This window comes from Lepisma saccharinum, chromosome 5, assembly GCF_977018435.1.
Source record: "Lepisma saccharinum chromosome 5, izLepSacc3.1, whole genome shotgun sequence".
NCBI lineage: Eukaryota > Metazoa > Arthropoda > Insecta > Zygentoma > Lepismatidae > Lepisma > Lepisma saccharinum.
Window position 1 is genome coordinate 18961631 of NC_139233.1, and position 288358 is coordinate 19249988.

General features: G+C 38.8%; 2 protein-coding genes across 9 annotated transcripts; one reads left to right on the top strand and one right to left on the bottom strand.

Moving 5' to 3' along the window:
• Window positions 1-48300: 48300 nt before the first annotated feature.
• On the top strand, window positions 48301-190867 carry LOC145987689 (sushi, von Willebrand factor type A, EGF and pentraxin domain-containing protein 1). Of its 7 annotated transcripts, none has more exons than XM_083122235.1 (13): window positions 48301-48539; window positions 74909-75091; window positions 139122-139334; window positions 148227-148447; window positions 154644-154855; window positions 157814-158022; window positions 170227-170403; window positions 171101-171280; window positions 175811-175993; window positions 178905-179330; window positions 181121-181202; window positions 185269-185450; window positions 188726-188807. In XM_083122235.1, the coding sequence occupies exons 1-12, from the start codon at window positions 48458-48460 to the stop codon at window positions 185417-185419; spliced, it is 2319 nt and encodes a 772-aa protein (XP_082978361.1). In that variant the 5' UTR covers window positions 48301-48457; the 3' UTR covers window positions 185420-185450; window positions 188726-188807. The 7 variants fall into 7 exon arrangements, with proteins under 7 accessions (XP_082978361.1, XP_082978360.1, XP_082978357.1 ...); XM_083122234.1 differs by having other exon boundaries at window positions 188679-188784; XM_083122231.1 differs by lacking the exon at window positions 185269-185450 and having other exon boundaries at window positions 48303-48539; window positions 178908-179330; window positions 188726-190867.
• A 13850-nt stretch (window positions 190868-204717) lies between these two features.
• On the bottom strand, window positions 204718-238845 carry LOC145987691 (putative serine protease K12H4.7). Of its 2 annotated transcripts, XM_083122237.1 has the most exons (10): window positions 238650-238845; window positions 235520-235730; window positions 232517-232698; window positions 229094-229326; window positions 222368-222503; window positions 219152-219468; window positions 214998-215130; window positions 213257-213426; window positions 210313-210429; window positions 204718-205874 (listed from the first exon to the last, which is right to left on the bottom strand). In XM_083122237.1, exons 2-9 carry the CDS (start codon window positions 235724-235726, stop codon window positions 210320-210322), a joined length of 1488 nt encoding a protein of 495 aa, XP_082978363.1. In that variant the 5' UTR covers window positions 235727-235730; window positions 238650-238845; the 3' UTR covers window positions 204718-205874; window positions 210313-210319. The 2 variants fall into 2 exon arrangements, with proteins under 2 accessions (XP_082978363.1, XP_082978364.1); XM_083122238.1 differs by lacking the exons at window positions 204718-205874; window positions 210313-210429 and having other exon boundaries at window positions 213274-213426; window positions 214993-215130.
• Between the last annotated feature and the right edge of the window lie 49513 nt (window positions 238846-288358).

The following is a 288358-nucleotide window of genomic DNA, read 5'->3' on the forward strand; positions in this document are numbered from 1 at the left end:
AAATGTAAGTTTAACGCTATATATATTTTTTAATTGAGTCGTCCGTCTGGCTACTAAAAAGAATAATTCCATTAGATATAATATTAAATTTCTTATGAACCAAGAAATTATCATAAACAATTCAATCTACTCTTGGTATCAAACTATGCATTTTCTAATGTGGCAAGTAGCTCCATCTCTTGAAGTTGACAAATTCTGAACTAAACTATAAACAAATACTTTCTACACTGAGGAGATACTAACACAAACAAGCTCTAATGATTATAACCAACTATTAACGCCCCACCTAAATGCACAAATTAGTTGTAGATGTGTAAGGAAATTGCATGTCATTGAAGCTGTAAAACCATCAGACTTTCACGTTCGTTTGTTGACATGCTTTAATAGCTTTTCCGCCTCATAAGGCATTTGGAGCAAAAATTAAATTTGTTGTTCTTGTTCTTCATAGTCTTTACTGTCTTCGCTTCATAACTATAAATCCAACAAGTGTCACCGCCCTAGTATATGCTACTAATATCAAAATTGTGCCTCGCCGATGACGCAGTGTTAACGTCGCTGCCTTGTAATCAAGGGTTCCTGGGTTCGATACCAGGTGGAGGCACATAGTGGTTCGGATCCCACTTTATACTGCAGGTTCAGTCCCGATTGGCTTATCTGTGTGTAAAGTGGACTTAAAACAAAAACTATTATTTACAAGAAACTTAATATCAGAATACACAGAGAAAGGAAGAGTACAAAGAGCGGCTCGTGCCTAAAATAACAGGTGAACAAGTACATTTATAGGCAATGAAAAACAAATAGTAAGTGTCAGTGCCCCCCCCCACCAATTTAAAATGTCTTTTTTGTCTTCATCCGTCCATCTGGAAAATGGTGTCTGCAACAAATTACTCACTGAGTAATTTACTGGGTTCATTGTACAAACCACAGCTCAACACATGAACACAACACACGATAGGAAACGCGAAACACACACGCGGAACAAGATCTCGCGAGAACGCAACGATTTTGCCACAACTACTGGATGCAATGTTTTCTGTCGACGAGAGAACTGCTGCACCTAGATGGCGATACCCGTTCAATTCCAACGCTAGGTGACGTCACCATTGCCATGACAACCGGCTAGTCTTCCGCAACCTGGCGGCGTCTGCTCTTGGTTTGTTTATGCTACGACGAACTCTTCACGTGCGTAGCGCCGAGCGGCGTATTATTTGAGTATTATCGTGTTCGTTCTGCTGGGAAATAGTTTAAATTAACAAGCAAATGAAAAATGTCAATATTAATTTGAAAATTAGGTGAAAACATCTGCTCTTGTTGCACTTAGCCAGCCGCCACTGGTACAAACGAATCAAATGCCTCCCACAATATTGCCAACAACTGAACGCATAAATCTCTAAATGACAACGTACAGTCCTTTAAAGTTAATTCAAATATGTGTGAAAAAAATGTATTGTTGAAAACTTAATAAAATTCAAATTTAAACCTGATTACCCACATATATATATATATATATATATATATATATATATATATATATATATATATATATATATATATATATATATATATATATATACTCTTCTAATAGGTTGCAGACCTATGGTGATATTCGCAAGTTGCCTAAAAAAACACATCTATACTCTGTCCCGTTTATCTCTGGAGCAATCGAACAAGTCTCTGTGCAAGTAGTGACGCGAAACTCTACCAATGTATTCGTAAGATGGCATGGGATTGCGTGGAGGGTGAGAAAGCGATTAAAGTTACCAGCCTTAGAAGCAGCTTTACTGCTTCGCTCTGTCCACTCGGTTTCACCCCCTTCTCTGCCGCTATGCGCGGCCTTGCTGCAGAGATAGCCGCGACAGAGTATACTTGATTGCGCAACCAATGACGAGCACGGATATTTTTCACACACATACAAATATATTTATATATTCGGAAGAGTAATGATGACACACTTGTATATTGTTAACTCAACAATTACTGGTTAATGTTAAAAAAAATACGTAAAGTAATTCTTAAAATACAAGTGTTAGGTACAGGGGACAAGTATACGGTTCCTTTGACATGTGTGATCGGCGTGCCTTTAGGATGGCAACCCTGCTGCAGTCTGCATTCCGTTATAATCTCTGGCATGTTCTATGTACATGTTTTTTTTTTCGTCCGACAAACAGTTCATGTGTGATGTGAGAAAATACAGCATTTACCAACTTCGAACTAACCTCCAGATTTCTGCTGTTGATTCTACGGTGTTGAAAACAGCAATTAAGAATTTCCCACGCTTCAATAACCGTTAAAGTCTGAACATGACTAACGAAGGAAACCAGATTACACGAAGACGAAGGAATAATCATTTTTATTGTACTTTCGTTTATGAAGACAATCATGGTGGGATTTGAGCTCTGCACTGTGGGACATGCATTGACTTCGGGGCACAGAACACTTCTTAGGAAAAGGAACAAAACTTACAGCATCATTTGAACAACAGTTTGATAAGAAAACTTTGAAATTAATTCGTAGTGAGTGATTTAGGAAGTACTAAGCCAAGGGATAAGGTACGTTTCATTTTTAATAGTAATTTTATTAATAATTTATGTGTGTTTATATAGCTACAATTCGAAAATAAAGGTGGGTTTAGGGCAGGCACGTATCTAGAAATACTATTCGGGGGGGGGTTCAGACAAGTGTCGCAATAATAATAATAATAATAAAATAAATTGAAATATTAATTAAATATTTAAATTAATAAATATTATATTGTTATTATTACATGAATAGGTAAAAGATAGTAAAATAATAGATATAAGAGCACGTATTCATTATCTAGCTTATGTCTAGTTAAGATCGCCAAGTTGCATAAATACAACTGCCCTGGCAAGGAATTTAATGTCAAATAGAAAAAGAATTGAATATTTATTGAATAACAAAAAGAAAAGAGTTAGATCGAATTAACGAAAAGGAAAGTTCCTTCTCCTATTTTATGGATATTATCATTAGTGTGCATAAATCTTTGGAACCCTTCAAAGCCGTATGAGCCAAATTCCTTGCCTTCTAATAAGTTCAGCGGAAATAACCATCGATTATATACCAAATGCTAATCAATTATATTTTGATTATTTACTTTTACTATTTGGTAAGTCTTTCTGGGGGAGGGGGAGGGGGTCCGGACCAAGACTACTAGAAGGAAAGGCTGGGGTCAGACACGCCTCTTTTCGCGACTGCCGCGGGTGTGACGTCATCGGCGGACAAAACCCAGCTGAATCTTTACCCCATACGGAAAGAAACGTGGAAAGGCTGATCTGTTTTGTTCTTTTCGCTTCTTTTTTCTTGTATTTCTGGATTGTTGGGTTCAGGGTGCGAAATCCTGGAGGGGACGAGGGTGATTTCCCCCCACCAACAATCTTGGCCTCAAAAATCCCCCCACCAAAAATTTCCAGGGGGGATAGTTTTTGTTATAACAAAGAAAAGATAAGCAATTACTTTTAATTTCAAAAATATACTTTACTAAGAATAATATCGAAAACACACTCAAATTAGTGTGGTTGTGAGTGTTGAATGCTTTCTCTCTCAAGAGATCATTAACAAATCTACATCAATACTCATAATAGAAGTAAAACAAGAATGCAAAACAATAATAACTATGGCCCGACCCTGTGGCCGATTGGTTAGCACATCGCGCTGCGACGCCAAGGGTCCCGGGTTCGAATCCCGGTCGGGCTTGGTTGTTTGTGAATGTCCATTCATCAATTTCATCATTTCATCACTCATCCCCACCTTTGCAAATTAGCCAAGAGGCACAAAACGCGAAGTAAAATAAACTAAATCAATCAATAATAACTATGAAATCTAATTGATTTATATTAATATAAAGCAAAAACTAAACAAAAACTTACACATAATAAAACCACTTCAACTATGTCATAATTTATTAACATCTTTAACCAGTTAGTAAAGGAATTAGTTAGCTGCTTTACACTATCTGATATGTATGAAAGTAACAAATTAATGTCTAATTAATAATCATAATACGTAATTATTTGAATTGAGTAATTTATTTTTACTTTCAATAATATTCCAAATATGTACATCGTATAATTCACACATATGTTTGTGGGGAGGGGGTTGTAGCTTCCCCTCACCAGTTTTCAATGATTTCGCACCCTGCTGGGTTGTGAGGTGTTGCAGTTCCCAATGCCTTCAGTGAGGTGTTGCGACGTGTCGTGATCTCCGATGAAAAATAAAAACAGCAAGTGACAATATATAACTGAACACATCGCATCTAACGAGACTTGTTAGTGGATTGCGATACGAGTAGTCTCATTACACAACATCAGGCTACATACACTTCAATTGGGTTACAATCAGTGGGGTCTCGTCCCTTGGGGCTTCCGGGGCTTAGCCCCTAAAGAAAAACGAACGTATTGACGTAATTGTCAATCACCATAACGCATAAATATCACACAGTCTCTTGAAAGGCGATTTTTACCCACGTAAATTCATCGTCTGCTGCAATGGATACGACAGCGCTCCTAGCGGCATTGATGTCAATTACTGGTCTGCGGGGCACGTCGCAAAGGAAGGCTCTCACGAGTATAGCATACCCCCAATTTAATATCCAGTCCCCCACCAAAATTCCTATGTCAATTTTAGGTTCACTGTGGTATTGAAGAGTTGAATCTCGACCTCCTCCAAATAATTTAATTCTCAATCGCCATACCAAAATTCCCACAACAGTCTAAGGGCAACAGTAATTAATACTCAAGACTTGGCTATCTCCCATCCTAGTGCTCAATTTCCTTACTATAGAGTTGGAAACTTCCCCAACCAAGGGTAATTCCACATCAGAAGTCACGATAAAAATTTAAGGTTTAATATGTAATAGCTGGATATTGTGCACCAAAAATAGTAGATACCGTGTTGCCGAGAGACGACACTGGTATGTCTCGTCGCGTGAAAACTCCATGTCTTCTCGTGTCTAGTCTAGTCTCGTTAACAACACTAATAACACATAGTAACTGTTATAATTCCCTTGGAAATACACAACTTGCTATTTATATAAGAGTGATGCTTAAATGAGAACGTAGTTCAACTTCCGTCCTCCATTGTTCTATTATTTATTCAGTCAAATTTTCATCACAATCGCCCCCCCCCCCCCAAAGTTAAGTGTACGCAACCATCTTTCACATACCCGCCTGTGGGCACCCCTGATCGACATCCCACTGATTATATATGTATAAAGTGAGACTCGACTTTCTTCAGTTCTATGTCTCAAGTTTTCGTTCAGTCGAAAGTTGTTTAAAGTGTCTGTGACATAATACACATGGAACTTCCTCACATTCCTCCCTGTGTAGTTCAAAGATTCATAAGACTCAGAACTGTAATCTGAATAAGGAAAATTAATGAAGAAATAAATATCAATAGTCGAAGCAAAGTTACCAAGTTTGAAGAAGTTAAGTGGAAACAGCTCCTCTCTCACTCCTAAAAGAGAGCAATAGATGAGGTTGTTTTCTTTTACATACTCAACTAATCCATAATTTTGACTTTCTGCCTTTCTTTATTTAACAAAACGCATGACCAGGCATATTAACTTGAATTTTAGATGAAACTTTAGGTTTCAGAAAGAAATGTGACGACCTAAAAACTACCGATTCAATACACATGTTAATAGCTGTATAATCCAATTCTGAAGACATTATCTCGGATCCTAAGTGAACCTGTATATTCAGTCCCAGCTAGCTTCTGGACATAATGACGGCTCTTTTTTGTTCATAATTTCTGCATTGATTCCGCTGCGAAACCGTGGCGCGGAGCGATCTGTTCGTCCGATGACGTCACGCTTTCGTCAAGGACCACGTGATCAGGTATGGCCTCAGAACTTCCACACATTCCTCGAAGTGTTGTTCAAAGATTCATAACACTCAGAACTGTAATCCGAATGAGGAAAGTTAACGAAGAAGTGAATATTAATAGCAGAAGCAAAGTCAACAAATTGAAAAAGTTGAAGTGAAACAGCTCCTCCCTCACCTCTAAAACAGACGACTTCATAAGTATAACAATAGGTAAGTCCGCATCATTTATTATTATTATTATTATTTTACGCATTCAACATATATTTTTCTTTCTGCCTTAACAAAACGCATTACTAGGTGTATTAACCCCAATTTTACATGAAACCTAATGTTTCACAGAGGAATGTGACGACATATAAACTACCGATAAAGTCTGCGTTAATGGCTGTGTAATCCAACTGTAAGGACATACGTTATGTCGGATCCTAAGTAAGTCTGTGTATTCACTCCCAATTAGCTTCTGGGCATAATTGCGGCTCTTTTTTGTTCATAATTACTGCTTTGATTTGGCTGCGAAACCAGAGCGTAGAGCGAGCTGTCCGCCCGTGACGTCACGCCTGACGTCAAGGACCACGTGATCAGGTATGGCCCCAGCCTTCTCCTTCTAATAGTCTTGAGTCCGGACCTCCTGAACCCCCCCCCCCTCCTAAATACGTCCTTGGTGTAGGGTGAGTATCGCTCTCCCGAGGATTTAGGGAGTGTTTCTCCTCCCCATGCTGGGGTGAGTGAAGAACATGTGTTGAAACCTTCCCTACACTTCTCTGTTGGAAGGTTTCAGCTGCACAAGGATTTCACATTTCATTTCACTGTGTGAGAAGCAATTGATTGAATTTCTCACCGTCGAAAGCATTGCTTCAAATGGCATTCACCGACGCTGGCCTCTGTGGGAGGGTGGTCAGCATAACGCGCTACTAAACTAGAGGTTCCAGGGTCGAGCCTGGAATGTGTGGGGGTGAGAAACAAAGCGGATTGATCGCCACATATCTCCGTTTCAAGTGTTATCTCTGCGGTGCACTGTTCGCCATCTTGGTGTAACTGATTCTCACACACAAATTAAAATAGTGCCCTCAAGGAATTATTAAATGCTTATAGTTAGAGTCCCTGTATGATGTCTGACGTCAGTCGTCATGGAGTGACTCCACTGTACCGCATCAGTGATGTGATGAATTTTAGAAAGTGGAAGCATTATTTTTCAATCAACCCTCGTGTAAGGGTTATCCTTTAAATTTTGAAATCAATGATAATTAATTTAAATTAATTATAACCGTTTTTGATGTTGGGATCGTGTCCGTTAACCCCTCCTTAAATATGCCACGATCAGGTCAATTTTTGATCTGCACTAGAGGAGATAGTGGTTAATTTTAACAATAGATGGCAGGAGTAAAATATATAATATATTTCATAATTATATTCTGTACTTGTAAAGTAATGTAACAATTTTGAAATCACTTATTCGCATGAAAATAATTAAGTAAAATTATCTTAAAGATTATTTTTAGTTTAGAACAGAAAATTGTGTAAGGTAAAGTAACTGCTTACTTTTGCGTCCATTCTTAAAAAATATGCTTTAAAATAAACATTGATTCTTTACTGCAACACTGCTTAATATTTTGAAAAATAATTTAATATGTTATTTTTGTAAGAGCTGGAATTAAGGTCAGGTGGCCTCTTCTAGTTCAATACTTGAGTAATAAAGAAGTGGAATCTGTGTTTGCTGCACAACGGTTACATTCTCCAATGGCAGTAAGTTTTTCGTATTAAGTCAAACACATCTTAAAGTAACTTCTCATTACTTTCTGAGCAATATAAAATGGCTTAATTCGGCGCTCGAAGGGGGAAGGGGTGAACGAGAGGGGATGCTATCCCCCCAGTTAAGAAAATTCGCGTAAAGAATGGTTGTGTCCTAATTGCGAACGACGCCAAAATAGTCCTAATTGCGAACACATGAAACTGAAAAACCTGTATTCAAAAACAGATAAGGTTGTGATGCAGAGGGACAGCTAGCTGGTTTGACTAACAACAATAGCCAACCTGATTGACTTATCATGGTATTTTGCTTTGTAAATCCCTCCAAGGTCATTTCACCCTTTCAGTCTGTCCACGTAATCTGACTTTAATTCGCGTGTTAATGACTCGAAAACCCCTTGGTGCCTAAAGTGATGTGGAGCTGCTTCAACAGGAAGCAGGACAAATAATGTATTGGAGGGATGGAACCGCAAAATCAACAGTGAGCTAGATAGTCCGCATCCGAGAGTGGAAGACCTTATATAAAGCTTAAAGGCTGAGGCAGAAAAGTCTATTGGCATAATTCTTAGAATGGTTTGATTGATTGAGTTGATGATTTTAATTCCACTTCATGCACAGCAAGGCTAATCGGAACTGCACCTACAGTTTAAAGTAGGATCCGAACCACTATTTGCCTTCATCGGGTATCGAACCTGGTACCCCTTGCTTACAAGGCGACGACGCTACCACTGCGCCATCGGGGAGGCCCGATTCTTGGAATGGAAATTAGCCTGGAAGATGTAAAATGGATGAGAAAAATGTGGCTTTGTTTTTTTGGACGGGAGGGTGACGAGGAGCAACTTGTTTACTAACAAGTAAAAGGAGATTGGTGGTATTCTTAAAAAACAGTGTCATTTTAAAAACTTTAATTTGAAATTTAGGTAAAGTTAATAATTGTATTATTAAATGACGAAGCTCTTTTCCGTTAAGAAGTGTTCAGTACGTAGTGCTATAAAAAATAGGCCACACTTTTATTATTTAATTACATACATATACCGGGTGGCCAGAATTAAATTTACCCAACTAAGAGCCCTCTGTAGCCTGTTGTTTGAGGCATCGTAGAACTCGGAAATTTGGTGAATCCACTATGCAGACCTTGGGGAAGAGGATGGCGATAAAAAAATAAAAATATAGTTTCATTTTCCGGCTCCAGGTTGAAATGTGGCGCTGTAATAATGAATATTGAAAATCATAAGTGATTTCGCTGAGTTATTAATTAGAAAGACATTTGTTAGTGGCTGAAAGTTGCGAGAAAATAATATCTCGTTTATTGCAAGGTAAAGGCAAATCCATAACAAATTGGAGCAGTTTACGTCATTATTACAACCCATCATGGAAGTACAGCGTCACATTTCAACCTGGTGGCGGAAAATTGAACTTTTTATCGTCATCCTTTACCCCATGGTCTGTATAGTGGATTCATCAAATTTCAGAGTTCTACGATGCCTCAAACAGGCTACAGGACTCTGAGTTAGGTAACTTTAATTCTAGCCACCCGATACTTTGGCGACTACTTTAATCATATCGAATTTTTCTATGATCCAACAAAACACTGACCAGTCTCAAGTCTGGAAATGGGTTCCTTTAAAAAAAAAAATTGTTAAAAACACTCGGGTAGTGAGAGGAAGTTGTAGCTTCCAAGGTAGAAAAATGTGTTCGCAATTAGGACACAGCCCTTCGAGGATATTCCTGTTCAGGCAGCAAGTGTTCGCAATTAGGACGACACCGTAAAGAATCCCGCAGCTAGGATAATTTGCATAAAGGGTCTAGGCCGATCTCCCGACTGCAGTCTCCCTCCCACAATCCTACCTAGAGGTGTGGAGATCTTCAACCGGTAATGGAATGACGTGGGGTCAGCCAGCACGTCGAACCCCCAGTCGTTATAGGAGATTTCCGAGACCGGGTTACGCTTCTCACTCGTAGCTCCCCAATTTCCTCACGATGGTGGGTTGCCACCGGTCCTATACACAGGTCGAAAACCCAGAGACTGAACCCAGGCGGACTCGAAAAGTTCGAAACGTTCCTTTGCCGTCCCGCAGTCGGAGTCCAAAGCACAGCGCCTTAGACCGCATGGCCACGGAGGAGGACCATCCTGGCACATAGAAGCATTTAACTACAGCGAAGATTCTGTGTGGAAGCTGATGGTTCGAGTGACTATGCAGGCATGAGGCATCTATTGCATGAACTCTAATCCTAGACCATTTAAATGATGGATTCAATGTGTGTTGTACAGAAACTATGCTATTCTTATAAAAAGACAAAAACATTTTATTTGTGATGTATGTAAAAATGTAAAACAAATAAGGTATCATGTAATAATTCCGTGGGGTAAATTGAAACCATGTCATTTTATCATTACCTACTGTCATTTTACGCCTACAGCTTCAGTACTTGAAAAACAGCATCTATAATTTTCAAATTTTCCTTAGGAAAATCTTTGGACCTAAAAGGGATGAGGAAACAGGTGAGTGGAGAAGGTTACATAATTTAGAACTACATAATTAAATCAAGAAGACTTAGGTGGGCAGGCCATGTGGCACGAATGGGAGAGGAAAGAGGACTTTACAGGATTCTTTTTGGGAAACCTGATGGTAAGAGACCTGTAGGAAGGCCAAGACGAAGATGGAGGGACAACGTTGAGATGGACCTAAGGGAAATCGGTAGGGATGGAAAAGAGTATATAGATCTTGCTCAAGATAGGGACAGATGGAAGGCCTGTGTTGCTGCAGCCATGAACCTTCGGGTTTAAGAAGGCTAGAGAGTTAGTTAGTTAGATAATTTTCAAACATTCATTACTACCGACTCGCAGTGACAGCCCGCAGTTTCCGCGGTTCAACGGACATCGCTGTGTGCCGTGTACATCCGCGTACATCGTTACTCCGCTGAATAAAAATCTGTAAAATCGGTTTCTCAATGTGAATTGACAACGATAATGGATTTTAAAAACATATGCAAAGAGCTTCAAAACAATATTGTATTTGTAGGGCTATCCATTACTAAGAAAAAGTTGTTTCGCAAAATTGATGATAACGTTTCTTTTAACAAATTTTAAAAATCTGAAGATTAAGATTTGTGTTTAAAACCTTTCTGCCTACACCATACTACAATTGCATCACGATTGATTAGCAGAGATTAACGCAGAATTGAATAAGCTAAATTTCGATGTCACTCGTTTTTATGTAGGTCTACTGGTTAATTTTTAATTGAAGTCCAAACTCGAGTATCTATAATTTTTAATCCGACAGTACTTTGAACCTATATCATTCCCATCATTTTTAAACTGTAGCTAAAGGATGTAAGAATTGCCTAAAATAAAAACAGCTTCGTTACTTGAAATGTTTATAGCTGTTCTACAAAAAGTATGTCATTTTAGGCCAGTTTCCTCTGTCGATTGTATCTGCAACCATATAAATAATTCTTTAAATGATATTGTATGCCTACTTTTAGCCTGTACATATGCCTCAGAGCCTCTGGCCACGATCAAGTACATTCGTCCAAGTCCTGTTAAATTTTAAAAGACACATCAAAGCACTCTCTCAACTATCGTTAAGGCAAAGGAGGCTTTAACACATTTCTCTAGAAAGCTTTACATGATGTCCGTAAGCAATATGGTCGAAATTTGTTGGTCTTGGTTTTTCTTTTATGTTGATGTTGTTGATGTTTATAAAGTTTGTACCGTGTGAAGATTGCAATTGTTTGGCACATGTACAAATGACACGCATCACGTGTAGCTTGAGACTTCGGTGTGATCACTGGTTGAAGCATTTCAAAAGGATTTTTGCATAACTTGGCGCATTAGTTTTGGTTTAAATTTCGAAGAATAGGATTGTTGTTCGTAACAATCAGGCTGTGATCTGGCGTAACAAAAGTCGTTACTTTATAACTGTTACAACAATGCCTTTACAAAGGCCATCTGTTGACCGGAGAACATACCACACCAAGAATATATTCTATACGTCCAATAAACGTGAATAGCAAAATTGAAGACAACGCGAGCGGATGACATTGCTAACATATAAAAACATGAAGGTGTAAAATTCACTCCAGGTGCTAATAGTTTGAACCAGAAGATAGAGGTCTGGGAGTTCTTCTTGTTTCAATAAATAAAGTAAAGTAAAGTGCTCCCATGTGCTTTGCACTACGCCATGAAGGCGTATAGGGGGTGTGGAGTTAGGGCCCCCACACTTCTTTCAGGGACCACTTCTACTTCCTCTTCGTCTTGCAGCAGGAACCATTTCTTCTCCATCTTCTTACAATATGAACCACTTCTTCTCCTCCTTCTTGCAGTAGGAGCCACAGTATGTCATTTATGTATGAACAATTTTAATCTATGATATCAAATTATCATTGGATTTGCCCAGGATTAGCGTTTAGAAAATAAGAATACAGTCACTCGAGTGTTGAGAAAGATTGAATATAAATAGTTAACTGATCACCGTTGTGTATATAATTAGTTTCAAATATGATATATTGCAAATGAACAAAATCAACACGAGAGTTATATTGCTATTTATAGCTCTGAAAAAATATAGTAATAAAGTGTTTAGTGCTTCTTGCCACATATTATATCATTCTTGTCCGACAAGCAGAGATTCAATTTTCCCGAGTCACACCATCTAGAGTCGTGGACCGCTATTTCCCTCCACTCTCATAAGGATCACTCGTATTCTTCTTGCCTGGTGTCGCGAGCGGCGTTCGGCACCTTGGAACATGAAAGAAATAATTTTGACCGAACATATTGGAACCTATCGCCGATTGCTTGCTTCCAATCCTACAGTTGAAGAGGCAGGCAGTATATAACGAATAAGAGTGACATTGAAAACAAGTGGTCAAAGATAATGAAGCTTTCTTTTCTCTTTTGTTTATGCATAAAACGCATGAGCAATTTGACTACTCACAATATGCGAGCATTTTTATTTATTTTTTTGTAGAAAGTATCAGTCACTGTATCGCGGAAGTTTCTTTATGGATCATCCCACTGCCAGAAAGTGTATACAAGAAAAAGTCGTATGATAATATAGAACTTCCACACCCGCGATTTACATCGCCAACTTGAGTGAAACTTTACGCACTGTTCATTTGTTTTATTGTCTCCAGGCAAGGAAACGTCGAATCGCACATTTCACGACTGCATATTAACGGTTAAATTACCATTACTTTCATGTTATGAGCATTTTACGTTTTGATTTCCTCCTACTTGAATATCTTGCTCAGAAGGTCATTGTTAGCCTTGGGAATATTCCAATGTTTCCAACCTTGAAGGACAGGGTGTTTCAAAACGAATTATATTTATTTTTTCAATAAGTGATATTTATCCGGGCGTTTCATTTCTATCAGCATTCTCTCTCGTTCTGTGTGTGGGCACAAAATAATTCAATAAAGTGATATTTTAAACGGTTCAGTGGCTACAGTGCCAAAATGTGAACTCAAAGATTAAGGAGACTTCATTATTACTAGCGAAAGAAGTAAGATTTCCAGTAAAATTGGATACAGGTGAGAACTCAGAAACAGAAAGTGAAGTCAGAGATGCACATTCGCCTAGTGAAACGGGAAAGTTAAGGCAATAGAGATAGAAGGAAATGCGAGACGAAGAGAGAAAGATGAAACGAGAGAAGTCAGATGTAAGACATGCAACGAAACATGGTTAGCTCCACGTTTGGGCTCCGCTTGCAACGAAACAAAGCCGTCAGCCCATCTTCAGGTACATGACACACCGGCTCGGTCCCCTCGAAAGACCAAGACCGGGCGTCGCTGCCTACCATTTCTCTTTTTGTTTGTTATATGCCTCGACTATGCTCAGTACCTGCAGTTCATGAGAGTCAGTATAGGTCTCACGAAGCAGTAGAGCAAGGAGAAAATGTAAATTCAAAAGGATTAAAGAAATGTGAAGCGAGAAGAGAACAGAGTTCAGAATGTGTGATAGGACCAGGTTCGAGAGACGCACTAGATAAGGCAGAACGATAAGAGACACGAGGCGAGAGGAAAAGAGAAAGATTCCAAAGAACACAATGAAATGATTACGGAAGAACTAGTGAAATAATACTCGGTTCTGATTCATTTGGTTTATTTTACTTCGCTCTTCTGCCACTTTCAGCTAATCGTGAAGATGAGGATGACATGATGAAATTGATGAAGGGACACCCACAATGCCGGGGCTAGGATTCGAACCCGGGACACCTGGCGGTGTAGTGCGTTGTGTGAACCACTCCGCCGCGGAAGTCGCAATAATAATAATAATAATAATAATAATAATAATTGGAACGAAGTGCACAGGACAAGAAAAACGACGGAAAGACCACATGAAGATGAAGTAGCAGGAAATATCAAGAATAAATATTAAAGAAAGAAAAATATTAAGAAGGGCCTCCCCAATGGCGTTGTGGTAATGCCGTTGCCTTGTAACTAAGAGGTTTCGGGTTCGATACTCGGTGGAGGCACAAAGTGGTTCGGATCCTACTTGAAACTGTAGGTCCAGTCCAGATTACCTTATCTGTGCATAAAGTGGACTTAAAACAAACTCTGCAACGAAATTTAAAGCTTAACGCCCATTGATTTGAATTTAAAAATTTGGGTCCGTCAGCACTTAGCCAATTTTACACCCGTCACATTATACGGGGTCCAGCCCCTTACCATATCTAAAATAGCATAATTGCAATGTCGTGTTACTAAAATATTAAAATTTTCTGACTTTAGTTAAAAGTCGAGGCTGTAAAGTGGCTCTCAGCACACATAAGGTGCTACGTCCCTCTAGTGCACTTCTTAAATGTTATTTATACCACGGCTACAGATATCTTAATCTCAGGGGATAGGTTCTTTATTCGAGAATTCCAAATAAGAAAGCGTTTTATAGCCAAGAGGATATAGTTAAATGCGGATCTATATTCTGAAAACTATACACAATACAGAGAAAATATATAGCGAAGTTTGTATATACATTGATATATATATATATATATATATATATATATATGTTGATTCCAAATTTACGTCGGTTATATTCTTCTTGAAAGGAAATCTTCTTCTCGTAATTTCTGGAAAAGGCTTCTTCTTCCCTCCTATCTTTGATTTGGGAAAAGGCTTCTTCTTCTTTTCTTCCTTCTATTTTGGAAAAGACTTCTTCTTTTCTTCTTTCTATTTTTGAAAAAAGACTTCTTCTTTTTCTTCTATTTGATTTTGGAAAGGGCTTCTTCTTCTTTTTTCCTTCTATTTTGGAAAAGGCTTCTTCTTCTTTTCCTTCTTCTAATTTATTTCTTCCCTTTTAAATCGTAATCTTATTTATTACATATATGCGCTCACTTTCCCCGCTTCTTTGGCAAACGATACAAGCTATAGTTTATAGAAAGAGTAGGGTCGACTAAACTGACAATAGCGCCACCTCCTGTGTAACGAGCAAAAGGGGAATAGCCCAGGATCGCTAACAGCAAGCGCTGCCTATGGCCCAGTGCGTCTAATAAGAAGCGCAACCGTAATTGAACACAGCGCCACCGAGGGACGGACAAATACAAAAGCTGACGATGTTCTCCTCGTCAGAGGATCAAAAAGGAGAGAGATACATTTCTGAATTCATTTGCTCACTTATTAACTTTCCTGATTGTTTCATATACGAGCATATTCATATTTATCTTAATTGGCTATATACAACATTTTATTCACTCCTATAATTTTTATACTCTTCCTTTATATATTTTTCATTTACTATAATATATATAATCGCTCTTCTCCGCTCCAAGTTTCTACAATGAACTCTGCTCTTCTTTATATGGCGTGCTGCCATCTGTCGTCGCTCTCGGGAAACATTTCTTCCTAGCATTTTTCATTGTGTCGTCGGAACTGGCACGTGACAAAGGACAAAAAACAGGAGAACACACAGAATTATACTGGTCATAGGACTAGACGCCAGAGCCTCGTTCGTCTGCAAAATGCAGTCCAAGGTGTATTACGTGGAAGTGAGGTGTAACGCCCATTGAGATGCGGGGAAAAGCGGCAACAGAACTTTTGTTGTCTGCTTCTATTGAAATCAAATGGTGTAACGCCCACTACAGGGAAACGCGCTGAACCGAAGTACGGAATTTCAGTACCAGAAGTTTACAGGTTATCTTAAGATATATCGCCCGCTGAGACGCCGGAAAGGGGTCTGCTACGTACTGTTGCCGCGTTTCTCCGTGTCTCAGTGGGCCTTAAGCTTAAGAACACTAAGAAATACTTGGTCAGAGACAATAAATGAGGAAGTTGTGTAAAACAGAGCTGAGAAGAGGGGGAGAATCGAAGAACGGGCGCCTAATAGAAGAAGAAGAGAAACAGGTGAAGACTTTTGAAGGAAGTTCAAATCCAGTATTTCTTACGCTATGTTGAGCAGCAGGCAAGTGGAGCCAGTCCAACGTCCAGCCTCACCCGCGTAGGCCACAAACGAGGAAGAAGCTACTCTTGACCATGAATCATCAGCGAGACAACTCGGAGCAAAAATCCTTTGCGAGACAAACAGTTGAAGAGCGTAGCGTTGGACATCATGAAAAGCTTATTTCACTCAGACGAGAGGTCAAGATTCGTCCTTACCTTGATATTGCTTCGTCTTCCCATCCACTCCACTCGCAAAGCCAAGGACCAAACACTTGGTTGGTCAGTGTTCCACTGTGTCTTCTGTCAAGATCCGTGCACCGTAAAGTTTCAGCCTCAGATCAAACATAGGAAGAGAATTGTAAGGGTGTTCCTGAGTCAAGCAAGACATGCACATAGGAATCCTGAGTGTAACATCAAATATGGAGCGACAACATCGTAAACGCCGAACTATTTGGCAAACATTATAGTATATCAGTAGCGTACGCAGGATTTTATCAAGGGGGGGTATTTCTAAAACTTTCTCCAAATTCACATTACCATTGTTTTATTATACTTTAATTAAATAATAATAACCACAATTAATTAATAATACTTATAATTAATTAATTAGCTGAATTACTACTAATAATACTACTAATACCACTACTAATATTAAGTACTAGAGATCTACATAAATATAGTATTTACGAAAGCAATAGAACAATATCACTTTCTAGTCATTCGATTTTTATCAAATTCTGGGAGAAAATCCATAAAAACAAGAAAATACGTATATTAAAATAATCAAAGTATGGAACTCATCCAAGGAGCTGCGGTATTCTGGTCGGTAGAGCGTCTGACAGCCACGCGTGAGATCCGGGTTCGATTCCCGGAATTGGTTGGAATTTTTCCGGCTTCTTCCCCGCATAAATGTCCCCGATAATTCACATCCTGATTGTCTCTCTGTTCTTGCCAACAAAACATTTTACAATAGTTAAGCTTATTGTCGTTTGAATAAATGTCTAGTCAACAAGGTGAGACATTTCTGAGAGACATTCAAACATGCTGCGGTAAACAATGGGAAGGCGGACTGGTGACTGTTCTTGTCCGCCTAGCCTTTGTCTATACATTAGCCGCTTACAACGAACCAAGAATTTTCTTTAGTTAATTCTCATTGTTCACACAAAAAAATACATGTTCATTGAACACTGGCGTACGTAGAGGGGTGGCTGAAGGAGTTACAGCCCCTACCAAAAATTTGAGAAAATCAGAATTTTCAAATAAAAATCCGTTAAGAACTTTAAAAAATCAAAATGTGTAAATGCGAAACCTCTTTTAAAGTGAGTCCCGATTACCATTTTTGTCTTTGAATATAATTTTAATAAACTGAAAAGCTACAAAAAATACGAAATATTTTATTATGCATCCTGCCCTCCAAAACGAAGCCACGTGCTATCCACATTTACTATTCCAGCCCATCCCGAAAAAAAAATCCTGCGTACGCCAGTGTATTGAACATTGTTGCAACTGAGATACAAAACAAGCTTTCTCTCTTTTAAATCATAGTTGCCCTCATATTTTATTTTCAAGAATACATGTTAATTTTCAAGGCTCTCTCTCTGAAAGATGCATGTGTTTGGAATGCTGTGCTTTTTTTCTTCGTGTTGCATGGAAATAATAATTCAAATTATTAGTAATAGTAATAGTATTGTCCTAGATCTTTGACTGTGGTAAGTTGGCCATTTACTTATTTTTTTTCCACAGCATTTTTCATAACATTTCACAAGCTCAAGGGGGGTTTAAACCCCGTAACCCCCCCTTGCGTACGCCACTGTTATATATATATATATATATATATATATATATATATATATATATATTTAATACGTTTACGTTCAATTCATTAGAATAATCACGCATTTTAAGAGTTACCAGAATTTTTCGCGGATATACTTGCATAAGCGACTCTGAATTTGGTTACAAGTTACCGGGAAATGTTCAATATACTACCGTTAAAATTTAACAGTTTGCCTCTTAATTTTCAAAGAAAGAAAGGAAAGAAAAAGAGGACGCAACCATTTTTTTTTATTTTTTTTTTTAATGTGAAGGATTTTATCATGCAATAATGATTTATAAACTACAGCTGCCTGTACCATAGCGTTACCCACGAGACGACACAAGAAGAGAGTTTGGTCTGTCTCGTCTTGTCTCGTCTCGCAAAAGAAGTGCACGATATCATGCCAACGAAAGTTAAAAGTGGGGAACACTACAAAATGTTATTACCGAAAGCGAGTTAAGCCTTGAAACATTTTTGTTTGGCCAATGTACAATGAGAATATCTAAGATCCATTAACATTAATATTTAAAATGCAGTTTGTTGAATACTACCGATAGCTAGGTAGTTTATGGAACCTTCCTTGCTGTTTTTCTGGCTTCCATCCAATCTTCCACCATATACTTAGGGAGCTTTCAGACAGAAGTGACAAGCCATGCGACAACTATTTGAAAATAGTGTGTGAATACCTTCATATATATTACCGAACTTTAGCCTACAGATTGGCAAGTGGACTATTTGTCAACAACCAAATGTAGCGTATTCTAAACTATCAGCACTTTATGAGGTGTTATCAGAAATCGATAACCCATTTGAGGACCTCTACGGAAAATAAACCCAAGTCCACAGGAGACACAAAAAACGTTATTATGAACTTGTTATTGGAAGTATGAGTGCCATTTTTTTTATTTCACGTAATATATTGCATTTCCAATATTTTGCATGAAAACAAATTGTGGCATATGTAAATACAGTTTAATAAAATTTTATTTTAATTGTAAAATTACAAGCTCTTTTTCTGCGGACATTAATCTATTACGAGTTAATAATATGCTCGCTTGTTATTGGTCGGATCTGAAAAACAAAAAATACCACGCGGTAGCCCGAAATCTCTTCCCAACGTGACTTGATGGTTTCTTCCATCTCAAACAGGTTCGGAGAAAAAACATTCACAAAGCAACCCATGTTTTCGGCACCGGTCGAACATTGAAAAGTGCAGTTTTTGGATATTTTGGCCCCTGGATCGACTCGTGTCGTATCTTTCAGGTCACCTTCGGGATGGATACTCTTTTGAACGCCGCCATTTTCGATTTTTCCTCCTACCCGATCCAGAGATAGGCTTCCGAAAGAGGCCTTTTTGGCGCAGCACTGGGGCGTAACCATAGCTTCATCCACGACATCTTTTACCTCGGTTTATAGAACTCGGACCAAAGTTTCCCTTGGTTGCATTGTTTGAAGTCTCTAAACACGTTCATATCAGTAGAAGCAACCTACTAACTACATCAACACCTAGGACCTCTGTATGGACACAGGACCTTTTTCGACGGAATGGAAACCTTTTATATTGTTTTTTTCAATCACAAAATGAGATTTTTGCACTTAACTTTATTTCATCATGTGCCCCAGCACTTAAAGAGTACTTGAAGCCTAAAAAGTCAATTTCAGAAGAAAAAAAGAAGTACTTGGGCCCAATTTTCGTAGAGTTCCCCATTTATCGATAGATATTTCTTACTAGGCAATTTAAATTGTGATTCTTGTAACTGAATAAATAGCATACGTGGTGTTTAATCGCTATCTAGGGTGTTCTGGAAAAGGCACATAAGACACAAACTGGGATCATTTAAGTCATACTGAATCAATTAAAGAAAATATTATCACTACAATTTTAATTCGTATTGAACGTGTGTAAAGATTCCAAACAGTGATACTCCAACATGTACATGATGTGTGTAATGTTTGCTGTTAAAAAAATATGAATAACTATCTGCTGTAAAATTGTATTTTTTGACTTAGTGCTTCATTCTGGTAGCCGGACAATTGCGATGAACACAGAAGTGAAAGGGCGGGTGGACAATTGCCATGACATTTTAAATCTTCTATCAAATTGAAGGGTAACTTAACACCTCGTACAATGCCTCTTACAAGACAATTGTATGAAATATTGATATTTTCGAATAAAACACTGATTCCTCTCACACTTTCTCCGGCTTGAGACTTGCAAGGTAGATCGTAACGTACTCCAATTTCAATTTCCCTTTATTGGTGGGGCGAGGTTCAGCCTGCGGCTGTTCTGCCGGATTTAGGTAAAAATGGCAACGGAAAAAATGGCAAAGTGAAAATGGCAAGCGGAAAAAATGGCAAAGGGAAAAAATGGCAAAAGGAAAAAATGGCAAAAGGGAAAAATGGCAAGAATAAAAATGGCAAATACAATATACCTATTACGATTTTACGTGAAAATTGAGAAATTATGTGTCTTGCATTTCACAGTTTGAAATTAAAATTTAATATAATTTAATGTATTTTAACATTCATTTGTCTTTGAATGGAAACATTTTATTTGATGTTTCCAAAAATAATGCCCTTTATTTCTTTTGGCAGGAGTTACTGCCGCTATACAATCGCATGCTAGTACAAGGTAACCTTTGTAAATAATTTGAAGCATGTGTGATTGATGAAACTTAAAGGGGAGGGGTGCAGCATAGAATGGGTTTTCATCTTGACTGGAAACAAGTTTAGGCTTTGCGCGCACCTGCTGACCAGTCACACATGTTTGTTACTAGTAGGACTTCAAGTCAGCCCTTATCTAACCCCCTCCCACTAAGAGGGACGAACTTGTTTACTCTTTTAAAATGAAAATTGTTAAATCTTGGAAAGCTGGAGATAAGATCTTCTTTCTACAACAGTCTGATCTGAAGAATGTTATAAGGTGGAGGAACAATTTCAAGTGTCGAGGAATTCTAAAAACAAAATTATTGAAACAAAATCCTGTGTGTTCCTATGACCATAATCATTCGCCTGAATATGATGCTGTGAAGGTTTAAGAAATTCAAAATATTAACCCTCCCTTCATATGAAATGTCATTATATGCGAGAAAAAAATATTGCGCTACGAAGTTCAATAGAATATACATATAACACCCGAAATAATGAGCTTCTAAAGCCATACTTCACAACACGTTGACTGCCATGAGACCCAAAAGTGGGTCTCAAGTATCGTCATTCATGAAGCCGTGACACCCACTTGTGTGTCTCATCTCACCTGGCAGTCAACGTTTAACATTAGTTCAAGAGGAACCCGAACATATGGCAATTAAAATATTCAATAACCTACCAAATGATATTAAAGCAGGAAATATGACAAGTTTCAAACACAATTTTTTTAAAAAACTATTAGTTAATAAGGACTATTATAGAGTTAGTGAACATCTAGATTTTAAATTATAGAAATTTTGTAAATATATTTTTTATCTGAACTGTACTGAACCCTCCAAATACCAATGCATATTGTTTATATGGAGTAATGCAATTCAAATTCAAACATCCTACAGAGTAAAGACTGTAGGCTTTATTGTGGAAGCTAATCAGGTACATCCAGCAAGAAAATGAAGCAGTGGTAGCGATCATTCTGCACGCTGAGAGAGGGCAACTGCCAAAGAAGAAAACTTGCCATTTTCACTTTGGCCATTTTTTCCGTTGCCATTTTTACCGGACACCGTTCTGCCACCTAACAGCAATGGATACATATACTACATACTAAATTAACACTACACACTAAATGTTTGTACAAATAACAAAAAAAGAAACATAAAGAAGACACAAAAAGAACAAATACAAAAATGGACAAAGGCTCGTTTACACACTCAAAAAAAGGAGGGGAGGGTGAGATTGTAACAAGTACACAAAGGATACACTATTTAATAAACACAATTGTGCTTGGTGTCATATATTTAAGATTAATACAAATTAAGATTATATAACAACATATAAATATTCTTAAATACACAAGAAAGGACAAAATATGGTCAAGGGTTGGCAACATGTAAGAGAATACTTGTTTTTAGGAAGTTGGTTCAGAACTGAGAGCTACTATTTGTGAGTTCTGGAACACAGATATTGTTCACTTAACAATAGATTTTTGCATTACAACCACTTTTAAGTTAATGTTAGGTTAGGTTAGGTTAGGTGCACCTGTGGATTAGTCATCCTGATCGTCACAATTGTCCTACCATTAATTTGTAAAATGACCTTCACCGTCAAAATCATCGCAATTGTCCGTGATTTTGGCTTCATCGCAATTGTCCGCCATCGCAATTGTCATAGATTCCTTTTTTCCTGAATAGCTTAGATATATTCTTTTGGATTTACACAAGTGTCAAGTGCTAACAAAAACCACCCGTATTAGATATAGCGACTGATGATGTTATGCAAGTATGCATGCAACAGATGTCACAGTGCCTTCAGGTACTATGGCTAAGTTGTTAGTAGATAGTAAATATGCCTTTGACCCCAACTCTGATTTCTTGACCAAACGACCACAAAAAGTTGAAAAACTCACTTTCTCTCCCCGTTCCGCGCCTTATTTATTGCGCTGACGATGTTTCACGGGCGCAAAAGGCAGTGATGAGTGAAAGATGAGCTCTCATCCTCTCATCCTTCTCATCCCTCTCATTCCTCTTATTCTTCTCTCATCTTCTCATCCTCCTCTCATCTTTTTTTTATCCTCCTCTCATTCTCTCATCTTCTTCTCATCCTCTTATTTTTTTATTTTCTCATTCTCTTATTTTTGAAAGATGAGTGTATCTTATCGTAATTTTCCAAGTCTGGGGCCAAATGTTTATATATCGTGATCTTCGTAAACCTCTCCTCTCATTCTCTCATTCTCTTATTCTCTTATTTTTGAAGGATGAGTGCATCTTATTGTAATTTTCCAAGTCCGGGACCAAATGTTTATATATCGTGATCTTCGTAAACCTCTTCTCTTATTTTCTCATCTTCTCATTCTCTTATTCTCTTATTCTCTTATTCTCTTATCTTCTCATCCTCTCATTTTTTGAAAGATGAGTGCACCTTATTGTAATTTTCCAAGTCCGGGACCAAATGTTTATATATCGTGACCTACGTAAACCTCTCTTCTCATCTTCTTATCTTTTGAAGGATGAGTGCACCTTATCGTAATTTTCCAAGTCCGGGGACCAAATGTTTATATATCGTGACCTTCGTAAACCTCTCTCTCGGGGAGGGAACGATGTGCCACACACACACGCGCGCGCGTATGCTTTTTATTATTTCCGTATTGTAACACAAACAAACAAACAAAATAATAATTGTTGTTGTTTTTTTTTAGGATCCCTGGCCCCTATATAACCTCGCCAGGGGTGCGTGGTAACGGCGAAAATTATCACGAGTTTAGATTTGTACTGCGAATGTTGTCAAAAATTTAATCAATGTTGTTTATTCTCGATGCTAGAATCTTACATAGATTATTCTCTAAAAACGAAAATCGATAATCCTATGCCAAGCCCCCAAGACATTCAGGCAATTTCTAATGTTCGCGTGGATAGCGACGCTCGGTAGAATTTTTCCTGTCTCTGTGGAGAAATTGTGTTTCGTCGCTCAATGTAACATTTTCATCACGGACCAAACTATCCACAGCAACCCCTCCCCAAACCCATTCATCTTGCATCCTCTTTCGCCCGAAGAGATTCTATTTTTTTTCAGCTTTCCCACGGTTCTGAATGAAGAATCCATCACATCCCCGATAACAATAGAATCAGAAGCGGATGCGGCGGAAGCAAACACAGCAGCATCTTCCGCTTTTTGAGTTTTATACTGGGAATCGTCTGTTTCACACACCACACCCTGACGGGGCGTGGAATAGAGGCCGAGGGGGAAATGATCGACAATACATGCATGGGTGGAACTATCAACGTCCCGTTTATTGTTATTTGTCCCCTACAGGATATTGTGCACATCACAAAAATCTTTTGTTGAAAAAAATATAACATGAGTAAATCAGTCAACAAGGGTTTTTATTTGCTAGAATATTAACTATAGCTCTCATTGTGTTTTCACCAAAGAGAGTCGCGTGGAGTAGGAAGGAGAGAAGGAGAAAAAAGGAGAGGAGTTCCTATATAACCTACCAGTTTTTTTTTGTACATCATTATCATAGTGAACGTCAATTGTGGCAGTTCAGTATTTTTTAATTTGTTTGTCTGGCAGTATACATATATATCATCGTGGAAGTTTTAGTGAGCTACAAGTTTTATTTTGAAGTCTCTCTATCTCTCTTGAAAGGTGAACGTCAATCGTGGCAGTTCAGTATTCTTAATTGTTTGTCTGGCAGTATACATATATATCATCGTGGAAGTTTTAGTGAGCTACAAGTTTTTATTTTGAAGTTTCTCTCTATCTCTCTTGAAAGGTAAGTTTTTATTGTTTCATGATATATTAATATTTTTTGTTTTGCGTCTGACACACACATATTCAGAGGAGTCATAAAAAATTGACACACACTTACATGTCGCATATTTTTTACCTCCTACAACAGTACACACACACACACATACATACATACATACATACTGTTCGCGTCTAATATATATATGTGGAAGGAAAAAATGTCTAGCATTTTTTCAATTTTTTTTTCTTCTGTTTCAGTGCGCTTTCCACTACCACCACCACAACCCCCCCAAAAAAATTTCTCTGTATATATAAATAACAGAGAGAGAGAGAAAAAAAATGGAACCGCAACCAGGTCCCTCCGGTCTTTGCGGGAAAGTGGCATGTCGCAACTGTGGGAATTTGATTTCTAAACCTAATATTGCTAGGCATTTGAAAAAATGTCGTCTACCGGATCATGATGTCGTAGTCCCGCCGGCAAAGAAATCTCGCATTGATGCGCATGAAGGGGGTGCTTTGAATAAAAGTGCACGCATTATGACCTATAAATCTGGAAGTGAAAAGTGTGACTCGAGCATCTTCCTCAACAATGTGAAATCTCTGGTAGTCGATAAATTACGTGATTGCCTCGTCAATGTTGCAATTAAAATTCATCTCGTCTTGACCCTGCTGTATGAGAAAGTTGTCTCGTCCGAGTCAAGCACTTTTAGCTTTTACGTAGGGTGTGAAGCCTTACACGATGACAATAACGAGGATCTTGACGAGATAGTGACACGGCTATTTGATCACCTGACACAAAAACAAGAAGAGTTTGAAGGTAGAGGAAGTGGATGGAGTCTTTGCGGTCGCAGCCACATGTTAGAACTTAGAGTCTGCAATTTCAAACCATTACGCAGCGCTCAAAAAAAACAAAAAACAAAAAAAAAGCAAAATGCAGTGTTGAACATAGAAAGTAATGATCAGAAGAGTTTCCTATGGTCTGTCATCGCCGCATTACACCCAGCTAATAATAATAACCCCCAACGTCTGTCCAATTACAGAGAATACGAGGGAAGATACGAGAATATGATGAGAGGAATTTCCTATCCTGTGCCCCTGAATAAGATCAATCAATTTTTAAAAAAACTATAGAGAGGAAAAAGGAGAAGATATCGATATTTCTGTCTTTGGGGTTGACGATTCCGCCAATATTCGTGTCTTAAGACCTGCTAGAAGCCAGAATAATGTAATTCGACTCTTGCTTGTAGATGGCCGTTACAGTTTGATACGGAATTTCTCACGATTAGTAGGAAGACAGATCACCAAGGATCACGATAAGATCGAAATTTGCGATCGATGCTTCAGAATTTTTCGCGGGGGTAAGAAGATGAAAGAACAGCACAAGTGTTTTGGCTCCGTGAATGCAGAACCCGAAGATGTCATGCCGGAACCTGGAACCAAGATGAAATTTCAGAAACACCAGGCTCTTCTCCACCATCCCGCTGTCCTTTATGCCGACTTTGAAAGCTTCCAAGTTCCCATGACGTCTTGCGACCCTGATCCCTCTACCTCAAGCACGATCCAAATTTTTCACCACGAGCCTTGCAGTTTCTCCATCTACGGAGAAAAATTGAATGATGTCATCTTGTATTGCGGACCTGATGCGGCAAAACATTTTGTTAAGAAGATAGCGGAATGCGCGAGAGAACTTGCACCCAGCCTGAAAGGCTCTTACGTTTCTCCACCTGCTCTCACGACGGAACAACAACGGGGACATGACGCGGCGACAAGATGCGCGGAGTGTAACCAGGCTTTCACCGCCGAAAATTACAAGGTCGTCCACCATGACCACCAGAATGGATTATTTCTGAGCACCATCTGTAATTTGTGCAATCTTAAAATTAAGGAGTCGTATTTCGTTGCCGTGTTTCTGCACTACACGGAGAAGTACGACACGCATCTCTTCGTCAAAGAGCTCTACAACATAACTTCTCGAATCAGCATCATTCCGAGAACGAGTGAGAAGTATATTGCGGTAAGAATTTGGATCCCTCTCCAAGAAGGAGGAAGTGTGGAAGTGCGAATCCTGGACTCTTACAATTTCCTGTCCTCCAGCCTCGCAAGCCTTGCATCTCAACTTGGCGACGAAGATCTTGTGGCCACCAAGCAAAAATGTTTTTCGGGGAGAGATGAGAATTTGAATTTGTTGCGTCGCAAGGGCGTCTACCCCTACGAGTACGTCAACGATTTCGAGAAATTTGACGAGACGGAACTTCCACCCCGGGAGGTATTTTATTCTCATCTCACGGAGGACGTCTGTTCCGAAGAGGACTACGAACACGCTCGTAGTGTGTGGACGGCATTCAATTGCCAAACTTTTCGCGATTATCACGATCTTTATCTGAAATTGGACGTGACACTTCTGATGGATATTTTCGAATCGTTTCGTAAGAGATGCATCGCGATATACAAGTTGGATCCTGCGTATTTCTTCACCACGCCGGGATTGACTTGGGAATCGATGATGAAATACACCAACGTGGAACTGGGCCTCATCGCAGAGAAGGAACAGTATGCTTTCATGGAGAGTGCGATACGCGGTGGCATCGTCCAATGTCCCCGACGCCATGCTCAGGCAAACAATCCTCATACGCCTGGTTACGATGCATCGAAGCCCAACACCTATATTGTCTACTGGGATGTCAACAACCTGTACGGCCACTCCATGTCCCAGTGTCTTCCCATCAGCGACTACGCGTGGATGACCGAAGAGGAACTCTCCTGCGAAGATTTTCTCAACTGGAGCGAAGATAATGAATGGGGCTGTTTCTTGGAAGTGGATCTCGATTATCCCGAAACGCTTCACGAGAAACATCACGGATTGGCCCTGGCCCCCACCAAAAAGAAGCCACCTGGAGGATCATCGGAGCCAAAACTCATACTAAGCATGGAGAACAAGCGGAATTATATTCTGCACTACCGACTCCTCCAATTTTACATAAGTCACGGCTTGCAGTTGAAGAAAGTTCATAGAGGATTGAAGTTCCGACAGAGCAGGTGGCTGGAACCCTACATAACCGAGAACACGCGCCGCAGAGCGCAATCGACATCGCCTGCAGACAAGGATCTGTACAAACTGTTCAATAACGCCATCTACGGCAAGACGATGGAGAACGTGCGTAATTACATCGACGCAATGTTGGTCACGGACGAAAAGAAATTTGAGAAGATCGTCGCGTCCCCCTACTTCAAAAACTTCACCATTTTCGACGAGAATCTAGTATTCGTCGAGAGGAACAAGAAGCAAGTGATGCTCAACAAGCCGATTGCCATAGGTGCCACCGTTCTTGAACTATCAAAATTGCACATGTACCAATCGTACTACGATCAGTTTCAACCCTTTTATGGAGATAACATCCAAATATGTTACATTGACACGGATAGCTTCATTTTTCTAATCCAAAACACACCAAACCTCGAACGTGATCTGACTAAGATGAAGCATCTGTTTGATTTTAGCAACTTACCATCAGGCCATCACTTACATTCGGCAGAAAACAAAATGACCATAGGAAAGTTCAAAGATGAAGTTGGCGGGAAGTACATCAGCGAATTTGCGGGGCTTCGTGCCAAAATGTACTGTGTAAAGATTGCAGAAGAAAAAGAGATCAAGAAAGCGAAGGGGGTGGGAAAAATAAGTACCAGCAAATTTAGCATGCAAGACTACAAGGAATGCCTTTTTCATAGTAAAAGGCAACTCAGCACCGATCATCGCATTACAAGTAAATTGCATGATTTGTACACGACGCGCGTAACCAAAGTAGCATTGGATGCAACAGACAACAAGTTACGTGTTCTCGATTGTAAAATCCACACGAGAGAGTGGGGCCACTGCAATGGAAGCGATAAATGTGACGTGTGTTAACCGTAACCCCATAGCCATGAAGTCCGCTGTGTCTTTTGCCATTCTTCTTCAAAAACAGACGGAGGAAAAGAGGGGCCCTCGGGCGATGAAAAGTTGCAAGCTGTTATTATGTTGTTAAGCCCGCTCCAAAACGAGGCTCATTAAATTCAACTCTTATTTTTCATCGCCCGAGGGCCCCTCTTTTCCTCCGTCTGTTTTGAAGAATGGCAAAGGCACAACGTGTTAAATAACTAACAAGGACAATGAATCTCTTTGGTTTCCGCAAACAAAACAACATGGACACTGCATCACCAAATTCCAATAACCTCTTACCTTCCGTGTTATCTAAACTCAATGGTCTACTAATTGTACATCTTAATAGTATATGGACGAAAATGAATGACGATGTGGGCAAGATGTTTTACGTCTTCAATAACAATTTACATTTCTATGAAATTCCGATCGACGGGAAACTTCAAATCACCGTGAATCCGGAGAACACAGGCGAAATCAAAATTTCTACCGGCAAAAACATTTTTCGAATGAAGCACGACAAGGTACTTTCTAACATGTCGTACGATGTGTCTGCAGGAGATTATCTTTACGTGGAACTCCTAGGAGATTACGACAAACTTATTCCTCTCTTCGTAGAATTACGAATCGTCTATTCTATTATAAATAACAATTAACCAAAAATGCCTAACGACATTTTCGGCAACACCAAGCGTGTAGACCATGCAGATGAGATTCTCATGCTGGACGTTCGAGTTAAGAAGTTGAGGACCGATTTGATCGCTTTGCAGGAGACCTTAAACAAAAGTTTAGAGTCTGAGATCGCTACGCTCCAAACGCAATGTCTCGATCCCATTCTGAAAATCGATTCCGAACTGAAAACACTGATAAAAAATTATGTTGACGTACCTTCTTACGACAACATTCAAAATATACAGTTGAGCATGGATTCGCTTCAAAATGATTTGGCCAAATTACAGCAATTTCAATCGAAAAATGAAGATTTGGAAAAATTGAAACTCGAAATCGAAGAGCGAACTTCCGCAATAGAAAAGAATTTCTCTGAACTTCAAACCGTCGTGAATGATATTGATGTAGAACGCTTGCAGGTTGTTGTTTCCAAATTACAAGAAGAATTCACCGGCACGTTGGAAGAAATCAAATCCAAGTTGCAGACTTTGGAAGATACAATGACGAACCTACCATCGTCGGACGAACTGCAGGTCATCGGTAAAAGCGTCGCGAACATAAAAATTCAACTGGAGGCCTATCAAGATTTCGAACACATTCAAACCACCATCGCTACGCTTCAGGCGTCCTTGGAATTGATCAACGAAGAAATTAAAAATATTCACGCTGAAGCAAGTGTGTTGACGAGTATTCAGGACACGTTAAGCACGGTTCAGCAGAAGATCCAATATTTGGAAAACTTGAACGTCGAATCCAATCTTACTCATTTTCATCACGTACTGGACAACATACAGGGTGACTTGGAATCGTTACGAACGAGCGTGCCTTCGAGCGAAGATTTGGAAAAATTGAAAACGGCGGTGACGGCACTATCAGATTCGAGTGACATCAAAAATTCGTTGAGCGATCTCGAGAGTAGGGTGGGCAATCTCCCCACCTCCAAAGAATTACATGCTTTGAAAAGGAACATATCACGTATGCTGAAACGACTGGAAACGGAAACGGCGAACGTGGAACAGATTCGAGACGAACTTGCTTCGCTGGTGTCGACGCTGCCCACTTCGCAGAGCGTCGCCGACCTTCACACGCAGTTTACAGAGATGCGAATCATCGTGAATGATCTTACCGAGAAGAGCTTGAAATTGAATCAAATCGAGAACCTTCAGAACATTGTGGTCAACATCAGAGATCAAGTTGGAGTGCTGGAATCAACGCAGGAATCGACGCTGGCCTCTTTCGGTGCCAAGTTGCAAGAACTCAACGAAAGCTACAAGCAGTTGAACGTGGAAGTGAAAATCAAACCGTCAGTTTCTACCGTAACGGATACCATAGTCGAGCATTTGGTGCCCGTACAAAACACACTGGGTCAGCTTCACAGCAACCTCGTTAGCATCGATACTAAATTCGCTAAACTGCATTATCTGCAAGCCATCGAAATTAACAGCGTACCCAATCAACAGAGAATCTCCACGTTCGTCGAAGGTAACAAACTGTACATGCTGCATCCTTATCATCCGTACTACAAGTTTCTCCTCGATGGCACGATTCAGGTAAACGAATTTTCGTACTGGTCTCACGGCAGAAAAGCTAGTGTTCCCACCATGACTTTGATATCGAATCGTGGTGTCCAGAAAGCAGGAAACATTCCTCTGGCGCGTTGGAACGAAACGCGCAACATATATGAAATACAGGAAGACGAAGACCTTACCGTTTTCGACGTGAGTGCCGGCGATAAGCTGATCGTTCAAAACACGAGCGAAGTGCCACCCTCTTTGAATCCCATCACGCTGGTGCTTCTCTTCAAACGTAATCTCTAAAAATAATAAAAATGTCTAGGCAAGCCATCGTCCAAGAATTGCATAAACCTGCACGCCGCAACTACAAACGTTTGGCTGTGGTAACCAAGGGAATCGACGACCTCTGGGAAAGCGACCTCGTCGAAATGAGTAGCGGCAAGTTAAAAAACCTACATAAATTGAACAAGGGCAACAAGTACCTCCTCACCGTCATAGACACATTTTCGAAATTCGCATGGGCTCTACCTTTGAAGGCGAAAACGGGAACGTGTGTCACGGAAGCATTCAAGACAATTTTTCGCGAAAGCGGCGGCAGACGACCTCGGTTTCTGCACACGGACAAAGGGAAGGAATTTTACAATGCCGTATTCCAAAAGTTTATTCGGAAACACAACGTTCAACATTACTCGACCTTCAGTGACGTCAAGGCCAGCATCGTGGAAAGATTCAATCGCACTCTGAAATCGCGCATGTGGTCACGCTTCACGCTTCAGGGAAGCTACAAGTGGGTCACCATTCTTCCGGAACTCGTTAACGACTATAATCACACACGGCACGGAACGATAGGCATGAAGCCAGCTGACGTTACCAAGTCTGACGAGCAACGTTTAATTTCTAGCGTTTACTGTCCAAAGTACACGCCCACGACAAAAAAAGCTAAATACAAAATTGGAGAACAGGTGAGGGTCAGTAAATTGAAGCGAACGTTCGACAGGGGTTTCACACGAAACTGGAGCACTGAACTTTTTACCGTGGTTCGAGTTCTACCCGGGAACCGTCACACGTATATAATAAAAGACAGTGGCGGTGAAATTTTATTGGGGCGCTTCTACGAGGAGGAACTCTCTAAAACTAAATACCCCGACACGTACCTTATCGAAAAAGTTTTGCGCAAGAGAGGCAACAAACTTTTGGTGAAATGGCTGGGACTTCCGGAAACAAGTTGGATCGATTCAAACGAAGTGATTCTATGAGTACGTGGAATGTTGTGAAACGTTTACCTAATTCGGAAAGTGGAACGAAGAAAAAAACGGTGAATTGCTCCCCGACAGCATCCGCTGTCTGATCGTAGGACCTTCGGGGTGTGGAGAAACGACACTGCTCGTGGACAATTTTCTCCTCGCACCGAATTGGTTAGATTGGAAGAATAGGCACCTGTACGTGTTCTCGAAAAGTTTAGAGCAATCCAAATACCAGCAACTGATGAAACTGTACGATGGTCTGGACATTGCAACGTTCGCCTCGGAAATAAAACCACTCGACGATTGTCGTGAAAATTCAGTCGTTGTGTTCGACGACGCCATCCTGGAAAATCAAAATGAAATTCGCAACTTTTTCACGCAAGGTCGTCACAAAGGAATGGATTGTTTTTACCTAGCTCAAACGTTTTCCAAAATTCCAAAACAGTTAGTACGCGACAACGCTAATTTCATATGTTTGTTTCGTCAAGATCACACCAACCTCAAGCACGCGTACGATGACTACGTAGGCGGAGACATGAACTACAATCAATTTTCGGAACGCTGCTGCTCTACTTGCTGGAACGGTGACGATTTCGGATTCGCTACGATCGACATGACGAGGAAACCCAACGACGGAAAATACAGAAACAAAATCAACGACTTTCTAAACGTTGCAACGTTGTGAGAAACGACGTATATAAATAAACGTCATGACAAAACGAAAAATCGAAGACGAAAATCTCAAGCTTCGCGATTACCTCGCGAAACGCTTCAAAGGTTGGAAATCCGAGAATCGCGGATTCTACGAAGAGAAGAAACGTCAGGATCAACCTGTGATCGATGCCATCAGCGGTCTAGGTAAAGAAATTAAAAGTGTCACGGAACAAAATAAAAATTTGATCAACGAACTCGTGCCGCTCGCAGCTAAAAGTTACGCCGTACCCACGCCCATTTCGAGCATTCCTTCGACACCGTTCGAACTGAAGGATGCACCGGCACGACGTCGAGCTATTGGTAGCACGTCGTCGTCTTCGGATAAAATCGAGTTGGGACCTTTGGCACGAGACTACCTGAGCACGGGGAAATTCGACAAGGATGAAGTGTTCGGATTGTATCCCAGCATGGAAACCAGCGAAGGCGGCGGTGTGGTGTGGAAGATTGGGAAATCGAAGGTGACCTTCGAAGGCAACGACATTAAAGTCAATTTAGGCGACAAGGATAGTTGGAACAGGTATCCGGGTACGGTGGGACTGTGGGAACTCGTCGCCAAAAAGCAGCCGAAAGATTACACCGACGAAGATTACCAAAGTTACAAGGAAATTCTGATCATGACGGATGCCTTGTACCAGAACAACGACGCCTCGCAGAATAGGGTGAAATCGAGCAGCGGCGAGAAGTACAGGAATCTCATCAAACCGATTTGGAACCAGGTCAAAACAGGCAGCGGCGTCAAACGCTACAACACGTTACCCAAAGAATTCGTTTGGGTGGACGACGTGAGGAAGCTCGTGGACCGATTGTTGGTGATAGCCGGCGAAGAGAATGCAGGCAACCGTAATTTCTACAACGAGAAGGTTGGCATCGTGGACATGATCAGCACGAAACTTTCCAACTTCATCGTGAACGACGACAAGGGCATAGGTTACCTCATCAAAATCATCAACACGCTGCCTCCGAAATTTTGGAACGTGGCCGAAGGAAAGGGGCTTGTGAACGACATCATCAACAAGTTACCTTTCGAGATGCATCTACCTGGCTACCAGTACTGCGGACCGGGTACCAAACTCGAGAAAAGATTGGAGAGAGGAGACAAGGGTGTGAATCTGTTGGACGCGGCATGCAAAGATCACGACATCGCTTACAACACCACGCAGACGGATCTGGATGCACGTCACGAAGCAGACAGAAAGTTAGAGCACGCAGCTTTCGAAAGATTCGTGAGCAGAGACGCATCGTTGGGTGAACGGGTCGCCGCACTGGGTACCACCATCGCCATGAACACAAAACAAAAATTGGGGTGGGGTATATAAATAACATACAGTAAAAAATAATAATAATAACAACATGTCTCGCATAACTGATTTGCCGCACGAACTACTATCTAAAATATTCAAAAAAGTAGTAAACGGAGATGTAGGGAAACTTGTAATCATAGCAAGAACAACGCCGGAATTTCGCATCCCTTGTGAAATGGTTCTCAAGGACCATCTTCGGGGGATCAGCGGCCCGAGGTGCGGTGATCTCAACATTCTGCTTTCGGCTGCAGGGGAGAAATTAAACGAAAGGTTAGATGAATTGCACGAGGCAAGGCAGGGAAGAAGACGGTATACTGATGATTGGCGCAAGTCTAAGCAGGAGACGGAAGATATCATTACGCACATCATCGCGTTTTCCGAAGCACGAACTTTCTTCCTCTGTTAAAAAATAATAATATATATACGTGTCAAAAAAAACTTGATATATAAATAACACACATCGTAAAAAAAAAATAATCTTTGGTATATATAAATAACACACATCGTGAAAAAAAAGCAATTAAATTTCTCTCTAACACTCTGACAACTGAAAAAATGAGTGACCTCCAAGCATTAAAACAAATGCTAAATTTGTCATTCGAGTATGTAAAAATTCAGGAATTGGAAGTCGACAAACCTTACACGATAACTTCCGGTTCAATCGTTTCTACCCAGTATGGTCCCAAGGTACGCCTGTTGCTCAACGCACAATACAGTCTATTTTTACCAGATCGATACGCTAACATGTTATCGGACGAGAAGCTATCTATTTTAATCGAGAACAAAACTCGAATCGTGTACAAGGGGACAAAGGAACTTCTTGGCAAGAAAACGAAGCACGTAATAGAATTTGTGTAGCGACTGCGGGGCCGTGAAAAAAAAATCTCAGAATATTTATATATAAATAACATACCGTAAAAAACTACACGAAAAAAATCTCAGAACATTTATATATAAATAACATACCGTGAAAATAACACATAGAGCATCAACATGAAGCCCAAGGGTGTCGTGTACCAGATACCATACTCCAATCTGAAAAATCTAGGTGCCCTCGATGGGTTACTCACCAAGAAACAACGCGAGAAGAAACGTTCTTGCTTGTCGAAAGGACATGGAATGAAATTGCTTCTCAGCACACCTCAATTGAGACGGTTGCAGCGTTCGCGGAAACAGCAAAAGATCGGAGGTTTCATATTCAGCATCCCGGCCATCCTGGCAGCATTGGGGGCCGTTGGAAGTTTGGCCGGCGGAAGTGCCGCCATCGCGAAAACCGTCATCGACTCGAAGAAGAACAAAGCGGAATTGGAAGAACAGAAACGTCACAACCTGGCCATGGAGAAGAAAGAAGGAAAGGGCGTGATGAAGAAGTTTAAAAAAAAGAAACAGAAGCACTCACCAACCGAGACATTGAATCTCTGATCGAACCGTTACAAATCAAACACTTCAGAGGAGTTTTCATGTCCGACTCGTTACCTTCAAGCGTTAAAAGAAGAGAATGCGGAGTAGTCAACTTGGACGGTCAAGAAAATCCAGGCACGAATTGGATATGTTACCACAAAAATGATGATAAAGCATTCGTTTTCGATTCTTTCGGAGGTGTTCCACCTACAAATTTAATTCATTATCTGAAAACGAGCAAAACCTCTATATACTACAACGACGAACGCATTCAAAATTTCGGAGACGTGAACTGCGGTCATCTCTGCCTCTCCGTGCTCGCGTTTCTCTCTAAAATAAATAACCCTACGATCGAGGATTTCCAGAAAGCATTGTGGAACCTCAAACAGCATCACTAGGATGGGCGTGTTCCATCTCACGAGCGAATCTTCAATCTTGAAACTCACGCTGCACGACGACATCGTCTATCCTAAATCCGTGGCTCTGCGTGCATTCTACAGCATGTACCTCATACCTAACGTCACCCATCACAACAACAAAATTAGCGTAGGAAGCGAACATATCGTCGTCACGCCAGGACAATACAATCTTTCCACTTTGCAAGCTCAGTTACCCAAAGGCACATACCTTTCTCAAAATTCGGTCACGCACAGAGTGGAAATCCTATCCGCGACGGAGACCGTGGACCTGGGCACCATGGGAGAACTTTTAGGTTTCGAAAACGACACCAAACTCGAAGCTGGCATCAAGCACGTAGCAACCAACATTCCTAAATTCTTGGCCATAGAGACTCTGAACGTACACTGCAACGTGGCGGAAGGTATGATCACAAAATCTTCGGACGGATTGTTAGGAAGTCACAAGCAGACGGGAATCATAGCCACTTTCAAACCAAGTTCCGAGTTCATGGAACCGATCATCTACACGCCCTCTTCGCCGATCTATTTTCCAGTATGTCGCAACCGCATAGACGACATAGAGTTGGTGGTGACGAACGAGAAAGGAGACGTGGTGGATTTCGCAGGTGCCACTACGACGGCCATCGTGGAGATCAACGTATAATAAATAACACACATAGTGAAATGGAGCAAATCGAAAGTTACGAATTGCAATCTTTCCCTCCCAACCGTCGCACGTTCGCCAATCTGAACGAAGCGAACAGGGAGATCGAATACGACCTGGACGTAGGCGACGGGTTCATTCATCCTCACAGAGCGGACCTCTACCTTCAATTCGACGTGGTGAAGAAAGAAAGCGGAGACGCGTTTCCCGCAGCAGCAAATTTGATACTCGTGGACAACTTCGTGCCTCACCTGTTCTCGCAGGTGGAGGTGAGGAAACATAACACCGTCATCGACAGAATAGATTATCCAGGCATCACGTCGACGGCAGTGGGAACGTTGAAATTATCCAAAACAGACGCAGCATACTATCAGGCGGGAGGATTCGAAGCGGGGACCAAAATATCGACGAGAAGTCACACGGTGCTCTTTCCCATGCGTCTGCTTCCGGGATTCTTCTCGGACTACAAGGAGATCATGTGGAAGGGAGGACTGAGAGTCACGTTTCGAAGAGCGGCCAACGACAACGACGCACTGATGCGATACGCTACTTTGGGTCCGGACGGCACCACGCCGATAGCCAACACTTTACCCGAAGCAGCAAAATGCGTCATCCGGAGCATGGAATTGAGAATGCCGGTGGTGGAATACGAAACAAACTACGCCCTCAAGTACAAAGCGGAGATCTTGAAAAGTCCGCAGGTGCCGATTCACTTTCACGGTTACCAGTGCGTGCAGAAGATGGCGTCGGGAAGTCACATGGAATTCGACGTGACGACGCAGTTCAACAACATACAGTTCGACATGCCAGATTTCGTCGTAGTGCTTTTTCAGACCGGGAGGGACAAGAATCAGGAAAAAGATTCCAGCAAGTTCGACGACTGCAAGATCAAGAACGTTTATCTGAAGAATGGACGCAACGAAGTGTTCCCGCGCGAGAATTACAACCTCGACGTGACCAAAAACGATTACCTCAAACTTTACGAAGCGTTTTCGGCTTACAAACGCGTGACCGAGGGAAGCGTGGACATGTACTACACGCCCAGCGAGTTCAAAGCACGGAGACCCATGACCGTCATCAACACATCTAAGAGAAAGAAGGTTGTGGTCAACGATCGAACCAACATCAAGGTCGTCTGCGAGTTCCACGATGCCTTGCCCGAGGATACCCTATGCAGTGTCATCCTGATTGCAGAGAAGTCCTTCGCCTACGACGTGAAGAACGAGAGGGTCACAGAGCAGTTTTAACAAGTTTTTAACATCTATTTTCTTGCACAATAAGAAATTTTTTGTACTAGCACAATCAGTTACAATGGCACAATACGAATTTCACTAGTTCAGATCAGTTACAATGTCAATTTCATCAGTTATCAGTTACAATATCTTTTTTTTGCACTATAGCACGAGAGACAATCAGAAAATTTGCACAAAAATTTGTTGTTGTTTTTACACATGAAAATTAACAATAAAATTCTTTCTTTTTATCGTTTCAGATGCTGTCGAAACATCAAAAACACATACACACACTAGAAAAAAAAAAGCATGCAACTTTATTTGTAACACTCACATATTCTCCATCTTCATCAAGAAAATATTATAATAAACATAATTATTTTTATCTATATCTCACAATAAAACTCTATATCCAAAAATATCACAACATCAAATAACACTAGAGTCGTTAGTACACGTTGCATGCATTACGGAGGTCCTCTGTAGAGTTTCATGGAAGTTTGAGAGAAAAAAAAAAACAAACACGTGAAACTCTACAGAGGTGCGGTAATCTATAACCGCAGCCGTTAGAAAACCTTTACTTTTTTGGCTGGGCACCACGCACCCTGGCGAGGTTATAGGGGCCAGGTATCCTAAAAAACAACAATTATTATTTTGTTTGTTTGTTTGTGTTACAATACGGAAATAATAAAAAGCATACGCGCGCGCGTGTGTGTGTGGCACATCGTTCGCTCCCCGAGAGAGAGGTTTACGAAGGTCACGATATATAAACATTTGGTCCCCGGACTTGGAAAATTACGATAAGGTGCACTCATCCTTCAAAAGATAAGAAGATGAGAAGAGAGGTTTACGTAGGTCACGATATATAAACATTTGGTCCCGGACTTGGAAAATTACAATAAGGTGCACTCATCTTTCAAAAAATGAGAGGATGAGAAGATAAGAGAATAAGAGAATAAGAGAATAAGAGAATGAGAAGATGAGAAAATAAGAGAAGAGGTTTACGAAGATCACGATATATAAACATTTGGTCCCGGACTTGGAAAATTACAATAAGATGCACTCATCCTTCAAAAATAAGAGAATAAGAGAATGAGAGAATGAGAGGAGAGGTTTACGAAGATCACGATATATAAACATTTGGCCCCAGACTTGGAAAATTACGATAAGATACACTCATCTTTCAAAAATAAGAGAATGAGAAAATAAAAAAATAAGAGGATGAGAAGAAGATGAGAGAATGAGAGGAGGATAAAAAAAAGATGAGAGGAGGATGAGAAGATGAGAGAAGAATAAGAGGAATGAGAGGGATGAGAAGGATGAGAGGATGAGAGCTCATCTTTCACTCATCACTGCCTTTTGCGCCCGTGAAACATCGTCAGCGCAATAAATAAGGCGCGGAACGGGGAGAGAAAGTGGTTTTTCAACTTTTTGTGGTCGTTTGGTCAAGAAATCAGAGTTGGGGTCAAAGGCATATTTACTATCTACTGTTGTTGCCATGCTCCACGCGCATTTGCATATAAAGTATATGTGAACTCAACCTAACAGAAAAGCTTACGATACGCTGTGAGATATTAAAAGTGCTTCCGCAATTTATTCTGGTCAGGGGTTTCAACTTAGGTTTGGGTCGGTGGCTTGGAACGCCACTTCTCTTCTAAGAACAAGAGCCAGCAGTAGCGTGTAATTACTTATATTCTCCTTGTGGTGCCCTCATGCGGATTCGAAATGGAAAAAATGGGCGTTCATGTGGGATACAAAATGAATCTATGTTTTTCGTGTAATTAGGGAAAAGAAACGTTTTGAGGTAGAGAGACAAGAATACATATAGCAAGCGGATGAAACATGATGAAAAGGAAAAGAAATAAAGATACGTGCAATACAATATGAGGTAGGAAGAGAAATATGGACGTGTTCAGTCAGCAATGTCCTCACCCACCCTCTAATAAATGGACACTCGGGGGCAATTCTGGGAGGTAGAGGCAACCGGAGCGTGGTGCTGATCATATCACCACACTGGCAGAAATTGTGAATGTGTGGGGCCCTACTTTCACATTCCCTCTCATGCCTCTACGGCATGTTGCAATGAAGATGGGGTAGCTTTAATTAAATATACATGTGTGTGTGCATCGTCGCACCAATGCCAAAAACCACGAATATGCAAATTTTGACATTTTAATCTAAGGAAAGTTCCTTAAGAGGTACATATTTTACCGATGACAACATTTATCCAAATGTAAAATAAAGATTTTATCTGAAAGTTGGATTTAGCACATTTCGTGGTTCTGGCATTGGTTGCGAAGATATATGACAACAGACGTACTATCCGCTTCCGCGTCAATTTACAGCCTCATCCATATAAGTTCCAGTTTAGTGTCATTTCATCAAATTCAAATTCGGCTAACGGTCATAAGTTCTGAATTGGAATTCCGGACTGGGCGTGCGTAACATTTCATCCACACCATACTATCGTTGATCCTCCTCGCTGCAAACAGCCCGAAAGGGACAGAAAATGTCAAATAAGAAAAACACAAAAAAAATTGAGATGTTGACACCAGATTTTTGATTGGTGTCCCAATATGAAATGCGCTCAACAGTTTTATCCACTTAGTACATCGATAGGGAATGTTTGGGAACTTGCCTTAGGCGGTTGAACCTCAATTGAGGTCACGTCGTCTGCGTCGTGGATGGAACAGCTTTCTCCGGATCTTAACATTGACACTGATAAACACCTTACTGTGTGGGGGAGAAGGATGTGCATATGGCTCATATGCAGGTGACTCACGCGACTGTTCAGACTTGCCTTCTAGAATGGGGATTTCGAATGCATTCGCCCCTTAGCATAACGGAACTCTTCTGAGGATTAATAGCGCTCTCCTTTCTAAGAAAAGCTTAGAAATACCAGGAAAACTGTTAGTGGTCGCCGCTTTCTCTCGTGGTAGCGATTTCAATCTCAACTTTCCTATATCTCATCACTTTGTTACACCCATGTGTACTTGCTCAGCAGTTAAATGCTAATTATATCACAATACTCGAATTATTTAGGAATTTTCGTATGACGTCATAGTATAGTAATGTGATTTATTAGACCGAACGAAATCGGGTGGTCTAAATTTATTTTAAAAGATAAAGTTTTAACCAAAATTTCTGTAGCTGGACTCGTGGCTGAGTGGTTAGCACATCGCGCTGCGACGCCTAGGATCCCGGGTTCGAATCCCGCTCGGGCATCGTTGTTTGTAAATGTTCATTCATCAAATCATCATTTCATCACTCATCCCTATCTTCGCAAATTAGCCAAGAGGCATAAACCGCGAAGTAAAATAAAACAAATCAAAATTTCTGTAACTGATTTTAATCTAAAAAGCAAGAAGTATTTATTCGGCTTGGTTTAAAATATATATGTTTTAATTTCATAGAAAGGACTTCTAAAACGTGTCTGGTTATCATTCATGTCTATTTGGTTTGGTAGATTATTGTATTGGCCAGGTAGTCTGTGGAACAGGGAATGCTGAATAAGTCATAATATATGTTTCTGTGCTGGAAATCGAATTATCTGGAGATGGTGCCCATTTCTGATGTTACCATTGGCTATTTTATTGTGTGACTTGGCAGTTTGTGTCTCTCGTGAGGAGTGTGGATATTTAACGTTTTCGGAAGGATGGACTTTTGCAGGTGCTCTGTAGATGGGATTCGGTAGCGAACAATGACCAGGAAGAAATTTTGAACGGGATTTAGCCTATCTAAATTTGAGAGGCATGCCATGGTTTAGATCAGAGAGCAGTATACAGTTTTAGGTACAAACAAAGATTTGTAAAAAGTGCTGGGAGCATAGCAGATGCAGAAACAGAGAAAGAAGAAAAAGTATAGAAACAGGAAAAGGAAGATAGTGTTAGAGAAAGATAGACAGATGAGACGAAAGAATGAAAGAAAGGGTAGAGAGAATGAAGGAAACCGAAACTAAGAAAGACAAAGAGGAAACAATGGAAGAAAACATCCGCCGTTGATGCGTACGGTGTCACCTTCAAATTTTCAAAGGCTAAAAAGAGATGGAAAAAAGGACACAGATGCTTTTGAAAAAAAAAAAAATAGTACCTCTAAATACTGTTGAACGAAAGGGTTTATCTCAGGTGTTTGTTTCTTTGTGCCAGTTTCTCTGTAAGCTAGCACAATCAAGTTTCCATGCAGTAGGCTACTAACGGCCTGTATATGAGAAAAAAATAATAATGTAAGTGGCTACAATGAATCTGTATTTCTAGGGCTCGTAGGGCCCTCAACCCGTTTGCCGTTGGCATGGCAACAAGGCTTCCCTGAAGACGCCGAGAACGAGCAAAATGTGTGTGTCTAACCACTTATACACAGTGTTTACTCCTCCATAGCCTAGGACCATGTGTCATAGTGAGATAGTCTAGATAAACATGTTGATATAAATGTTTGCGCTATTGCTAGCCGAATATTACAATTTGCATCGATATGGTAGAGTCCGTGGCGTAGGCTATACTGAGTCCAAGATCTGGGCTATCTCACTATGTCGCATGGTCCTAGGCTATGAATAGAAATAAATTTACCAACTCCTAAGAAATCAGGTTGCCAACTCCGAAGAAATCAGGTGGCCAACTCATAGGAAATCAGGTTGCCAACTCATAGGAAATCAGGTTGCCAACTCATAAGAAATCCGGTTGCCAACCAATAAGAAATCAGGTTGCCAACTCATATGAAATCCGGTTGCCAACCAATAAGAAATCAGGTTGCCAACGCATAGGAAATCAGGTTGCCAACTCATAGGAAATCCGGTTGCCAACTCCATCATCTTACTGATATGAATAATTTTATTTACAATTTCTGATCGATTTTTCTCCTGTGTTTTATTCTCTAGACTTCAGGCTTCGGAGATAGCCTAGCTAGCCTAGAATGTACGCTCCTGGTAGAGTCGGCCATATACGGTATTAGAATGTAGGCTATTCCATAGTTTTTTGTACTGTTACCGGTAGAGCCTTCTTTTGAAAGGCTACCCTGGCGCAAAAATTAATTACTTTTAATCCAACCTTTTATTAATTAATAAATTAAATGTTTTAAGGTAATGTTTCAAAATATGCAGCTTTATCTTAGTTGGGTGCATGGCTTTCTTAGACAGCATTTGGAAAAAGCAAAAAACTGTCTCCTGAGAAAAAAGGAGGCTGACTTTTGAATTATTTCTAGTTTTCTGAAAATATTTCGGGGTGGGGCTAAGTAATCTCTTATGGCAATCTTGTCTCTGGTAGGCTATCTTTCCGTGTTTGGCGAACTTTCATACCCTTGTCATATCCGTGCCTCAACAACCGCTTCCTGAAACACGACCTACCATCGAAACGAGACCCCGTCCCTTCAAGAGTGAAATTGAACAGCCCAGGAATGCCACCGCCTCGTACGACATCGGAAAGGACGCGGTTGCGACAGGCAAGGTCCCAGCACGGAATCAATGATCTGCCTTTCCGTTACAGGAAGAGGAGCTATTTGCTTCTCATTACGTCCACGGTAGCATCACGATCGAGTCATTACGAGATGGAGGAAGAACGGTACATGCCATTGCGCAACCGGAGAGGGGCTGAGGGTGGTCGCTACGTCCATCCCCTGGTGACCTACTTCTTCCAAGCTGCGTATCCTCCCCCTCTTCCGGTAAAGGTGTTCGTCCGGGAATTTCCTCTACCTGCCTCACATTCCATGCCGCTTATGCTCGTTGGCCTTCTTTGCGCAGTGTTGCCAGTAACTTGACGTTAAAAAAACAGGTTGAGTTATTGTGAAGAAGTCAAAAGTTTCGTTTTACTTAATTTTATAAATAAATAAATAAATTGATATGCTAATCGGGAGAGGACCTACAGCTTAGAGTGGGATCCGAACCGCTGTCCAATGGACCCTCAACCGGAAAGATCGCCAAAAATATTTGTACGAAGGGTCACGCCATTGATAAAATTTCATTTATTAATAATTATTATCATGGTTATGATAGTTATTATACAACAATAACTATTAAAAACAATCGAATTGCATTCCAAATTATTCCGCATTTTCGAGGAAATACTTATTCAAATTTTGGTTACACCACCTTCAACACCCCCCATCCGAAATAGGCATGTAATATCTCATGTGAAAGAGTCCTTCAAGACCTTTCCAACGGAATTTGGATCACGACTATAGGTGCCCTGAGTGTCGAATTACGTATTGCAAATTCAAATTAACACGTGGTGAAAAAAAAATGGTTGAATCGCGCGTCTGGCACTCCTTTAATTTCGGAAATGCAAAAGATATGAATTTCCAAGTTTGCATAGTGTCAGTATGTAAAATTTCAAATTAACTTTAAAATGTAAGGTTCAGGACCTTTTCGACTTGATATGGAATGAATTAACTAGCTATAAGCCTATCTTGAGTAGATGGCACTGCAAAATCATGTTAACTCTAGGTAACAAAAATCAAGTATAGCCAAAGCCCTGAATTTAAAAAAACAAGACAATAGAATCTTAAAATAAATTAGAAAATATAACTTGCATTTCAATGGAGCGTCAAAGCCAATCTTGAAATAAATTAGAAAATATAACTTGCATTTCAATGGAGAGTCGAAGCCAAATAACCTCTATAATATGCCACCGATGAGTGATATGTCACGGTATTTACTTGTGTCATATCTCATAGTATCATATTGTATTAGTTGATCGCGAAAATGAAAAGCATGGAAACTGTGCATAGTTAGAGATCGATTAGTTCAGTCTAACTATTGCCTATTTTTGAGGATTAGGAAAAGGTTTATAGTATCCTTGCCTTGACTCATCTCACCCAACAGGTCGTTAGGTGACGGGGCTTGACCCCGAGTTGATAGCTTCCTGGAGATGAGGCCTGTTCGAAAAGGTTTATAGTATACTAAAACATGCAAACTGTGCAGCATTTTAAGGATCCTTTTTTTTCTTTTTGGAAGAGCTCAAATTAAGCCAGATGGTTTCTTCCAGTTCGAACTGTCAGCAGTAAAGCAAGTAGAAACTATTAAAGGTTGTATCTTGAAGATAAAAACATCTCTGCCCCTGTCGTCGAATTTTTTAGCCCAAGGGAGCGTGGATGATGCAATCAGGTGCTTGCTATGTAATCCAGACCATGCATTGCCAAAATGTGCGGCGTTCTTCAGTGACAAGTGCCCATATCACCATCAAGGGATAGCAGAGACGTAATACGTTGAATTTTTTCACAGCACAGAGGGAGGGATGTTACAAATAGGATCCGGAATTTTATGCAATTACAGATTTTCCTCGTTATGTAGGGAAGCAAAAATTACAAATGTCAGCGAATTATGATGTTAATATGTGAATTGCATGTTACATTTTTTTTTATATATTTTCAGTTTACATTATATATTTCTTACATAAAATGCGGTATTTTGGTCATCTTTCTGGTTTTTCATTGAGTAAGGAACTATTGTGGGACAAATATTCAAACTTTGCTTTCTACAAAAATCAAAAACAAAAAATATTTTTAAAATCTCACAATAAAGTAGTTCATAGTATGTACATTGGCATGGTATGGCATGGTATGTACTGAAACAGAAGCACTTTTTATTTTGGAAATAATGGACTGTTACATGAAATGTACATTTTCCTTTTGCCTGACAAACCATTTTGTTCATTCAGTTCGCATATTCTTCTACAATGTTGAAATTTTGAATGCATCTCTCGTGGTGAAAATATCTGACCACATTGTATTAAAAAACTGTTGTCATTCATATTATCAGTTTATCAGATTACGAATATTCGAATGTAATTTAGCACATTATAAATTTATTATATCAAGATACATTTTTAAAATATAATAATATTGAGAGATGATTTTGATTAATTACATTTTTACTGCCACGAACCTAAAAAATAGCAAGTAAATGTCTAAATGCTCCCTTTGCTTGTGTCTGAGTACTCTTGAGCTGACATAATTATTACTATAAGGCTCGGATTTTTATGTAGGCAAAACATGAGAAATACGCATATAAACATGTAGAGAAAATCGCTGAAATATGTAAGCACATTAAAATATCAAATATGCGTATTCTTTCTCATTTATGTGCTCTCTGATTGAAGACCGTTTACAAGTTCGAAGCAGAAGAAGAAGCAGTCTAGTGAAAAGAGCAACCACATGTATACGTCAAGGTGAGTTCGTAATTCCTACATAAAAATCCGGGCCTGAGTTACAGATCTTAGACTTTGGTGAGGTTACGAATTCGCCGTGATGTAGACACGTGATTGCTCTTTTCCCTAGATTGCTTCTTCTTCTTCTTGAAACATGTCAACGGTCTTCAGTCTGAGAGCTTGTAAATATAATTTAGTGGACGAGTGTGAAGGTAATTTTAGTTTATTACTAAAATGGCCGTAAGTTAAACCTTTGAGCATAGTTTCAGCGGAAGTGCCGCAGAAAATAAGTGATTTGAAGAAATGAAATTGACATGGGATTCGAATCCAGAACATCTCATCTTTCCAGTGTGTTTAGACACTACCGCACCACACTCAGGAGTGAACAATTGTTTGGTTGCTTGCAGATCAAGTTTAAGATTGCGTATTAATCCATAAGATTATATTTTATTTAAAGTCTCTCTGGATGCTTCATGTTGACCAGGGCATTCACTTGTTTACTTCAGTTGTCTCAACCTATGTGGTATGTAAATAATGCACAGTGTTGTGCTATGCAAACTTCCTGATGTATTCAGGATATAGGAAGTTCCATCAGCTTATGGAGTCAGCTGTTTGCAATAGAGGTAGTAAAAATCACGATTCGGCATGGAGGAAGGTCTCCATGGCCTGGGTGATATAGGGGTGAGACAGACTGGGAAGGGACTGACTTTGGTTTTGGATTGAGGAGAGAGAGGAGCTTGGAGAATGGAGTTGAGGGAAAGTGAGGCGAGGCCTGGTCAACCTGCAACGAAGCCTAGAGAGGACTTAGTTTATTTTATTCTTCGAATTTATCATCAATCTTCAGATAGACAAGTAATTATCCTAACCCAGCCATGATTCAGGTTCGAAGGTTCTAAAAACCCAATGTGTGACCATTGTCTCTTCTAGTTGTTAGTTCTAGTTGCTAGCGGTTTAGTTTTAGTTGTGCCTTTCGCACTGCCAAGCGTCTGACTTGCCATGTCAATGACGAGTGCTCTCATCATTGAGGATGAATGACGAATAAGTTACATCACCCATTGATTAATTGTGGGAGTGACTGGTTTGTGATCCCCATCATTCTGTAGAATGATACGATTGATTGATTGGGTTTATTTTACTTCGCTTTCTGCCTTTTTGGCTAATCGCGTGAGGATGAATGATTATATGATGAAATTACAAAGAACACCCATGCCCAAGCCGGGTTTTGAACCCGGGATCCTGGCGTCGTACTGTGTTGTACTAACCACTACTCTGCGGAACTCCACAGTCAAGTTTAAGACGACGAAAAATTGTTTGACTGGTTGTTTGCAGATCAAATTTGAGATGATGATGATGAATGCTTGTTAGAGAGTTAATTTAAGAATCACCATCAAAACGAAGGCATCTTCTCAGGATATCGATACCAGATGAATTCTGGAAAAGTTGCCAAGTTTTCTACAGGTAAAATCACTCTCATTTCGACCAACTAAACTGATTCGATTCCTGAAGACGTGGGTTGATTAAGGAGGATAGAAGTTCTCATCTCCCCCTCCCTACTCCCCGAGACGCCTATAACTGAGAAGCCTTAAATTCATGCAAGAGAATAATTATCTTTCGCTCCCTTCTTGGAATACAAGAAAGGCACGTAGATGTTATGGAGTTAGGGCTCCACACATTCTCGATATACTTGTATGGCATAACACTTTCATGTGTGCTATTGGAGCTCGCCCATCGGCGCAGAGTTAGGCAACATACATAACACATTGCAGGGACGCATTTTACGATCTGGGTATCCCATTTTTATTGTTGGTGACTTACATGGGGAAAAAGCTCATTTATACTGGGTGTTTCAGTGGGAAGTCCCGCCTTTTAAATAGCTATAGCATTCGACATAATAACATTACAATAACGCTAAATTATAGGAAAACTGTGGCAGAATGACTTACCATCACATTAAATACTGAAAGTAACCTCCATTCTGTTCAAGACACATTCTTGCACGTTTCACCATGTTTTCTGAAATACGGTACGCCTCAACATGTCTGCACCAATATCGTTTATTTCAGCCTGGAGATCCTGAATAGTTCTTGGTTTGTTGTGATGGTAAGTCATTCTCCCACAGTTTTCCTCTAATTTGCACACAGTAGCGTTATTGTAATGTTATTATGTCGAATGCTATAGCTATTTAAAAGCGGGACTTCCCACTGAAACACCCTGTAGTTTGAAAATGAGTAAAAATAAATTACTACTACTTCTACTACTACGAATTATAATGGTTGTTGTAACTACTACTACTACCACCACCACCAATAATAATAATAATAATAATAATAATAATAATGGAGATGATGTAATCAGCACCATGCTCCGGTGGTCTTTATTACCCTTCCTCGGCCAGACTCCAAAAGAGAGATGGAATGTATTAATTGGATGTCCCTTGGATATCTATTTGTTCAGAATATATACTTTAGTAAAGTATAGTAAAGGAAGTTGGAGATATTATAGATTTATGATAAAGCTATAAGTTCAAAATAAAGCAGCTATCTATTTGATCGCCTAGATGGTATCAATTGCATATGCCAAGAGGATATGTCACCAATATTGGTGGAACACTTTTATATGTGACTTCCATAATCCCTGATAACATTCTTACATCTCCAGCATAATAATAAAATAAGAAATGGGCAAATCCCTGTTACCCACAGTCAAAATCCTTGCGTCTGAAAATAATTTGCTGAGGAAACAACAAAAAAAAGGGTGAAAAAAATGTCACTGGCAACACTACCCTTTTTTTCAGTATGCCGACTGGAGCGGCTCCCCACGTCCCAGAGGCTTCTTCGCCCGAAGACGTCGCTCAGCAAAAGTACTGTTACCTGAAGAAGATCCGTGCTTTGGAATGAAGAGCGCGGCCATTGGCTGGAGACGGCGTGACGTCAGACCCGTTCACCTGTCCTCGAGGGGGGCCATCTGCCCCCGTTTGGCCGTCGGTTTCTCAGTAGCGTGTGTTGACGGAAGACTTTCAGTTGTGGTTCGCGAACGCTCGAGTTACCTATCTTGTGGTGTTGTGTTGGTTTGTTTTTTTCCTTCCTAGTGGCGCAATGGACACTCTGCCACGGAGGATGTGGGTTTGGTTCCTGGTTCCAGTAATCGTTGCCAGGCTAGGAGCGTCGCAAGTTCAAGGTAGGTTCGCCAAAAGGTTTAGTGCTTGGCCAATATTTTGTTTTTGCAAAAAAACTTGGCAACATTTCTGTAATCTCTGTTTTGACAATGTGCGTGACGTTTGCCTGCCAAAACATATGCGGCAAATCTATAAATGTGATCTAAGGCATGAGTTTGAATTGATGTTTTAAGTCCACTTTATGCACATATAGGCTAATCGGGACGGGATCTACAGTTTAAAGTGGGATCCGAACCACTGTGCAATGTGCCTCCACCAGGTATCGAACCCGGGACCTCTTGATTACAAGTATGAGGTCTACAGGGTGACCCTTCTCAGGACACCTCCCTTCCAAGTAGTACACCACAAGACAGCCGGGTTCGAATCCCGACCTGGGCATGGGTGTTTGTGAAGGTCCCTCATCAATTCTATCATATCATCACTCATCCTCATCTTCGCGATCAGCCAAAAGTGGCAGAAACGCAGCGAAATATACCAACCAACGTAGCACACCTTATGACTGAATTTTGCAGACTTGCGAGGCTCTGGCGTTTGGACTTCCAGCCAATATAAACTCTCTGGGTGGCTCCTGTTGTGTCGTCTATATATGTGTGTGATTGTCCCTTCATTGATCTCATTTTATCACCACTCATTCTCATATTAGCCAAAGGTGACAGAAAAACGAAGTAAAGTAAAGCAAATCATCAATCAAACAAGTGCACTACACTTCAAAGAAGTGTAATGCAATGATCAGTCCTAACTGAAGGCACCAACTTGAGAAACGTATTGGAAAGCACATGATGATTGACATTGCAATGAAGGATTAAACAAAAAAAAAAAAATCATCTGGTGGGGTGTAAGATCGTTTTTCAGAGAATGTAAAGATGTAAGTAAGTGTCAAAATGCTCATAAATTGAAGCTTTGAGAAAAAAACTATTTAGTGGGGTTGGGGTGATGAGACAAAAATTTGGAGCGTGTGTGGACACATCACTGTCTGCATCACCCCCTCTCTGAAATATTTTTTGGTCGTTCTGTAACTTTTAAACCAACTTTAAGTTAACAAAATGTTGATTTAGTTTGCTTTTGTTATTTAGAGTAGCTTTTCTTCCATTTTGGCTAATCGCGACGATGAGCATAAGATGATGAAAGAGGTGAAGAGACCCTCACAAAGAAAACTCATGCACAGGTCGGCATTCGAATGTTGAATGCCCCTCCTGTGAGTTTCTCATTTACAGCGCCTAATACTCTGATTTATGAATATATTTTTTTACAAAAGCTTACCTTTTAGTGTTGCCCACGGGACGAGACGGGACAGGCTTTTAAAAATTCGAGACGAGACGAGATTGACCATGTGTCATAAGACAAACGAATATTTTCGAGACGAGACAGCATTTCCACGAGACGAGACAGGCCAAAGTCTCGTCTCGTGGGCAACACTATTACCTTTACATGTCACCCCCTCATTATTTTGAATTCTGGATAAATTATTTTGTTTTAAGTTTTGGAAAAGAAAATCTTACCTAAGATTTTTAGACTTAAAAGTGTTGAAACAATAGAGGAGCTGAGAAGGTTACATAGCCTAATACCGAATTGCATAATCTATATCAATCCCCTGCTATTATTAGAATAAATAAACCAAGATGACTTCTATGGACAGCTCATGTAGCACGCTTGAGAGAGGAGAGGGATTCTTATGTGAGCCTTGTTTGGGAAACCTGATAGACAACCTGTTGGAAGGCCAAAACGAAGATGAAATAACAATATTGACTTGAAGGAAATTTCTAAGGATATTCAAGAGTGGAGAGATCTTGCTTATGATAGCTACTGATTGCTATGGCAATAAGACTTCGGGTTTAGGAATGCCAGAGAGTTAGTTATGTGATGTCTTCTAAAAGTTAGCTTTTCAATCATACTGCACAAAAATAGCTAGAACTCGATGACCACGTGTCACCCGGTGAGGACGTCGATCAACAGGCCCTGGTACTCAGAGGACATTTGCGTCATGGACTTTAGTCGCAGATCACTTTATATACTCAGATAATTTGATTTGATTTGGTGTTTTAAGTCCACTTTATGCACAGTATGGCTAATCGGGACTGGACTGGAAGGTCTCCGTGTTCATCGAATCGGTGAGACGGTTTGTTAACAGAAGGTCTCAGGGTTGGTGATTTACACTTTATTGTCTATCAGTTTGATGGCTTTTCATGGGGTGAAAAAAGATACTGTTAACTTGATTTAATATTCATTAGAGATCTCCTGGCGTCACCCCGCCACAGATATGTCTGGGAGCATACTCAAGTGCGAGCGAAATGCGAGACTATGGCTGCTAATGTTCTCTCTTCGTAGATCTCCTCTCTTCACATTTTCCCCACATGTCAACTTCTCTTCCACGTACTACACCCTGGACTTTATTTTGAGAACTAATGAGGCTCTGGCTTCTGGAGTATCCATGAGGTTCGTGTTGACGTGTGCTGTCCATGTGTGTTTGTGATTGACATTTCGCCACATGTTAGGATCATTCATCCTCGTCTTCGCGATTAGCCAAAAGTGGCATCAGAGAGAAGTAAAAAAAATCAACCAATGCCGTTATATATATTTCTTCCTTCTGTCTCTCTTTCTCCCCTTTTATTTTTATCTTTCTTCTTACCTCCCTTCAATATTTCTTAACTTCTTTCTGTATATCTTCCTTCCCTCTATCTCTCTCTTTCTTTCTATATTGTTTATATTTATTTTCTCTCTCTGCATTCTTTTTATCTTTTTCTTACCTTATTTCTGTATTTCTTAACTTCCTACTATATTTCTACATTTTCTTTCTCTCACTTTCTATTTTCATTCTTCTCCCCTTATATTTCTCTGGTTATTGGATATGAACATATGAAATGGATAAAGGAACAAGCACAGTTCTACACACATGTCTTCGCCCGGATTCGCACCCGGAACCTCTGGTATTTGTAGCTCCTTACGCTGACCATTCCGCCACGGAGACGCGCAATTTGTTAATATGACACTAAAACATAACAAAAAGTCTAATGTTGCGAGTTAGTAGCCTAATTTAAGTAGAAAAAATGATTTTCTTCTTTAAATAAAGAACATTGTTTGCTCAGTACTGCAGTGAAAAAGATATGAGTGCAACGATAATTCGTGACAGCTTTCAAAACGTATTTCATGAGCCAAGCAACTTGCCAAGACATTCCTCCTGGTCTTGCGTTCATATGCATCGTGTGAGAAGAGTGTCAGCGTCGGTGCACACGTGCAAGCGCCGAACGACATATGAATGCAATGTGGGAAACTTCTCAGCAACCAACACTGAAAACATTAACATTGGAATAGTATTGTAACAGCTGTGAATTTTCTTTCAAATGAACACAATTGTTAGCAAGTATTCTCTATATTGTATTGCATTGCAATGTACAATGGGGGTGGAACACGAGTAACGAAATTATATGTTGGTGAAAAAATAAAACTCAGTTAATTAGTATTATAGCAACGGCTATAGCATGCTGATTTTGACTGTTCTCATCCAGTCACCAGTGGCAGCAATTCCCCTCTATTCCCCACGCACTAGGCTAAGCTAAGCCTTGTTAATAAGAGAAAGTAAGGACGTCCCCGATGGCGCAGTCGTAGCATACTCGCCTTGTAATCAAGGAGTCCCGGGTTCGATACCCGGTGGAGGCACATAGTGGTTCGGATCCCACTTTAAACTGTGGACTCAAAGCGAAAGTAAACTGTCCTTGTCTCCCCCCCCCCCAAGTTTTGGCACCCAATCGCCGCCCCACTGTCCATCGTCAAAGCCAAGCAGAACGGCAGGTGCTGTTGGCACAATTTCATAGCACCGAGTTGGTCCAGTCTGTAGGGCTCTGCCCCGTGGGAGATCCGGGTTCGATTCCCGGAACAGGTGATTTTGAGTGATGGTTTTTCCAGCAATGTTCCTACGTGGAGCGGCTCTAAGGTTCATCCAGCCTCTAATATATGGGTACCTGGAGGTAAAGGCGATTGGAGCATGGTGCTGATCATACGTACAACATACCACTTCAACAAATCATACTGTGGATGTGTGGGCCCGTACCTTCACAGTCTCTCGTAATATGTCTTCATGGCATGTTGTAATGTGCTGGGGTCAATCTCCTTGGAGGAGTTGTTAGTACAACGCGCTATGATGCCAGGGGTTCCGGGTGCGAATTCCGGCCTCCTATGAGTGTTCTTTGTTAGTGTTCCTTCATCAATTTCATCGTATCACCACTCATCGTCGCTATTAGCCAAAAGTGACGATAAATACAAAAAAAGTCATATGCTGGGAGTACTTTTTAATTAGTATTATAGCATTTTATAGTATAGTATGTTTCATAGTAAAATAAAGGAATGTGTATCAGATTAATATTAACTTGCGTTATTTGTTCCAGGCATGGAGCAAATCGTGTATTCCCAGTAAATAAACATAAAAGTAGGAAAAGATATTAGGTTAGTAATAAAAAAAGCCGAAAAAAACACTCTTATGCATCTGTTGTGTCCGTCCGTTCCTCCGCGTCCACTATTGATATCTCGGAAACTGAAATTACGATAAATATAAAGCTGCGATTTTCAGGATTTCATCGAGTACGTCTGGCCAGTGACGACACCAGAGGGGGCTCATGTAGCAGAATTCTCAGACAGGAGAATTGCACTTCACTAAATGACTTTCGTTCTTTTAAATACTTAAGAAAATTAATTTCTTCCAATGTCATGTTTATTTTGCAAGAAAATTAAACTCTTCATTTTTGTCATTTATATTATTATCTTATAACTTGAATATTTATATCACTAGTTTCATCTCAAGAAAGACGATGAATTATAATATTATAAATGGGAAAACTATTTTAGAGCATTATCTACCGATCTTCCAACACTGAAATAGGCCACTAGAGACAACGCAACTTACGAATAAAAAAAAATAATGCCTTTATTAAAACGAATATTATGGATCTAAGCTATGCAGTAAACGTCTACTCTGAATAAAGGACAAACACAAAACACCATACAAGAATATAATAATAAAATGATGATGATAATAATGATAAGTATTATTATATATATATATATACAGGGTGTTTCTAAAGGTCGTTTACAACGCTTGGGAGGTGATTCCTCACACGAAAACAAGCTAAAAGTCTAAGTTCCATTTTTACGACTGAGGCTTCGTTTCCGAGATAGGAGCCTCGCAAAAGGTGACAAAGTGAACGTCACACCTAACTGGGACGAATACTATCACAGATAGAGAGGCGGTTCCAAGGGAATCATAAAGGAATCGTATGTGCTCAGTCCGGAAGTCACTATGAAAAGTTCACTGCACGCATGCGCAATGGAGTCCTCAAAGGAATTGGGGATTTCCAGCAACAACAATGCATGGAAAAGGTATGTAACGCAGCAAGAAGGACCGTGACAATGAGAAATGCGTTCAAGACAACACATCCCGACCTCAAACATCAAAACATGACCACCGAACACAAAATCCGAAAAGTTGAGCACGGTTGCATACCCCAGTTACACGCGAGGAATGAACGAATCATGTCATGTGGCATACGAGAGACAGGAGGAGGGAAAGAAAAACACAATATCAGATGATTGCGACAACGTGTATTTTTACACGCGACAACTACGTAATATCCCCCCCCCACACACACACACACAACAAACAACAAATGCTACAATATCTTACGCACAGACAGTCCGTGTCACTGTACACCAACTGAAGATGTCACTTTCACCACACAAAGGGGGTGGGGAGCAATACCAAAAGTGTTCGCACGCGATCATTGTGACGTAAAAGAGACCAGTTTTGGAAGCGCTGCACAGGCAAGTCTGGCTCTCGTAGTCTACGTTTGACCTTCATGAATACTGTTCCCGCGAGAGGAGCTCGAAGGGTTGGTTCTCTCCGGCAGTCGTCCCAATCGTGTTGCAGGTGCTGGGATATGATCAGCAGTTCGCTCTAGGTTGTCATATGCATTGAAGAGTACTAGTATGTTGCATTGAAAGAAGTTGACGTGGTGGAGTGGGCAAGTCAAGTATCGCAACAATTGGTCTGTGGTGTTCGTACGGTGATACGGCCAATTTGTGCAGTGTGCCAGTGTTAAACAAAAACAATACTTTGCAGTTCCAGCTCCCTATTACACAGATGGCTGCGTATACGACCCAGCAGCTAGCAGACATGCATCTCATGTATGGGGAGGCACGTGGTAATAGCCGTGAGGCAAGGCGTCTTTATGGAGAACGCTTTCCACATAGACGTTTACCGTCTCACACCTTCTTTCAGGTAGTGGACAGTCGACTGCGTGAAACAGGGTCAGTGTTACCACCGCGACAAGAAGTTGGAAGATCCCGAAGTGTACGCACACATCAGTTTGCAGAAGATGTGTTAACAGCGGTCGCAGAACATCCTGGCACCAGTACGCGAGTGCTCGCTCGGGCACGAAACACGTCTCATGTGAATGTTTGGCGAGTGTTGTCAGATGAAGGAATGCACCCTTTTAAACTGCAGAAAGTACAAGAACTGTTACCTCGTGACTTTCGCCCTCGTATGGAGTTTTGCCAATGGTTGTTGCATCAGCTGGACACAAACCCTCACTTCGGGGCAAACGTATTGTGGACAGATGAAGCCATTTTCACCAGGATGGATGTCTTCAATAGTAGAAACAGTCATGTATGGGACTTTGACAACCCACATGCACTTTTTGTGGCCCATCACCAGCACAGGTTTTCAGTGAATGTGTGGTGCGGGATAGTACATGATCATTTAATTGGACCATACATTCTCCCTGTTCGCCTGAATGGTCGCACGTATCATGCATTTCTTAGTGAGGTTCTGCCTGAACTGTTGGAGACCGTACCTTTGGCACTGCGGCAAGAAATGTGGTACCAACACGATGGTGCACCAGCTCATTTCGATCGTAATGTACGACATTTCCTGCATGACGTGTTTCGCAATAGGTTCATTGGTAGGGATGAGCCTGTGGCTTGGCCACCGAGGTCGCCAGATCTCAACCCTCTCGATTTTTTCTTCTGGGGAGAAATGAAAACCCTCGTATACGACACACCTGTCACATCAGCTGAGGACCTCGTTGCTCGCATCAACGTCGCCGCCGCGACGGTAGCAGATACACCTGGCTTGTTTGCTCGTACTCGACAATCCTTGATTCGTCGCTGTCATCTCTGCGTAGAAGTAAACGGCAGACATTTTGAAAACCGTCTGTGATTATTGCCCTCGGCAAATACCAGTGAGAACACTTTTGGTATTGCTCCCCACCCCCTTTGTGTGGTGAAAGTGACATCTTCAGTTGGTGTACAGTGACACGGACTGTCTGTGCGTAAGATATTGTAGCATTTGTTGTTTGTTGTGTGTGGGGGGGGGGGGGGTATTACGCAGTTGTCGCGTGTAAAAATACACGTTGTCGCAATCATCTGATATTGTGTTTTTCTTTCCCTCCTCCTGTCTCTCGTATGCCACATGACATGATTCGTTCATTCCTCGCGTGTAACTGGGGTATGCAACCGTGCTCAACTTTTCGGATTTTGTGTTCGGTGGTCATGTTTTGATGTTTGAGGTCGGGATGTGTTGTCTTGAACGCATTTCTCATTGTCACGGTCCTTCTTGCTGCGTTACATACCTTTTCCATGCATTGTTGTTGCTGGAAATCCCCAATTCCTTTGATGACTCCATTGCGCATGCGTGCAGTGAACTTTTCATAGTGACTTCCGGACTGAGCACATACGATTCCTTTATGATTCCCTTGGAACCGCCTCTCTATCTGTGATAGTATTCGTCCCAGTTAAGTGTGACGTTCACTTTGTCACCTTTTGCGAGGCTCCTATCTCGGAAACGAAGCCTCAGTCGTAAAAATGGAACTTAGACTTTTTGCTTGTTTTCGTGTGAGGAATCACCTCCCAAGCGTTGTAAACGACCTTTAGAAACACCCTGTATATATATATATATATATATATATATGTAGTGTTTTCGTGCGTTTTAACGTGACTGCCCCCTACAATATATTCTCGCCCCCCTTCGCCCCCCCCCCCAAGTCAGCCGTCACTGCGTCTGGCTTCTTAGTATCTTCAGAACTCAAATATTATTTTTAGTAATGTACGTTTTTTATATACTGGTAAAGCATAATTCACTGTAGCTAGTAGCTTTATTTATGAATTATACGTATACATAATACTTTCAAATATTACTTCAGCCTAATAATTACTATGCCTTTGATTGGTTTATAAAAATGGAACTCAAATTGTAATATTATACGTAGGACTATGTAATGAAGTGTACATTATGAATCATAAAAATAACAGAGCCATCTATTAAAGGACTAACACAATTAAACTATTATTTGCATTTACGCTGAAATAATATTATCTAAAAATAACTGCACTCTGAACAATAGAAATAAAATTGAACATGGAAATAATAACGTTGTGGACAATAAAAGAATATTGAATTCTGTGGAAAAAATACCCTTTTGCGTCAATATATATACATATTTAGCCAATATTTGCAAAAAAAATAGGCTATAGCCTAAAGAAAGAATTTCCAGTGTTTTAACCATAAACTGGATAATTATTATTATTGGAATAAGTACTGAATTTTTAGTACAACTTGACAGAAAGAAAACTGAATTAACAAAACGCTATTGCTTAAACTTTGTGGTAACTATGAACCAAAAACTTGGTAAGCTTTTTCTGAAATCGAAAATTCTGCCGAAACGTTTGGTAACTAAAAAAAATGTGCGCGATTATTTAAAGAATTTGTTACTACTGGGCAGTCATTTGATAGTCGCCAAATATTAGGTTACCAAAATCTTTTTGTTGTTGTTTTAAACAAACATTTTCCTCTGTGTGTATCAAAATCCGAGTCGATAGTGCAGTGCAGCTTTTGTCTGCAAGAACCAGGGATGTCAGTCAAGAGCAGGGGTGCCCCCCCCCCAAGGCCAATGGCGCATTTCCCCTCCGAAATCATGTCACGTGTACCCCCCAAATCATGCATGTGGTGCATATAAGGTGTATTTTTTTACATATATTTTTGAAAAATATATAAATGTTGAATTTTTATATTATTTGAAGGGAAAAAATCCCCCTAAAAATCTCGATGGCGCAGTCTGCGCCCTAATCCCCCGCTTGTGGGCACCCCTGGTCAGGAGCTTAAAAAAACGCCGGTCGTAAAATATTACGCGGAAGCCGCAAACGAAAAAGGACCACCCCAGGGTAGAAATCAAATGCGAAGTTTCATCTTTCAGAATTCGGGTCAGGACCTACCTTCGCAGGTCGGAACCGGTCTCTATTGGGAGCTTCGGAACTAATCTCACATCTGGCCTCGAATTTCCAGCTATTTACAACGTATGAAGGGCAGGAATACGACCTTCCTTCCATAGCTGCTGTTGTTGCAACGGCGTGTTATTTACCATTGCTTCACATTACTTCTGACCCGACTTTCAGAAAACCCTTTTGGACATCAATCATGCAGTGGTGGTGGTCCAAGGCACTTTTTTTGTTGATCGTTTTTTTTTGGTTTATTTTACTTCACATTTCTGCCACCTTTGGCTAATCGGGAAGATGATGATGAGGAATGATAAGATAAAATTGATGAAAGGACACACAAAGAACACTCGCTCATGCCCAGGCCGGGATTCGAACTCGGGATCTCTGGCGCCGTAGCGTGGTGTGATGACCACTACACCACTGAGGCCGGCGACACTTTTTTTTTTGTGTAGTGCTTACTAGGGCTGAGACGATACTGATACATCGGTATCGGTATCCGGCGTTTTGATCGTTCGCGGATCCGCAACGTCACACTTTTGCGGAGTGGAATTATCTTGGAAGTTATGCAAAATTCAACGTTTCCAGAGTCTCCCATTGGCGTAGTGATAACGTCATCGCCATGGGTTAGATACATGGTGGAGTCACATAATAGTTCGGATCCCACTTTAAACTGTAGGTCCAGTCCCGATTAGCATATCTGTGCATGACTTAAAACATGAACTTATAGTTTCCATTGATTTTGTTCCAAAATTATGTGAAGAAAACAGTATTTCGTGATTACAAAATAGGTATTATTATATTCTGATATAAGTTTCCAATATTTTAAAGCAATATTCTGGCTAATGGATGCTTATAATTGAATTGGAATACTTGCTCACTAATAATAATCAATATTTTGAACAACTTTTAATTAGGAATTTTTATTATATTATTACATATAATGTTATATTATTTTCTCCGGTATTATTTAAACAGGCTTAGTGTTATTCTGCTGTTATTGTTACTGGTTTTGTGCCATTCCGGAATTATTAATACTGGCAGAACACTTTTGAGCGTAGTTCGGGTATTATTAATGCTTGAGATGTAGTGTCTCCGTAGTATTAAATACTGGCAGTGTGACGTTCTTGGTAGCATTGCATCCTGGTATTATATTTACTGATTGAGTGTCGCTCTGGTATTATTAACTGGTGGAGACACATTCAGAAATTATTGTTTATGATGTAGCATTCTTGTTGATTGAGTGACTTGGCTTTATTTTACTTTGCTTCTCTGCCACTTTTGGTTAATAGCGAAGACGAGGATGAGGGATGATATGATGAAGGGACATTCACAAGATCCATGCCCATTCCGTGATTCGAAACCGGAAACCCTCATGTCGAAGCGCGCTGTGATAACCACTCCGCCACGAAGGTCGGCTATAGTAGCATTCTGGTGTACATGGACGTGCATTGTCGGTGAAAGTGCTATATATTTTTTTTCATTAAGGAGAATATAAACGTGTACTTCTAATAATTACACATAAATCTGATAAGCGATCTACTTACCAATTTATATCCATATTTTTGGATATATCCATATTTTTACCACAAAACATTTATTTTATATACATTATGTAATTTTGCTATTTCGGTTACTGTAGATTTCCAGTATTTAATGTTGCATCAAAAAGTTAGATGTGTTATGATGTGACAACTTTTTAGTTACTACAATTTTATCTGTAAAAGTTGTAAAAAATGTATGCACAATAATTATTTTATCTACATTTTACTATAAGGAATCAAAAGTAATTGTGACAGTGACATCTGTTTTTGAAATACATAAGCATAGCTATAGTATGTGTAAACCTATTTTATTAAATGTTGTTGCAGAAATAAATTACACTTGTTTCAAAATCTTTGTAAGCTTCAGTATAAAAATAACGCCAGCGTTTTGTCACCGATTATGTTGTAGCTCAGAAAAGCGTAATTTTATAAGTGAATAGCCATTCCTAAATATTTTTCCTCGGTAAAAGCACCTCAAATCTCGTATATATCATATACAGATGGATTAGAGGCTGGGCGAGCTCTAGAGCCTATGATTCATGAACATTGTCGGAAGAATTACCGCCCTTCCCGATATTCGAACCCTGATTCTCCCGTGTTGCAGTCAGACACTGCACTGGCCGGGCCACTGAGGCTCATAATTGGATATATTGCCCAAAAAGGGAAGTAATTAAATTCTTCTCTCACATTACAGTCCGCCTATCCAGGTTAATTCTTATCCTGGGATCTTGCGGATGAGGATATGCGATCCTTTCCCTTGGTTTCATGGTAGCAAAAAAGCAACTTCAGTTTATCTAAGGTACAACGCATGCGCAAAGGATTCTTCATGCAGTCCGTATTTATCATATACGAGTAACGGTGCCCTAAAAAAGAAAGAAAAAAGTAACCTCTCGTTGGTGATGCGGAAATCTTTCTGCAACGGTTAGCAGTTCTCCAAGGTGCACGCGCTCAAGGGTTCGCAGGATATAAAATGCAAAACTGTCATACAACACCGTATAAAAAATGAAGGCAAGAACATGTAAGAATTTGTATTCCTGTGAAAGTTAAGCTGCACAGTTAAATCAGCGTCGGTCCAAAAAAGAATGAAAGCTTAGTGATTTTACCTAATCCTTTTCCGCTCTCACCAAAATAAGTTCTAAGCCCCGCGACAGGTTAAGTTCGCAGCAGGTTTTATGTATTAATCCACGCAAGAATGGCGATCAGCATTTCCCGTGCCAGTCTTGCCTCAAGCTCCTAGCTCTTCATATCACAGACAGTGAGAAAATCGGCAGTATTGCAGCGGAACTATATTCTGCGCGCACGTTTGCGTCTACATATGCGAAAAGTTGCTGCAAACATAACCTGTCACGGGGCTTAGTTAGTCTACAGTGGAGTGCACAAGGTGGGTTGGAGATGACATAAACTCCTTTGGCCCTGTAAAAAAAAAGAATGTCAAATGCAGGAAAAGAAAAGCCACTGCTCTTCTGGACACGTTCACAAATGTATACCTGATTCTCTAGCTTAACCAAACTGTGTAAACAGAATTGTCTACGAGATTTAGAATGGCTTGGCCCATTTTTTTTTAAAAGAAACGCGAAAACCAGCATTTAGTATTTTTTCTGGTCGCCACAGTAAATTTCAGATTATCGTCTTCAGTCAACTGAGCAATAAAAAGCCTTAAAATTGAAGAAGGACTGTTCTTATTTTGCAAAAGTTTTAGTTGATATTTAAAGGGAGAAGATTTATACAATATAGTGGTTCTATCTAGTGGCATACGCAAGAATTTCATAAGGGAAACATGGCCGTAAGGTGGGTGACGTGAGTCAGCGGTTTATGCAGGATTTTCTATCGGGGGAGTGTAACTAAATTTAAAGTCAAAATTACTTTCGTGAAAACTTTTAGGTGCGTGTTGAGGAAATTTTGGGATGTGTGCCTTCTTTATTTTCCCAGTCGATACTAAATTTTGCCACATTTTCCTGGATTTTAGGATAGTTGTGTTATAAGTAAGTGGTAAGATGCCCTTACCAATTCCTCCCGCATGTTCTCACGCCACTGTTATTATTCCATTGCCACGATCAGAGACGACGGTGGAGGGGGCAGCAAACAAGGGAACTAGATAAATAAATGGTCTTTTAGGCCCAATTTGCCTTGATATGATTATTTAGTAGTATATTCATTGTGTCTGCACCTCTATATAATATCCCCGCCCTCCTCTATAACATCTACACTTTTCCTGGTGTCGTCAGTCCTAGACAAACAACGAAAATTTTGGTATCGTTAATAATAGTCCAATTGCTACGCCACATCTGCATTCACTTAAGCGTATATTCATTGACCTCAGCCAATATGACATGCTAAATATTGGTTTATTTAAGGTAACCATTGGCAGGATTTCTTAGGAATTTATTATTGAGCATGCTTTGCATATTTAAATGCACAGCCTTATTTCCACTCATTGTTTTCGGGGTAGGCTTTTCACTGCTCAAGCTAAAGGCGGGAAGGGGGTCATAACCCCCCCCCCCCCCCCGCCGAGCATGCCACTGCATGCAATATACGGGCTGTGTTCGAAAGGTCCAAAAAGCAGGCTTGAAGTATGTGCTTGTCGGAAGTGACGTCACCTAGTGCAGTTCGAAAGCGCCAATTAAAGGAGGCCGCAGTACGCGACAATGCACACTTGTTCGCTTGTTCTTCACTGGTTTGAAATCATGCAAACCGAAAGTTAACCAAGTGTTTGGTTATAATTCTTCTATTCTGTGGAAATGTAAATATATTTTATTTTTTAAAAAATGCTATGTGATTTCTATGATGAATAACGTGTTATTAGTTTTACCTACTGATTGCATTAGGCGCTGCAGTCGAAGTGTAGTCGAAGGATTTTCGCTTCCAGTCAATGGCCTCAAAACTGAACTGTGAGACCATTCTCACAGTACCTTCGCTTCAAATATGGCCCTGCACCTTTCGGACATGACCTGTGTATACCGCACAGGTGGTGTAGTGAACCTGAATGTCTGAATTACGAAGATCGATCGATTGATTTATGCACAGTAAGGGTAATCGGGACTGGACCTACAATTTAAAGTGGGATCCTAACTACCATGTGCCCCCACCGGGTATCGAACCCGAGACCCCTTGATTACAAGGCAACGCCGATACCACTTCGCCATCGGGGAGGCTTGAATTACGAAGAGTTGCAATTGAGAAGTGTTATACTTGAGAAGATGAAGTGTGCTGAAGGCTTCTCTGAATGGACGACAGTGAACCCGGAGTAAATAACGGAAAGGTGACACACTCACAGATTTCTACGAAGGGACACTTTGCCATGCCGAAAGGTGGGCTGCGCTGCGTGTACAAATAATTACAGAAGAACTCGAACCTAACAAGCTAAAGCGGAGGGGGGGATAGTTGATAATTGCTTCCTCCCGTCCCTGGGAGATTGAAAGAGTACACGCTTCCAAGACAGAGTCGGTTGGTTTGCAAAGTCGACCTCTAGCGACAAAACTCCGAGATAAGCAGAACTGATTTCACAAGAACCGTTAAGGTCTCTGACAGAAATGACCGCTTCCTGTCTGCAGGATTATCAGAGAATGTTATCCACTGGTAAACGGTGTGTAGAACGAGCTATTGCACGACACAATGTAACGCTGACACATTGAGAAACATTACGATCCGGACGAGACGATACTTGGCAGCGTCTCGGTCTCGTCTCGATGTGTAAACGTCGATCTCGTTCTCATCTCGAGTCTAGAAATATAAAGTACAAACAATACATGCGGCGTGTGACCGCACGAACTTTCATAACGTTTTCCTAAACAATCACGCAGCACAGGCTCAGAATTGGCACTAATGGATTGATTACGTAATTGCTGCAAATAAATTATAAAATTTATCTATAAATATTTGGGTATATATCTCGTTAAAACACCTATAAGTAATTTATTTCGTCCTTTTTAACATTCCTGCTTAAGTATTCTGCATTGCGGAACATTCTTTAGGGTGGAATTATACTTTTTTCACGAAAATAAAAGCGAATAGCCCCAAAAACCATTCACGGATAGCCCCACAAACCATTCACGGATAGCCCCAAAAACCATTCACGGATAGCCCCAAAAACCATTCACGGAAAGCCCCAAAAACAATTCACGGCAAGGTTAGGCTAGGTTCCGTTAGGTTAGGCAAACATAGTTAAAAATTCATTTTTCTAGAAACAAATATGAATTCGCGCTAAAAGAGATTATACGATGAAAGAAAATACATTGACGAACTTCGATAATGCTATAGAAACTGATTTCGGTAAGTAGTTTCTTCTGTAAAAATTAAGAAATCCGTCTTCATTAGATCGAAGTATTACCAATTTTTCAATATCATACAAAAGTCTCGAACGAAACCGAGAGTCTCGAACAAAAGAGTGGAGACTCCAAGACAGTCTCATCTCGGCTTTACAGAGGTCTGTCTCCATTGGCCAGGTCCTGCTCTCGTTTCGTATTTTGAGACCGTCTCGTCTCGGTACCATCGCTAGAATACCTGCCGTCGCAGGATAGGGTATAATTTTTTTGACGGCTCTTCGAATTTGATCCCATGTGAAGTTACATTTAGGATCGAATCGAATCTGAGTTGTGAGACAAATACTCGAACTATGATTTATCTAAATTTCGATAATGTTTATCTTACTGTAACAGGCCTTAGTTTCATTTAATCGTGTTTCAAGCCATGAAAATCACACTGCCAAAAGTGCACTCTGTGTACTTTACTCTTCATGTCATATTTCTCAAACAATGCCTGCTGATTCTCAGAATTGTGACCGCAGGTCAACAGTTCTGATAGTACCTACTACGATCTAAATAATAATGTATTTTAATACACGAACATTTTTTATTTTTATTTTTTGCATATTTCTGTACATATTTCCCATGTTTTGGCTATATAAAAATCTGCAGGTCTTACATATAACACAAATGAAAGTGGTGCTATAAATGCAAGAACCTCACACCACCCTCATTGTCCATGTATTTTCTTCCTCTGTGGGCTGTGGCACCTGCCATATCTCCCTTCCGCTTCCACATGGCACACAAAACAAGGTGCTATTGTGGATGCGGGTACCAGACGGTAGGAGTGAAAGTTACGGGTGTTTTGTAACAATCATTGTCCAGAGAAGTGAATTATCTTGATCCTCGTTTCTAAATTGATAACATTACGAAACTTTACAGTAGAGATGCCCTTCCACTTCTAACCTCTGCCATCATCCTAGGAAGAAATAGATGTTTACACACATTGTTGCATTATTGTTGTTGATCTTTGTTAACAGTTCCGACCGTAGCCGTGCGGTCTAAGGGGCAAGCTTCTCTGGGTAACGGGGCAGGTTCGATTTTCCTGGGGGAAGCGTAACAACTTTTCTCCTCTACCGGGTATCGAACCTGGGACCCTTTGATTACAAGGCGACGACGCTACCACTGCGCCATCAGGGAGGCCCCCCAAGATGGGGATGAGTGGTGGTATGATGAAATTGATGGACACTCACAAACTCCATGCCCAGGCCAGGATTCGAACCCGGGACCCCTGGCGTCTTAGCGCGATGCGCTAACCACTCCGCCACGGGCCCGGCGCCTGGATGAATCATCTCGGTAGGCCGGCAGTCGGTAGGAAGGAACTGGCCGTCACTGGCTATTACAACACGGGTTGTTATTATTATTATTATTGTTAACAGGAACAACTGGAAGAATACCTTAAAATAATATCGAAACTACAGGCCTACCAAGATGAGAAATACCCCGGCAAATTCGCGAAATAAAGTGGACAGTCATTTGTTTTCTTATGTCATTTCCCCTCCTCTTTTTCCTCTTAGTGCCCACGTGTTGCCATATTACTTCCTTGTTAAAAACACAACAATGTTAAATATTACGCCTCAGCTTTCGCTGTGTTCAGTTTTCCCATTCTTGATGATACAATAATGTGGCACTAAATAAATATGACGACAATATGTTGAAAAACGCCGCACGTGTTGTGGCAACGCAGGGGCAGTGGTAAAATTGCATGGTATAGTTGAACCAAGAATGGTTGAACCACAAGCCAAAAAGCCTGCGCAGACCTGCGACTACTGTGCACCGTACTCCCGCGTGGAGGGGAGGGGGAGAGTGGAGCATGCTTCCTTATGGTCCGAGATGAACAGATGAAGGGAAAGTTGCGCGGGGACTGTTCGTCCAAGATTTTTTTCCTTGTGGTCGCTCTATACACTCTCTTTCCTACCGTTCTTTCTAGTCAATTGTCATTTTTCTATGCATATTAGTCGTTTTCTCATTCTATAACAATTTTTTTTTATAGTATAGGTAGTATAGTACAAGCAGAAGGAGAAAGCTGGATGCAAGTTTAACTCTTTAAAAGGTCCGTTGTCAAGCTGAGAGACTGCTGCAACGAGGTAACAGTAAAGCTAACAGTCATGGCGTCACGAAATGGCAATTGAAGTTATAATTTGTACGGCGTGAAATGCCAGTTCTTGGTAGATGAAAAAACTAGAATGGGATAAACACGAGGTTCGCCACAGTTCAAGAAGATTCAAAAAATAGCTACATAAGTGCTGTTCGCAAGCTCTGGAATATCTTGATTCACGAAATGTCAATTTGCTTGCAAACTTTAAGTGGAAATAACTGTTCACTGCTGATATCAAGTGTTGTTGTTTTTTTTAAAAAAAAAAGGGACATGTGCATGACAAGAATTCTAGAAAGTGTAATACAAATATAACTACTCTGTATGGTATGTGCCCGTACAGTCAACGGCAATAAAAATGAGACACCTATATCTTGAAATACTAGATTCCCTGCAAGGCGTTATGTGTGTTGCCTAACTCTACGGCGCTGGTAGATGTTGCCATTGAAAGTTTGATATTAAAATCCACATCTGACTCCAAGTTGAGAGCAGAGTGAAATGTTTTCGCCAATTTCCAGTATTCCAAAAGAAATATTTTACTATCTTTCTTGGTTATTGGGTAGAAACATAGCCACCAACAATTTGGTAAATATTGATTTAGTAATTCTTGACTGAAATTCTCGGTAAGTCGTTGTTTTGAGTGTGACTCATCAACAGTGTGCGAAATAAACTGCTTTTTTTTTTTTAGGGATGGGGAGTTCATGTTCAGTGCTGAATTCAAGTGTAAATAGTGAATGCATAAATTGTATGATATGCTACGTATGCGGGTTTTATGTGTTAACTTGTATATGTATGTAATTATGTATGTATGTATATATATATATATATATATATATATATATATATATATATATATAAATGGATGTATGTGAGTATATATGTATGTGCGTTTGTTCCGGCATAACTCTCGAACACCTGGAGCAATTTCAACCAAACTTGGTATGGCTTACAATCTGGAAAGAAATACTGTGGAGGTAAGACACCCCTGACACCCCTAGGGTAGGGGGTGGAAAGGGTGACATGTAAAAATAATCGAAAACGACCGATATTAGTGCCGAATCCATAGTTTTCAGAGCCGCTAAGCTAATTGGTGACATTCACGATGACATTTGAGAGAGAGAGAGACACTTGCTTTCTCGATCACGATCAACTAGTTACAGGGGCAGTCTATTAAGTACTGCGGAGTGTATTTAAGATCGCCATGTTGCTCCCACGGACAACTTTCATAGAAGATTGGGATAAATAAATACCGGGGCAACACCGGGTAATAAGCTAGTTATGTATTCGAGGGTCACTATTTGTATTTTGAGCCTTGGCAACACTGATTGAAGTTAGGCGCGATTTGAAGTTTCACGGAATCGTCTGGCATTATTGACCATAACGTACTTCAAATGTTTTGTCAATAGCTTCATTTGTGTTGTTTATCTTGCCTTGGTAATTGCGCGACAACAATAAAATGGAATTAACTCGTGAACATTTTCGTGCGATGATTTTTTACGATTTTCGACGTGGATTATCAAGACAAGAGTGCATCGATCAACTTACTTCCACATTTGGCGATGAAGCCCCATCCTTTGCCACTGTGCAACGCTGGTAGAACGAATTTAATCGTGACCGCCATTCGCTCACCGACGAGATTCGCGAAAGTCGTCCAAAATCAGTTGTTGTTCAAGAAAACATTGATGCTGTGCAAAACCTAATACTGCGAGATCGTCATGTGACATACTGTGAGATTGAGGCAACCACAGGCATTAGTTCCACCAGAATATATAAAATATTACATGATGATTTAGCTGTGAGAAAGGTATGTTCTCGTTGGATCCCACACGATTTGAGAAAAACTCAAAAAGACGCTCGCGTCAATTGGTGCAAACTAATGCTCAATAAATACAATCGTGGTGCTTCAAAAGACGTATATAAGATTGTAACAGGTGACGAATCATGGATATATGCATATGAGCCGGAACGTAAACAGCAGTCGACTGTATGGGTGTTTCAAGATGAACCCAATCCAACAAGCACATCGAAGCACATCGAAACAAATGGTCGCCTGTTTTTTCGGGAAAACTGGTCATGTGGCAACTGTGCCTTTAGAGGAACGTAGAACGGTCAACTCTGAATGGTTTGCCAGAGGTCTTCGGTCAAATACGGAAAACCAACAAACGCCGTCGGACAATCATCAAGACAATGCCAGCTGTCACACATATCGTCTAACAACCGACTATATGAACAGTCAAAAAATCGAATTGATGGGTCATCGGCCGTACAGTCCTGATTTGGCACCCAATGACTTCTTCTTGTTCCCGAATGTCAAGAATAAATTGCGTGGACAACGATTTTCGTCAGCGGAAGACGCCGTTGATGCGTTAAAAACCATATTATGGAGGTGTCTCAAGAAGATTGGAAAAACTGTTTTGACAAATGGTTCGAACGAATGCAAAAGTGTATTGACCATAAAGGAGAATACTTCGAAAAACAATAAAGCAGTTTTCAATGCCAAATTCCTGTTTTTTTCATTGTTAGTCTCAAAATATAAATAGTGACCCTCGTAAACTTACCTCAATTGACAGAAAAAGCCTTGCTCTCCCTCCTCCCTCATTTCTTCGGCCAATGTTTCTCTTATACTTTGTCATCCACCACGGTTAGCCTAGAAAGAACGAACGTCGTCTATTCACACTCTCTCGCTCGAAGGTCAACACCCTCTGGCCATGGCTTCACCGTCCACTTATATGAACCCCACGAGGCTTCAACACCGGAAATTATTCCATATGTTATCTCTCAGACATCACGACGTTGTCCGTGCTTCTGTAATAATTGGTTCCATGCCTCTGTACCTCCGCAAATGGAAGGGTTAAGGGCGGTAATTAGGAGAGTTGAATGGAGGATATACACGGCGTAGAATTGGGCAGCGAGAGCATCGGGAAAGCACTCGGACTCTTACGGGGAATGATGATTGTGCGTAACTGTAATAGATCAGTGTCTGTGGAATTCGGTCAAACACACGTTTCCTGGGATGTAGCCTAGGTCGAGGGAGAGATTCAGTGGCGGATATAGGCCTCTAGTTGGGTCTTCTAAGGTAAAGTCCGCCGTGCATATAGCACCGTGAAATGAAGACGCGTTTAGGGAATGTGGGGATAAGGCTCCACACATTCTCGACCTCGGTCATTTTGGAGGTGATGTGATCAGCACCACGCACCGGCCGCCTATACCCCCCAGGTGAGCCCCGGAGCCGCTTTATGCGTGGACAAGACTAGAAAAATTCCGATCTTAGATCGCCCAGCCCACGAATAGAACCCGGGTCTCGTGCATGGCAGTCAGACCACCCTATCGACTAGACCACGGCGATTCTTAGTTCTGTCTCCTAAAGTTTATCCAAATTTAAGATCTTTGGAAAACAGTTCGTCGTATAAGAACCATGAGGAACGTTAAAAAAATGCTGGTTTCAGTTTGTCTCCTCTGAAGAGCTCTATTTTGAGTCAGAGCAACATATCTTCACTTCTAATCCCTAGCAGTCACGTATCTGCAAATAACTGACTTTTTAAGAGTCAGATATATTTCTAAGAATACATTATTGCCTCTCTCCTGTAAATTTGATATATTGGAGTTACGTCTCTTTGGTTCTCACACGATGAGTTGTGCTATGATGTGTCCTTTTTAGGTACTTAGGATGCTTCTTGCTGACCTCCGTGCCTTAGTGGTTAGCAAAGCACTCTACGACACCAGGCATCGCGCTACGACGCCAGGGGTCCCGGGGTCGAACCCTAGCCTGGGCATGGATATTTGTGAGTGTCTATTCATCAATTTCATCGTATCATCACTCATCCCCATCTTCAGAAATTAGCCAAAAGTGGTACAAAAATCGAAGTAAAATAAGCAAATCAAATCTACGACACCAGGGATTCTGGGTTCGAATCGTGTCCCTGGCCGGATTCATATCTGGGACCCCTGGACTCGTAGCGCGCTCTGCAGGACCATATTTTAAATTATATGTCCAGTCCCGATTAGCATATCTGTGCAAAACGTGGACTTAAATTTTCAAACTTTATATGAAATGCAGAGTCAAACAGGTACGTCCTTGGAATACTCGAACGTGTGTAATGACTGGCTATTTAGTGTCGCTTTTCTGCCACTTTTAGTAATATCGACGATGAGGATGGGTGGTGGAAGTGATGAAGAGTCAAGACACAAATAACACCAGGGTGCGAAATCCTGGTGGTGACGGGGAGGATTTCCCCCCACCAACAATTTTAGCCTCAAAAATCCCCACCACGAAAAATTTACGGGGGGGAGAGTTTTTGTTACGACAAACAAAACATCAAGAATTACTTTTAATTTCAAATATACTTTACTAAGAATAATATCGAAAACACACAAATTAGTGTGGTTGTGAGTGTTCAATGCTTCTCTCTCTCAAGAGATGTAATCAATATATAATAAATATATCAATATGCATAATAAAAGTACATTAAGAATGCAATACAGTAATAACTATGAAATCTAATTGATTTACATTAACATGAAGCAAACACTAAGTAAAAACTTACATATAATAAAACCACTTCAACTATTTCATAGGTTTTTAACATCTTTAACCAGTTAGTAAAGGAATTAGTTTGCCAGAAAAGTAACAAATTGATTTCATTATTTGCAATTAATAATAACAACAATATATTTTAATTTAGTATTTTCTTACTTTTAATAACATTATAAATATGTATATCGTATAATTTGTGTGTGGGGGGAGGGGGTTGTAGATTAAGATCTTTCTCCCCCCCACCAGTCTTCGATGATTTCACACCCTGAAGAACACCCGTGATCAGACTCGAACTCTGGGAAATTCGGTTAAAAGATCGAAAGCCGACCACTTAACGCGCCGGCGGTGCACCGTTTGAGCCTGCATCAGGAGCACCAGCACATTGGATATGTTGCGTAACTTACGGTACACCCTGTATACCTCGACACTGTTTGCAGTGTTGTGAACGGACGTGATGGTATAAAAGGATCGCATGTTCAAGCATTCCCTGTTTAATTAGCCTCTTGCTGGTGGCTTGGGGGAGAGAAAAAAATCTGTTTATCTTGGTTCCTCGTCTCCTAACACAAGTTTATTACTGCTGCACATTGAATGAGGCAACCGGGTTACGGGAGACAAAAACGAACCGGTCTAACTAGTAGGGACGATCCTGTTAAGTCCCCTTATGGCATTTTTACACAGTTACGTGTTAGAAACTGCATGGTAATATGGAGTAAATATTGAAATCGTGACGATCTAAACAAGTGATCCGTTTTGGAGCTCTTTTTCAGTCTCTTTTTGCATTGCTGCTCGTCTGTGTCTGCAAGGGGGAAATGTGAAGCTTCTTGTAGCGAGAGCTCGCTGCTTCAACAACAGTGTGGAGAGATTTACAAACACTCGAGCAGCCGTATTAAAAGTGGTGATATGCAGAAGGACATAACTGATTCTGAGTGACAAGCACAAGCTTGCGTGTTTGAACCCTCACGTGCGCAAATACGCTGGCAAACAAAGTGTCTGCACAGGGAGTTTGGTCGAGAGCGGACCTGCAGAATAGCGATTCGAACAACTGAAAGGTTCTATCACCAGGAATTCCACCTTGAAACTCCTGATTACACGACGATATGTATCTTGGATAATTGTGCCGGAAGTCTTGTATATGTATATCTAACTATCCAGAATATCCTAAGTTTCGAAAAGTGTATCATTTACACATTATACAAAATGTAATTGCCATCCCGATACTGTAGGTCACAATTTGGGACTCCTAGCGTGGGTATGGGTGTCCCTTCATCTATTTCATTCATGCACTGCAAATCATTGCGATTAGCCTAAATAGTTGGAAGGGGCGGTCGAACTTGTCAGTCGGTCCCCTGAAAGCTTGACATCATATTTTTTTAAAAAGTATATTTTTTATATATTTCGTTATTTAGCATCGGTTTTTTGCAAATTTTGTAATCGCGACGATGAAAATGAGTGATGATATGATAAAATTGATGGAAGAACACCTATGCCCAGACCGGGGAATGAACCCGGGACCCTGGCGTCATAGCACCGAGTGTTAACCATTCCGCCACGTCCCTGAAACTTGTCTTGTCCCTGTATCAATCACAAGATTTCTAGGCCTGAGGCACTTTTAACTTAAAATAGACAGGCAAGTAGCTTCAAAATCGTCGGTAAAACATTCAAGAGCATAAACTGCTAATGATGTAGCCTACTCTTAGTTGATCAAAATACAGAAAGAAATAGGCAAAATGGGACTTTTATCAACTGCTTTTCTCTGCAATGTTATAAAAATACATCAATTGAGGCATCAAAAGTGTATCAGTGCATTCTTATTTTTGTTAAGTCGGTGCCGTTGCTATCATGTGAAATCTTTTATGGCATAGAATTTGGTTCATAAACTCTTTGACTACTATAAGTGTGTACAGTTGTGTAATGTTACAATGGTGAACTGCCATTGATAATACGCCATATGTTGTGCTTGTTCTTTTTGTTTTGCTTGTAATCTACGCTGCGGATCCGTTTAGTGTTATTGCCGTTCGGATTCCTTCCGGCAGCTCCAAGCTTTTAATTGAAGTTCAAGTAGGACGTATATTAAAAAGGAATTTTAAAATCATTTGCGTGTGAGATTTCGATGCTAGGCTTACGATGATAATTGGTCACGCTCATGGATTGCGCTCCACTGGTTTGATATGTTTAAGAAATATTGAGAAGCTCAAGTAGCTGAAAACATTAAAACTAACTAACTAACTCTCTAGCCTTCTTAAACCCGAAGGTTCATGGTTTCAGCAACACAGGCCTTCCATCTGTCTCTATCTTGAGCAATATCTATATACTCTTTTCCATCCCTACCGATTTCCTTTAGGTCCATCTCAACGTTGTCCCTCCATCTTCGTCTTGGCCTTCCTACAGGTCTCTTACCATCAGGTTTCCCAACAAGAATCCTGTAAACACCTCTTTCCTCTCCCATTCGTGCCACATGGCCTGCCCACCCAAGTCTTCTTGATTTAATTATTCTAATAATATCTGGACATGAATACAAATTATGTAGTTCTAAATTATGTAACCTTCTCCACTCACCTGTCTCCTCATCCCTTTTAGGTCCAAATATTTTCCTAAGGATCTTATTTTCAAATACTCTCAATTTATGTTCCTCTTTCAATGTAAGGGACCAAGTTTCACACCCATATAATACTACAGGCAAAATTACTGTTTTGTATATTTTAACTTTTAGTTTCTTAGATATTAAACGAGAAGACAAACGTTTATGAAGAGAGAAGTAACATGCATTTCCTGAATTAAGCCTACTTTTTATTTCCTCGTTAATATAATTTTCATTTGTTAATATTACTCCTAAGTATATGAATTTGGAAGCTGGTTCAAACGAGTTATCAATAATTAGATTTTGATTATTACCTAACACTTGGTTTCGGCCTGTAAGCATATATTTAGTTTTCTCTTTGTTAACTTCCAAACCTATCTCTTTAGCAGTTTTGAAAAATATTTTAGCATTATTCTTAATTGTATTTATATCGTCCCCTAATAAGTCTGCATCATCTGCATATGCTAACAACTGAGTCATACCATTTAATTTTAGTCCTTCGTTAGTTTCTTTTACCTTCCTAACAGCATATTCTAAGGCAAAATTAAAGAGCAATGGAGATAATGCATCTCCTTGTTTTAACCCATCATGAATTGTAAATTTGTCAGACACATTAATACCCACACGAATTTTACTTTCTGTTTCACTGGTGCATACTTTTATCATACTAACAAGCTTCTTAGGTATTCCAAACTCTACTAATATATTATATAATTTATCTCTTTTGACCGAATCAAATGCTTTTTTTAAATCAATGAATAGCTGATGGACATTTTGATTATATTCCCACTTTTTTTCAAGTGTCTGTCTGATGTGAAAAATTTGATCTGTTACGTTTAAATCCACATTGATAATCACATATAATCTCATTAGCATATGGGGTTAGTCTTGTTAAAAGAATGTTAGATAATATTTTATATGTTGTTGAGAGTAGAGAAATTCCACGGTAATTATTGCAGTTCATTTTATCACCTTTTTTAAATGCAGGAACAATTATGGATTCATTATAAAAACATTATAAAATACAATTGTTGTGCAGAATTGTGGAAAACAATAACGTTGTCTATTCTGGATCCACCGTGACAACGAAGTTAATATAAAACACTTGACTTTCTAGGAATGGTTCCTTTCCTATTGGTGTTATTTTATACGTTGGTCAAAGCTGTAACGTTTACAATATCATATAACCACATGGCATAGTGGTTCGGATCCCACTTTAAACTGTAGGTCCATTCCCGATTAGCCTTTCTGTGCATAAAGTGGACTTAAAAACAACAATTAACAATTCAAAAATATCATATAAGGCCTCACAACTTCAATATATAGCAGCTACATTGCATACGTACGGTCTACTCGCTACCGGGTCAGATGTCCCAGGTTCAAACCTTAGTCAGGCATGAATGTCAAATTGTGTTTGTTCCATCGCCGATTTCCTAAGTTCATCATTCATCCTCGTTGTCGCTATAACATACGAAATAGTTCGCTTTGTTTGTTTGAGTTTGTTTCAAATCCGCAAATGCACAAAAAGGCTAATCGGGACTGGCCTACAGTTTAAATTTGAATCACTATGTGCCTCCAATGGATATCGAACCCGAGACCCCTTGATCACAAGGCGACAACGTTACCACTAAGCCATCGGAACAAACAAAACAGAAATGTAGGCTTGTATTCGAAGGAGTGCAAATAAGTAATAACAACAAAAAATCATGCATATGAAAGTGGAATGTAATATAATCTGTGCTGTCTTCAAATTTGCCTGAAATTTTGGCATTTTTCATCGAATTTCCATTTTCGATTAAAATGTCTGAACTTCCCTCCAAAAGGGGAATTTTCTCTTAATGTGGTACCACTGCTTCTCCGTCTGCGTTCCACTTGAAGCTACCACCCCTTTTTTGCCACTGGACTCGTCCAGTTGACGACGCATGCGCACTCATATCGATGGTAGCGACTGGAAGAATGGGTTGCAATAATAGCTGTAGAACATACGTATATATAATACTGATGAAACTACTATGTTTGTGCTGTTCTGGAGAGCGATTATAACTAGTATTTCTTTCTTTGCAGAATCCCGTGGCTGCAGTTTCCCTGGTGCCCCTGCTCATTCGTCGGTCTTCTTCTCCGACGAGGCTCTGGGGCCAGGGGCGGTCGCCACCTACAGCTGTGAGCGAGGATTCGAGTTGCTGGGCCCCACGAGAAGGGTCTGCGGCGAGGATGGGCTTTGGACCCCCGAGGGAATCCCATTTTGTGGTAAGTACCACATTTGGATTGTTACCACGAGCTGCGAAACTATTACGAATAACCAGACAACAACTGAAGCAAACCGAAGATTCACGTGACTGCTCTAAAAGGAATTCTAAGCAGATGTATTTTTCTTTTTTCAGAATTTGCAATATCATAGCGATTTTTCGAAAGAGAGGAATTTCTTTAAACGACTTCGCTGGCGTCGACCAAAGGTCTAGACGAACAAGCAAGCTTTTCCTTGCTTCTTCTTCGTGAGTTGCAGATTTCTGCGTCATACAGCGGTTACACTCCACACAAAACACTTCATTAGTCTCGTATTTAGGACCGATTTAGGCGAAAGCATTTTCCTTTGCCATGACCAAAATGCTACCGTGTAAAGTGAAAAATCTAATGGCATATATCATGGCGCGTTTCTCAGGGATAGAATCGTTCTTATTTCGTAGCATAACGAATCAGGAGCGACCTCTTGGTCACGAGTGCAGATCTAATGGCGGCCGAGTGAGATGTGAACAATGTATCACTTCACATTTTTAAAAGCCCAAAACCATTCAACCGAGAGGAATAACGTTTACTATAAAACGATATTAGGTACAAAATAAGTGGCACTGCTTAAATACATAGTTTATAGTGTATACAGCACATGTATGGAAGAATAAATTAGTTGATTCAATTGTAAACACCGGGCTCTGGCTCATCTCGTGTGCCTTTCGTGCTGTATATATTATCTAACGTTCTCTGCACGCTTCGTATTCGGAAATGCTAACCGGAATATTGCAGTAAATACTTCCGTATAAAGTATTGTCTGCTATAAAAATGCTGTAAAATTTTTGGAAGGATGTATCCTAGAAAAAATGGTCCTAGTTGTTTATGTTCACGAAGCACAACTTTTCTATGAAATGCTACATTTGCCATTGCTAATCTTAAGTATATCTTTTGAGTCGGATTCATAAATGTCACAGAGTACGAAGGTAAAATTGTAACTCGACAGGAGTCAGTAACAAAAGTGTGCAATTCACAAATAAATCAATAGAACATGAATACATAACATACATAATGAAATGGGTTGCACATGTAGATTTACCCTGGACGACGATACAGATAAACAGCGAACATGAGAAAATGTGACAAAAGATTAACGGTAGATAATATACATTAATCAGGTCTGGCGCACAGCATTAGTCGGTATACGACAATATTTGTAGTATATGGTACCAGTGTATATTTAATTGCCCCATGCCAAACTTTAGTACTAGTGCGTTGGCAACTTGCATAAGCACAAAACAGCAAATTTCCCGACATTCTCTGTACAAGAGGTGACCTAGTGAGAGGATCTCGAGGAAAGTCCCTTAGAAACATTGAATGGGAGCGGGGAGCGTTCCCATAGTCTCACATGCAATACGAGGAGAAAAGAAGAAACGATGTGTTGTTGGACGACCTCGTTTTCCCTCAGTTATGTTCGTAATTTCCCTCGACTGGATTAAACTTCTGGGAGTAGGTGGGACGCGTCTTTTGTGTACGCTCAAGGCGTGACGTTAAATTTAAATAATAAGCGATTTCACGGCGTCGTTTTTTTCTTCTTTACCTTTTTGCAATGCTGTGCGAACGCATGGCCGTGCTTTGGTTGCGGAAAACGTAATTTGTCATGCTCATTGGTCGTCGAAAAGAGGGAGATGGTTGGAGATTGTGCCAGGAGTAGGTCAACGATCTTGGGCACTCGGTGTTAGCTCAGTGTGATGCAATTTCTATTCCGAAAACAAACACGTACGTGAGGGAACATTGAGCGTGTAATGGTGGGATTTCCTTCCCGACCGAGTGAGAATGCGTGGCAGAGGAAGGTGTTCCAACAGGAATAGCCTGATTCCGACTTGGGTGAGGAGAGAATATGGTTTGAATCTCGTATTTGACGATACAATGAAAAAAAAACAACATTGATAATGGGAGTGGGCGTAGAACCATCTATCATTTAAACCAAGAATAAATAATTTCAAAAAAAATTAGAGTTCTATGTGAGAGGTTACACAATATAGACAGTATGGCTAAAATTTCAGCCCAACTTTTTAAGGTTTTAGTTAAAGTTAATATCAAAATGGACTATCTATGCATTTCAGTACACTACTGCATGAAATATAGAAAAAATAAATAAAAAAAACACTTGGATATTCACTCCTCTGGTGAATCGAGTATAAAAGTCTTCCCAAGGATATAATAATAATAATAAATAATTTGCAATAAATTAGTTTATTATATCGAGTTTATAATAGTAGTTTATAATAATTATTACAAGCATGATAATGATTCTTATTGTCTAGTATTCAAGTTTGATCAATTGCCTCAATCCCCCCCCCCCCCATAAAAGTTTCTGACGACGCGAATGGTCCCGGGAGGTCCACACCACGTTTTGGTTAAAAATAGTGTTGATTACAACCATTTATCTGCCTTAACTAATTTTCGGAACGCTGATGCAGTAAATGAAAATATCAAAAAATGTTTGTTTTTTTTTAAAAAAAAAAACATCCTTTCTCAGTGTTCAGGTAAAATTTGAATATTTTCTGTCGACCGATTCTTGAGATAAGTGTGACCAACCTTACCCCTTAAGCATACACAGGCTTGAAGAAGAAAATGCTCATGTTTCTGCCAGGGTATAAGACCACCTTAATAGCATTTTTACAGTACACCGCACAAGTTCAGCACAATATTTAATTATGCTACCTTTTTAATTTTTCGTTGTTTTACTTCTATTTGCTTCCTCTCTGAGAGCCAAGCATGCCGCCCTTCGTGCCGAAGTGGAGAGCGTAACGAGCTACGAAGCCGAAGGTTCCACGTTCGAACCCTGGTTAATGCATTGCTTTGTTCTATCACCCATTCATCCTCATCGTCTTGATTATTGCAAGAGATAGAAAAGCGACATAAAAGTAAGAAATAGAGATACGTAGAGTACCGCCATTACTCCGGGATCACGGGTTCAAATCCTCTTTAAGACACGAGTGCTTGTGCATAAAGTGGACTTAAAACGCCAAATCAATCAAGGCAAGAGTGCTTGTGTCTGTCCTGTTGGAAAAAAATAATAAAATAACTGAATACAAGAAAATGAAAAAGTAAGAAATGAAAGATATGTTTCTTTTTTGAAAGCCAGTAGGGTGTTTAACAGCCACGCGGGAGACCCAGGATCGATTCCTGGGGCGGGTCAATTTCAGGTATGAATATTTTTCCAGCAACGTCCCTATGGAGCGGCTCTCTGATCCACCCAGACTCCATTAATATTTACCTGGAGGTAAAGGCGCCCAGAGGGTGTTACTGATCACACCACCTACACAAATGGCCGAGATTAATCGTGACGATGAGGATGAATGGAGAATTGCAGAAATAGATCACGGGATACTGTACCCGAAATTCAAACGTAGAGGGGCCTGGCTTCGTTAATTTGATTCAGTAGTACGAGCAGACAGACGGACTTCAAGACAAGTTTATGAGACGAGTACACCAGTAATGAACTTAGTACCACTGCTGCGAATGATGAAGAGGTCAGGAGTAAAGTTGGCTAAACGTTCTCAGAAGCGAAGACAGATTTGAACAAATACGTTGATATTCTGTGAACTTGTTATAGGCATGTAAAAATAAATCAGTTTCAGTCCATTACGAAATAATAAGTACGGAGGAGGTAGATATTACATATCTGCGTTATAGGGGCCATGTTCAAATAAAAAATATTTCTTAATTACCAATTTTAATCTTCGTCTTAAAAGGTTGTTCAAAGACAAATACTGTAGTAGGGATAATTTTAAGGGAGTTTTTTAATTACCACTTTTGTTTTTGTCCGAGTTCTTTCCTCCTTTCATTTCAAAATTTCCATTCTTCTCAAAATGTCGGTAGGCGCTGTACTTCAATGAGCCGCTATCTGCGTACGCTAGTGGATCGATCAGTGCGTCCTGAGAGGAAACATTCGATGAGAAGTGACCTGTCGATATCGTGGAAACAGTAAATGTGTCGATATGAATTTTTCCACCAGTGGAGTCATGGTACATGGTGTAAATATAAATTGTCTCGATTGGCATGTCCGTCTGTCTGTGTAGGTCGAACAATTGGAAATCAACAGTTGGTACATTTAATCCTTCAATATCTGCGAAACCAATGAAACTACAAAATTCAAAATATGATGGTTAGAATAGCGCGCTACGACAGCAGGGGTCTCGGGTTCGAATCCCGGCCTGTGCATAGCTGTTTTTCTTTGTGAGTGTCCCTTCATCACTTACCGTTGCGATTAACCGAAAGTGGCAAAAAGCGAAATAAAATAAGCGAAATCAATCAATCAAAAATTGATGAATTGAAAGAATTGCAAATAACATACAAGAAACACTCTTAACACTCTTAATCTCTTATCTTTGACGTTCGGTTCATTTATCGTTTATTCTATTCAACAATACAAACGTAAAATCCGGACGAGTTTCGGTCCTGGTCGAGCGTGGATGTTTGGTCAAGTCACTGAAATAGTAAGATTTCTGTTTGTATTCTGTGTTACATTTAACCGTTTCTCCTCGTGCCTGTGTTAATCAGGAAAATGAGGATGAGAGATGGAAAAGGAAAAAGAAACAAGTCCAGTGCAACGGCCATCTGTTGGCCAAAATTAAAACTTCGGGCTTATGTCTTACGAGCGGCTAGCGACAGTGTTAGCAGCTTGGGAGATCTATGCTAACGGTACCAAACCTGACCTGCCTAACATATCCACGTAGGTATATGATAGCAAAAATAAGTATGTAAATAGGTTATTTATTAAAGCTATTACATGCATACATGGATAGGTTAGGCAGGTCAGATTTGGTGCTCTTAGCATAGATCTCTCAGTTTGCTAAGGCTGTCGCTAGCCTCTTGTCAATGTCTTCGTCACACAGTGGCGGATCCAGAAGCTATAGTTGGGAGGGGCGAATTTCAGTCGGATACTTCAACTCTCCAAGAATCAATTTTAACCAACACTTCCACTGTTTTATGTAAACATCAGTGGCGGCGATTGGGGGGCAAGGAGGGCATTTGCTCCCCCACATTTTGCTACTTTTGCTCCCGCACTGCGCTAAACCTTATTTATCAAGGGAAAGTGAACTGTCCTTGCCCCCTCCCCAATTTTCGAACCCAATCGCCCCCACTGGTAAACAATACAGGATGAGCATAAAGTCTTTCACTGATTATGAATATTTATATCTCAACTTAAACGGTAGATAGGCAAATAAAACCTATGGCAATATAGTGCAATACATCAAGTTTTTTTCCATTTCTTTGTTTTGTCTGATTCTTATTTTGATTCCCATACCATGGCCACCGCATTCGACGGACATAACACCTCTTGAGTTTTTTTTTATGGGGTTACGTTAAGGACACAGTGTTTAGTTCACCAGTTCCTGATATGCAAACTCTTCAGACACGAATACGGGATGCTATAGAGACGGTGACGGAAGATATGTTGGCAAAAACATGGAGAGAAATTGAGTATCGCCTAGACGTTCTAAGGGCAACAAAGGGAGCACATGTCGAAGTGTACTGAAGTGTACTGATAACAAAACATTATGAGTTAAGCTACCATTTCCAACAAACCGCATATCTGTATCTACCATTCTTTAGCAATAAAAGTTTGTACTCAGGGAAAGACTTTATGCTCACCCTGTATATCTTACTCTGAACAGGAATCAAGCTGACTTTCAAGTTTTAGAGATTTTTTGTACAAAAATAAGTGCCCAGTACAGGAATAGATGGTCGTTATCATAATTTCTACATTGCCAGGGTAAAAACAAAAAACAAAAACTATTATCAAGTGGGCTTGGGTTCGATTTTCTTTGAAGGCATATTGTACAGTGATTCGGATTCTTATTTAAACTGTAGGTCGAGTTCCGATTAGCCTATCATGAGGGTAAAGTGAACTAAACTACAAAAAATGTTCTCAAGTCTTTTAATCCTTGTGATTAATGACAGAACATTTGAATTTGCAAAAAGTTCAGGCAGAATAATGTATCTAAATACCGAGCAGTTGGGAGGGGCGTTCGCCCCTATCGCCCTACCCGTGGATCCGCGCCTGTCGTCACACTGTTTTAGGGGTATCATCCTATGACCTTACGAGTTTTAGATCTCCCTACTTCTCCGTGCAACGCCCACGAGGGGAGAAAGCGGAAATAGAAAGAAAACACAGCAAGTCTTGTGGAAAACAGGAAACAAAGCGTGACCCGAAGAAGTGATATGTCAGTCGGTTCACAGATGGTAAAAACTTTCGGCCTTTCGTCACCTGCACGTTGTCTTCTTTTGCTGCGACAACTTTCCACTCTTCATAATCCGCGCGCCCCAGTTTTTGCCTGGGCAGCAGTGTTGCAAACATTTCAAATTTAAATTTTTATAGTTTGAGAACGTTATTGCTGTTACTTCGTTTGAAAAACACAAAGGAATATTTTATTATTGTAGTCCCTCATATAATTGGGGAATCACACTTTCTTTTTGCTGATCCATTGTGCTTCTTTGGTTAATCGCGACGAAAATAAAGTTAGCGGAGTGCATTATAGAGATAATGCATAAGTAACTTACAAATACGTAATACAATTTTCTGTGATATTGGAGGGGGGAGTTCCCTTCTGTTCCCTAACTAGGGTTCCAAGACATTCCAGAAAAAAAGACGGGACACTTATTTTTCAAGGCTACGATGTGCAATATGTCCTTCTAACGGAACGTGTTATACCTTGTTTTAAAGCTTGATTACTGATTATATCTTCTATGAAAAAATTAAGCTAAGGAAAGTTGTATTTATGGAGCTTTCACAATAAATGGCGTTAATTTTATTTTTTTCATGCAATTTTCAAGTATTATCACTCATTGTCACTGATTCATAAATTAATCACCCACACAGAATGGGCCAGTGGAAAAATTACATAACACAGTACATTAAACTGGAACATTTCTGGAAAAACGACATTGAAATGAAAAGTATTGTAAGCCTGAATCTATGTTGGAACATTTCTCTGAGCTGAGTTTAATCGCCCACATAATTAGATTCTCTGTAACGCTTCTATAGGTTACCACAGTGGGTTAAAGCTTCTCAAGAATGGGTGAAAATAGAAAATGAGACCAGGTTGACTCAACGATTCCAATTGTTGAAATACGGGACAAAAAGCTGTCCCGAGGACTTATAATGCCTCCAACAGATATCGAATCCGGGGCCCCTTGACTAAATTGTGACGACATTAGCATTACGCCATCAGTGGGTCTTTGAGTACACTAGGATCATACTTGAAAGTTTTATTACTCAGAAATTACACATTTATGGACCCATGTTGATATGACCTATTCTTTGGTGGTGCAGTAGTTAGTATTTGTACTTTGAAGCCATTGTTTCTGGGTTCGCATCCCAGGAAAAGGATAAATGTTGCTTTGTGGTTAATCTCTCATCAAATGCGACTTCATCCACAGGAAGTAACTCTTACCTCACGAACCGTAACTGAAATTATCGCAACGCTAGTGTAACAACACTACAGCTGGCAACACTGCGGAGCAAGGCACTTGCTGGGAAGGGGCGATGGGCCTGCTTCCACGCATGAGAGGAATGCGCCCGCCGCCTGGAGGCGATAACGGGACCCTGACAGGTTTACCTTTCCCTACCTGCAGGAAGGGTCAAGGTCAGGTTCAGGAAGGAAGCGAGGGACTCGCCTGGGAAGTGTTACGGATGCATTTCCACCTGCAAGATAAATACTGGGATTCCTTCGGGCAAACAACCCTGACACAGTAACGTTGGATTCGTTTTGACCTTGAAAAATTCGTTTTTTCGGTGATTTGCTTGGACACATGCAAGGTTGGCAAAATATGTTTTTTTTTTCCAAAAGAAAAAAAGTTTTTAAAAATGTTTACACAAGGAACACAAAACACACTTCAAACGTGGAAAAATTGCCGAGAAAACTTACTTTTCTTAGAAGAATGCTTGATAAGGAATTTCTTAATTATGAAACGAAGGACTGTTTCTAATTAATTACAGTAAACAACTAACTTGTTACCTTATCTGAAATCTCTTGTGCAAGATACTTCAAAATGTCGAGATTATCCCACAGTTGCCAGATCCCCACACTATCCCCGTTGTGGCTACGCCTTTCTCCGAAGCATTTTGTAGTAAATGTAATAAAAGGTATTAGCATTAACAACACTGTTCGTGTTGTTTCACTCATCCAAATACTATTCGTAGAGAAGTGTTTGAAATACAACTTTTAAAAATATACGTTTTAAGCATGCCAATCCTGGACACATGTAATGGTTCGAATCATGGCCTGGGCATCGATGTTTGTGAGCGTCCATCAGTGATGTGCAGTAGATTATAAGTTTACGTCTACATGCGTTCTCTACACGTAATCTACCCGTAGATTACACTGGGTTGTAGTTTACATAGACTACGTAGACAATCTAAAGTGCATTAAAATTAATTTTCAAGGGTTTCATGAAAGGAAAGTGACATTTTCAACTATATTGGTTCTTAACGAAATGAAAAGAATCATATTTACAACAAAATTTCTCTTCTCTTCTCTTCTATTATTAACTATGGAAGAAGATAAATAGTATGCAAAAAACAACAGATGGCAGTCGTGAGGCAAGAGTGGTGTTTTTCCCATAAAACACTAGAATATTTCCTATATTAGGTTTCTTCCTAGGTGAGAAATTGTTCGAATTTGGAAGAAAGAGTATGAAAAGTTCTCTTCACACATCAGCAACTGATACGCAGTATATTTTTCTTTTAATTCCACGGTGCCCTTTGCTAAGTTATCACCTTTCGCCATGTTGTTTACATAGATTACGTCATCTACGTGTATAAAATAGTCTACGTGTAGAATGTAGACTATCGTTGTTTACGCGTAGACGCACATCACTGGCGTCCATTCATTAATAATTCGTCATTCAACTTTGAATGACGAAAGAACTTGCAAATAAACAATAGATCAACAAATGGCGGTGATGAACAGATAATTGAACGGCATTCATTCATTGTTCTTTGTCCAAAGGACAAGTTTTTACTGCAACCTCCACGCTTTCAGATTTTGCGCCTTACGCTTCATGTCACCGTAGGATCCACTTAATTTAATATTATTAATATACTATTTCTTCGACGAAATTCACAAAGCAATCACAATTATGTTGTACCGTATACAAACACGCGACTTGAAAACAAAACAAAATTTAATCTGTTCTTGATTGCTGATTACCATCTTTCTCCTATTATGGCTCACGAAGATGAAAAAATTCACATCGTACACAGCTATTCAACTGCCGAACTTTCCTTCTTTTCTGAATTCAAATTGGCTTTCCACTTTAATTGGGTAATCATCCTGTCGTCTTTATAGAGACCTAATTCCCTTTTGCAGAGATCCGTATCTCTTTTACAAGATCGGATTGGCTCGGTAAGAATCGGGTTCCTTTTACAGAACAGGTTATTTTCCTTATCTGTACGTTAAAAAAAATGCCGCGATGCGCAATCTAAACCCCACTCTCGATCTGTCTTCAATTACGTTTGCTCTAAATGCCATGTAATCATGGCTGTAACGAAATAAGCACAGACACATCATGTTACCTTACAGCACGACAAATAACGTGGAGAAAGTCTTGTCTTCAGACGATTCCGTCTGTCTCTTGTCTTGCAGTCGACCGGACAAACACGAGTCTCGCAAAACAGACTCACGACGTCTTCCACTTTTGGCCTACTTCCACTACCAAATTGCCCTTTCCTTTCTCTGTGACATTTTGGGAATTGTGGGACTTCAAAACGAAATATTATGCCATTTCCGATCTTGATCAAGGTGTGTGCATACAGGTAGTGTTGTATTTGTAGGAGGGATGAGGGGAACTCACCCCTCTGGATACTTGTCGCCCCCTTTCTGCTTGATAAATTTTATCCCTGGAGGGAATGATGTTTGGGGGGGGGGACAAGAAATTATTGGCAATTAGTCAATTGCAACATTTTCTGTCAGACAACTGGAAGCTCCATTTGGCGAACACAGATGTGGCCTCAAGCCCTGCTCTATTCCTGGAACTGTCAAGCAAGTGGCCAGGGTTGAAGTTCACCTTCCCTCTTTCCTTTTCTTTGTCCACGGAATTTGGCAGGAAAATGCATGTGAAAGTTACAATTTAGTTGTCACGTGACTCTAACTTGTCACCTCAGAACGTCTCTATTTGTATGAGTGGAATAATAGTACACGAAGGTAGCCTACATGGAATTTTTGACGCAAGCGCAATAACCCTTTACGAAGTCACTTTTTTATAATAACGGGCTACATTTCTTTGTGAAGCTAGAATGTTAGTGGGAAAATTGAGCATTACGAGTTCCAGACTCTGCAATCTCAGGAATCTGCCTTCAAAATGAACGAAATCTGATAAAGCTGGTAGCAGTGAAGGCTGTGGTGATCAAAGGATCGGTTTTGAAAATTTGCAAGTGCATCTACACAAGAAGGAAGCAGTAGTAAAGTGTTGAGTTTCTTTGTTGGTTGCCCATGATATATTTAACAAATGTAAAATTACGTGGCCATGGATGGCTTGATGTACCTAGTGATGAAGTTACATATGCATTATCTTTCATTGCCCACCTAAACAAATTTTTATAATTAACAAGCTAATATAACTTTTGTTAAGCTCCTGGGTCCTGAGAAGCAAGTTAATAAGTAATTTTTATGATTTCGCAAATGTAACAGTAATTTAGCAAATGGGCGCTATTTTTATGTGGTAGAAAACTGTTTGATTCAGATCCCCAAAAGTTAGGTCCCAGACTAGATTTCTGGGAGTGGGTGTCAAAATCTCACTTTAAAAACTGTAGGCAAAGTCCCCATTAGCTGTTCTGATCATAAAGTGGATTTGGTCATTTCTTTCTGTCAAGATACAAATTTACATCAGCAATTTTTCATCAATTAATAATATGTTTTATTGAAAGCTTTTAAAGAAAAGTTCAGACACATAAAGCGAAGTGTGGACTGGCCCCATTTACCAATTAAAATTGTCACCATGTCATCAAGGGGTCCTGGGTTCGATACCCAGTGGAAACACATCGTACAGTAGTTCGAACAGCAATTTCAATTGTAGGTCCACTTCCGAATAGCCTATCAGCGTAAAGTGGACTTAAAATAACTTCCTGTTTTCCTATTACAGGCCCGCAATTAGATGGGAGCTTAGGAGGGCTGCAGCCCTGGACCTCCATTTCCAAAAAAAAAACGCTTGGAAAAGACCCACAAAAGAAAAGAGATATTTGAAATGTGGTAAATATAGTAGAAAAATATTACTAACCATTGGGCATAACTTGGCCTAAAGGTTATAACTGAACTTGTGTATAAGGGGTCCCCCCGGGTCACCACATATATAAATCTGGTCCATCGCTCGATTGTAGATGTTGCTTTTCGGTCGATTTTGACTACTTGCGACGATGGAGATGATGATGGAGGGGCAATTACAAGCATACATTGATGGCACAAAAAACAAAAAGAGGATTGTGTGTCCAGCCATCAGAGCCTCGTTAGCCTGCAAAACTGTAGTCCAGGGTGTACTACGTACTACACTCTGTCCCAGACATCTCTGGAGCAGGCGAACGAAAACGAGTCTCTGCGCAAGTAGTGAAGCGACGGCTCTACCAATGGACACGTGAGAGGAACGGGATTCTGTGGAGGGGGGAAATCGACTGCCGTTACCAACCTTCCTAGCAGCGTGTACTGCTTCGCTCTGTCCACTCGATTCTCCCCCCCCTTTCTGTGACGTTTGCGCGGCCTTGCTCCAGAGACAGCTGTGAGGTTGATATTTCAGTGTGTCCTGAAAATTGAATTGTTAAGTCCACCTTATGCACAGAAGGCTAATCGGGACTGGACGTACAGTTTAAAGTGTGCCATGTTCTGAAAATGTCACTCTTTCCACACCAGGATATTATTTTAGTCATACACATTAAGCAATGGGTCATTGAGATGTAAGCCTAATGCTTGAAAGGACGCAATCCTTATTCAACAATGAACTAATAAATAGTCTGTTCACAGCTGTGAATGGCGTAAGCAGTTCTTGCAGCGCCAAACACACACACAACCAGCACCTTATCAGCGGCATGCTTCGGTTTCGTACTTGGCTTCTTCCGCGCTCGCCAATCGCATCACGTTGTCGGCAGGTAGGTTCTTCCCGCATTCCGTCACCTTCTCAGCCCAACCGGAATGGTGGGGGCCACATCTTCGCCCTGGGCGCAATCTTGCAAACGCCGGTCATCAACCTTGAATCGGGTGGCCTTACCAGGAGTGACGTAGCCAATAAATTAAATTGCGTCTACAAGATGGCGCCATTGTCAGCTGTTGCAGGTCTTTCGTGTCACGCTCTGCCGTGTGTGAAGTGTGACACAAGGTTTTGTTGTACAAGAAGGATTTAAATGAAGAAAACAAAGCATTGGGCTTACATTTGAATGCACTGAGCTTGTAGTCAAACTAAAAAGAACTGGGTATGAATAATGAACGAAGCATACTATTATTTGTAGCTATACTTTAGTTTGACAAATTTGTTTTCTATCCATATAAATCTAGTATACTTACACGTGTTGTTGTACTAAATACTTATGGAAACGTAAGAAAGCATTTGTACACAGATTAAGCCTGATGAATAGGGAACGAATTTTAAAGTGCAGCACTTTTTCAAAAATATAACTGTTTTCACACTGATCGTTTGAGATATGTATTTTAGGACATGAAATCAAGTAAAATGAACTCACTTTGTTGCACCTTTTCGTGAGATTAGCACATTTATCCCCTCTTTGATCTTCAGCACCTTTTCCCTCCCTTTTCTTTCATGTTTTGTTAAAAAATTGGACAGAAAAATAAATTATTTTCACTGTTCTTGAGCAGCTACATAAAATCATATAATCTCATTTTGTAGAGCAGAACGAGAGCTAGAAAATGGTATAATATAATCATTGCAGCCCCAATAGTTCCCAAGAGAATGTAGCAAAACCCGCGAGAGAAAACACAAACTTCAACAAAACCTATTCGACAGAACCACTGTTCTCTCTGCGGTCCGCGCGCATTATATACAGAAGGTCCAGAAGAAGAGAGCACTGAATAAAGGCATTCTATCAGTACATTTTTTAAAACACTTTCAGAACCTTTTTTATTCTTTCCCGACCATAATTTCGCACCTTCAAATCCTTTCCCTACTGATTATGAAAAACTCATTTGCACGAGTTCCTGCACTGTGGGTGCAACTTACCCCACCATTTCATTACATAAGCATACAACTTCGTCGTCACGATTAACCCAAGAGGTGGAAAAGCGACGTAAAATAACCGAAAGAGAAAGGAACAAAGACAGTGGTCGAGCTAACTGATCACCAGGAGTTCATCCAGAATTTTCCATCTATTGGGGTGGGGGTGATTTCTTATTTAAAGAGGTGTAAGGTATATTTAGAGCGAAAATGACCATAAATTGGGTGTTTGTGAAAAATTTTAGGGGGTGTTGAGGATATTTAGGGGGGCGTTGGGGGTGTATGGAAAAATCACTGCTGATTACGTTCAATCTCCATCCACGCTCGAGTAACTATATTTTTCATATTGCCCTTTATAATAGGGCTATTAGCAAGTTGCACGTGATTTGTGAAAGAAATTGGCTCAACCGTTGGCTAAGAAGCAACTGCCTCCTATAAGATGCCACGAAAGGAAGGGGAGGATGCCTTTCTTAAGTTTTCCTAACTGGGGATACCATCCTCCCACATCCATCCTCACTTCGAACCAATTTGGTGGTTATTCAAAACAAATATTTCTTTTTGTGTTCACATGGAACGAAAAAATGCGTAAACTGACACAAATGCAGTGATTTATCCACACACACCCAACACCTCACCCAAATTTCCTCAACAGCCCCCTTAAAATTTTTCAGAAAGGCCGAATTTATGGCCATTTTGGCTCGAAATTTACACTTACATGTACCCGAAATTTGGAACACCCCACCAAATGGAAAATGCTGGCTAAATATCTACTTAGATATGTTGACTCTAGTATTATACATTAAAATACTAATGATACACTTTTGCTGCATCAAAATACATAGAGAAATACATCAAATACTTTTTTCAGCTGCTGTTCCGCGTGATGCACTAAAATGCACCAACCTTGATGCATTTCGAGTTTTGTGTGCAAATACAGGGCTACTATAAATGATTCATTCGATTTCAAAACACTGTATTGGACATACAGATATGAATGATACATGAAAATGACTGCAAACTTACCAAGTTTTCCTCCCATTCTACAACTGTTTGATGCGTGCCCCTCTGGCCACACGACACACATCAAAGCGGTAGCCGAGTTCCATCCATGCATTTTGTAGCAATCCCAGTGTCCTTAAACTGCCGGTACCACCTCAAAATGCTCTGTTTACTTAATGGTTATTTTCTGTACTCTCTTCTGAATGCACGCTGCACTGCAATAATAGATTAACATCTCCCATATTCCAACACACAAAAACTATTTTCTCGGTTTGTCACCATTTTGTACAGGCACTGCACTCGTGCTGCCAACTGGTGTGTCACGATGCAAACTTGGTGAGTTTACAGTTATTTTCATGTATCATTCATATCTGCATGTGAAATACTTTGGAAAACACAGTGTTTTGAAATCGAATGAATCATTTATAGTAGCCCTGTACAACAAAATGAAGATAATGTACTGTCAGGAAAATGTTATTACGATTTCACATACTCAAACTTTCATTCGCATCAAATTGGTCGTCGTCTGAACTTCTTGCCTCTCCTTGTCGATGCTTACATTAACCCAAATATACTCGTACTTCCGTTTTACTTCAAGAGAAAGAAACATGTCGGGACGGGGAAACCTTTTTTTCCGAACGTAGCTGGAAGTGCCGCTTCTGAAGAATCGTTTTCCTTTTCAACTTTATTTCTGCCTCCTGAATCTGCAGCAAAGAGGTGTGCCCCAAAAACAGAAACACCGGTTTTTGTTATTGGAAATCGTCGGAGTCGGGTTTATACAAGCAGACTCAGAATCGCTGACAATCTTAGGTTTCATTAATATGTTATCTTACGTCGCTTTTCTGCCATTTTAAGCCGGGGTGCAAATTAGTAAGGGGCACATGCCCGGATTTAGGGTATAACTTGGAGGCTGTAGCCCCAGGGCATTATTTGAAAGACCTCAAAATAAAATATATCTCCTGACATCATCGTCTCTTAATGTCCAGAAACATAGTCTACAAAAATACGATCACAATTGGAAAGAATCTGTTTTACATTCGGTATCTTCAAGTATGTTGATCAATTTTGTGTTCACATATAAAATTAGATGATTACTCCGTGGTATCTAGCAATCTCATCTCAAAAACTTAAGTTCATAGTAGTTATCATTGTCAAAATATTTGGGATTTGGCCCCCACTCAGCTCCCCAATTACGCAATATTTCCTTTTTAAAATCTTATGTATTTTAAGCCCTTGTGTCCCAATATGTGCCCTAACAGTCCTGCGAGTTTCGTTTTCCCGACAAGGTTTTAAGATAAAATAAAATCTTGAAGACCTGGCCGTTGAGGTAGACAGGAGGGTTGATCGAGAGCCGATTAGTGGAATTTTCTGTAACGGTTTGGGACATTAGAGACCTATAAAAGGGCCTGTGGAAATGGAAAAGTGTTTCCTGGGTCGTCAGGATGTGGAGTACAGTGTTTCCACCTGAGGATAGGTAATTAACCTATCTATTAACTAACATTTTACCCATCAACCACGTTAAAGAGCCCTGACTCTACCCAAATGCCGAGGGAGCCACCTTCATCAACTGAGCATCAGTGTTGCCACAATATGAGGGAACAATTTCCCTTTCCAAGGGGCAAAATTTCCCTTTTCAGACCAATTTTTCCCTTCACCTAAGCAAATCATACAATAATAATAATAAGTATTAGTAATGGTAGTACCAGTAGCTGTAATTATTATTATTATTATTATTATTATTAGTGGTGGTGGTGGTGCTGGAAGCAGTAGTAGTAGTGTTTCCGTTGGTCCATGTACGTGTGAATAAAAAATGTTACATTTTTCACATGTCACTTTCATCGCTTCCTGACCAGATGTCCCAGGTTTGGATCCTGGTGAGGAATACATTTAATCGTTAATCCTCATCGTTACTATTATCCGAAGGTACAGAAAAGCGATGTACTTAACAGAAATATAAATAGATACAGGCTATATTCAAGGGAGCAGGAAAAAGAACAGAAAAAATTGAAAATGTGAACATGAAACTGGAACTTAACATAAACTGTAATAATGTAGTCAGATGACTTAAAATTTCCCTGAAATTGGGGAATTTTTAATCGAAAATCCCTTTTCTCTTTAGGCTAAAATGTCGGTCCCAATTTCTCTGCAAAAGGGAAATTTCCCTTCATGTGGCAACACTGCTGAACAGTGTTGCTACAATCTTGAGGGCATAATTTCCCTTTTTGGACCAATTTTTCCCTTCACCTAAAGACATATTTGTGGTGGTGGTAGTACCTATTTCCGTTGGTCCATGTTCGTATGAATGGAAAATGTTAAACAAATTAATCACTATGTGCCTATACTGGTGTCAGTTTTGTTTAAATAACTCCTCTGAAGAGCTCTATTTTGAGTCAGATCGAGATATCTTCACTTCTAACCCTTAGCAATAAGGTGGAGACACGTATCTTCAATTTAGACTCTTTTTAAGTTAGACATATTCCTAAGAATGTCCTCCTCCGTGGCCATGCAGTCTAAGGCGCTGTGGTTTGGGCTCCGACTACGGGACGGAATGGGTTCGAGTCCACCTGGGTTCAGTCTCTGGATTCTCGGCCTATGTATAGGACCGGTGGTAACCCACCATCGTGAGGAAATTGGGGAGCTACGAGCGAGTAGCGTAACCCGGTCTGGGAAATCTCCTATAACGGCCGAGGGTCCGACGTGCTGACCCCACGTCACCCCATTGCCGGTTGAAGATCTCCACGCCTCTAGGTAGAATTGTGGGAGGGAGACTGGCAGTCGGGAGATAGGCGAAGGTCCTTCGAGGGCTGTAGAGCCACGGGTTTATTGCTAAGAATACATTATTTCCCCTTTCCTATAAATTTGATAAATTGGAGTTCCGTCTAGTTCTCACACGACAATAATATGTGATTTCTTGTAGCAAGCCTGGCGTGTAATGCAACTTTAAAAAAATAATAAAGCAAGAAGTCACAGTCATTATTCTATCTAGTGGTCACAAATAATGTTACTTTCCTCCAACAAATTTCACACAATAACTTGAGGAGTGAAAAATTATTTTTTAAAAAAATACTTTCAAGTATCTTGTCAAGAAACATGTAAGCTTTGTCTTTTCCTCGTCGTTCCTCTTTCCTTGTAGCTGCATTGTCTTTTAAGCGTGTGTGCGAGTCTTCTTGCATGCCGAGCCGACCAGCTGGGTCACGTGGCCTTCCTCAATGTGGGACGATGTTATTAGTTCCGTGGTTTGAGTCTGACCTACAAAATTAAGGCAGGAGAAAAAGTGAGCGCGTTATTGGGGGTCTCTTTTTCTCATAATTCTTGCGCTCATTGACTTTTTGATAGTTTCCTGTGATGCATATGTTGTTGTTTCTTTCCTGTAAAGCAATGCTGGTTACAACAAAGCATTGGCAGGCAACCAAGACGACTCGACTCACGATATTGGGGTTAGAAGGTTTACCCTGAAAGTTTCCGCCACTCGGTGTTTCGTCGTAAGATGCCAGACCTTGCCAACTATCACGTGAGTGCTTGAATCCACTCAGAGGAGCGCTGGAGACAGCAAGCACGTGCTCTGCTCTCTGCCAACCAGAGCTCGACGTTTCATTTACGAGGGAAATTTGAATACTAGGTTCACATTCACAGCGATACTTGTTAAATCCGCTTTCTGCACAGATAGGCTAATTGGGGCTGGACCTACAGTTTAAAGTGGGATGCAAACCATCATGTGCCTCCACCGGGTATCGAATCCGGGAGGGGAATTCAACAGATGCAGAGTATGGGGCTTGTTATACCCGGGTCACGCACAGATCGGTTGACAAAACCCTGTTTCCCTGCTGGCTACTTCGGGGAGGAATGATTCTAATGTTGCCGCTTGTTGCCCAAACAGGGGGACAGCGGTATGCCTAATTGGCTGTTTGACCGCAAGTTTCTTCGTAGGCAAACATAGGGTCACTGCCATAAAGGTGTTCCTACGCCGGCTGTTATCGTGACCTCACTCTAAGACTTTTCTATCTGTTGGATGTAAGTTCGTATTTAGGGGTGTAAAGGTAAATTTAAAACCAAAATGAACATACATTGGGCCTTTGTAAATAAAAATGAGGAGGCTGTTGAGAACATGTGAAAGGGGGGTGGAGTTGTTGGTGGTATATGGCGAAATCATTGCAGACGAGCCAGATATTTCAGATGAAGAGCGGAAAAGAATTTGCCTTCCAAGGGCTTGAATAACTCATTGGTATTACAGTGAAACCTCGTTAATCCGGATTAATTGGGGGGAGGATAAGTTGACCGGTTTAAGGAAATTCCGGATTAACCGAAATACCGTAAAAGAACAGTAGAAAGTGCATTAAAATTCCGTTTATAGCAACAAAACACATTTATTATGCTGTATTTAAAGGACATAGGCCTAAATACACTATACAGTACAGTACAAAGTTTGCGGGAAACAGAATTTCATTAGTGGTTGACTGCCTTATCTTTGGGAAGTTCTCTTGTTGACTTCTTGCCACATTTAAAAACCTTGCATTCTGCTTTTCTTTTCTTCTTTGCCTTTTGCCTGTCCGGATTAAGCGAAATCCGGCTTATCGGGGTCCGGATTAACGAGGTTTTACTGTATATGCTTGACATGGGGCTTGGAAGAGGGAGCGTCCCCCCTGGAAGCAACAATCCGCAGGCGATAGAGCACTTATATCCCGTTTGGAATAAGCTGTCACTCTTCCCGCGCTCGCCGAACCTTCCTATCATAAACTAGGCATTGTTTACTATCTAGTGTCAACCACACTTTGTTGGGCGAAGCCGGACCACAAATAATCTACACGGGAATGTTTAATGTTCGTACAGCTCAGCTCACTAACCACTACCACAAAAATTGTATAAAATGAACTCCTTGAATGACATAAAAAAAGTGAAAAATAAACTAGAAAGTGACAACACCACGTGCGTAAGCGATGCTTCCCATTCGCTCTCGTTGTTTAGCATGTCAATAATTTACTCGTTTCCTACTGGCAAAGGACTGTCGAGCTATCGCTAGCGTGGGATAGGTGTAGTGTTGGGCCACATATCGTCCAGACGATATATCGCGATATTGAAGAAATATCGTCCAGGCGATATCAACTAGACGATATATCGTCACGTTACTTTGGCGATATATGTCGTGTCTGCGATATATCGACACGATATTTTAGCGATATATATCGTGTCGGCGATATATCGACACGATATTTTAGCGATATATATCGTGTCAGCGATATATCGTCACGATATTTGGCGATATATATCGTGGAGACGATATATCGCCGATATCACGATACGAAAAAATATCGTATCGTATCGTCTGTGACGATATTTTCTTGACGATATATCGCGATATCAAATTTCCGATTTCGTCCATCCCTAGGTACGTGACAAGTTGGAACAAACGCGGTTTAGTGGCAGCAGTTGTACCAGGTCAGAGTTCTATAGTCGCTTCTCCGAGTTCAGTAGCCTCCAAATTCGCAGAACTCCACATAACTCCCTGCAAGACATATGTGTGATGTATGTTTGGGCGTGATCTTGAGGAAGAAGGCAAGGTGCCAACAACCTGTAGGCGATAGCTCCTACGATGTGGTCCAAACGACTCGGCCTTGAGGCTGGGGACACACATCCTGGATGTCTTCTCTCCGAAGCCATTCATCTCCGACGTGGCGAATCTAGGGCTCTTCCAAGATTTCCGCAAGATGAATCGAATCAAGGGCGTGCCAGCGATGGGAGTAGCCGCTCGTGATTGGTGGATCGAGGCATGTGGGACAGAGTCAAGTTATCACCGACGAGGATCAGATGTAGAAAGGGCGTGAGTGTGTGGAGGTACCGTTAGATAGGAACATATCATTGTGTGACGTGTAACACTTATCTTCATATGTACGTATGTTGTGTGTTCGAAAAAATCAAATATGTAAGCGAAAAGGTAATTGATCCATTCATTGCCAATTATTATGTTCAGCTGTCTTCCTGTCCATTTATGAACTGATAGGTTAGTCGGGACTGGACCTTCAGTTTAAGGTTTAATGTGCATTACTGTGCAATGTGCCAGTGTATTATAACATGTAACGGAAGCGTTGGTGTAAAATGTGCATCATTTGTTTGATCAATGTGCAAAACACATAAAAGATGAATGATCAGTCAGTCCGCTGATCATTGAGCCGCGGTAGCTCAGATGGTAGATCATGTGGTTACCACGCCGGAAGAAACGAGTTCGAATCTCGGGGCAGGTGATCTGGACCAGGAAGTTTTCCATTCATTTCCCTGTTTCTGCGCGGCTCTGAGACCGCATAATATAATGGCCTCGTATAATGGGTACCAAGGCGGCCGGGCGTGACGCTGATCACGATCACATCATCCCAATATGGCCGAGATCAAGAATATGTGGAGTACAGGGGTACCTTTACCTTACCTTAGATATTTATAAAGTAGCAAACTAAATCCCTTAGCCTACTAAGTGATTAAAGATGTCTATAAATTACAAAATAGTTGAAATAGTTTTATTATGTACAGTCACCGGCAATAAAAACGGGACACCTTACATCCTGAAATACTTGCTTCCCTGCAAGGCGTTAAGAGTATTGCCTAACTCTACGGGGATAAGTGGATTTTAATCGCAAATTTTCAGTGGCAACTTCTACAAACGCAGTAGATTTAGACAACACACATAACGGCTTGTCGGGAAGCGAGTATTTCCGGATCTAGGTGTCCCATTTTTTATTGACGGTGACTGTACATACGTTTTGGTTTAATTTTTGCTTTCAATTAATATAAATCAATTAGATTTCATAGCTATATTTTCTTTTGTTCATCTTTTAGTTTTATTGTGCGTATATTCGTATTGGTGTTAATGATCTCTAGAGAGAAAGAGAGAGAGAAAGCATGCAACACTCACAGCCAGACTACATTGCGTTGTGTATGTTTTCGATGTTAACCTTAGTAAAGTACAAGTCCTCAAAAATCCAGCAGAGATTTATTTTTAGGACAAGATTGTAGTTGGGGAAAATCCCCCAGTCCCTAGGATTTCGCATTCTGGAGAAAGGCCAGTAATTCTCGAGGTTACCAAAAACGTGATTCGTGAAAACGTAAGAATCCTCCCGTGCAAATTCCAACAGACTTCAAACTCTCGCTGCAAAAGTCCCAGATCTACTTCCACAGTCGAGGCCCTCAAAAGCGGAGGAAGTTCCGCAAAAATAAATCACGTCTTCTTTTGGAAAGGCCTGCACGTGAAGCGTGGAAGACATATTTTTCAGGAAAAAAAAAAAGAGAGGAGTTGTGAAAAGTGGACAAACCAGAGATGTTCAACTTGATGCAACCGCCTCAGGGAAGGTGCAGTCCCACTAAGGCGACACTGATCTACATTTCAACAGTGTGGTTGCATATGATCTTCACACACACACACACACACACACATATGCGAGGCCCAAACTGGATCCCCAGGCAGGGTGTGGTAGGGTCCTTTCATCTTAATCTATAAATAAGTTGCAAAACCTGATTTTTTTGGCCTTTGGAATGTAATAATTTTTGTTTCCGGTTCTACAATTATCGAACGAGGTTGCACAACAGGTGTAACAACAGTAATATTTTCTTTTGCATAATGACGGGGCTAATTATTTATGCATACTGATGGAAAATTGTGACAGTTCATACCAGTGGCGTATATTGAGTCCAAGATCTGGGCTATCTCACTATGTCACGTGGTCTTAGGCTATGGATAGAAATAAATTTACCAACTCCTAAGAAATCAGGTTGCCAACTTCTAAGAAATCAGGTTGCCAACTTCTAAGAAATCAGGTTGCCAACTTCTAAGAAATCAGGTTGCCAACTTCTAAGAAATCAGGTTGCCAACTCATAAGAAAACAGGTTGCCAACTCATAAGAAAACAGGTTGTCAACTCATAGGAAATCAGGTTGCCAACTCATAGGAAGTCAGGTTGCCAACTCATAGGAAATCAGGTTGTCAACTCCAGAATCAACATCATCTCACTGATATGAATAATAATATTTACACTTTCTGATCGTGTATTTTATTCTCTAGACTTCAGGCTTCGCAGATAGCTTAGCTAGCCTAGAATATACGCTCCTGGTTCATACATGAAAACGTGGGAGGGGAGATTTTGGTTGATGGGCTCAAGAGTGGATGAAATGTTTTCAGGCGGGCTCTCTCCTTCAGCCGCATTTTGATTGATGCATTTTGTTTATTTTACTTCGATTTTCTGCCACTTCCGGCTAATTAGGATCAGTGATGATATAATTGAACTGATTAAGGGACACTTACAAAGAACATTAATGCCCAGACCGCGATTCGAACCCGGGACACCTAGCTAAGCGCGTAGGCAAATCGATTCTCCACCAACGCCGGTATTCACGCTCATGTCTATCTCTTTTCTTTCTTTATTTCTCTCTCCCTCCCTCTCAATTCCTCTATCTCACTCTATTTCTCTCAATCTGCCATTCTCTTTCTTCCTCTCCTCTCTCTCTTTTTGTCTTTTCTATATTTCTAATTCTATCTTTTTTCTCTCATTCTCGCTCACTCTAATTCTTTTATTCTCTCCCTTTTTCTATCTCCTTTCTCTCTCTCTTTTCGATCTCTCTCTCGTTCTCTTTTCAGGGCCTCCCCGATGGCGCAGTGCTAGCGTCGCCGCCTTGTAATCAAGGGGTTTCGGGTTCGATACCCGGTGGAGGTACATAGTGGTTCGGATCCCACCAAGTCGTTCTCCTTTCTTCCCGTTTCTTTATCCTTTTTCATTTTTCTTTCCTTCTATTCTCTAATAGTTTCATTATACTTTTCTCCTATTTTCCACATTTCTTTCTATCTCACCCTCCTTTCACCGGTTCTCTACCAGAGGCGGAGCTAAGAGTGGGCCAGGGCCGACCCAAAATCAGGCTCACCCACCTCAAAATGCAATAGGGAAATTTCGCGTCAAACAAAAAATGAACGAGTATAAATAATGATGAATATGAATTTTTCTTTGAATAAATGGCCAACCTAAATCTTCGACAGCCATCCTGTGGCCCAACAGCAACTGAAAGTCTGGCGCCCCCATTGTTTGCTCCAGTGGCGTAGCGTGATTCTATGAAAGGTGTAAGGCTTCCTTAGATAAACCTGATCTGAATATTAGATAAAGAAAACCCAAAGATATTTTAACTAAATAGAATCTATTTGAATGTAAGTCATGCATGGGCATACTCAATTTCAAACACAAAATGCACACACTCTATGTTAACAATAATAGCATATGTATTACTTAATGAAAATTCTCCGACGATCCTTTAGTCTGAACACCTCGATCACGTCGTCGTAGAATCGGGAGTTTCTGGTCAATGTCTTTAGCAGCTCCTTTTCAATGGATATCAGTCCCAAGTCAAATTTCCTTGCCTGAGTCTGTGTGCTGCGTTGAAAGGTATGAATCCTCTTCAGTGCAGAAAACTACTTTTCCACCGACGAGCTTTAGGCAGGAACAGTGAGGAAGAATTCTGTTAGTTTGTACACTTGTTCAACAGCTTCATTCAAATGGGTAGTACGTACTCGTGAAGTTCAAACACACTCTTTACTCGATATTCGGCTTCAGAATAAATTACCTGTAGCTCAACTTTCAACTGGTAGCAATTGACAAATTTCGCATGCAGCTTAGTTAAGGACACAAACTCTTCTTCTGGAAAGGCCATGTCATATTTTTATTCTTATTATTATTTTTCTTTCACTAAAAAGCCATTTGTTGGAAATGCGTAGGATACAATTTGCAAATGCAAATGCATTCGAGAATATTACTCATTATCATGGTTATGATATTTGCGCACATTTTGAAAAGCATATCAAGCAACTTAGTCAAAGGAAAAGGTAAAACAAATCTGTAAATCATAACGCTAAGTATTACGCGTATGCTTTTAACATTACGGGCAACTGAGATGCACGCGCCTAACTTTGCGGGCGCTGCCGGATCTAGAATTGCCAGACATTCCTCTTCTTATCTTTAACTTCGCTGCTTCTAATGAAGGTAATATCCAACATTAAACCATCTCTTTGTGAACTTAATAGTTAGTTTACACATTTAAAATGACACCCGTTTTGTTAGCTACACCTCCCGTCAAGCATTGTTGAAACAACACGGGAGTCGATTTTGTTGGTTCTCTTCCGACAGTGGCGAACAGACACAGTGGGGACAGAAATCTCGCCAGTTAGCACCCACTCGTAATGAGCCTTACAGTGCGTGAGAATCGGGGCGCTCTGTCATTGGTTGAGAAGATACTACGTAAGCAAACACACCCACCATGGGCGAGTCCAAATCATTTCTTCCATTCACCCGCACGTAAGGCCTCTCAAGAAGCATTACAGAGAAACAACTCGAATCAAAACAAGTCCTCAATTGTTTCGTTAAAAGTTCTACTTGAAGTATGATATTGCTATGTGTGTTCAAGCGATAAATACGGGAATGAAATACGTTTTCTTCAATAATTTCAACTTGTAAGGTGGACTTACAAGCCTTACGTGAGCACTACGCCGCTGGTTTGCTCCCTCTTTCAATAGGCGCCCGGAAGAGGCAAGAAGGGGGGCATTGTCCACCGCTGGACAATGTTAGCGTAAAATAATAATATATCTCACACAGATGTAATTCGGCGCTACTTGTTACATGGGATTGATGTTTACAAGTAAGATTGTGCCCATCGTTGCAGGAACACGATAACTTCAAACTAAAACAGTGTTTTGACGGGGGGGGGGGGGCGCCTTTGCGTCTCCTTGAGAAACTCCTGCGGGTGCCTATGTCCTCTTTTCTTCCTCTTTTATTCCCCTGTGTGAGAATCTTGCTTGCTTCACTACAAATTAAGCTGAACATTTCTTATGCAAGCTATTTGGTTAGACATGAAGTTACAATATTAAAGCACTACAAGGCAAAGTTGAAAATTATCACGCTAATAAATAAAAATATATTTATTGTCCATACATCTGTAAAATATAATCATTATATATATATATATATATATATATATATATATATATATCTTTATGCAAGACAAAGTATTCTAATAAATTTGAAAGGTTTCTTTTGTATCTGTTAATGCCGTACTTAATATGAGATATACCAGGTGGTTATAATTAAAGTGACGGTGTTCAGAGTGGTACAGCACGGGCTGTAATGAGAGTAGCAGTCTGAAACTTCGTAGATATGCTAATGAAGCAATGCGCTCGCGAATTATGCAAAAAAAAGTTCCAATTCTCGCCACCAGGGTAAAAAACGGCGCTGTAAGCAGTCAAAACGTGGAATTTTCCATAACTCTGACGTCAAAGTCGGTGAAATTGCCTAACCATTGTGTGGGCTCCCTGGTTGTTGTTGGTGACGCTTGTTGCTTTTTTCTTTAGTAATGTTCATGTAATTCGAATAGTGAAATTGTAGCGATATTTTATTACAAAGAGTATTGTTTTCTGCGATTTATAGTGTTTTTCCTGTAACTATACCAAGTTTTGACTGCTTACAGCGCCATTTTTTTACCCTGGTGGCGAGAATTGGAACTATTTTTTTTTTTCATAATTCGCGAGCGCATTGCTTCATTAGCATATCTACGAAGTTTCAGACTGCTACTCTCATTACAGCCCGTGCTGTACCACTCTGAACACCGTCACTTTAATTATAACCACCTGATACTTATATCCTGTTATGTACCATTAGTGCACTTTAAAAATATACATGTAGATTTTATGCAGTGACGTGCCAAGGATTTTCGAAAAGGGAGGGGAGTTACGTGAACTTTTTTTTAGTAGTCAGCCTTGATTTTGCCACCTTTTCATGCCCTTCACGTTCTCTTTTTTAAGGCTACTGGGCCAAGGAGGATTATGACCCCCACCAGTCCCCGTTTCTATGTATCTATGATTGACGATGTACCCACTTAAAGCATGGGTCTACGAAAAATTATATTATTATTAAGAATATAATAAAAAATAAACGTTTGTCTATTTGACTACTAACAATATTTTTTTATGAAATAAATGTTTGCCTATTTGACAAAAGAAAAGTACGGTTTCACCCATTAAAATAAATTAGTATTGAATATACAGTGTTTATTACGGAGTTAATGTTCTGTGACATCAGTAAATGTTTTATGTCAGGTTAACAGGAAGTGCAAAGGAGACTCAATTTCATTTAATGTTTTCTTGGCGATAAGAAGTCAGTGCTAGGAAAATGAAAACTGAACATGAATGTTATTTTGGTGGGGAAAGCACCGAGTGTTTCTGCCACTCCGAGAAGGAATTGGAGCATTTCCTTCCAGACCGCATGAGAGAGCCGTTCGCAACGCATGGGAGGAAGTGTAAGTGATGAGTTTAGCTACAGCTCACGCCTTGTCATCTATGCACGAACCGGCAAAGAAATGTTACCTAGAAAACATTATGACTTTGACTTTCGTGGATACGCAAGGTTATACAGCTATTGACGAGGTCTGGCAGTGATTGGTCGTAGAATTTGCCTCCCAGAACAAACTTTGCCATTCCTTTGCAAAACTCCTCTCACAGCATGCAAACTTTTCCTTTCTGTTAGGCAAAATTTACCTTTGTTAGGCAAAATTTCCTCCTTGAAGAAAAAAATATTTCTTCTTAGAAAAAAATTACATCAGATTATTAGGCACACAGTTTTGACTGATTTGAATTATTTTTTATAATTATTGTGATACAGTATCATTGTATTGAAAATCTAGACTTTTCTCACCACCATTAACCAAGCCAGTTACACGGAAAATATTATGAGTTTGTCTTTCGTAGACACGCATGAGCCCTGGCCGTGTCCACTGATGGTATTACTACAGGCACATATTTTTGGTAAATAAAAAAGCAAAATTTCGGTACAAAAACTGAGTCCATTTCGGGTTCAAGAGCGGTAAATAAAATAAAATATCGGTGTTATAGCGGTGAAAAATTGGATGAAAAGTGGTATATAAAAAGACATTTTGGTTTTAAAATTGTGAATATAATCCTAAATTTGATTTAAATACTACACTTATTCCAGAGAATTAACATTTCACTTCTAATAGGACATTTATGTAGTTATCAGAGTATTAAGTTTATTTCCGTGTAAAGGAGTCTATTTTTGCTTCTCCAATATTAACAGCAGAATTAATCAATTTTCCGGGGCTTGCATAACTCTCAGGATAATTCAGACCTCAGAAGGTGCCGCGTCGGTGAATAAACCCTAAATTTCGTGTTTAAGAGTTAATTTCGGTTTTTGCAGTTCATTTCGCATTATTTCGTGACAAAACATGGTCACAAAATGCATCTCACACCTTTCAAAAACATGAAAAATTAACACTACAATGTGTTTTTTCAAATTTCGTTTTTTCGTCAAAAACGAAATATGCATGCCCCTAGTTATTACCTTCTTGTAAATTTCCCTGCAAAAAGGCAAACATTTCCCTTTCCTTCACACAAATTCCCTCACAGCAGGCAAATTTTCCCTGAAGACAAAAATTTTCCCTTGTTAGGAAAACTTCCCCCAAATTATTAGGCATATAGTTTGACTTATTTTTAATGAATATTATGATACATTATCGTTGTATTGAAAAGCTTGGTTCTTATCGCCAACACTGAGGTTGTGAGTTACATAGGCACAGGAAGCAGCGGTGGCATGCGTTCGAGTCCTCTAATACAGCCATGCCAAACTCGCGGACCTCATCGTCGCCATTAGCCAAAAGTGCAGAAAAGTGACGCTACATAACAAAAATCAAAACAAAATTAAAAAATCAGAAATTCAGTTGAGGAGGGGATTAATGACTTAACAGGCGATATCAACGAACAATTGAAAGTGAAGATTGGTGGTTTTGTTGCATTTTCGCTCACAGTGAATGAAAATACAGACGGACTCCGTGGGGTAACTCAGTTTGCTGAACTCATTCGTGGATGCGATTGTCAACTGGATGTGACAGAAGAATTACTTGAATGATTCCTCTCCGTGACACAATAAGAGAGGATATTTTCAAGAAAGTTGAGGTCATTTTGCAAAGTTTCAGTCTTCCCTTATCTTATAACTATGTATGTCTCGTATATAAAGTTATAATTTGTAATTTCGCAACTTCTGAGGAATACCATGAATATTTTTACAAAGTAAAAATACTACGTGATGAATTTGGAAACAGGTTTCAAGACTTCAAAGAGTGTTAAGTCCAATTTTCTTGTACTGCTCTGCTCCCTTTTCTTTTGATGCTACGTCTATGCCTTGTTCTCCATTATGAAGATGAATAAAACAGCCGAACGATCAATTTGTTGCCTCCATTGAGAGTTTTCTGCTCCCAAAAACTTATTGCTGATATTGAGAATATGATAAACGAAACTATAGTTTCCCACAAACAGTTTCTTGCCAAAATGTTGGCACAATTGTTACCAATTTATACTTGAAACAAACATGTGAAATAGTACCACTGATTGATTAATTGATTGAGTTGGTGTTTTAAGTCCGCACAGTAAGGCTAATCGGGACTGGACCTACAGTTTAAAGTGGGATCCGAACCACTATGTGCCTCCACCGGGAATCGAACCCGGGACCCCTTGAATATTACCACTGACTATGAAAGAATATTTGATTGATTTTATTTCAATATAACATTATTCAGTTCTAAGTAGGGTGGTATGTGAAGGGAGATGACGGCGAATTCCTCCTTCTCGTTTTTGCGTTCCCCTGTGGTTGCTAATTTATACCCCCCCCCCCCCCCAGCTTTAGGGATAAACCACTGAGTTCTGAACTTCAAGCGGTCGGGGTTCGAGATGTGCGGCACGGAGGGTTTTGAGAATAACATTATGCGGCCCTATTCTCGAATTGAGTTTGACATCCAGGGGTGCCTTATGCATGCGTATAATGTGGGCGTATTTTTCCCTATGCCTTCAATATAATTTAAAAGTCGGAGAAATCCACTTTATGTTCCGATAGAGACTGCACCTACAGTTTCGAAACGGATCCGAAGCTCTGTGCCTCGACCGGGGATTGAATCTGGTACCCCTTGAGTACATCTTTTGATTTCGTGTTTTTTCAGTTCAGTTCAGTTTTACTCAATATCAACTTTTCCACTTTCCTAATTTTCTCTACAACTTCTCGACATCATCATGTCTTATTTGGGATTCGAACACGGAACCACAGGAAGTATGCGCCTACTACTGCGCCACGGAGGTCGTCTGGACCTCGCTCTATTACAGTAATGACAAATGCGATCAATTCTGTACTACATCCTAAACAGAAAGAGAGGGGGGGGGGTCAAAACTGATCACGCAGTATTCCTTTCCGTTCAGATCCGGTGAAAGTTTTTTTTTTTTACTTTTACCCTTTAAAAAAGTGGACTGTCGTGTTGCGACAGGTCAAGGGAAACAAAAGACTAACGACATCGCGATAACATGTCCATTAGCGAAGGAAAAAGCGAAAAAGAAATGTCTGTTTACTCGTGAGAGTTATGGTTTAGGGAAGGGGGTTTCAGATTTCCTAGAGAGAAAGAAATGGCGTGCCGTTACACACTGATAACTAACAACAGAAACGTTTTCACATGGATTCCTAAAGAGAAACGAGTTCCCGGCGGACGTACGTACGGCGACTTGGGGGACGAGTCCGTTTGTGTCACACTCACGGTGACGTATGCCTCTACTTTACCAATGCTGCAAGGAAGCCAGTTACTGCAAAAATCGTGATTTTTCACCTGTGATTGCGTCTTGCAAAAATCACTACTTGTGATTTTTTCACCTGTGATTGGCAGTTTGCAAAGAACAGCAGACTGTGCGATTCTATACTCTATCCCAGAAATAATCAAGAGGTTCCGGGTTCGATACCCGGTGGAGACACATAGTGGTTCGAATCCCATTTTCAACTGTAGGTCCAGTTCCCATTATCCTTACTGTTCATAAAGTGGACTTCAAAACACCAAATCAATCAATCAATCTATCCCAGAAGTCCATCAAGGTTGCGTATAACGGCAGAGAAGGGGAGAAAGATAGTGGGCGGAGCGAAGTAGAACACTCTCCTGCAAACTGCTGTTAAAGTCGACGCGCTAGCTTTGAAGTCGATGGAGCGCGCCCACCAGCTGCAACAATCAAATTCACCGCACAGTGTTGCCACACATCTACTCTCCACATCTACTCTCCGCCACCTTGTCCCTCCGTCACAAGCACCTTCCCACGGTCTTCACATTGAAGTTGCAAAGTACGGCAACAGCGTATCCGCAGTCATGTGACTGAGACTCCACGTGGAGTAGACGAGCAGAATGACAGCTGCGCCCATTGGCTCAAGGACTCCACGTGGAGTAGACGAGCAGAATGACAGCGGCGCCCATTGGCTGAAGGTTGAGTGTGATTGGACGAAAACAACTCGCCCGCCATTTATCCGCACCCACGTTTGTGGCGGCGGATTCTTTAGTTCTTTGACGTTAACGAAGTAAACGCGTGGACTATAGCTGCAATCCCCTCCCAATCAATCCCGTTTCCTCTCATGTGTTCATTGGTCGAGCCCTCTCGTGTCACTACTTGCGCAGAGACTTGTTTTCGTTCGCTCGCTCCAGAGATCCCCGGGAGAGCCTGCCTGCCAACAGCGTAGCTCGTGAGCAAGAGAGCGTTTGCACACGCAGCTATAAAATCGGTGTCGACTCTGACACTGATATCGTCAGCACCAGAAATCAACGGGGGTTAATGGCACAGATGCACACGTGATCCTACACGATACATTTTCTAGGCCTCCCCGATGGCGCAGTGGTAGCGTCGTTGCATTGTAATCAAGGGGTCCCGGGTTCGATACCCGGTGGAGGCACATGGTACAGTGGTTCGGATCCCACTTTAAACCGTAGGTCCAGTCCCGATTAGCCTTATTATGCATAAAGTGGACTTAAAACACCAACTCAAACCAAACGATACATTTTCTGGAACGACTACTAACAGGTGCAGTGGGAGCTAGCTCCCTTACCTCACGTAATGAAAGGAGGACACAGACCCACTTCATGCACAGGAAGGCTAATCGGAACTGAACTTACAGTTTAAAGTGGATCCGGATTACTGTACTATGTGCCCCCATCCGGTATCGAACCCGGAACCCTGGTTCACAAGGCAACAACGCTACGACTACGCCATCGGGGAGGCCCACCTATAGGTCCGAATCCAGGCTAATGTACCGTATATCGCTGAATGCAAGACGACCCCCCCCCCCATATTTCAACAATTGACTACAGAAAAACTATTTTCAAAACTTACAAATGGTTACCTTATTTTGTATTATTGTAAAATAAAGTCAAGAAGATAGCGTATACGTACCACCTTTTTATAGTACGGTATATCACACTTTACTACGAAGTTTAAAAGTGGAATCTACAACGTCTCACAACAATTGATAAAAAACAATGTTCACCACAACACTCACTATGTGCTATCGCACAACAATGCTCAAAGCGCATGCGAACATTCAAGGCTAAAGCGATAAGCATGCAGATAGAGCTTAATGATTGATTTAGTTTATTTTACTTAGCGTTTTGTGCCTCTTGGGTAATTTGCCAAGATGGGGATGGGTGATGAAATTGATGAATAGATATTCACAAACAGCCAAGCCCGAGCGGAATTCGAACTCGGGACCCTTGGCGTCTCAGCGCCATGTGCTAACCACTCGGCCACAGAGTTCGGCAGTTAGAGCTTAATGGAAGCTCGTGGTTATGTTCAGTAAAGAAAAGAAAAACTCCACATCATATGCCGCGAAAGCAAGACGACCCTATACTTCTGTCCACGAAATTTCGGCAAAAAAAAACTCGTCTTGGATTCAGAAAAATGCGTATTATTTGTGTTTTCCTCAAATATTTAAAATGGGGAGGAAAGGCTTTATCTGCCCATCGAGCATATATTGCATAAATGTTTTAAAATCGGGTCATTATTTTTTAAACACAGTGTATATATACCTTATTGTTTAAGGGAATCTTGCCACCCCTTCAAATTTATTTGTAGTCCTATTATGAATGTCACTATTTATTCATTTATACGCATAACTGTGATTAGGCTATCAAATTATGAAATTGACTCATTAAGGGAATGTAAGGCGAGTTCCCCCCTTTGGCCAATAATATGAAAAATGTCAAATATTACACGCTCCTGCATCAATAAACTCATTATCAGATGCAAAGTTTTCGACATGTTTATACTTTATGCACAAGCTAATTGCGACTGGATCTACAGTTTAAAGTCGGATCCGAACCACTATGTGTCTAACTCCACAGGGTATCCAACCCGGGACTTCTTGATTACCAGGCGGGACGTTACCACTGCGCCGTGGGGAAGAACCTTTGTTGCCGTTGAATTCGAACACTGTTAGGGACGCAGCAAGGAAAATGTAACACGTGAAGGTTGGCGCAAACTCCAAAATAATTGAACTTCCTCCTCTAGGAATAATTGTTAATCCTTCACTTCCAAGTCATATTATAACTGCTTGATGTGTTATTTGTTTGATTGTTTTCGCTTCTTTCGGAAGATTTGGGTGGTTAACAAGCAATAACAAAATCTCTACAACAAAGTGAGTTTACTTGCCTCGATAGTTCATTTTTAATTGGCTGTATTCTGTGCTATAGTCCCAAAATTTCCACAGAGTATACGTTAAGTGAAGACGTTTCTATTATATACATGGATGCGATCATTTAACTTCAACAAAAATGTCATTGGCAGAAGGCATATTTTAATGTTTACATTGAAATATAAGGTTATAGTACAGCATATTATTTTAGTTTATTTTCTTGTTGATATTGCGTTGGTTAATTGTCAGTTTATATGCTGTTAATAGCTTTAAGAATACTGCTTGTAATACTAAAAGCAGATGGCATACGCTAATGACTTCGGCGTATAGCGCCGTATACCCTTCACTACAGCTCTGGCGGTATTAGATAAATCAATGGTCCTTACGGAAAAGGCGATTGCAAACACAGTGATTTATTTCGAACTGTTGTTACCGGAATCACTACAATGCAATCACGTGATTCAACACATTACACGCGCTATGGTTTAGGAAGTCATGCGTAGAACGTTAATCATAAGAGTGATTTCCAGACATAGTGGAATCATCCAATGAAATTAAGTAGTGTTTAAATCTGCACTTGAACAAAACAACACGTTTTCTTTTCACTCATTATGATGCAAATATTAATTCCAGAAAACACAAACCATTTGGTTTCCGTGCCAGAAAAAGGGAAGTTTACAGGGAAAGAGAAATGGCGTCGAGTGTAAAATTCATATAAACGATGTAATTCATAACAGCGAGGCAAACAGGATGCAATTTATTATTATAATTTATGGTGTTACATTATTATTATCAATATCGGAGCACGTGTGTTATTGATTAGGAAGGAAAGTAACAAGTAACAATAATTGACTCGTTTGCTTTATGTGATGACATTTGTGATATTCAGTGTGTCCGAGAAGCCCCTAGAGCCTAGATTATATTAAATAGTACATATTACCTCTAGATATGTATGACACATTTATTTACATTATAACCAGGAGTAGACAAATACAGGTAGTCAGTCGCCATGACGCCTCAATTTTGAAATCCAACTCTTAAAATAATTCAAATAATTCCAGTTCACTTATGGAAATCTCCCTTACCATTTAAATAAAATAACAAAAACACGAGTACAGTATGTGTTTCATTTAATGTTTGTGTGTTTTCTGTATCACGTGTATTTAAATCAGAATAATAAACATACCATTATAAATTTTGGCACGCTTGCTTTTCAGAAATGTTAAAATCTGCTGGGATGTGGTAGGATCGGTCTATATTTTAAGAGTATTGCATAGAATATGAATGTTATTCATGCTGTTACCGGTAGAGCCATCTTTAGGAAGGCCTCTCCGGCACAAGAATTAATCACTTTTAATCTAATCTTTTACTTATTATTAATGAATTAGATATTTTAAGGTTCATTTCATAGTAGCTTATATTAGTTGAATTCGTAGCTTTCTTAGCCTGTATAAGCAAAATAAGTCTGACTCCTGAGGAAAAGGGGCTAGCGCCTGAATTATTTTTAGTTTTGTCTACCCCTGATTTTAACATACTTGCCAACTTTACGTTACGTTACATCGTTTGCACCCACACACAGGCCACTAGCCGTTCCTCAGCACTGCAACAATGTCCGCTCACATCAGCCATGGCGTAACAACTGACATACGATTCGAGCGAGTTGTCCATGTGACTTTCAGAGCAGGGATGTCAACCACGAAAACAAATTATTCTAAAGAAACACAGAGTACCGGCCATTTTTCAACACGTTCGGGACAGGATACATGCAAGTAGGGGTACGGGGAATTCTTGGACAGGTGACATACTCAGAGGTGAGATCGAAATTTTGCGAAAATTTTTCTTAAAAGAAGTGACGTCATTATTCGCTCTCAGCATTCCGTCCTCTATCTGACCACATCCAATTAGAGGTTAATTCTCCCTTTTGTCTTACATAACGCTTAAACCGAAAAGAGAATTATCTTAACAGTATTTACAACAACGGAGACTTGCGACCACAATAACGGTAATGGTGTTTTTATTATGTTCGTTGCCGTTGACACATTTGCTGACGAGCTCCTCTCTGTAGAAGAGCCTTCAACGTGTCAAAGGCCTTCTATGTGTCGAGGATACAATGGATCTCTTTGTTTATGCTGTGCAAATTCACTTATGCAGCATTACATGGTGTGAGGAATGGTACAGAGACAAGGCTATGTCCCTTCTCAAATTTAGGGACGACACCGATACCGAGAGGACCTTGCAAAAATAGAGACGAGAACAAGATAGATCTCAGATTTGATATCCAGAGATTCTCGTTCTCGTTAGAGGCTTTGGTACGATGAAAAGTGTACCTGAACAAAATTTATTCAATGAGATTTCTTCAGCCATACCATGCGTATATCTATTATAATATATAAATAATTATTTATTGACAAATCATATATTTTGATTATAGTAATTACAAATGGCCTGCTTACCCGATGGCGTAGGTAACGGTGGTAACGGCAGACATTCCGGGGTAGAGTATAGTTTTATGTACGTGATTTGTAAACAATCGCGAACGACAACAGAAACAAAACAGTGAGTGAGTGAGAGAGAGAAAGGTATAGAGACAGAATGGAGAGAGAAATGAACAGAAATAATGGCGAGAGAGAAAGAGAGAGAAACGCACGCATAGTGAGAGAGAGGAAGGGAAGCAACAAAAATGAAAGCAAACGACTGAAGAGTGAAAGGAAGAAAGATGGAGAGAAACGAAAGAAAGAAGCAGGAGAAAGAGTAAAGGATAACACGAATTAGAAAACGGAAAAAATAGAGTAAAAAGAATAATCCACAATGGCAAGGTGAAAATCTAGAAAGACAATGACAGAAAAAACAGAAATGGAGAAAGGAAATACAAGTAAAAGAACTGAAGAAGAATTAATCGGATTCTAAGAATTCCATTCTAACTCCCCCACCGCCCCCCAATCTATGGGCACTAAGCTCATAATTATCAGCTCAAGTGACGAGCATATTTTTTTCAAAGTCCCTCAAACAAATGAAGAAAGGCGGGCGTTTCCCCCTCGTTAAAGTTCAAAGGATTCATTCGATGCACCTTACTGTTCCAAATCCTAACGGGTTGTCTTCCTGTTCGCTCAAAATTCAAGTCCGTACATGGTCTTCGGACACGCCCCTCGTGCCGGATCTTTACTGTGTCATGTGCGATCATGCTGAACCCTGCACATACCACTCCGAATGAAGGATATTATTAACTGCATTGTTTTCATAGTACTCAATATGCTTGCTCGTAGCTAGGGTTTGTGACTAGAATTCAATGCAGGTATCTCAGGCAGTCTAGTGGCTGTAGACGGCACCAAGGGCTGTCATAAACTTAATTTTGTTACGTGGATCATTGTTGGGAACCGAAAGTACCTGGAATACAATGGCGTCATTAAGGCGCATGATATAGATGGAATTCTTAACATTTCCCCCTGTCGTCAACTTTTATTGCAAAAGGAACATAGAGAGAGACAGGAAGGAAGGCAAGGAATGGAGTGAGAGAATAAAGATAGGCGAGGATGAGAGAAATTAATAAAATGAGAAGGGAAGGGAAAGAGTTAGATGGATAAAAGGAAAGGCAGAAGAGAGAAAAGAGGAAATGATGGAGGAACGAGAAAAAACAATGAGGGATAAGAGAAGATGTGAAATGAGTTGTGAGAGAAAGGAGACGAAACACAGAGGGGAGAAAAAGAGAGGATGAGATGCGAGAGAAAAACAGAGAATGAGATAAAAGAGAAAGTAAGGAATGAGGCAGTATAGAAAAGATAAATTATACAAAAGGAGTAGAATAGAGAAAATGAGAGATGAGAACAGAATGATAAGAAGAAAAGATATGAAACAAAAGAGGAAAAGGAGAAGTTTTTGTCTCTTTTCCTCAATATTATTTCTCCTCTTCTCTCTCGTTTTCCCCTTTTTCTCTCTCTTTCTTTCCTCTCCTGTTTGTTTTGTCCATTTTTTCTCGCATCTCATATATGTTCTCTCTCATCCTCCCATTTCATCTATTCATTATTCTTTTATTCACGATTAATCAAAAGTGGCAGAAGACAACGTTAACAAATAAACAAAGAAAGCATTATTTACTACAGAGCGAGGGATATTACTACATTAGAAACGAAATCCATAACGTATTTTCACTCATTTCCCTATTTTAGTTTTGACTAATCATCACTGGCTGACGTCACAAGCAGTTGAAACCTCGGATCAAAGACGGCGACCGTGCCAAAAAATTAAGTGTTGCCCACGTCTTCTCGGTAACCGTAGCAACGGTACTTAACAATAGCCTTGACGTGTAACAGACCCTGAAATGTGTGTCACATTCTTGTGTCAACATTGTTGCCTGCGAAGATGCGTTCGACCGAGTGTCACTTGTTAGAGGAAAAGTTATGGCGGATGGATTATGCTGCATCCACGCACTTTTCCTTACGTTGAGGCGAATGGAATTCCTGCCGTGACTGGAATAATATTGCTCTTTACATTGTTATTTATGACGACACGTTTGCATTAGCGGCAAATTAATGTCACTGCTTTCTTAATAAATCAACAAGAAAACAGTTCATCGAGTTGGTAAGGTTCGATGGACCCTGGAACTGTCTTTATACTTTCGAACCTGTATTTCTCTCAGTTGCAATTTTATCTTCTCAAGAAGACACGCACATTAATTGAAAGTTTACCAGATATGTTCAAACATCTCTCTCTTTTTTGCCTTCCCAGTGTTTTCCCACGTGTCTTTTTTCTGCTCCACTGTCTCAATTTTCCGTTTTTCTTTCTCCTTTTCTCATCTCTCTTTATCTCATTTTTTCAATATCTTCCCATGTTTTTTCTTTATGTTTTCCATCTTTGTTTTTCTATATTCCCCTCTCCGTACTTCTCAATGTCTTCCCATGCATCTCTCTCTTTTTCTCCCCTCTCTCTAATTTCCGTTTTCCCTTATCTCCATCTCTCCCATCGTCTTTCCCTTCTCTTTCCCTACTTCTCCATCTCTTGATATGTCTGAATCATTCCCCCACACTCTGAATTTACCGTTTTTCTTTGTCTCCCAGCTGTTTCTTTCTCTTTTCCCCTCTAAATTTCTCTACATTTTTCTCCCTCCTCTCTATTATTCTCTTTTCTGTTTCTCTCTTTTTCCCTGTTTTACTCCTCTAATTCTTGTCCCATTCAGTGTACTCTCATTTGACTTTAATAACGCTATGCATCACATAAAGCGATCAATTTTTGGTAACATTTTGCCAGGTCTTGAGCTTTATGTTGTATGCATTACTTTGAATGATGAACTTGTTATCATATACGCTCTTTACTTGCACGTGTGTATGCATCAATGTGTGAGTGTGTGTGTGGATTTAGGTCCCTTCAGCATTGTAATAAGCGGCTACACACATCTTCACTGTGCTCGTAGTAGAAGTTACCACAGGGCCTGAAAGGGTCAGCTCAGTGTTGCCACAATCTGATGGCACAATTTCCCTTTCCAAGGGGCAAAATTTCCCTTTTTGGCCCAATTTTTCCCTTCACCTAAACAAATATAACAATAATAATAATTATTATTATTAGCGGTGGTAGTAGTAGCAGTAGCAGAAGCAGCAGCAGTAGTAGTAGTAATATTTCCGTTGGTCCATGCTCGTATGAATAAAAAATGAAACAAAATTTTCACATACATGTCAGCTTCATCGCTTTCTGGTCAGATGCCCCAGGTTTGAATCCTGGTCAGGAATCCACTAAATCGTTAATTTTCATCGTTACAATTATCCGAAGGTATACAGAAAAGCGACATGCAATAAACATAAAAGAAATATAAGTAAATACAGGCTTGTATTAAGGGAGCAGAAATAAGAAGGAAAATAAAAAATAAAAATGTGAATATGAAACTGGAACTTAACATATAATGTTATAATGTAGAGTCAGATATATTAAAATTTCCCTGAAATTGTGGTATTTTTAATCGAAATTTCCTTTTTCCTTTTAGGGTCCAAATTTCCCTGCAAAAGGGAAATGTCCCTTCATGTGGCAACACTGGGTCAGCTCCAGTCCCAAATCCGTTTACGAAGGGACATTAATCGTACCGGGCTTTCCGCGTGGCAGTCAAACACGCAGGGCCATGGAAGGTTTTAGCGAAATCCAAAGCCCTTGGGGGCTGTCTAATTCCTGTGTTGATTTTTGGTGTGTTGAGCCTTGCAATAAACAATTAAAATTTAAGGCCCTGTCCAGATTAGCCTATCTGAGGATATTAAAACCAACAGAGAAGTAAATTGACAGGTTAAGTGGAGAGAAAGAGAAAAAAATTAAGAGATATTGTATTCTTACTAGTTACTTAGCGAGGGCCGGTTGTATAAACATCCCTAACTGGAGATCAGATTTGACCTACGATCCGGGAATGAACTAAGATCAAGCTTCTCTCATGTTGTATAAAGCTAAATGTCGATTTGTCGATCTTAGATCAAATCCTGATCTTGGGTCAAAGAAATACGTTTGGCAACGTGGCAAATCCAGACATGTCGCTAGTGTGCCTGTGATGTTGCCAATTGTCCAACACTGAACAGCAAACATTTTAAAGTCGGTTTCGGAAAATGCATTTATTTTATATTTGAATAAAGAATAAATCTGAGGTGCTGGACGTACTAAATATTCGAACATGTTGCAAATTTAGTTAAATCAAGTAAATTAGATAATAGACGGCCATTTATTGCTTGTGCGAGATCCACGTGGATGATTTGTCATTGACAACGAAAGCAACTATCGGTTCTCGGTTGCGAAGGGGAGAAAATATGCGTGCATAAATGGATTTTTTTTAAAAAAAATCTGTATTTATTTTTAATGCTAAAAAGAGATATAACAACTTTCTTATACTCGGATTTGGAGCTATTGTTCATGTGAGGAGATGTCTATTATATTTATTTTGTGATTACACGATAACGTGTTACAGGTGGACCATTAGTTCCTGTAAGTAGTATACGGAATTTTCTTTGCACCTAATTAAATAACCTACGTTGTGACTTGTGAAATGTAAAATGTGTTTGCGTTTTCCCGAATGGAAATAAATATTGAAACAACAATAGCGTTTGTCCTCTCGGATGTAAATTATGCCCAAAACAAATAATATTCGAAATAAAATATGTGTTATTTATATATGAGGAAGAGAGAAAGCTTTACCAACTAAAATGCAACTTGCTCGGTTCATAAAGCAGTAGATATATACACTACAGCCAAAGTTACATGCTCTGTTCCATTCTGCGGACAAAATTGAATTGTAATGACACTTGGCTGGATGCAGTAAAGCGAAATTGTAATATTTCTAACGTCCGTGAACCTGGCCCCCTATTCATCCCAACGCAAGTTTTACAATGACATTAACAAGAAAACGTAAGCGGGTCATATTTTCTGTTTGTATGAATCAACACTTGATTACTCTCAAGTTACCATTCTCTGATCGTGAAATCAAACAATGTTACAATATGCTCTTGCAGTCATTTAAGGCAAATTTCAAGAAAAAAAATACATGGTATTTCAAACAGTAAATAACAAAAGAAAGAAAAAAATGGAAGAAATATTTATCATTGTTCACCTCGTTGTGCATGCTTCTTCTGGGGCACTGCTATTATGGTTAACTCGAAATTGATGACAATTTATTCTTAGTTTTCAACATCTAGATCCGGCGGCATCGCCCATCTCAATAATCCACCGATGGTGGTATGAAATCGAAAGTAAAGAATTCCCTAATAACAATATTATGTCAATTTCACGTCTAGCATTGCACTATAAAGAAGTAGCTGGGGAGATAAGAGGGAGTGGGGCGACGCAGCCAATATAACAATATCACGTCACGTGCAAAATGTATAATTATGACGAAAGGTGGTCTATATGGGTCGGAACCAGAGATGGCATCATAGTGGGGCACGGGGGGTGGGCGTCCCAGTTCACAGCCGAACGAATGCACGAAAGACTGATTGATTGATTTAGTTTATTTTACTTCGCGTTTTGTGCCTCTTGGCTAATTTGCGAAGATGGGGATGAGTGATGAAATTGATGAATGGACATTCGCAAACAACCAAGCCCGAGCGGGATTCGAACCCGGGACCCTTGGCGTCGCAGCGCGATGTGCTAACCACTCGGCCACAGAGTCCGGCTAGAGTGCACGAAAGAGCCAGATCTGGCTCCAAGAGAGCTAATTTGGCACATTGCCAGGGAAGGAAGGGCTTGAGAAGACTCCCGTGGAAATTGTATCGAAGCCGACGACCCGAAAGACGAAGGAAGAAACAGATAGGGAGAAATAGTGAGAGAGAAAATAAAAATAGAAATAAATTTAAAGTTGGAAATAGTAAGGATTGAAAGTCAATAGAAAAGTTTGCTTGAATTGTTTATTGAATTTTTTTGTTTTATGTCCACTTTATGCTCGCTTAATTTAATCGGATTCGACCCACTGTACTTTATGCCTCCACCGAGTATCGAACGGGGGACCACTTTCTTGTAAGCAACGACGTTATAAGTACGCCATCGGGGAGGCTCTGGTAAAGTTTAAGTCCATTTTATGCCTACATATTTATTGAGGCTGGATCTACAGTGGGGCCCGAGCTACTGTGCAATGTGCCTCTATCGGGGATCGAACCCGGGACCCCTTGATTGCGAGTCGACAGCATTACCACTTTCGCCATCGAAAGTCAATAGCCTCTGTGCAGATAACAGGGACACGTTGAGAAATTTCCGGCATAAGAATCTTAAAAGTATTGTCTGCAAACTGAAATATTGTACTGATATCCACGCACGAGGTAAAACACATTGTCGAAAGTCGCCAGTACATGTTATAAAATTCTCCAAAGGGAATAAGAATGCACGAACATGGATGGCATTTCGGAGTGAGATTGTCCAACACCTTTCTCCTGAGCGAATCACTTCGTATGAACCAATGTAGACCCAACACGAATCGGACCATGAAAACGGAATCAATTTCCGCAGCTTTCACAACCGATTTTATGCGTCTCGTAAAATGCATGGGGGGATGACGTGATTGCGTAGTGTATATTGCCTGTTCGTGCGAATTTCAAATTGATTTGAAAGGCACTAAAAGAGAGTGCTATCTCTCGCACAAGAAGCTTTTGTTTTCAGTAGTTACAGATTCCGCACTTTCTTCTCTCGAGCTCCAAACTGTTTTCACAACCTATAAAATGTTTCTCCTTCCCAAATGGACACATATACTCAGGATGTCAGCTGATACTTTCTTCTAAAACAAGGCGGAAATCTTTTACTATGCATTAAGCTACCATCAAACACAGCTACAATGAAGTTCCATTCCTACATGAAAGTACATAGTTAAATCGGATGTGAACTACTCTTGAGAAACTCACCATTTCTTCATTTCGCTCTATCTCTTCTCATTCTAATCCTTTCCTGTTAATTCCCTAAAACTTGATGGCTTTTCTACAGGAAATCCTATTTTCAGGGCTGACGATTTTCCATCCCAGTTCCTGCTATCGTTGCTATATAACTTAACCAATTTTCAATCTCTTACCCTGTTCTTCAAATACCCTCTCTATAAACGACGCACGCTTTTAGAAGCGATATCGGGCGGGGCCACGCAGAGGGTGTGCGTGGCGATCAGCCAATGGCAGGAGTGCAACGTTGTACAGTTAGGAGACAGTTAAAAGCCGTGTTCTGTATTTTTCCTGCGCGCAAGAAGTTTTCATAAAACTCGCCACTTTAAGGTTCATCATAAGATGGAGAAAGACATTTTGAACCTGCCTGTCCAAGTCCCATGAATTTCCGTGGCCTACAGCCGGAGTTATCGTTCCTTGAAGAAACAAGGGAAACATCACCTTTCATTTCCTTCCGCCTGTTTTTTTTTTCGTTGCGACTGTGTTGACGCATCTGAGTTGTGTCTGGTAGAGAAAACTGTGGGTGTTAAATTCGTCTCGATATAAACAATGACCCTTCATTGTTGTGAGCGTTCTCGAACATTGAAAGTCTGTGTCAGTTTGAGTTCAGCGTTTTCGTAGCAAGGCTGATGTAAAATTATTCGCTTATCGTTCACTCGTGCGCCACAAAGAACAGTTTGTGAAAAGATTAAATACAGCCCTTTCGTGCAATAGTGTGTGTTCCGTGTGTTATTTTTATTTAAATAATGTCACTCAAAACCTAGCACCAGTAGTACAGGCACCAAGGGTGCAAAATCTAATCATTAATCTCCAGGAGAGTGACTCGGAAATGAGTGAAATCAGTGACACTGAGACCGAGGAACACGACGAGAGCGGTGATGATGACCTGGCAGTTCCTCTACAATAAATACCTTCAAGCTTCTTTCAGGTATGGGTTTCTCGTATATGCTACAGTGATATGATATTATAATCCCGTGTAGAAATATTCACTATATTATTTCACTGTACTCATATATACTGTGCATGCATTATCAAAATAATGGACACATCGCGAATCTTCTGTCCTTCCCTTGCGCTAGGAGTTAGTTTGGCAACAGCGCAGTAGCACTGGCTGGGTATTGGCCGAACTCATGTTCCTTATAAAAGCGTACGCCGTTATAAGATCTGGCAATTCCCCTCACAGTCCCTGTTCTCCGTACCTTAAGTACTACCTTCTTATTCCATAAATACCTTCTTTTATAACAAATTCCTCTATCAGCCAATCATTGACCAATGTTTAACCCCTACACAAAAAAACTAATCGATAATTTGTAAAGCAATCATTGATCTGGTCAGCTGAATCAATAATTGGTCAATATATAATGGCGTTTACTAACCTTACTAACATTACTCACCTTCTATAACAATTTATGATATATATGTAAACCTTGATTGTTCTGTAGACCAGAACAACCAGGGAACTTAAAACCATAAATTATAATTCGTGTGATCTTAAATATCAATGTAAACGTTATGAAAAATGTAAAACTATTGTAAAAATTCTGAGGTAATAGCGTCTTGGTTTATTGTTTTAAGGCACCAGGTCATAGCCATACCACTGAATGTATGCGGGTGGAGGCAGAGTTCTTCAGGGGGTTCCCCCTTTATTTTTTGTTTAATTTTTCCATTCCTACAATTTCACTCCACCTTGAAAAACTTCGGTTCTCCAAATAATGCAAGGTACTCCTGAGTATATGTAGTGTTCGCCATTGCACCCACACCAGAAAATTTGCTCTCTGTTTACTTTCACTTCCGCTCTGCACTATCTCTTATTCCTTTCATCTATTACTCTTTCGGTCTCACCTTGATCCGCGTATTACAGACTAACGAGGCTCTGCCGCCTGGGTTGTGTCGTCCATATGTGTCATTCATCTCATCGTATCACCATCCATCCCCATCGTCGCAATTAGCCTAATGGTAGAAAATTGACGCGAAATATTTAAATCAATCAATTTTTCAGCGTCTCTTTTTCTTTGAAAATGTCTACTTCTCTCTCTCTCTCTCTCCCTTTCTCTCACGCGCACACACACTCTTTCTCTATCTTCTTTCCTAAGACAAATTTGCTTTTCACCCTTTACTTCCATGTTAATTTTATATTTTCCTATCCCCCTCCCCCCTCCCCCCTCCCGTTGCTTTCTATTTACGGAAGGTGTGTCATGGTACAAATTTATATTGTTCTTCTTACAATATCGCATTTCTTCATTTGTTCCTGTTTTCTTGCAAGGTTTTCTCGTCTCTATAACTTTCGGAATTTGCTGTATTATGCTTCAATACCCAATTTTTCTCATTCTATGATATTTCTACCCAGGCCCGTAGCCAGGCAGGGTCCGCCCCCCTGGCACCGCCTTCAGCCCCCTTGATATTAGGCAAAACTATTTTCTGTAATTTGTTTGAAGTGAAGAGTATACAGCCGATATAATTTTGCTCACAACTTTCGTGAAGGATAAATTCACAGAACATGAACAACAGCTAATACATTTGTTCATCTTATTGATAAGAAGAAGTATAGCGTCAAGATTGTCAAGAGGTTCGTTCTTTCACAGGGCACCTTCTTTATCTGTATGTTCACTGCCCTTGTTGCGATCTCTCTTTTAGACAGAAATCTGTGACTTTGATGTCATCATGCAAATTCCCTCCGAATCTGCATCAAGGGTCAACAGCTCCCATGTTTTGGAAACGAAGGGGGGTTTCATTGCTTCCCCCGGGGGTGGAATGTACCTGTATTGTAGCACTATGATTGAATATTGTGCATTTTTTCTTGTGTAATATAAATATCTATCATCAAAAGCAGTTTGGGGTGTGTAGTGAGGGATGATGTCAGTAGCAGTCAACACTTAAAAAATGATGTTTTAAAAGATATAGAAAAAATGTAGTATTTGTATGATATTTCTAAAATTCATATAACTTAATGACCCCCCCCCACACACATAATTTACCTTAATTTAATACTGTTAAACTTTTGAAAATTGGACTTGGTTTACAGAGCCCCCCTGGAGATCAATTCTAGCTACGGGCCTGTTTCTACCCAAGACTACTAGAGTAGAAGGCTGGGGCCATACCTGATCACGTGGTCCTTGACGTCAGGCGTGACGTCACGCGCGGACAGATCGCTCTACGCTCCGGTTTCGCAGCCGAATCAAAGCAGTAATTATGAACAAAAAAGAGCCGTAATTATGCCCAGAAGCTAATTGGGAGTGAATACACAGACTTACTTAGGATCCGACATAACGTATGTCCTTACAGTTGGATCACACAGCCATTTACGCATACATTTTATCGGTAGTTTGTAAGTCGTCACATTCCTCTGCGAAACATTAGTTTCATGTAAAATTGCGGTTAATACACCTAGTAATGCATTTTGTTAGGGCAGAAAGAAAAATATATATATGTTGAATGCGTAAAATAATTTTGTTAAATAAAGAAAGGCAGAAAGCCAAAATTATGGATAAGTTGAATATGTAAAAGAAAACAATCTCGTCTATTGCTCTCTTTTAGGAGTGAGAGAGGAGCTGTTTTCACTTAACTTCTTCAAATTTGGTAACTTTGCTTCGACTATTGGTATTTATTTCTTAATTAAATTTCCTTATTCAGATTACAATTCTGAGTCTTATGAATCTTTGAACTACACAGGGAGGAATGTGAGGAAGTTCCGTGTGTATTATGTAACACACACTTTAAAAAACTTTTCACTGAACGAAAACTTGAGACATAGAACTGAAGAAAGTCGAGGGTCACTTTATACACTTATACGTATATATAATCAGTGGAATGTCGCACAGGGGTGCCTACAGGCGGGTATGTGAAAGCTGGTTGAGTCCACTTAACTTTGGGGGGGGGGGGGATTGTGATGAAAATTTGACTGAATAAATAATAGAACAATGGAGGACGGAAGTTGAACTACGTTGTCATTTAAGCATCACTCGTATATAAATAGCAAGTTGTGTATTTTGAAGTGTATGGTAGCCTGATGTTGTGTAATGAGTCTACTGGTAGTATTGCAATCCACTAACAAGTCTCGTTAGATGCGATGTGTTCAGTTATATATTGTCGCCCGCTGTTTTTATTTTTTTCATCGGAGATCACGACACGTCGCAACACCTCACTGAAGGCATTGTGAACTGCAACACCTCACAAGCCACCAGGGTGCGAAATCATTGAAAACTGGTGAGGGGGAGAAAGTTCGTAACCTACAACCCCCCTCCCCACAAACATATGTGTGAATTATACGATGTGCATATTTGTATTGTTATTAAAAGTAAAAATAAATTACTCAATTAAAATAATTATTGTGATTATTAATTAGAAATTAATTTGTTACTTTCATACATATTGATGTAGATTTGTTAATGATCTCTTGAGACAGAAAGCATTCAACACTCACAACTACACTAATTTGTGTGTGTTTTCAATATTATTCTTAGTAAAGTATATTTGAAATTTAAAGTAATTGCTTATCTTTTCATTGTTATAACAAAAACTCTTTCCCCCGGGAAATTTTTAGTGTTTTTTTTTTTGTGGCCAAGATTGTTGGTGGGGGAAATCCCCCTCGTCCCCTCCAGGATTTCGCACCCTGAACTCAACAATCGAGAAATACAAGAAAAATGGAGCGAAAAGAACAAAACAGATCAGCCTTTCCACGTTTCTTTCCGTATGGGGTAAAGACTCAGCTGGGTTTTGTCCGCCCATGACGTCACACCCGCAGCAGTCGCGAAAAGAGGCGTGTCTGACCCCAGCCTTTCCTTCTAGTAGTCTTGGTTTCTACCCCTTTCCAAGTACGCGTAGATGTCCTTCCTCAGAGGTTCATCCAGAATTTGTCACTTAGGGGTGTAAGTGTATACTTGGGAGCCAAAATGACCATAGATTGAGCCTTTGTGAAAAATTTTAGGGGAATGTTAACAACATTTGGGGGGGGGGGGTTTGAGGTGTGAGGTCACTGCCCTTCCTGCTCGTATCTAACAGCGATTACGCCGGATTCCTATCGTTTATTCATAATTATCCTATCGCACTCTCTTATTTAGGCCAAGAAAAAAGTATCTCCACAATGTGGATGACTTCCCTGTTGGATCTGCCATGCAAATCCTTTCTTCTTTGTGCCCGTCACGCCCCTGGTTTCGGCAGCTGCATGTCACCGACTGAACTCTGACGTGTTTTTTTTTTTTTTTTTACTCCTCGCGGGCGGACGCGCTGCTTGGTTCTGCTCCGCGTCACCTCCCGCAGCGCTGTGACACGGAGACCCTGTTTCCCGCATCTACCGAGGCGACATCTTGCGTAATATTCGGCAAGCGTGCAGTTTCACCTTCACGCGGGGTGAATCTGGGTATCCGATGCACCTGCTCGCTCAATTATGAACATCTTCACACAGTGACGTGGCTAAGGAGAGGTTAGGGGGGCATAAACCCTCTCTGGACCAGTATTTCTAAAAAAGAACGTCAAATACAGAAATAGATGACAAAATATAGCAAGAGAAGATGTAACTAACAGATGTTATCCTGCCCTTACTACCAGGCACGTATCCAGAGGGGGGCTTAGGGGGTTCGAGCCCCCCCGAAAGTTTTAGGTTTACACTAGATAAAAAGAGGTTTTTGATTTCTTGTCGTGTGATATAAAATAATGTGACAATAATTTAAGGAGAGAAATAATTATCGAGGCAAGACGGAGAATGTTCCGTAACCCTGTTATTGATAATAGCACGTATCCAAGATGGGGCACAGGGGGCTAGGCTAGACCCTCTACCCAGGAAATTTTTCAGTTTACGTTAGATAAAATTAGGTTTTTGGCTTCTTAAATAATGTGAAAATAATGTAAGGAGAGAAATAATTATCGAGGCAAGTCGGAGCATGTTTTATACCTCTGTTATAGTTAATGGCTCGAGCCCCCCCCCCTCAGGAAATTTTTCAATTTACACTAGATAAAATTAGATTCTTGGCGTCTTGAATAATGTGAAGATAATAAATTTATAAATCTGAGAGAAATAATTATCGAGACAAAACGGAGAGTGTTCTATAACCCTATTATTGTCAATAGCACATATCCAAGGTGGGAATCAGGAGGCTCGAGCCCTCCTTCAGGATTTTTTTCTGTTTACACTAGATAAAACTAGGATTTTTTCTTCTTGAATAATGTGATGATAATTTGGGAGAAATAATTATCGAGACAAGATGGAGAATGTTCTATAACCCTGTTATTGTTAAAAGCAGGTATCCAAGCTGGGGTTGAGGTGGCTCGAGGCCCCCCCCCCCCGGATTTTTTTTATTTTACACTAGATAAAATCAGGTTTTTGGCTTTTTGAATAATGTGACGATGATTTAAGGAGATAGACAATTATCGAGGCAAGACGGAGAATGTTCTATAACCCTGTTGTTGATAATATTGCACATACACTTTTCTTGTGCTTTCGGTGTTCTCGCAGCGCACTTGAGCACTATGTAGATACTTGTCAGCATTTGGAAGCTGCACAACAAAGGTAGCGCCACACGTAGGGCGATTCGTTGTAATTTCTAATCTCTGGAAGGCGGGGGGGGGGGGGGGGGTACGTTCTTGAATGAGAGAAGGAGTCAACTACTGGCGATATTAACGAATCGTTTTATCTGCGGAACGTTCTAGAATATAATGAGGATATAAATACGCGGATTCAATTTTTTGGTTGATCTGTACAAAGAATCGGTTAATGAGATTTCAGAGGTAAGTGTGACAATTCATACAGTCGATTGGTGATCAGATCAGTCAGCGTCCTCTGGTTGCTTTATAAGATATAGTGATTCGAAAATGAAGACATTGACGACAGCAGAATTTCCGGGGCCTCAGTGTAGTGCTAGTTCGGTTCGAGAGCCGAAGAGATCAAAGGTCTCTCTCTAAAGTGAATATTTCAGCAGTACCGGATATTGGAGTGGTTTATTAAAACAGAAATAAGCTGCATAGATCAACTGAAAAGCAAAGTTTTGAGTGATGATTTAGTTTTGCCAGAACTAAATTTAGTATATGCAGTCCGAGAATTTCATGGTATATAAAATACTTTTGTTTAAGCCTACTGGGTTCGAAACACATTCAAACACTTAACTACCATAAAGAGAGCCGAAAATTTTATGAATGTCGAGAAGAGAAAGCAAGAAGATGTTGCATATGTAGACATTATAGGCGGAAATTGCAGGCTCTATCAGGACCCAAATCAGGGCTCTACCAACTGAGCCACCTAGCCATCCTTGACTTCAACCGATTTTTCGTTGAAATGTCTACATAGTACATGTCCTGTGTATATCAAATCGTAAGGTGTTGCCTGTATAGTGAACAAACACAGAAAATATAGGAGAGAGAAGAAAACTGAGGAGCATTCCCACCGGTTGAGGAGAATTTTTTTCTGTGGTCAACAAGAGCTACTACTTCGAGGTGACAATGACAGTGGCCTAATAAGGGAGATTTCACACCCTGTCGCCTGAGGATTTCACAAATCGAAATTAGGTTTGTGCGGCCTTTTGTGTCGCTACGGTGTGAAACGTTGCTGTTGATTGGCCCATTCCAATCGACATGTATCGCGTGTCCCTTCGGTCTGAAACCTTCCTAAGTCTTGAAAATCCAAGTCACAAGGATGGAAAATTAGGGTCTTGTTAAGGTTAGGTGTGAAGGCAGGCAGACGACAGCACCCTAAAGGATCATATCCAAACCTACAGGAAGAACACATCTTACTTCAATCTCCAATACGATGATAGAAACTTCTGGTGAGTTGATTTTAAAAAATGTCCGAGATAAAGAGAGGCGTGCCCAGGATTTTCGGAAGAGAGAGGGGGGAATACTGGATCAAATGGAGTTATTACCTCACCAAACCTCCCTTGGGCACGTCACTGGAGATAAATGAGTAAGCATTTCATCATACTGGGAGACAAAACATTAGATGTGTTGGGAACGGGAGGGTTTTCACTGTGCATTAATTGTTTCGTGATCCACCTGCATTCGAGAAGACTTCCTTTGTTTCGTGCCGATATATGACAAGACAGCGGAAGCTGTGACAGGCATTTTTGAACACTTGTGAGTGCTAAGGCCTGAATCTGAACAATTTGGTGGGTTTCGGCTTTTATAAGGGCTGAAAAATGGGAGGACAAGACACGTTAGTGGTGTTCAGGCTCGAATCAGAGAGAAATATTCGAGAGCTGTCTGCGTCCAGTTCGCAGCCCACAATTTGAATCTCGCGTTGTCGAGTGGATTGTCCATCCCGTGCATGTGTAACAGCTTCGTAAAAACACTCAAAGACACCATAGATGTTTTTGTGTCTGATGAGATGAAATGGACAAACACACATACTGAGATGGTTCCGGCACACAATATTAATGCATGGAAACAGAGGAGTCGAGTGGTAAAAAATGTTACGATTTCACGTTCTGATTAAAATGACAGCCTTACAGTGGCAACGATTTAAGAGATAGTTGTTCCCCATTTTTTATTTTTTTGCCTCAACATTATGACCTCTTAATGTTAAGCCTTGGCTACCAAGAGAAAGCAAACTTTCCTTGCAACGCCCTCCGCACCCCCCCCCCCCCGTTTTGGAACCCAATTGCCACCTCTGGTCTTAAACACATAATTGTGAGGTTCTTACTATACCCCTTAAAAAAATGGTGTTGAGCCCCCCCCGAAAGGAATTCCTGGATACGTGCCTGCTTACTATTGTCTGTAGATGTGCAGTAAATACTAAACAGTACCAAGCAAGTCGAATCTGAATTTCGCCTTGTAATCAAGGGGTCCCGGGTTCGATACCCGGTGGAGGAACAAGTGGTTCGGATCCCACTTTAAACTGTAGGTCCAGTCCCGATTAACCTTACTGTGCATAAAGTGGACTTAAAACACCAAATCAAACAATCGAATCTGAATTATGAAAATCCAAAATTATCTGAATTCTAAATTCGGGACTCAAGAACTGAATCCGTTTCTGAATTCCTGAACCTAACCTCTTCAGGTTAAATGCATGAGCATGAGGATGAAATGGTGAAATAAATGACTGGATAAACAACATCCACAACTTACTCAGGAATCGAACATAAAACCCCAGGTTTATTAGCGTGATACCTTAACTACCGAGGTCACTGAATTTTCTATTAATAGTCTACAGTGGGCTACATGAAAGTATATACATGCATCAGCGCTTTATATGTTAGCGGCCTTGAGCAATTCACTTGCAGTTGTGGAGACCAGCAAGCGCTCCGTGCACTGCGAGCCTAAACACTTCATCTCTCTTCCCTCTTACCTTGCCGGCGATATTACAACGCTACAATAGCGCTGCTCGCTCCGTAGTTCATACATGGATAGGGATAGGAGAGCGCTCTTGCACAAATAAGGCGGGTTGACCAGGCCTCATTTATATGAACGCAGGGAACCTTCAATTTCAAGTTACATTTTGTTGTTTCCAAACAGGTAGCGCAGGAGCACCGAATTGAATCCCTAGAACGGTCCCTGAATTTTTCAAATAATGGAGCCGGAAATGTATTAAGTCTGTTTTCTATAAGGCGCATTAACCAGTTTTGTAAAGGGGGTCCAGAGCCTGTCTCGCCGCCACTGGTTACGCCAAGAGTTATGTTACAGCAGTTTGTGTGTGTTGAGTTGCCCTGAAGTTCACAATCTTCCACCTAATGATCTCACCCAGAAACATACCCGCCAATGTTTTCGTTAAGGGTTCATATTACAGAAAGAGGGGCTTGTTCCTTTTATTTTATTCGTGAGTAATATATTTTACCATGTTGGACCAAAACGGGGTTCAACCCCATTCTCAGGCTAAGACATCAGGGTTGCTTACACTTATGTCTATCAATAATCGATCTTCATATTCACAATTAAAATACGGCGACTTTACTCAAAGAATCAAATAATCCGAAAATTCACCCCAGCATGGGGACGAGGAACACTCCCTAAAAGGGGTAAATTCCGAGTTATTTGTCTTTCAAATCCTCGGAATAGCGAAACTCCCTCCAAACCCCTTCTTTTCCCCCTCTCAGTGTAGACTTCGTCTACATAACCTGAAGCAAAGGTACCCCTTTTAGTGAAGCCGCTAAATCTGGCGGATTTGTATTGCTGATTGGCGACGATATTCGCGACAAAACTACCGTGCGTCCATTTCGATCTTCAGCCGAGAGATCGGGAGAAGCGTGGCGGGCGGCGCTGACGGAGATGCCGACATTTGCGGCCTGTAATGCCCGCTTATTTTTATGGACATATGCTGACATTTATATAAATATTGCAAAACGAGCACTAACCTGTGTTATAAGAGTACGGTTTTAATTTTAGTAGCTTAGTGGCTGTATGTGCCGATGATTTTGACACGCCCACCTCTTGTGAAACACGGCGTAGAGGTTTGTTTGGAGAACGTTCTAACGCTGCACCAATATCATCGAGTTTTGCTTCGGTTAGAATCCGTCATTTTTGCTTAGGTGTTTTAAAATTTTACGATCCAGTTTCTCGTAATTTAAGGACAAGATGTCTAACCGTATCTCTCTGTGGAGTTGAAACGCCTGGGAATTTCTGTACAAATTGCCTACACACGTCTCGACACGAGTCTGTTTTCACGTAAGTGTCATACATAAAAATTCTTTGTTCTAACGTGAACCTTGCGGCTGGCATTCCAATCGTCTCACTGACACAACACACATACACACTGCAATAACACAAACAAGTAACTGCAAGTAACCAAGAATAACACTCTTGCGCACAGTACGAAATTAACACGCTCTTTGTTTACATTGCTCGCCACTATATTCACAACTCTGTCTTCATCTAGTCGCGAAGGAACAAAATAACTCGAGCTCTGATATTTCGGATTGCAAGCAAGCTCACGAAAACCATTCACTTTTAACGGTTTCGTCTGCAGCGTAATCTTGATACAGTGTTGCACATTCGAAACCTCCAAACGATTCCCATGGCCACAAAACTCTTTCAAGGATATAAACTTAAGCAGGACGTTTCTGGTCAAAACTATGATTAAAATGTTTTATTAACATTGTTTCTAAAGCGTATTTATTTGTGTATATAAGGGCAGAACTTGGATGAATTACAGAATAACTTTTGCGTGTTATAACACAGGTTAATACTCGTCTTTTGCAATATTTATATAAATGTCTGCATATGTCCATAAAAATAAGCGGGCATTACAGGCCGCAAATGTCGACATCTCCGTCAGCGCCGCCCGCCACGCTTCTCCCGATCTTTCGGCTGAAGATCGAAATGGACGCACGGTATAAGCTATATTTTCTTTCTTGAAGCTTCATTTTTGTATTATTTATTTGGCGTCGCTTTTCTGCCACTTTTGGCTAATCGCGACTATAAAGATGAGTGATGATTAGATGAAATTGATCAAGGGAGGGACACTCACAATGATCACCCATGCCCAGGACACGATTCGAACCCGGGAACTTTGATGGCGAAATCAACAAAAGTCGACCACTTAACGCTCTCTTCCACTGATGCGGTGAGAAGCTTTATCTAAATTCAACCTTAAAAAATGTGCATCTAAATACAGATTAAATTATTGGTTTGAATCAACGAAATGTAAAATACTCGTCATATTTTTTTATCAACTTGAAAGGCAATTTTTTCCATGACTAATAAACTCATGATAAAATATAATTCTTGCAGAGCTAAGACAAGAACTGAATTACAACTTACAAATAATATAATGAGACACTGAAGACAAAGTGCATTGTTTCTACTGTGATTCAATTTTACAGTATTAAGGTTTTATCATCTGTCATAAGTAGAGCCCGGAAGTTTGGCAAAATGCCTCTTTTTATCTACTGCATATATTGATAATTTTTTTCCGGATATACGTTTTTTATGTTGTGTCGAATGTTTTAGAATCCTTTTCATTTTGCCTATTTTGCCTATTTGGGACAACACTGCCTATTTTTAATTATAATGCCTTTTTTTGCCTTTTTCAATGAAATTTGACCATTTTTTTAAAAAAACTATGTTGGCATTTATTTTTCTTCCGTTTATTATGTGAATAATTTTCGCCTTATTTAAGTAATATTGAACTCACGCATGTTTCAACATTGCTGAAGGAGAAAAGTGTGAGAAAAAAGTATTTCATGATGAGTTCGGATATTGCCTTTCGGTTAACATTTCCTTGTGCATGATTGACTGCTGAAGTGGACAGGTTGATTTCGAACACAAAGAAGATATTTCTGAAATCTCCCTCTCGAACCCGAACATTTCAGGAAGTTGCGCCTGAGCTTAGTTTGCCTCCGAAACCAGTCTTGACAAGCTGGGGAACCTGGATATCAGCAGCTATATATTATGCTAACCACCTTGAAATAATCAGTGAGGTGATCGATGCTCTTCCAGAAAATGAAGCGGCTTCAATTCGTGAAGTGAAAAACTCCTGTGCTATTCAGAACTGAAGAATGAACTGTCGTTTATTTTTGCACATTATGGTGCATTGCCAGAGACAATTACAAAGCTAGGAAAAAAGAGGTGAGACTCTTATACGTAGCATCCATGAAAATCTTCGAGGAATCTATGCAGCAGATGATGGAAGTGCCAGGAGAAAAGGGGTTAGCTGTTGCGGAAAAGTGCAAACGGGTAGTGAGTGCAAATAAGGACTTAAAACAATTGAAAACAATTTGTGATATTCTAAAAGGTGAAAATGCTGTTACCAAAATGAGTCCAGCTACATTAGCTTGTTTTCTGTATGCTCCAATAACTTCTGTCGAAGTAGAAATATCACTTTCTATTATGAGAAATATTCTCTCTGACAGACGACTATCAATGAATGTTGAGAACTTAAAAAACACCTTGTAGTTATGTGCAATCAAGACGGAGAAAATTGAAATGCTCTTCCCAATGTAGATTTTAACATTTTACCACAAATTATAAATTAAAGTAAGCGACTTCCAAATGTGGTTTTTTTCGGTTTATTTTGCCGTTTTTTTTTCATTTTTAGTGCCTATTTTCCACATTATAAATGCCTTTTTGCCTGCCTATTTTAACGAAAATAAATGCCTGAACTTCCGGGCTCTAGTCATAAGTAAAATACAAATTCCAAGGTTAATAAATTAGATGAAAATGTAATCGGTGGCACCATCTACTGGGAAATCTTACGTTCAATTGCAAAAATCGAATGAAACTGAAAATTAATGTGATGCTTTGTGAAAGGACTTTTCTGTTGTCCACCGAGGACTTCCCAGGAAGAAAAAAAAGGGTTGTTTTTATTATCGCATTCAGTGCATTGAACCTTTCTCTCTCTCTTTCCACTGGAAGCAACTGAAATCTAATCGACATGCGAAATAAAGAAACTTTCTCTGTACCACATTTCTCACGAGCTTCGAAAGGATCTACAACGAGAAGAATAGCTGTGGCTGACCATTAGAGACAACGCTTTATTCCCACACTGTAATTGAAAGGAAATCAGAACATTACCCTACATCGCCGGGCCTTTCAACGCTCGGAACTAACCGATTAGCATGAGGGAGTGTTGCCAGGCGATCTCATCGAAGTATATAGTACAGTAAAATCTCGTTAATCCGGACCGCGATAAGCCGGACTTCGCTTAATCCGGACAGACAAAAGGCAAAAGGAAAAGAAAAGCAGAATGCAAGGTTTTCAATGTGGCTAGAAGTCAACAAGAGAACTTCCCAAAGAAATGGCAGTCAACCACTGATGAAATTCTGTTTCCCGCAGACTTTGTACAGTACTGTATAGTGTATTTATGCCTATGCCCTTTCAATACACCACAATAAACGTGTTTTGTTGCTATAAACGGAGTTTTAATGCACTTTCTACTGTTCTTTTAGGTTATTTCAGTTAATCCGGACTTTCGTTAAACCGGTCAACTTATCCCCCATTAGTCCGAATTAACGAGGATTTACTCTATTCTGGAAATTAAAATCATGCATTCCGTTTCTTATTTATAGTAAAAATGGTGGGGGAAAAAAGAGGGAAGATAGATTAAAACTAAACGAGTAGTTGAATTGAAACAAATACATGGGAAAATACGGTAAATAGTGGGTAAAGTGAAAAGTCAGAGTGGAAAAATTAAATGACTTCATATAACATGGAAATGAGGTAAAATGGAATACCGAAAATTATGAAAATGTTATACTTTAGGTGGAAAGTTGAGAGGAAAATTGAATGAATAACGTGCAACAAGGGGCGTGGCGTGCATTTAAGCGTTATAGGCAATGCTTACAAATAACAAATAATATTATATTCCCGCGTAATCCTACATAGCGAAATTTAACGTATTCAAATGTTTATCAGCGTGGGCGCTCTGAGCCTTTAGTGTGTTCGATATACCGCCGATCTAACTGAAAATTATTCTAATTATGTGATTGATGGTTTAAGTTAAGTATTCTTATTGTTTTATACTTCGTGACAAGAGTATAAAGTTATTTATGAAACTGATTGTAGTGATGGACGCGGTGAATCACCAAATTGTGCATATAGTGTAACACTTGTCATTCTCCTTATGTGGCTCGAAGTCAGCTGTTTGTGAAAGGATTACACGCTAGGACTTTGCAGTGTAGTACTCTATTTTATTTTTGTTAATAGATAATGATCTATACTATTGCACCTATTGTTCGTAGGCTTTTGTCAAATTCATTATTTTTTTAACTGTAGTTGTAGCTACTGAGGCACTGGTCAATCATGTTGTTATTTCTATAGGATTGCTAGCTTTTTTAGAAACGTACTTACACCATCAGCATCTGACAACATTGTTGGCACCGTGAAGGAATTTGGCGTCAATTACCCAGTGGCACTTTACCACATATTAACGCACAAAATGTTTTCATTAAATTTTCTTTATAATCACGTATATTAGTATTAAAAAAATGTATTTGTGCCTTGTGGACTGTTACGCGTACACGTCGCGCGACCTCTACAGCTTCTGCCACAAAAATCCATCCTCGAATGCAGAGCTGTAGCTGGAAAAGCGATATCCATGCACACAAATGTAGCTGTGTTACGTTGGTTGCCATGACAAACGTGACATCACTGCTTTTGCTCCGTACGTTGCCAGTACGCGACTGAAGAGCTAGGATGAGACAAAGTCCTCTACTGCACTTGCCCTTGAGTAGTTGAACTGAATCCATATTGTTACCCGTGTCTTTTCTTCTCGTGCAGGTTTGAGAGAAATATGAATCTGTTTATGATTTAGTGGGTGTTTTGTTAGAAACTCCATTTTCTCATTGAAAAGACAAGATAAGGGTTCATTAACATTTTTTCCTACTAGCCTTTCACCTAACTCCTAAGCCTCCAGACGTCGCTGCTTTCCTGAACCTTGGGAATCCACTGAAAGTGCAGAGATGACAGAAACACCAATTTGAAGAAGACACGCGATAATTTTGCCGGAAGGAACACAATGCAAACAATCAAATTGACGTTCCCTCGCAATCTTTTGTTGACCAGCGTTTTACATGCGAGAAACGAGAGGCTGAAAATTACATGTTCCGCTAACCGACTTCGTGGTTTCTGGCACGGTGCGTGGAAAGAAGGTGAGTGTTGGTCCGAACATTCACACATAACGCACGCACAATGATGTCCGAGGAAGTTACGTGCTGAGCATTAGCTTCAACGAAACTGGGACATTTAACGTCACGTGCATTAAATTGCGGTTTGAATCAGAATAGAATGAAGACTTAGTGATTCGTTCTTTCTTGGAAACAGATTGCTTTTTTTCATTCGACATATGACTTTTTTATTATTTGGCTCCCCAAGATGGAACACTAAGGGTTGGCGGATTGGCGGTGATGAAAGCTCATTGGTTTACAAGTTGTCAACATTCTACGTAAATGAGCGTGAAGATAATTCTTGATTAGGTAGTGATAGCTTTAATCCCTTCCAGGCGCGTCGTCTGATAATGTTCGCATGAGCACATGAACACTCGTGTATATGTCTTAAATTACGTACATATTAAATGCACACACACATACGTATATTTATTCGAGAAAATACTATGTTTGATGTACGAGTATATACACATAATTTACTCTGACAAGACTTCTTTAACGTCTGATAACTTCTCTAGATAGTTGGTAACACTGACTCTCACGGTGTTCCACGGAGGGCGTTGAACACAATTGATGTGCGTATTGCATAGAGCTGACAGCTAAGGGGTTGTTGGCCACTATTCCCCGAAGATGTTCACTTCGCTGTGCGAACACTGATGCAAGCGGCAATACTTCTTACGTTCGGCACCAGAGTGCAGCATATACAAGGCATGTCTAGGGGGACTCGAAAATGTCTGTGCTACATAGTTGCAAACTTTGGCGAGAATTCGCTAAACCTGGCGGATTTTAAGGGCGAGAGGGACAATTTCCTCATGGTCCTTCTTGTATTACTTCAAATATAGCGTTAATTTGGGGGAAAATTGTTGAAGGGTCGTTGATTCTGCCGATTTTTACTAGTCACAGGTCAATTAAAGTAGGGTTATCAACACAAGTTTCTTGTACACTTCTGTTCACACAAAATGGCATATTCGTTTCAGTTCGTCCGACTTCGGAGGCCATCGACTGTGGCAGGATACCCGAATTAAATATTCGAAAAACAGCACCGTGCAGTCTTGCTTGATAGCATTCTTTTTTTTTAACCACATGCAGGGAATTTTATGACTTGCCGAGTGAAAGGCAAGGTTTATAGAAAAGCTCTGCATTGTAAATATTAATGCAAAAGAGTGTTCAATTTCACAGTCGAAGCAATGTAAACTGTTGGGAGGGGGTGAAAATAGTATTTGAAAAACCTCAGTAACAGAGACGAATAAAATATCACCTTAATTCCTTCACTTGGAGCAAAGCTCATCTTTATTTGGAAGCAGTAAAAAAGGAGAATGATGGTTGTCACCTCCTCCAGGCTAGCCTATTCGCAAAGTCAATCTTCAGTATGTAGACGGGAGGATATCAAAAGCAAGAAGATAAATTCTCTTATTGTGGCGCCTCAGAGAGACATATTACAGGAGCACCCCCCTCCCTTCAGGCGCTCATTCTGATAACTACAACAGTGGTGGGAGATGTGGGTGATGGAATCCTCCTCAGCTAGGAATATTTACGCAAAGCAGAACGAGAGCTTTCGAACGAAGGGTAACAAGACGGGCCTAAAACCAGAAATAATCTATGTAGCTCCTAAACTGATATAATTATAGTTTCAAACAAAAGAGCGTATTGCTCCGAGTCGGAAACTGTTAAACTTCCGGTATCCATGAGCTATTGTATTGTGTGCAGCTCCTTGCGCCGTTCTGTTGTACGCAACTCGATGCGCAGTGGCATCGTGTGCAGCTCGATGCGCAGTAGCATTGTGCGCAGCTTCATGCGCAGTAGTCTTGTACGCACGTCTGTAAACAAATTTAAAATCGCTTCCATTTCACAAGCGCTGGTCATCAACACACACACACATATCCCCTCTAAATAGATTACCTTTTTGGAAAAAAATATCATGTAGTAGTCGTTGCTGTTACATTGCCAAGATACCCAGAAGCTACATAATGGTTTATGGCTCGTAGAGTTGAAGATCCATTGCCTACGCATCGGAGCGCATCACTGGGTAGAACGGGAGGGGAGTGGCTGATCATAATCTCTATGGTCACGTAATCCTGAGGTGACCTGTATGTATCGGAGATAAGATTATGCCTCGAATCTACCCGAAGTGCACTCAATAATGTGCTTCGGAACTCCTTGTCGTTTTCATTGTACGTTGTTGCCGGCCCCCGCGGCGGAGTGGTTAGCACATCGCGCTACGACGCCAGGTGCCCCGGATTGGAATCCAGGCCTGGGCATGAATTTTTGTGAGTGTCCATTCATCAATTTAATCATGTCATCACTCATCCCCATCTTCGCAAATTATCCAAGGTGGCACAAAAAGCGAAGTAAAATAAAGCAAAGCAATCAATCAATCCTTGTACGCTGTTGATATTGCACAAACATGACCGTCCCGTACTGTTTGGTGTCATCAGGAATCATAGATGGCAGCAGTATCTAGCAAAGCATTTATAGCGCCCTAAACTGAAACATTTCATTCATCTAAGAGTTCAGTTGAACAATATTTCTTAGAAAGCATTGGTATAGAATATTTGTATTTTCCCTAAACAAAACATTCAACAATTGTCTTATTTGGTGCCCTTTTTACATATGAATGGCATATATTGTTCTTTCATTTAAAATAATATTTTTAGTGATGTGCCAAAATAAACTATAGTCCTTTTCCATTATTCTTTTTTGGTAATAATTTCCCCATTTTTTGTTCCCTTTAGAGTAAATTTTTCCCCTTTAAAATCCCGCCTCTAGTCATCACTTTTGGTAAGAAATCATGAAATGTGTAGCAGGCTGGTAATATTTACACGTACGATTTCGAACCATATTACAATCTCGTTTGTAAGATATGTGACACAAGCGGTTGTTTATAATTTTCTGTGAATATCTGGTGTTTCATTGCAAAAACGACGAAACAATTACAACAGTAAAAAATCCACAGGCGTTCTCCTAGAGAGCAGGAACAAACTTTTCTTATTATTTCTGCACTGTAAAAAGTTGACGGGTCTAAGATTCGCAATTTCCTATTTATTAACATCCCTATTTAACAACAAGTTAACTAATCGAATATTATTAGGAGGGCAAACTCTAGAAACAACCTGTAAGAAAATGAGCACGACCGTTCTTAAAATATTAAGGGCCATTACATTATTGCCTTAATTAATGTAATTGTAATATTGTGCACGAAACTTTAATTTGTAATCATTATCTGTCTTTATTTATGATAAAATAATCATATTTAAATAAAAAAAAATCGTGTTCCGTATTTGTAAATTAACAGGTGGACTGTTAGATTTTAACGATTAGAATATTGTAAATTTTACGTAACCTATAACCGTAAGTCACAACCGTTGGAAAGTTGTAGAAAATGGCCGAAGGACATGTTTATGATTAACCACTTTGTCTTGTCTTTTACAGTTTATTGAGAGAGTGTGTGAAACGACAAGTACGCCTAACGGTGTGAGCGAAGACTGGGTTAATATTTCTCTTTCTTTGCTTACTGGCAATTTTCTGACGCCTCGAGTGATTTTGCTCGGTGGCTGAACGCGTAAAGTGGTTGACTTTCGATCTCGGCACCGAAGTTCCCGGGTTCGAGTTCCGGCCTGGGCGTGAGTGTTGGGTTTTGAGTGTGTGTGGGAAAGGGAAGTGAATAACCAATACAAGGGGCAAGGGGAAGGGAGAGAGAGAGAGAGAGAGAAAGAAAATAATCACGTGGAAAGAAAGAGGGAGAGTTAGTTACAGTGATGTGCCGTAGACTATAAGTTTACGTCTACATGCGTTGTCTTCACGTAATCTACGCGTAGATTACATTGGGTTGTAGTTTACATAGACTACGTATACAATCTAAAGTGCATTAAAATTAATTTTCAAGGGTTTCATGAAAGGAAATTGACATTTTCAACTATATTGGTTCCTAACGAAATGAAAAAAATCCTATTTACAACAAATTTCTCTTCTCTTCTATTATCAACTATGGAAGAATATAAATAGCATGCAAAAAACAACAACAGATGGCAGTCGTGAGGCAAAAGTGGTCTTTTCCCCATGAAACACTAGAATATATCCTATACTAGGTTTCTTCCTAGGTGAGAAATTGTTCGAATTAGGAAGAAAGAGTATGAAAAGTTCTGATCACACATCAGCAACTGATACGCAGTATAATTTTGTTTTACTTCCACGACGCCCTTTACTAAGTTATCACCTTTCGCCATGTTGTTTACATAGATTACGTAATCTAAGTGTATAAAATACAGATAGTCTACGTGTAAAATGTAGACTATCGTTGTTTACGCGTAGACGCACATCACTGGTTAGTTAGAGAGGGAGTTTTAAAAAAAGGGTGCGAGAAATTTTTAATATTGAAAAATAACATTTAATTTGTATTGATTTTAATTCTACTTCATTTTAATCCTACTTCATTTGATGTCTAATAAAACAAGAAAACTACGTTACTCGAGACTGAAAGATCTTGTTTGTTAAATGTTACTACGATAATGCCTCCATAAAATTATGTTCTGTACAGCAGAGAAATTCTCAAAAACTAAATCTTTAGATAAAAATAGAACACTTATGGCAAAGAACACTTAAGGCAAAGAGGGTGTTAACCTCCAATCCATTCGTTGAAATAACGTACACTGCTTGAATTGTAGATTCCTGAAGATGAAGAACAAATATAAATTATCCGAATTTAGTCATTGAGATTCAACCAGCAAATAGCATCCATCATAATGCACTGCCATCTTTAAAAAACACTTCATTGTTACGTCAATATTACATTACAAGATTCCTGTCACGATAACCGTGTGTTGAATAATCGCTGGATTTTGAAATTGTAACAGTGAACTGAACCAGGTAAAGGATTTTGCAACTTTGAGCGCAGAAAGATCTTCGGAACTCTTGAAAAAATTGTATCAAGGATTTCTTATCCAAACACTAACGCCAATTAATGTACATTGTAAAAGTGGGTTGTGCATACATGATGAAATGAATGCCTCCCAAGTTATATTATTTGAGCTTTTTCTTGATGGTGCACATCCTAATACGGTTTAGGTTTTCAGTTACATTAAGGTGAGGTGTGACAATTTCGCACCAGGCATGCATTTATTTAAAGGTCGTCGGATAGGGCACTGCTACTAAAGAAAATCCACGCATAATTTGAGAGTATGAATTTCTCCCCATGTTGCAAGTGAAAGCAGTTTTTAAAGTTGATTATTAAGCTAGATACCATGTTTGAAAAATATGATGAATAAGTATTTACAGAATCCCATGTATTCCTTATGGAGAAACAACTTCAAAGTCAAGTTACGGCTAAACGAATGGGAGTTTCGACTCTTTCTAGCTAAAATATCATCTTCAATGGATCCTCTACTCGATCATACGTTTTTTTCGCCATCGGAAGGTTGATATCCCCAAGAAAACGAATAAAATAATTCCCATAAGCGTAATGCATTTCTCCTTGCTTCCTACGGCCATCCTGGCAGTGTTGCCAAACCTGATGTGCATAAAAGACCTAAATTAGACCTTAAATTGAGCTAAAGTTTACTTTCAAGGAGCTTGATTTAGGAAGGGTGGATAAAGTGCCTTCCATGGTAATGTTAGTTGTCAATGGTGGGTGTGTGTGGGGGAAGGGGGCGCTGATATTACCGGTAACTTTAGTTTTCACCGTCTACATCTGACGGCATCACCCATCTCAATAATCCACCGATAGTTATATGAAATCGAAAATAAGGGATTACCGGATAACAATATTGTCATCTTCACCTCAGCTAAGGCGGTGGGGCGACGCAGCCAATATATAATATCACGTCACGTGCAAAATGTATAGGCAAAAGTTTGTCCATGTGGGCCGGGGTTAGTGATGGCATCATAGTGGGGCAGGGGGCGGGTGCCATAGTTCACAGCCAAACGAGTGCACGAAAGAGTCAGATTTGGCCCCAAAAGAGCTAAATTGGTAACAGTGCTCCACAGATGCCTCAAAGAGAGGAAATTGTCACTCTTCCCCTTAAGGTTTTAACCCTGACACACCTAGATCCTAAAATGTTCAATGTGTTATGTGTGTTGCCTAACTCTACTGTGATAAGTGAATCTTAATAGCATTTTTTCAATGGCAACTTATACCATCGCCGTAGATTTAGGCAACACACATAACGCCTTGCAGGTAAGCGAATATTTCAGGATCTAGGTGTCCCATTTTTATTGCCAGCAATAAAATGGAACACCTACAGCCTGAAAGACCCGCTTCCTTGCATGGCGTTGTGTGTGTTGCTTATTGCCGGTGACTGTACAATATCCTTTTTTCTATGTATAGAAAACCATTTAAAAATTGCCAGTAAGTTTCAAGCATATTTTAGTGTTCTGTCCAATTAAGTAATTAAGCAAACGTGTTAACTAACTGTTAAACCATGTTTCAACGTGTATCTTTTCTCCATTCTTTGCAGTGCTGAACGTAGCAGCAGGAAAAGCCCCCATGCAGATCAGCACGGACCAAGGAGGGATTCCGCAGAAGGCGATAGATGGCAGCACCAGCACATTCTTCAATGTGGAGACGTGCACACTGACGGGCCTGGAAAGGGTTCCTTGGTGGTACGTGAACCTGCTTGAACCGTACATGGTGCAGCTGGTGCGATTGGATTTTGGGAAAGCTTGTTGCGGTAAGTGCACGTTAATTACTGTCGATTTAGAAATATATTTTTTTCTTTTTAGAGGGAGGAGGAGTGAAACAGGTCAATTGACCCTCCTGGGAAATTAGCAATGTTCAATTTTTTGAATATATAAAAGCAAATTGTTTAACATTTTGATATTGTATAACAGAAATACAGCAATGCACATGGGTGCCCGGAAGGGGGCAAGGCACCCCCCGGAAAATTATTTAGTCACAGTAACTTATGGCAGTTATGATAAGGGCGTTGCAGAAACATGATACCTTCAAACTGATGTAGTTTGAGCAAGCAACACTATTATGGGGAAAATATGACTTGTTTGACCCCACCACCCTCCGGAAAAATACCTTGCTTGTTCCTACCTGGAAAAAATCCCTGTGGAACTATGGAATGGTAATTAGAATTACAACAAGAAAACAAAGAAAAAATCAGTTAGTTCGAAAAAAATACGTATCGGTTCGGATGCTATTCTAAACTCTAGGTCCAGTCCCAATTAGCTTATCTGTGCATGAAGTGAACGTAAATAACATTGAAAATGTATCAGGGAAGCGAAAGAGAAAAATGGAAGGACAGAAAGTAAAAGAGAGGGATATAGAGAAACAAGAAGATAAAAAAGACACCAAGAATAATAGAAATGCGGAACGAAAAACAGAGAGAGGATTTCTTTTTTGGTATTTTTGTTCCACTATCCATTTGTTGGTAGAAGTAGGCACTGTTGATAGTTCAGGTCTCCCCCCCCCCAAAAAAAGAAAAAGCTTTAGTTTTACCCTTAGTTTACACGTAGCTTCATATTCTACCGAACATCACTGTCCAGTATAAGCAGCCCTTCTGTCAAAAAACAAAAGAACTTTCTATTACGAACCCTCTCTAACAGATAAGCGACAACATTTCCAAAAGATTTGTTATCAGGGACCCCATTGTATTCTTCCCTCGTGGCTCCTACTGGATTACTTCAACTTTCTTCTTCCCATCTGTTTAGGGTGTCATTACCTCGTGACCCAGTTGATGGCCTGGTCGTGATTGCGTTGCTCCTTCCCAGGATCTGCCACAAGGTCAAAACACTCCGGCTACGGAATTGCTTTATCTGGTATCACTGGAAAGCAGTGCTCGACTCCTTCATGATCGATTTATCTCGACAGTGATCTCGAAAGGAGAAAGCGATTGTTTTAGCCGGAGAATGTCTTGACCTTTAATAAAGTCGATGCTTATCGTTGGCCCTGCCACCAGATTGGCACCGCAGGAGAGAGTGGAATCACAGAGGCGTGAAACATCAAACACCGCCTGATGCCAAATAATCTATGGAGCCTGTTCAAGAATGTCCAGAGAGACAGGGTAGCCACATGCAAACGGTGGAAAAAACTAAATTTCGAGAGGAGTTTCGGGGCACAGTTTAGACATGAGATTCCATCATAATAATTTGCAAAAGTTTTAAATGTTTGATGACAGTTTGTACATTTCTTGCAGGTCAAAATTAAATTAGTTTTCACTCACTTTCCTTAAGAGCTGATGGGCAGTCCGATTTACATTCTTATTATTCAAGTACCTTGAAGGTTCATGAAAATTGTTATTAGAAAACAGTGCGGTCAGATATTTAAATAATAATTACTGCTCCATCTGTAGGAAATGAATATAGACCTTTGCGATTCCAATTCTGTAGACAAAGAAAGCTTTAAGCTTTATTATTAGTACTGTTATTTTGAAGACAGCCGACTTCCGTGGCACAGCGCGATACAACGGTAGGGGTCTCGGGTTCGAATCCCGGCATGGGCATGGGTGTTCTTTGTGAGTGTCCCTTTATCAATCTCATCATATCATCTTCGCGATTAGTCAAAAGTGGCAGAGAGCGTAGTAAAATAAACCAAATCAAGAAATTTTGAAGGCATTTCGGGGGACGTTGAAAACAAGCGGATTTCTTTCGTGTTTTCTTAATAATGTTGTAAATGATTTCTTCAATGTTCTCTCTTGCTGTCAGATATAAATTTAATTTTGTTCATTGAAGCTACGTAAACCTATTCAATTAGAGAATTTGGAGTATTTTTATTTTTTGTTTGAAATGAAATGTTATATTTCTCTTTGGGATGTCCTCTTCAATATAAGTATTATGTTTACAAAATTTTGTAATGAAAATGTGGAATTTCTTACTGATAACTGGCTGTTATGTTATAAATAAAATAAAGAATAAAAGTAATACAATGTAGAAAACACATTAGAAAAATAAAAATCATAACAAAAAGAACTCATAGAATGATAAACGTAAGCGTAAATACGCAAATAAATGCAATGCTATCGTAACATTAAAGATATTAACACACAGTTACCAGTGAATATTCATGTTTGATATGACATGTTTGATTTCGAATACGTATTAAAAAGGAAGAGATTTTCTGAAAACTTCGCAGGTTCTTGTTCCTTTAAAAACACAGTTTGTGATTTCTTCTGATCACTTAACTCAACAGTAGAAAAATGCAAACGTAAATATTGTTTGACAAATACAGGTAACCCTGGGAATGTGCCCGTTTTGGTTTCAAAGGAGCAGAGTTGGCAACAGTTGGGTGTAGATCGTCTTCTCTGCCCTCTTGACTGTTGGCTTTCTCCGACAATGCATGACGTCCCGCCAGCTGATTTTTCTCATCGGAAAATGCAGGAGATACGTTGATTTCTCCGGAAAATAGTTTTCTTCCGATTCGGAATTTCAACGCAAACAGTATCAGTTACAGCCTGTACAAGCGCCCCCCCCCCCCCTTCCTTAGCATGGCACCGCACGGCTGTTGCGGTGCGTGTTTCTGGAGGAAGGAAAGTAACGCATCAATGCTCGTAGGAGATAGTGGTGGAATTACAGCATCCAATCAGGCTGCTCGACAAGTTGTCCATGACTGCATTGTTGTCTCGTTCTCGAATGTCAATTCTCGATATTGCCTCAAGACTAGAAATAATAAATATAAAAAGTATAAAATGTAAACCAAAAGCAATTTGCACACTAACTGATGTATACATTAACATAGAGCCAGTGGCGACGGTAAACAGGGGCCAGTATGAACCAGGGCCCTCCCCCCGCCAAAAAGGAACTGCAATAGATGAGAGCTACATTTTGTAAAAATTAAATCCTTAAACTTTCACACCGCAACCAAAGATGAAATTCGTTAATTCATGTCATGGATTTGCCATTTCTTATTTAGGCCAGCCGCGCACCGGATCTGACACAACGAGTCACGACGCGACGCAACGCAACGCAACACGACGGGACACAAAGCGACACGACGAGTCACTTTCCTTCCGACAAAACGAAACAAATATTAATTATTCTTATCAGTGTTTCTTTCTGGAAAGAAAGTTTTCAGTACAAGTTAGTTTGTTGTTATTATTTGTTATTGTGTTTATCATAAGAACTGCTCTAAATATTGTGGTATATAAATAATCATTAGGCCTCTGATTTTAGGTATTTAACCTATTTTTTCCTTTGCAGGTAAATGAGAAATAAAAAGTTACATCAGCGTTTCATTAAAAAATGCAACAACTGATGAATTTTATAGTGTCCAAAATAACCTATTTTGCTTGTTAGAACCTATTTTAGGTTTTTGTGCCCAAATCAAACCTTTTCTTAAGTTTTTGTATATTTTTTAAGGTTTTATATTATTGTTACATCACACAGAGGTATTTGTTCTCTTGTTTGAAACATACTCTGGAGAGAAAAATTGCTAATGATACAAGTATTAATTTTACAACAATTAGTGGATCGTTTTGAAAATGATGCATAGAAATAAACATTTGGTTAGAAAATTAATATTTTTGATGGTTATATATCTATTAAAATTTCTCACGGTCCCTTTGAAATTTTGTTTTTAACAATTGTATCTAATTAGTATTTTTCAGGAACTAAAACAATTTTACGTTTCTTTCGAACCTACGTACTTCAGGATTCTTTTAGTCAAATTTAATATTTTTAAAACCTATTTTAGAATTTTTAGAACCTATTTCAGGATTTTTAGAACCTATTTAAGGATTTTTAGAACCTATTTCAGGATTTTTAGAACCTATTTTAGAATATTTAGAACCTATTTAAGGATTTTTAGAACCTATTTCAGGATTTTTAGAACCTATTTCAGGATTTTTAGAACCTATTTTAGAATATTTAGAACCTATTTCAGGATTTTTAGAACCTATTTCAGGATTTTTAGAACCTATTTCAGGATTTTTAGAACCTATTTCAGGATTTTTAGAACCTATTTTAGAATTTCTAGAACCTATTTCAGGATTCTTAGAACCTATTTCAGGATTTTTAGAACCTATTTCAGGATTTTTAGAACCTATTTCAGGATTTTTAGAACCCATTTCAGGATTTTTAGAACCCATTTCAGGATTTTTAGAACCTATTTCAGGATTTTTAGAACCTATTTCAGGATTCTTAGAACCTATTTCAGGATTTTTAGAACCTATTTCAGGATTTTTAGAACCCATTTCAGGATTTTTAGAACCTATTTCAGGATTTTTAGAACCTATTTCAGGATTTTTAGAACCTATTTTAGAATTTTTAGAACCTATTTCAGGATTTTTAGAACCTATTTCAGAATATTTAGAACCTATTTCAGGATTTTTAGAACCTATTTCAGGATTTTTAGAACCTATTTCAGGATTTTTAGAACCTATTTTAGAATTTCTAGAACCTATTTCAGGATTCTTAGAACCTATTTCAGGATTTTTAGAACCTATTTCAGGATTTTTAGAACCTATTTCAGGATTTTTAGAACCTATTTTAGAATATTTAGAACCTATTTCAGGATTCTTAGAACCTATTTCAGGATTTTTAGAACCTATTTCAGGATTTTTAGAACGTATTTTAGAATTTTTAGAACCTATTTCAGGATTTTTAGAACCTATTTCAGGATTTTTAGAACCTATTTCAAGATTTTTAGAACCTATTTCAGGATTTTTAGAACCTATTTCAGGATTTTTAGAACCCATTTCAGGATTTTTAGAACCCATTTCAGGATTTTTAGAACCCATTTCAGGATTTTTAGAACCTATTTCAGGATTTTTAGAACCTATTTCAGGATTTTTAGAACCTATTTCAGGATTTTTAGAACCTATTTTAGAATTTCTAGAACCTATTTCAGGATTCTTAGAACCTATTTCAGGATTTTTAGAACCTATTTCAGGATTTTTAGAACCTATTTCAGGATTTTTAGAACCCATTTCAGGATTTTTAGAACCCATTTCAGGATTTTTAGAACCTATTTCAGGATTTTTAGAACCCATTTCAGGATTCTTAGAACCTATTTCAGGATTTTTAGAACCTATTTCAGGATTTTTAGAACCCATTTCAGGATTTTTAGAACCTATTTCAGGATTTTTAGAACCTATTTCAGGATTTTTAGAACCTATTTTAGAATTTTTAGAACCTATTTCAGGATTTTTAGAACCTATTTCAGAATATTTAGAACCTATTTCAGGATTTTTAGAACCTATTTCAGGATTTTTAGAACCTATTTCAGGATTTTTAGAACCTATTTTAGAATTTCTAGAACCTATTTCAGGATTCTTAGAACCTATTTCAGGATTTTTAGAACCTATTTCAGGATTTTTAGAACCTATTTCAGGATTTTTAGAACCCATTTCAGGATTTTTAGAACCCATTTCAGGATTTTTAGAACCTATTTTAGAATATTTAGAACCTATTTCAGGATTCTTAGAACCTATTTCAGGATTTTTAGAACCTATTTCAGGATTTTTAGAACGTATTTTAGAATTTTTAGAACCTATTTCAGGATTTTTAGAACCTATTTCAGGATTTTTAGAACCTATTTCAAGATTTTTAGAACCTATTTCAGGATTTTTAGAACCTATTTCAGGATTTTTAGAACCCATTTCAGGATTTTTAGAACCCATTTCAGGATTTTTAGAACCCATTTCAGGATTTTTAGAACCTATTTCAGGATTTTTAGAACCTATTTCAGGATTTTTAGAACCCATTTCAGGATTTTTAGAACCTATTTTAGAATATTTAGAACCTATTTCAGGATTTTTAGAACCTATTTCAGGATTTTTAGAACCTATTTCAGGATTTTTAGAACCTATTTTAGAATATTTAGAACCTATTTCAGGATTTTTAGAACCTATTTCAGGATTTTTAGAACCTATTTCAGGATTTTTAGAACCTAATTCAGGATTTTTAGAACCCATTTCAGGATTTTTAGAACCTATTTCAGGATTTTTAGAACCTATTTCAGGATTTTTAGAACCTATTTTAGAATATTTAGAACCTATTTCAGGATTCTTAGAACCTATTTCAGGATTTTTAGAACCTATTGCAGGATTTTTAGAACGTATTTTAGAATTTTTAGAACCTATTTCAGGATTTTTAGAACCTATTTCAGGATTTTTAGAACCTATTTCAGGATTTTAGAACCTATTTGAGGAACCTAAAAGTACATTTTTAGAACCTAAAAATCCGAGGTCTAATGATCATGCATACATGTACTCACACACACACACACACACACACACACACACACACACACACAGACACACACACACACACACACACACACACACACACACACACACTTCTTTCGTTAAAATAAAATTCTTTTAGTTTCATTCTCACATATAAAGGTTACCGGTACGCCTGAAAAAAAGCATTTATTTTTTTTATTATTGCATCTAAAGTAAATGTATAAACACAAGATCTATGACATCTGTCATTTCAGGAAATTAGGTTCTCGTTTGCATCTTAAACGAATAGTACTCACCGCAATATATTATTTTTTCTACATTTCCACCGACAAGAGACAAATTTAGTTTTTATCCATTTCATCTATTCTTTACAAGAATTAATGTAACAAAGAATGGACTTTTGTATGGTGCATTAAATAAATAAAATGGATGTCCAATGTCGCAGCAGGAACTGAGTTTTGCCAGAATGGAGTTCGGGTGCATTGCGGCTCACTTTAAACGCTGCTTCCCTCCAAAAAAGGAAAAAGTTTAATTCGCTTACTGCAACCACATAGTTATTCGAGGAATAAATATCAAACTGCCCTGAACATCGTTTTCTTGTACAATTTATGAAATGTTTTGTACATTACAAGATAATTTCTAACAAGTCTATTTCTTTGACGTAATGTATTTCATCTCCTGTGCCACCTCATTCCATAGCACGTCAATTTTGTCCTTATTAAGGAAAGGATTCGCGCATGCGCACAGTGTTTTGTCGCATCGTGCTCCTCCGAAACCAAATTCCCGGGACCTTCACTGTCTTGTCGCAACGTGACTCGAGATGACTCGAGTCGATTGTATCGTCCCGTGTGCGTTCCTTCGAGTAGGTTTGCAACAAAATCACTCGTCGTGACTCGTCGCGTCGGATGCGGTGTGCGGCTGGCCTTAGCGTCGTTTATCTGTCACTTTTGGCTAATCACGACGATTGGGACGAGTGATGATATGATGAAATTAATGGACACTCACGAAGAACACCCATTTCGAGACCGTGATTCGAACCCGGAACCTTTGGTGTCGTAGCCCGCTGTGCTAACCACTCCTCCACGGAGATTCCCACATCATCTCAGACATCCTTTCTTCAAATCTATGCATGAGTTAAATTTAGTTTAATGTACCTATTTAGAAATGGAACTTGTGCTTATATAATGTGATTTTTATTTTTTATCCACATTTATTTTATATTTGTTATTTTCTTTATTACTGCCATCAAATATAAGCAACTTGTAACACATCAAAGTCAACAAACCAGGAGCGTATATTCTAGGCTAGCTAGGCTATCTGCGAAGCCTGAAGTCTAGAGAATAAAATACAGGAGAAAAATCTATCACAAATTGTAAATAAAATTATTCGTATCAGTGAGATGATGGAGTTGGCAACCGGATTTCTTATGAGTTGGCAACCTGATTTCCTATGAGTTGGCAACCTGATTTCCTATGAGTTGGCAACCTGTTTTCCTATGAGTTGGAAACTTGATTTCTTATGAGTTGGCAACCTGATTTCTTATGAGTTGGCAACCTGATTTCTTATGAGTTGGCAATCTGATTTCTTATGAGTTGGCAACCTGTTTTCTTATGAGTTGGCAACCTGTTTTCCTATGAGTTGGCAACTTGATTTCTTATGAGTTGGCAACCTGATTTCTTATGAGTTGGCAACCTGATTTCTTATGAGTTGGAAACCTGATTTCTTAGGAGTTGGCTACCTGTTTTCTTATGAGTTGGCAACTTGATTTCTTAGGAGTTGACAACCTGATTTCTTATGAGTTGGCAACCTGTTTTCCTATGAGTTGGCAACTTGATTTCTTATGAGTTGGCAACCTGATTTCTTATGAGTTGGCAACCTGATTTCTTATGAGTTGGCAACCTGATTTCTTATGAGTTGGCAACCTGTTTTCCTATGAGTTGGCAACTTGATTTCTTATGAGTTGGCAACCTGATTTCTTATGAGTTGGCAACCTGATTTCTTATGAGTTGGCAACCTGATTTCTTATGAGTTGGCAACCTGATTTCTTATGAGTTGGCAACCTGTTTTCCTATGAGTTGGCAACTTGATTTCTTATGAGTTGGCAACCTGATTTCTTATGAGTTGGCAACCTGATTTCTTATGAGTTGGCAACCTGATTTCTTATGAGTTGGCAACCTCATTTCTTAGGAGTTGGCAACCTCATTTCTTAGGAGTTGGTAAACGTATTTCTATTCATAGCCTAGGACCTTGTGACATAGTGAGATAGCCCAGACCTTTGACTCAGTATACGCCACTGCAACAAACAGATATTTAAGATAATTAGGGACAATAAACAGATATTTAAGGAAATAGCAGTAATATTTCACAAGCTTTATCTCGTACTTGTTATGAAAATTTTTTTAAATTATTTATTTTTTCAAATTTGTTTTTCAGGCATAAACAAGCCCGCTACCATTGTAGTGCGAGTGGGTAACAACCGGCCCGATCTGGGAAGCAACCCCATCTGCAACAGGTTCACCGGCGTACTGGAGGAGGGGAAGCCCCTGTTCCTCCCCTGCAACCCCCCTATGCCCGGAGCCTTCGTCAGCGTCCACCTGGAGTCTGGAACGCCCAGCCAGCTCTCCATCTGCGAAGCATTTGTCTACACTGACCAGGTGAGTCTATCTGCAGGGTGCTTTTATGGTGAACTTGCTAATACCGTTGGAGAAATGCCGACCTTCGTGGCGGAGTGGTTAGCACAGAGCGCTACGACGCGAGGGGTCCCGGATTCGAATCACGACCTGGGCATGCTGGTTCTTTGGGAGTGTCCATCATCCGTTAACTTCGCAAGAAACCTTAACAGTGTCCAAAATTTTCAATCCTTAAGATTTTGATCGTTGAGAGTACGTGGACCACTGTCATCAACGTCTTGGAACGGTACATTGTGTTGAACACGAAATCAGAAATATTGTTAAAGTAGGGTCACAATATTTTATTTCACAAGTCAATTTAAGAAGCCAGAAACTTAATATTCTCGGATGTAAAACGCCAACACTTTGCTACATTTTCCTATATTGCACTTTCAAAAAAGAAAAAAAGAAAAAAGGGGGCCCGGTAAGTTCTACAAAGAAGCAGAGCGTCGAGAGAAATAAAGAGAAAACCAATAGAGAAGACAGGAAGAGGAAAAGAAACACCACAGAGATAAAAATACAGAGAAACGGGTTGGGAGAGGTATATAGTAAGAAATGAGCCTACAGAGACAGAAATAGGGAGAGAGAGAGAGAGAAGGAGAAAGAAAGGGAAGAGAAGCACACACACACACACACACACACACAAATGCAGAGAAACAGATTGAGAGAGAGACACGCATCATTAAACCCCTTAATGTTAGGCAACCCACCACACACAAGAGGATGGCGCATTGCATACAATTCAATCATCTGCTCTGCGATGGTCAATCTCAAACAGAATCATAGGCGTAACTTGATGAGGGCAATGGGTAGCCCTAAAAAAAAATTAAGGTTTGTTCAAATTTGCAAGTTTTGTTAACCTCCTGAGACCTCAGGAGTAAAGTAATAAAGAGTAATACAGTGGTCCCTCTATAATCCGGCACTTCGCCATTCCGGGCCCTCCAGTAGTCCGGTGTTGAGCGAGTGGAGAGCGTGAAAGGGAAAACAAGTTACTGCATGTTGGTGTCAGAGACGAGACCTTGGCACGAGGTAAACACTATGCTCAGTATAGCGGTCACTGTACGCGTCATTGTTGCACACGCTACCTCACGTGCACCGTTTTTTTGTCTCAGTGTTAGTTGAGTATATTGCTGTGAGTGAAAAATGTCCCTACAGATGTCCCCTAATATTTTGTGCAATAAGCATAGGTTTTGCTATTAAAATCTGTTTTTTTAAATGAACCTCCACTAATCCGGCGTTTTCGTTAATCCGGCAGTCCCCTGGTCTGATATCTGTCGGATTACCGAGGGATTACTGTATTTGTAATTCCGGAAACGTGACAGCTATTTAACAACTAACCAAGTTTGATGCTGCTCCCCCCTCCCCAAGTTGTGTCAAGTTACACCCAGGACAGAACTATCGTAGAAAACTCAAAACCGATGGATGAGCACCCGGACCTTATAGTACACATCCCTTGTAGAGTACGAAACACGTCGGTGCACCAAATTATTGCGCTTTCGTGGGGGTGGCGATATTTCAAAATGGTGGATATAAACTCGTTCCTCACACAATGACGTAGAACTTTGACCGACATCGACAAATTCGAAGAAAGTATTTTTTGAAATTTCACAGCGGGGGAATAACACATTACATCTCTCGTTCCCATATAAAAGAAAATACATTCGCGATGTAAAAAAAAATTGAGAAAATATATCATTCTTGCGCAGAATAAAGGGGCGGAGGTTATACCACCCTATAGACATACCACTTCCTCATTTAACATCTGAGCAAATACTCTAAAAAAAATCCTGAAATTATGAATCGTGTTTAAATCTTCTTATAACCGTATTTGTAATTGGAAAATTTGCTCCGGTGGATTAATATGATAAAATGTTAATTGAACGTATTCATATCTGGGTAATCCCATAGTTTACCCAAACAACATAACCTACAGGTAAACAACACAACAAAACAACTCATTCTGAAGCTGAATAAGTCAGCAACAAAAACAATGATTGTGATTACGAATCACCCTCCCGTCATATGAAGGAGAATAAAAATATTGTGGACAAACTTGTCCGCTCACAAATTCATGACAGCTATTTGAATCCAAGACAAAACTGCATGAAAATATACAGGGTTATCCATTTGGGTATGGATAAAATAAAACATTAATAGAAACGTAAATGTGATAGTAGGAAAATTTTCATGTTTGTGTTTTCGTGCTTGAAACATGGGAATTTTGCTGTAGTGTGTTGGCAACACTAAAGTTTAAACTGATTCGTTATTGTTAAAATGGCGTTTACGAACCAGCGAGCTAAATGTGTCTTTTGATATACTAAGTGTGAGATTTAACCCCTCCCGACTTCTTCGTCTGGGGTTTCGTCAAAACACTGTCTATTCACAGAAACCCATAGACATTGATGATTTGAAACTCAAAATCACACAAGCTTTCGACAGAATCGCCCCAGAGATGTTACACCAGACGTGGAATGAATTGAATCACCGTTATGAGTTGTGCAGAGTTCGCAATGGGCGCCATGTAGAAAACTGAAAACTGTACTAAACTGTTAGTAGTGTATAAAAATAAAAACTTCCCACCTTTCAGTCTTTTGTATACCTAGGTACAATATTTCAGGTAATTACGTACATTTGACCAAAACAATTTCACATCCATTTTATTTTATCCGTGCCCAAACGGATCACCCTGTATATCCAAGAGTAAGTTTAGCTGTCTTGAAGAGTTGCCGCTGCGTACGTTCCAAATTTTGTAAATTAAGAGGACTTTAGATCTAGCATAACAAAACCGTGAAAAATACACTTGGCGTGAAATCATTGGTATATCTTGAATCGTTTACAATACAAGAGTTGTGTTAACATTTAATTGATGGTAGGCAATATTTTTCTGTTCCAGGTCATTCGGTGGCTCAGACCTAAATACAATACTGCCAACATCAATTTTTTAATTGCCTCTTTTTTTTTTGAACTCCCGAATTCAGGGGCGTTCCGCTTGACTACCGTAAAATCTTATTTCTGACTACATAAAAACATGGCTATTTCTATTAGAAATTTGGATTTATGTAGACAATAATTAATTGAAGTTATTACTGCCTAACATAATGAGTATATTGCAAAATCATGTAGCAATTTCAACTAAGATATTACTGTTATTTTGATGGTATCATGTAGGTATTAAATAAACACATACCTACAATAAACGTGTTATTTAACTAACATTCCGGGTTAGAATCCCGGTCTGGGCATAGATGTTCTTTGTGAGTGTCCCGTCATCAATTTCATCATATCGTCACACATCCTCATCTTCGCGATTAGCCAAAAGTGGCAGAAAAGCGAAGTAAAATAAATCAAATTAACAGTAACAATTAAAGTATTTAAAAAATAATTATTTTTAGTAATTAAAACCGTAAATATTATAACATGGTCATGTCTTTATTGGACGAAGGTGGAAAGCAGCAGTAGGTGTCCGGGTGAAAATTTTATCTTGAGCCGTTCCTGCTTTTCCAAATCTTTATTTTTTATTTTTGCTCCATCGGTACCTTCTAGGCCTCAAAGCCCGCTCCTCTAGTTCCCGGAACACATCTTCAAACGGCCTTGACTTACGGGAAAACGTTACCTAACCGTAAAACTTGAAAGACCACCCTGTGTAATAGTGCTTCGCAATGTAAGTTTATGCAAAGCAAGGTCTCTTTTGAAAGTTGTTACGCTGGCTTCCTCCTCTTCACAGTTAGGACGAGCATCTGTCTTGCTGGATTACTCAGCGCTCGTAGGAAGAGGTAGAGGTGACTTTTATCACAAAAGGCGTCGACCAATGTTGCCAACTGGGTTCTTTTTAGAACCAGATTTGGTTCAATTTTCACTTTTGGCTAGTTCCTCGAAACAACAGATTCTTTGTGTTCTCCGAAGGGAACTCCGTCCCCAATCAAAATAGGGTAACTGTAATGTAAAATTAACACTGCATAACCTGGTGCATTGTGTTTAACTTCCTTTAGGTGTTTGGCAGTACGGGTGGCACCGAGAAATGACGAGAAGAACAATCTTGTCTCGTCTCGTGAATGAAGAAACCTGTTTGACTGTTTCGCTCTCGTTTCGATGTATCCATCATCATCCTCGTCTCGAATCTCGAAATAACAGCAAAAGAACGAAACTTTTAATGACCTAAATGTCGCTAACATATTATGCAAAAATAAATAAAATGCACGTATTATTTGCGAAACCCCATGAATGACCTAAAATTAATAATTATAATATAATATCAATATTCTAATTAATATTTTTCAGTCTAGGTAATCAAGTTAGGTCTACGTCTTCCTCCCCCCAAAAATATATATAGGAATTCTTTATCTACACTGTTGCCGTCAAATTTCAAAGACAATTAATAAAAATTAAATTTGAGAGTTCATTTTAATTTTTTAATAAAATTTAATGAAATGAAATTTTAAATTTAATCATATTTACAATTTGCCAGTTTGCGTCAATTTACAAAAACGGTACGCAACCGCTTTTTATTTAAATATGTATATTTAATCACATATATGTATATACATTGAAGATTAGGCACACGATGTATAAACGACACCGTATGAACATGTATGTAATATTTATAAATTGAAGTTGCGTGCACCACATATACAGGATGTCCTTCTGCAAATTGAGTAATGAAAATTACGTTAATTACGCTATGTAATGGCTCTTTACGGACGTTGGATGGGAGCTGAAATTGAAATATGTTTTGTGTGTGTCTAACTTGCTAAAAGTGATTTCTGGCTACTTTTTATATGCGTCCTAGGTCTTTATGCTAATCTGTTATGCCAACACTGTCGCCAACCATTTTTATTAGGGTTCATCGAGCTCAATGATGAAGCAATAATCCACCTCACCGCTATGATGTAGCAGCCATCTGTTGCAAACGTTTGGCACTTGGCTTTCTTCAAAGAGGTGGGAGAGGCCTAATGAACAGCAAACAATTCATACGAAGCGCCGTCAACTGTCTTAACATAGTTTCCTCTTTGACGCAGCATCTGTCTGCCTGGTTTATGTAACTGTTTCTGCCCTTCCCCCAAACCCCGATACCTACTAATCTCTTCTTTGTAGGAGAACTCGGGAGTCATGCCCACGTAAATGGTATTACTATTCGTTGAAAAAGTGCCATGGCAGAGCTTTTTTCATGTAGAATAGCTCGTTAATGTGGCACTGGACCTTGTAACCAAATCAAGTAACGGTTCACACACTAGACACACACACACACACAGACAGACAGATTTGAGAAGTAACGTGTTACTTCTTCGGCACTCGCGTTAATAACGGGTTTCCGAAATTGCCTGAGGGATTGTAATGGTGCTTCACAGTGGCGGCTCATGCTACTTATTGTTAGAAGGGCTGCAATCATATATATATACTGGGTGATTTTTTTAACCTGAATCATTTGAATATCTTGAAAACAATCATCCTACAAAAAAATGTTCCAAATAAAAAGTTGATAGTTTGGGGGGGGGGGAGTTTAGTGGTGTAACAAAAGAACACCCCCTCCCCCTCTTGTAGGTGGGGCGGGGGCAACTTTGAAATTTCAAATAGAAACCCCTATTTTTTATTACAGATTCGGATTTTACGGAAAAAATACATAAGTTTTGTCTGAAACATTTTTTTTCGATTCGTGATAGATGGCGCTATAATCGACAAATTTTCATTTAAAAAAAAACGCGTGGAAATTTCATAAAAAACAAAATATTTTCAAAGGGACGCTCTGCCCCTAATTGAGCTAGAGTGATATTTTAATATATGTATAATACAATTATATTTAATTGAAACTCAACAACGGACACGTGTAGAACAACAGGGCTGATGTAAGTTTCTATTGTTTAACAAATTTCAACTTCTTACAGCTATTTTAACGGTTAGTTAGTAAACAGTTTGATGAGGATTGGTCTTGTGCAGTCTTATCGAAATTTACACCTAATGTAACTATTAGAGATAAGGAACAATTTGAAAAAATTAGTACTGTTTTTATTAGTTTTATACGTAATTTGTTGCCCGGGAAGTTTGAAGTGCTGGATTCTGATGGTTTATTTGACAGGACGAAACATGATTTGTTGGAAACATGCTCAATGGGAGACAATTTTTGAAATGATGTTGATGTTAATACTGATGGAAATGTTTTATGGACGACATTTATCCTATATTTCAGGCCTTGCCAATAGAGCGCTGCCCTCAGTTCAGAGACCAGCCACCAGGGAGCACGGCCACCTACAATGGGAAATGCTACATCTTCTACAACAGGCAGCCTCTCACTTTCAGGGAAGCTCTGAATTTCTGTCGCAGTCGTGGAGGCTCTCTTGTGGACGAGAGCAATCCTGCACTACAAGGATTCATCAGCTGGGAATTGTGGCGAAGACACAGGTACAGATTTCAAACTATGGACTAGGAGGCTACACCGCCGACCATCGACTTCAACAGAGCTTTTCCCAGGAGGGTCAAATAAGACATTTTCCGGAGAAAGGGGCAAGCATGACAATATTTCTCCAAAACACTCCTGCCTCCTGATTATCAATATCCTCCAATGACCCTGTACTACCAATCTTACATCTAGCCTAATTATCAACGCCTTATGATAATGCAAATTTATGTTACTAAAACCATTTTAGTAAAATGAAATTACCTCTGTGAAGTTTAGGCTGACATCTGCGAGTATTTTCTGGGATGGGCGTGGTCTTCCTTCTGGATGTCCATCTTGTTGACACCTTTGTTGTTGTTTTTTTGTTTATATTTTATTTATTTAAGGAATTATTAGTTTGCTAGAGAGTTGTAGTTAATTATTCCAGTATTTGTAAGTAACATCTTACTAGCAATGAAGCTACAACTAGACCTAACAGTTACTTTTTCGAGCAACTATCAAACGTTACTTTTTTAAAACGTGTAACTGTAACAAAGCTACTTTTACACATTTCAAAAATAACGAACATATTTATGTAGAAATAAAATTTCAATCTTATTATATACATTTCTTGTGAGCAAATGTTTGGCAGCAAGTAATTTCTTAAGTATAAGAGTTTACTCAGAATTTTTCCATATTCTGAGAATAAGCAAAGGTGTCTGCAGCCTTTTCTACAGAGACCTGCAAAAGAATTCGTCCCTCATAAAGCACTGTTTCAGTTTCAAACTAATATTTCTGCAATGATCTGTACTAGTCTTACTTGTAACTGCCAGCCTTCTATAATAATTAATGCAAATTATTGTGACCAGTGGCGGCTCGTGGTCTGGCTCTACGGGTGTGCACTTCAGTCTATCGTCCAGAAAGTGTTATACCACCCCTGTGAAATACTCACACACGTTTTTGCGTATATAATGAAGCTTAATATATTGGCAACCCAAGTTTTGACCACATTTCACTGAAAATGGGGCTATGACAGAGTTATACGTATTTCATGACTTTTCTAACACGATTTTTTTTACAAATTTCAAATATTTCGGAAATTATCCAGCCAATCACGAGAAGAGCGATGTTATTGTGCAGTGTGTAATTCAGCATTCGATAACCTGACAAAATCACTCAAAACATAGAAACACCGATCTACAATATCAATACTATTATCGATTAGCAAAATATTTCGTAAAAACTTTCTCTCCAGCTCTGCTGATATTAAAAAACAAGGAGAATAATAACATTGGCATACACCAAAGAAGCCGGTCCAACTACCACATGGAGGAAATCACTTGTAATCTATCTAGCTGTTGTTTATTTCTAATGACAGACTGATCAAACCAAGCAAATCAAGCGAAATCAAGAGAATAATAAATGTTAAAGCAAATAACAGTACTTACTAAGTTCACACTGCCCTGCTTCGTAATCGTACTTCAGATTTTTTCTTCTCTTCCGCCGTATCCATATATTACTGCAGTTGCTACAGGCTTTGTAGTTAATTTCCCTCCAAAAATTCAATAACGTTAAGTCTGCTTTCGCTATGTACAGTTTCCCTATTCATCATGAAATCAAACACTTTGCACTGAAACAGGAACTACCTTTTGACAGCGTTAAATAATTTTGTAACGCAGTAACAGCCACACAATGCAAAACAGCTGACTATTTGATGCACACTCCCTCCCCGCGGGTTGATAATTCGGCTACTGCGCCACAGAGGCCGTTTATTTTGACCAAGATGAACGAAGCAAAGGCATGTTTAAAACACCCGTTTTGGTTTCAGTTGCCCTCCCCCCTCTCCTCCTTTTCTTCCCCCGTTATGTTCGGGACAATATACCATCGAAATTTCCCTTCCATAAAAAAATCCCTCAATTTGCGATGATGTATGGGTTGCATCGACTGCGTTACACGATCTCCAATGGAATGGGTTTGCAACACTACATTTGCTCGCACACAGATCACTGCATTCACGGCCTTCCTAAATGATGCAACCTCCCCTCACACGGCGCTCAAGGCAAAACACCCAATCAGCGTCCTCTACGCGAGTGCTGCAACAGCGTCATAGTGAGCGAAACTATCATTGTGTTCCAGCCCCGATCGCGGCCTTGTCTACGCGGGTTGATATCACGGATCGCAGACTTCTCCACCATCTCTCTTGGTGGAGCGGCGTGGGAACACTTGATGTTTCGAAGGAGATAGAGTTCAATAAATAAGTATAATAATAATGATCTGCATTACAGATTTATTTGGGTGTGCACGTGCGAATGGGCAGAAGCCGCTACTGATTGTGACTTAAATGAAAATATGTGTGTGAAATATATAATTTGTGGTTGACATTTATTTCCAGGGGGAATGGCTCCTTGCCCCCACAGGTTGCTCTGAAACATATGAGGTTTATTATAATTTAATAAAAGTTAGTGTTAACTTTAGGTGGTTATCAATAGAAAACAACAGCTCTTTTCCAGTTGACACATGCAATACGTTCTACAAGCTATAACTAGATAATCTAGAATAAAGTAACTAAAATAGCTCACAGTTACTTTTAAGAAGTAACGTTTTAAATACTGGCTTATTCCTTGCTTGAGGTTAATACAAGGTTAAGATGCCAAGATGTTCCAAACTTGGGACAAGGCCCTACAACAAGTACCACAAGGAAAACTTTATCAACATGTAGGGTGCTATGAAAAGTGGGGGTTTCAAGAAATAATATCTAAAAATCCTTACAAAATTCCACGCAGTAATACCTTTATAAACGAGGTAACTGGGAATCAAGAAAAGTATGTAGATGGTCAGTTTGTAAAGGCAGTGTTAGACAAAAATCAGTGTTCACTGTGATGAAAATCTTGCAGAAATGGCATTACCGATTTTGTGGAAAGTTCCAAGCATAAAAACCGATTAATATCTCACTTACTGGTCTCTAAGATATCCCTTATTTGCAGGGGAGATGCCAATGGCCAATACTGGATGGGAGCAACACGAGATCCACAGGACCAAAACAACTGGAAATGGGTTAACGGTGAAGATGTCACCGTGTCCTTCTGGAATCTTCCGGGAGGCAATGAAGACTGTGCACGATATGACGGGTCTAAAGGATGGCTTTGGTCAGACACCAACTGCAATGCTAATTTGAATTTTATATGCCAACATCGTAAGTATTATATGTTATGACTATAATGCGTGGAGATATTTGTTTTTTTGTTTTTTTTGTTACCAGTGGCGCCAACTTTTGAGAAATATTGGGTTGGCTGAACTTGGAGATTTGTTTAATAATTTTATGTAATAATATATGTCATAAGTACGCTGAGGATTTTCCCTAAATGCCTTTCTTTGTTCCTTGGCCTGAAAATGTAAGTTCTTACACTTAAAAACCGTTTCAGGCTATTTCTGAGAGGAATTCATGTACACTCACCGGCAATAAAAATGAGACACCTAGATCCTGAAATATCCGCTTGCCTGCATGGAGTTATGTGTGTTGCCTAACTTGTGGCGATAGCCACACTTCCTATTGAAAAGTTGCTATTAAAGTTGGCTTATTCCCGTAGAGTTAGGCAACACACCCAACGCATTGCAGAGCAGGATCTAGGTGTGTCATTTTTATTGCCAGTGACCGTCCAATATTGACTATTTTATCATATTTTAGCCATAAGTGCCTATTTCGAAGATAACGGCTCTTTGAGTGCCTAATCCGTGAAAATGATGAAAATCTGCCGATGTTCATAACTTCACTGCGTATTTTGTATTTTTGCCTGTCTATTTTGAGAGTTTTTAATTCCTATCGATCCTCATCCTGTTTATAAGCCCTTATTCTTCTCTACTTTCCTAACAACGATATGACCACGGATGGTGTAAATAATATAGGACAACTGAAAAGTAATATACTGGAGTTGTAACAAATTATTATGAAATAATTTTATAACAGTCGGTAATTAAGTTTGAGAACATTCTTTAAGTGCAGAATAATGAAACTTTTTTTTCTTAAACGCAAGGACTTTATATCTAAAATAAAATATAACAAGAGGCAAATTATGTGTGCTCGAGTCCCACAGGCGCCACTGTTTCTACCACATTGTCCATACCAGTGATGTGAGGTAACCTCGCCCCTCGGGATAGCAATTGATTATGGGCAAATCTTTGAAGCATCGCGCATGCCCCCCTCACACACACACACACACACACAAATGCATAGATCACACAATGCATGCACAAATGTATCCAGAAATATATTTCTCGGGGGGGTCCGAACCAAATACCTCACAAATAGCAATAATAGTAAAATGTTTGTAATTAATGCGTTAATGTAATTAATGTGCATATTTATCAAAATAGGTTCATTAATTAATATTGTTATTGCATGAAGAGCAAAAATACGGCATAGGAACAGAGCACGTATTTATTATGTTTGTAGCTTAGGGTCTACATGTAGTCAAAATTAAGATCATAAAATTTGTACAAAACAACAGTCTTGCCAAGGAAATTAACGCAAAAATTTTAAAAAACAACTATTTACTGTATAACAAGAAAGATGTTTTGCCCAGTTGATGAAAAGTAAATTTCCTGATTAATACTTTATGCATATTACTTTTAGCAGTATGTATAAGTGTTCTTTGCTACTGTCACTCAAAGCCATATGATCTTAATGTAACCCGGGTCTGTCTCCAGCCACATTCAGCTGCTAACAGTTGCTAAATTTATTTTTAAGAGCTCTAAACCTGGCCCTCCTCACCTAACAATCCGTAACCCACAATTCCGCTTATTTCTAATAATACATATGGTGTAAAGTTAAATAAAGTGCAAATATCTCAGGTGTAAATATTGTAATTACTCCCCCGAGCTCCTCAAACGAAATGAAAGGGAATCGAAATTTGGCCTACAGTTTAAAGTGGGATCCGAATTACTTTGTGCCTCCAACTGGTATCGAACACGGGACCCTTTATTAAAAGCATTAAAAGGAGACGAAATTACCACTACGCTATCGGAGAAGGTAAAAACAAACAGATGAAAAAAGACACGGCGACAGAGGCTGGAAGATATGCACCTAAGAGTAAGAAAGATGAGATGATTAAGGAGCAAACAACAAAACGTACGTGCCTTATTCAAGAATCGAATCTAGACATCCTGGTTTCGTAGCACGTACGCTAACCACTCCGCCACCGATGCGGTCACAAATAATATATAACAACTGAATATTGTTCTATAATATGCGTACATATTAAACAGAGATTCCTTAACGTACGAGTATGATTAAAAATGCCGCGTATTTCGTAGCTTTTTCAGATCCCGCTACTTATCAAGGCAACGAGTCTTTCTTTCAGAGTGGTTAGGTCATTATAACCCAAGTGATAGAGAAGCTTCTTCTAAGTCTACTTTATGCAGAGTAAGGCTAATCGGGACTGGGTTACTGAACCTACAGTTTAAAATGAAATCCAAATTTAAAATTATAGAAATAGTAAAAACTAGTTGTTATATCTGCCTTTTTAGCAATTTTTTAAAATGTTAACCATATCCGATACTGATACTGAACGGCATATTTTCTCAGTAAATAGGTAAACATTTCACCGCTCCAAAAAGAGACAGAAAACAACTTCGGAAAGCACATTTGATATGAAAAGGGGGTGTGGGCGTAGCTCATGGTGAAGTGAATTATAGTTTCGTGAACAGTTGAGTGAAAAACGTCAAGAACCATTTCAGTGCTACAATTTCCGTACTTGCACTTTCACCATTATCATGCAGTAATATCTCGACTTGCCAGATGCACACAACACGATAACAAGCACCAAAAATAAGCAGCAGGTAATGAATGGATCAAGCCGAATCTCAATCCCCTCCCGCCCCCGCTGTCTACCTCAATCGACGACACTGCTTGAAATTTGGTCTTCTTGCACAAATTTCTAGTTTCAAAGAAATGAGAACAGATTTATGAACAATAAACATGCTTTGTGTGCACTAAATACTTAACAAGCAACAAATAAATACGTCAAAAAAACTCCCCCACTTCGAATCGTTCCTCGACTCGGTAGGTAACCCAAATGCACCGATCACATGACTGCAGTACAGCAGTACCCCGCTAGAAGGCGCTGAGGTTTGGGAGTAATATGTATGTCGAAATCACGTCGAGAAATTTACTACAAAGTAAAATGCAGCCCCTTCACCAGCAATGTGCATTTACGCGTAAACAACGATAGTCTACATTCTACACTTAGACGTAATCTATGTAAACAACATGATGAAAGGTGATAACTTAGCAAAGGGCGCCGTTGAAGTAAAACAAAATTATACTCCGTGTCAGTTGCTGATGTGTGAAGAGAACTTTTCATACTTTTCATACTCTTCCTTCCAAATTCGAACAATTTCCCACCTAGGAAAAAAACCTAACATAGGAAATATTCTAGTGTTTTATGGGAAAAGGACCACTCTTGCCTCAACACTGCCATCTGTTGTTCCTTTTGCATATTATTTATCTTCTTCCATAGAAAAGAAGAGAAATTTTGTTGTAAATAGGATTCTTTTCAGATCGTTATGAATCAATATAGTTGAAAATGTCACTTTCCATTCATGAAAGCCTTGAAAATTAATTTTAATGCACTTTAGATTGTCTACGTAGTCTATGTAAACTACAACCCAATGTAATCTACGCGTAGATTACGTGTAGACAACGCATGTAGACGTAAACTTATAGCGTACGGCACATCACTGCCCTTCACACACACAAATATATATTTTTCCCATTGTTCAATTTAGTTTGCAAAGCAATTATCATTACAGACAGAGGCGCAACCACGATTTTTTCGGGGGGGGCAAGTACCAGGATAAACGTACCATTAATAATAATAATAATAATAATAATAATAATAATAATATTAATAATAATAATAATTTATTTTCAATAATAATGCTAATAATGATAGTGATATTATTATATTGTTATTATTGATTTGCTTTATTTTACTTCGCTTATTGTGCCACTTTTGGCAAATTTGGGGATGAGTGATAATATTATGAAACATCCATGCCCAAGCTGGGATTCGAACTCGGGACCAACATTATCATCATCATTATTATTATTAGTAGTAGTAGTCGTAGTTTTAGTAGAAGTATTATGAAAGACGTTATTACCTTGTAAATTATGCAGAAAGAGGGTAGAAGTTGGTGCTATAGCATTTGCGTTCGAAAAAACGATTTGAATTATTTTTCAACACGTTCAACACTGATCTAGGGAAACAAACTACTATCAATCTTTACAGGTAATAGACTGTAGTACCTGAAAAAAAAAAAGCACCTGTGCAGTGGCCGGCAAGTTAGAGACGAGGGGGGTGGGTTGTAAAAACGGAAATCTTCTATCTTCCTTTCGGCGGTAGACTAAACCCGTCAGGCGATCGAAAAGGCTTCTCGTGTAAGAAGCTCTTTTCAGCCTGCCTGCTAATACTACCAAGGGGTCTCCAAATGTAGTAATGGGAAAGGAGATCTCCCTTGTCCTCCTTCCCAATACTACCCTGGACCTTCTCAGTCTGACGTTAATGTGTCCTATATGGAATAATACTATACACAATGCAAAGTGAGGGGGATGCGGGGGCATGATCTTCCCCTCACATAACAAAATTTTCGCAAAGCATCCTCCCAGCACTCATTGTCACCATGTTAAACCATAAGAGCATCTCCTCAGCTAATTGCAAGGCTGGATCAAGCATCTTCCCAGCAGGGGCGGCGCCAGAAATTTTCGACCGGATGGGCAGAAGCTCCATATTGATAGATTAGGGTGGGCAGTATAAATGTAACTCCATATAGATATATGTGCATGTAAGACGTATATGTATCCCCATATCTCCGATTTTCTTCTTGCTTCTTTTCCCTTTCCTTTTCTTGTTTTCCTCTCTATTATTTTCTAATCTATTCTCGGATCTTGTTCCATTTCCTTTCGGTTTGTCTCTGATGGACACAATTATTTCAAGGAAGTGTTTACGCAGCCATACATTCTAATCACATTCTTTCATGCATGTTAATACAGTGAAATAAATTTGAATTAGGTTTAAGCTTGTGTTGCAAGTACTAGGCACATACTTGATTTTATGTATTCGGCAACAGTGATAGAAAATGCGATGGTAGACAATCGTGAAGTTTCTCGTAATTTAAATGCATAGTATTTTCATCGTATGTGTTTTTGACTGAAAGAGTTTTCTTACTCCTTGGGGTCACTTTTCTTAGCTTACAAAGTTTGCACAACTGAGAAATCTATCTCAATGTTTGTAGCAGCAGCGATTGGGTGCCAACATTTGAGGGAAAAGGACAATATACTTTTTCTTGGTAGAAAAGGCTTGGCATAATGAGGTCATAGTGCGGGGGCAAAAAGTGGCAAAATGTGGCGGGGGAGACTGCATCCCCTACTTCCCGCTCCTCCTAATCGCCGTCACTGAATGTTTGGATTAAAATGAACGTCTTATTAGGAATGATTTAAAACATACACGGAAAACTAATTTTTTGTTCATTGTTCATGAAGTATTCCTAGGCTAATGAAAGGCTATTTTGACAAAATATCACTCATCAGTAATAAAGAAGTAAGATTGAAAAATCTGTTCAGAATTGAAGAGATTATTAGCTAAGTTGCTATTCGTTTTCTGAACAGTCATGTTACTCATGCGGGTGAAGCAATACACGTATGGTGACATGAACATATTTTTTGAGGTAACAAAATTATTTAGAACACAAGGAATTCATCGAAGTTGATCACCATACCAGGAATAATTCATCTATTTTTCATAGATGACTTGGGTTGTATGGCGTGACCATTTCGAACACACTTCAATGTCAACCTCTATTCTGTGCAGCATACCCTGGAAACTTTATTTTTTCAGGGCAACGAGTCCCTGGTACCTGGAACCACTGTCAAAGTAATAATTTATGAGGGTTTGTATTTTGAGTGTCAGCGTGTGTTTGTTTTCGCCCCTTCGTTACTTTCATCTAATCACCATTGAACATTATAACGTCGTCATTATTAAAATTAGCAGAAAAATGACTTACAATAAAACAAATCAACCACAACTTACTCTTCCAAAAATGGAGTTTCATTAGTTCATACCTCTTCGAAAGTTGAGGCGGTAGTTTCAATTGTACAGTGTTTCATTAGTGGATCAAGGCAGCTGATTCAGTGAACAATGACATTGTTTTCCGAAAGTCCCAAATATTTGTCTCAGGCAATGCACCCTCTTAAAATGGACGCATCTTCTGTGGTGATAAAATGCCACGTTTGGTGCGAGTTCTTTCTGTATATTTTCCCCCAATGGCATAACGCTGTCGTATTATAATGAAGAGGTCCTGTGTTTGATCCCCCCCCTCCTCTGGTGGAAGCACAATGCATACGTTAAACTGTAGGTTTAGTCCCCATTAGCCTATCTGAGTATCAGTAGCGAAGCGTAGTCTTACGAAGGAGGCAAGCAATGTTTCAGTACAACAAAACATGTAGTACAACGACATGCCGAGGGGAAAGATTCAAGGTTTATAGCCTCATTTACCCAGTCGCTGGATTTGTCAAAATATCGTAATAAAGTGACTGTACTAAAAATAAACCATATGATCCGCAAACGTCACATTTACTTTTTTTAAAAAATCCAGGTAACGTTATTCATATGATATTAAACGTTTTGCATATGCGAACTTTCCGCATACGACTAAAGGGAGACGGAATTTCTTACTTACTTATTAGTACCTTTATTTGTTCATTATTATTTAATATGGTCAAACGGTGACCAAACCGATTTAGATAAAAAAAAATGGGAATCATTTGTTTATTTTACGCTGCATGATGTAATTTAGTATTTTTGGGCACCCTAAAAACCGCATTGGAGTAACTTAAACACTAAATAAAAAGTTAAACACAAACAATAAAAAATTCATTTCAAAGCAAAGAAACACATGCATAGACAATGTACTCACCACAATAAATTTCAAACTCTTGGTGTTGGTCGACCCCCTTCCACGATTTTAATTTTAACACTTATCTCTCTCGAGCTAAACGAAGCAATTTTCAATTGCTCAATAATACACCCGCACTTCACATCAACCGTTCCTAAATACGCGTTCATTCCGATAACTTCACAGCACAAAACACGAAGCAACAAACACTCACACTATCCCACGCGCTTTCCACAACTGCAAATACAAGCATCCACACAAGATCACTTTGAAAATCTCTGAAACAACAGAAAGTGATACCAACCTATTTCCTTAATTTTATCCGTCACAAAGGAAAGATATATCAGTTTGGAGATAAAAATTACGCGGAGGAATCAGAATCATTTCAGCAGAACGAGTATGTACATTAATATTTAAGTAATAAAGTGTCATTCAATGGCGTGCCCGGGGCGAAGGGGGGGGTGGATGGTAGACATAACCCCCTTTTGGCCCAGTATATCTAAGAAAAAACGTCAAAGGAAGGAAAAGATGACAAAATGGGGACCGTAAAAAGACCCTGGGAACACCACTTGCGTCATAATAATAGAACTTAAAACATATTCGGGCCTCCCCGATGGCGCAGTGGTAGTGTCGTCGCCTTGTAATCAAGGGGTTCCGGGTTCGATACCCGGTTGAGGCACAAGTGTTTCAGATCCCATTTTAAACTGTAGGTCCAGTCCCGATTAGCCTTACTGTGCAGAAAGTGGACTTATAACAACAAATCAATCAATCAATCAATCATTAAAACATATTCTTGTGCTCATAATATGCAGAATGTATACGATTTACTTCTATGCCATGTACAAATATCAGTAGATAGTTCTTTCTCAGATAGCTTTATTTTCACCCCAAGTTTTATTCAAAAGCAGTCAATTTATTGATTGTAAAATTTGTGAAAGAGCTCACTTGAATTACTGCGTAAATAATTTGGCAGTTGCAAACACTGGTAGCGACACTTCTGGCGTAATTTGAGCTGGACCGACCAGGAAGCAGGGTGCGGGACCAAGGTCCGTCCAATCTTCCCTCCCTCCCTGAGAAAACTCTTCACGGGGGTGCAGAAATTCCACTGCCCCAACTCCCAATGTCAACTTTTTTTACGCGTTTTACATTTCGCGAAATCTAAAATAATTTGTAATATAATATGATATATATGGAATTTAGAACAGTGATAATAACTTCTTTTAGTTATTTTATGACTAACAATTATTATTATATTTGCGATCTTGTTTACGTGTTCATGAAGACAAATATTCGTTACTAGTTTTTTGCTGGCAACGTACCCATAGATGAATCCTTCTGCTTTCGGTTGAACTCGGCTATTTTCGGGAATCACGCAAGCTCGGAAAGCACAGCTTTTTGTAGAAGCTTTGTGGACGGGTTCCACCAAAATGTCACGCTTCGCCATGTGACTCCTTCGGAGGCCTTATTTTCCCGCAGAACGGCTGCAAGCATTGAGGCTGGTGCTTGCTACAGAGCTGCTGGGGGAGTTTGCGGCCGCATTTTTTCGCGAAATCGAGTGCGATGGAAACTAAATACGGTTAGAACATTAAGTACATTAAATGATATTCGAATTATGCAAGCAGTGCTTGCATTGCATGTACTATATCTTCGCCTCTGCTGAGTATGAAAGTGGGCTTAGAAACAAACTAACAAAATCGTCTTCTGGATACTTCATGACACAAATTTTTTTCTTTACTTCAGCTGCATCTACAGATTCTGTTGACATTTTCGGCTGATTCATGTGACAAAATTTATGTGTGGAACGAAGATTTCTAAATAGGATAAGCCACTCATTAGCAATTGAATAATTCTGTAGCTCTTTCCATACATAATTAATTGGTTTATCAAAATTTATTCACTTCGATTATTGTGATTCATTCTTATTAGTAGAACGAAAAAAGTTTATATTTCACATACCATATTGATATTTCAAGATGACAGGTATATACAAATTGTAATGAAATAAAGGGACACTTCTGGAATTTCAATGCAGAGCTAATTAAAACTATACTACCTGTAAACTCTCTAGCATACTTAAACCCGAAGGTTTATGGCTGCAACAACACAAGCCTTCCATCTGTCCCTATCCAGGATAAGATCAATCAAATCTTTCCCATCCTTACCGATTTATTTTAGGTCTACCTGAATGTTATCCTTCCATCTTCATCTTGGCCTTCCTACTGGTCTCTTACCATCAGGTTTCCCAACAAGAATCATGTAAATTATTCTTTCCTCTGCCATTCGTGTCACATAGCCTGCCCATCTAAGTCTCCTTGATTAAATTATTCTAATAATAATTAAAATGTCGAAATAATTTATTGTGCTGCTGGATGAAGTAACGCTAAGATGACATTTTCATTTGCTTATTTGGAGATTATTTTAACCATACTCAGGCCGGGATTTATATATGTATGTGGAGGAAGGAGCTTACAGCACCAAGACCTCACTCCAATCCCCTCTACACAATTTCAGTTATAACTTCTCGCCAAGTTACATGGTGTGGTTTTTATTATTATTTTTTTTACCACATCCGAAGTACCTAATTTTTAAATTATGTGGTACTTTTCAAAGCAGTCTTTCCCAGTGAAGGTCTGGAGCTGAAGTTCTCAAGTTCACCCTAAATTCTGGTCTAATCATGATCATACCCTGAATATTTTTGAGTCTCCTAAGCCTACTAGCTGCTTTTAATCATAGAAGTATTAATTTGATCACAGTTTTTTGTTTCAATAGGTCTAGTAATTACTTTCACTTTCTATTGACAAAATTGGCTTTTTATGGTTTGATAATATGTGAACATTTCTAGCATAGACAATATTCTCAAGAAAAATATACATGTTATGAACACCAGAATATACTTATTTATTGAGTCATTCACATATCACCAAGTATATGTACTTATTGAATTTGATTGGGTGGGCAATCGGGTGGGTAAAGGAATTTTTGGGTGGGCGCTTGCCCACCCGTGCCCACCCCTGCCGCCGTCCCTGCTTCCCAGCCAACATTTTCCACTTCTGGCACTGACTATACAGTATAACTTTTGACCACATATTTGTGAAAAAAGATACGGAACCCTGAAATAGGTACTGTTGAGACTGCTTTATACATAACTCAGTTCTGTGTACAAAATATAATTTAAAAACGTGTTAATTAAACCTTATTTATACATAATGCATTTATATGTAATTTGATGTTATACATACTAATTTACATAAAAAGAAAATTGATTTGTTTAAACCAAGTTACAAAAGTGAAGTTCTCCATTGCTACGGGTTGGCCATGAGAACAGAGAGAGGAAAAGTTACACATTTGACCAGAAAGTAAAAATTACACAGGATGTGGACACTAATCCACATAAAACTAAAGCTGGAATAGCTGCAGATATAGGCATCGCTTATACCACACTTTGCACAGCTATTAGTAAAAGAAATGCTATTTTAGACTATTTTTTAAAATTTGGTAATAAAAATCTAAAATTATAGTGTCCAGTATCAAAGTGTTCACTAATGAATTGGCAAATGTAGTGTATTTAAGAATCAAACTTTTACAATCGTTAATTTACTACATTATGACAGAAATAACCTGTATTACGTATATATCTTGCTCCTCAAAATAGATATAATTAAAGTATTTTAATAATGATATGATTTGGTATCTAAATCTGATTTGTAAGTAATTCTCAGTTATACGTTTTACTTTCTCTTCACCTTGACATACTTATAACTCAGGTTCAACTGCATATGTTTATCACATAATTTCCCATTTTAAACAATAAAAGAAGGTACTGTCGGATTGTGGAAAACGAGACTAGCTTGAGAAAACAAATCCTCAAGTGACAAGGGAAGTAGGTAGGAACATGCACAAAACAACTATGTAGTTCATTTAGTGCATTCGGTTGTTTGGTGTATTATCACTTGATTTGTTGTATTTGTGTTGGTTTTTACAATAACTCCCTTCTTAACTTACTTTGCAAGTGCTGTTACTATGTGTTAAACTTCAATGTTGTTTCTGCAACAGGCAAAACCAGTTTTCCTTATCCTTTCCACTCCTATTTAACCACTGGACTAAGTCTGTGAATGCACATTTATGTCAATGGTTCCAACTAAGGCAGACAGACATCATTCCCATATCCACTTGCCAGTAGCCTGTTGTCCCATTCTTCCCATTAGGGAATATAATTAACACAAGAGTGATACATGCACCAAAATGGGGATTAATCTAATCCATGCACTGTGAATAAATAAACTCTAAATTATCTAAATTTTGATATACCTATATGAGATGCAGAACACCATAAAAGAATTCAGTACTATTTGCCTATAGGTACAGTACCTAAAGGTCTAGGTCTATTAATAAACAATTTATGTATATCTCGTACAGTTCTCAAGGTGACCCCATTATACTGTGACACGCACGAGCATGAAATTAGGTGGGTGGCAGAAGTTTGCGCTGTTGCCACGTCAAAGAACAACCCCATGTGTTCGGAGGTTTAAGAGAATGAAAGATCTCATTGTAGATTTGGTCCTTGAAATCCATGTGATACAAACTGACAGTATTTGCTCGAAAGGTCAGAATGACACAAAAGTGCCCTGGAGTGAGGTCGGTCTGACACTCGAACTAGGCAACGCAGCCTGGTTGACATTGCCACACAGTGTGTGGGAAACAGCGACTTTTGTCCTGCTCTTGCTTTGCTTTTTCCATGTCACACCAGTGCACCAGCTGCCTATTTTCATGGCCGTGCGTTTAACAAATCTTGACACCAACTGGGCATGAAGAAAGCTTGCTTGATTTTGTGTTTTTAGTTAGTTCACTTTATGCACAGTAAGGCTAATCTGGACTGGACCTACAGTTTAAAGTGGAATCCGAACCACTATGTGTCTCCACCGGGTATCAAACCAGGGACCCCTGGATATGAAGAAAGCTGATTAGCTTATTGAATATTTATATAAATGGCCAATTACACTTTACACAGGAACGTGTGGCTAAATATTTAGATTGTCAATCATGGTTCTCTAGATATTAAGTGCGCTATGGCTGAGCCAATTTTGCCACCTATATTGATGGACAAGTAAATAAAAATTTCATACTAATAGTTACATTTTGCCCCTTTGAGCTGTTTTAATTTTTGTTTCCAAAGCTAACAAATATATCAATATTGTAAAGGTAAAATCAAGTGAATTTTAAAATAATATTTATACTTGTCGAATAAGTGACAACAGGAGACAAGTAACAAAATAAGAATTACAAGCAATAGAAATTCTCATATTGTTGGTAACCTTTAAATGTATTTTTGTAACTTTGGTGGAAAGCAAAGTAATATTACTTTTTGCATTACACTTAAATAACAAGTATTGATGTTATTAAGACCTTCAATTAACTAACATTTTACATGAGCATTCAATTTCTATTTCAGAACCAAAAGCTTGTGGTAAACCTGAGCAGCCCCCTAATTCAACCATGGTTTCCCCGAATTTTAATGTTGGGGCTAAAATTGAGTACAAATGTGACAGTGGACATCTGTTAGTTGGACCATCTGCAAGAACATGCCTGCCGACAGGATTTTACAATGAATTTCCTCCTGTGTGTAAACGTATGTAAAGTTATTGTTTCTTTTCACCTTTACCATATGGTTCACATATAGGGCATTTTAAAATTAGTACTAATGCCAATACTCTCACATGTTCTCATCTTTGAAATGTTAAAAACCCCATGAAAAATATAGCACACATGAAGATTAAAATATTACATGTTTCTTAGCCTCCGGCCACATTTATCATGAAAAAGTGAGGTGAAAGGCAAAGAGAATCTGACACTGTCAATTTGCTTCCATCACGTCTTATCAATAATGAAATTTATGACACGTGTCACAAATTAAAACATCATCATCATCTTATTAACAAGTAAAAAATATAAATGCATATGTGGACTTAAAATTTATTTTGTAAAGTACTATCTATAGAATATGAATGCCCTAAAGTACAATGCAATGTGGCTTACACAAATAAAGATGCTGAAATGATTGTAAACACACCACTGATAAACACAGTGCATTTTTTCATTTCTGTTAAGTTTAAATGCTTATTTACAAAGTGGGTACATAAAGATTTATTCTATTTGAACAATTTATAAATCAATCCGATAAAACGTTACTTTAAATTATTTTGTGGCATCTTCTATTCAATAATCCAGTTTCAATAATAGTTTCTTAAACTATTATTTTGGTATTGAATATGCAATACTGTAAAACATGCTCTTGAAAAATTCAACATCCTTTCTCAAATTTACAGGGATAGAATGTGGATACCCAGCAAATATTGAAAATGGCCAATATGAACTTTTAAATAACTCAGTCACATACCGCAGCAAAGTTCTATATTCTTGCAAAGAAGGGCACGCATTAATTGGAAGAGCAGAATTGACATGCGATGTTGATGAAAAATGGAATGGTCCACCTCCTAGATGTGAAAGTAAGTAAACATAAAGAACTAACTTTTGTTTTATCCTAGCAATTGAAATAATTTTATGTAGTTTTGTGCTGGTGCAGAAGCTTGTAAAATATGCAGGTCATTATAAGTGTTATGATAGTTACAATTGAGCACAGTGAAACAAACAAAAAAAAGTTTAACAATTAAATCTATGTAAGGCTACATAGACGATGTATCCAAAAGGGCAGGTCTGCTTTTATTATTATAGGAGATTTTGTCAAAAAGGATGGGTTATGACTCCTTTGCACCCTTGGTATGCCCTTGAGTAAAATGGACAAAAATGGCTTTAAAAAATGGAATTTAATAGCATTCCTTTTTACCTGCTTGGAAGGTAGCATAACATCCTACAAATTTACATGAGAAGATAATAATTCATGATATATTCTGTTAATCACTATACAAAAGTGATTTACAATTGTAGCATTTCAGCAACATTTCTACATGTCTAATTTTATTGTGTTGCATATTTTCTTATTTAACTGCTTTTGAACAATTATTTTTTCTACTATCTTAATATTTTTCCATGTGATTTAACCCCTACTTCATAACCCCCCCCCCACCCACCCACCCACACATACACACTGCAATGTCTCCATGTTCATCCATACAAGTATGTCCTCAACTATCCCCAAATTCGAACAAGCATTCCCAAAACTAGGAATTTCCACTTTGAGTACTGGTTTCAATTACAATGTAGTATTCACAATGATGTTCATTATTGTTATAATGATTCATTTTCCATTACATAATTCAGGCAGTAGCAATTCTAACAATCATCAATTGTAAGATTAGAAAACTTGATTACTTTCATTTCAATAAAAATGATTTGTGTAAATTTTGGCCTGCAAGCTATGTGCTGTCACATCTTTAGCAACCATACAAAGAAGAGAATATCCTGGTGGCATGATTCAGACATCATCATTAACACATTCACTGTTTTTCCAATAGTTACTTGAGCTTCAAAAATAAATATTTTTTTCCTTTTAGTTTCATATAGTCTTTACTTTTTACAATCATAAAATTGTATAATGATTCCAGTTTTTTTAGACTGTTCCTGATGAAGGCCATTCTTTACTTTACCCAGTGGTGAAGCCTCATAAGAGGCCGGACCTATCCTAATATATTTGGCTATTACGGATTACTTTATTTCATTAAATGATGCCTTAACACAAGAAAAAATGAAATTCTAGGCCTTACGATAATTTCCATGAATTTCTATCCCTGCCAGGGGCTCTATCGTAGCATGTCAAGCCACTTTTCTGAGGGCCTCAGCTGGTCCCATAACATTCTATGTGATTCATGTGGGAGAGCATAATTTTAGGGGCACGTACACCCAAAATGGACACAATGAGTCCAGCCTCACACAGTGCTAAACGTAGTACAATTTGAACTTAGTTGGTACCTAGCACCCTGAGTTTGGCATAATGGTAATATATAGCATCATCTACAAACATGCGTTCCTGGGAGACAGTTAAATTGAATTCAGAGAAATACATTTAAAAAAAAATAAGAAAAATAAAAAAAATATCAGATCTTTTTTGTTTCAAACAAAAGATAGCATGCCGATCCAGCCACACCTGCTTAACCATCTTCTTTTCATATTTTCTTTATCTTTCCTTATTTACCTCAGGAGGAACATTTTATTGAAGGAAATTAGTAGAAAGTTGGAGTCACAGATAAAACAAGCCGCCTCCTTTCGTAGTTGTCAAATTTTCTCAAACTTTTTCAAGTGTTATATTGAATCAATTATATTGGTTAAATCATTGTAATTAATTTGGAGGAAATTACCAATATTGTTTAACTAATCAAGAACGCATGTTCACATCACAACTCCCCCCCAAAATAGAAGCACAAAATGAACTTACGACCTATGTCATCTGAGCACAATTTAGTTTCATTTAGCAAAATTTAAGAGTTTAATCAGCACACTTTTCCTGATTGGGAGGTTGGCAATGCTGGATACATGGTACAAACTGGGCTTCACATCTGTTTCTTGTCCAGTGCAGGGTGTCCAACAAGGGGGAAAGGGAAGGTGAGGGTAGAGGCGCAAAAGACAACTTGTTCCGAGGGCGAAAAAATGTTTCTATCACAGTGTTCTGTGATTTCGTTAGTTTCTCGATTTACTCCTATTGCATTGTTGTTTTATTGTTATATTTTATCTTGTATTTTTCTTTTCCTTCATTTTTTTATTGTTGTTTGATTGATTCGGAATATTTCACTTCGCTTTTTTGTGCCACTTGCGAAGATGGGGATGAGTGATGATATAATGAAATTGATGAATGGACACTCAGAAACATACATGCCCAGGCCGGGATTCAAAACCAGGACCCCTGGTGTCGTAGCACGATGTGCTAACCGGCTTTCATTGTTGTGAGCGTGATGTGAGCGTGGAGAATAATGACTTGTATTACTCTGAAATGCTACAAAAACAAGCATAAAAAACTATTACCGGGCATAGGAAGAAAAAAGGGGCATTGGAGCATTGAAGACTGACACTCGAATGACATCTAAAGCATGAATTTACAATAAAATCAAAAAATATGATTTACGAGTTAGCACATATCAAGAGTTACTATTCAGGTACGTTGATAGATGAAAGAATATGTTGTTACATTTTCAAAAATAACTTTAAAGGTTATATTTTTTATATTTTAAAGAAGTCGCACCCATAACAACATCAACTCTCACGCCTGTGCCTACTCTTCCAGCAACACCACGCTTCGCCACTGACTTTACCTTATCCAGAATTTTTGATTTTCGATGCTTTATGTTCTGTTTCACATTAAACCTGTTAAAATGTAGCCAAATATGTAAAAAAGTACATGAAACAAAAGACAGTGTTTGAAGACTGTCTTCTTTCTAAACTGGGGCTTCCCAAATGACATAGTGGTAATGCTGTCACCCTGTAATCAAGAGGTCTCAGGTTTGATCTCCAGTGGAGGGACTTAGTGGTTTCGATTTCATTTTAAACTGTAGATCCAGTCCCAAGTAGCCTATCTGTGTGTAAAGTGGAGTTCAAATAAACTTTGATTTTCTAAATAAATAATTTCACAATAATTTGCACTAGAATTTCATATGCAATGAACAAATTTATCTCTGAATAGTTATTAATATAGAATATGTGTTTATTTTATAACTAAACAATCCCCATTTAAAAAAAAAATATTGGAAAATGCTACATGAAGATAAGCAGCTATGTTCCCATTTTAATTACATACTATGTATATAACCGTCTTGCATTCTATGAAGAACAGAAAAAGCTATCACTGGATTCAAAAGGTAGGATATACAACATATTATGTATTCTGATTGCACCCACAAAAATACACCTTTCTCAACTTTTAACATGCTGTGTTCTCAGATTATGCTTACTTTCTTAAAGAGTTTTATTTTTACTTGTTAATTATTACTAGCTTCTTGCACATAATCACATAACATGAAACTACTACTTCAAGTAAAAATTCTTAATTCAACCTATCCATTTACATCACTGTTTTATTCTGAACATTTAGCAAACTAATATTTCAAATAAACATGAAAAAGAAAAACAAAGTAAATATGAAAAGAATAATTGATAGAAATCAATTAAGCAATTTTCAGCAAATCAGCAAATAGAGGGAGACACCTAATATATGCATGTCAGTAAGTAATCATCTATGGGATCATTTCATGACATTAAATTGTGTGATTTTCCTGCCAATTATACTCATTCTCCTTTTGAAATAAGTAGGCAAGAGCTACCTTGTAACATTTGGGAATACTTGTATAAAACTTCCCATTTTGAATTGCAACACATCTATAATTTATGCTTACATTTTAATATATTTTAATAATTTATACACGATAGTTCTTTTTAGTTTAATTATTGATATTAATATGTCAAACCAGCAAGACTATTTGAAATGTATTAATTACATAGTTGTAAAGTTCTTTATGAAACACCCTGTATTGTTCTCCTGTTTCCTTGATCCATTTCTGTAGTTTTTTTTACAGTTGTAACACTATAATAGAGAAGTTACATTACTATAGTACAGCAACGTTCTTGTGTTCCTATGTACTCTTTCTTGATGTTCTGAATATTTCAAGCTTTACATTGTCACTCATTTGCACATATCACACATATGCACATCTATGTATCACTGTATCAATTGAAAGGCTGGGTTTAAGAATGAGGCAACTCATTTGTGGCAACCAAAAGAAATGCATTTCACAGCACCAATTACTGCTCTTACTATCTTTTTTAATATTTTAGAACTTAGATTTACTTGCTTCAAAATGCACACATACACAAAAATGTTTTCTTTCTCTTTCTTTTTAAATCATAATTTAATAAAAAAATATGGATGCCTACTTCTTGCACACAGCCATTTTTTTGACATTACCAAATTAATTAATGTGGTGATGGTTGCATATTCACAGAACTTTTTGAAATGCAATATTAAATACGAGCTTTCACTAACTTTATACTTCTTATTCTGTCTTATTGCATGGCCAAAACATTCTCTATTTCAGTTGTTCAATGTGCACGACCACCAATAGTTCGGAATGGGAAATTCAATGTATCGAACAACAGAACCACGGTAGGAACAGTTGTCGAGTACTTTTGTAAAGATCGACGCTTCACTCTTGTTGGACCTCGGAAAATCATCTGCCTTGCAAATGGACTGTATGATAAGAATCCTCCCATCTGTAGAGGTATAATTCATCTAAAAATTCATAACAAAAGTTTATATTTTGAATTTACATTTGCTCTGTGCATATCTTCATCTTATAATTTTTCCCATGAATGTTATTGTGAATTACAAAGTGCTAACCAAAAGTTCCTGAATTGTATTTTAGATAGAGTGCACCAAAATTCACAAATTACAATCAAAGATACTGTATTGTTTATAACTTAATGTCACTTTCCACCCAAAACACATTTAGTCACTAAGAGAGATATCAGTCCTCTTGGAAATGCTCAGTGGTCATGGTGCTTCCGGCATCTGTGTGATGATAAAAATGAAAAACAAAAATTATGGATTTAAAAGTAAAAAAAGTGATTTGAGTCAGATTTCTCTATACTGTCAAACTTACTCTTCAATCTAATCATGAGAAAGAGGACATGAAGGGGGTAAGTGTGGTGTGTAATGAAAAGGTCACTTATTCTTCCAAGCACATCATTGTGTTCCAGCACATGGACATATTGCAGTTACCAATTCTTACATACAAAGTCATTTTTCAACTGAGAGCTTGATCAGGAGAAATCAGTTCCTTATTATCCTGCCATGATGAAAAATATAAATACAGTATTGTGCTCCTTGACCATTTTTAGTAAATATAGAACTTGGTTGAATCTAACTTTTTTTTGAAAATGTCCCTTGCTTGCAAAGAACCCTGCCAATATTACAAACTAAATATTTGTTAAGGACTCCTCCTTATTAGAGTATTTTGAATAATATTTTGTGTGAATTCTTCCCTTAGAGCTTTAACCACAAGCTTTGGTAGATTGTAGCATGTGCATTGCATTACAAATATGCTGCAATATACACAAAACTTGTGAAATCTATGGGACGGAAATTCACATGAAATAATTTTTTAAATGCTCTGTTTCTAAACAGATCAATGTTTCCAGAATTTAGAATACAGCATGGTTCTTCAAAATGAGCCATTTTCAAAAATGTAATTTTTGAGACAATCCCTAGATGAGGCTAGCAAAGCCTGAAGCCTGGCAACAGTTTGTATTGCCTAAAGTAGGTAAGCAATTATACATGAGTGTAAGCCTACATCCTGTCACAGATATTTAGGAAAAAGTGAAAGCAAAATTTCACTTGAATGCTCTGGAAGAAATTATTAAGCAGATGTATATTTCCGGGTTTCAAATAGCACACCAGTTTCATCAAAAAAGAGAGGAATTTTCAATAACAACTTCGCTGACATAGGACAAACTTTCAGTGTACCATTAATCTACTTCATTTTAAGCAGATAACAAAAATTCTACCATGATCAAAATGTAGTGTTTTTATTAGAAGGACATAGCTTTGTTAACGAGAATCCTGTTTTCTGATGGCTGCACAACCACTTCGTACATTGATGCAGGGAGTACCACATGTAGCATTATCTTCTGTTGCTTTCCTTCATCATTTTGCACATCTCGTGGAAATTTTGGGAACTTTTAGATAGCACTTTGGAATCAAGAACATAATTGACTTTCTTTTGGGGTTCTTATGTATGTATGTTTGGTGACAAACACTACCTTTGAAAGAAAGGCAGCAAAAGCTGCAACACCCCTTCATATTTCAAGTATGTATGTATGACACCATCTTTAACACTATGTTGACAAAAATGTTCGATGCACTCACTACACTACCTCTGGGTACATGGAGTGTTCGCCACTGTGTATGTATGAAGTAAAATAAACCGAATGGTTAATTAAATAATGATACAAGGTAGGTGCAGAAACATACAAAACACCTACTTATTCATTTTGGTTATCAGAGCATATTCTGATATAAGGAAGATAGCATTACAGAGTACAATCAAGTAACTTATGGACATATGAGCATCATGATATACACCAAGTAAAAACTAGAAAGAGGTGATATTAACTTAAGTGTAAATTGTTCCTGGTTCTTATTTGATGGCATGTGATGAGATCTACATATTATGAAGAATCAATGAAGCACTGCTTGCTTTTGTGAGTAACAATACATTAGAATTAGGGCTGAACCGATACCACTTTCAACCACTACTGATACCCTCACCAATTCTTACACCACTTGAAAATCCTCCGTGGTGCAATGGTTGTGTCGTTGCCTTGTAATCAAGGGATCCTGGGTTCGATTCCCGGTGGAGACACTTATTGGTTCGGATCCCACTTTAAACCGTAGGTCTAGACCCGATTAGTCTTACTATGCATAAAGTAAACTTAAAACACCAAATCAACCAACCACTTGAAAATCATACCAATTGAAAGTAGTTCAAAATATTTATAAATTTTCAATTGCAACTATATCACAGAACTCTACCAGGGCTTAGCTTTAATACATACAAAATTTCACATGAGTAAATTACTTAATCACCAAATACATATCTTCCCACAATGCTGCAAAAAATAGTAATGAAAATTATGCACACTTCAAGAAATTATTGCACGGCATTTTTACATACTCTGCAAAAGACACAGGGAGATTTCAGACTGAAGCGACAATTGACACGAATCCATTCAGTCTAAAGTAAAACATTCACCATGCATGAGCGAACAACAGATCAAAGCAACACAATGCATGGTACTGAGAAAACAGCCCGGTCCGGTCTCTTCAGCTCAAAAGATTACATTGATTACTGAGGGTTCGCTTCCATGCGACGCATGTTGCTGTCCCCTCTTGCATGTCACTTTGGTCTGAAATCTCTCTTATACTCTGGAAAAGCATTGGGCAGTATTGGTGATTAAACTCCAATACTGATACATTGGTATTGGGTATCAGCTTAACCCTTTCAAGAATAAGCCTCATATGTAAAACAGTGCTTCTCAATTTAAATACATAGCAAGTGTATGTAAAAACCAGTTGATAATTTTCATGTTTATATGAATATTAATTGTCTAATTGACTAATTCGTCTTTCAGAAGATCTGAGAGCACCAAGCATTACAGGACCACTTCCATCTCCGAAACCAACAAGAGGGCCAGTCACTCGACCCAACAGACCATCAACCCCAGCAGCCAACTCACCCCCTCCAAGGACCAATCCTCCTCCTCCCAAACCCCAAACGCCTCCTCGGACCACTCAACCCAGCAGGCTACCTCCAGCAAGACCTGGCCCTCAAAGTCCACCACATGCTCCGAGTGGGGATTACGAGATAGAAATAGAACAGCCTCACGATAATACATTAACGGAGTCGGACAATGATCCTAGGATAGTCGCAGCTCATCCACAGGATAATGAGATCCCTGATAGCGTTAACATACAAAATGCTTTGCCTCCTGATGCCAACGTTCCACATTCGGTCGAGGAAGACCGACGAGATGGGCATGGTGCCAAGCTCAACTTAGGTATGTATTGATAATGTTGAAAAAAATGTTACCAGCAGCATGGAGAAGTATATACATACATGAACGAACAAATTCATTGTAATATATCTTGGGGGTAATCCAAAATTATAACCAACATTCTTATCTGCTTATTAGTCACATTACATGACAGGATGCACTTGCATATTCATGAGCAGGGAAGGGGGGATTGGGAGCCCTTCCTGAAATTTTGAAAAAAATATAAAAAAATTATATGAAAGCTATAAATAATTCAGGAAACCCCTTCCCCAATTACCATTTATGTTAAAAACCACACAAAAAAAATAAACTGCACAATGTGAGACTTCAAAATTCTGTCCAGGCTTTTGACTCCATCTCGATGTCATCATCAGTACTGGTCAAGAGGCAACGTAGATGCAGTCAAGGTTCTGATGGTGCGACTTGCTGTGTCTACCGGAAAATGTTGTTGTGGTCTTGCAGTGTTGGTAAGTTCCAGGTTGTTCCGATTGATGGGTGAAGAGGATGGGTTTTTCAGTTTAACTGTGCTGTACTATGTACCAGCCCTGATGATGACTCCGAGATGGAGTCGAAAGCTTGGACAAACATTTAAAGTGTCTCTTATCATGCTGTTTATTTGTTTTGTGTGGTTTTTAACAAGAATGTTGTTGGCACATGAAGCACGAAGATTTTTAATGTCATACCATTTTTATCTGTTAACAACTTTTAAAATGAGTGTTAAAAATATGTAAAATCCACATTTACAATTCCAGCCTCTCCTGAGAAAAATCCTGTGTATGCTTGCGACAGAACATGAGTGGCACGAGTCATCCAGTCATTTGCTTTATTTAAAATTTACCAGCATTTATAACACATTTCTGCAGGTTGAACATGCTGAAGTGCACTTTGTAATGTCACTTTGCATTAGCCAACACTCCTCTTGAATTACTGCTTCAAAATTTGCATCCAAATGGTTCTATTTTCTTCACATGTTAGCTTTTCATGTCATCCCCTCAACATCCCCATGACACATGATGACCCATTCAGGAAATGCATTGGCAGAATCATACAGCTACATGGTTTCCGTGCCTGCTGTTAAAAAGTGAAAATGTGCCTATCAAAAAGGTATTTTCCTTATTTGGTAAAGTGTAAGAACAGTCACCAGCAACAATTATGGAACCCACAGATCCAGAAATACTCATTTTACAACATAGCATTATGCATGTTGTCTAACTCTACGATGAGTGGATTTTGATAGCAAATTTTCAGTCGATCTCTGTAGCAGAATGGTTAGCATAGCATGATACAATGCCAGGGGTCCCAGGTTCAAATCCCAGCCTGGACATGGGCATTCTTTGCGAGTGTCATCTCATCAATTTCATCATATCATAATGCAATTTGCCAAAAGTGGCAGAAAAGCAATGCTAAGCAACAAAAAGCAAAATCACATGTTTATTGCTGGTGACTATCCATTAGAGGGATGAAACATCTTATATCACAGAAGGAGTAGTTTCCAATATTTTCTACATTCTTACACTTTCAATGGTGAGCCCATGATAATACAAATATGGCAGCCAAAAGCCAGTATGGATACTTTTAAGAATAATCAATTGACAATTATATTTGCATACGTAATAATATAGCATTTATGATAGCATAAAAAGTTACATAAGTCACATAAGCTATAGATTATATTTGTAGCACAATCAAATAACATGAAAACTATGGTTGACAGCTAAATTACATAACACACATGCACGCATAAACAAAGTAAAAGATAATGACAATTATGACACTTTATTTTTTGATTTCAGGAGCCATCATATCTTTGGGAGTCTTTGGTGGTTTTGTATTCCTAGCAGCTGTAATAACAACCATTGTGATATTAGTCAGGAGGTAAGTTTGTATATTTTAAATTTTTATATGTATTATTGTGATTTGATTATTAGAAACAAATTATACTGAAAAAAGAATTCAAGGGCAAGAATTCAGCGAGAGGTAAAGTAAGTGCATTAAATATAACAACAATTTATTTCCAGAGGGTTGGGGGATTTCCCTTGATCCAAAGAGTAGAAATTGGAATTATGAAATAAACAAGGAGCTATTATGACATCCCATTACTTAACATGCAACTTGCTAGGTAACAAAAAAACAAAGTTACATAATAAGGATTAAAATTAGGTGTTGCAAAGATCTCCAGTGTGGGAGCTCCCAAAATATTGGTGTCATCCCAGCATCGTGAGGACAATTTGAGTGCTACTTGAAAAGAAGAGATACCGGACTTCAATCTAGAAAGCCAATTACCATCGGGGAGATGGGACTTGACCAACTGGCCTTGTATCACTCAATGAAAACCTCTCTAACAGACCGTGACCATCAGAGCACTGTTATCCCATGGCATTTAGTTTACATGTTACAAATTCACTAAGGGACAGAGGTACGTTGACCTTCAATCCATGACATTTCGTCAATTCTTTATTTAGGCTAAGACTAATACCCCACACAGTGGTCTAGTCGTCAGGGTGTCTGACTGCCATGTGGGAGACCAGAGTTTGATTCCCCGAGTGGGTGATCTTAGGTCAGAATTTTTCTGGGCTTGTCGCTGCATAAAGTGGCTCTGGGCCTCACCCAGCATCAAAGCAACGGGTACCTGGAGGCAGACATTGGAGGGAAAGGTGGCTGGAGCATGGTGCCGATCACATCACCTCTGAAATGGCTGAGATCGAGAATGTGTGGGGCCATACATCCACATTCCATAAATATGCCTTCATGCTACAGTGCTATATGCACGGACAACTTTACCTTGCTCCCTGGGTGCAATCCAATCATGCTGGCAGAAATAAATAGTGGGGACGTAGGGTTGGGGAGAGTCACATTTAATATATCTATAAATACCATACAAAAATACAAATTTGAACTAAAAGATTACTTATCTTGCTATTCTTCTTTGCCGGTTTGGGATATTTGCCCTCTGAACCCTACTTTGGCACCACCATTGGTGCAATTCAACATACAGCATGATGTCACAATGAGACATAAATCACTGACTAACCTACAACACAACTGAGTTCTCTAAGCAAAAGAAAGTTGAATTCTTTTATCATTATAATATGTTAACATGTTTGTTCTTGTTCTCACTGTGTGTGTTGTATTTGTGACATGTTTTTTTGAATTTCATGTCTTCTTTTCCTATACTTTATTGCAACAGTGTGTCTTCTCTTCTGCTTTCAAATGCATGTGTACTCACTGTGCTAGCTGCTGTATTAAACTAAACTAACTCAGTTAACAAATGGGCTAAATCTACATGTTGCGCTATAATGATAAAAGTACTATTCTTGTGAACTAACAGTTATAAAAAATTAATAAGGGCATTGCTTGAATGGGGTAAAGGTTTTTGATTAATATTATGAATAACAATATCCACTTTCTAATTGCTGCTAAGCTAAAGTATATTAAATCAGCAACTGATCATAAATTATTTTTTTAATTAATGAATTTTGAATACATATGAAAATTTCAATATGTGCGAAAAATGAGTTTAAAATATACTGATGACTATTTTTTATCAGAAATGTACTTTTGATTCCTTTTTCTACTAGAATCTTCTTGAAAACAAAATAAAATACTGAAAATTCAGTAGAGATGAGTAAATAATTCATCAATACTGAACCAATAGAGCTATTTCACTGAAAATTACTGACATTATAATGGAAAGTTGAAAATAAAATATTACAAAATCTAAAACTGAAACAATTTTTCTGTCCAGTTTACTAAATAATACATGCAGTGGAACCTCGAATTTAAGATCTACTGTTCTACCTACATTTTCCCGCATTATACATTCAATATTCATGGTCCCAATACAGTAAATTTGCTATAAAATTTTCCCCATTTTACATTTTCCTGCATTTTAGGGTTTTTCAGCTTGGGCTCCTGAAAAATGTAAAATCGAGGTTCCACTGTATATAAAACAATATTATTACCTTTAAAAATATTTGCAATGTACACTTTGTAATTCAAAATAAAAAATTTAGCATATTCATTATATATACAGCGTGTTCCGTTCAAACCTCCTACATTTAAATTCAATATTGCTTAAAGGTTATGACACATAATGGAAAGCGAGTGGTACTAGAAGAAAGAGAAACTCAAAGAATTTTATTGCATGACCTCGAAGTTCACCGTTCTCTCACTATGCAGGGCCACAATCTCATAAAACACAATGGAGACTCTGCAGCAGCGCGCACAATCTGTATTCTGGTATGCAGAGGCCAAATCAATCATTACAGTGCAAATAAATTACCGGAGAGAATATGGGGGTGAAGCACCTGATGGGAAAACCATTAAGACATGGTGTGCAAAGTTTGAACATTGAACTGCTTGGATGCTTGGCGAAGTGATTTACATGGGCTTCTCTGAAATCCCGCTCGAATTTCCACCTTCTCCTCTGAAACATGTTGACGAGAACCTCCGGATTGTTTATTAACACTTCCAATCGCCAAAACCTTTGCACACCATACCTTAATGGTTGATTTGGTCTCTGCATACTAGAATACAGATTGTGCAAACTGCTGCGGAGTCACCATTGTGCTTTATATGATTGTGGCGCTGTATAGTGAGAGAATGGTGAACTTCGAGGTCATGCAATAAAATTATTTGAGTTTCTCTTTCGTCTAGTACCACTCGCATTCCATTATGCTTCATAACCTTTTAGCGATAATGAATTGAAATATGGGAGGCTTGAGCAGAACACGTTGTATATTCAGCCATTATGTAGATCATGCGACTTCATTCATAAGAAAGATACTCTACTTCTATTATTTCATTCCTCTATCCAATTGTACCTCTAGAAACTTCTAATTCTATCTTTTATGGGACAACATTCAAGACAGAAACTACTTGACAATGGAGACTAAATTTATTACATGGACCGATATCTTGACACTCAAGTATGTGACATTGGCCTGCAAAAAAATCCATTTACAGGTTGAAGAGACACATTAAAAATGAGAAAACAGTAAACCTGTGTGAAAGTTTACTTTAAGTCCATTTCATTGCAAAGATTTATACACTTTGTGTTAATACAGGCTAATATGGTCTGGATCTACAGTCTTGAAGTGGAATGTGAGCTACTGAGAATCAAACCCCGGATCCCTTCATTACATGGTGGTAGTAAAATTTATTTTCAGTCCACTTCATGCTCACACAGGAACTGAATCTACTGGTTAAAGTAGCTTCTGAAACAATGTTCAATCTGCCTTCACTGGAAAACAAACCTGAGACTCCTCAATTATAAGGTTTAGCATAAGCCACTATGCTATTGGGAGACAGTAGTGTGAAACTTGTGATTGAAAATTAAGCAAACAAAAGAATATTCTACTTTAAAAAAATGCTGAGACACATTTTTGTACTTGAACATGCCAAGTTCTTACAGAAAATGTTTGGGTAAATCTATGAATAAATTTAATCTTGAAAATTTGACACACGATTTTAACTGTAGTGTACATATGTTTGAAATAAGGCATAAATATATGAAAATATAAAATATATTTTAAGAAATTAAATAGCATAAAAATGAGATGGCATATGAGTTTAAAAAGAACAAGTGGAAACAAGTAACACATTTTCACACATTGTTTAAAAAAAAGAAATTAATTCCCACATATCGTTCACAAACAACAGAATTTGGCTGCAAGCAAATTCAAATTCCTATACTCACTCATAAAAATGGTTCTGTACTATAAAATTCACATAAGAAATTATAAATGCATGAATACCTTTCTGGTTGTGAAATTAAAATGTAGTTTAGTAGAGAAACTTTCGTTTTTCCAAAAATTAAAAAAAGAACCCACTTCTGTTAAATGCCTAGAAAAAGAATTAGTGCAAAACTTTAAAAAGGCTAATAGAACAGCAAGCACAGTACAACACTCAGATTAATTATTTTCCCCCTTGTTGTTTTTAGTGGAAAGAAAACGAAACTCCCACCTGCGCGAACAATGCCATCTCGCTGGTACACGCTTTTGGCCCTGCCTTTCCCTGATCAACAGGTGGGGCGTCGTGAATTCTCACGGGGCTATAGAAACCGCGCAGGCTATTTCTCAAACCCACTCTAGCAGATGTTAATGGACAAAATTTGGTGGAAAGGTATTGTATGCATGCGCAGCTAGCTAACGTGCAAAAAAAAGTATATAGTGGTTGCATATCTGATGTCTTTATCAAAAAAAAAAAAAAAAAAAAAAAAAAAGTTCAGATAGATGCAAACATGTGTAAAGTAGTATTATTAGAATGAAGTGGAACTGCATGATTCATGGTACTGGTATTTTAACACCTTACATAACTATAAGCAAGTGTGGTTGTGGTTGTGGTTGTTTTGGCTAATGTTTGGTCATTAGAACAAAATTGATAGTAACAGAATAAACATCAACTCCTTATGAGATAATGAATATGATAATGTGACATCTATGGTATGGTGATATAACTTTCCAACTCCATAAGGTTCATGAATGCATCTTTGTATTGCGACAGAAGATGATGACAACATAGCAATTATACCATTAAGGGTCAAATTATGAAAACACCTGAACACAAAGAAAAGCAACAGAGAAGATCTGAATCTTTTTACTAATAAATTATTCTTACTTAGTAAAACAAACACACTAAAATAAAATTAAAAAAAAAAAAAATTGGCAATTTTGAAAGTGAAAAAAGATTAATCTTAATGAACATATAACATACACAAATTATTCAAATTGTCTAAATACCTTCTAAAACCATGTCACAAAGTAATAGACTATATACTAAGATTCCCCAAATAATTACCCCATCTTAGTAATTTTATTTTGGGCCATTATCCTTAGTGTAAGCAAATTGTAACATGACCTGCTCCAAACACTAAATTAGGCTCACTGGCACTTCATATGAAAAGTTTGAGTGCCACTGCTTTATACGAAAGCTTGGGTTTGGTTTCACTTTCAAAATTTGTTTTCCTCTTTAGTAATTTCCACAAGTTATGTCCCTTTTGAAAGTGGATTGATTGATTGAGTTACGCACAGTAAGGCTAATTGGGACTGGACCTACAGTTTAAAGTGGGATCCGAACCACTATGTGCCTCCACCGGGTATTGAACCTGGGACCCCTTGATTACAAGGAGACAACGCTACCACTGCGCCATCGAGGAGGCCTTTTGAAAGTAGAATATTTGAGAAACAATGCATTATTATATTTCCACTGTAAGGTAAATGTAAAGTTCCCCGTGCATATAACACCGTGCCATGAAAGCACATTTAGGGGATGTGGGGTTAGAGCCCCACACTCTGACTGCCAGGGTTGCACCCAGGTATCCATTGATTGATTTGAGGCTGGGTGAGCCCCAGAGCCACTTTATGCAGGGACAAGTACAGAAAAATCCGACCTTAGATCACCCATCCTGGGAAGTGAACTCAGGTCCCCCGCATGAAAGTCAGATGCCCTACCAACTAGACCAATGAGGCTCTCATTTCCACTGTGAAGTTTATGATTAATTATATTAGAGACAAAATTCCTACATGTCACCTCATTTTCTTCCTTCCCATGTAATGCAAACCTTAGGCACAGTTAAACACGACAATGAGGGTGTAACATACCAAAGAAAATATACTTTCAGTATTATATATTTATTTTAGACTTTTATCAATATTCACTATGGAAAATAAATATGATGATGAATATTTGAAATCTGACAATGTCACATTCTTTTCATAAAGTATCACATCATTTTCATGACATTAAACAGAAAGATCCACAATAATGAACATTTCGAATGACTCCACAAGATAGCACACACACACAACATTATAAAAAATGACATTACTCATTCATAAGCTTCTTACATTTTATTAATCTAACTTCAAATTCAACAAAAAGGTCTTTGAATAATTATTCAAACTTATTGCATGAATTTAATTGAATTACATAATTTTCCAATTATTGCATGAAAAGAACTTATTTATGTTTAACACTACTGTATTAAGGGAATTGTGCTTCAATAATGTGTATGTCCATAATAAGATTGATTTTTTTTTTAACAATTCAATAAACTTCTTGCTTGTCTGTTAATTAACTTTCTATTTCGGGCTACATAAGTTTGATGCATGGATTAACAGCAACTTATTATAATGTGATTTCTGCATAAGTATGTTATTATGCTTCATTTTTGCATGTTATTTTTTATTCTGCTTTTTGCTTTTGACCAAAGACTTGAACATTTGGCCTACTGAAAAATTTTCAAATGAGATTAAATTATAACATTAAAATTATTAGAAATATATTGCGCATAAACCATCAGTGATATACAAATTAAGGAAAATATAAACAAAGATGAAGACCCATTACTATCATGTTCATTTATGAGTAGTATGGAAAGTATCACAGACATTCATCAACTGAGAAATTGTTTTCTATAATGGTATATTCTGTATTTGTTGAGTGGAAGAAATATATATTTGAAGAGCAGACTTGACTTTTGTGTATCAACACTAAAGCATTAGTGATTACATTCCAGAGTTTTGGAAAAGGTATTTAGTTTCTAATAGGATTATGTAGATTTACTATAGTTTTACTTATATATTCATTATTTATTATGTTGTCGGCACCTTCATCATTAGGAACATCACTATAATGCTGAGAACTTTCCCCTTCAAGCCTGACACACAGGTTTGCTGATTGCAGAATTAATTAAAAAAATAATAATAATAATAAAAAATAAAATAATAATTAAAAAACTAATAATTAAAATGGGAGACAATTTTATTAACCATGTATTAAGTTTACAAGGATATTCCTTGAGAATTGTATTAGTATATACATAAATGGATTCCCAGATTATGAACATTGCAGCCATTTATATATTTACTGATGGAGTTACACTAATACTGGTTCCAGTCACTATAGTGTAATGGTTAGTTGTTATAATGCACATGCCAAAGGTCCTCATGTGTTTCATATATTCATCCAAATTGTCACAATTAATCCATAGGGTTGATCAAATTATTTAAAATATTTAAAATACATTATTTATGGTAGCAACCATTGCGCAGTACTTGTATATGATATTTACAACAATAATTTCCTAAAATGTATTGTTTTAAATTATATTTCATATTCAGTTTTGTTTTTGTTATTGAATGAAGACTTCAATTATATTAATGTTGCTGATGGTTTATATATATCATACTAGGCCTACCATATCTTTTCATTTAAATGTACGTAAATTTTGACAGACAAACATTTCACGATTTGACCAAGTGACTTTATTTTCCTATGCTCTTTTCTTGCTCTATATGCTTTCTCTAACCCTCTTAGGACTAACATAGGACAACTAACTCTGACTTACAGGTCCAAGCAATTATAGAACAACCCGTAATCTGTCGTCATCTTCGCAGGAACCGCAACACAAAACATTACAGACATCGTCCCTCACCCGATAGTCACACAGTCGCATCTTACGATTCATCAGGTTCCGAGAGTCGAGGACTGAACAAGTACTACAAGCAGGCTTGGGATAACCTACAAGAATCCACAAACAAAAATGGGGTGCGTCGTCTTCCCGACACTGAAAAGGGAGGCAACCACAGCCCATTGAGACGTAAAGAAACTTTAGATGAACCCAACTATCGTGGCCGAATTGGTTCCGAGGGGATGAAAGACGGAAGCGAACTTGTTGTGAATGATGTGGCAGCAGTGTATCCTAAAGGGGAGAAGAAGCGTCATCACCATCACCATCATCACAATCACGAACACAAACGCTCGGGAAGCGGAGAGACGAGTGTCAACGCTAACAAAGACAGAGACTGGCAAAATCGTAACGGTGCTCGACCACAGCGAAGTAGGTTTTAAGATTACATTTGAATAGGATGGATATCACAATATGTAGAATATGTACACGACTGCGGATATGCTCAGTACTTGTAAAAATAATGTAGTGGAACAACACATTGCAACTTTTCTCTTTCTATATTTTTTTAAATCTGTGATTAATTAATATAGCTTCTCTATATTTTTAATATTCGGCAGAATTTCATCGATATGAATGTGGATATTTATGGTTAGAGATATAATTGTGGGTATATACTTTTTGGTTTATGAGAAACAGAGATTGTGATTTTTCCAATGAATTCTGGGTACATCATGGATAAAAGACAAGAGTACAAAATAGGTGAGGTTTAATGAGATAATAGATATTAGAAATGTTTAAAATGAACTAATGAAAGTTATTGAAATCCAATGTGCCACTATCCAAAAGAACAATGGAATATATAGAATGAATTCCTTGGCCTTGTTCTGCATTAAAATGCACTCTTATGCACACTGAGAATGAGGCTGATGCAATTCATACAAAAATAATTACATAAGAGAAAGGTGTATAGATATAGTTATTCCAAAGACTTTTTCCTTTCGTTCAAGCTTCATTCAGTAAAATATACACAGTGTCAACTAATTATATATTATGTAAATTTTAAGATTATTCTTTGGAAAATTGTGGTAGTTTATATATTCTCTCTCTGTTATTATAATTAATTTAGTCAAGAGCTCAAAACTTGTGAAAACGAGACCTATATTTTTATAAAAGAATATGTATTTCAAAAAATTCTAAAACAGACATAAGATTTAGTGAAAACTGAATTTTTTAATATCTTTGTGCAATGATGAACTGATGTTACATCTATACTAATGTATCACAATGGATTTTTTGGTTTATATGAAAGTTTTTGGGTCGCAATTTATTACTTAATGACTCAATATGGCACTGTCAGTAATTTGCGAAGGAAAACACACAGAAAGGACATACATATATTTGATTCCTGAAAATTGCTATTGATGCAAATATTATAAACTCTGAAAGAAAAGTTCATCAAAGGCTTGACTTAAATATTACAAAATTAGCTATGGAAGTTTACTATTCAAGTTACAGTAGAACTACAATTTTTTGTTTCAGGATTTTATATTTTCTGGCATTATACAGACTTCATGGTCCAAATATTATGAAATTATCCTGCATCTTAAGCTTATACACCTTGGTCCCTCAGAAAAAAAAATCATGGTTCCACTGTATTTTCAGATGTTTCTAATGCATAACCTTATTTCTTATTGTCCTAATGTCATCTGCAAATTAATTTATATCCAACACTGATGAGTTGTGTGGCACTCACCACTCCACTGATTACTTGACTGATCAAGAATGGAAAATATGGATAAAAGCTCAATAAAAATATTACTTTCTGGTTTGTCAAATAAAGCCAAGGGCATTAAATCCCTTTAAAAATAGATATTCCTGTATATACTGCTGAATGAAGTTTTTAACAGCAATCAACATCTCATGACATATTGTTTATGATGTTTATTATTATAATGAGAATATTCCTAGTAAATTTTTTCCAGTTATTTTATTGTGAATATTAGTGTAATTGTGTAATGTGTATGTGAGATTAATTCAATTGAATTTACATGAATGCATTTGTGAAAACTAAACAAAAAAAGAAAATATAGTATATTTATGTATGTATTATGTAGAAATAGATTAAATAATGAGAAAATAAATTAATTTATTATTAAGAAGTCTGTTTATGCTCAATACATGGCCAAATGTGGTGAATAGCCCAAAATATATAAACATATAATGCTATTTTTTCTTGTCTAGATTTTATATGTTCTAATAATTTTGGTTGGAAACATTTACATTCGTAGTTGTCCAAAATAGTGCATAAGACACTAGATGCATGGAAAAAGTAAGCACATGCTACATGCTTAAAAATGTTCATGTAAAATGACTGTTTATCATTTCATTGTTTGTTTACTAGAGAAGAGAAATAAATTGATATTCTCGTTAGCCAAAGTCAGGGGCAGCTGAAGATAAAATTTTTACCCAGGTAAGGTGGACATTTGACAGATATTAACGCTTGAAAATATTAACACATTCTGCTTCATACTTTTGTCCCTCTATGGCATTTGTTTCTATGTATCAGGAAGCTTAACTTTGCAATCTGCTATCGCCAACATAGCTTCACTAGCAGACATTATACCATGGATCAGATGAAGGTACTTTATTCTGGCCTAAGCAGCAAGAGAACCAGCGTATGACCAAATGCTATCCACTTGTTACTCTGTAGATTATGCTTTTCTGTCATGGCCTCAATGCAAACCACTATATCGGCCAATGCCTGTTGACTATTCAAGTAGACAAGATTCTTCATGCTCATTTTCTCTGAAAAAAAATAATGAAACAACTCTGTGTGAATTACAACCAGAGGGCTGCATAGTCTGCCTTTTACCTACCCGCTGCCTGCTTGCATGCGAGGACAGGTATACCTGCTCGCCTACCCACGGCAACGAGTCGACTTGCGTCTTTACCCAGGTTCATGGTCTTCAAGGCGCTCTGCGCTTACAAGGTACCTGGGCATTCAACAAGACCCGGGTGCCTGCAAAACCTGCTGGAAGGAAACAGCCCTCCGGCAGCGTGTCGCTCCAGGTGTTTCATCACCACGTGGACAGCTACAGCCAGTGTTGCCTACTTACGTAGCTCCTAAATCATACGAAGTCCTAGGAGGAGCTCTCTCCTACAAGAAGAATTTATATACTTAACGATTTCAGTTCAGCATAAGCAGTTTTTATCTTATTGCTAGGAAATGCACGTAATATTACAGCTTCATTTATCTAAATGAATGATCGAGCAAACAAAAATCTCCTCACTGAAAACTAATTGTTTTTCATTGCATGGTGCCTTAACCAGGCATGCAGTGGCGCAACCAGGGGGGGGGGGGTGGCAGGGGGCATTGCCCATAACCTTGGACGGAAATAAAGTGTAGCGGAGGGGCCAGGGTGGGGGTCAAACATTAAAGTACAAGAAAAAACAGGCTAGCAGAATTTAAGAGTAGCAGGGCTAAAAGGTACTCAAGATGGAATTAATTTTCATATTTCTCTTGCATTTTCCTTCCAGACGGCCAAGGGCACCTGCAGAGGGGGAATGGAGGAGGTAATTGCAACACCTTGATTTCAAATTTTATGAAAGTAGAAATATATTATAATATATTATACAGTCTCATCAAGTTCAATGCCGTAGCAAGGGGGTAGCGGGAGTCGGCCCTGGGTGCCGAACGATCTAAGTGAGAAAAGTTTTAAAACAGAGAATGCCATGGCAGCCCGTGATATTATTTGTTATTAAAGTTGGTTTGTTACGAGTTGGATGAATTGATTAGGTAATGTATTTAAATAATATATATGCTTTAATGAAATTTTGAATATGTACCCAATTTAGTGTTAGCATATGTATTTCTTATTTTACGTCACTCCATGTGAAGAGAACATATTGTAGATGGAAATTTTACATGCCATATGTATGTACATTCGGAATGCATTTATCATGCACTTTCTTTCTTTCAAAAACAGTTTGTGTGCTTGTTTTCCATTATTAGCTAATGTGAAATTGACGTGTTGGAAAAAAATATTTCTAATCCTCTGTTTCAACACAAATGCTTCAGAACCGACTTCTACCCCCTTTTTGCATGATTTATGAGGATAATAATGCCTTTCATGCTACTTTATTACTATTATTGTTATTGTTGGCACGTTTATCCAAGTACAGTAGAGCGTCGATTATCCGAAGTAATTGGGGGACATGGGTGTTCGGAAAACTGGTTTGTTCGGATAATCGAACTGTACATGTTTATTTGCCAAAAAGAAGTACTGTACAGTAAATTTATTCATAAAAACAGGCATCTCTTTAAGTATGTATTACAAAGTAACGTACAAAGGCAACTTTAGTAGGAATATATAGTATGTGGTACAGTTTATTAAACAAAAATATGTACATATTACATACGCATTTTGCATGAACAATACACACAGTACACAAAATTAACGTTTAAAAAAATCCTTTATTTTGGTCTGTCTAAGCAAGCCTACATGCTTACGAGCAGCTAAGTCACGTACTTTTTTCATTACAGATATCTGAAAGTGAGCGAGTACACAGTTCGGTTAAGCGGTCGTTCGGTTGACCGACGTTCGGATAATCGACGCTCTACTGTACTTGCCTCCCCCCCCCCGCCCAACGAGGGTAACGGCAATGCCCCTGGCTGGCTACGGCCCTGGTGTTCGCAGTAGAACAGTGTGTTGTTCGACTCGCGACTTCAGCGTCGAACGTGACATGTTTCAGTCCTGCCCTATATCACTATATATACGTATATTGCTTGTTTACGACATATACTTATGGATCCTGTGCCACGGAAAACCTATTTCAATGTGTGTGTGTGGGGGAGGGGGTAGCAACATTCGTAAATCTCATTTCATTGGCGATGTGGCTTACGAAGCTTTGAGTTCCCTTTTTTAAGTAGTGAAAATCTATTGCAGTTGGCAACACTTCAGACAGGTGTGAGCCCGGTGCAGTTTCTACTCGAAGCAACTACGTCATGCAGAGGGAGGGGCGTGCAGTTGATTGAATGAACGCACTGAGACCTACTAGGTATCTTACGACTGCGGGTACCCGGCGGGTTTTCAATACCTGCCAAGAACGATCTGGGCATATGGTCGGGCAAGGTGCTCAAGCGAGGGTGTTGCGCAGGTTGCATGGCTTTTCAGGAGCGATGTCTCGCGAACGGGTCTGCTCCAGGTCTTGTGCAGGCCTCTAATTACAACAAGAACTTGCTCTCAGTGATTTTTAACATAAGAGAAACATAATAAAACAATGAGGTTTACAGAAGATTACATATTTTAATGTTCATTGCGGAACATTTATAAAGATGCAACATACATTTTCATACTGTATTTTGTCACAAAATAATGTGAGATAAAATAATATCTTCAACACAAAATTGAAAGTATAATTCCTATCCGATGCCTTCTGAAGTCTAGATATTATTTAAATTATGAAAAATACCAGAAATAAGGCTAATTCTCTGTCAAAATATAAGATAATAAAAGTTTTAAAGGTATAACTTGTGAGAGGACAAATTAATGAATACATTATTGGCATTGGCTGACATCAATATGAATATATTGTTTTATTAGTAAAAAAAATTGATAACTTTAGCAATATGATATATCTGCCATTTTGATATGATTCTTATGAATACACAGGTATAATTTATGAAATTTGGTTTAATAAAATAAGTTTCTAATAAAGTGAAACTCATCAGAAGCATGATGACATGCATTACTTAAGGAACCAAAGGAATTATTCATTTCATTAAATGCTTTCCATTCTGTATCAAATCTATGATTGATTGATTTATTGATTGATTTGGTGTTTTAAGTCCACTTTATGCACATTTAGGCTAATCGGGACTAGACCTACAGTTTAAAGTGGGATCCGAACCACCGGGTGCCTCCACCCGGTATAAAATCTATGGAATCTATGAAATTGCTTCCAATACTTATAGCATACTAACAAGAAAATTACCAGTACATTACCCATATTCAATCTGCTTTAAAATCAATAACATTTAATGAAGAAACTGAAATGCATGCCGAAATCCAAGTCCCTGGAAAAGCCCCCAGGCCCTCTCCCTCCTCCAGACCTGTCTACAACTGGAAAAGAGTCAACTGGGAGGAACTTTCCCTTTTCACCAGCCTCATTCCTTTGGACAATGATGGATCCCCTCCCCGCGGAAGAAGCAGTGGATTTCCTCGTGGACTGTGTGCAGGCTGTAATTAAAGATCACGTGCCCCTAAGGAAAACAAGAACATCCCGATTCCCTGTGTGGTATACTGAAGAGACTAAGCTTACGCTGAAGAACAAAAAGAATGCGTGGATCCTGTGGAAACAAATTCCGAACGTTCATACACTGAACCCTTTTACTTACTTAAGGAAGTATAGCAAAAACTTAATTCAAAGGGACTATAATAATTATATTCAAAGTGTAACAGAAAGTGCTGCTAAAAATCCTAAACCATTCTGGACGCTAATTAACTCACGCCGGCAACATGACCGTATTCCCCCTCAAGTCTCCTGGAACGGTAAGTCTGCTACAAAGGATGAGCGATCATCGCTTTTTAACTCGTACTTCCATAGTAACTTTACAAAGAACGCTGCTACCACACTACCGGAAGTCAGGTTCATTATTCCTTACACACTCTTTCAAATCTCAACTAACTGCAATGAAGTTCAAGAATTATTAAAATCTGTTTCAAGTTCCAAAGCTACCACTCCTAATGATATTCCTGCAATATTTCTGAAACATTTAGCCCATATCTTATCCAAACCAATAAGCACAATCTTTAATAAATGCTTTTCCGAAGGTGTGTTTCCTTGTACATGGAAGCAAGCAAATATAGTCCCTATCCTCAAACACGGAAACAAAACTCATGTCACTTCCTATCGGCCGATTTCCTTACTTCCTGCACTTGCACTGCTAGCTGAAAAAATCATTTCTAATCGTATCCTTGCACATGTTTCTCCGTTTCTCTCTCCCACTCAACACGGTTTTCTCCCTCATGCTTCCTGTGACACAAACCTTGCTTGCTTGCTTACCAAAGCAGTTAACTGCCTGAATGCCAAGTAAGACATGGATGTCATATACTTAGACTTTTCCAAAGCCTTTGACTCTATCTCTCACACGCAACTCATCCACAAATTATCGAATAGATTCAATATTCACGGAGTTCTTCTTAAACTACTTTCATCTTACTTGCACAATAGAAGGCAAAAGGTTATCGTATCTGGTTGTTCTTCGTCGTGGCTCCCTGTAGTTTCCGGTGTGCCCCAAGGAAGTTCTCTGGGGCCCCTGTGTTTCTCTCTCTTCATGGATGACATTCACGAATATATTTCTTCCGAATGTTCAGTATTATTGTATGCTGATGACTGCAAATTATTCCGAAACATTACCTCACTTCAGGACACATGCTATATCCAAGACAATCTCAAACACATTGAACGCTGGTGTCAAGACTGGAATCTCAAATTAAATCCGGATAAATCTGTTGTCATGAGGTTTACCCTAAAATCCAATAACACAGTGCCATCCTACAAGTTATGCAACCAGGTCATTCCGTTCGTACGACAGCACAAGGATCTTGGTGTCATTTTTGATAGCAAACTGACTTTCAACCATCACATAGACTACATAACTTCGAAAACACTTGGACTAATTTACAGATTTACAGACGTAACACACGTTTCTGCCCTCAAAACCTACTTTACAATGTGTGTTGTTCCTATTCTTGAATATGGCTCCTGTATTTGGTCAATGGCATGTGAAAGCAATTTAAAGAAAACAAACAAAGTAGTAAGTTTCTTCGCCAGAATAGTCAAACGCAGATGCGCAGCCCTTGCAAACTTCTCCAAACAAGAAATTCTATCCACTCTACAAATTCATGACCTTTCTCTTCGCCGTCAACTCTCAGATTTAACCCTACTCTACAGAATCATTAATGGACAACTTTTCACCAGCGAACTCTTGCCACTTCTTAATATCAGAATCCCACGTCCCAACAGTAAATGCAACAACTTCTTTTACATTAAATCTTCAAGGCTATCTTTAGAACAAAGATCACTTCTCTACAGGCTACAAACCATTTACAACTTATTAAATGACGCTCCGGGCTTCCATTTTTCAAAGCAGACTTACAGAGCGGCGTGCATAAAGCAGCTGAAGAGTAAATAATATTATTTTTGCCCTAGTTGTTATTATTCTTGTTATATATGTATATGTGTGTGTATGTGTCCATCTTATTATTTTGTTTATTTCTTTTCCGGTTGATATCCTGATGTAAAATGGATTTTTCTGTATTCAGGACTTTTCAAATAAATAAATAAATAAAAATAAATAAATCTGGGTTTTAGTACAACAAGGGAGGTTATCTAAGTGTCCCCCTCCGATTTCCATGAAACTTGGCAGGTGTATAGAGGGGCCCAAAGGAAGAAATACATGTTTATTTGTTTCGGCTGAAAAAAAACTGTTTTATGGGGCAAAACCTCCCCTCTAATGTCAAGATGAGGACAAATTGAAGTGGAGATCTGACCCCTGTATCACTCTCCGATTTCCATGAAACTTGGAAAGTGTATAGAGGGGCCCAAAGGAAGAAATACGTATTTTTTTGTTTCGGCTAAAAAAACTGTTTTAGGGGGCAAAACCTCCCCTCTAATGTCAAGATGAGGACAAATTGAAGTGGAGATCTGACCCCTGTATCCCTCTTCGATTTCCATGAAACTTGGAAGGTGTATAGAGGGGCCCAAAGGAAGAAATATGTGTTTTTTTGTATCGGCTAAAAAACTGTTTTAAGGGGCAAACCCCCCCTCAAATGTCAAGATGAGGACAAAGTGAAGTGGGGATCTGACCCCTGTCTCCCCCTCCGATTTCCACGAAACTTGGCAGGTGTATAGAGGGGCCCAAAGGAAGAAATATATGTTTTTTGTTTTGGATAAAAAACGGTTTTAGGGGCAAAACCACCCTCAAATGTCAAGATGAGGACAAATTGAAGTGGGGATCTGACCCCTGTATACCCCTCTGATTTCAATGGAACTTGGCAGGTGTATAGAGGGGCCCAAAGGAAGAAATGTTTTTTTTTTTCAGATAAAAAACTGTTTAAGGGGGCAAACCTTCCCTCAAATATCAAGATGAGGACAAATTGAAATAGAGATCTGACCCCTGTCTCCCCCTCCGATTTCCATGAAACGTTGCAGGTGTATAGAGGGGGCCAAAGGAAGAAATACCTGTTTTTTTTGTTTCAGCTAAAAAATATTTTAGGGGGTAACCCCCCTTAAATGTGGGGATCTGACTCCAAAACCACGTACATCTGGCATCGGAAGAACATGCTCATATAATTATAATTGGAACACACACAACACTGAACTGTAGGATTGTCGGTACCAAATGCAGTGTAATTGTAGAGAGGTCTTAAAGTGATTTGTTGTCAGTTTCCCCGATGTAGAAGCTGCAATGAACACATTTACTGGACGGAACAGTGTTCGGTTGACATGGGGTCCAAAGGTACCTCCAGGTTCCTTCAGAACAAGAAAGAGAGGAGACAACACCTCTCCCGCACCCGAAATAATTGGTTGAATGGTGTAGCTGTGTGTTGTGGATGCAACAGATTGCACGATAGTTTCCACTTTCTTCGTTCCCTTAATAGCTAGGGTGCAACCATTGTGTATTTCTAAATTAAAACCACTTTGATCAGAGTTAAACACATTTGCGACAGAGTACTGTGCAATACATGATTTAACAGTATCCACAAAGCCATCACGTTCATTCTGTACATGTTCCCTCTTGCCAGCAGATGTGCGTGTAACAAATTTGGTGACCTTCCAGGACACGATGTGATAAGTTTTCTTGATTTTCCAAAGCCAAAACCGTGACGCTGTAAACCGAGGAACGTCCAATTCAGCTTTAGCTTTCAGAGCCCATCTCCGAATATCAATATCATGAATTGGAACCTTTACTTGCATGACATCACTAAAGTTTCCTAAAACGTATTTGGAAACCTGACACAGCTTTTCTTTCCGTGTTCCTCCTTCACATACCTGTGCTTCCCATCTTCCTAGTTACCGTGTTGAGGTAACCTTCTTATACTGATTTTGCGCGGTGGTCAGAGACAAACGTCGCTTCTGTCCACTCCTCCAAAAGTCAACTGCTCTTCGTTTATATCCAATGGATACAGTATGTGGTGAACAATGGTCGGTATAGTCTTCTTCCGTGTCATCATCTGTATCTTCCAAAGCGCGTGCATACGTATCGTCTTGCTGGTCAAAGTCCAAGGAAGTAGCAAATTCAACGATGTACGCAGGATCTTCAGTACATCTTTCAATGACGTCCTTCACAATGTCTGCGACATATGCCTCCTCTGCTGTTAAAGGAGATGGGCTACTGCCATTAAATGCCTGTATTAAAAGTGTGACCACATTCACTACATTCAACATGGTACCTCCATACAGAACGGTTGTCCTTGTTTTCTTCTGTGAGCCTTTATATAAGGGGTCACACATACGAATTTGGATTCATGATGTCTTATCGTACATACCATCCCACTACAGCACACCTGATAATTGTGTTTAACTGGCCTCCTGGCACCATTTCACGTTTCCTTACTCTTATCTCTTCTGCTTGTGAGGTATCTCCTGACAGACTGCCCATCGGTGATACGTCGTGGTAGGTGCGTTGCATATGATTTGTGTCAAGCATGTATCGTGTATTATGTAACGCATTTTGTCACATTGTATGATCTCACGTCGCATATATGCCTTTCTTCGTCTCGTCGATGATAGCTGTGTTTGCCAGTGATATGCACTCCATATTTCAAATACTCCACTTGTATATCTGCCAGTTTTTTTAGTCGAAACAAAAAAAACACGTATTTCTTCCTTTGGGCCCCTCTATTCACCTGCCAAGCTTCATGGAAATCGGAGGGGGACACAGGGGTCAGTTCCCTACTTTAATTTGTCATCGTCTTGATATTTGAGGGGGGGTTTGCCCCTTAAAACTGTTTTTTAGCCGAAACAAAAAAAAACACGTATTTCTTCCCATTGACATCGGAGTTGGACACAGGGGTCAGATCTTCAATTTGTCCTCATCTTGACATTAGAGGAGAGGTTTTGCCCGCTAAAACAGTTATTTTTAGCCGAAACAACAAAATAAGTATTTCTTCCTTTGGGGCTATACACCTGCCAAGTTTCATGGAAATCGGAGGGGGACACAGGGGACAGATCCCCACTTCATTTTGACATTTGAGAGAGGGTTTTGTTCCCTAAAACAGTTTATTAGCCAAAACAAAAAAATACGTATTTCTTCCTTTGGGCCCCTCTATACACCTGCCAAGTTTCATGGAAATCGGAGGGGGACACAGGGGGCAGATCCGCACTTCAATTTGTCCTCATCTTGACATTAGAGGGGAGGTTTTGCCCCATAAAACAGTTTTTTAGCTGAAACAAAAAAACACATATTTCTTCCTTTGGGCCCCTCTATACACCTGCCAAGTTTCATGGAAATCTGAGGGGGACACTTAGATAACCTCCCTTGTTAGTAAAATGTATTAATATTAAAATTTATTTTATGAAAGCTTAACATCTTCCTTCTGATCTGTGGTGCTCTAGTAGTCAGTAGGATGTCTGACTGCTTCATGGGAGACTCAGGTTAGATTTCCAGGGTGGGTGAGGTAAGGTCAGAAATTTTCCAGCCTTACAGAGGCTTTGGGAGTTCACCCAGCCTCAAAGAAATGGGTACCTGGGAGCAACTGGGGTGGAGGAGGCTTAAAGGCTGCTGGAGCATGATGTTGATCACATCCCCTACAAAAACTGTGGAGGTTGAGATTGAGTGTGTGTGGGTGGGGCCTACCTCAACAACCCCCCCCCCCCCTTCCCTCCACCTCTTGCGCCTTCATGGCACAGTACAATGTGCACAGGAACTGCTTCTTCCTTCGTGACAGAGTCCCTGAAGGAGGTTTACCTCCCTCAGGATAGGTTTCCTGTTGGCTCGATTTCCTGCTTTTCTTCTCCATCCCAGATAAATATTTTTTTTCAGCCACCTCAGTCTGGGTGTTTCAACTGGTCGATATCCTTCTATACCTGTGAATACTCTTAATTTTCTGAAACTTCCTGGTCTATTCAGACTGAGCACATTCTACGTTGCAAAATAAAAATCTCTTGCCATTCTTCCATGGTTGCTTCATTCCAACAATTCCTTCTGTATTCTCTGCCATTCACGTTTCATAACAATGCAGCTTTTCCAGATGAAAGGTCATGGGCCCAACTCCCAAAATGGAGGCCACATATTCATTCTTAGTCATGCTTATTACTTGAGAGACTTGCCCAGTATGGGTGACCCTACCAGGAGCCTAGGCTTCCATCGACACAGCTCTGAGTATCTACTGAGAATACAATCCTGTTACCTGCCTGTTGCTTTCATCAAGGTGGTAACACGAGCAAGGAATTAAGGGGGGGGTCCAGACCCCCACGAAAGACTTACTAAGTACTAAAATTAAATAATGAAGTAATAAAATAACTAAAATGAAATAATGAAAATATATTTGTTGTTTAATTGAGGGTTATTTATTTCTGCCGAGCTTATTGGAAAGCAAGGATTATATTGGAGCCATACGATTTTGAATCACAGTACCAAAGAAGATTTATGCAAGATCTATTACTACACTGCCTTCCAAAAGTTAAGCACGCAATACAAATTTTCAAAAGCATATTTGAAATTGAGTGGCTGAAAATTGCTGCGGATGTAGATGTCAGTTTTTATGTGTAGCTTCCTTTTTGTAAGTAGAGAGTGCATCATCTGTACCTAGGTGCTTAATCTGTGCTCTTGAAATAGCATAAAAGCGAGGATTTCATGCAAGAATCATCACACTTTCGTTGAAGATGTCATCTTTCTGAAGGGTTTGAGGTGCGTTTAAAAGCTGATATGAAGTGTTTATAACTTTTGTAGGATTATTCGTGTTTCTATGGCTGAAAGAAGATGAGTGACAGATAATGAACGCTGGTGTGTTGTCAGATGCTTTCAAGCAGGACAGTCAAAGATGTCACTATTTTCTTTGGTGTTGATCATTAGGTAATTTCTCGATGATGGAAACAATTCCAAACAAGTCAAACAGTTATCCGGAGACCTGTGCCTGGTCATCCAAGGGTTACCGCTCCCTCTGATGAACGAAATATTGTTATAGTAGCCAAGCGGAATCGATGAGCGACCTCCGCAACTTGCAGCACTTGGCAAGACAATTTCTGCCAGTACTGTGCTCCAAAGGCTCCACATGAAGTTATTGTATGCCCGAGTACCACGTGTTTGTGTTGCACTAACCATCCAAGCCAGAGGGGCAATATTGAAGTGGTGTCATCAACATGTCAATTGGAATGTCTCAGCTTGGTCCTGTTCACGGACGAGTCCAGATTTGCCCTGGAATCAGATGATAAGCATGTAAGGGTCTGGAGAGAATGAGGCACACGCAATCAGGCCAAGAACATCATCGAACATCACGCATTCAGAGGTGGCAGCGTCATGGTGTGGGCTGGAATTTCAATGGGATATCGCACCGAGCTGCACATCTTTAAATGCGGTTCTGTGAATCTGTGCGGTATCGGGATGAAGATTCACGGTTACAGAACCGCCTTTAAAGATGTGCAGCTCAGTGCAATAACCCATTGAAATTCCAGCCCACACTATGACCAATCAGCTTTGGGCATATATTCCCACACATAAATAACCACAGACCATAACCTAAGAACAAGGGCCATCAGGTTAGCATCAGAGAAAGCTTGTGAGAGCTATTTTCCCAGAGACTTATTACCCCGCCCCCCATTAGAATCATGGGTAATGTTTACCAACCATTTGTTACACTCATGGAAGGGGTAGAAGTGCCTTATTTATAAAGAAACAACAATTTTTAGGCTGACAGTAGTCATCTTGAATACCAAAAACCATGTGCTCCAAATCACATATTTATTAAATCTTTTATCCTTTATTGAAAATCAAAGATAACACTTACCCACAGGTAAAATAATGCCTAATTTACTAAAAGTAAATTCATTTGCAATTATCTGGCATAATTAAGCCAGAAAAGGTGAAAAAACACTTTTGTTTACACTTTTTAAGCAATTGATAACTCTGCCATCTGGTGGGAGAAAGTGACACTTCTCCCACAGACAAGGAAATGTCTCAGAGGACTCCAGCTGGCCAATGAGAAGCCTTCAAGGCTGTGACGTCACAGAGGAGACTTTCAGATGGCCTATTGTGTGTTGTGCTGGGTGTATCAGCTCACTTGTATTCCAGACCCACCTGAGAGCAGGTCACCTGTGAAGTTGCTGGCAAAATCCAGTGTGTTAATGGCCGCCTGTGCCAGCAACAAAGGATGCATAAGGGAAACAGGGATCTAAGGTCCAGATATAGTAAATATGGGCCTAAGTGTGTGTGACCAAGTGGGATATTGTGTCAAAAACAGCATTTAAGGATCCCAGTGAAAATTTCCGCAATATAGCGAGTTTTTGTGTCCCTCATCCAAAGTGGAATTCCAGACCACATGGTCGGCAGAACTGACACCATAGCAGCATCCATAGGATATCAGCTAATATCCAAGTTGTTCTCAACCATCCATGCAAGAAAAGCCAGGAAAACTCATCCATCACTCCCCCAAAGCCTTTGTTACATCAAGGAAGTATGAAATTCCTAATTTTAGTGTTGTGTACCCAAAAGGTGCCCATGTGTCAGGATGTGGCTATGAAGGGTGAAATAGTGTGCGTGGCCTCCAGGTATGAAAGGTGTAATGCGAAAATGGTTGGTATGTAAGTACAGAATCTTTTGTATATCTTTTTTGTGTGTTATGTACAGTGAAATGTTTATGTTTGGTGGTGGCTGTGCCGCAAGCAGTGTTTTTTTATGAATAAATGTCTCGTTCAAGGTGTCTGACCTTTTATCATTGAAGTGGATCACAAGCCTATCAAAGCCTCCACTAGTTACTGATCCTTAAATTTAGGCTAAAGTTCGTCTGTTGCTTAACAGGTATCTCAGGGGATATATGTTATTATATGGAACACCACACGTGGAATAGGGTCTGCGTACGGACGCGTAAAGCATGGCTCTCCCTTTTTTTTTTTTGATATATTATATATTCAACAAGTCAAAAAACAAACACATTTCAATTCCCCTTATAACACCTAGACCCCATAGTGAGACTATGCTGTAGCAGTTGGTCCAGATTTCCTCCTTATAGATGATAATGCCCGTCCCCATCCAGCCAACATCCTTGACGAGTACCTGGAAAGTGAGGGCATTTCTCATATGGAGTAGCCGGCGTATTTCCCCGACCTTAATCCCATTGAAAACCTTTGGGATGCTTGGGCATGCTGTCTCTGCATGTTTACCTCCTCCAGTCAGTCTCAGAGAGTTCGAAACTGCACTAATGGAGGAATGGCCATTGCTCGCATCTGCGATGGTGGTCACATCATTGAAAGCATGGAAAATCATTGTAAATTTTGTGTGAAGGTCTGGGGTGGTCACATACCATAATAATGTAAGTTTAGTTTTGGTCACATACCATATTACTGTAAGTTTTGTTTGGTTTGTTTGCCTTTAAACATAATTATGTTAATGATCCAAATGTGACGTCATCATATAACTTACGAAAAGTAATTTTTTTTTTCATCTTTGTACACAATTCTTGTTTTCTTTAATGCAGAAGCATATTTGCTACCTTCATGTGCACAGACACCCTTGCTCCAGGGGCTCTACCATTGTTGGAACTTGGAAGCACTTCTGAAATGCCTCTTTTGGTATGGTCTGCTATTGGGTCTCCTCTGCCAAGAGGCATGCCCTGCAGAGAGAATACAAATGAGTAGGGATCAGACAGTCTACAAGGGTTAGGGTTCTTCACAAAAATAAATCTGTTCATGACTGCATCAGTATTACTGCCTTATTACTTCTGTGCGACCTTGCATATTGCATAAATAAAAGCCCAATTCATCTTTCTTGCATTTATTTGTTTAAACACTGTATGAGAAACATTTTTTTCTTAATTCACATGCTTATACATTCAGTTGTCATACATCATATAATATTCAACTTAAATTAATATTTATCAATGTTAATCCTTTCATATTTATCACAAATAAACTCTCTCATTTCAACACCCATAATCTAATTCATGGTAATACAAACTTATTTCTTGTTACCTGACCCAGCTCAGAATAATAAATATATGATGTAAATAAGTTTTTAAAGTGCATTGTATTTGAAGTAGAATATATTAGCTACTGCTTAAATTTTGAACAAAATTAGTGACAAAAAACACAAAAATTATGTGTAATATCTATGCATGCATAAAATATAACAATATGTTAGCAACATAAATACCTTATTCTATGGGCGTAATGTAGCTTTGTATGTAGCATGTCCAAAAATCCTTGCAAAACTTTTGACAGACTACAGATAAAAATATTAGCCTTATGATACCTGATAGACCAAACATAAAACAGCAAACTTTAATTATGTACGCAGGTGAACATGACACTAAGGAGTTTCTCCTTACAAAACAAAACTACGTACATATTTGAAGTTTTATTTTACAGGTCAATGAATCAAGCTTAATATTCATTGAGAACAACAACTAAATGAGAGAACTGTGCACTCAGTTTCAGGCTATTAATAGAAGCCTCTGATCAATCAATTTTTTGAGTCTAATATGTCATTATACTGACCATTATCAATAGAGTACTGAATAATCAATCCCATCCCAAATTCTAAGTGTGCATGCAATTTCATATTTTAATTCAAACCAAGCTACCGAATAGAACTTTACTGGGTCATGGAACACACAATATCACTACAATTAGTGAAGAGATTTCACACAATAATTACATATTTTCACAAAGATAGAGAGCACCAATCCACTGTAAAATTGGAGACAAATGTTTGTAGCAAATTTTATTTCTCATTAACATAATTAAAACTAGCAAGAAGAGGAATGAGTTTCTCACAGCCTTACTGAAGCTCATCTGCATAAATGCAAATCTGCTCATATGCAAATCACAATCTTCTAGGAGTATCACAAATGAAGTACAATCAGGAAACAACTGGTGATATTATAATTAATTTCCATCTGATCCACTTGGATGACCTTTGAAAGAAAGGAGAGAAAACAAAATAATACATATTACTTTCGATTAACTAAACTATCAAATTATACTGAAATTAATCCATATTAAACCATAAAAGTATTAAAACATTTTGTGCCCATGCAAACAATACATACTAAGTATGTTCTGCATAAAAAGTGACAGCATTTGATATTACATGCATAAAATCAAAGTACACTATTGAAGGGTCATTTAACCTTTAGTAGACGAAAGCCTCTCGGGCATGCTAGCCTCTACGGACGAGGTGCATGTTTTTCAAACTTGTCACAATGTACAAAAAAATTGTAGATCAAGAACTAATTGTCTAATAAGAAATTGCTTTAAAAACATTTAATCCAAATAAAGAATATGTAGAAGGTAATAAATATCATGGTATGCAATGTGCAAAACTCACTTCATTTTATGTCGTTTATCCCATCTGTTTCTCTAAATTCTGTCAAAACTGAATAAAAGAACATTTAATTTTCAATAGGAATGAACAGATTATTCAATACGATGACTTTAGCAATCTGATATATCTATAAATAGCCCATAATTTGGTGTATAATTCTGTCACGTTGTTAATATTTTAATGAATATCAACACATAATTCATACAAGTTTGTAAGGTGAAGTTCATCCTGCACTGTGGCTGTGCAGTCTAAAGGATCAGGCTATGGGCTCGAGGTATGGAACGTGTGCTGGTTCGTGTCTCCTGGGGGAAGCATAACAACTTTACTCCTGAGATTTTGGCCAGTGTATGGGACGGGTGGCCATACACCATCATGAAGAAATTCGGGAGCTATGAATGAGTAGCGTAACACAGTCATGAAAACCTACAACAAGGACTGGGGGTTTGTGGCGCTGACTACATGTCACCCTGTATCTGGTTGGAAAATCTTCCACCTCTGCTAAGGCAGTCGGTAGGTAGGCCAAGGCCCTCATGGGCTGTTGCACCAAGAGTAATTTATATATATTATTTATAAAGAAGTAAAGTCCACTTAGATAGGTTAATCGGGACTGGGCCTACAGTTTAAAGTGGGATCTGAACCACTGTAAGCCTCCACTGGGTATCAAACACAGCACCCCAGCTTGTACGTATCCGTCCACTCTCATTTTTGGGTATGGTTTTACTTGCACATAATGTGTCTTTTTTTTCACGTGTCACATCTTTTGACTGTCGTATTGCGTCGCAATGGGAGATAGCCAACAGAGGAAGTCAATCATCACGGGTGTTGATTCTCTTTGTGCCTCAAACTGAACTTTTATCGACCACGGAAATCAACCTTCATGAGGGTCACACTTCTGTCTCTGGATCGAGTTGGTGTTTTAAGTCCACTTTGTGCACAGTGAGGCTAATCGGGACTGGACCTACAGTTTAAAGTGGGATCCGAACCACTATATGCCTCCACCGGGAATCGAACCTGGGACCCCTTGATTACAAGGCAACGACACTACCATTATGCCATCGAGGAGGCACTTTCTGTCTTTGGAGTTGGACTTTTAATAAGTTAATAATTTTACTAACATATAATGGCATATTACCACTATGCCATCAGGGAGGTCCTGTAAAGTTCTTCATGTACATTGCATCGTGCATGAAGCCCAGCAATTAAATGTAATTACTGAATCTTACATTAAATGGTAAATATCGTATTTTCTAACTAATTATTTGCTAGATATACAGGGTGGTCCAAAAGTGTGGAAACACCTGAATAAAAATTGAATGGCATGATATTTCCAAAAACGAACATTGCAGGTTTGTAATAGGGGTGGGGGAAAATGTTATAGGGCATATGACGATGACGGCTGCCATCTTGAATGCAACTTTAAAAGTTCAAATGGAAACCATGTCGTGTAATATCACATTTCAATAGGACATTTTCTCACGAGTTCAACGGAATGTTTTAACACTCCACTTTACCATATAAATAACCTGAAGTGCAAGAGCCTTTGAGGGCCAGGGCCTACCTGTCTCACTCCCACATGCCTCAGCAGAGGTGGACGATCGTCCAACCAGTTAAGGGGTGGCTTGTGGTCAGCATTACGAACCCCCAGTTATTGTAGATTTTCCATGACTGGGTTGTGCTACTCATTTGTAGCTCTCCAATTTCCAACCTGCCATGCTGCAGGATGGAGTCCTTCATATAATACTTGATATTACTCCATTGTTTTTAATTTGTTTAGGCCAGCAGCAAACTGGAACCGATACGACACAATGTGGAGCAACACAACACAAGTCACAAAGTTACACGGCACAATGATTCATTTTGTTTGTTAGTTAAATCTGATTGCAGATTTTGTCCATGTACGAAATAGGTCTAGGTCTGCCTTTTATAATTTGGGAAGCTAGTAATGATGCATTGTAAGTATAACAGTTTACAGCAGAATCAGTGTATCAATGTGTATGTAGAATTGCTCCATCAGTTTGTGTTGTGAATTGAATATACAGGGTGGTCCAAAAGTGTGGAAAAACCCGAATAAAAATTGAATGGCTTGATATTTCCAAAAACTAACATTGCAGGTTTGTAATAGAGGTGGGGGAAAATGTTATAGGGCATATGACGATGATGGCCACCATCTTGAATGCAACTTTAAAAGTTCAAATGGAAACCATGTCGTCTAATACCTCATTTCAATAGGACATTTTCTCACGAGTTCAACGGTGTGCATAATTTTGCTCTAGCACCAACAGGGACGAAGTTATTAACGTTTTTATGCTTGCTTTATCGTTGCAGGTGATGTAACACAGCATGGGTCTCACGCAGGCAGAACGAATTCATATCGTGTTGATCTCAGGTGAACGAAGCAAGAGGGTGATTTCAGACAATTATAACCACCGTCACCCAGATAGGGTCCCAATCCATTATGGTATCGTCAGTAAAGTGCTTGCAAAATTTATTTCATGAAACCGGGACTGTGGCTGACAAACCAAATTCACGATGGCGCCCCTCCTCATTACGGAAATTGTGTTCGTAATGAACACGTTCCACAGTTAAAGCCAGTCTTGATACCCATTCGTGCAAAACCCTGCGTAAAGTGTCTGCAGTAATGCTGGCACATGCGTCAATTATGCGTTGCTTAAGGTGTACAATATCTCGAATTTTCTCGGAGTAAAGGATGGCCTTGACATGTCCCCACAGGTAGAAATCCAGCAGAGTGAGGTCTGGGGAACGTGGTGGCCACTCGTCGTCCAATCCAAGTGTTGGGGAAACTGCACATCCAGGTACTGACGAACACAATTTCTGTAATGAGGAGGGGTGCCATCGTGAATTTGGTTTGTCAGCCACAGTCCCGGTTTCATGAAATTTTGCAAGCACTTTACTGACGGTACCATAATGGATGGGGACCCTATCTGGGTGACGGTGGTTATAATCGTCTGAAATCACCCTCATGCTTCGTTCACGTGAGATCAACACGATATCAATGCGTTCTGCCTGCGTGAGACCCATGCTGTGTTACGTCACCTGCAACGATAAAGCAAGCATAAAAACATTAATAACTTCGTCGCTGTTGGTGCTAGAGCAAAATTATGCACACCGTTGAACTCGTGAGAAAATGTCCTATTGAAATGAGGTATTACACGACATGGTTTCCATTTGAACTTTTAAAGTTGCATTCAAGATGGCGGCCATCATCGTCATATGCCCTATAACATTTTCCCCCACCTCTATTACAAACCTGCAATGTTAGTTTTTGGAAATATCATGCCATTCAATTTTTATTCGGGTTTTTCCACACTTTTGGACCATCCTGTATATTCAATTCACAACACAAACTGATGGAGCAATTCTACATACACATTGATACACTGATTCTGCTGTAAACTGTTATACTTACAATGCATCATTACTAGCTTCCCAAATTATAAAAGGCAGACCTAGACCTATTTCGTACATGGACAAAATCTGCAATCAGATTTAACTAACAAACAAAATGAATCATTGTGCCGTGTAACTTTGTGACTTGTGTTGTGTTGCTCCACATTGTGTTGTATCGGTTCCAGTTTGCTGCTGGCCTAAACAAATTAAAAACAATGGAGTAATATCAAGTATTATATGAAGGACTCCGTCCTGCAGCATGGCAGGTTGGAAATTGGAGAGCTACAAATGAGTAGCACAACCCAGTCATGGAAAATCTACAATAACTGGGGGTTCGTAATGCTGACCACAAGCCACCCCTTAACTGGTTGGACGATCGTCCACCTCTGCTGAGGCATGTGGGAGTGAGACAGGTAGGCCCTGGCCCTCAAAGGCTCTTGCACTTCAGGTTATTTATATGGTAAAGTGGAGTGTTAAAACATTCTGTAGGAATGTACATAATTATAAAAGCTTATAACATGCATCTATAGAACATGAAATCTCCATAACCACTGATTAGTACTATATGTAGCTCTTGGAAAATAACAATAAATTATATGTAAAAATATACTAAAATTTACCTTCATGTCATTGGTGGATCCATTCGCCTATCAGAGTACTTATCTCTTCTCTTGCCAGTTGAAGCTGAGGTAGATCTTGAAATGTTGGAGGGTACATGTTGGCACAGTGAGCAGTACCTGCAAAGAATAACACATGAACTGAGTACACATTTTTACTATTTTGTTAGTTTTTATGGATATAAAGCTGTAATTCATGAACCATGATTTTGTAGATGAAATTTGAAAATATACACTATTTTATTTCGACAAAAATGATCGCAGTCATCAGTTTGTATACATTAATTAGGATGGTGACCAAACTTTCCAGGTTCTTCATGGAAAAGTTGCTATTTATAGTAGATTGTTATTTTTACATGTACATTTTATATTGTACTTTATTGGCAAAGTTTCACACTGATTAATGTATAATAAATATATTTACTACTCAGGATAGCCACTGATTTTGTAAAAACAAATTCCTCGAGCTTTCCAGGTATTTAAAAAAGAGACAATTCTTAATGTCTTAACTTACTTTAATCTACAGCACACTTTTAGAAGAGAAATATGAAAAACAATGTTTCCAGTTGAGAAAAAAACACGTTTTTTTAAGTACATATTTTCTTTCTTATGATGAACTAATTAAGGTTAACAAATATGTGGAAATCCATATTCATGTAATGTTCAAAAGTTGTATTTAACATTCCCTAATTTTCCAAGTACTGATTTTATTTTATTTTATTATTATTGTTTTATAGAAATCCCTGGACTTCACCCATATTTTCTTAGTTGTACGCACCTCTGTGACAGAGTGGTTACCTCAGCATGCTACAACATCAGGAGTTCCATGTTATAATCCCAGACTGGGCATAGGTGATCTTTGTGAGTGCCCTCTTGTCAATTTCATCAAATCATCACTCATCCTCTTCTTCGGAATCAGCCAAAATTGACAGAAAAGCAAAATAAAATAAATTCAAATGAAACAATCTTAGTAGTAGGCAGTACTCGAAGTTTGTCTGTGTGAAAGGGGAAGCTAAGATACAGTAATTTGATATAGAATAGACACCGCCATAAAAGCGTTTGCCCCCACTGCCTTGTGGGCCTGGAGGGTTCCAGAAAGGCTAAGGACGTTGGAATTCCAACAGAAAAACAAAGGTGTACCTGATAACCAACCTACAGGCGGCAACCCCACCATCCAAATGTAGGCTGTGACAGGCTCGATTAGCCAACAGCCGAAAACAAAAAATTCGAGAAAAGAAAGAAGCAAGCTTGAATGGAAATTGGAGACGATGCAGGCTACAAATAGGGACATTGAATATTGGAACACTGACAGGAAGGACTGAAGAAATTGTGTATCTAATGGAGAGAAGAGGAATTGACATCTTTGGAATGAGCGAAACGAAATGAAAAGGAAGAGGAGAAATTAAATTGAGGAAAGATTATAAACTGTACTGGGCAGGTACTGAAGAGGGTAGGAGAAGTGGGGTTGGATTTGTAGTCAGAAGTGGTATACGTGAGGAAGTAGAAAGGGTGACAGAAAAATAAAACAAAAACTGAATGTAAGAGGGAAAGTAATGGAAATAATTCAAATGTATGCTCCACAAACGTCATCCTCCGTGGCCATAGAGTCTAAGGCACTGTGCTTTGGGCTCCGACTGCGGGATGGCATGGATTCGAGTCTGCCTGCATCCAGTCTCTGGGTTTTCGGCCTGTGTATAAGACCGGTGGCAACCCACCAACATGAGAAAATTGGGTAGATATGAGTGAGTAGCATAACCCGGTTGTAAAAATCTCCTATAACGGCTGGGGGTTCGACGTGCTGACCCTACCAGTTGAAGAACTCCTTACCTCTAGGTAGGACTGTGGGAGGGAGACTGGCAGTCGGGAGATAGGCCAAGGCCCTTACGGGCTGTAGAGCCACAGGTTATTATTGTTTATGCCCCATAAACAGGATGTACAAGGGAGGAGAAAGAAGACTTAAGAATTTGAAGAAGACTTGGAAGAACACGTAGGAAAGGAATGGCAAATTGTGATGGGTGATTTTAATGCACAAGTGGGAAGAGATAGGAAAGGGTATATGGAAATACTTGGAGCAAATGGATGGGGACAGAGGAAAGAGAAGGGAAGGAGGCTAATGGACTTTTGTAAGAGAAACGGACTGTTAGTAGGTAATAGCTGATTTAAGGAGAAATATGACAGTCATAAAATTACAAGATATAGTTGGAATAATAAACAAAAGACTGTAATAGATTATATATTGGTAAACAAGGAAGTAAAGAAGATAATGAACAACATTAAAGTAATACCCAGTGAGAACTTAGACAGTGACCACAGGCTACTAGTAGATGTGAGGAGATGGAAAATAAAAGATAAAAGGGAGGAACAAGAGAGAAGGATAAGAGAGTGGAAAATGAAGGATAAGATGATAAAAGAGAAATATCAAGAAATATTGCGAACTAAAGTGCCAAGAGATGAACCCAAAGGAGTAGAAAGAGAATGGATAAGATTTAAAACAGAAGTAGTAGAGGCAGCCGAGAAGGTATGTGGAAAGACAAGCAAGAAACAAAAGAAGAAAGAAACACCATGGTTAAAAGAAAGAAACACCATGGTTAAAAGAAAGAAACACCATGGTTAAAAGAAAGAAACACCATGGTTAAAAGAAAGAAACACCATGGTTAAAAGAAAGAACTAGAGGCGCAGTGAAAAAAAAAACTACAAACAAACCTACAGAAATAAAGGCAGCCTTTCGTACCAAAGCAACACGACATGTTGCACATGTTGAATCGATCTGTTGGTTGTGCTTTAAAGACTGGCAAGGCCCGTGTGCCATTTAGCCTGTTACTTTGGTGTGAAATCCCTGTGTTGCATGCCACTTTGGTCTGCATGCCACTTACAATTTCCAATTCAAGACAACATAATCACTGGAACAAAATAAAAATGACGCATAACAAATTACACCACAACTCACCTTCAATGTATATAGCCAGTGCATCGGCAGATAAATTTTTGCGAATTCCCAAAGCATGCCATGGATCTATTGAGCCATGGACAAATACAACTCGACTTATTTCCAAATCATATGCACCATACAGGGTGTTTGTCCTCCCAATTCCGTAATCTAGTAAATTAGTGCTGTACCTGCAAAATTGGCATCATAAGTAACACATATGTAATGGAAAATATTATATAGTCAAGGTTAGTAACTATCTATACAAGATGATGAAATAATTCATATTAGAGATGAGCTGATATAATGGCAATGTGTCAGAAAGTATCAGTACAATACTTTTCTGGAATCCATTTATCTTGCAAAGTCCATATTTGCACAGTATAAATCCTCACAAAATTATGCAATATGCTCAAATGTGAACTTATGAATACTTCCAAGCCAAATTCTCATAGTCATATGTACGTATGTACTACGGCTGATCCAACAGCAGTGGTGGTAGGGCCTCCCCGATGGCACATTGGTAGCGTTGTTGCCTTGTAATCAAGGGGTCCCAGGTTCGATACCCAGTGGAGGCACAAGTGGTTCTGATCCCACTTTAAACTGTAGGTCCAGTCCCGATTAGCCTTACTGTGCATAAAGTGGACAAAAAATAACAAATCAATCAAACCAACAGCAGTGGTATCATATCTGAAAATATCGCTTTGATTTTATTAACCAATATCAGCTGATACTTGTCTGATGTTTCGATCTTTTAAATGATCCACACAAAATGCCGTGTGACACTTTAGGGAGTCTAATTATCCTGGATGTTATGCATAATTCAAAGTTTCCTTTTATTTTGTGATTACATAACACATATATTTTTAATATTCTGATGTAATTCTTGAATATTTTGAAGCCAAATTCTGTTAAATTTATGCCTATAATTGGAGTGGAATACTCACTCACTAATATTAATCTACGTCATGAAACTTTAATTGTTACAATTACAATTACAAATAATATCGGTATTGGTGTTGTTGGTTTGATTGATTGATTGATTTAGTTTATTTTACTTCACGTTTTGTGCCTCTTGGCTAGCTAATTAGCGAAGATGGGGATGAGTGATGAAACTGGTGAATGGACATTCACAAACAACCAAGCCTGAGCGGGATTCGAACTCGGGACCCTTAGCGTCGCAGGGTGTTGTTGGGAATTGGTAAGAATATCAGCAGTGGTATCAGCATTAATTCTGTAATATCAGCTTCGTCCTAGGGAAAACAGCATCACCATATACCAGTAACAGCCTATGATGAGTTTGTGTACTGGAAACACTTTCTGACTACATCCAACCAACTATGGTTCTTTGTGCAATGTGGACATGTTATGTCCTATGTCATAACATGACATGTCCTATAACATAAATACGTAAATAATTTATGTACACAGCAATTTATTTGATGTAAGCCAGTAGTGTTGTGAACATAACGAAAATATCCCTACAATATCACTCACCTTTGCAAATCACTCTTGAAATTGTACATTATTTATATTTGACCATATTGACAATTTTATTTATGTAAATAAAAATACAACTGACTGACACTTTGTTGAGATTCACTTCGGAATGTCTTGTAAAATATGAACACACAACCCAACATCTAAGCTGCTAAGAACATCTTCTTTTCCACCAATTGGTCAATTGTGTAACTTTCTATTATTTTTAATGAGTCTCAATAATCAGACAATTCCTGACATAAAAGAAGAGCATTTACCGTACCGTGGTCCAAAAATGTCAGTGCATTGTTGGATGAAGAATTCCACAGGGAATTTAGTTCCGAATGGTTGATTGGGCAAACTTGATGTCTGGAAAAACCCAAATTCAGTGCATGTTTGATAAGTCCACTGTCGACCTGGAATTGTTAAATGCCTTGATTAAGAAGGATAAATAAGAAATGAAAAATAGTTACATAGTTACTGGTTGTAATTAAAAAAAATAAGTTTTCATACTTACAAGTGGCTGTCTTTTACTTTTTCTGTCCCTTGTAAGTACAAATCTTCTTTATTTTTTTTATATGATATAAAATAGCCATTTATTGTCAAACTTGAAAAAAATCAAAATTCTTCTTGTATGTACAAGATCATATGATTGATAACAGCTGATAGAAACTACCAAATACTAATATTACAGAACCAAAATAGCCCTTAAAAATCCTAGTTGTTACTTAAAATTTGCAATTTTATTAAAGTTTACAAAAATATTGTATGGCAAAAGTGCAATCTGTAAATGCATTTATCTATTGCATTTATCTGATTATTTTATATGAGAATGTAAATATGTATTTTAACAACATTCTGGTAGATAGGTATGGTACAGTTGCATAATATGTATAAATATTCTGAACTACTATACTACATTCACAAATAAAACCACTGATTATACTTGTAGTTTTTCAAGGTATATAGTGTTAATTGTTCACTGCAGTTAGTCAACTAACAGAGTAAAATGGTCAACATTTTGCTCTGTTGGGATTTACAGAGCTGTCCTGTCATGGCTCTATGAGCGTCCCACAATTGGCAGAAGTGGGGTACGGTTGGTGGACTACTATGTGACCCTCCCAGCTAGATCCGAGGGATCCGCTGACCAATGACAGGTGCGGTCCTCCATTCATACTGGGGGTTAGCGTAGAGCTGACAACTATGCACTGTAAAAAGACATGTCAAGAAACAGCAATATGAGGCCATGGATGTTCCAAAGGTAAAATATTCCGGAGGTAAAATAGTCCCCCATTCAGATCTCCGGGTGGGGATTACTTTGGGAAGTCCCTGAACTAAGGATAAGATCTACATTACGAATAAGGATATTAAATTAGGCACCTGGAATGTTCTGAGCCTTTACCGGCCAAAGACATTTCAGTGTACAGTTAATGAGATAGTTAAGTATAAATTAGATGTAGTAGCTGTCCAGGAAGTTAGCTGGCCAGGAGAAGGAAATTGTAAAACTAAAAATTATACTTTTTTCTATGGTGGTACTGTAAATCATAATTTTGGAACAGGCTTTTTCATAAATAATAGAATTATCTCGGCTCTTAAAACAGTAGAATTTATTAATGATAGAATATCACATGCAGTTTTACAGGGTAGGTGGTGTAGAATTATTTTAATAAACATACATGCACCAACGGAAGATAAAGATGATAATACTAAAGATGTTTTTTTATGCAGAGTTAGAACAGGTCTTTGATAAATTTTCCCAGTATGATATGAAAATTCTGTTAGGTGACTGTAATGCACAGATTGGTAAGGAAGAGACATTTAAACCCACGATTGGTAAAGAAAGCCTTCATGAATTAAGTAATGATAATGGTATAAGATTAATTACTTTTGCAACCTCAAAGAATTTAATTGTGAAAAGTACCACTTTTAAACATAAAGATATCCATAAATATGATAAATCATAAGCAACAAAATCTAAAAGTTCTAAAATTTAATACAGGAAAATTTGCCGATGACAGAATTAAGAAAAATTACCAAATTAAACTGTCAAATAGATTTGATGTTTTGCAGGATTTAAATGATGATGAAAATATAAATGAAACAGATGTAAATAAGAATTGGGAGCACATACGTAATGCAATAGAATCAGCAGCTAAAGAAAGTATAGGATACCATAAACCGAGAAAAATTAAGCCATGGTTTGATAACGAATGTCATAATCTAATAGAAATGAGAAATCAGGCTAGACTTAGGTGGTAAAATAACTCTGATGATACAAATAAAAGCAATTATAATAGAATAAAGTGAGAAGTTAACCGCACATTTAGAAGTAAAAAAAAGATAGATTACTTGAAAAGCAAGATTAGTGAAATTGAAACAAACAGCAAAAACAAAAACATCAGAGATTTATATAAGGGTGTAAATGAATTTAGAAAGGGTTGGCAACCTAAAGTAAACTTGATAAAAGATAAAGACGGTGATTTTTTGGCTGATCCAAGTGATATTTTAAATAGATGGAAGAACTACTTTAATGACCTTTTAAATGTCCATGTAGGAGATAAATCAGAAGTAAATGAAGTCCACACAGCAGAACCTTTAGTTCCAGAACCTAACTTGACTGAAGTTAAAGATGCTATTAAAAGGCTAAAGAATAACAAAGCACCTGGCATTGATTTAATAACATCTGAGTTAATTAAATATGGTGGAAATTCGTTAATATGTCAAATTCATAAATTAATTTGTTTAATATGGAATAAAGAAGAAATCCCTCAACAGTGGAAAGAATCCATAATTGTTCCTGTGTTTAAAAAAGGTGATAAAACGAACTGCAATAATTACCGTGTAATTTCTCTACTCTCAACAACATACAAAATATTGTCTAACATTATTTTAACAATACTAACCACATACGCTAATGAAATTATAGGTGATTAACAATGTGGATTTAAAAGTAACAGATCAACTACAGATAAAATTTTTCATATCAGACAGACACTTGAGAAAAAGTGGGAATATAATTAAAGTGTCCATCAGCTATTCATTGATTTCAAAAAAGCATATGATTAGGTCAAAAGAGATAAATTATATAATATATTAGATGAGTTTGGAATACCTAAGAAGCTTGTTAATATGATAAAAGTATGCACCAGTGAAACATAAAGTAAAATTCGTGTGGGTATTAATGTGTCCGATAAATTTACAATTCATGATGGGTTAAAAAAGGAGATGCATTATCTCCATTGCTCTTTAATTTTGCCTTAGAATATGCTGTTAGGAAGGTAAAAGAAACTAACGAAGGACTAAAATTAAATGGTGTGACTCAGTTGTTAGCATGTGCAGATGATGTATTGATTGATTGATTGATTTGTTGTTTTAAGTCCACTTTATGCACAGTCAGGCTAATTGGGACTGGACCTACAGTTTAAAGTGGAATCCGAAACCACTTGTGCCTCCACCGGGTATCGAACGTGGGACCCCTTGATTACAAGGCGACGATGCTACCACTGCGCCATCGGGGAGGCCTGCAGATGATGTAGACTTATTAGGGGATGATATAAATACAATTAAGAATAATGCTAAAATATTTTTCAAAGCAGCTAAAGAGATAGGTTTGGAAGTTAGCTAAGAGCAAACTAAATATATGTTTACAGGCCGAAACCAAGTGTTAGGTAATAATCAAAATCTAATTATTGATAACAACTCGTTTGAACCAGTTTCCAAATTCAAGTACTTAGGAATAATACTAACAAATGAAAATGATATTAAAGAGGAAATAAAAAGCAGGCTTAATTCAGGAAATGCATGTTAATTTTCTCTTCATAAACTTTTGTCTTCTCGTTTAATATCTAAGAAACTAAAAGTTTCTGTAAGTTTTTGCCTGTACTATTATATGGATGCAAAACTTGGGCCCTTACATTGAGAGAGGAGCATAAATTGAGAGTATTTGAAAATAAGATCCTTAGGAAAATATTTGGATCTAAAAGGGATGAGGAGACAGGTGAGTGGAGAAAGTTACATAATTTAGAACTACATAATTTGTATTCAATTCAGATATTATTAGAATGATTAAATCAAGAAGACGTAGGTGGGCAGGCCATGTGGCACGAATGGGAGAGGGAAGAGGAGTTTACAGGATTCTTGTTGGGAAACCTGATGGTAAGAGACCTGAAGGAAGGCCAAGAGGAAGATTGAGGGATAACGTTGAGATGGACCTAAAGGAAATCGGTAGGGATGGAAAAGAGTATATAGATCTTGCTCAGGATAGGGACAGATGGAAGGCCTGTGTTGCTGCAGCCATAAACCTTCGGGTTTAAGAAGGCTAGAGAGTTAGTTACTATACTACATTTAACAGAAATATTGAGATACATTGATACAGATAGGCTTATCACTAAGATGGCACAGGTACTAACTAAATTCACATGCAAAGAAATCCATTACCTCCAACTGCAGCTGACGAGTTCCATGAAACACCTCTGCTTTCTTCAATCATTTTGTCATATTTAAAGTCCAGGCATTTTTCTCCATATGCATCAAGCAGCATGCTATTAACCAATGCATAACGACGAAAAGGCCGACCAAGAGTGTCATTAACCATGGCATCGCAGACTACATCGATCGTAATATTGGAGGCTTTAGCACCTTCAAATTCTCTATTGTCTCTATTATACTGCACAACACCAGCCATATTGCCAGCTAGTGTTTCATAAAAATTGGATATATCATTTTTATTGGAGGTATCGATGGAATCACATAGTCTGAAATAAAAAAAAAAAACAGGATTAGTATTTAGTAGGTTGATGTACCCATACTGATTCCCACCAATACAAAACCAATACATAGGACAATGCAAAAAAAACCCATCAAAGACAAATTTGCAGACCACTTAGGATATATATGCAGGAAAGAAAGTTCTTCTGGTTTGTCCAAACATATTATAGAACCCAACCAACAAACTTGCACAGGATTGTGTTTCCTTCCTGGCACAGGCGAAAGGAAAAATAGAGCAGGATGTTAAGGAAGGTGTACACATCATCAAAAACACAAATAATCTTAATGACAATTAATGTGGAAATCTTTATTTATCTTGGGACAACACAGTAAAACTTACAAATGCATCTCCCCCATCAACAATCCAAACATACAAGTACTTACCAACACTGCAAGACCGACCCCAACATCTTCCGGCAGACACAGTGAGTTGCGGAACTTAAACCGCATCCCTTCCGTCACCCCTCGACCAGCCCCGAGATGGGATCAAAAGCTCGACAGAACTGCTAAGTGTTTTTTATCATTCTGTTTGGGTGTTTTTAACAAATATGTTGCCAACACGTGACGTAAGAAGTTTTCTACTGTCATAAACAAAACCAATGCTTGATAAATGAAACAATTAAAAGTTGTTCAAAATTCTGATTAATACATGTATTACTACATAACTATTCCACGCTACAAGCATCAATATACCAGTTTTGCTTTAAAATATTAAAGAATCACATCAGAATATTAAAATACCTGTGACAGTAGTTGGAGAAATAGAAAAAAAAAAAAAAAAGAGGCTTGATCTGGACCTCATGGACCAATTCACACAGAGGATGATATGCAGTATGGCCAGAAATAAAATATACTGAAAGTTGGTAAGACTGTGTATCATTGGTATTGTGTTCTTCCAGAGAACCGTTGTAGTGAAAAGTGATCCTCAATGGCCTTGATTATTTGAGAGAAGACGTTCGTTGTCAAGCATTATTTCTGCTCATACGAAAGTGGCCCTTGAGGTGGGCCACTAGCTACAACACTGTATACTTTGTTGGATGAGATTTCTGAAACTCATGCATGCCAATCCTGCCAAGTGCATTAATAAAATAGCAGTAATGTTAACAAACTTGCAGGATCCTTTGAAAAAAGTTTGGTGTTTGACTGACAGACATCAGTTGGAACATGTATTGTGACTGTTCTGTATATGTTCAAATGTGTGTACAGTGCCTGTTGTTGTATTGACACATCAAGTGTTGATTCACATGTTGTGTTCAGTGTGTTACATAAAACAGTACACGTTCTGTATTTTGGTATACTTTATTTCTGGCTGTACTGTATATCTGAGCAGTTTTCTAGCATGTGGCACAGAAGACACCGTGCATTCTTAGGGTAACCAGACGTCCTCTTTTGTCCGGACATGTCCTCCTTTTTAGCTGTCTGTCCGGCGTCCGGGCGGATTTTTTAGAAATCAGTAAATGTCCTCCTTTTTGGAAAGAGTTTAGCAAAGACCATAGCCAATGTGCTGCCTAGAGAATGCTTCCACATGTAACGATCATCATTTAAGGCAAATCACTTGGCCTGCGTTAAGTATTCGAGCAATGCTCACCTAGCATCTGCGAGCTCAACAGGATCACTTTCCCGACTGAGTCATTCCAATTGAGATCCTCAAATCTTGTGCAACATCAAAAAAGCCTTACATTCTTCAATCTATGGAAAGGCAAAGGCACGTAAAAATAAATCTGAAGTATGCAAAAATTGCAGAATAGCAATTTGTGGGCACGATTAATCAAAATAGGCACTAACCTTCAAAATAGGCATTTATAAAGACTATAAAAATATGTTTTAGGACTAGAAATACCATGAAATGAACTTTAAACATTAAAGCCTATGTTTTACTACAAGGAATAAAAAAGGCAAATAGGCAAAATTCCGCACCCTAGTCAATAGTATTATTCTAACTCGTTGCTTCACTCTCTGAGTCTGCTGGAACGCATGTAGTCTGTGCAGTTCCTTTTCGATTGATCGATTTGGTTTATTTTACTTCGATCTTCTACCACTTTTGGCTAATCGCGAAGATGGGTATGATATTATGCTTTTGATGAAGGGACACCCATGCTTAGGCTGGGATTCGAATCGGGGACCACTGGCGTTGTGACGCGGTGTGCTAACCACTCCGTCATAGGGGTCAGCCAGTTCCTTTTCGAGTTATGCATACACGATACAGAATCGTGTAGTGAGAATTTTGATTATTAAGTAATATTTACTTTCATGAAATAAAGAAGCAAAAGTGTAAATTCAACAATTATCTTGCAAGAAAATCTCCAGCTTTTAAAGGATAGGATGGAAGAAACTAATATGAGGTAAAGTGTAAGGTGGCTGTAACTTTTCCCTGCTGTTGAAAGTGTGATAGAAATGTTTGTGGCATTAAAATCATATTTCTCTACCAATCTAAACAACTTAAAAATTGTAATTCAGTGTTTGGAAATAAGTTAAAGCGAATCTTACTTGTTACATTTGCATTCACTTGTGGGGATATTTCATTCTACATAATATCCAAGAATTAAAAATGTGTGCTTCTTTGTCATTTGTTAAATAATAGATTAGGAGATTGCCTTCTTTGCTTAAAGGTAAGAGGAAGTTACTGAAAGAAAAGTCTCTGTAAGCGAAGTGCTACTACGACTTTTTTATATTGATTAAATTATGAGTAATGGCAAATGTGTTGCCATTTTTTGCGGTGTCCTCTTTTTTATGACTTTGTCCTCCTTTTTCGCCTGCTCTGTCCTTTATTTTGAATGTGTGTGTCTGGTCACCTTATGCATTCTGCACTACTGACTACCTACCTGTAACTCTCAATGAAAATGAAACACATATTGAAGTTCTAAAAAAAACAATGTACACTCTTACCTGAACAACTTTTCAATAGTCTGCCGCCCAATCACATGCCTCAACAGGATGTCTATTTCTTTTGTAGCATTTTCAACTGCAGTTACACATTTATCGCTGTAGGTGGACAATGAATCTCGCACTACCCCATAATAGTCTGGAAGCAGAGAATAAGCATATACTCATGGACATTTCTGGAACAATCCCACTGAAGTTAATGGGGTTGTTACAACCAAGAGCATCTGCAACTGCACAAGTCCAAGATGTAAAAAAGGTAAAGTTAAGTGCTCCCCTGTGCTTAGAACCATGCCATGAAGGTGTACAGGGGGTCTTGGGGTAACACCCCACACTTTCTTGATCTGGTCGTGAGTGGGGGTGATGTGATCAGCATCACGCCCCTGACTACCTTTACCCCCAGGGTTTCCCCGAGGTACCCAATGTCATTCGATGCTGGGTGGGCACGCGGGGGGCCGCTTCCAACGTTAGAAAAGTTCCCGGATTTGAACCGCCCAGGAATTGAACCCAGGACCTTTAGCATGGTAGTCAATGTGTTACCGACTGAGCCACTGTGGGCCAAGATGTAGTACAGAGAAACCCGATTTTATTTAACCACATTTCCTGCCTTTAAAACTTTATGTTTCACTGTGGAGGACTCCTTATTGATACATTATCTTTCTAAGGCTCAGAAACAGAACTCTCTAGGACACGAGTGCAGATGTAATGGCAGCCGCGTGAGATGTAAACAATGTATCACTTCACATTTTTGAAAGCTGAGAACTATTTAACCAAGAGGAATAATATTTTTCTTATGAAACGGTATTAGGTACAAAACAATGGCACTGTTTAAATACATACTTTATAACTATACAGTACATGAATGGAAGAATATATTTGTAATTTTAATTGTGAACACCGTGCACTCACCATACTAGATGTACCTTTCATGATGTAATTGCAAAAGCTAACCAAAATGCTATAAGATTGTTGGAAGTAGTTACATAGCATTTATGCTATAGCCTGATAAGTTAAGTCCCGATATGTGCAGATCGCTGCGGAGCACTTCCTATTACGTCATACTCCCCACCACTCTTTTACGTACTGGTCTGGCCTTGAGAGTACGAGTGCTGCCAACTCAGCAAAATTAAGCTAAAACAAATATGATAAACGATTTTTACTGTATGGATTGACGGTGCCGGCTCATATCAGTTTATCAGTGGTTCATTTGATTTGATCCGGTCTTTGAAAATGCGTGCGGTGATCGGATCGTAAACTGTAGTATTGTACATGCGCGTTAAGGTTTATAACGAAGAGAAACTTCTGGGCGAATGACTTCATTTTCTGAATGCGACATCGAGCAGTGACCTGTTTTTTTGTTTTTTTTTTAACACCGAGTGGGGTGGGGGTTATTTTGTTTATCGTACAACAATCCGTGCGAGATAGCAATCTGATAACATGCTTGCCTGTGTTCCTTTTTAAAGCATTGAAATGTTCTTGCTCTTTACTCTTGGCTGCATATTTTTGAAATGCAAAAATCAAATCATGCCAGGTCCAACAAAATCCACAAACTGCTCTGGAAAGCCCATTAGAGGACAGGCCAGATAAATTGTTTACAATGTTTCAACATATTTGCGAAATCAGAAGGAGTTACATAAACTTAAGTATAATGTTGTCGAGTCCACAAGCACCGCCACGGAAGTGTCTAAATGGATGGTTTCTCAAGTTTTAAAATAATTGGATTGGATTGATTTGTTGTTTTAAGTCCACTTTATGCCCAGTAAGGCTAATCGGAACTGGACGTACAGTTTAAAGTGGGATCCGAACCACTATGTGCCTCCACCGGGAATCGAACCCGGGACCCCTTGATTACAAGGCGACAACGCTATCACTGTGTCATCGGGGAGTTCAAGTTTTAAAAGAAGGAAAAGAGTCGTTGGCAAAAGGTGAGCTGAATTTCAGTACTCCGACAGGTAGAAAATAGCCCAGGAAAAAGAGAATACAAATTTCGTTGAAAATTCTCAGACCATTCCACTCCCTCCAGGTTGCAACACTGCGAACCAACGTCGCTGCGGAGAATGGAGTGGGGAAATGTGGTGCGAGATGCACAACAGCTACTTGCTGGGTCTTGTTTTTAAACTTGTCAAGTTATAGCAAAACTGTTGAAGGAAATGGTTCCATCTATAGTAAGTCTAATTCCTTTTACCCCTGAAGGGGGCAGAGGGGGCTCCTCCAAAAGTAGAAAGGTTTAAAAATAAAATCAAAACCATGCTAATTAAACATTCATTTTACAGCATACAAGAATATACAGAGGCAACACTCATCTTTTGAATGCATACAGTGTGTGAAGGACTCCAGGTCTTGTGTATGTGTAACCAGAATAAATGTTAAAAGGTATGGTTAGTTACCATACATGCAGAGCTTGCTGTTGCACATCAAACTAAAATTGTCAAGTATAATATCTTTATTTGCAAGGGTTATACTACACCAATATATATATGTGTGTATCTCATGTTAAAATTACCAAAGTTTATTATCATGTACTTCTATTTGACATGTCCTATACTAGTATGTGTAACCAAGATACGAGGGGTGTCCCATAAGTGATAGGGTTCCCATAGTTCAATCTGAATATAATTTGGGGATTTGAAATAGCAATTTTTCGTAAGTGTATATGCAAAGCGGTGTCCAGTTTGAACCATCCTATTTGTCTTTGCAGGAGCTAGAAGTGTGCTAAGTGCGTAACGTCAGAAAAATTAAGAAAGAAGAGATACAAGCAGTGATAAATTATCTGTCGAAAAAGAGGTTGTTGAGTCCCAAGGAAATCCATGAGGATAATGGTGACAACATTAGGAGAGGATGCTCCATCCTCTGCCACAGTGAAGAGATGGGTAGCCGAATTTACGCGGGGGAGAGTAAGTGTGGAAGATGACCCTTGCCCAGGCAGGCCAGTGGAGATGGTGACAAGAAAATGTATAGAAAGTGCACAAGATTATTCTTGCAGACAGATGTGTGACTATGCGATATATTGCAGAGGAACTGAAAATGTCCAAATCAACAGTGGAGCGCATTGTGGATGACCAGTTGGGGATGAAAAAGGTTTCTTCGCGTTGGGTTCCAAAACTTCTGACAAGTGAACAAAAGTTGACAAGATGCATAATCTCAGAATGAAATCTTGAGCTGTTCCAGGCCGATCCAGATGGATTTGTTGAACGACTTGTGTCTGTTGACGAAACCTGGGCTCATCATTATGTACTGTAGCCAAAATAGGCATCAAAACAGCGGAAACACCCTGGCACCCCCACCCCAAAGAATGCAAAGTCCGGTCCCTCTGCTGCGAAAGTGATGGCGATAGTCTTCTAGGACTCTAAGGGTGTTTTGTTGGTCGATCATCTCCGAAAGGGAAACACCATGACAGGAGAGCATTATGCTTCCCTGGTGAGGCAATTACGGGGTTTTATGAACAGTAAGCGACGGGGAAAGCTCTCTAAAGGGGTGATTCTGCATCAGGACCATCCATGATTGTGGGTTCGAATTGTTGGAACATCCCCCTTATTCACCCGATCTTGCTCCATCAGACTTTCATCTCTTCCCTAACTGAAAAAAGCTTTGGGCGGTGTGCATTATCAGTGTGATGATGACGTCATCAGTGCTGTGGTTGACTATTTTGCAAGCCTTGAGGAAAGCTTTTATGAGACTGGGATAAAAGTACTGCAGAAGTGTTGGCAGAAGTGTGTGGACCTGCAGGAAGACTACGTAGAAAAATAGGTTGCTATTGTGGTCCCATCCTGTTCCCTTCTAAGTTAGGTTAGCTACTTACGGGACACCCCTCGTAAATGTTAAAGAGTATGGTTAGTTACCATACATACAGAGCTTGCTGTTGCACATCAAACTGAAATTGTCAAGTATAATATTTATATACAAGGGTTATAATACACCAATATATATGTGTGTATCTTATGTTAAAATTATGAAACTTTATTATCATGTACTTCTATTTGACATGTCCTATACTGCAGATGTACCTACTTGTACAAAATTGTAGTCCTTGAATGCAAATAAATCATATATCATTATAAAGTGTGTTCATTTATTTGTTTGGTTACAGAATATAATTTATACTGCACTTTGTAGTTCATGAGTCACTGTTGCCAAATGAAGGAAAAGTTCCCCTGGTGTATGGAAATTAAGGAAGATTTTTCAGTGAATAGGGAATTTCATGAAAAATGTCAAAATTGCAGGGAAAACACATACGGTTTACATATTAGTGTGAAACATATTCTCCTTTATTTCATAGCCTATTTTAGTAGCTGCAAAAACGAACCATGACCAGAGGCCTGGACAAGACGTGGAGCAGACCCGTTCGCAACACATCGCTCCTGAAATGCCATGCAACCTGCGCAACACCCTCGCTTGATCACCTTGCCTGACCACCTGCCCAGATCGTTCTTGGCAGGTATTGAAAACCCGCCGGGTACCCGCAGTCGTAAGATACCTAGTAGGTCTCAGTGCGTTCATTCAATCAACTGCACGCCCCTCCCTCTGCATGACGTAGTTGCTTCGAGTAGCAACTGCACCGGTCGCACACCACTCTGTAGTGTTGCCAACTGCAATAGATTTTCACTACTTAAAAAAGGGAACTGAAAGCTTTGTAAGCCACATCGCCAATGAAATAAGATTTACGAATGTTGCTACCCCCCCCCCCCCCTGCACACACACACACATTGAAATAGGTTTTCCGTGGCACAGGATCCATACGTATATGTCGTAAACAACCAATATACGTATATATAGGGATATAGGGCAGGACTGAAACATGTCACATTCGACGCTGAGGTCGCTAGTCGAACAACACACTGTTCTACTGCGAACACCAGGGCCGTAGCCAGCCAGGAGCATTGCCGTTACCTCGTTTGGGGGGGGGGGGGCAAGTACTTGGATAAACGTGCCAACAACAACAATAACAATAATAGTAATAAAGTAGCATGAAAGGCATTATTATCCTCAAAAATCATGCAAAAAGGAGGTAGAAGTCGGTTCTCACGCAATTTGTGTTGAAAAAGAGGATTAGAAATATATTTTTCAACACGTCAATTTCACATTAGCTAATAATGTAAAACAAGCACACAAACTGTTTTTGAAAGAAAGAAAGTGCATGATAAATGCATTCCGAATGTACATACATATGGCATGTAAAATTTCCATCTACAATATTTTCTCTTCACATGGAGCGACGTAAAATAAGAAATACATATGCTAACACTAAATTGTGTACATATTCAAAATTTCATTAAAGCATATATATTATTTAAATACATTACATAATCAATTCATCCAACTCAGAACAAGCCAACATTAATAGCAAATAATATCACGGGCCGCCATGGCATTCTCTTTTTAAAACTTTTCCCACTTAGATCGTTCGGCACCCAGGGCCGACTCCCGCTACCCCCTTGCTACGGCATTGAACTTGATGAGACTGTATAATATATTATAATATATTTCTACTTTCATAAAATTTGAAATCAAGGTGTTGCAATTACCCCTCCATTCCCCCTCTGCAGGTGCCCTTGGCCGTCTGGAAGGAAAATGCAAGAAAAATATGAAAATTAATTCCATCTTGAGTACTCTTTAGCCCTGCTACTCTTAAATTCTGCTAGCCTGTTTTTTCTTGTACTTTAATGTTTGACCCCCACCCTGGCCCCTCCGCTACACTTTATTTCCGTCCAAGGTTGTGAGCAATGCCCCCTGCCCCCTCTGGTTGCGCCACTGCGTGCCTGGTTAAGGCACCATGCAATGAAAAACAATTAGTTTTCAGTGAGGAGATTTTGTTTGCTCAATCATTCATTTAGATAAATGAAGCTGTAATATTGCGTGCATTTCCTGGCAATCAGATAAAAACTGCTTACGCTGAACTGAAATCGCTAAGTATATAAATTCTCCTTGGAGGAGAGAGCTCCTCCTAGGACTTCGTAGGATTTAGAAGCTACGTAAGTAGGCAACACTGGCTGTAGCTGTCTGCGTGGTGATGAAACACCTGGAGCGACACGCTGCCGGAGGGATGTTTCCTTCCAGCAGGTTTTTGCAGGCGCCCGGGTCTTGTTGAATGTCCAGTTACCTTGTAAGCGCAGAGCGCCTTGAAGACCAAGAACCCGGGTAAAGACGCAAGTCGACTCGTTGACGTGGGCAGGCTAGCAGGTATACCTGTCCTCGCATGCAAGCGGGCAGCGGGTAGATAAAAGGCAGACTATGCAGCCCTCTAACCATGACTACAATCTTAATTTGGTTTGTATTAGTATTAGGTAACCTATAATATTATTTGCAACACAAGTTGGTATAAACTTGATATATATGAAACTTTTCATATTTTCTTCTTCTTCAATTAATGTTTCCTATGAGTCAATGGCAACAATATAATTCTAATACTACTACTGACAATAATAGTTAGTAAAATTTTGTGGTCGAAGGGAAACTTTAGATGTAAAGGGGAAAATATTGCATCTTCGAAAGGAAAATTGCCATTTCTAGTTATGGCAACACTGATCTTCCATGTCTGGATTTGATTTATGGATGTGAATTTTTCAGATAATGGCACTCCATAATCAATGGGTACTTTGAGACAACCCATGGGGGAGATAAATAGGTAGCCATAGAGAGATTAATAAATATTTCCTACACATTTTCCAGAATTCCTCTCTGCTAAATACTCCTCATAGAAATCACATGTAGTGTTTTAGTAATGAACACACTTACCTTTGAAATCTGCTATCGCCAACAATGGTCCACTGGCTGACATTGCACCGTGGATCAGATGAGGGTACTTGATTCTGACCCAAGCAGCAAGGGACCCAGGGTATGAACCTCCGAAAGCTATCCACTTGTTATTCTCCAGTTTATGCTCATCTGTCATGGCTTCAATGAAGACAGCGATGTCAGCCAAAGCCTGTTCACTGCTCAAGTACATTAGATTCTTAACGCTCATGTCTCTGAAAGAAAAGAGGCGAAAATTTTGAGAATCAAATCTGCAACATAGCTAGAGGCATGCATATATTGTTTTTGACGGAAACACAAAATGTGAAATAGCATATTGTAATGCTAATTTTTTGTCCTCCTCCATGGCTGTGCAGTCTAAAGTGCTGTGCTTTGGACTCCGACTGCAGGATGGCCTGGGTTTGATCTCTGAGTTTTTGGCTTGTCTATAGGACCGGTTGGGCCTCCCCAATGGCGCAGTGGTAGCATCCTTGCCTTGTAATCAAGGGGTCCCGGGTTCGATACCCGGTGGAGGCAGTGGTTCGGATTCCACTTTAAACTGTAGGTCCAGTCCCGATTAGCCTAACTGTGCATAAAGTGGACTTAAAACACCAAATCAATCCAATCAACTATAGGACCAGTGGCAACCCACCATCATGAGGAAATTGGAGAGCTACATGTGACTAGCATAACCTGGTTTGGGAAATCTCCTATAATGGCTGAGGGTTTGACGTGTTGACACTCTCTTCAGCCCATTACCAGTTGAAGATCTCCACAGACTGGCAGTTGGGAGATAGGCCAAGGTCCTTCCACGGCTGTAGCACCATGGGTTCATGCTCACTTTTCATATTTTTGAAAAGACATGAGTCCATTATCCTAACATGTTGTGTCATGAAATTAACTTTAAAATGTGACATAAATTCTTAAAAGTGAAATTCAGAGTTTATTTATAAACAACACTTTCTGGAGCCTGAATTATCCTGCGAGTTATGCAAACTCAGAGAAAACTGATTAATTCTGCTTTACAAATTTGAGAAGCAAAAAAAAAAAAAGACTCCTTTACACAGAAATAAACTACAATATTAGAATAATTGCAGTAAACTTTAATTGGTATTTCAACAAATGTCCTGTCATTTGGTGCAAAAGTCTATCAATGTTCTTCTTGAAGGTTCGCATAACCACTTTTGTACATGCAAAATAATCTAACACAGTCATTTCTAGTGGTTTTTATTTGATTTTATATGCGACGTTCCGTTCTGGTTTCCCAGACCTTTTTCAAGCTACACATACAACAACACAACCTCACACGGCTAGTCACTTCTAAGGAATGAATGTGTGTCCTTATTTCCTCCTAGGTAAAACTGGTTTTTCCACCTTGCAGGTGGAAAAGAAGAATGCACAAGAAGTATGTGAGTGTGCCATTCAGAAGAAAGATGGAGAAAATATAAGAAACATCTATACAAAGGATGGACTAAGAGCAGCTTTCAAGCCACCAAAGAGCATTGAGAAATGGTTTAATGAATACTAAGGAGAGTGATGAATCCGCAATGGCCGGGGTATATGAAGTAGAATGTGGTGGATGTACAAGCAAGTACATAGGAGAGGCAGGAAGAAGCATCAACGAAAGAATTAAAGAACATATGAGAGACATTAAAGAGGAAGATCCACGAACAGCATTGAGAGAGTATATGTTGACAAATGGTCACAAGATTAAGAAAGTAAAAATGAAGGAGAAGAGGGAAAATTAAATAGAGAGGAAATTGGCAGAGACAAAGCACATATGCATAAACAGGGGAGAGAACATTAACAAAAACAAAGGAGAAATTGGAATAAAATGGATAGAACTAATAAAAAGCATGTGGAGACCAAGTTAGTTAAGTTTCCAGAGCCACCTTCAAATTTTCTGCACAAAAATTGAAGATTTCACCTTACCAGATCAGTTCAAGGAGAAAGGGAAGGTCAGTGCCACCAGGAGGAGGAGGGGAGGGAAGACAAGAAGAGTAGGTTACAGGATGGAGGGGAGAAACAGCTAGCTATGACACCTGCAAGGTGGAAAAACCAGTTTACCCAGGAGGAAATAAGGACACACATTCATTCCTTAGAAGTGTAGTGCCTAGCCATGTGAGGTTGTGTTGTTGTATGTGTAGCTTGCAAAAGTTCTGGGAAACCAGAACGGAACGTCGCAGATAAAATCAAATAAAAACCACTAAAAATAACTGTGTTAGATTATTTTGCGTGCACAAGTCTGCCAATTTTTCTTCTTTGCTCATTTTTCGTGGTAACATATGGAATCAGATAATTTACTTACTGATGACATTTATACTTAAGCATTGCAATATTTAAAAATTGTCCATAATGGTTGTAAATTTCAGAATAAATGTATCAAAATTCTCTTGTTTTTTTATTGATTGATTGAGATGGTGTTTTAAGTCCACTTTATGCACAGTAAGGCTAATCGGGACTGGACCTACAGTTTAAAGTGAGATCCCAACCACTATGTGCCTCCAATTAATTCTCTTGTAACCAGAATAATTGACTAAAGAAAAGTATCAACCAATATTGGTGATTGAATAGTATGCAAATACTAAAATCCAATGATATTACTGTAACAAACTCATCCTGAGATTGAACTGTTACTTCGAGTATACTGAATGCTTTAGTCTTAAGCTATTAACGTAAGTCTCAAATAACAGCTCTAGTAGAGAACAGTGTTAGCATAGGGGACTGACTGACTGAAATAACAATCAGCACTTAAGCTGTTTGCCAGAAACAAGTCCATTTTTTTAAAAAAATAAAAAAAATAAAGGGCTAAAACTCCATTGTGCAACAGCCTCTGAGGATCAGGGCCCACCAAGCAGGGGTTGCAACTAATTTAAAAATTCCCTGACTTCTCAGTGTTAGTTTGGTTCGACTGGACCTTTCGTTGATGCCAGGGCAACTGTTTTTGAATTTTCCTCTACTTTTGAAAAACTGCTATGACATTTCAAAATCTGAAAAATTGCATCTGCTTACAATTCCTTCCAGAGCATTCACATGAATTTTGGTTTGGTTTGCTTTTGCCTAGATATCTCAATAGTTTCGTGGCTATGTAAGACTATTAAAACAAACTACATGAAGAATTACATGAATGCTCTAGAACGAATTCTAAGCATAGCTATGTAATTTTTCAGTTTTTGGAATATCATAGCAGTTTTTTAAAAGAGAGGAAAATTCAAAAACAATTGCCCTGGCATTAGCCAAATGCCCAGCCGAGCCGTAATCGAGAGAATTTGCAATTCAATTTCTCATATTTTACACCTACTTATCCCATATTTCTTTCAAATGTACCAAGTTTCAACACATACCATCGACTATGGTGAACAATGCAAGAGAAAACACAGTCTTCCATGCCTCAAAATAAGTCACATAATGGAAGCTGATTCTTACTCTGTTGGATGACTTTTCCCATAGAAGCGATGCTCTAACTGGAAGCAGAGTGCATTATATTTTTGTGCATAATCAATCCATGCTCCCTGCACCATCCATTTTGGGCTAGCTTCACCTTCACCACCAATCATAAGGAACACTGGGCCACCAGGTTGGAAAAAAGTATCGTTCGTGAAGTATCTCTGGAAGAAGAAAGGACGTGAAAGTAATTAAAAAGGGAGTTGAAATAGGGCACTTTGAGGCATAATTTTACACCTAATTATAGGCTACTTACAGAAATATTAGAAATTTGGTGAAATTATAGGGAATTTTACTGTTCAATTTTTAAGTCCACTTTACGCACAGATAGGCTAATCAGGAGTGAATCTGCAGGTTAAAGTAGGATTCAAACCACTAAGTGCCTCCACAGGGTATCAAACTTGAGACCCCTTGATTACAAGGCAATGACGTAACCACTATGGCATCAGGGAGACCCCAGGGAACTTTATGGGCTGATATCAATATCTCCATATTGGACAATATAATACTGATGCATGTTCCATCCTTAGTATAGTATTTACTTGAACACCCCACACCCTCGAATAAGCTGTGCATCTAATTTTGAAAGAAAAAACTATGTTTATTTACAAATTGATGGCACTACCAGTCTTGCACCTTTTCGGCAGTAGTTTTATTGCTGCATTTCACAACCACCAATTTGTAAAGTAACATTATTTATCCCATTTTATTAACGAGTGTCACCTGTCATTTAAAAAAAACAAAAACAAGGGAGGTTGATCTGCATCTCCATTTTGCAATACAGGATAAAGAAATGTCTCTTTCGCATATTTCACACCCTGACTTCAATTGGCTCTATACTGTGTAAGCTGTACAACCTCTTGAGGAAGATGCTACCATATCAGCAGCTAATCAACAAATAATGTCACCCCTGTTGTTGTCACTGGAACCTGGAAAGTGACACATTTATTTTACATGTCACTGATTGGTAGGAGGGTGGTTTTCTTGATCTTCACAACAAGAATACTTTCTAGTTTTGGAATATCATTGATCCAGCTATCACTCATTGTGCTGATATATAGGTTATTTTTGGTACAAAGAACCAAAGAGTGCAAGATGCAAACTTGAAATGGACAATTCAATTAAAATTACGCTCATATATGCACAAACAAGCAGACATGCAATTTTTCCATAAAAATCATCAATGGCAAAATTAAACCAGAATTTCAAATCAATTACATCTGCGAGTATCCACACGGCCAACCCACAATGTAAAGCTCTTTCACAATCCCACTATAAGGCTCTCCCTTCTATTGTGATCTCTCTTCAATATGCTTCCTTGCTTATATAATAATATGCCTCCCAATGTTGGCATATTCTTGCCAGAACACATATTCTGAAGACTGCATGTGTAATGTACCAGGTGTATAAGCTTAAATCTGCTGTTTTGTAGTTAGAAAAAAAAATGGTTTGGTCATAGAAGGCAACAGGAAATTTATTCAAAGTACTTGCCCTTGCGAGATACACATTTTGCCCACCTCTCGGGCAATTTTTGGATACCACGCCAAAAAAAGTAATTCTCTTTCGAGGCAAACCACTCATCAAGCCATTTTCGGACATCTGCATATGAATCGAAGTGCTGCTCAGCGACGACGTGGCCCATCGACGAAAACAGATGGTAGTCGGAAGGGCCCAGGTCTTGTGAATAGGCGGGATGGGGTAGCACCTCCCAGTTGCGTGTCTCCAAGTAGTTTTGGACCAGTCTTGACGTGTGCTGTGGGGCGTTGTCGTGGAGGAAAATCAGCTTGCCATGTCTTTGTTGATAATCCGGCCTTTTGTCACACAGAGCACGGTGCAATTTCATCAGTTGTTGGTGGTAGCCGTGGGCAGGGACAGTTTCACCAGATTTCAACAGCTCAAAGTAGATGATACCCTGTTGATCCCACCAAACACACAGCATCGTCTTCCGGCTGAAGCGATTTGGTCTCGAGGAAGATGTTGATGGTTGGCCGGGATGAACCCACGATTTCTTGTGTTTAGGATTCTCAAAATATATCCACTTTTCATCGCCAGTCACAATCCGATGCAGGAAAGACTTTCTTTTATGTCTGGCAAGCAAGATTTCGCATGTGTTTTGGAGTCTCTCCAGCTGCCGATCTGTCAATTCATGCAGCACCCATTTTCCGATCTTTTGAACCTTTCCCATGGCACGTAGACGCATGGAAATGGCTGCTTGAGTAAGACCCAATTGCTCGGCAAGCATCTTTTGCGTTTGGGTATCGTCCTCGTCCAAAAGAGCCTGCAATTGATGGTCCTCAAACTTCCTGGGCCGATTTTCACACTTCTTGTCCCTCAGGTCAAAATTGCCGTCTTTGAACCCACGAAACCAATCCCTGCACGTTGTTTCCGATACAGCACTGTCACCATAGGCCTCCACAAGCATTTGATGCGATTCGGCAGCCAATTTCTTCAAATGGAAGCAGAAAAGCAGAACTTCCCGCATAAGCTCTTTTTCTGGCACAAAACTAGACATGCTTACCACAGGAACACTGTCTGTTGTTGTCTGCACATGGTGGCAATGTGCACTGATTTGTGTTGGCAGATGTCCAACTCATACAAACACTAGGTATGGCGTGCCCATGGTAGCTTCATACACTCACTAACGCCATCTATGAGCAAACAGCAGATTTAAGCTTATACACCTGGTATGTGTGACATTACTTTCTGTGCCATTTTGTATTGTATTGTCTTTGTTGTTTTCCTGTTATTTCAGTAAAAAATGGTCATTCAGTACTGTGTCTGAAACTATTATAAAACTTAACCAGAGTGTTCCAAACCAAGTGAAATGAATTAATGTGTTCAAAGCATATGAATTTCACCTTCATAATAAAACTTCCAAATATGCAAAAACTGCTCCCTAATAATTACTAAATGTGTGGAATCATATTCAAACTACTGTATATTTACACAGCTATAAATGAACAAGTATAGCTGACTTTTAGTTACCTGCATCCACTTTCTTGAATCTGTTGGATTGAAATGGTCAAGATGCTGCTCAAACCACTGATCTGGGGGCAATTGGATATTTTCCGGAACATGAGGTACACCTAGCATTCCTCTTCTTGGCCTTCCATGTTTGAAGATTTTCCATGAAGTGCCAATATTGGAAATCAAAATAACACTAAATATTAAGAGCAAAGTTTGGAGATTCATGATCCTGTAAAGAAAACAAGATTGGGGACTTCAACTAGTAATATGCTTGTAAATAGCAACAATGGAATATTACAAAAACACCTCCATAACAAAAATGCAAAGTGTATTACAAACTTTGATTATAAAATTAATACAATAGCAGAACATATATGACACTGCCTTTCTCATGATAGTTTCCTAGTTCCAAGTTCAAGCATTCCACACATTCCAAAGTAACAACTTCAAGTACACCTTACGTTGGAGATCTAAAGTATTATTGAAAGTGACTACATTTTCATGACTATGCAACCTCCTCAAAGATTAAAAAGTATTTGAATACAATCCCTTGAATACTCCAAGCTAAAATAGCATTACTGAGGCTCTTCAGGGAAAGTACAGAGGCATGAATAAATAACAAGATCTGGATAGCAGTAAAACTACACAGATGATATAAATTGCTGGCTTAACAAATGATAAAATTAAGACTGAGACAATACCCGAGCCGGTCAGAAATATCGGTTGAATTTACTGATGTCAGCTCATACTTTCCCAGTATTTTGGTCTTTCAAGGGGTATAAAAAATTTGACATGGCACTTTTGGTTGGTTTCATTAATTTGTACCTGCTTTAGAAACTACGAAAGTAGTTAGGGACATTATTTTAATGCCAAGAGCCTTTAACCTGACCCACCTAACCTAACTATTAAATTATTTATGGAATTTTGGCAAATGGATATGATACAATAGCTCACCACACGGTAAACGGTTCAATTAAAAAAAAATTCAAACCCCACACATATAACCTAGATGGCAGCAGCAGTCCATAAGTAAAATGACAGTAAATGAATAGCTGGTGTCAGGGAAGTATTATACAGGAGTATACGCAAGTGAAAAACAATTTTCAAGCAAACACGCAGTAAGTAATCGCTAAAACTGTGAAGTATATGGTAACAGACTCAAATAGGAATCAAACCATGTACAAAATTAGTGTGTAGCATGCTGACATCCCAATTGAACAAAATGAACTTGGACCAATTCCTTCCGTGTACCGTGATTAGTTCGGAATTAACAACCGGAACTTAGGCCAAATTATCAATAGCAGTTAGAGTAATTATAATTTATTGGTAACAGTCTGTTATAGGGAAAACACATTTCTTCAATTTTACAGGAGAAAGTACTTACAGAACTCAGTTTCTATAGACATTTGAAAAGTCGTGGAAGTGTTTTCTCCCTTTGATCAATTTATTCGGCCGGTAAAACATGTATTTTTCGACATTAATGTCTCTGCGATGCACAAAAGCTCTTGCATCCATTACCTTCGACTACGTGAACCAAATGTTCCGTGCATTCAATGACGTAACCCCCGGTCAGTGTTTCCAACGATGCCATTGTTTTCCCAGAACATGACAATTTTAACTATGTTTGCCTAACCTAACACAACCTAACCTTGCCATGAATGGTTTGTGGGTCTAATAGAATCGTTTGTGGGGCTATCCTTAAATGGTGTGTGGGGCTATGCGTGCACAAAAGTAGGAATTTTTCAGTTAACATGGTTTGAAACACTGCATACCCACAGATGATAGACAACGCTAGTCAAGATTTGGGAGCGAATTTACAATATAGAGAAAGTCTCCAATTTTTTTAATTTTCGGTATACTAACTAATTTTGACCTCCTAATCACGAATCTGTTGAAAAAACCGGGAGTCACGTATGAAAATTTGAAAAAAGGCCGACTGAAATTTTTGGTAACACTTTACTATACCAGAGACGGATTTCTTCAAATTTACAGGAGAACGTACATACGCAAATCATTTTCTGTAGCGTTGTTGATGTTCGGGAATGTAGTTTTGATCCATTTTAATGCGAAATCTATTTCCGACGCGCTATTGCTGCTGCCACCATTTGCTTTCTGCACGAGAGCACAATATGCTCCGTATTGTCCGTATATGCTAAATTGAATGAAAGGAGTGCTAATGGAACCTAACCTAACAGGCCTAACCTAACCTAGAAGGCATACCTCGTCCCCGTGATGGTTCGTGGGCCTATCGTGAATTTTTGGGCTAATGTCAATGCTTTTTGGGGCTACCCGTGGATGGTTTGTGGGAAATAAGGAACAACAGTAAGTATCGTTAGAAATTCATTATTTCACCTAAATAAATGTTCCGCAATGCAGAATAGTACGTTGGCAATGTAAAAAATTGCAAAATAAATCATTGATAGGTGTCTCTGGTATATTAAAGTAGTACCAATTTTGTTATATATATATAGGTGAATATGCGTAGTTTTACGAACAAAAATGTAATCTCCTGTCATTGTGTCCAACCACGCCGTTGTTTTACAAGAAAATGATTTATGATGTTCAATTCTAGTACGATCCCTATTTTTTCGATGAATTTAGGGGTGAAATGAGTGCTAATGGAACCTAACCTAACCTCGTGTGAATGGTTCGTGGGGCTACCCGTGGATGGTTTTTAGGGCTAACGTCAATGGTTTGTGGGGCTACCCGTGGATGGTTTATGGGGCTAACGTCAATGGTTTGTGGGCTACCCGTGGATGGTTTTTGGCGCTAACAAACAATTTCTCATCAAAATGTAAAATTTCCAGACGTGACCCCCGGTTTTTTACAACAGATTCGTGATTAGGAGGCCAAAATTAGTTAGTATACCGAAAATTAACGAAATTGGAGACTTTCTCTATATTGTAAATTCTTACCAAGATTTGCTCGCCATATTGTGTGTAACAGAAGCGAAAAAGCAACGAAAATAAAAAAACGAAATGGCACCTTCAAGAATCCTTAGGAATGCAGAATACCTAAGTACCAATGTGAAAAAGAAGAAAATAAAGGAATTTCAGGCGTTTCGGGGATATTTAACATTTAATAATACCAGCTTGTAAATAAATATTGTCAACTAGACTGTCAGTGAATATACTCGCTTCATACTTACCTACTAAAGAAAATACAATTTTAAATTCTTCAACTTTAGATACAATCTTCCTGTAGCTCTTGCTAAATGACTAAGTGCTGACTTGTCTGCTTATCCTGCAAGATATGAATAGCAAACGCAGGAAAGGAAAACAGAACAATGTGATTCAGAGAAAACAGTAAACACCGGGTCAGCTGATCAACAAGTAATCACTCGAGAGCTAAAGAGCTAGACGCCCAAAGTATGACGTCACCTATAAGCATTTCGCTGGCATCATACAAGGAATAGAGTATTAACGCGATGTGCTAACCACTCTGCCACGGTAGCCGGCTGATATTCCGTAGAAACCAATCTAACGATAAGTCCGTAGGTATATCAAGTGGACTTGAAGAGCGTGTAATATCGTTATATGTATTTGACCGCGAAGCGATCTTTCTAAGGCCTCATAGCGTATAGGGTGTGTGCGGTATCCACAAAAGTCTGTAAATTCCCGTCCCTATATCGACTTCGGGGAAAATACAAATGATCGTTTTTACAAGTGTTTCATTCTCCATGTTTTTCGCACTAAAAATGTCTGAGATTTCTTGGAAACTGCAGTTTTTATTCCAGAAATGGAAAATGCACTCCTTTGAGGGGAGATAGGGAGCACAGACTGCAGAGGGGGCCACTTCGCGACTTGCACGTTATTGGCTAGAGCTTGTGACGTCACCAAGCGGACACGAGCGGAAGAAAGCTATGCGTAGAATGTAGCACATGGCCCATGAAACGCTGTGTTTTCATGCATCTTTTGATATTATACACCAAAGCTGTTAATTTAATTTGACAACAAGAGATCAAATACGCGATAGAAGAATACACTTATTCCGAAACAATGCATAGTTTATTTTTCATACATTATATGCGTGATATCTTGTCCCTGTAGGCTGTAGTCCACTGCCAGCTTTTCTTTCCAGCTAACCTATTGCATTTATTTTAAATGTCTAATTCTAAGGAAAGTTCTTGTCCGGGCATATTCTGATATGAATTTTTACTGAATGTCCTGGAATTTCCCTTTAATATTTTTACGCTACTTTTCAGATTCTCCAGTTGATCCCCACGATGAGGATAAATTTGTTTTTGTTATTTAGCGTCTTCTTCCACTTTTGGCTAATCGCGACGAACAGGATGAGTGATGATTAGTTTAAATTGATGAAGGGACACTCTCAGCAGCCACGTATCCAAGGGGGAGCTTAGGGGCTCGAGCCACCCGAAAGTTTGCGGTTTACAATAGTTAAAATGAGGTTTTTGGTTTCTTGTGGTGTGAAATAAAATAATGTGACGGTAAATTAAGCAGAGAATTAATTGTCGAGTCAAGCACGTATGCAAGGTGGGAATCAGGCAAGACTACTAGAAGGAAAGGCTGGGGTCAGACACGCCTCTTTTCGCGACTGCCGCGGGTGTGACGTCATTGGGCGGACAAAACCCAGCTGAGTCTTTACCCCATACGGAAAGAAACGTGGAAAGGCTGATCTGTTTTGTTCTTTTCGCTTCTTTTTTCTTGTATTTCTGGATTATTGGGTTCAGGGTGCGAAATCCTGGAGGGGACGAGGGGGGATTTCCCCCCCACCAACAATCTTGGCCTTAAAAATCCCCGCACCAAAAATTTCCCGGGGGGAAAGTTTTTGTTATAACAATGAAAAGATAAGCAATTACTTTTAATTTCAATTATACTTTACTAAGAATAATATCGAAAACACACACAAATTAGTGTGGTTGTGAGTGTTGAATGCTTTCTGTCTAAAGAGATCATTAACAAATCTACATCAATACGCACAGTAAAAGTAAAACAAGAATGCAAAACAATAATAACTATGAAATCTAATTGATTTATATTAACATAGTGCACAAACTAAACAAAAACTTACACATGATAAAACCACTTCAACTATGTCATAATTTATTAACATCTTTAACCGGTTAGTAATGGAATTATTTAGCTGCTTAACACTATCTGATATGTATGAAAGTAACAAATTAATTTCTAATTAATAATCATAATAATTATTTTAATTGAGTAATTTATTTTTACTTTTAATAACATTACAAATATGCACATCGTATAATTCACACATATGTTTGTGGGGAGGGGGTTGTAGGTTAAGAACTTTCTCCCCCTCACCAGTTTTCGATGATTTCGTACCCTGGTGGGTTGTGAGGTGTTGCAGTTCACAATGCCTTCAGTGAGGTGTTGCGACGTGTCGTGATCTCCGATGAAAAAATAAAAAAAGCGGGTGACAATATATAACTGAACACATCGCATCTAAGGAGACTTGTTACTGGATTGCGTTACCAGTAGTCTCATTACACAACATCAGTCTGCCATACACTTCAATTGGGTTACAATTATTAGAATAAAAAAATAATAATATTGTAATTTTTTAATAAAGGCTCTCACGAGTATAGTAAGATAAAAACTGCAAGCATACCCCTCCAAATTTAATATTCAGTCCCCCACCAAAATTCCTATGTCAATTTTAGGTTCGCTGTTGGTATTGAAGAGTTGAATGTCGACCTCCTCCAAATAATTTAATTCTCAATCGCCATACCAAAATTCCCACAACAGTCTAAGCGCAAAAATAATTAATACCTACTCAAGACTTGGCTATCTCCCATCCTAGTGCTTAATTTCCTTACTATAGAGTTGGAAACTTCCCCAACCAAGGGTAATTCCACATCAGAATTCACGATAAAAATTTAAGGTTTAATATGTAATAACTGGCTGGATATTGTGCACCTCAAATAGTAGATACCGTGTTGCCGAGAGACGACACTGGTATGTCTCGTCGCGTGAAAATTCCATCTCTTCTCGTGTCTAGTCTCGTTAACAACACTAATAACACATGGTAACTGTTATAATTACCGTGGAAATACAAAACTTGCTATTTATATAAGAGTGATGCTTAAATGACAACGTAGTTCAACTTCCGTCCTCCATTGTTCTATTATTTATTCAGTCAAATTTTCATTACAATCGCCCCCTCCCCCAAGTTCAGTGGACTCAACCAGCTTTCACATACCTGCCTGTGGGCACCCCTGTTCGGCATCCCACTGATTATATATATACGTATATAAAGTGAGCCTCGATTTTCTTCAGTTCTATGTATCAAGTTTTCGTTCAGTCAAAAGTTGTTTAAAGTGTTTGTGACATAATACACACGGAACTTCCTCATATTCCTCCGTGTGTAGTTCAAAGATTCATAAGACTCAGAATTGTAATCTGAATAAGGAAAATTAATGATGAAATAAATATCAATAGTCGAAGCAAAGGTACCAAATTTGAAGAAGTTAAGTGAAAACAGCTCCTCCCTCACTCCTAAAAGAGAACAATAGATGAGGTTGTTTTCTTTTACATATTCAACTTATCCATAATTTTGGCTTTCTGCCTTTCTTTATTTAACAAAATTAATTTACGCATTCAACATATATTTCTCTTTCTGCCCTACAAAACGCATTACTAGGTGTATTAACCCCAATTTTACATGAAACCTAATGTTTCACAGAGGAATGTGACGACGTATAAACTACCGATAAAATGTGTGCATAAATGGCTGTGTAGTCCAACTGTAAGGACATACGTTATGTCGGATCCTAAGTAAGTCTGTGTATTCACTCCCAATTAGCTTCTGGACATAATTGCGGCTCTTTTTTGTTCATGATTACTGCTTTGATTCGGCTGCGAAACCGGAGCGTAGAGCGATCTGTCCGCCCGTGACGTCATGCCTGACGTCAAGGACCACGTGATCAGGTATGGCCCCAGCCTTCTCCTCTACTAGTCTTGGGAATCAGGGGGCTCCAGCTCACCATTCAGGAAATTACGCTACATAAAATTAGGTTCATGGCTTCTTAAATAATGTGATGATAATTTGAGATAAATAATTTTCGAGCCAAGACACAGAATGTTCTATAACCCTCTTATTGTTAATAGCGCGCACCCAAGGTGGGATCAGGGGGCTGGAGCCCCCCTTAATTTTTTCAGTTTACACTACATAAAATTAGGTTGTTTTTTGGGGGGGATTTGATTTATTTTATTTTACATCGCGTTTTGTTCCTCTTAGCTAATTTACAAAGATGGGAATGAGTGATGAAATGATGAAAATGATAAATGGACATTCACACACAACCATGGCCGAGCGGGATTCGAACCCGGGATCCTTGGCGTCGCAGCGCGATGTGCTAACCACTCAGTCACAGGGTCCGGCAAAATTAGGTTTTTGTTTTCTAAAATAGTGTGCCGATAATATATAAGGAGAGAAATACTTACCAAGGCGACACGGAGAATGTTCTATAACCCTGTTGTTGATAATATTGCAAACTTTTCTTGCGCTTTCGGTGTTGTCGCAACACTATGCAAAGACTTGTCAGCATTTGGAAGCTGCAACCGTAGCGCCACACGTAGGACAATTCATTGTAATTTTTTAATCTCTGGAAAGCGCGAGAGGGAACGTTCTTGAATAAGAGAAGGAGTCGAACTACTGGCAACATTAACGAATCGTTTTATCTGTGGAACGTTCTAGAATATAGGGGTGTAAGGGGTGATTTTCCACGTAGTACACCCAACTGTCAACCTCACTTCCACGTTAGTACACCCTGGACTGCGTTTTGCAGACGAACGAGGCTCTGGCGACTGGCACTCTGGCCAGTATAATTTTGTGTGTGTTGTCCTGTTCTTTTGTCCTTGTGTGTGCTGAGTGCCCTTTACAGCCTCAGCTTTTAATGGAAGTCAGAACATTTTAAGTTTTTAAGATTTTACTTATGCAACGTTCGAGTTGTTCTTTGTAAAGATAAGGGGCTGGACCCCGTATAATGTGACGGGTGCAAAATAGCCTAAGTGCTGATGCACCCAAAATTTTAACATCAAATCAAATCAAATCGTTCTAGAATATAATGAGGTTAAAATACGCGGCTTCAATTTCCAGGTTGATCTGTACAACAGAATTGGTTAATGAGTATTCAAAGATAAGTGTGATAGTTCATACAGTCGATTAGTGATCAGTCAGTGTTTATTGGTGGCTTTATAAGATCTAGTGATTCGAAAATGAAATGGACTAAATACCATAAAGTAACGAAGTCTACTACTAGTTCCAGTTCGGGTCCAAACCAGAAGACATTAACGACAGCGAAATTTCCGGAGCCTCAGTGTAGTGCTAGTTCGGGTCGAGGGCCGAAGAGATCGAAGGTCTCTCTCTAAAGTGAATATTTAAGCTGTAACGGGTATTGGAGCGGTTAATTAAAAAAGAAATAAGCTGCACAGATCAACTGAAAATCAAAGTTTTGAGTGATGAGTTAGTTGTGCCCGGACCAAATTTTACCAGAATTTTAGAAGAGGAGGGTTATGCATACTATTTTTGGTGGTCAGTCCTCATTTTGCCATCTTTTGTTCTCTTTGACGTTCATTTTTTTAAGGAATACTTGGTCAAATTGGGTTATGACCTCACCAACCGTCCCTTGGGCACGTCACGGGAGATAAATGAGTAAGCATTTAATCATATTGGGTGAAGAAACACTAGATGTGTTGGGATCGGAAGGGTCTTCGTTGTGAATTAATTGTTTCGAACTGTATTCGAGAAGACTTACTTTGTTTTGTGCCAATATACGACAAGACTGCGGAAGTTGTGACAGACAATTGTGAACACTTGCGAGTGCTTAGGACTCAATATGAATGATTTGGTGGGTTTCGGCTTTTATAAGAACTGTAAACATGGGATGACAAGACACAGTAGTGGTGTTCAGGCTCGAATCAGAGAGAAATATTCGAGAAATTTCTGCGTCCAGTTCGCAGCCCACAGTTTGAGTCTCGCGTTGTCGAGTGGATTGTCCATCCCGTGCGTGTGTAACAGCTTCGTAAAAAACACTCGAAGACGCCATAGATGTTTTGATGTCTGATGATAAGAAATGGACAAACACACATACTGAGATGGTTCCGGCACACAATGTTAATGCATGGAAACAGAAGAGTTGAGTGGTAAAAAATGTTCCGATTTCACGTTCTGAATAATTTGTCAGCCTTGAAAAGTGGCGACGATTCGATGCGACTGGTGTTATGTTACATCCGGTGTAGCGGGGTACGAGCGATTTTATTGTTGAGTCAGCAGAACGTGTCTGATCACGTTGAAGACATCGGAAGCGGTGGGGGAGGGGGTCAATGGATTTGTCACGTTGTTTCTTGATGTATGCTAACCTAACACGTGCGTATGTTTGTGTGTGTGTGTGGAGGAAATCTGCGCGCAACCATTGCGTATGATGCAAACACATGAAGAAATGATTTAAAGATGGCGCCGAAGCCCGAAAGCTTAGCGGATAAGGTTATTGCTCTGTAAAACAAGAGGCGTCGAGGGTTCGATTCCTGGTAGAGTCAATATTGATTGATTGATAGATTGAGTTAGTTTTTTCAAGTCCATTTTATGCACGGTAAAACTAATCAGGATTGGACCTACAGTTGAAAAGTGGTGATTCGGACCACTGTGTGCCTCCACCGAGTATCGAACCTGGGACCCTTTGATTACAAGGCGACGATGTCAATATTGAATGGTCTCGATTAGCCTGTGTGTACATAAAGCCAACAAAATGGTTGAGTTCGAAAATCGAGTTGGATTAGTGGTTAATGTTGTCACCTGGCAATGAAGAGGTCACGGGTTCGATTCTCTAGGTAGTTAAATTAGGCCAATTGTTTAGTCCCGCCATTATAGGTCCCCGATTAGTCCATCTGTGCATAAATAGTTGTTGATTTAAGTCCACTTTATGCACAGTAAGGCTAATCGGGACTGGACCTACAGTTTAAAGTGGAATCCGAACCACTTGTGCCTCCACCGGGTATCGAACCCGGGGCCCCTTGATTACAAGGCGACGACGCTACCACTGCGCCATCAGGGAAGCCGTGCATAAATAGTGTTTGAATAAAATCAATATGGCGGCCTTGGGTTAGTGGTTATTGTTGTCGCCTGGTAATGAAGAGGTCGCGGGTTCGATTTTCTAGGTAGTTAAATGAGGCCAATTGTTTTGTCCCGCCATTATAGGTCCCGATTAGTCCATCTGTGCATAAATAGTATTTCAATTAAATCAATATGGCGGCCGCGTTTTGTGTTTAGCGGCGGCGCGGAGCGGCGCGGGGGTGTTTTTTATTCCGCGAGATGTTTTAACCAAGTGGTTGAGGGTTCGATTCCCAATGTTGGTGAAAATTGGATATTCAAGTAGTGTAAAATACCCTATTATAAGGGCGAGAAAGTATGAACCCCCCTTATGCAGATTTGGCTACACTTAAAACAAGCTCAACATGTCCATATGAGCTTTTTGCTCAAGTGTGGAACCCCGTCTAATCCAAGATTTTTGTAAAAATACCCTTGGGAAGTTCCTGAGAAAGTATGACCCCCCTCAGATTGATTTGCCTACACTTATAAAAGGCACATCTGCCAGATTGTTGTCCATAAATTTGTTAAAAATAAGCCCCTCTTGATATTTTTTTTGGCCACACTTAAAACTAAGCCAAAAATGCTCATAAGAGCCACCCACACCCACCCACACCCACCCACACACACATATTTACTTCCGGTTTAAGTTCAATTGGGCACCAGCCTCAACTTGTATATCTAGTATTAAGATAATGTAATTTTTCTAGAATTGCTCTGTGACTCTCTCATTTCTTACATCATAAATATATGATTTTTCCCCTATGAGAATAACACTACATATGGTGTCATCAGGGAGTGTATCGTGGAATTCACAGATAATTTTAATGTTTGTCCTGTCATTAACCACAACTTGTTTCCTTTTTGAAGTGTTGATGACAAACATGGGTCTCTGTGCTTTGAATTCATCTGGTGTGTAATACATGTCAGTATTGCCCGAGCCTGGCTGATATTTCTACAGCACTGATGAGCAGGGATTTGGAACTGCATGTAAAACAAGACAGGAAATTTGTTACACTGATGAGAAGATCCTATTAAAAATTAAACTTGTTAGAATTGATTACTGACAAGAATAATAATTATGAAGAAACGCAGTCCCTATCTCTGACAGAGCAATGCTGTGATGAGGTACAGGCTTCAGAAAATTATACCCAAGCAGATTTCAACTACAAATATCTTGCCTCTTCCTGCATACAGACCCGAGCCTGGCTGATATTTCTACAGCACTGATGAGCAGGGATTTGGAACTGCATGCAAAACAAGACAGGAAATTTGTTACACTGATGAGAAGATCCTATTAAAAATTAAACTTGTTAGAATTATTTTCTTGCATCGATTATACAATTGTTAGAGCATATAATCATAGAACATGTGGCAGAGTGATGGCAATGTTGCAGAGAGAAACAAGATTGTAACAAGAGAGCCTGAAAAATACAGAAACATAAAATCAATAAAACATCTCATACATCCAGATTGTTGCAGGTTGTCATATCTTATAGAGGTTTGTTCAGAAAATTATACCCAAGCAGATTTCAAACAAATATCTTGCCTCTTCCTGCATACAGACCGGAGCCTGGCTGATATTTCTACAGCACTGATGAGCAGGGATTTGGAACTGCATGTAAAACAAGACAGGAAATTTGTTACACTGATGAGAAGAGCCTATTATTGTAGAATTGATTACTGACAAGAATAATAATTATGAAGAAACACAGTCCCTATCTCTGACAGAGTTATGCTGTGATGCTATTATTAGGTACAGGCTTCAAAAAATTATACCCAAGCAGATTTCAACTACAAATATCTTGCCTGTTCCTGCATAGAGACCCGAGCCTGGCTGATATTTCTGCAGCACTGATGAGCAGGGATTTGGAACTGCATGTAAAACAAGACAGGAAATTTGGCAGATATTGTTATAGTGATGGCTGCACAGAGAAACAAGATTGTAACAAGAGAGCCTGACACCCAGATTGTTGCAGGTTGTCATATCTTATAGAGGTTTGTTCTGAATATAATTATATTTTATTGATTATGTTTAATGTAATAATTATGAAGAAACACAGTCCCTATCTCTGACAGAGCTATGCTGTGATGAGGTACAGACTTCAGAAAATTATACCCAAGCAGATTTCAACCTTGCCTCTTCCTGCATACACACCAGAGCCTGGCTGATATTTCTACAGCACTGATGAGCAGGGATGGAATTGAATGTAAAACAAGACAGGAAATTTGTTACAATGATGAGAAGAGCCTATTAAAAATTAAACTTGTTAGAATTGATTATTGACAAGAATAATAATTATGAAGAAACACAGTCCCTATCTCTGACAGAGCTATGCTGTGATGAGGTACAGGCTTCAGAAAATTATACCCAAGCAGATTTCAAACAAATATCTTGCCTCTTCCTGCACACAGACCCGAGCCATTTCTACAGCACTGATGAGCAGGGATTTGGAACTGCATGTAAAACAAGACAGGAAATTTGTTACACTGATGAGAAGATCCTATTAAAAATTAAACTTGTTAGAATTGATTACTGACAAGAATAATAATTATGAAGAAACACAGTCCATATCTCTGACAGAGCTATGCTGTTAGGTACAGGCTTCAGAAAATTATACCCAAGCAGATTTCAACTACAAATATCTTGCCTGTTCCTACACACAGACCCGAGCCTGGCAGATATTTCTACAGCACTGATGGACAGGGATTTGGAACTGCATGCAAAACAAGACAGGAAATTTGTTACACTGATGTGAAGAGCCTATTAAAAATTAAACTTGTTAGAATTGATTACTGACAAGAATAATAATTATGAAGAAACACAGTCCCTATCTCTGACAGAGCTATGCTGTGATGAGGTACAGGCTTCAGAAAATTATACCCAAGCAGATTTCAACCTTGCCTCTTCCAGCATACACACAGACCCGGGCCTGGCTGATATTTCTACAGCACTGATGAGCAGGGATTTGGAACTGCATGCAAAACAAGACAGGAAATTTGGCAGATATTATTATAGTGATGGCTGCAGAGAGAAACAAGATTGTAACAAGAGAGACTGAAAAATACAGAAACATAACATCTCATACATCCAGATTGTTGCAGGTTGTCATATCTTATAGAGGTTTGTTCCGAATATAATTATATTTTATTGATTATGACTAATGTAATAATTATGAAGAAACACAGTCCCTATCTCTGACAGAGCTATGCTGTGATGAGGTACAGGCTTCAGAAAATTATACCCAAGCAGATTTCAACCTTGCCTCTTCCTGCACACAGACCCGAGCCATTTCTACAGCACTGATGAGCAGGTATGGAACTGCATGCAAAACAAGACGGAAATTTGGCAGATATTGTTATAGTGATGGCAATGTTGCAGAGAGAAACAAGATTGTAACAAGAGAGACTGAAAAATACAGAAACATAACATCTCATACATCCAGATTGTTGCAGGTTGTCATATCTTATAGAGGTTTGTTCTGAATATAATTATATTTTATTGATTATGACTAATGTAATAATTTTGAAGAAACACAGTCCCTATCTCTGACAGAGCTGCACTGATGAGCAGGGATGGAAGTGCATGTAAAACAAGACAGGAAATTTGGCAGATATTGTTATAGTGATGGCTCCAGAGAGAAACAAGATTGTAACAAGAGAGCCAGAAAAATACAGAAACAATAAAACATCTCATACATCCAGATCATCAGTGCTGTAGAAATATCAGCCAGGCTCGGGTCTGTATGCAGGAAGAGGCAAAATATTTGTTTGAAATCTGCTTGGGTGCCTGTACCTAATAATAGCATCACAGCATAGCTCTGTCAGAGATAGGGACTGTGTTTCTTCATAATTATTATTCTTGTCAGTAATCAATTCTAACAAGTTTAATTTTTAATAGGATCTTCTCATCAGTGTTACAAATTTCCTGTCTTGTTTTGCGTGCAGTTCCAAATCCCTGCCTTGTAGAAATATCAGCCAGGCTCTGGTCTGTATGTAGGAAGAGGCAAGGTTGAAATCTGCTTGGGTATAATTTTTTGAAGCCTGTACCTCATCACAGCATAGCTCTGTCAGAGATAGGTACTGTGTTTCTTCATAATTATTATTCTTGTCAGTAATCAATTCTAACAAGTTTAATTTTTAATAGGCTCTTCTCATCAGTGTAACAAATTTTCTGTCTTGTTTTGCATGCAGTTCCAAATCCCTGCTCATCAGTGCTGTAGAAATAGCTCGGGTCTGTGTGTATGCAGGAAGAGGCAAGGTTGAAATCTGCTTGGGTACAATTTTCTGAAGCCTGTACCTCATCACAGCATAGCTCTGTCAGAGATAGGGACTGTGTTTCTTCATAATTATTACATTAGTCATAATCAATAAAATATAATTATATTCAGAACAAAGCTCTATAAGATATGACAACCTGCAACAATCTGGATGTATGAGATGTTTTATTGTTTCTGTATTTTTCAGGCTCTCTTGTTACAATCTTGTTTCTCTCTGGAGCCATCATTATAACAATATATGCCAAATTTCCTGTCTTGTTTTACATGCAGTTCCATCCCTGCTCATCAGTGCAGCTCTGTCAGAGATAGGGATTATGTTTCTTCATAATTATTACATTAGTCATAATCAATAAAATATAATTATATTCAGAACAAACCTCTATAAGATATGACAACCTGCAATAATCTGGATGTATGAGATGTTATGTTTCTGTATTTTTCAGTCTCTCTTGTTACAATCTTGTTTCTCTCTGCAGCCATCACTATAATAATATCTGCCAAATTTCCTGTCTTGTTTTGCATGCAGTTCCAAATCCCTGCTCATCAGTGCTGTAGAAATATCAGCCAGGCCCGGCTCTGTGTGTATGCTGGAAGAGGCAAGGTTGAAATCTGCTTGGGTATAATTTTCTGAAGCCTGTACCTCATCACAGCATAGCTCTGTCAGAGATAGGGACTGTGTTTCTTCATAATTATTATTCTTGTCAGTAATCAATTCTAACAAGTTTAATTTTTAATAGGCTCTTCACATCAGTGTAACAAATTTCCTGTCTTGTTTTGCATGCAGTTCCAAATCCCTGTCCATCAGTGCTGTAGAAATATCAGCCAGGCTCGGGTCTGTGTGTAGGAACAGGCAAGATATTTGTAGTTGAAATCTGCTTGGGTATAATTTTCTGAAGCCTGTACCTAACAGCATAGCTCTGTCAGAGATATGGACTGTGTTTCTTCATAATTATTATTCTTGTCAGTAATCAATTCTAACAAGTTTAATTTTTAATAGGATCTTCTCATCAGTGTAACAAATTTCCTGTCTTGTTTTACATGCAGTTCCAAATCCCTGCTCATCAGTGCTGTAGAAATGGCTCGGGTCTGTGTGCAGGAAGAGGCAAGATATTTGTTTGAAATCTGCTTGGGTATAATTTTCTGAAGCCTGTACCTCATCACAGCATAGCTCTGTCAGAGATAGGGACTGTGTTTCTTCATAATTATTACATTAGTCATAATCAATAAAATATAATTATATTCAGAACAAACCTCTATAAGATATGACAACCTGCAACAATCTGGGTGTCAGGCTCTCTTGTTACAATCTTGTTTCTCTGTGCAGCCATCACTATAACAATATCTGCCAAATTTCCTGTCTTGTTTTACATGCAGTTCCAAATCCCTGCTCATCAGTGCTGTAGAAATATCAGCCAGGCTCGGGTCTCTATGCAGGAACAGGCAAGATATTTGTAGTTGAAATCTGCTTGGGTATAATTTTCTGAACAAACCTCTATAAGATATGACAACCTGCAACAATCTGGATGTATGAGATGTTTTATTGATTTTATGTTTCTGTATTTTTCAGGCTCTCTTGTTACAATCTTGTTTCTCTCTGCAACATTGCCATCACTCTGCCACATGTTCTATGATTATATGCTCTAACAATTGTATAATCGATGCAAGAAAATAATTCTAACAAGTTTAATTTTTAATAGGATCTTCTCATCAGTGTAACAAATTTCCTGTCTTGTTTTGCATGCAGTTCCAAATCCCTACTCATCAGTGCTGTAGAAATATCAGCCAGGCTCGGGTCTGTATGCAGGAAGAGGCAAGATATTTGTAGTTGAAATCTGCTTGGGTATAATTTTCTGAAGCCTGTACCTCATCACAGCATTGCTCTGTCAGAGATAGGGACTGCGTTTCTTCATAATTATTATTCTTGTCAGTAATCAATTCTAACAAGTTTAATTTTTAATAGGATCTTCTCATCAGTGTAACAAATTTCCTGTCTTGTTTTACATGCAGTTCCAAATCCCTGCTCATCAGTGCTGTAGAAATATCAGCCAGGCTCGGGCAATACTGACATGTATTACACACCAGATGAATTCAAAGCACAGAGACCCATGTTTGTCATCAACACTTCAAAAAGGAAACAAGTTGTGGTTAATGACAGGACAAACATTAAAATTATCTGTGAATTCCACGATACACTCCCTGATGACACCATATGTAGTGTTATTCTCATAGGGGAAAAATCATATATTTATGATGTAAGAAATGAGAGAGTCACAGAGCAATTCTAGAAAAATTACATTATCTTAATACTAGATATACAAGTTGAGGCTGGTGCCCAATTGAACTTAAACCGGAAGTAAATATGTGTGTGTGGGTGGGTGTGGGTGGGTGTGGGTGGCTCTTATGAGCATTTTTGGCTTAGTTTTAAGTGTGGCCAAAAAAAATATCAAGAGGGGCTTATTTTTAACAAATTTATGGACAACAATCTGGCAGATGTGCCTTTTATAAGTGTAGGCAAATCAATCTGAGGGGGTCATACTTTCTCAGGAACTTCCCAAGGGTATTTTTACAAAAATCTTGGATTAGACGGGGTTCCACACTTGAGCAAAAAGCTCATATGGGCATGTTGAGCTTGTTTTAAGTGTAGCCAAATCTGCATAAGGGGGGTTCATACTTTCTCGCCCTTATAATAGGGTATTTTACACTACTTATTCAATTGTATTTGTTTAAAAGTTCCGATTAGCTTTTTGTGCACAAAGAGAAAATGAACTAATTGGAAATAGGATGTTTATGCTGTAATGAAAAGGTCCCCGGGTTCGATTCACAATGTCAAATTGGCTGATAATGATGTTGTTTTTAAAATAAAAAAAAAAGAAGTGTGAATAAATTAGAATCTGTTGTTTTGCCGTGTGGGGCCCCAGTAACGATTATCTTAAATGCATATAGAGTAGGTAAAATAAGCAAGATGACCGTCACTATTGTTTTGTGATCAAAGAGGAGTCACAGGTTCGATTCAATCAAAGGAGGCAACATTCTATGTTTCAATTCCATGTAAAAGTCTAAAGTTATGTTTCGATTAACCTCAATGCATAAAGAGGAATTAAACAAAAACAAGCAAAATGGCGACAGATGTGATAAAAGAAAAATTGAATTAGTTTTTTTTATAGTGACAAGAAAAAATAGCGAATCACTGTTGGAAATAGAATGAAAATAAAGATACTTGCCTTTGCGTGTCCAGCGCTGTGCAGAAAAGCTCTCATGCTTTATCTCCGACAAGTCCACAATACACAATTTTTTTAATTGTATAGTTAATTATTAATGTTGTTATTAACACAGATTCTTACCAGTGTGAAGAAAAGCTCTCATGCTTTATCTCCGACAAGTCCACAATACACATTTTTTCATTATATAGTTAATTATTAATGTTGTTATTAACGATTGTTACCAGTAAAAATATAAACCATGAGGATTTTTAAAGGGGTGATAAATGAGAAAAAAGCCAAGACATATATTTTATCCCTGTTTATTACCAATATTTACAAAATTCAAAAGAGCCGCACACACACACATACATATGTAAAATGTTTATATTGTGTCACCAGTTTATCAGCATGTTATTTAACAAGTTTTTATTCTTCAAGTTTGTTCACTCACCCACATAAGGAATTGTGTCACTATCATATCCATTTTCTGCTGCAACCACTGAATTAAAATGTTTCACTATTTTTTCCACAAGCATGTTCTCACTTCTTTGGAAAGTCTTTTTCCGTCGATGTTTTGTATAGACAAAGGCTCAGGTTTTGTACATCCATGTAGATGGGAAAGCACAAACTTCTCCTTATTACATGCATGGACAGGGGAAATATCTGTGCAACCGAAACATTGTTCGCGAAGGTCGAGAATGCAAGATTCCACACAGTTTCCAAAATATGATTTCAGATACGGCGACACTGTTTCACACATAACTTTCGCATGCTCGATGCACACAAATATCTTCATAAAGTTCCGCCACGAACTTTCTGCGATGAACACTATCTCCAGGGAACCGTAAGCTGGTTTTTTCCTTATAATGATCTGACGACGATTGTACAGTGTGGTTATCAGCAATTCATGTTGCTCACTTAGTGGGTAGGAAACACGAGGCTGCTCACCTGGAATAGCGATGTAATTGTCGATTACTGGAAACAATTCCTGAAGAGCGTGCCACTCCTGCAACTGTAGTTCAACACCGGCCGCCCCGCTTCTGTGTAGCCTGACCACAGGTTGGAAATCCAGATGAGAGGAAAGTCCGATTGAGATAACCTTTGTTTTCGAAGCATTCAAATAGTAGACGTGATCAAATAATATCGACTGGCGTATAAGACTAGTTACTTGTTTTTGTTCTTCAGGTAAATGCTGATCGCTCTCTTTCTGAAGAACCCCCTTGAAATTAGTGTACGGTTGAAATCTTTTTTTGAGCGGCATCGAAATAGAGGATTCCATGACTAAGAACTGCGAGATACTGCATGTCGCAGCGTGCAGATATACATTTGAAGAAATGCGTGGGTGTGTTTTTGAGACGCATGCGCGCGTAGCAAACCAAGCATGTGCTGGACAAAAAAGGTGGAGGGGGCGGGGCGTTACAAAGATCAATGGTGAGAGAAAAATCAGCAGAATATCATAAACGTCATATTGAGGAAATATTGGATAACAAATATTAATTAATTTAATTAAAGCATCAACCGCATTGTCGATCTGAAATTAGGTTTATAGACAGGGGGCAAAATGGAAAATATCGACGATGTTCTAGTATTGGATTGTTTCTGTATTTCCATCGGTATAATCCTCCACCACATTTAAAGCATACTGTTTTATCCTCTTTTTGAATGTAAAATAATCCTGCTTCGGACAGAGCTTCTACAAACGGGAATTCTTTTGATTGCCAGTTTCTGAAAGAGGACAATCTAGCATTGAAAGATCCCATCTCTGGATATTGCGTCATTGTTCTGTAAAGACACAAAACAAGATAAAGATTATAAGTAAGCTGTTGTAAACTGTAACGCTACAAAATTATTAATATACTATTAGGACTATATGTAACTTGTATAAAATTTCAAACAGTATTTACTGTCAATATTTTCTAGTATACGTACCGAGTATTATAAATTTAATTTACGAGTCAGCAAATAAGTTGTTATAATATTGTCGTTTTTTATCGGTACTGGGAATAAAATTTGAAATTTATGCATGGGTTTACCAGAGGCTCTATGGAATAAATACAGAAAACAGTAATGCCCACAGTACACAGACCCGTAACTTTGTATCTGATGAGTGTTGTACGTATAGAATTTAGAGTTACTTTCCAAAAATCGCAAATGGTTATGCACATGTGGAGGTTTTCCGTAACTATCAAAAAATTCCCCCCGGGAGTTACTGTCTATGTAAATTGCTACCCAGTGCTTCCCGGGGCTATCTTTGGGGTCTGTATTTACAATCAACGCTGCTGGTAGTTCCACATGTACAGGTAATTCATTAGCTGCGAAAACCCCAACATGATGATTGTCAAAGGCTCTATTTGATATTAACCCGTGAAGCAAATTTAAAGTCGACAGCATTGCTGGACACTAAATAGTAATATTGTGCAACTCACCTTTTTATACTTCAAAGTAGACGGTACATGTCACAGTAGATTCCAGGACCAATTTGATCTGGACCACCAAGCTGTTTATCGTTGTTGAAACAATGGAGAGCTATCTAACACAACGCTGATGCTCGGAATATGTAGGCGGGGTTTACAAACGCGCATGCGTACAGTCGTAATGCTACCTGGCATTTTGTTGTGCTGTTGTAAAGTGAATTTTGTACTATAAGAAAATTGTTTGTATGTGTGTGTGTGTGTGTATATATATATGTACAGACACACACACATTTATTTATTGATGAAGTATATATATATATATATAAAATACAATACAATATAATATATATATATATATATATATGTAATTTGAAGATACAACATATCAGTATAATCTAACAACTAGAAAAATATTCATAACATTCGCCTTTAATATTATATGTAATTTAAAACATTCTTCACAGTTTGAGAAATGGAGTGCTTGTGGAAACACCCGTTTTCTGCAATATTGGCTGGTCCATCAGGATGCGGAAAGACATATTTTGTGAAGCATTTTCTCCAGTGTTTACCCCAAATGGTAAATGTAAAATTCAACAATATTTTGGTGTGCTACGGGGAATGGCAATCTGCATACAATGATTTCCCTGGTTTTGTACAATTTCGGGAAGGAATGCCTAATATTGACCAATTTGTGCCAAATTCTGGACCTCATCTTATTATTATCGATGATCAGATGAGGGAATGCGATCAAAGAGTCACAGATTTATTCACAAAAGGGTGTCATCATCGTGATATTAGTCTTTTCTTCATCACTCAAAATTTATTCCATCAGGGAAAAGGGAATAGAGATATATCTTTAAATAGTCATTATATTGTATGCTTCAAAAATCCAAGAGACAGAGCCCAAATTAATTATTTATCTAGACAAGTATACCCGGAGAATCCAAATTTTATAAAAGATGCATATTACAATGCCACCGCTGAACCCCATGGATATTTGCTGTTTGATCTGAAGCAGAACACTCCGGAAGAAGTACGTTTTCGGTCGCTGATATTTCCCGACGATGATATCAATTATGTATATATTCCTACAAAAAAAGCAAGCATAATCACTAGTCGTTTATTCTGTCATCATGGCTCCAAGAGTGAAACACGCTAAAGTGCTCCAAGTTTTGTCGGATGCTAAACCAGCTCTTCGCACAGTGATATTACAAGCTGCTGATTCTTCCTTAGTTAATTCAATCTGTGAGTGTTGTTACAATGTTCTAAAAGGGAATGTTCCTCTTTCAACACCTCAGAAAACAAGATTGAGCCGGTACAAGAAGGTGATACGTAATCTCTCTGCCAAAGGACACTCTACAAAGCAGAAGAAACAGATACTAGTGCAACACGGAGGATTTCTACCTGCGTTATTAGCCCCTTTAATAGGAGGTGTGTTATCAAGTTTATTTAAGTGAAAAAAAAATCTGAACATGGAGCATGCCAAAAAAATGGTTATAATACCTCAAGAATTTATGGATAACATAAGACATCCTGTTATGTCTGCACCGTCTACATCCTTATCGCAATTGGATCAGGATATGCAAGTAATTTTGAATCTCAAAGGTCTTTCGGATGATGAAAAATGGAATCGTTACAGCATTGTGCTCCAAAAATTTCTGTCTATTACTCGAAAACAAAGAGAACCTGTGTCGCTACCGATTACAGAATCTACTGAGAAGTTGACTGATATGGAAGAAGAAATTCTAGCTGCTACACCTAGCATGTATCGTAGAAAAGCCGAACTGTTGTATGAACGTCTTTTACATAATAGTAATATTGATTGGGATAAATATGGGGCAGTTTTTATTAACAATAATAAAATTGAAGGCTCAAATATTGTCGATCTAGTATCGGATATAATTCGACCACGAAAAACAAGCAATCCTGTTGGGTGGCAACTATTCAATAGAGCTCTGGCGTTATCTAATATTCCTCAAGAATATATTGGAAACCCCCGGAGACAGGAGTTTATTCAACAGATTGTTTTTGGCAACCCCGGACGCCATATTCCGCTGTCCGGAGCTAACCAAGAAGAGGCACAAGAATTAACAGAAGCAGAAGAAGAAGAAGAAGAAAAAGAACCAATTTCTTTTGTATCATCATTTCCAGGGCACAAACGTAAACGTACTGTTCCAGTTTGGTCAAGATTCAAACCATGAGCGAAAAAATATTAGAGAATATCTGGTACAATCCATCTCATCCAGCATCCTATTCTACAGCTTCAACACTATGGAAAGCTGTAAAAAAATCCACACCATTGTCAACAATCAAACATTGGTTGACAAAGCAAACTGCATACACTTTGCATGGACCTGTAAAGCGTCGATTTCCGAGAAACTTTTATTTTGTGCATAATATTGATGACCAATGGCAGGCTGACTTGAATGACATGCAGAGTTTGCGGAATCACAACAAAGGGTACAGACATATACTCACAGTTATCGATATTTTTAGTAGGCATGCTTGGGCTGTCCCTGTAAAAAATAAAACTGGTGTATGTATAAAAAAGGCTTTCCAGCAAATTTTCAAACAAAGCAAAAGAAAACCTTTGAAATTACAAACTGACAAAGGGCGTGAGTTTACCAACAGTATTGTGCAGGAATATCTCAAAAAACAAAATGTAATTTATTTTACAACAAAGAATCCTGATATTAAAGCTAGTATTGTTGAAAGATTCAACAGAACTTTAAAGGAACGCATGTGGAATTATTTTACTAAGCAAAGAACCAGCTGCTATGTTAATGTACTCCCAAAGCTTTTGAAAGCTTATAATCATAAAATTCACTCGAGTATTAAAATGGCACCAGCAGATGTTACTCCTGAGAAGGTTTTGAAAGTATGGCACAATATGTATGACAAAAAACTCAAACCTGATTCATCTCCACTATTGTCATTGAAGATGCCATTCAAAATAGGAGATACAGTGAGAATAACAAAAACCAAAAAAACGCTTTGACAAAGGTTACATGGAAAATTGGACAAGAGAAATATTTGTGGTGGAACGTATTTTGAAAAGAAATCCTCAAGTGTATGAATTAAAAGATCTACAAGGACATAAAATCGATGGAACATTTTATACGGAAGAGTTGCAACTGGTCCGCTTACCGGATATGCATGAAATTGATAAAATCCTTGCGACCAAAGGTAAAGGAGCCAGTAAAAAGTTGTTAGTTCATTGGAAAGGTTACTCCAGATTATTTGACAGTTGGATTAGCGCATCGTTTTTGGAGTCAAAAAAAAAGAGAGAGAGGCATAAATTTTTGTAGATATTCTCATCAGTGGTACAAATAACCTTTATAACACATCATGAGAAAAGCAAACGCTTTCTACATTACTTTGCCTAGTAACAGTTCCATGAAATATTTCCCAAGTAATACTCTAACTAATTACACCACAAAGCTTCAGAACCGTGTGGAGTTGGACACCAACAAATGGGAGATGGCATTGGTAGAAGTGCATTATCCTTATTCAATACTAAACATTACAAGATTTAACAACTATATTCAATATAAATCTATGGATGATGTCAAATGGAACGAACTTCGAATATCCGAAGGCTATTACGCATCTATAAACAGCATTGTTGCAGAAATCAATAAATATTCTGAAACATTAAATTTTAGTCTCCGAAATCATCCTGCGTACAAACATGTGACTGTTGATATATCTACCAAGCAGAGAAACATAAATGTACAATTGTCACCTCAACTGTCACGGATATTAGGTTTTAAACCGACCGATGATCTATCAGAAGTAAAAATTGGACGCTCGCCTCCAAATGTTGTGAGAGAGATTCCTTCCCAGATGTATATTTACACAGATATTGTGGAATCACATATGGTGGGGGATGCTATCGCCCCTCTATTACGTATTATAAACATTAATCCTATGGAACATACTTTTGGAAGTGATGGTGTGTAAATTTTCGATTCACCACATTACATCCCAGTGCAGAAACATAATTTCGAACAAATAGAAATTGACTTAAGGGATAGCACTGGTGCACACATCCCATTCTCCTTTGGACTAGTGTGTTTGAAACTTCATTTTAGATGTTGTGGTGAAAAGCTGTGATTATGAATGACCCATATTTTCAATACTACCATCAACAAGCTGGATCTGGTGTGGGTAATATATATTACGGTGCTGCCTATCAAAAAGGACATGGCATTGGAAGTTTTCTTGGAGGACTTTTTCGGTCAGCTTTGCCTCTTATCAAGAAAGGAGCGAAAGCTGTAGGGAAAGAAATGTTAAAAACAGGGGTAAATGTGTTAGGTGATGTTGTAGACAAAACACCCCTAAAACAGTCACTACAATCCAGAATTTCGGATGCCAGATCAAATCTTAAAAGAAAAGCTGAAACAAAGCTAAAGGAAATGATTGGTTCAGGTTATCAGGGGCATAAACATTTCAAAGGAATCACTCTGATTCGGGACAGTGAACTGGAAGGACCGCTCAGAGAAAGAAGAGATCCAGTGCCAATACAAACACCAAGAAAACAACCAAACGCAACCGTAAAAAAATTCAAATAACATCAGATATTTTTGATTAGATATGGCGCTAATTAGGGAGAAATCATGTGAGTGTTTTAAAAGTGAATTGGATATTTTCTCGGTAAAACTTACTCAGACAAGCATCTTAGAACACCACACCATCGGATACAAACCTGTTAGTTCTCTGGCAGATAATGCTCCCACCGAGTTTTTAATACCTGGACATGGTGATGATTATATGGATTTAGCACACACAATGTTGAATATAGATGCCAGAATTGTAAAAGCGAATGGTCAGTTATTGCTACCCACAGATAAAACAATTGGGCCTGTCAATGATTTTCTCAATGCAATGTTCAGCGAAGTACAAATCTACTTAAATAACAAACTCATCTCGTTTCCATCTCACATGCACCCATACAGGTCTTATTTTGAAAAAGCACTGAACTATGACATATCTGCAAAATCATCTCATCTCCAAAGTGCATTGTGGTACAAGGATACAGCAGGCGCTTTTGATAACGTTTCGGAAGACAACAAAGGCTTTACAAAACGTAACCAACTAACAAAACAGAGTAAAACATTTGATATGTTTGGTTACTTGCATTCTGATATTTTCAATCAAGAGAAATTTTTGATCAATGGAGTGGAAATGCGAATAAAACTGATTCCTTCGAAAAACACTTTCTGCTTGATGGGAGTAGATGACAGTGAAGGCAAAGTGGAAATTCTGGATGCTACACTATATGTGAGAAAAGTATCGGTCAGTTCATCCATCAAACTTAGTCACAATCGCATACTGCAAAAACATACAGCAAAATACCCTCTAACAAGAGTACAACTTAAAGCTGTAACTATTCCAAAAGATATTGTTTCAAAAACAATTGACAATGTCATACTTGGACGTCTTCCGAAACGATTAGTTGTGGGGTTTGTTACCAACGATGCATTCAACGGCACTCTGTCTACAAACCCATTCAATTTTCAACATTTCCGTTACAACTTCTTTACTTTATATGTTGATGGAGTCCAAATTCCCGGCAAACCACTTCAACCAGACTTTGAAAACAACAAGTACATAACAGCATATCACACATTATTCTCTGGAACAGGGATACACTATATGGATGAAGGAAACAATATATCGCGTGAGGAATACCCCCAGGGATACGCATTACTTGTTTTCGATATAACACCAGACGCAGCTGCAAGTGCCATATCCCACTGCAGTCTTCAACGGCAAGGGGCTGTTAGCTTGGAAGTCCACTTCAAATCGGCTTTGGAATCTACTGTGACTTGTGTTATCTACTCTGAATTTGACGCTCTCATGGAAATTAATAATCAAAGAGATATTCATCTGGATTAATTGTATAACAAGGTGAGTTGCACAATATTACTATTTAGTGTCCAGCAATGCTGTCGACTTTACATTTGCTTCACGGGTTAATATCAAATAGAGCCTTTGACAATCATCATGTTGGGGTTTTCGCAGCTAATGAATTACCTGTACATGTGGAACTACCAGCAGCGTTGATTGTAAATGCAGACCCCAAAGATAGCCCCGGGAAGCACTGGGTAGCAATTTACATAGACAGTAACTCCCGGGGGGAATTTTTTGATAGTTACGGAAAACCTCCACATGTGCATAACCATTTGCGATTTTTGGAAAGTAACTCTAAATTCTATACGTACAACACTCATCAGATACAAAGTTACGGGTCTGTGTACTGTGGGCATTACTGTTTTCTGTATTTATTCCATAGAGCCTCTGGTAAACCCATGCATAAATTTCAAATTTTATTCCCAGTACCGATAAAAAACGACAATATTATAACAACTTATTTGCTGACTCGTAAATTAAATTTATAATACTCGGTACGTATACTAGAAAATATTGACAGTAAATACTGTTTGAAATTTTATACAAGTTACATATAGTCCTAATAGTATATTAATAATTTTGTAGCGTTACAGTTTACAACAGCTTACTTATAATCTTTATCTTGTTTTGTGTCTTTACAGAACAATGACGCAATATCCAGAGATGGGATCTTTCAATGCTAGATTGTCCTCTTTCAGAAACTGGCAATCAAAAGAATTCCCGTTTGTAGAAGCTCTGTCCGAAGCAGGATTATTTTACATTCAAAAAGAGGATAAAACAGTATGCTTTAAATGTGGTGGAGGATTATACCGATGGAAATACAGAAACAATCCAATACTAGAACATCGTCGATATTTTCCATTTTGCCCCCTGTCTATAAACCTAATTTCAGATCGACAATGCGGTTGATGCTTTAATTAAATTAATTAATATTTGTTATCCAATATTTCCTCAATATGACGTTTATGATATTCTGCTGATTTTTCTCTCACCATTGATCTTTGTAACGCCCCGCCCCCTCCACCTTTTTTGTCCAGCACATGCTTGGTTTGCTACGCGCGCATGCGTCTCAAAAACACACCCACGCATTTCTTCAAATGTATATCTGCACGCTGCGACATGCAGTATCTCGCAGTTCTTAGTCATGGAATCCTCTATTTCGATGCCGCTCAAAAAAAGATTTCAACCGTACACTAATTTCAAGGGGGTTCTTCAGAAAGAGAGCGATCAGCATTTACCTGAAGAACAAAAACAAGTAACTAGTCTTATACGCTACTCGATATTATTGGTAATATTGGTAATATTGGTAATAAACAGGGATAAAATATATGTCTTGGCTTTTTTCTCATTTATCACCCCTTTAAAAATCCTCATGGTTTATATTTTTACTGGTAACAATCGTTAATAACAACATTAATAATTAACTATATAATGAAAAAATGTGTATTGTGGACTTGTCGAAGATAAAGCATGAGAGCTTTTCTTCACACTGGTAAAAATCGGTGTTAATAACAACATTAATAATTAACTATATAATGAAAAAGTGTGTATTGTGGACTTGTCGGAGATAAAGCATGAGAGCTTTTCTTCACACTGGTAAGAATCTGTGTTAATAACAACATTAATAATTAACTATACAATTAAAAAAATTGTGTATTGTGGACTTGTCGGAGATAAAGCATGAGAGCTTTTCTGCACAGCGCTGGACACGCAAAGGCAAGTATCTTTATTTTCATTCTATTTCCAACAGTGATTCGCTATTTTTTCTTGTCACTATAAAAAAAACTAATTCAATTTTTCTTTTATCACATCTGTCGCCATTTTGCTTGTTTTTGTTTAATTCCTCTTTATGCATTGAGGTTAATCGAAACATAACTTTAGACTTTTACATGGAATTGAAACATAGAATGTTGCCTCCTTTGATTGAATCGAACCTGTGACTCCTCTTTGATCACAAAACAATAGTGACGGCCATCTTGCTTATTTTACCTACTCTTTATGCATTTAAGATAATCGTTACTGGGGCCCCACACGGTAAAACAACAGATTCTAATTTATTCACACTTCTTTTTTTTTATTTTAAAAACAACATCATTATCAGCCAATTTGACATTGTGAATCGAACCCGGGGACCTTTTCATTACAGCATAAACATCCTATTTCCAATTAGTTCATTTTCTCTTTGTGCACAAAAAGCTAATCGGAACTTTTAAACAAATACAATTGAATATCCAATTTTCACCAACATTGGGAATCGAACCCTCAACCACTTGGTTAAAACATCTCGCGGAATAAAAAACACCCCCGCGCCGCGCCGCGCCGCCCCGCCCCACCCCGCCCCGCGCGCAGCCGCCGCCGCCGCCAAACACAAAACGCGGCCGCCATATTGATTTTATTGAAATACTATTTATGCACAGATGGACTAATCGGAACCTATAATGGCGGGACAAAACAATTGGCCTCATTTAACTACCTAGAAAATCGAACCCGCGACCTCTTCATTACCAGGCGACAACAATAACCACTAACCCAAGGCCGCCATATTGATTTTATTCAAACACTATTTATGCACTGCTTCCCTGATGGCGCAGTGGTAGCGTCGTCGCCTTGTAATCAAGGGGCCCCGGGTTCGATACCCGGTGGAGGCACAAGTGGTTCGGATTCCACTTTAAACTGTAGGTCCAGTCCCGATTAGCCTTACTGTGCATAAAGTGGACTTAAATCAACAACTATTTATGCACAGATGGACTAATCGGGGACCTATAATGGCGGGACTAAACAATTGGCCTAATTTAACTACCTAGAGAATCGAACCCGTGACCTCTTCATTGCCAGGTGACAACATTAACCACTAATCCAACTCGATTTTCGAACTCAACCATTTTGTTGGCTTTATGTACACACAGGCTAATCGAGACCATTCAATATTGACATCGTCGCCTTGTAATCAAAGGGTCCCAGGTTCGATACTCGGTGGAGGCACACAGTGGTCCGAATCACCACTTTTCAACTGTAGGTCCAATCCTGATTAGTTTTACCGTGCATAAAATGGACTTGAAAAAACTAACTCAATCTATCAATCAATCAATATTGACTCTACCAGGAATCGAACCCTCGACGCCTCTTGTTTTACAGAGCAATAACCTTATCCGCTAAGCTTTCGGGCTTCGGCGCCATCTTTAAATCATTTCTTCATGTGTTTGCATCATACGCAATGGTTGCGCGCAGATTTCCTCCACACACACACACAAACATACGCACGTGTTAGGTTAGCATACATCAAGAAACAACGTGACAAATCCATTGACCCCCTCCCCCACCGCTTCCGATGTCTTCAACGTGATCAGACACGTTCTGCTGACTCAACAATAAAATCGCTCGTACCCCGCTACACCGGATGTAACATAACACCAGTCGCATCGAATTTTTGCTGACGCGTAGGAACGAAGTGCTGCCTCTCTACTTGGTTTATTTTACTTCACTTTTCTGCCACTTTTGGCTAATTGCGAAGATGGGGATGAGTCATGATGATGCAATTGATGAATGGACACTCACAAACATCCATACCCATGCCGGGATTCGAACCTGGGACCCTTGGCGTCGTAGCGCGATTTGCTAACCACTCTGCCACGGATGCCGGCTATTAAATCTACATGGAAAGAGTTTCTGCAGTATGTTTGAGTTGAGTCAAACAAATTTCATAACGTGTCAGTATTCTCGCGGCATGTATTCAAATGTGTACTAATACAGGGCTAAGGCCTACCTACCGAATGCCGGCCTCACTTCCACCTGCTGAGGCGGGAGATCATCCAACCTGTTACGAGGTGACGTGTGGTCAGCACGACGACCCCCCAGTCATGTTTGTAAGTTTTCCTGACCGGATTACGCTACTCATTCGCAGCTCTCCAATTTCCTCACAATGATGGGTGGCCACCGGTCCCATACACAGTCCGAAACCTCAGAAGGAAAGTTTTTACCCTTCCCCTAAGAGACTCGAACCTGCACGTTCCATAGCCAGAGCTCAAAGCATGACGTCTTAGACCGAACGGCCACCGTGTGCGACTAAATATGCACTAAGTTTTAAAAGCAAAAGTACCTTCTGCGTGTTGTAACATGCCATGAATGAATATAGGGATTATGATTCACAATCCCGGCCATTTATGAAGGTGATTTTAGCATCACGTTCCGGCCGCCAAAATACTATTTTTTTAGACCCCTGGTGAACCTCAAAGCAGTTTTCATGCAAGGACGTTGCTGAGAAAATCCCTCTCGAGACCAACCACCCTGGGAACAGAATCCTCGTCTTCAGCGTGACAGTCAGATTATTTACCGACTGAACCAACGAGGCTTTTTAAAGCAGATATAAAATAAATTAAAGCCAGCAAAGTAGTATTATATTTGTACAATATCTTTAAATTATAATATAATAGATGTGTATACAACATATTATATTGATAATAAAAAACCATTGATAAAATTGTCCTTGCTTTGATAAGTATGCTTTACATTGAATACAGGCCCATAGCTATATGGGGCGGCGGGAGTCGGCCCTGGGAGCCCCCGTAAAATTATTTGCGCCCTATTAAAACAATTTCTTTCTATGAAACTTAATATCAAATATTAATGATGACACTGTAATCCAAGAAGTCATTGGTCAATCAAGGGATTCCTATTTTTTTGTCAGGTGTCGAAACATGTATTTCAACTATACTGCTGGACAAAAAAAACCGGACACCTTAATATTTGACATCTGAATTGCAATTACTTATGAATTACGCTCTCAGTTAAGTATTGAACAATTGAACATTCATTATTGAACATTTTCCATAGTTTTTCCGTTTATTACTTATCTATTTATTTATTTATTTACTCGTATTTACTTATTTGGAACACCTAGTAGGCTCAAAATTAATTTCATGCAATTTTGTTTTAATTTTTTGATTTTCAATTCCTGTTGACGTTATTTTGTTTAATGTCTAGAGAGGCATGAATTTTGGTTCATAGTAACCATAGTAACAGATATTATTGACATTGTCATTGCTGGTGTTTTTCTTGCAAGTGTATTGTAAGTTTGCTATCTTGAAAATGAGACGTGAAGAGGTAATAAAAGCAGTAGCTCTCCGTGATGATGGTCGTAGTGTGCGCTATATTGCTAGGGTGCTAAATATAGCACGAAGTACTATCCATGAAGCTCTCAGACGTTATGATGCAACTGGTTCCTAAGGTAGAAGACCGGGATCTGGTCGGAAACGATGCACAACAGCACGGGAAGATCGTTTAATGCGTATCATAGTCTTAAGAGACCGTCGTACGACTTCAAATATTGTGACACAGCATTTTTGAAATGTTCATAGAGCTGTGGTTTCTTCACGAACAGTTCGTAGAAGACTGAATGAAAGTGGTTTATCATCTCGGAGGCCGGCTACAGGTCCCAGGTTGTTAGTACGTCACCGTTAGCGAAGACTGGAATTTGCTACACAACACTTACATTGGAATGTGGAGCAGTGGGAAAAAATTTTATTCTCCGATGAGTCAATATTCAACCTACGTTCATCAGACGGGCGTGAACATGTGTATAGAAGACCTAATGAGCGTTATGCACAATGTTGTTTTGTTGAAATATCACCCTTTGGAGGCGGTGATGTCATGGTCCGGGGAGGTACCTCTTTACAAGGACGTACAGAGTTAGTTCTTGTAGAGAATGGGGCATGGCAGCTTGCAGGTATATTACAGAATGTTTGGCACATCATGTTGTACCATATGCACCATTCATAGGCCCAAATTTTGTTTTTATGCATGACAATGCACGTCCTCACATTGCGAAAATTGTCACGGAGTACCTGGACGAAGTTGGGATTACGCGATTAGAATGGCCACCAAAAAGTCCGGACCTAAATCCAATAGAGCACGTCTGGGATCAACTGAAACGACATATCAGAAACAGCACAATAATTCCAGAAACAAATGAAGAGCTAAGACGTCCTATTCAAGAAGAATGGGAGCAATTGGACCAATAAGTGATTGCCAACCTTATTCGAAGTATGCCACGGCGGTTACAAGCTGTAATTGATGGCAGGGGAGGTAACACCCGCTACTAGACAGCTTATATACCCCACCAGTAGCACTTAACAATATTAAAACAAAATATTGCTAAGATTTTTTTTTCTAATTTTTTTTGGTAGTTTTCTGTAACTTTCGTTTATGTTCTAATTTAACTTATTAACAATAAATTTCAATTTGCTTTCTGTTGAATATATTCAGGTTTTCTTATTTCCAACAATTTCTGCAACATTTAGTTAGCCTTCGAATCAGAATTTATGCGTTATCACAAAAAATGCAAGTGTCCGGTTTTTTTTTGTCCAGCAGTATATAATATAATACAATTCACACAATATTTTGCAAAATGGTTAACGTAACCAGTAGGCAAACATTGTCTGTAGTGATGCAAGAGTCTCCTCTTTGAAGGAAATAAGAGTCCGTGGTGGACTAAGGGACCCATGTTTTAATGTTTTAGCAAGGTCAAAAAAAGTATTTTCAATTTTTTCCACAATTCATCAAAGTGCAGATCCTAACCATTATTATGTAATTAATCCGATTTTGCTTGTACAAAATGGTGTTGTTGGATTCTCGATAGATGCCTTTGTGCGTAAAAAATCTTGCATACTGGAAACTGGAGGGAATCATTATGAAGCATGATTTATAAAGGGCTCCCTTAATCAGTTCTGCAGAGAGGCCCAAAGCTGTTGTTAGTCATCAATTAACATTATCGACCATCGGTTGGCCGCGGTGGCTCAGTCGGTAACGCGTCTGACTACCATGCTAAAGGTCCCGGGTTCGATCCCCGGCCGGTTCAAATCCGGGAACTTTTCTAACGATGGAAGCGGCCCCGGCGCCCACCCAGCGTCGAATAACATGGGTACCTGGGGGAAACCCTGGGGGGTAAAGGCGGTCAGGGGCGTGATGCTGATCACATCACCCCCACTTACGACCGGATCAAGAAAGTGTGGGGCGTTACCCCCACACCCCCTATACGCCTTCATGGCGTGGTGCTAAGCACAGGGGAGCACTTTACCTTTACCTTTTACCTGTAAATATCAAGTAGGGTGAAGACACATAATGGTTCGGATCCCACTTTAAACTGTAGGTCCAGTACCAATTAGCCTTAGTGTGCATAAAGTGGACTTAAAACACTAAATCAATCAATTACAATATCCAGTAGGTACAGTCCCTACTAGTCTATTTATGTTAAACTTTATATTCTTTGGCAACCTGGAAAGGTCATTATCGAAATATTGCTATTTGATGTTGCTCGAAGTTTTTTTTTTGTTCGTTGCAGTTTCAAGATACCATCCCTTTTCTGTTACTTATAGCTTTTGGGGGAGGGGGACAAGTGCCTCTGTGTACCCTACCATAATATGTGCCAATGCGATACAATATATTAAAAATTTGCCCCCTCTAGGATTGACCCCCCCCCCAAGAATTCCTGGCTACGGGCCTGACTGAATAGCTTCTTTGGTCATTACTTACATGACAGCTCTTCTCATTGATTGACGAGAAGATTGAAGGGATGTGCAGGGGAGAAACGCCTGTCCTGTAAGTCGTACATTATATTTGCAGCACAATTTCTCAACGACGCACATAAAGTAAAGTAACACAGTGCAATTGTTAATTAGTGTTGGCTACCTACGAGATGTTCAAAGTATTATTTTCGCGGGCGATGTTTCAACTTCAAAGCTAATAAATCTTATCTTGCACTCAATATTCAATGAAGCAATACTTAGAAACTGAGTTCGGATTGTGTAAAGGTTTTTGAAAGTTGCATACGTGATGATACGGAAGGCGAGTGTGGAAGTAAGGCCAGAGGCGCAACCACGAATTTTTGTCTGGAGGGGGCAAGTGCCAGGATAAACGTACCAATAATAATAATAGTAATAATAATAACATTAATAATGGCATTATTATTACTAATGGTAGTAGTAGTAGTATCAAAGACGTTATTATCCTCATAAATTACGCAAAAGGGAGGTAGATGTCTGTGCTAAAGCATTTATTTGGAACAAACAATTTGAAATATTTTTTCAACTCCAGGAATTTTACATTAACTAATAATTGAAAACAAGCACACAAACTGTATTTTTGAATGGCAGAAAATGAATGATAAATGCATGGCGAAGATATTTTTTGTACATATAACATGTATAACTTTCATATGTTTTACACATATGCAACATGGAGCGACATAAAATAAGAAAATACATATGCAAGATGCTAACACTAAATTATGTACGTATTCAAAGTTTTTTCATTACATATATATACAAAACATATTATTTAAATACATCACATTACAAAAAACAATTATATTGCGAGCGAAGCGAGAAAGAAAATTTTTTGATCCAATTTTTCCAATTTAAAACAATATTGATTTAATAAGGAACAAATAATATCACATGGCGCCAAGACATTCTCTCTTTCACATTTTTTTTAAAATTAGATTATTTGGCGCCCATGGCCGACTCCCGACGCCCCCTAGCTACGTCTCTGAACTTGACGAGACTGAGAAAAGCAGGCACTGCAAGCGAAGAGAGCAAGAAAATTTTACGAAGTGTATTTTTATTTGTATAAAATTTGAAATAGAAGGGGGCAATTTTTCCTCTGTGCCCCCAGCAGGTGCCTTTGGCCATCAATGTTTGCCCCCTAGAATTGACTTCCGTCGAAGGTTGGGGGACAATGCCCCTGCCCTCCCCTCTGGTTGCATCACTGAGTAAGTCCAAAATTTGGAGGAACAAATTGAATCAATCCTGCTACAGAGTCATTCCATGCAAAATTAACACAGCCTCCAACCTGACCATCTCCGATTTTCATGAAATTTGGAGAGTTGAAACTATGCATGGAACTTAGTAAATATGAAAAAGTTTAGTCTCGTGCGTCTTGTAATTGTTAAATTATTCAAGGTCAAATTTCGCGTAAATTGCCCTTTTTGAGCCCGCTTAGCTATACTAAATGTTCTGTACCTCCGCCACTATTTCACCTAGGAAGCTCAAATCAAGCTTATTGTACAGGGAATTGAACAAGCTTTCCAATGATATATAACAAGCTCACCTATCGATAAAAATGTAATTTTGTCACGTGACCTTGACTTTTGACCTTAAATATCTCAAAACATGTCATCACCAAAAATCGTGAAAAAAATATATTTCGTCCCTCATGCCATACTCTAAAACATATCAAAAAATCATTCTGGGACTGCCATGGGATCAGAAGATACAAAATAATATGTTTAACTATGTGACTGATAAAAGCCTCATTACATGAACTATGACGAGTCAAAAGTCCTTTAACACCCCTTACAAAATGTAAAGGAGTTATCCTGGTCATGAAACAAATATGTTAGGCACAGGAAGATCTCTAGCTGTGTGTGTCAAGCGCAGGTCCGGCATATTGTTGACCGCCATATTGAATTCAACGCAAACATTTCAAAGGAAAGTGGGTGATGTGAAATATCAAATCAGGTTAGAATTCCACGAGAAATGAAGCGACGAAGGTTTTTCCAAAGTATATTTAACCAGCAAAAAATTATTACTGCATGCTTGTAATCATTTTCTCCTTTTCGAGGTGTTAAATACAAAGTATTAAGAATGCTCCTAACGTGTCAGGAACTCGGCGAGATCACGCTGACATCTTGGGACAGAAAGAAGTATACGCACCATTGCATATGATTTTAATCAGCAACATTCACCAAATACTTGAATAGTGGAGAATATTGGGAAAAGTATCTCAAACAATTACGTGACACTTCCTTTGGAATGAAAAATTCTTCAGTGACGATTCTAATTTTTATGTTCCTGGTAAAGTTAATAAAAATTATACGCAATACCTGTGATTTGATAATCTACAGTAGACAGATCCCAGCCGAATGGATATTCCTGGTAAGCTAATGATGTGGTATAGTGTATGGAGAACTGGAATGGTTGGTCCAAATTCAACAACGGAACCTTAAATGGTGAGGGCTTCTTGGATGTGTTATGTTAAGTGAACAGGTTTTTCATCCTTCGTTACGGGGTATGGCACTTTTCCAGAGTTTTGAAACAAGACAGTGTGTGACCACACACTATGTGAACATTCTTCATGGTAAATTTCTAGGTAGATTGATGGACAGATGGGGATCTATTAAAAGGCCTGCACATTCCCCAGATCTAACATCTTAGGAGGACTTTTACCTTCAGAAACATTTGAAGAGAACGGTGCATGCACTAAAAGTCCCTGATATTGACCTTCTGAGAGAAGGCATAGTTGCTGCTTGCAATGTTGTTGCACCTGCTACATTGCCAAATGTTCTATGTGAGTGTGAGAGACGTCAACGAGTGTCCTCATAGGAATATTGACAACACTATAATGTGCAAATATCGTAAGTGAAAGATATGCGTATAACGTTTTGCTATCAAAAAATAACTTGGGAGAAACCTTCGCCGCTTCATTTCTCGTGAAATTCTAGCCTGATTTGATATTTCACATCACCCACTTTCCTTTGAAATGTTTGCGTTGAATTCAATATGGCGGTCAACAATATGCCGGACCTGCGCTTGACACACACAGCTAGAGATCTTCCTGTGCCTAACATATTTGTTTCATGACCAGGATAACTCCTTTACATTTTGTAAGGGGTGTTAAAGGACTTTTGACTCGTCATAGTTCATGTAATGAGGCTTTTATCAGTCACATAGTTAAACATATTATTTTGTATCTTCTGATCCCATGGCAGTCCCAGAATGATTTTTTGATATGTTTTAGAGTATGGCATGAGGGACGAAATATATTTTTTTCACGATTTTTGGTGATGACATGTTTTGAGATATTTAAGGTCAAAAGTCAAGGTCACGTGACAAAATTACATTTTTATCGATAGGTGAGCTTGTTATATATCATTGGAAAGCTTGTTCAATTCCCTGTACAATAAGCTTTATTTGAGCTTCCTAGGTGAAATAGTGGCGGAGGTACAGCACATTTAGTATAGCTAAGCGGGCTCAAAAAGGGCAATTTACGCGAACTTTGACCTTGAATAAGTTAACAATTACAAGACGCACGAGACTAAACTCTTTCATATTTACTAAGTTCCATGCATAGTTTCAACTCCCCAAATTTCATGAAAATCGGAGATGGTTGGAAATTGCACTTGTTATCTGTGTAGATTTGGCATGGAATGACTCTAGAGCAACTTGTTTTTTGGGAAGCGATGATCACTTTATTCCAGGCGATTTTCTTCTATTATTATTGCACGTGGCAAGAGCACAAACAGGTTGATTTGTTCTCATTCTACCGGCATTCAAGAAAAAGTGTGTATAAGTAAATAATAGACCCATTTATCTCAAGCTTCCGTATACGATAACGAAGTAAGTTCCATTCGGTCCTCTTAATGACGTCATATCGCGCACAGAATCATGGGAGAAAATCTCGGAACCTCGGGAATGGCCTACCTTATAAAGGTACCTTGATAGGAAGGATGGAATAGTGTGTGCAATTCGAGATTTTCACAGTAGAGGGAAATTTCAAACATTTCCTGTCTCCAAACCTTTCCGCCGTAGTCCGGAAATGGCCAATCGTTCCCGTCCAGATTTAAGAAATTTTTCGACACCGATTTTTTTGTTGGGGGGAGGGGGAGTCAATGCTAACTGCAAAATGAAACAAGAGTTCTATTTCCAGTTGAAATTACTTGGTTTTTGTCAACGGAGTACACGAGTTCCTTCTCTTATAGTGAAATCGCGGTATCTCCCGCAGCGGAGACTGTCTTTATGGCAGTGATCCTCTGTGGCCGCGTTTACCTGCGAAGGAACTTGTGGAATCGCGGTCAAACAGCCAAATTACGCCTACCGCCTGGGCAAGAGCCGACAACGTTAAAATTCCCAAAGCAGCCAATAGGGAAACTGGATTTTGTCAACATAATCGTTCTGCACTGTGATTGCACACCGGATCCTAGCTTGACTCTACTGTAGGTTATGACTAGGGGTCGGATTTATGTGCACTAAAAAAAGGCCAAGCTATGCACTAAAATTTTCAAAACAACCTATTTTAAGGTTCTGTACACATTACATGGGAAGTAAATGCACTCATAGAAATGAAGTATGATAAATTGTGCTATTTAGGATCACCAAAAAATATTAATTTACAAATGTTTTTAGTTCCATGTAACAAAATGATTTAAAGGTAGGGTAAGCTTCTATACCCTAACTATTCTATGATAGTACGTGCATTCCTTTGGAGGCTTGCTTTTATAAACTGCAATATTGTATCTGGTTTGAAACACTATGCTCTTTTCGTTGCATTAATCAATATCTTATTCTTTTACATTAGCCTTTCAATAAATATATGTTGTTTATCGATGTTTCTAGGTTTGCGATTGTCAGAAAATAAGTCTTTGTATTTTGAAAATGTTCTTTCCATTTCACAAGATGCCACTGGACAGTATTTGTTCTTTTCATTTCTTGTGTTGATATCCTGATGTAAAATTGATTTGTCTGTATTCAGAATTTCAAATAAATAAATCAATTTCAGTTGTGGAATAGCCAGGCAAACCCTGGACATGTTCCCCCCTGCAACACTGAAATCACCCGTCTCAGGAACTGCAAACTTGGGTTTCTGGAAGCTATGTATTGCTAACTGCTTCTCTAATTCAGCTATCTCAACTTCTCCTGGTACTATTTTCTTTTGAACAATATCGAAAAGAGTTTGGATGGACAAAGAAAGAAAAAATCTAATCTTTGTTCAAAACTATCAACGAAATTTTACCCCATTTTTAATACTTCATGTAAGATACAGATGAACTACATTTTCATTCAATTAACAACACAATGGTCTGGATGGCATAGTGCGGGGATTCAAACTGCAAACACTCCCAATGTGAATCCATCACTTTAACCATCAATTCTAAGGAAGCAATACTGGATTGCTACATTTAACGTGCGGTTCTGGTGGCGATGGTTCGCACAGAGATAAATGTATGTAATATAAACAGATATTATAACATTAAAATACTAACCAAGGCAGAATTTAATGTATAGATAATATATACACTTAAAAGGTAACGAGGGCCTCCCCGATGCCGCAGCGGTAGCGTCGCTGCCTTGTAATCAAGGGGTCCCGGGTTCGATACCCGGTGGAGGCACATAGTGGTTCGGATCCCACTTTAAACTGTAGGTCCAGTCCCGAATAGCCTTACTGTGCATAAAGTGGACTTAAAACACCAAATCAATCATAAAAAGGTAACGTTTCCACCCCTAACAGGGTCTTCTTCAGACGAATATTCACACTAGAATCTCTAGTGTGAATATAAATCTGGAAACGTTACCTTTTTAATGTATAGCAGTAGTAGGAGAGGGAGCACGAGAGATCACCCCCCAAAATCTAACAATTTCATAGTAAGCTCTCTAAGTGTAATTTAACAAAAAATCAAGGTTTTAGTTGATTTCTTAACTATAAAAAACTCAAAATTAATTTTTACGAAAAAACTTAATTCATTTTTATTGTATAAAATTCTAAGTTTCAAATAATTTCCCTCTATGATACCCCTATTTTTTAAATTTCACTTTTTTCAAATAACTAAAGCGAAATCCATTACTTTTTTAACTGTAAAAAATAATTGAACGCCTCATGTGAGTCAATTTTAAAAATGTTTGCAAAATACCCCAGTATACATTTGGCCCATTCATATCTGAACCGAAGATACCGTACTTGCATATTCTCATATCCCCCAGTGTTATGACATTGTTTTTCACACTGTTTGTACTTTTAACTAATCAGCAACATCATGGCGGTACAAGAAAATACAAGTTTAAGATATTTTAGTAACATTGGGGGCCCCAAAAACTTAGCTACGTCAACTTAAGAGCGCTCTATTATGGTTTTCAGCTAATTCTAGTCACTGCTTGAAGATGTTATAAAAGCATTAATAATAACCCACAGCGCGACAGCCCTTGAGAGCCTTGGCTTACCTACCGACTGCTGGTCTCCCTCCCACACTGTTCCTCCGTCACCTGTTATAGCGTGGAGGTCTTAGACCAGTATTGGGGTGACGGGTGATCAGCCCGACGAACCCCCAGCCGTTGTTGTAGGTCTTCTCGACCGGGTTACCGCTCACTCATTCGGAGCTCCCCAATTTCCTGACGATGGTGGGTTGCCACCGGCCCTATACGTAGGCCGAATAAATTCCGACCAGAGCCGGATTCGAACCTACGCCGTCCCGCAGCGAACGATCTCAAGACGATTGAACGCCTTAACCCGCTCGGCTACGGAGGAGGACTATAAAAGCATTAGGTAATGAAACTTGTGTCTGACAAGTACTTTTTTTGCAACTAGATGGCGAGCACTTACACACTCATACTTTTATTTGTTAGTAACCCCCCTCCCCCTTCTGGAAAAGTGTAATATGCAAGTGTATATACAAACATTGAGGCATTGCTAAATGTTACTAGCTTGGAGAAAGTTACGCATGCTCAGTTATGAAAGCTATATTAGTACTCTCCATTGCAACTAGATGGCGAGCACTTACATACACACACACACACACATGCTTCTATTCTGCTTTCATGTTTCTCCAAGTACAATTATTTGCTGCTAGATGGCAATACTGTGTAAGAAATAACTTCTCTCCCTTCGGAGGCTCTGTAATATGCAGGTGTATGTAGGAACAATGAGGCAATGCCCTGTTAGAAATATTATGTCGATAATAGTAGCTCGGAGATGTTACGCAGGTTGCTTAAGGTCACATGATTTATTGCAAGGAGGAGACATTGGCCAGTTAGGGAAAGTTATGTTAATAAATACTGTCTTGGGAGGGAATGTTACCCCCCTCCCTCTCTCTTTCTCTCCTCCTAAAAAATCCGAGACACAAAAGCTGAATGAATGAATAAATGGCGATGTCATGCATGTTGTGCGAAGAGAAATCAATGTTAGCTTTTAACACTGACATATGTAGTGTGCGAACAGGGGATCGATGACAGTTCGTGACATGACACGCTAAACAGATTCAACTTGGAATAAAGATTGTTATCTGTTTCTTTGCGTGTAATAAAGAAAGACAATAAGTAATAGATTTTGTCTTACAGTTTTCTTGACCCAGTGATAACTTGCAAATTATTAAAACACCCATATCTCAAAAACTATGCGACTTAGAAAGGTGCGGTTTTTTTATTCGCTTCGTCTCAACGTACTCTTTAAAATGGAACATAAAAGTCGACATGGCTTATCATAAAAAATATTTTATATCTTAAGAATTAGTAAAAAATATAGTATATTAAAATGATAAAAATATTCCAAAAGAAAAAAATGCCAATCAATCTATTTGGCTATAAGAAGCAACATATTCCCCAAATAAAGAGAAGTCCAGACAGCAGCATGCAAATAATTTCCGATCTTTACCGTAAATTGAGAGGGTTGGTTATTATTCAACTTAATAGTATATGGTACGAAGTTGATGAGAATACCGGAAAACAGCTATATGCATTCAATAACAACCATCCATCATATGAAATCCCTGTCACAGGGAAAATCCAGATAACCATCTCACCACCTAATGATGCTGTAGTCCATATAGGAAAAAATCTCTATAGAATTAAGCACAATAATATGTTTCCCAACACATCATACGATGTAGATAAAGGAAATTTCCTCTATGCTGAAATAATTGGCGATTATGATAAACTAATTCCTCTCTTCATCGAAATAAGAATAATCTATGCTCTCATGAATATATAAATACCGAAACAAAAATAAAATAAAATAAAATAACAAATAAACAAAACAAAATGGACATATTTGGAAATCGAAGAAGGCAGGAAATACTGGATAACTCCAGCGATATTGCCTGATTAGACGAACGTCTTAAGAAACTTAAATCTGATTTATTAATATTACAAAGTTCTTTGAATGTAAGCCTACACGCTGAAATTACTAATCTACAATCTGAATTAATTAATCCCATAGTGAAAATTGATGGTGAACTAAAATCTCTAGTTCAAAAATATACTATCTTAGCTTCCATCGATAATGTTGAAAATTTTAAAGAGAATTTAGCGAAATTAAAAAATGATCTTGAGAAATTCCGTCAAATTCAAACAACTACTTCGGAGCATCTAAAGCAAGAACTAAATAACCAAGCGAATACTATTCGGACCGAACAACTTTTCACAATTAAAACTATCAAGACTCAAGAGCAATATGAACTGCTCAATGCAAGCATTCTTGAATTACGGGACCAATTTTTATCTTTTGAAATTACCTCACTGGAATATATTTAATCCGAACTGTAAAGAGACCAATTACATGCAGCCATAACAGAAGTTCAATCCAAACTACAAACATTAGAAGACTTTATTAACCCTTTCAGCCCTGGTGTTGTTCGTGAACAACGAGATGTTTAAAAATGTATTCTTTGTAAAATAAGATTATGCCGCCATTTATTCCGATTTTGTTTTCATAAGAGAAGAATGGAAATGGGTCTCTTGCAAGAATAACAGCCTGTGTCTTCATTTTGCCAATTTTTTACGCTGTTTCTTGGTTGTGTGTTTCTCGTGTTAAAAATGGCCTTGCAGGTTGACTAAAATTTGTGGCATTGTTGGGTTCACCTTTCCATTTATTGTCGAGAAACATATATTCTTACAAAACAAAGACTCGCTGGACTGTGATGTTGAAGTATGTTTGTCATTGTTTCATTTTTATTTTGCTGTGCGATGTTGCCAAATTTGTTGTTGTTCACAGACAACACTGTGTTATAATGGTTACGTTTCTGTGCGATTCCGAACAGCACAGTTCTTTGTCAGCGAGCAATGTTCAGTGAGTGAATCTCTGCAACTTTGAGAGAATCGTTCCCTATACTGGCAATATAGCAAGATGAAACCTCTTGGATTATCTGTAGAAGATATAGGGGTAATTATAGCAGATGGTAACCTGTCGGAAGTGGGTGACATTGGTTCTGACATTGACGACGACGAACTTGATAAATTACTTGAGGAAACGTTTCCAACGGATGAAGTGCAAGGTACTGAAGATTATGGCTGTGAGTTGGAAAATATTTCTGGACATATTGTGCCTAGTAGTCCAGATTCTCCTCAACCCAGTACTGAGGCTAGTTCGTTACAAGATTCTCCAATAGTTGGATGTAACCAATCTTCCTCAGACAAAGTACGATCAAAAAAAGACTCCAGAATGAACAAGTGGAGGTTCAGGAAGTTGGACTTCGAGTCGCCTGATGTAAGTTGGAAAGGCTGTATGCCTACTCCTTCTGATAATGATTTTACACCATATCAGTATTTTAAGAAATTTATTCCTGACTGTATTTTGAAAGAAATATCGGAACAAACAAATCTGTATGCACATCAAAAAGATGGCATCCTGTTGAAATGTTCGAAAGATGAGATCGAACAGTTACTTGGAATATGGTTGCAAACTGGCATAGTAAAGATGTCAAACCTTAGGATGTATTCGTCTTCTCAATGCAGGTACCCACCTGTCGCTGAAGTAATGAGCAGACAACAATTTGAGCAACTAATGAGGTATTTTCATATTAGTGACAACAGCCAACAGCAAACCAGCAAGTGATCCAACCCATGACAAACTTTTCAAAGTCCGTCCCCTTCTGAATGCAATTTTGACTGCCATGCATTCTCTTCCACCTGAAGAATATCAGTCTGTGGATGAACAGATGATACATTTCAAAGGACGCAGTCACCTAAAGCAATATGTAAAAAACAAAACCACACAAGTGGGGTTACAAAGTATTTATGCGAGCTTGAGCTTCTGGAATCATGTACAATTTCAAAATATATACTGGAAAAGGTACTTGCGAGGAGACCGGTCTAGGAATGTCAGGGGACATAGTGATGGCTTTATGTGCTACACTTCCGTCGGGCCAGAATTTCAAAGTTTACTTTGACAACTGGTTTTCATCACGTCAATTGGCAGTGGCTCTCAAGAAAAGACAGATATTTTGCGTTGGAACTGTTCGAGCAGATAGAATTGGAAAATGCCCTTTGGACAGTGAAGAAACTTTGAAGAAGAGGGTCCGTGGAAATCAAGACTGGAAAGTGGAACTGGAAAACAATATTGCTTTGGTGCGGTGGTATGATAGGAAGGCGATCAACTTTATTTCCACCTATGCAGCTATTGAACCAGAAGGTAAAGCTAAGAGGTGGTGCAAATCTGAAAGAGCACATGTGGAAGTAAGTCAACCGTTTGTCGTCAAAGAGTATAACAAATTTATGGGAGGAGTGGACAAAGCGGATATGTTGCTTGAGCTCTACAGAATTGATCTACGGTCAAGAAAATGGTACATGAGGATTGTGTATTCGTGCATTAGTGTAGCTGTGGTGAATGGTTGGCTCATCTATAGGCAACAACGTGCACAATTAGGTCAAAAGAGCGAATACTCACTGTGTCAATTTCAGTCAGAGATTGCAAGTGTCTTAGTGAAAGTAGGTAAAGCAGAAAAGAAGAGAGGTCGCCCAAGTGAAGAGGAGAATGTCCAGAAGAAAAGAGTAAAGGTAACACAGTGTCCAGTGCCTGAAGTGAGACGTGATAACGTTGGTCATTGGCCCGAATATGATGCAAAGCAGGGAAGATGTAAATTCTGTCCAAATGGTTATGCTCACATAATCTGTAGAAAATGTAAAGTTAAATTGTGTTTGACAGCAAAGAAGAACTGCTTTCTCAACTTTCATACGAAATAATTGAATGAAACTAATATAATATTAAGATTGTGATTATGTTTACCTGTTATGTTAAATGCAACCAAATTGTGAATCATTATTAGTACCACAATAATATTTATACATGATTTGTACTTCATTTTGTAATAAAGAAACAATTTGCTCAAAACAGAACATTAAATCCTGAAGTTGTTTCTGAACAACAAATAAATTATTGACAAAATGTACCTTAAGGTCCAATGTTGTTCAGGAACATTACGTCACACCCCCACCTTTTGAGATTTTGGGGGAAAAATGTTATTTTGCATTAAGGGGACCCAAAGTATAATGAAAATTCAAAAAAAATATTTTTTTCACAAATACAATCATTGTTTGGTTCTGAAAGGGTTAATAATTTACCTTCATCTTCCGAATTAAATGCCATCGCTCGCAGTGTTACCAGCATCAAATAACAGTTAGAAACTTATGAAGATTTCGGGAAGATACAGGGTACCATAGCTCATATTGAAGACACTTTGACAACCATGAGAAATGAATTGACAAATGTACAGGAAACTCTGGAATTCAAGTTGCCAAGCATAACCGAATCTTTAAACATAATCCAAGAACAAATTACCAAATTACCTTAATACTGAATCTGAATTATCTCATTTTTACCATCTGGTTGATGATATTCAGAACAAATTAGAAATATTACAACAATCTACACCTACACAAGATGACATACAACAACTTAAAGATGCCTTGAGCAATGTTGCAGGTGCTACGGAATTAAATACTTTCAAGCAAGCTTTGACCACACTTCAAAATACCGTAGCTAATTTACCTACTTCCCAGGAGATAAGATCTGTAAAAAGAGCAGTAAATCGAATATTCAAGTCAGAGGACATCAAGAACATTCAAGCGGAAATTGCTGTAATTCAAAATACCATCGCTACTTTGCTACCAACCAGATAGTCAACGAACTTTATGCATTGTTTGAAGAAATCAGAAGTCAGGTACACGATCTTGCGAGCCAAGTATCAAATTGAAACTTGTGGAAAATTTACAGGAGATTATTTCTAACATTAACCTACAAATCAGTACCCTCGAAACAAGTCAAGAATCTGCTTTATCAGGTTTTACCTCGCAACTTCATGTTATATTTTCTTTTCAAACTAAATGTCAAGACAAGATATAGTTTATGAATTACACAGACCAGCTCGTCGCAACTACAAGCGATTAAGTGTAGTAACGAAAGGTGTGAATGAATTTTCCAGGCTGATCTGATTGAGATGGCTACAGGGACTTTAAAAAATTTGGATAAGATAAATCATGGTTACAAATATATGCTTACAGTTATTGATACATTTAGCAAATATGCATGGGCTGTTCCCCTAAAATCCAAGACTGGTACTTGTGTTACCGAGGCTTTTAAGTCGATATTTAGAGAGGGAAGAATACCAAAATATTTTCAGACAGACAGAGGAAAAGAATTTTACAATTCTACATTTGCTAAGTTAATGCAACAACATAATATTAAACGTTATTCTACATACAGTCATCTGAAAGCTAGTATAGTGGAACGAATGAACAGGACATTAAAAAATCACATGTGGAGACAATTTACTCTACAGGGCAATTATAAGTGGGTGCAAATTTTACCCGAGCTAGTTCATAATTACAATAATACAGTACACAGTACTATTCACATGAAACCAGCTGAGGTAACCAAGTCTGATGAGCAACGATTGATTTCTGTTTATTGTCAAAAATATACATACACTACCAAGAAACGAAAGTTTAAAATAGGGGATCAGGTAAGAGTCAGTAAATTTAAACATTTATTCGAGAAGGGATTTACTGTGGTTCAAGTTTTACCAGGGAATAGAAATACATATATCATAAAAGATAATAATAACAAAATATTGAAGGAAAGATTCTATGAAGAGGAACTCAGTATAACAAAATATCGAGATACATACTTAATCGAAAAAATATTGAAGAAGAAAAATAATAAATTGTATGTGAAATGGTTAGGTCTGCCAGACAAAAGTTGGATAGAAGCAAACCAGGTGATTCTTTGACACCAACATGGAATGTGGTACAGCGTTTACCAGATGTAGTGGAAACTAATAAAAAATGGAGAGCTTTTACCTGATAACGTAAGATGTCTCATTACAGGCCCATCCGGTTGTGGAAAAACCACTTTGCTGGTTGATAATTTCTTGCTTGCCCTCAATTGGCTAGATTGGAGAAATAGACACTTGTATGTATTCTCAAAGAGTTTAGAACAACCGAAATACCAACAACTCATGAAGCTGTACGAGGGACTGGGAACAGCTACATTTGCATCAACAATAAAACCTGTCGACCAATGTTTGAAAAGTTCTGTTGTGGTGTTTGATGATGTCATTTTGGAAAATCAGAATGAAATTAGAATTTTTTTTACACAGGGTCGTCACAAAGAAATAGATTGCTTTTATTTAGCTCAAACTTATTCCAAAATTCCCAAACAATTACTACGAGATAATACAAACTTAATCTGTTTGTTTCGTCAAGATCATACTAATTTGAAACATGTATACGATGATTAAGTGGGAGGAGACTTAAATTACAACCAATTTTCAAAATTCTGTTCATCTTGTTGGAACAGTGACGATTTTGAATTTGTCACCATCTACATGACTCGTAAACCTAACAATGGAAAATTCAGAAATAAAATCAACGACTTTTTGAACGTTGAAACGATATAAAATAACCATTAATTAAAAAAAATATGACAAAACACAAAATTGAAGATAATTCGAAATTACGAGAGTGCTTGTCCAAATGTTTCAAAGGTTGGAAATCAGAGAATCGAGGCTTTTACGAACAACACAAACGTCAAGACCAACCCATTATTGACGCAATCAGTGATATTGGTAAAGAGATTAAGGGTGTGACAGAACAAAATAAAAAATCTCATAAATGAATTGGTACCTCTTACTGCTAAAAATTATGCAGATTTCCCTCCTACACCTTTGTCTAGTATCCACACACCTCTGATACTCAAGGAACCACCTGCTAAAGCAGCTATAGAAGAAGCAGAGAAAATCGAGTTGGATCCCCTGGCAAGGGATTTCCTAAATACTGAAAAATTCGAAAAAGATGAAGTATTTTGATTGTATCCAACTATAGAACCAAATGAAGGCGTAGTATGGAAAATTGGCAAATCTAGAGTAACATTTGAAGGGGACAACATAAAAATCAATTTGGGTGGGAAAAATAGCTGGTCCAGATATCCTGGTACTGTTGGGCTATGGGAGCTCATCACTAAGAAACAACCTAAAAATTTAACAGAAGGTGATTATCAAAGTTACTCTGAAATTTTGACTCTCTGATGCTCTGTACCAAAATAATCATGCCTGTCAAAAGCGAGTGAAATCGAGCAGTGGCGATAAATACAAAAATCTGATCAAACCCATCTCGAACCAACTCAAAACCGGTAGTGCTATCAAGCAATACAATACTTTACCTAAAGAATTTGTGTGGGTAAACGATGTTAGAAAACTCATAGATAGATTGCTGGTTATAGCAGGCGAAGAAAATGCTTGGAACAACAACTTTTGCAACGAGAAAATGGGTATTGTGAACATGATCAGTGACAAACTAGCTAATTTTATTGTAAACGATCCCAAAGGTATAGGATACTTAATTAAAATTATCAATACTTTACCTCCTCAATTCTGGAATATATCAGAGGGTCGAGGTTGACACGGTCGTGCCAGGTTCAACTATAGGATATTAATAACCATAAGAATAGATTTATCTCAATACAAATTGAGAATGAGTAACATGAGACTGTATATCGGTATACACGTGATACCTCCCAGGGCACGGGAAAACATTAAGATTTGCAGCAAATAGACAGAAAAACACAGAACTTACGCTTTAACATATGAATTCAGAATCTATTTATCTTGATTATGCAATTTTAAAAAAGAACCAAAGTTGTACATCATAACGAACTCACAAATAAAAATCACAGTAACAGTACAATCTTTCTGTCATGCCCTTCCATTAATCTCCTCCCTTCCATCCAAGATTCATATCTATCAGGCGGGATAATGTACTTCAGCAGACTGTTCATACGTCCGGGAAGGACATGTCAATCGCCCCCTCCATTGAGTAACAAAATCGACGACGACTCGTGGAAGCACTCACAGTCTAGGAGATTTTGGATTCAACCTTCTAAAAGAACCTTCCTCATGTCTGGAGAACAATTAAAAATCTTCAGATTGTCGAAATTCACCTTGCACACTTCCTTGCGAGTTTTTGTGTCCAATAACACTGCCGTGTTGAATTTCACTTGGGTAGCTATGAACGGTCCTGACAACAAATAAAACAACTTGGAAATGGTTCGGTTTACAGCTGAACTTGGATGACGACTTCTTAGCAGCACCAGGTCATCCTCTTTCAACTGCAAAGCATGGCACTTCTGCTTCAGTTTCCGCCTCTGCACAGCATATCGTTCCTTTAACTGCACTTGAACAACCTTACTCTGCCAGTCTCTCTCACCTTCTTCGGATTCGGGCTGGAAATTTAGTACAATCTTGGATAGAACTGCACGTACAAAACAATTTGTAATTGTTATCAACCAATGAGGCAATGTTGAAGAGACTTTTGAACAATATCAGGTAGACACACTGGCAATACACGTGAAGAAAACGTAAGCATTTCTGCAACTCAACTGGATAAAATCTTTGACTCACTGGAACGTCACTGGACAGTTGAATGTCACAAACTAAGCCCTTTTCCGTGCCGGGGCTCTCTGAAAACACCTTACTATGTGCAATAAATATCTCTAACAATTCGGCTCTTTGTTCCTCATCCAATAATTCACTGGAGTCAATCTTCTCCCTTATATCCTCTAGCGGTGTAGTCCATTTATCGTAGCTAGCTTCAATCCTCCGGACGCTCATCTGCTTATCAACGGAATCATCATCATCTAGCTTTTGCTCAATTGGCTCTCCATCCACCATTAAATATAACTTTTTATGCTTGAGATTGATCTCTGCTTCATATCTCTGCAGGAACGAATAACCCAATAATAAGTCTGAAGGCAAATCCTTCACAACAAAAATTTCTAAAGGTATGGTGCTCTCAGCAATTTCCAGCACGATTCTGCGCTTTCTCACAACTCGAGTTCGACTTTTTCCAGCGAAATCAATAAGTCGCATCTCTGGAGTAGCTTGTAACATGCCCCCTGGCAAATTTTGCTTTATTTTCTTCCAAATCTTTAGACTCAGAACAGATATTTCAGCTGCATTGTCCACTATACAAGTTATATCAACATTTGCTACACGTGCCTTGAACTCAGGCGCTCTTCCAAAGTTTTTAGACTGACTAGCCTGACACAATTTGTAAAGAAACTCACTCTCTTCATGATTGATAACAAACACCAGCTTCGGATCATTATTTACAGACTGGGAAATATTTTCTGCAGGCCCCAGTTCTATCCGAGACCGCCCGACATCAAAAGGGGACGTTTCTATGCCAGGCGTGGGGTAAAATCCCGCACCTGGTCGAGATTTGCTCCATTCTCCCAGCAAAAAATTCTAGTCAGCTCGACGCTCTGTTGCTGCTCGTTACTAGGGTACGACACTGCAGCATCTGTTTGTAAGCCACTCCTCGCCACTTGCAATCGTGGAGAGCTACGACCTTCCCTCAAAGGTTCACTGTGCTCCGGGGAAGATAAACGGTTCTCAGTTCGTGGTCTCTCACAAGGTTCGTATCTGGGAGCAGCATACTCACGTCTCTGCCTATTTTGGCTTTGTTGACGATAACGATTGCCGTTTCTATATGGACCTTCAGAGCGATTTTCACGGTAATTACTCTGCCTCTGGACCAAACGAACCCTCGGGTTTCTGTTTGCCGAGTTGCCTGGAATATCTCTGTTGTTCTGGTGAGTAGGATTCTCCTTCCTCCACGCAGTTCGCCAAGCATCCTGCTCTTCCGCTTGCTCGTATCTCTTAACAAAATCTGCAAGTAAATCAACAGTTACGGGAGCGTGGGCCATACACAATTGCTTCACTCTATAAGGCAATTGGCCGATTATGAGGTTTACCACCTCCTGCTCTGTGTAGTGGCTACTCAGGTTTCTGTAAGCAGAGTATACAGACCAAACATATTCTTCCAAACTATTGTCATTGTTTTTGTTGTACCGTTTTGCTCTAACAGATGCCAACTCCCTTTCTTTTGCCTCTGAAGACGCAAAACGCCTCTTAAACGCCCTGCGGAAATCTGAATATGTGTGGAAATCATTCTTATGAGAGTAGAACCAATGATAAGCCATGCCCGTTAGCAAACGAGGAATAATCTTCAGCCTGTATTTATGCGGGATCTGAAGGATCTCAAGGTTGGTATCTAATTCTTTGAGATAAATCTCAGCCGAAGTGGCTATAATATTTCCGTCGAATTTCCGCATGGAATTCAGGTCAACCATCCGGGGAGTCATCCCACCACGCGTAGCATTGGTTCGAGATTTTCTTTCTTTTCTCTTTTCCGATAAAGTCGACTCGCTGCCTGAAGAACTGGAAACGATCTCTCTGTGGCGTATTTTTTTTACATGTGTACGGTTTCGTTGCCCCGAAGAGACCTCAGAACGACTAGGAGACAGTAAACTTCGAAAAGGCGCGCCCAGCTGGTCCATCCGCGGTAACTCTAGTTCACCGGAGAGTGGCAACTTGCTTAAAGTGGTTGAAATTTGGGCCACTTCGTCACAAAGATTACGCATGTCTAAAGAAAGCTTCCCTTGTTGGGATTCCATATCATTTTTCCACTCTTCAGCATTCTCTCTAGGACCCTCCGTGCTGCTTTTAAGGTTTTCTGCCACCGTCTCTACAACTCGCAAATTCAAGTTCTCTCTCAGCTGATATGCCATACTGGTCACCTGGTTATCCAACTCTCTGGACATTTCTTCCCTGAAACCGCTCTGCGATTCAGTGATTTCCTTTCGGAAGTCCTCCTTGGTCTGCTCAGCTTCTTCCCTCAACAGAACAACTGTTTCATGGAGTTTAGATTCCAGCTGCTGAGAATTTGACTGACACGCTTGACGTAAGCTTATCATCTCAATTTCAAGGCTTTCGTTCAATTTCTGCTGTCCCTCAGACATTTGCAGAGTCAGTTGTTCGATCCTCCGTCCCATCTCTGAATTGGACGCAGCGAGTTGTGATAAAATATGGGACAGTTTCTCCTCCATCCTTGCTTCTAGCCGGCACTCAAGAGTTCTACTACTTTCTTCTAGTTTTAGTTGTAAACTGTGCTCCAAAATATTAATATTTTCCTGGAGTTTATCCTCTAACCTCCTAGAGTTCTCGTGTAACTTAGCCTCCAAGCTATCAGAATGTTCCCGCATTCTAGATTCTAGATTACTAGCATTTTCCCTAATCCTTTCCTGGATTCTAGTTTCCAGGTTGCTGGAATTTACCTCCAACATTCGCTGCAATGACGCGAGCAAATCAGCAGTAACAGGAACAACAGGAACTGCAAGTTTTTCTTTGCATGCGAGACATGTTAATTCACCAGGAGAATTACTTTCCTTTGGTGAATTTAGCTTTGCACAATTCAAATGAAAAGTATTGTGACACTCAGTGCAAACAAACGTATCATCAAGCCTTGATGTAGTCTCACAGCAAAACACATGAACTGTGCTTTCATCAACACATGAAGCTTTGCTTCCACTTCTTAACATTTTCTTTTCCATTGTTGCGCATCAAAAGTTCTGAGTCAACTGCAAATCTGAAACACGTTACCAAAGATAAACGTAGCTAATACACAATGTGTTCTTGCCCCACGTTCTGTGCGCCAAATTATTGACACGGTCGTGCCAGGTTCAACTATAGGATATTAATAACCATAAGAATAGATTTATCTCAATACAAATTGAGAATGAGTAACATGAGACTGTATATCGGTATACACGTGATACCTCCCAGGGCACGGGAAAACATTAAGATTTGCAGCAAATAGACAGAAAAACACAGAACTTACGCTTTAACATATGAATTCAGAATCTATTTATCTTGATTATGCAATTTTAAAAAAGAACCAAAGTTGTACATCATAACGAACTCACAAATAAAAATCACAGTAACAGTACAATCTTTCTGTCATGCCCTTCCATTAATCTCCTCCCTTCCATCCAAGATTCATATCTATCAGGCGGGATGATGTACTTCAGCAGACTGTTCATACGTCCGGGAAGGACATGTCAAGGTTTGCTGAATGATATTATTAATAAACTTCTATTCGAATTACACGT

Excerpts from the sequence above, each read along its gene's own strand:
- LOC145987689 (XM_083122230.1), top strand. The coding sequence starts at position 48,458 with ATGGACACTCTGCCACGGAGGATGTGGGTTTGGTTCCTGGTTCCAGTA. Across the intron at positions 48,540-74,908 it reads AGGAGCGTCGCAAGTTCAAG|AATCCCGTGGCTGCAGTTTC; the intron begins GTAGGTTCGCCA and ends CTTTCTTTGCAG. Across the intron at positions 181,203-188,725 it reads ATTGTGATATTAGTCAGGAG|GAACCGCAACACAAAACATT; the intron begins GTAAGTTTGTAT and ends TCATCTTCGCAG.
- LOC145987691 (XM_083122237.1), bottom strand. The coding sequence starts at position 235,726 with ATGAATCTCCAAACTTTGCTCTTAATATTTAGTGTTATTTTGATTTCC. Across the intron at positions 232,699-235,519 it reads ATTCAAGAAAGTGGATGCAG|AGATACTTCACGAACGATAC; the intron begins GTAACTAAAAGT and ends TTCTTCTTCCAG. Across the intron at positions 210,430-213,256 it reads ACTGGCTATATACATTGAAG|GTACTGCTCACTGTGCCAAC; the intron begins GTGAGTTGTGGT and ends TATTCTTTGCAG.